Here is a 288,358-nt window from a genome sequence, read left to right as displayed (position 1 = left end):
AAATTTGAGCTCCAAAAGCCAAATGGCGCTCTTTCCCTTCTAAGCCCTGCGGTGTGTCCAAACAGGCGTTTATGACCACATGTGGGATATTGTTTTACTCGGGAGAAATTGCTTTACAAATGTTGCATTGCTTTTTCTACTTTAGTCCTTGTGGAAATGAGAAAAAATTAGCTAAACCTACCTTTTTTTTTGAAAGAATGTAGATTTAAAGTTTCACGGCCTACTTCCAATAATTTCTTCAATATACCTGTAGGGTTAAAATGCTCACTATACCCCTAGATAATTTCCTTAAGGGGTGTAGTTTCCCAAATGGGGTCACTTTTGGGGAATTTCCACTGTTTTGGCACCGCAAGAGCCCTTCAAACCTGACATGGTGCCTAAAATATGTTCTAATAAAAAGGAGGCCCCAAAATCCACTAAGTACTCCTTTGCTTCTGAGAAGCGCCTAAAGAGTTAAGAAACTTTCTAAATGCTGTTTTGAATACTTTGAGGGGTGAAGTTTTTAAAATGGGGTGACTTATTGGGGATTTCTAATATACAAGGCCCTAAAAGCCACTTCACAACTGAACTGGCCCCTGCAAAAATAGCCCTTTGAAATTTTCTTGAAAATGTGAGAAATTGCTGCTAAAGTTTTGAAAAATGAGACTCTGTCAGGAAGGTCAAAAGTGGCCAAAGTGGGAAGGGGTTAAATAAGGAAATTATTTGTATTATTTATGTTTGTTACTTGTGTTCTAAATTTGTAATAAAATGTGCAATAATAGATTTGTATAATTTTATATGCGCGTGGGCGTGGTTAGGTTATGGGGGCCCAGGCACATTCTTTGCACAGGGGCCCTTTGCAGTATGTGTCCGCCTTTGGATCGGTGTATGCTGTAAAAAAATGAAAATAAGTAAATATGCAGCCGAAAGGGCACCTACATAAAGTACAACTCAGCCCACAAAAAAAACAAACTCATACAGCTACGTTGAGCGAAAAATATTTTTTTTTATGACCGCCGGGATGCAAAGAGGAAAAATACAAAAATTGTTCTGGCCTTTAAGGGCAAAATTGACTCGGTCCTTAAGTGGTTAAATTGTGGCAAAAGAAACCCTGCAACATATCAAGCCCTAATTGGCTATGTTATCACTAGGTTTTAAGACATGTTCTTTTGGGCAAAAAGAAAACATGGACCTAAGATGGTTCTTGTAGACAGCCCAAAATGTTATGAAACAGTAGATATTACCCCCAAAAAAATAAAAAGAGGAATTCTACTTCAGCGTAGTTTGAAGCACCTGGATACCTGTGAATATGTGCCAGTGCGCCCCCCTCCCCTCCCCAAACCATCACATTTACAGTACTACTGTCCTACTGTGTGATAGAGGGCCAACTCAGACATCAGGTCTTGTTTACGACTAAAACCTCTATGCCCGCTATAGCCACACCAATTCTCAGGCTGTATAATTATTCACTAGATTATATTATCTTTCTTATCCTCGAACAGAATTGACAGTGAAAGAGTTAAAGCTAAAAACCTAAAGAAAAGACAAATACCCCTCCCTGCCTATTTTAATTTGCTGACAGAAAATACAAAGCCCTTAGTCAGTGCGGAATTCTTACATATGGTAAAGTAAGCTCTCTATTTACACACAGATTTTTAGCCATTGTGCTGTAATATTTGCTCATGCAAACCCATTACACAAATAACTGCAAAGCAAAAGGGAAGCATATTGCATCATATTAACGGCTGCTGTCAAGAAGGGAGTGGGGGGTGCCTTTACAGGGTGTAGGATACAAGGGGTTGGCGTGCTGTGCCAGTGTTAGCTGAGATGGTGGCAGTGGCACACTTCCCTGCTGTGCTGCAGCTGCCACTTGTCTGCCCTAGAGTTTACGATCACACGTGTGTGTAAGAGCATGGGCACCCTGCCAGCCAGGGAGGCCCTGGATAAAGCTTTCCCTGGCAGGGAGCCTGGCTCTACGCTGACATAAGCAGGGGGAGAGATGTGTCAGGCTGCGCGTGGCGCTTGCTGTGCTTCTCTGATCAGCAGATGTTCATATGGTGTTGCCAAATCTCTCTGTGGGTTAACACCCCAGAAAATACATACACACTAAAGGAAGGGCATTGGTGTGTGTCACCATCAGGGGCGTTTCTAGGATCTTAAAAGATCAGGGGCACAAGCCCCGAGACATATTCCCCCCCCCCAAATATATATATATTTTTTTACATATATATCGGAGATAGCCTATCTATGATAAGGCTCCTATAGCTACACCGCTGGACAGAATTGGATACATTGTCTCAGTAGACAGTATCATACATGATAGGCTTAGATACATGGCCCCAGCAGACAGTATCACTCATGATAGGCTTAGATACATGGCCCCAACAGACAGTATCGCACATGATAGACTGAGGGCTCATTCAGACAAGCATGAATCTTGTCCGTGTGCAGTGCGTTGAAATAATGCACAGCACACGGACCGCACTAATATAGGACATGCAGTGAGTTTCACGTAATGGACACTCGCTGCTTGAAAACTCACACATGTGTAAATAGCCGCATTAAAATCAATGGGTCCATGTGCTGTGCGTTATTTCAACGTGGTAGGCTTAGATACAGGGTCCATTTGTGATACTGTCTGTTAGACTCTGTATCTAAGCTTACCACAAAACTCTAGGCATGGCTTTCTTTCCTACTCATAGTTGCTTTTTCACTCTGTTTTCTGCTCTCCCCACTTACTCAGGCATTTGCACCTTGGGGAATAGCCATTCAGAAACCTGGTATTTCTGGAGACACTCCCTACACAGCCTAGGGGATGCCAACTTGCCTGGTAACATTGTTGCCAAAGGATAGGGGGCTAATTAGCCTGCTGCCTGCCATTAGCAGCCTTAGCGTCCTTTTTAATCTATCATATGGCGTGCTTCAGTGAGCTTGTATTCTATCTCTAATTCCTCCAGGGCATGGGGTGGGGGGGGGGGGGGACGACAAAACTCTCCTTCCCTTCTTTTCGCAGGCCGAAACTTGTCCTTCTCCTTTCTGATCTCATATCCCCCTTTTTTCTTACTACTTGTGTTTTTACCAGATCTGCTGAAAAAAGCAGATGAAAGTCATCCTGTCTGTTACCTACAATGATGTGACAAAAGCTAAATATGGCTTAAAAAACTCAAAGAGAACAGCGGGACTGAGTAAACAAAACTGGGAACGAATCAGTCACCACATACACCCAACCCCTACTTTTATCTGCAGCAGTATATGAAAATATAGACATGGCAGAGCTAAGGGAAAAGGGTTAACTACCATATAATAAACCATGCAATAAAATGTACAAGTAATATCTGTTATAAAGGTAGATAGCTTTATGTTTGTGCTTTTGTGATTGTTATGTGAGAATTGTAATCATTATAGGGTGTAATGAAACGGGCAGATATTCTTTCTTGAACAAGCGATGATTTAGGGAGTTGTTTTTGTGAAAATTATTATTAAGATTTCTGATTAGACGAGGGGATGTGGTGGTGGTGGCGACGAACAATAATCTTTCACTCAGGTAGATGTGGGCGATCCATGAAAACCCAACAATATATTGTTCGTCCTTGCTCACTACACGTGACGATTTATCTCTTACATTCGAACAATTATATGAAAATTTGTATGATAATCGCTTCGTCTAATAGGGTCTTAAAGGCTATGTACACCTTTCACATAAGGTCAGAGATGTGTGGAGAGGACAAGTTGTGGACAGCTGTGAATGTCATTGTTAATATTATGAACTGACCCATTACATTATTAAATGTGGATTATAAAATACTGACAAAAATACTGGCTAACCATCTTAACTCTGTCATTCTTAATATTATTCACTCAGACCAATCTGGCTTCATGCTGGGTAAGAGGACCACAGATAATATCCGTAGTGTGAAGATTATTTCCCAGGTAGGAAGGGCTGGCGAGAAAGTGGGCCTTGGATTCATTGGATGCGGCCAAGGCTTTCGAGTCCGTAGAATGGCCATTTCTGCTTGCAGTGTTGAATAAATTTGGTTTTGGACCCCAATTCATCAAATGAGTATCTCTTTGCTGTAAGAAACCTAGGGCCAATCTATTGATCAATGGTCAGTGCTCTGCTTTTTTTGAGTTGGGAAGGGGCAACCAACATGAATGTCCCCTATCGCCATTACTGTTTGCTCTGGGGATTGAGCCTTTTGCTCTCCGGCTGAGACAGGATCTTGTTTACCGGGGTATTTCTTTGGGAGATAGAGAGAATCCCATTGGCCTATATGCCAATGATCCTATTTTATTTATGGCCGACCCGGACGTATCCTTGCACAGGGCTGTTGACCTTTTAGATGAGTTTGCTCCATTCTTGGGACTCTGTATAAACTGGAGCAAGTCAGCCCTGATGCCTCTATGGGAGTCATACTGGCCTTCCGAATAGTATAATTTACCGGTGGTAGAGGTTTTTAAATATTTAGGCATATATATTACTAAACACGCTAATAAATCTCATAAGAAGAATACTCACCCTCTACTAGATTATTTAGAATCCAAATGTAGAGTGTGGGGGAATTTACCTTTGTCCACTCCTGGCCACATCAACCAGGTTAAAATGAACCTTAGGGTATGTGCACACGAGAACTGGCTTTTACGTCTGAAAAGACAGACTGTTTTCAGGAGAAAACAGCTGCGTCGTTTCAGACGTAAAAGCTCCTCCTCGCATTTTGACGAGGCAGTCATTTTACGCGTCGTTTGACAGCTGTCAAACGACGATGCGTAAATGACAGGTCGTCGGCACAGTACGTCGGCAAACCCATTCAAATGAATGGGCAGATGTTTGCCGACATATTGTAGCCGTATTTTCAGACGTAAAACGAGGCATAATACGCCTCATTTACGTCTGAAAATAGGTAGTGTGAACCCAGCCTCATTCCAAAAGGATTATATGTCCTTGAACATGCTTTGGGTCCCATTACCAAATCCTTTTTTTCCAAATTGCAATCCATATTAACTTTCTTTGTATGGGGAAACTCCAGGCATAAATTAAGTGTGAGAATTTTACAAATACTGAAAACCCAGGGAGGCATGGCTTTACCTGACTTCTACTTAAATTTTTTGGCTGGTCAACTCAGTTTTCTTCATGTCTGAACTAATGCCCTTACCCCAGCCAGTGTTGAATACTATTTAGCACACTATTTGGAGGTTGGCACGCTATGGCCGGTCCTGGAGAGACCAATTATTTTTCCCCGTCGCCTGAAGTTACTTCATAGATTGACTATTCAAGCTTGGAGAGCTGCGAAGGAGGTGTCTCACTACCGTGATCTTCCTCCTATGGCCCCTTTCTGGAATAAACCTATGTTTTCGCATCTTCTACTTGTAGAGGAGGATACATTTTGGATCTCAAATAATGGAATGACCTTGGGTGATTTGTACAGCGATGGGACTCTTCAATCCTTTATACAATTGCAGGAGTTTTACCAGTTACCACGTGCCTCATTTTATAGGTACCTGCAGCTGCGGCATGCCATCTGGAGCCAGTCTCCGAGGGCGCCATGCCCCATATCTGATTATCCTTTAATAAGAATTTTTGTATCTCAGGGGCCGAGGGGAATCATATCAGCCTCAAACACTTATCTTTTGGGAACGAAATTTGAGTCCACTCAATTGGCCGCAGAAACCAAGTGGAAATCGCTTATTCCTGGTTTGTCCTCGGAAAATTGGGAAGAAGCTCCAGCATCACCATTATATGTCTCCCCTGCTGTTAACAACTGCATGACTCAGCTATACTTTTTACATTCATGCTATTTATCTCCAACACGTGTCCATAAAATGGGGAGGATTCCACACACCAGGTGTCATAGGTGCTTTAACTGATTTCTGGCGTATGGCTTGGGAATGTTCCTATATTAACTCCTTCTGGATAGAAGTCACATCGTAATTGACATCTCCCCTTGGGCTTCTGGTATCACCTACCCCAGAGGTATGCCTTTTGGGGGGCATTGTATAGTATGGGGTGCATTATAATGTAAGGGGGCATTATAATTTATGGGGGCATTATAATGTATGGGGCAGCTATGGGTGGCAATATACTGTGGGGGCAGCTATGGGGCATTATACTGTGGGGGCAGCTATGGTGGGCAATATAATGTGTGGGGGCCACTATGGGAGCATTAAACTGTGGGAGCAGCTATGTGGGGCATTATACTGTGTGTGGGCAGCTATGGGAGGCATCATTCTGTGTGGTGGCAGCTATGAGGAGCATTATAGTGTGGAGGCATTCATAGGGTCTGTCAGGCAAGGCGGCTGGGCATAGGCATGCGCAGGGGTTTGGTGGTGTTGGGGAGGGGTAGGGGGGCCCAAGCTGAATTCTTGCACCAGGGCCCATGAGCCTTTAGCTACGCCCCTGGAATGAGGGGAGCTGTGGATTAACTGGGCAGTAGAGTTATAGGTGGATTGGAGAGGTGTAAGAGCTACATAAAGAAAATATCTGGAAATGGAAGTACTACTGGCATAAAGAATAACACACAATGCTGGAGCAATGCTTCATGGGGAGAATACTCCCATACATATGACGTCCATAGGAGGTATACAGAGGCACAGTAAAGGGCTTACACACTTCCATGGAAGCCCTAAGGAGAAAATGGAGTCATAATACAGTCGTGTGCATGAGCCCTTATTTGCGGAGACATGAGAAAGATGGCATTTGGATATAAAGACAACTTCCAGGGATATTGAAATTCAGCGCATTGTAATGACTGGTTGTCAGTTGCCTGACTGTAGTAACAACCAGTGAAAGCCTTTTTAAAGATCTTCCTTTAAATCTACAGTGCCATCTAGTGTACACTGGGTTTAATTGCAAAACCCAACAGTGCTCATCAAATTATTCCTCAAAACTGTACACTGGGTCAAGGAAATTGACTTGATCAGGGGACTGTAGAGTACGTCAATTCTCAGATGGGTAATGCTACTATGACTACTAACCCCTTCCCCCCTTTAGTGGCCATACCACCTAGCCAACCCGTCACCTATAAGAAAACACGGACACCTTGGGTTGGATAAATTTGGCCACAGCAGCCATTTTATTTACAAACAAACATAATGAAAACAACAATTTACGTATAAGAATAACAATGGAAGGGGAGTCCTTTGAGCTACAAAAGTCTGTCAACATAAACAGCCAACCTGCATCGTATTTTACTCCCAGCCGTCACCCTACAGGCTCAGGGGCACTGTCATACCTGCAGTTGGCTAACCTAAACTGCAACCACTTCTCGAGGACACCACCCAGCAGGAGCCCAAATTCACAAGACCACTAAACCATAATAAATTAGGGAGGAGCCATAGCCCCGATGAATCCTCCCCCACACCAATTTACCACCAACTCCAAGGACCCCCAATCCGCCATGCTACTGCTGCGACACCGCAAAAAACGCTCCTCAGGATCCTCTCGTACCTATGAAAAAAGCAAAGACAACGAGCAACAAAGCGAAATCCCAGACTTGTCAATATACATAATGAACGAGAAATTAGGGAGGGAGAGCGGGACAAGTTTCACGCTGTCTGCTCCCGTAATGGCACCCCTCCACACTCACCCACCCTTAAATACACCTAGCCTCGCCCCATTAACCTCTGCCCCCACTACCTCCTAACCACCCCTCCTAACTCCCATAACTCTTTCCCTACCTACATCCTTGATCATGGTGGCCTACCCCTATGGCCTTCTGCCGGGTCCGGCCTGTACTTGATCAGGGGACTGTAGAGTATGTTCATTCTCATATCAGTAATGCTACTATGACTACTAACCCCCCCCCCCCTTTAGTGGCCATACCACCTACCCAACCCGTCACCTATAAGAAAACACAGACACCTTGGGTTGGATAATTTTGGCCACAGCAGCCATTTTATTTACAAACAAACATAATGGAAACAACAATTTACATATAAGAATAACAATGGAAGAGGAGTCCTTGGAGCTACAAAAGTCTGTCAACATAAACAGCCAACCTGCATCGTATTTTACTCCCAGCCGTCACCCTACAGGCTCAGGGGCACCGTCATACCTGCAGTTGGCTGACCTAAACTGCAACCACCCAGCAGGAGCCCAAATTGACCAGACCACTAAACCATAATAAATTAGGGAGGGGCCATACCCCCGATGAATCCCCCCCACACCAATTTACCACCAACTCCAAGGACCCCCAATCCGCCACACGAACATACTTAGACAGCCTTTAAGTATGAGAGCCCCCACCCAGCAATAGAGCCTGCTCGATCCCCTCCTGCAGGCGCAGAGTCCAAAGATCAATCCCCACAGCTGTCAGGTGATCACCATCACCCAAACAGAAGTTACCTTGGCCATCCTCAAAGTCATAATGACGTACGAAGATGCCCCCGTTCCTCACCACAAACCCCGAATCCGCCCTATTAACCTTCACCCGGGCCTTATCTAAGTGTGCCACCGACCTAGCATGCCGACAGGCCTTACGCGGGACAATTTCGGACCACACCACCTTAACCCCTGGGAAACTGGACCACAATCTAAGTAGATCATACTTAATATCCCTGATCAATTCCCGAAAGGGGCGAAGACCCAAGTCATTACCCCCCACGTGCAACACTAGCACATCAGGGGCTCTATCCAACTGAGCAAACCTATAGACGTCAGGCAACACCCGACTCCACACCATACCTCTGCTCCCCAGCCACCGAACCAATACCTCCTTCCACCGAAAACCCAACTGCCGCCCGTCCGGACGAACATCGGCCCTCTCCGTCCCCCCAATGCACATAGGAATGCCCTATAATCCAGACCAATCGGCAAGGGAGACCTAGGATGATAAAAGAAAAAGGTAATAAAACAAACATTAGGAAGGGAAGGAGGGGGGGAGGAGTAAAGCACCAATGTACACATAATCATCACAAAAACTGTGGGCGCACATACAACTGGAAATGGCGGGAATCCCACCGACCTATCCGCTTCACCACGTCCGACCCAACCTCCAGGACGCTGCCTCCTTTGCCGCCCCAATACGAAGTGAATGGGGGGAAAACAAAGACCCATCCAACCCCAACTGCCCAAGACACCTACGAAAAACCCAGTTAAACTGGTAACGAGAAAAAAAGGACCCGTCCGCGTGACACAAAAGTTGCCCACTCGCAACCAGACGAACATCCCTATAACCCGCAAAGCATGCGATCGGGTACATCCTTCCCCCAGCACCACTCGCTTACCACTTCCACGCTGATCCGTCTTAGAGCGCCGGATCCAGAACTCTACACTCCTGTCTGCCAGCAAAACATCCTCAATCCGCAACCCCCCAGCCCTCTTAGTGCTAGGAGCCACCAGCTCACATACCCGCATGGCCCCAGAAAACGCCCACGAGAATGCCAACCGATACAAGGTCACCTCAAAATCTGAAAAGCAAACACTCACCAACACCCCCAACAACTGTTCCAATAACACAAAAGACACAGGGTGGCGACGATCAGGTAACACCCTCCCCTTTCTATAACCCTTCAGGGCCTCGCCAACCCAAAAGCTTTTTGTAATATCCCTACAACCCCAGAGCTTAAAACCAAAGGCCAGGGCTACCACAAAACGACTAACCTTGGAGGCTGACCAGCCCGCGATAGAAACCTGCCCCAGAAAAACCAGCAGCACCACCACGTGATCGTCATCTGTCCTTACCCCATCCAGGGCCGCCAGCCAACCTTCCCAATCCCTCCACGCAGAATCATAAGCAGACCAAGTCTCGGGTGCAAGAGAAGATCAAATCAATCCTCCCGCGGCTCGTAAGCCAGCCCCCACAGCCACTCGGGGAAAGAGATCCCTTCCGAATCCGCGTCCGGAGCCAACAAGAGAAAACGATTGCATTGCAATCGAGAAAGAGAATCCGCAATGTCATTCTGGACCCCAGGCACATGGACCGCAACTATCCACACGTTCAGGGACAGGCAACGTAACACTAAATGTCTCAACACATTGTTAATGGCCACTACCAACCCCAGATTGTCGCAATGAAAACGGACCTTGCTGTCCCGGAACCTATCGTTCCAAATCTCCACCCCAACCAGAATAGGAAAGAGTTCAAGGAAAGCAAGTTTCTTTACCAATCCCAGATCCACCCACTCCTGCGGCCAGCGAGCTACGCACCACTGCCCCTTGCAATAAGCACCGAAACCCACACCCCCTGCCGCATCTGTAAATAACTCCCAATCAACACTGTTCACCACCGGGGACATAATAAAGGACTTCCCATTATACCTATGCAAAAACTCGAACCAAACCGCCAAATCAGCCCTGTGCTCTTTATTCAGCCAAATAAAATGATGTGAGGCCTTCACACCCGCCATCGTGCCCGACAAACGCCTACTAAAAATCAGACCCATGGGCATAATTCGACAAGCAAAATTGAGTTTGCCTAACAAGGACTGCAACTCGCGCAAGGATATCCCAATAACACCCCAACAGCCGTATGCTATCAGGATGCACAGGGAGGAGGCGAAAAGCTGATTCGATATCTGTTTTCGCCATCAAAGCCCCCGCAACATAACGAAGCACCCAGTCAACCGCCGTATCAAACGAGGTATAAACCACGGAGCAAACTTCAGGAGACATCCCATCGTTAACCGACTGCCCCCGCGAATAAGATAAGTGATGTATGAGCCGAAATGTATTCGGCTCCTTCTAAGGCACCACCCCAAGCGGAGATACCACTAGATCCGGTAAAGGGCAATCATCAAACGGACCCGCCATACGCCCCAACTCCACCTCTTTCCGCAACTTATCCCGAAGCACCCTCGCATACTGCAACGCCGAACGCAGATTACACAATGAAAACGGAACCTCATGAGGGGGGGGCAGGGATACAGAAACCAACCCGAAAACCATTTAACAACAAAACCGCTCGCAATCTATCAGGGAATCTATTTAGGAAGGGCTCCATTTCTTCCCACTTTACCGGAGTCAGGCCCTTGGCTAGCACCCCCAGCCCCCCATCCCTTACCTTTTCTGAAACACGGGGCGGACCCGTGGGAAGACCCGCCACAGGAGGAACAACTATGTTTGAACTTACAACCCGGTCCGAACTTACACTGGCCCTCATTAAACTGCCAGCAGAACCGGGATTTCCCTCCTGCCCCCAGACCCTGCACTAGAAGGCGCTGAGGGGCCGGCCGAACCGGCCCCCTCCGCAGGAAAGGACTGGCCATAACACACCGGAGTCATGACCCGCAACCACAACCATATGTCCTTATTATCTCATCTAATGTCCAGCCGCATGGCTTTCCGCTGCCGGAACTGCTCATCATAGCGCAGCCACATCTGCCCGCGGTAAACTCGATGAGCTTCCCCGATAGCATCCATATAACAGAAGATCGCGGAACAACGCTTCGGCGTCCTCTGTCCTATCACATTTGACAAAATCGCAAACGCATGCAGCCAATTAACAAAAGTTTGGGGAATCAAGCGATAGCGTCGTTTCTCCTCTTTCTCCTTTTTACTTTCCAACCACTTATCTAAGTTGAACTTTTCTAATGGCAACAATGAAAATATTTCTACGTATTCGTCCTTCCATATTTTCTTCCTAACTTCTGGCTTCAGATGCGCTCCTAACAGGCCCTCAAAGCAAACATACACTTCCCCCTTCGCCTTATCATCCAACCGCACCTCATCAACCGCTGTATCCTTCTCCGTCTGCACCGACACCGCCACACCCGCTTCCCTAGCCACACCCCCTCACCTCCCGGCTGACTATCCACCATTGCAGGCCCAACCGACGGTGCAACCCACACCGGAACAGGAGAAGGGGACCCCACCGTCTCCGTCCCCCCCCGCATTGCGCCAACAGCTCCCGTACACAACCCAACAATTCACGAATCTTCCCCCCTTCACCCACCCCACAACCGGACCCAACCCCGCTACACCCCGGCACCCCCGTCGGCCCAAGTGGCAACCCCCACTCCGGAGACCGAAATATAGCCGCCAAAGAAAACATAGGGGATATCAACTCACTGGGCTGCGTAGGTGCTGTGTCCCCACCAGCTGGGGCGAAGGATCCATCCAGACGTCCATCCTGTCCACCGACCTCCCAGTCGTCAGCTTCATCCGGACCGGCCAAACCCGGACAAGCGCCACTCGACCGACACTCACGACTCTCCACAGAAGCGCTTTGGACCAGCGCGGACGAACTGGGCCTCTGCCTGACAGTTGGGGGCCTCGTCCACTCCGCGGCCCGCAGGTAGCCGCCCACCTGCCCGCCGTGTCACCACCGACCGTGACACACATCTATAAACTGGCACCTCATCAAGATGACAAGCGGGCCCGACTGGATCATCGCCAGCACGGCCCGCCGTAAATCCATGATCCAGACAACTGGAGGCAGAGGGCGGTCCCAGATGCAAGGGAGCCTGCCCCCCACGTCCGCTGAGCCAGGCCGGCTAACAGGATTCCTCTCAGACCAGGCCGTCCTGCTCCTGGCAGCAGAGCAGGGAGCCCGGCCTGGAGGGTCCCTTGAGGGGCTCTTTAGCCGCGCCTGGCTCACGGCATCACTTCAGGGCTCAAGCGCTCCGACTGGACCGCCGCTGAGGATATAACATCACCGCCTGAGTCCCGGATCCACCCACCGTCTCCTGCCGCAGGAGCAGAAGGCCCCAACAGCTCCTCTCCACATCCGCTCACCGCCGAGCTCGGAGCCGATGACAGAGGGCCGGATAGCCCCAGCCCCTCCGCAAGCCACGCCATCCCCCGCTCTGCCACAGCAGCCCAGAGCTGGGTAAGTAGGGCCTCCATTTTATCTTCAGCAGACAGTGTAACATGTTTCACGCTGTCTGCTCCCGTAATGGCGCCCCTCCACACTCACCCACCCTTAAATACCCCTAGCCTCGCCCCATTAATCTCCGCCCCCACTACCTCCTAACCACCCCTCCTAGCTCCCTTAACTCTTTCCCTACCTATATCCCTGATCATGGTGGCCTACCCGTATGGCCTTCTGACGACTGGGTGACGACGACCATCAGGAGAGGATACTCGTTGGAGTTCAGAAATCTCCCCCCAGACCACTTTGTCCTCAACAGGCATCACAATCCGATAGTCCATCAACTTCTACAGGTCTTTCTCCAGAAAGCAGCCCTGGAAGATGTTCCAGCCTCAGAAAGAGGGCAAGGAGTTTACACCAGAGTGTTCCCGGTGCCCAAATCAGACGGCAGTTGGAGACTGGAGACTGGTAATAGAACTGACCTTCCTCAATCAATATCTGGTGAGCAGAACCTTCAAGATGGAGACTATCCGGTCGGTGATTAACCTTCTGGAAAGGAATGATGTTCTGGCAACAATCGACCTTCCGGACGCAGACTTGCATGTCCCTATTCTGGCCGTGCACAAAAAGTTCCTCCGACTGGCAGTCCAGACGCAGGGCGGAATACAGCACTTCCAATTTAGCTGCCTATCCTTCGGGATTTCGTCAGCATCCTCGTGGTGGTCCTAACAGCAGGGCTGAGGCTGAAAGGGATATGTGTGGTCCCTTACTTGGACGACTGGCTAATAAAAGCGCCATCAAAATCCCTTCTCCAAGAACATCTCCAAACCACATTGGAGTTTCTTCACTTTCACGGGTTCCTGGTGAACTTTAGAAAGTCACAGCTCTCACCATCACAGAATCTGATATTCTTAGGATTCATGGTGAATTCCCAGTCAATGACAGCCAAGCTGTCTCCAGAGAGGATTACTGCAATTCGGGGTTCAATAGAACGCCTTATTTGCTATCCGAATATATCGGTTTGAGGAGCTATGAAAATCCGAGGTCTAATGACCTCATCCATAGATGCGGTCCCCTGGGCCAAAGCCCACATGAGATCATTACAACTCGACATCCTCAGATCCTGGGACAAAAATTTCAGAAATCTGGATGCTCTCTTCAAAGTCTCCAACTTCACCCTTCAAGACCTCAACTGGTGGTTAATCCCGGACACTCTCCGGTCCAGCAAATCCCTTGTTCCCCCACCACAGAAAGTCTTCACAACGGATGCCTCCTTCTGGGGCTGGGGTGCCCATGTAGAACACCTATGGGTTCAGAACAAATGGAGTCAAAAGGAAGTGTCACTATCCTGCAACATGAAGGAACTCAGAGCAGTGAGATTGTTGCTAATGTCCTTTCAATCTCATCTGGGAAATACCCAGATCCTGGTCCAGTTGGACAACCTAGCAACTGTTTTCTATATAAACAAGCAGGGAGGAATGAGGAGTGCGTCAATGTCGGACGAATGCAGACGACTTATGAGTTGGGCAGAACAACATTCGTTAGGAATTTCAGCAGTACACATCAAAGGCTCCTTGAACCACACTGCAGATTTCTTCAGCCGCAATATCCTCCATCCGGGGGAGTGGAGTCTCAACCCTCAGGTTTTCAGCAGCTTAGCTGCCACATGGGGAATGCAAGACTTGGATGTGATGGCATTGGAAGAGAACAAAAAAGTCCTCGGCTGCAGTAGCATTGGATGGCCTGTCTGTCAGTTGGAGAGAAAAATTAATCTACATTTTTCCTCCCCTCCCCTTAATATCCATAGTAGTGAGAAAAGTTCAGGACGAAAAAGCGGAAGCCATTGCAATCCTGCCATTTTGGCCCCGCAGAGCCTGGTTCTCCCTAGCCTTGTCTCTCTCAAAAGGCAGGTTCCTGAAACTACAGGTGTCACTGGACCTCCTGTGCCAGAGAGGGGTGTATCACCCGAACCCTCGCAGTCTACACTTCACGGCCTGGAGACTGACCGGCAGAATTTGACGGAAATGGGGCTCTCGTATGAAGTCATTAACACCTTGCTGTCAGCCAGACGCCCCTCAACGGTCAAAGTGTATAACAGAGTTTGGACCCTGTTCACATCCTGGTGCTCTAAGAATTCAGCAAACACAGTTTCTCTTAATACTATCATGCAATTTCTTCAGGAGGGCTTCAATAAAGGGTTGAAGCTCAATATCCTTAAAGGCATGGTGTTGCCCTAAAAACATGTTTTTTTTTTAAAAATTAAACATTTAGTGTGTGGGTGATTAAACATTGTTCAAATTTTTTTTTTTTTTTTGCACGAGTCCAGGAAATATTATAAATTATTTCTAATTTATAATACTACCCATTTTTGGTCACTAGATGGAGCTGTTCCCAATGTTGCAGCATTGCAACATTGGGTTAAAAGCCCTCGCTCTAGTGAGCTCTCAGCATCCCCCCCTCCTTTATCCTGGCTAGTGCCGGGATAAACGAGGGGTTTGAAAGGTTTAACCTCCTACACTGTGTGTCGCCATTTTTTGAGGTAACCCACAGTGTAGTAGGTTTACATACAGTAGTAAACACACACAAACACTAACATACATTGAAATGTCTTACCTGCTCCTGCCGCCGCGGCTCCCTCCGGCCCGTCCGCTCCCTTTGCTGCCGCTGTTCCATGTGCACAAGTCCGGAAGCCGCGACCGGAAGTAGTAATATTACAGTCCGGCCGCGACTTCCGGTCCACAGGAAAATGGCGCCGGACGGCGCCAATTTCGAATAGGACTGTGTGGGAGCGGCGCATGCGCAGTTCCCACACAGACGCCGTACACGGACGTGAATGGGACGGGAGCCGTTCACAGTCCCTATGGGACTGTGGCTGCCGTACTCCATGTCTGTGTGTGTCGTTAATCGACACACACAGAAATGGAACAAAAAATGGCAGCCCCCATAGGGAAGAAAAAGTGTAAAAATAAGAAACAGTAAAACACAAACACACAAATGAATATAAACGTTTTTATTACAGCACTAACATCTTTAACATATAAAAAAATTATTTGCCATGACACTGTTCCTTTAAGGTGCAGTTCATGACAATCAATGGCCAACTGCAAAATCTTTTTCTAACCAACAGTTGGTGAAGACCTTCTTCAAGGCTTTAAGAAACCTTAGCCCAGTCTCTCAGGTACCCTCTTTTTCCTGGGACCTTTCAGTAGTGGTGTCGGCTCTAACAGAGCCGCCGTTTGAACCCATGCAAGAGTCGGGCATCAGATTTCTCTCCTTCAAGGCCTTCTTCCTGGTGGCAATCACGTCGGCCAGGCGGATAAGCGAGCTTCAGGCCCTCTCCTTCAAAGAACCCTATTTGAGGGACCGGGGTGATTTTCTTCTACTACGTACCATGCCTGGTTCTTGCCTAAAGTTCCTTCTTTTAGGAATATAAATCAAGAAATATTATTGCCAGTTCTTTTCCCTCATCCCCAAGGTGAAGATCAGGAAAATTGGCATACACTGGACGTGAGAAGAGTAGTTCTCACCTATATTCAAACGACAAAGGCTTTTAGGAAAGCAGAAAATCTGTTCCTTCAACATGCCGGTCCTAATAAGGGGCAAAAAGCAAGTAAAGCCACCCTAGCCAGGTGGATTAGGTCAACTATTGAAAAATGCTATAATCTCAGTGACCTTCAATTTCCTCTGCAGATCATGGCACATTCCACACGTTCTACAGCTACCTCATGGGCAGAAGTCGGGCATATTCCCCTGGATCAAATCTGCAGAGCTGCTACGTGGGCATCCACATCAACATTAGCCCTACAGGCTCGACTGGCATCAGAGGGTTCTCTATTTGGCAAAAGAGTGCTTGAAATGGCGTCTGCTATCCCGCCCATATAGCTATTGCTTGGCAAGTCCCATATGTGTTGTGCTGCCAAGGACGATCAGTAAAACGAAAATTTACTCACTGAAATTTTTCTTTCCTGGAGTCTGTAGGGAGCACAAGCTTCTCTCCCTGGCAGAACTTATCACTATTGCTTCGTAAAAATATACGCTGCGGCCCGGTTACCGGTACATACTTATAGGGGAAGTCCTTAATTGCTTAATGCTTATTGCTAATTAACCTGTCTCTGCTTAATTGTACCTATGGGACTAAAACCCATATGTGTTGTGCTGCCTACGGACTCCAGGAAATAAACATTTTGGTGAGTTAATTTTCGTTGTATTTAAAAAGTTATGAGAAGGAGTAACTTGACTACAGCAACTTGCAGCTCTTGAGCTAGCGTGAAAGTACACTATGCTGCATGCCCATCCAAGGACACGATGGAAATTTTGGATCATAACAGTTGGAGAGCTACGTGGCTAAATGCTTCTACAGATTAGAAATACGTTGAATTAGTCCCCCCCCCCCCCAAAAAAAAAAGAATATGTATATTAACTCCTTGAGGACACAGTCTGTTTTGGCCTTGTGGACACAGCTGATCTTTTTTAAATCTGACATGTGTTACTTTCTGTGGTAATAACTTTGGAACGCTTTTACCTATACAAGCGATTCTGGGATTGTTTTCTCATGACACATTGTACTTTATGTTAATGGTTACATTTGGTTGATACATTCAGTGTTTATTTGTGGAAAAACACCAAAATGTAGGAAAAATTTGGAAAAATTTGCATTTTTCTAAATGTAAATGTATCTGCTTGTAAGACAGATAGTAATACTACACAAAATAGTTACTAGTTAGCATTTACCATATGTCTACTTTATGTTTGCATCATTATTGGAACGTCCTTTTATTTTTCTAGTACATTACAAGGCTTATAAGTTTAGCAGCAATTTCTCACATTTTCAAGAAAATTTCCAAAACCTATTTTTTTATGAACCAGTTCAGTTGTAAAGTTGCTTTGATGGCTCTATATATTAGAAACTCCCCATAAATCACCCCATTTTAAAAACTGAACTCCTCAAAGTATTCAAAACAGCATTTAGAAAGTTTCTTAAGCCTTTACGCGTTTCACAGGAATTAAAGCAAAGTAGAGGTGAAATTTACAAATTTTCATTTTTTTTTCCGAAATTAATTTGTAATAAATTTTTCTCTGTACCACAGAAGGTTTTACCCGAGAAACACAACTCAATATTTATTGCCCAGATTCTGCAGTTTTTAGAAATATCCCACATGTAGCCCTAGTGTGCTACTGGACTGAAACAGATTTTGGGGCCAACTTTTTATGACAATTTATTTTAGGCACCATCTCAGGTTTGAAGAGGTCTTGTGGTGCCAAAACAGTGGAAACACCCCCAAAAAAGACACCATTTGGCAAACTACACCCATCAAGGAATTTGTCAAGCATTTTAACCCCACAGATTTTTTTTGCTGAATTTATTGGAATTAGGACGTGAAAATTAAAATATAATTTTTTTCTGAAAAAACAGACATTTTTACAAGGAATAAAAGGAGAAAAACATTTGTAAAGCAACTTCTCCTGAGTACGGCAATACCCCACATGTGGTAATAAACTGCTGTTTGGACCCACGGCAGGGCTCACAAATGAAGAAGCACAGATTTTGCTTGAATGGTTTTCGGGTGCCATGTCGCGTTTGCAGAGCTCCTCAGGTACCAGTACAGTGACCCTATTTTGGTAACTCCACCCCTCAAATATTTTATCTAGAGGTGTGACGGTTTTAAAAGTAGCCTGTTTTTAATCCAGGGAGGTGTAGTAGATGCGGAAGCAGTCTTTCATGCAGGGCCCGTGTTTGGATGGACAAATGTCGAACTGATATGTGGTATCCTTTCGGATACCCCTTTTTGTGCAGACACGGCACCTTTTTTGTTCCCTGCCTTTTTCTCCTGTGGCAGGCAATTCACTAGGAAAGTGCTGCCCAGGAACAATTCTGGAAACATTACTTGGAGGAGCAGCAGTTTCCCCCACCACTTCTCCAAGTAAAATAATTTTAATAATATTTTCTTGGTACTCCAAGTATGTACCAGGCTTTCTGTAAATGAAAAATTTATTGTATAGTGCCTTCTGGACAAGGTACACTGCCTATTTCTTGTACCAGGATTTTGCTTTTTCGCATGGCACTATACAGTTTTAAAACCTGATCATTCAGGTCAACCCTCCCCCATGAATTTATTATATACCTGTATGCATATAGGCTTCATCGTGGATGAAGTGAATCCATGTGTGGGGACAGGGGTGCAGCTGGCACCGTGAATAGATGTCAACATGCAGACATCTTTTTTGTCTCTAAATTTGAGACACAGGATCCCATCCTGCAGCAATGCCCTTCTTTCATCAATTCGCAGGGATTGGCTAATGAGGTTCTTAAGTATGTGCCTCTGATTTTTTCGGACCGTCTTACACGCCACTGTTTTTTTGTCTATTAGACATTTGAACAGGGGTACACTTGTGTACCAGTTGTCCAAGTACAAGTTGTACCCCTGATAAAACAGTGGGTGCAGGAGGTCCCACACTAACTTCCCACTGGCTGTTATGCAGGGTGGATAGTCTGGGGGCTGTATTGTCCTGTCCTTGTCCTCATAAATCTGGAAAGCATGTGTGTATCGGGTCTCAGATTCACACAGCTTGTAGACCTTGATGCCTTACCTGGTGCACTTATTGGGCAAATATTATCAAAACTTCAGCTTGCCCTTAAAGTGCACCAGGGTTTCAACATTGGAGATTTCTTTTTGAGGGGTCTAAATTGTTGAAAAATTTTGGGATAAAATATTAATGAGGGGTCTAATTTTAAAAAGTCTATCAAAATGGGGCGGGCATTGGGAGTTATTACTAAAATGAAGAAATTTATGAAGGGCCTCAAAGCAGGGTCTGGTCATTGTATTGCGGCAGAAGACACTGATATAAAAGGTTCGTAGACCAGTAGGATCTCACTTCTGGCTTTTTAGTGAGACCCAAGTTGATACATTACCCCGACTGTCCCGCATTTAGGGTGGTGTCCCGCTGTCCCGGGCGGCTGGTGGTATGTCCTAGACTCCTAGTGTCTACTGTATCTGCGTCCTTAGGACGCAAATAAAGTTGAACCCAATGCTGAAGCAGGGAACCGTCAACTCCCTGCTTCAGCATTAGTACAGAGGCTCCCCGGGCACAGCGCTATTTTAAGCGCTGAGCCTGGGAAACTCTTGACGTCACTATCCATATATGGACAGTGATGTCAGTGGCTCCTCCTGGGGCGGAAACCCCGGACAGAGCGTTGCCGATGCTCTGGCCGGGGATTCTGCTCCTAGAGGGAATCCATGACGTCCCTGTCCATTTATGGACAGTCACGTCAGGGGCTCCACCTGGAGCGGAATCCCTGGCCACAGCATGGCCGATCCTCTGGCTGGGGATTCCACCCTAGAGGCATTCCCAATGGCAACAAGGGGGGTAGTGCTATCTACAGGGGGGTGGCACTACCTACATGGGCACTGTGGCACTAACTACAGGGGACACTGTGGCGCTATCTACATGGGCACTGTGTTTGCCACTATCTACATGGGCACTGTGTTTGCCACTATCTACATGGCCACTGGCACTTTATAGGGAGCTAAGGGGGCATTATACTGTTTGGGGCAGCTAAGGTGGCATTATACTGTATGGAGCAGCTATGAGGCATTCAACTGTATGGTGGCAGCTAAGGGGGCATTATATGGGTGCAGCTATTTGGTTATGGGGGCTGTATGGGGGAAGCTATAGGGGCGTTATACTGTATGGGGCAGCTGTGGAGGCATTATAGTGTATGGTGGCAGCTAAAGGGGCATTATACTGTATGGTGGAATCTATAGGGGCATTATACTGTATGGGTCAGCTATGGTAGAATTATGCTGTATGGGGGTAGATATGGGGTATTATACTGTATATGGGCAGCTATGAGGGGCATTATGCTGTATGGGGGCATCTGTGTGGGCAGTATACTGTATGGAGGCAGCTATGCGGGCCATTATACTGCATGGAACATCTATGGGGGCATTATGCTGTATGGGGCAGCTATGGTGCATTATACTGCATGTGACCATATGTGTGGGCATTATACTCTATGGGGGAATCTGTGTGGGCATTATACTACATGGGGGCATCTGTGTGGGCATTATACTGTATGGTGGCAGCTAGAGGGTATTATACTGTGTGGGGGCAGCTATTTGGCATTATACTGTGTGGGAGGCACTATGGGAGCATGATACTTTGTGGGCTGAACCGGGTGAGTATGGGTGAGGAATGGGCGGGATTAGGGCGTGGCTTAAAATGGAAAACATTTGTCCCTCTTTGCGATACTTGAAATATGGGAGGTATGGTTGAGGACTAACCCCCAATATCTTTGCATTTCTGCACTATTAGTGAAATACCACCGATTGGGCAGGGCATTAAAGGAGTTGGGGTGTTCCAAAATAAATTGCTGGGCATAAAGGTTGGTTTTGTCCACCATAAGCTGGATCAAATCATCAAAAAAAAACTATTAGGAAAAAGCTATTACAGGTAGTCCTTCTGTCTGCACATTAATTCCTGCCGCAGCAGTAAATTCTGGGATTTGGGGGATGTAGTAGGTTGGGGGTGACCAATCAGAGGTGGCAGTTCCTGGGTCAGGCAGAACCTGCGCACTAACCCTCCTGCGACTGCGAGAAGGTTCCTCACTGTCACTGGAGGAGGTAGGAGGCATAAATACTAGTTCTTCATCACTCGCTGAGTCTGTATCAGCGATCATGGCGTATGCCTCTTCAGTGGTGTAACGTTTTGCTGCCATTTTATAAATGTGTGTGTATCTATATTTATATGTAGTGTATATTCACACGTAGCTCTGTGAACTGTAACAAACAGTTGTATAACATAGATTATTTATTTTTTTACATAAAACACTAAAAACACTAAATCTAACACTGACACACTAAGTTGTTTGTTTGTTTTTTTATTTTTTTCACATAAAACACTGAGGGCCTGTTCACATCACCGTTCGCTTTCCGTTACGGGGTTCCGTCTGAGGTTTCCGTCGGGTGAACCCCGCAACGGAAAGTGAAAGTGAAACTACAGCTTCCATTTCAGTCACCATTGATATCAATGGTGACGGAAACATCGCTAATGGTTTCCGTTCGTCACCATTCTGGCAGGTTTCCGGTTTTCCGACGGAATCAATAGCGCAGTCGACTCCGCTGTGCCCGATCTTATCCGCTTTTGGACACTGCCCAATTTCTGTCGCTATATTCTGAGAGCCAGTACTTTTTTTTTTTTTTTCACCGGAGCTGTGTGAGGGCTTATTTCTTGCAGAACAATCTGTAGTTTTCATTGGTACCATTTTAGGGTACATATGATTTTTTTATCACTTTTTATTAGATTTCTTTGGCAAGCAAAGTGACAAAAAAACATAAATTCTGACAATGTTTTTTGTCTTCTACAGTGTGCACCATGCGCTATAAATGACATTTTACTTTATTCTGCGGGTCGATGCGATTACAGCGATACCATATGTATGTAGTTTTTTTTATGTTTTGTGGCGTTTACTCAATAAAATCACTTTTCGATAAAATTATTTATTTTTTGTGTCACCATATTCTGAGAGCGCTAACTTTTTCTTTTTCAGTCAAAAAAGCTGTGTAAGGGCTTGTTTTTTGCGGGACGGGTTGTAGTTTTTATTGGTACTATTTTGGGGTACATGCAACTTTTTGATCACTTTTTATTCTATATTTTGGGAGGGGTGATGACCAAACAAATAGTGATTCTGACATCCTGTACGTGCGTTCGGTTCCTGTACGTGCTCTGACTAAGTGGGAAAGTGAGACAGTCTTTCCCACATCTTGGGAAAGAGCCTCTGGACTAATATCTGACCCTTTTATTTACTCTTTTCAAATGACGGGGCGAATATTCTAGGATGTCAAAAGGACTTCTTCCACCTAAGTCTCTTTGAGGGAGGCATTTCCCCTTCTTATCACATAATTTTGCATTAATTCATCCAATTCAAGACTGAATAACTGCCCTGGATAAACATAAGTTATTTTTAGATGTTACATTCGTCAACCATGGCTTAAAGGTGTTGTCCCACCATAAAATATCATACTCATTGTAAAGGTCATAAACAATGAACAATGTTTGCCATTTACATGCTGTAAAAAAAAAAAAGATCCAGTGAAGAGTTAATACATTTACTTACAAAGAATGGCGCCACCTGGTCTTAAAAGTTTATAGCAATGTGCACATCATTCTAATGAACCGAGTGCTGATGGACATGCAACACTAAGTCAATCTCCCCAAAGCCAGTTCTCTGCATATAGATCCTCTGTTCACTGCAGAGCAGCCAATAGAAGGAGCTTTCTTCTCTGCTTGTCAGGGAAGGAGCAGGGCCTCTGCAGTAGCCTGGCAGTACAGCTGAGGAAACAATGAATAAAGAAAGAGTAACCCCTGGCTCTATTACTTACAATGGATATATATATCAGACCGGAGCAGGTAAACAGAACGTTTTTACCGCTTAAACGGCACTGTATAAGGCAGTCCAACGTGTAATTAGTATGAAAACTCTTCCTCCGGTCTATATGCGATAGATAATCCACGATCGAGTGTGGGTGTAGATATTACCGCTGGCACTTGTAGTTCTATGTGGACACAAATGGTTTCCTGACGTCCCCCAGTCACTCTCGAGAGTGTTTGGTGTGCCGCTCACGTTTTTACTAATTTTATCTATTTTGATGTGTTTGAGAGTTCTTTGTTTCGTAAGTATGGAATAAAATTGGCGTGACGAGAACAGTGTTGAAGGGGGTTGCACGATTGTTTCCTTTTTTTCCATACTGGAGACGTAGGTACTTTATTCTGCTCCGTGCGAAATGGTCTTTCAGCGCCCCACCCCATCATAAGAAAATGCCCCATAAAAAAAGTATAATGCCCCCCCAGAGTATAATGCCCTTTAGTGCCCCCATACAGTATAATAATATTTATTAATATAATATATTATAACCCCTTCAAGAACACAGTATTATGTCCTCTAATTGTGCCCACACAGTATTATGCCCCCTAAGTACCACACACATTACATTGCCCCCTTTAGTGCCCCTACACAGTATAATGTCCGCTTAGTGGCCCACACACAGAATGATGCCCTCCTCACCTGGCTGCCACACACAGCCCCCACCCTTGTAGATAGTGCCCAACCTGTAGATTGTGGCATACATCCTCCCTGTAGACAGTGCCATAATCCCCCACCTCCTCCCTGTAGAAGTTGCCATATAGCCCCCCACTTTCTCCTTGTAGAGTTCAGCCCCCTCAAACAAAATAAATTGTACTCACCTAGGCCCCGTTCCCACGACGAACTGAGCTGCTCCACAACGCCGACGATGGGATCCTTGCGTAGGCCGGCGTGATCCTGTAGCCTAGTATAGAGTTTCCTAAATTTTTCAGACTAGAAGCACCCCTGGAAAAAAAATATCAGCCACCCACTCACAGTAAAATGACCATCAGCCCCCCACTTACAATAAAATGGCCATCAGCCCCCCACTCACAGTAGAATGACCATCAGCCCGTCACTCTCACTAAAATGACCATCAGCCCGCCACTCACAGATGCCCCCTGTAGATAGTGCCACACAGCCCTCTGTAGATAGTGCCACACAGCCCCTTGTAGGTAGTGCCACACAGCCCCCTTGTAGGTAGTGCCACACAGCCCCCTTGTAGGTAGTGCCACACAGCCCCCTTGTAGGTAGTGCCACACAGCACCCCTGTAGGTAGTGCCACAAAGCCCCCTGTAGATAGTGCCACACAGCTGCCTTGTAGGTATTGCCACACAGCCCCATGTAGGTAGTGCCACACAGCCCCCATGTAGGTAGTGCCACACAGCCCCCTTGTAGGTAGTGCCACACAGCCCCCTTGTAGGTAGTGCCACAGAGCCCCCTTGTAGGTAATGCCACACAGCCCCCTTGCAGGTAGTGCCACACAGCCCCCTTGTAAGTAGTGCTAGACACCTGCTTGTAGGTAGTGCCACACAGCCCCCTTGTAGATGGCACCCCCCCCCCCCTTCTTGTATATAGCGCAACTTTAGCTCCCTGAAGGAGCGGAATCCCCATGTGGCTAGAGATTCCCCTCCTAGATGGAGCGCTTGATGTCTCTGTCCATATATGGACAGGGACATCAGGGACAACTCCTGAAGCGAAATCCCCGTCCACAGCGTTGCAGACATTTATGGACTGTGACATCAGGGGCTTCTCCTGGAGTGGAATCCTTGGCCACAGCGTTGGGGATTCAACATGGGGTGGAATCCCCTGTCACAGCGTCGGCAACGCTGTGGATGGGGATTCCGCTTCAGGAGTTGCCCCAGATGTCACTGGACATATATGGACAGAGACATCAAGCACAGGCGCCCTCATGCCAGGTGTAGACGCTAGCAGCCACTATGGCTGCTACAGCGGTAGCGACGCCACTGAGAGAAGAAGCGCTCAGGCAGAAAGGCAGCTGCAGTGTCGCTGGGCATGGGCGCTTCTGAAACAAGCAGGGGAAGGGAGCCAGCGCAGCGCCCCCTTCTACCTGCTGGAGTGATGCGCCATGCGCAATGGCACAGGTCGCACACCCCTAAGGCCAGCCCTGGGTGGGAGCATCGGTGACATAATTAACTGCTAACTGTATCAAGGGCAATGATTTGAGAAGACAGTGTAAGGGGGTGATACTGCCCTTCTAAAGTGAACTTCCCTGTGCATCTTTCATGTTTAGGGGTACTTTTATTGAGTGTTATCTGTACCTACTATGTGTTATCCTGTGTATGCCTGTCATATTATTAGCAGCCACAAGGTGTCACTGCAGGACGAGTGACTGAGACAGAGCTGTGTGACAGGAAGTGGAAGTCAGGGGGAGCCAGGGGACTCGGTGGAGAGAGAGAGAGACAGACAGGGAGAGAGGCTGCAGTCTGTGAGGAATAGTTGTGGTTTTCCTCAGTCTGAAGCAGTGAATGGAGGCTGAATTGCATCCTTATTATCCAGGAACAGCAGAAGAGTCCACTGTATGACTGATTCTCTGAATGGAGCAGCTCTGATATGATGAAGAAGTCTGCTGAAAGCTACAGGACCCTCAGACTCTCCTATTGGCACCCAGCAGACCCTGCAAGACAAGTTAAGTGTTACATTGTAGAGTTCTGGTGAAGCAGAGTGTGTGGTTATCTGCAAAGCTGCTGTTTAATGGCAAGTTGGTCTTAAAGGGACGGTAGCCTGCAAATTGAATTGTGGACTATGAACTAATGCTGTGGCACCATTTCCCTGTCGGCAGAGTAAATTGGGTTGCTTGTGAGTTTGCAAGCAACCGCTCGAGTGTGTTACCGGTGATACTGTGAAAGGTAGTGGTTAACCGCCACTAGGACCCGCAGTGGCGTAGCAGCGACGTTCTCTAATTTCGTGGCGCAACCAAGAGCAGAGGGCTCCTCCCTTACTCTTGGAGTAGGCCGTGAGGTAGTGGGGTGGTTCCCGCAGTGACCTACGGAGGCGCAGTAGGAACAACGACCGACCGGTCGGACACGAATATTAGACGCAACCGGTACAGGGTGGGACTCCTGCGTTCAGTTGAGGTCCCCGGCCTCGAGTTGACCACTCAGCGTATTACTACTCTAATTCCCATTAATAAAATACGAAAGAAACCAATTGTCTCCTTATTGCCGCTCTACACAATTGGCGTCACGAACAGGATCCAGAACCATGTGGCAGAGCAATGGAGACGCTCCAAGCAGCAGTGCCAGAACAGTAGGAGGGACCACCATGCCTGTTATTATCCCAGTCGGAGCCGCAATGGCCTGTGTGCCAACATTTGATAGCAAGAATTTGACGCTGTCTGATTGGAAGGAGAGGGTCCAGACCGCAGCACGGTTGTATCAAGTACCTGTAGCTCATCAGGCAGACTTAGCTCTAAATGCACTAGAAGGAGATGCCCGTGAAGCAGTAGTAGTTCTGCCCACTGAACTACGTCTGAGTGCGGACGATATATTCCAAAGGTTAGAAACCTTGTATGGGGACGTCACACCAGCCACAGAACTCCGTAAGAGATTCTATACACGGAGTCAGCGTGAAACAGAGACTTTGCAACAGTTCTCAGTAGGTCTGCAGAGCCTGTGGAAGAGACTGATACACAAAGACCCAGATGGTTGTGCTACAATCCCAGACCATGATCGTGTGATTAGGGAACAGTTTGTGGCCGGACTAAAGAGTCGTTCCCTCCGGCAAGCGCTGAGAAATTACATCCGGGCGGATGCAACTATGACTCTTGCAGAGACAATTAAAGAGGCCATTGTCAGCCAGCGGGAGGATGAGGAGCACATTACTGTGGCAACTATGGGAGCCCAGCCGCTACCTTCTAAACCCATTGATGAGATTGAAACTGGGTTAAAGGGATTTGTGAAGGAAATGAGAGATGCTCTACAGCAGTTGAAGGATGAACTGGTTCAGATTCGGGCCACCCAGTCTACAGATAAATTCGGCGACCGGTCAAGAAGGAATGCTGTCATCTCCAATAACAGGCGGTGCTGGCGCTGTGACCAGCTCGGACATTTGGCGCAGGATTGCGCGGTCACCCAGCTGAATTTAAACTAGAAGGACCCGCTGCTGAGGGCCGAGTGGCGGAAGTTCGTTGTAGAGGTCCTCTATCATCCACACAGAGAGCTATTGGGTGATGCACAGGAATACCAGCAGTACAGCACAAGGCATGGAATCTTAGCCAAGTGGAAGGAACGTTTATTGCTAGTCAAGTAAAAGGGACGGTGAAGTGGTTTCACGTCCGAAAGGGCTACGGTTTTATTCGCCGAAGTGACCATAAAGGCGATGTGTTTGTCCACTGGTCTGCTATAAAGAGGAGCAACCCCCGGAAGTCTCTGCGCAGCGTTGGAGAAGGAGAGATGGTAGAATTTGATTTAGTGAGAGGAAGAAAGGGCACCGAAGCTGCCAATGTCACAGGCCCCGGTGGTGTTCCAGTTAAGGGAAGCAGATTTGCCCCTGACAGGCGGCGACCCCGTCGGCCCTTTCACCAGCTCAGGTCAGAGAGTTTAGAAGAATCGAGAGACCCGGCCATAGCTCAAGTGTCAAGCCAAAGTTCTCGTGACCAGCCATCCCTCCTTTCCCCTGCAGCGGCGGAATTCACACCAGCAGTCTTGCAACGTCCTAAGTTGGTAGCAGCCAACAAGTCAAGACCAGGATTGATTACTAAAGAACCACCATTTCAACAGCATTTCGTCTCTTCAACTGACCAGCCTAAAGATCAGCGGGACCTGTCGACAGTAAGACAACCGGATGCAGTGGGATTCCAAGAGGTCGGCAAAAAGGAGAACATCGCTCTACAAGGATGGGGAACTGTAACCGCTACAGAAATGAATGCCTGGCTCGCCTCTGTGAGTGCAAGGGACTGCACTCGAAAAAGCCGGGGGAAGTGTAAGGGGGTGATACTGCCCTTCTAAAGTGAACTTCCCTGTGCATCTTTCATGTTTAGGGGTACTTTTATTCAGTGTTATCTGTACCTACTATGTGTTATCCTGTGTATGCCTGTCATATTATTAGCAGCCACAAGGTGTCACTGCAGGACGAGTGACTGAGACAGAGCTGTGTGACAGGAAGTGGAAGTCAGGGGGAGCCAGGGGACTCGGTGGAGAGAGAGAGAGACAGACAGGGAGAGAGGCTGCAGTCTGTGAGGAATAGTTGTGGTTTTCCTCAGTCTGAAGCAGTGAATGGAGGCTGAATTGCATCCTTATTATCCAGGAACAGCAGAAGAGTCCACTGTATGACTGATTCTCTGAATGGAGCAGCTCTGATATGATGAAGAAGTCTGCTGAAAGCTACAGGACCCTCAGACTCTCCTATTGGCACCCAGCAGACCCTGCAAGACAAGTTAAGTGTTACATTGTAGAGTTCTGGTGAAGCAGAGTGTGTGGTTATCTGCAAAGCTGCTGTTTAATGGCAAGTTGGTCTTAAAGGGACGGTAGCCTGCAAATTGAATTGTGGACTATGAACTAATGCTGTGGCACCATTTCCCTGTCGGCAGAGTAAATTGGGTTGCTTGTGAGTTTGCAAGCAACCGCTCGAGTGTGTTACCGGTGATACTGTGAAAGGTAGTGGTTAACCGCCACTAGGACCCGCAGTGGCGTAGCAGCGACGTTCTCTAATTTCGTGGCGCAACCAAGAGCAGAGGGCTCCTCCCTTACTCTTGGAGTAGGCCGTGAGGTAGTGGGGTGGTTCCCGCAGTGACCTACGGAGGCGCAGTAGGAACAACGACCGACCGGTCGGACACGAATATTAGACGCAACCGGTACAGGGTGGGACTCCTGCGTTCAGTTGAGGTCCCCGGCCTCGAGTTGACCACTCAGCGTATTACTACTCTAATTCCCATTAATAAAATACGAAAGAAACCAATTGTCTCCTTATTGCCGCTCTACAACCGTCCCTTGGGAACCCTTTGTCAATGTCTTTTTCTAGTTGGCTGAGCCAACCACTCAGAACCATTTCTATGAATTCGTTTTGATGAGATCCTGTCTTCCAAAAGTGAGGTCAAATAAGAACATGAATCAGGACTACTTTCTTCCCACTTTTTTTCAGAATCCACAAAAATACTCAACTCAACAGGATCGGCTGCATTGAGCAATCTTTCAGAAAATCTGACTGTCTTTTTGTTCAGTACCAAGGGCCCAGAAGGGGTAAACAGCAAGAAAAACCTTCTTATAAAGATTGATCAGGAACACAGTCTCTTCTACTTATCAGTGTCAAGGGTTTCTACCTCCGCTTGAAATCAAAGCACCTTCCACCAGATCTATGGCTGTCTCTTGGACAGAAATGGCAGAAGATGACGTTTTGCTGGATCAAATTTGTCATTCTGCATCAATGTCTTCTGCAAATTCCTTCCTCCATCACTACAGGCTAGACGACTCATCAGGCTCAGCCTTTGGTAATGGAGTGCTAAGCAAAGCGGTATCTTCTGTTCCCACCCAGTCATAAGGGCTACCTACTCCCCACCTGTACTATCTGAGGACAATGAGAAAGAGATTAAATTTGCTTATCTGAAAATTTCTTCTCAAGTCCGAAGGCCAGGGCCGCCATCAGAAATTTCTGGGCCCCATAGAGAAGCTTTGGGCCCCCCCAGTACTGGAGGATGGCAATGGAAAGTGGTGGGAGGGGGACTGGAAGATGTAAACTGGCAGTGGCTCTGTGGAGGGGCAGGGCAGAGATAGTAGGTGTTCAGGATCTCTAAAATGACAGGGGCCAGGGAAGGATACGCACTCTGACAGGGGATCTGTGGAGGGGCAGACAGATGGGCAGGGTCTCTGTGGAGGTGCAGAGGGGAGGACAGATGGGCAGGTGCTCTGTGGACAGGCAAGGGGGAGACAGATGGACAGGGGCACTGTGGAGGGGCAGGGGGAGACAGATGGACCGTGGCTCTGTGGAGGGGCAGGGGGAGATAGTTTGTAGGGAAGCTGCACTGAAGCTGCTGCTTTTACACAGCAGAGTCACTCACCAAATGCAGTTCTTTCTACTGCTTCTGGCTTCTGCAGGCTCTACGATCTTCCAGCGCTACGGTACATCTGGAAGAAGTCTCCACCTCCTCCTCACACATCACCTGCGTAGATATCAGACACAAAATGAATTCATACCCCAACCAGACCCTTAAATGAATTCAGACTCCCAGCCAGATTCCTAAACTAATTCAGACCCCTAAATTAATTTACACCCCATTTAGATCCCAAAATTAATTTGAAATCCCAACTTGACCCCTAAATTCATACCCCAGACCCCTAATTTAATTTACATCCCCAATCAGATCCATAAATTAATTTACAGCCTAGACCAGACCCCCCCCCCACCAAAAAAATTCAGACCCCTATTTACTTACCGCTCATGGGTCTTCTTGCCACCACTTTCGGTGAGGGATCTCTTTTCGGGTACTGGGGCCCTGCTTCAAAAGACAGGGCATGATATTGTGTGCGGCGGCCCATACGTCATGATGCTAGCGTCAGGACATTGTATGTGCCGTCGCACTTAATTTCGTGATGCTAGTCAGCATTAGTCTTGAGTAGAAGGGCCCCAACATTAGTCACTTCAGAGAAAAGAACAGGCCCTGCAATATAATGTGGCCAGATCTTCTCTCCAAATTAACTTTGGACAGCGGTGGTGGACAGTGCCGGTGGGCGAGCACCTTTACTTAATTTTTTGGTCCGGCCCCTGATGGGAGTAACAATGGTACTGCCCTGATGGTGGCCCTGCAGAAGGCAGTACTCATTTTCTCCCTTGTATTTGCTATATAAGTACACAAATTGTGTCAGTCCGGTAGGACATGTAACGATCTGTGGGTATATGGACCCACTGGGCCGCACCGCCGTAGCGGGATAGCAGCTGGCCAAACAGTGTACCAAGTCCATGTATATACAGTGAAGGAAATAAGTATTTGATCCCTTGTGAATTTTGTAAGTTTGCCCACTGTCAAAGTCATGAACAGTCTAGAATTTTTAGGCTAGGTTAATTTTACCAGTGAGAGATAGATTATATAAAAAAACAAACTGAAAATCACATAGTCAAAATTATATATATTTATTTGCATTGTGCAAAGAGAAATAAGTATTTGATCCCCTACCAACCATTAAGAGTTCAGCCTCCTCCAGACCAGTTACACGCTCCAAATCAACTTGGTGCCTGCATTTAAGACAGCTGTCTTAAATGGTCAACTGTATAAAAGACTCCTGTCCACAGACTCAATTAATCAGTCTGACTCTAACCTCTACAACATGGGCAAGACCAAAGAGCTTTCTAAGGATGTCAGGGACAAGATCATAGACCTGCACAAAGCTGCAATGGGCTACAAAACCATAAGTAAGACGCTGGGTGAGAAGGAGACAACTGTTGGTGCAATAGTAAGAAAATGGAAGACATACAAAATGACTGTCAATCGACATCGATCTGGGGCTCCATGCAAAATCTCACCTCGTGGGGTATCCTTGATCCTGAGGAAGGTGAGAGCTCAGCCGAAAACTACACGGGGGGAACTTGTTAATGATCTCAAGGCAGCTGGGACCACAGTCACCAAGAAAACCATTGGTAACACATTATGCCGTAATGGATTAAAATCCTGCAGTGCCCGCAAGGTCCCCCTGCTCAAGAAGGCACATGTACAGGCCCGTCTGAAGTTTGCAAATGAACATCTGGATGATTCTGAGAGTGATTGGGAGAAGGTGCTGTGGTCAGATGAGACTAAAATTGAGCTCTTTGGCATTAACTCAACTCGCTGTGGTTGGAGGAAGAGAAATGCTGCCTATGACCCAAAGAACACCGTCCCCACTGTCAAGCATGGAGGTGGAAACATTATGTTTTGGGGGTGTTTCTCTGCTAAGGGCACAGGACTACTTCACCGCATCAATGGGAGAATGGATGGAGCCATGTACCGTCAAATCCTGAGTGACAACCTCCTTCCCTCCACCAGGACATTAAAAATGGCTCGTGGCTGGGTCTTCCAACAGAACAATGACCCGAAACATACAGCCAAGGCAACAAAGGAGTGGCTCAAAAAGAAGCACATTAAGGTCATGGAGTGGCCTAGCCAGTCTCCAGACCTTAATCCCATCGAAAACTTATGGAGGGAGCTGAAGATCCGAGTTGGCAAGCGACAGCCTCGAAATCTTAATGATTTACAGATGATCTGCAAAGAGGAGTGGGCCAAAATTCCATCTAACATGTGTGCAAACCTCATCATCAACTACAAAAAATGTCTGACTGCTGTGCTTGCCAACAAGGGTTTTGCCACCAAGTATTAAGTCTTGTTTGCCAAAGGGATCAAATACTTATTTCTCTGTGCACAATGCAAATAAATATATATAATTTTGACTATGTGATTTTCTGTTTTATTTTTTTAGATAATCTATCTCTCACTGGTAAAATTAACCTAGCCTAAAAATTCTAGACTGTTCATGTCTTTGACAGTGGGCAAACTTACAAAATCAGCAAGGGATCAAATACTTATTTCCTTCACTGTATAGTCCAAGCACAAGGGTACCTGTAGTAGTTCAGACAGTAGCAACGGCTAGGCTCAGATGGTGTAACACAGAAGGTGTGACTGGTGGCACAACACGACTCCAACTTTCTAAGGCACAGGAACAAAGGTAGCACGGGAAACAGGATACAGGTAGCAGGTACGGGAACACCGGGAAAAGGATAATACTAAGGGACCATTTGCATAACTAACACGAGTAAACACAACAACGCTCAGGCAAGGAGTAAAGAGGCAGGGCCCTTCATATAGTCCAGGGTGATCATGGGCTAATTAATGATTATTTTCATGTGCACGCACTAGCCCTTTAAGGCCGGGCATGAGCGTGTGCGTGCACCCTACGGGACACAGCAGAGGTGAGCGCTGGCATCTCCTAGGGAGGAGATGCGGGCCAGCACTCACAGATCCATGGCTGCGGCCAGCAGGGGGTGAGTAATCCCGACGGTCCGCGGCTGTGGACGCTACAGTATTCCCCCACTTATGCCCCCTCTTCTTGGAGCCAGAGCAGGAGAGGAACTTCTTAATGAGGGTAGGAGCATTGAGTTTCTCTTCTGGCTCCCAGGATCTCTACTCTGGACCAAACCCCTTCTAATCCACCAAATAAAAAGTTCTTCCTCCTACTTTTTTGAAGTCCAGGATCTCCTTAACCTCGAACACATCGGAAGAACCGCTGAGAGCAACTGCAGGGCTAGGCGTTTTTGTGTAGCAGTTCAGGACCAAAGGCTTAAGGAGGGAAACATGAAAGGAGTTGGGGATTTTGAGGGTAAAAGTCATCCAAAGCTTGTAAGAGACAGGGTTAATTTGCTGTAGGATCTCAAAAGGTCTGAGGAACCTGGGAGCAAACTTGCACGAAGGCACCTTTAGATGGATATTCCTTGAAGACAGCCAGACTTTGGTATCCGGAAGATACTGAGGCAGCACCCTTCTTCTTGTATCCACCTTTCACTTCATGCGATCGACTGCCAGCAGAATAGAGGACCAGGTTTGCTGCCAGATCTGTAGAAAGTCCCTGAATGCAGAGTCAGCTGTGGGCACCTGGGACGTAGCTGAAACAGGAAGAGGAATTAGTGGATGTTGGCCGCAGACAATGAAGAACGGTGTAGAAGCAGTGGACTCACTTGTGTGGTTGTTGTATGAGAACTCGGCCCAAGGAAGAAGCTATACCCAGTCATCATGCTGCATGGAGACGAAGTGCCGTAGATAATTCTCCATGATTTGGTTAATCCTCTCGATTTTGGACTGGGGATGGTAGGCTGAGGAAAAGTCAAACTTCACATCTAGGAGTTTACAGAGGGCTCTCCAGAATTTCGAGGTAAACTGAACTCCCTGATCAGACATGATATGAAGGGGCAGGCCATTTAAACGGAAGATATGCTGGATGAAGAGCTTTGCCAGTTGAGGAGCAGAAGGTAGGCCGGTCAGCGGGATAAAATCTGCCATCTTAGAGAACCGGTCCACCACCACCCAGACCGTATTGCATCCTGCTGAGGAAGGAAGGTCTGTGACAAAGTCCATTACTATATGCTGCCAACGAGCGTTGGGCAGAGGCTGGAGCAGGCCGGCAGGCTTGGAGTGAGCAAATTTGTTGGAAGCACACACAGTGCAGGAAGCGACAAAGTCCACAACATCTTTGGGCAGCGTGGGCCACCAGAAATAGTGAGCAATCAGATCTCGCATCTTATGAACCCCGGCGTGCCCAGCCAGTTTGGAGCTGTGTCCCCAGCGAAGAATTCTCCTCCTGTCTGCCAACTGCACAAACGTCCTCCCCAGAGGGATGGCTCTAAGTTGCAGAGGGTTAGCAGAAATAATGCATTACGGGTCTATGATACATTGAGGGGACTCCACAGTGTCCTCTGTTTCAAATGACCTAGACAGGGCATCGGCCCTCACATTTTTGTCAGTGGGATGGTAGTGGAGCACAAATTGGAACCGGGAGAAGAACAGCGACCACCTGGCTTGACGGGGTTTCAGCCGTTGAGCCGACTTGAGATATGTAAGGTTCTTGTGGTTGGCGTATATCAGGATGGGGTGGGCTGCACCCTCTAGCAGATGTCTCCACTACTCCAGAGCCAATTTAATGGCCAGTAACTCCTGATCCCCAATAGAGTAATTGCGCTCTGTGGAGAAAAAAAGTCTCGAGTAATAGCCACATAACACTGCCTTTCCTTTGAGGCCTCTCTGGAACAGAAGTGCACCTGTACCATCAGCGGAAGCGTCCACCTCCAACGAGAACTGTCAAGAGATGTCAGGATGATGGAGGATTGAGGAAAAGGCATTCTTGAGGTTATTAAATGCAGATTCTGCCTCTGGTGTCCACACCTTGTCGCTCACATTCTTCTTGGTAAGGGTAGAGATGGGATCCGTCAATGATGAAAATTTTGTGATAAACTGCCGATAGGAGTTAGCAAATCCCAAAAAACACTGTATGGACCGCAGGCCCTGAGGACGTGGTCATTCCAGGACAGACTTTACTTTCTCAGGATCCATCTTGAGGCCTTGATCCGAGATGATGTATCCCAGGAAGGGCAGAGAGTTTTTTTCAAAGACGCACTTCTCCAGCTTGGCATACAGACAATTCTCCCTTAAACGCAGCTGAACTTGACAAACATGCCTCTGATGGGTCATCAGATCTTGAGAGAAAATCAGAATATCATCAAAATAGACCACAATACAGACATAGAGAAGATCTCGGAAGATATCATCGACAAATTCCTAGAAGACTGTGGGAGCGTTACACAGACCGAAGGGCATCACCAGGTATTCGTAGTGCCCGTCTCGAGTGTTAAACGCCGTCTTCCACTTGTCACCTTGACTGATTCGGATCAAATTGTAAGGTCCACGCAAGTCTAATTTATAAAAAAATCTTGGCTCCTCCTATGCGGTCAAATAGTTTGGAAATTAGTGGCAACGGATATTTGTTCTCGACCGTGATTTGATTGAGACCACGGTAGTCAATGCAAGGCCGAAGAGATACGTCTTTTTTCTTGACAAAGAGGAACCCGGCCCCGGCCGGGGAGGAGGATTTTTGTATGAAACCCCTCTCCAGATTCTCCTTGACATAGGCCGACATAGACTGAGTGTCTGGCAAGGAGAGAGGGTATACCCGTCAAAAGGGAGGGGTTGCATTTGGAACCAGTTCAATGGGGCAGTCATAAGCCCGGTGTGGAGGAAGCGTCTCAGCCTCCTTCTTGCTGAAGACATCCTCAAACTGAGAGAAATGAGGGGGTAATCTTGCCAATGACGGACGCAGAGGAAGCTGGGCTGGATGGGTCTGTAACAGACAGCGGCTGCGACATTTGGAGCCCCATTAGAGAACCTCTCCGGAATTCCAGTTCAGGACTGGGGCATGTAGTTGGAGCCAAGGCAGGCCCAGTAGAACAGGATTGACTGCTTTAGGCAAAACCACAAATTAAATAAGTTCAGAATGAGGGGCTCCAACTTGGAGCCTCAGCAGCTTGGTTTCAGATACAATTGGGTCAGGCAGAGGCAGTCCATTCACCGAGGCAACAGCCAGGGATGTCTCCAGAGGGACTGTGGGCAACTGGAGAAGAAACACTAGGTCTATTTGGATGAAGTTTGCTGCGTACCCTGAGTTAGGCAGAGACCCAGTGCGTCTTTTCACCAGACACTATGGTCACGGGAATGGACAGTTTCGAGGAGAACTTCCTATTTAGCGCCGTTCCACCTAGGGTTGTCTCTCCAACCAATCCTAGGCATTGGAGTTTGTTTGACTTCTGAGGACACAAACGCACAACATGGCCTCCAAGGCCACAATACAGAGAAAGACCCGAAGTGCGTCTGCAGTGTTTCTCCTGGGCAGACAGTTTGAGATGGTCTATTTGCGTAAACTCCTCTGATTGGACAGCTGGTGAGGGCAGCAGGGGTTGCTGTAATGTAGGAGCCAGCCTGGTCAATCTCCTGACCCGGTGAATCTCTTGAGACCGTTCTTGGATCCTCATGTCAATCTGGGTGGCTAGAAGGATGAGGTTATCTAGGGTAGAGTGTAGGTCTCGAGTGACAAGCTCGTCTTTGATATCAGAGGAAAGACCTTGCCAGAATATAGCCACTAAGGCTTTGTTGTTCCAGATCAGCTCTGCCGCCAGGGAACGGAACTGAATGGCGTACTCGCCCACGGAGGTATCTCTTTGGCGAAGGGTCAGCATGGATGCAGCCACTTAAGAGACTCGCCCAGGTTCCTCAAATACAGTGCAGAAAGTCCATAGGAAACACTGTAGGTCACGGGTCTCTGGTCCCTGACGTTCCCAGATGAGGTTCGCACATGCAAGTGCCTTGTCAGTAAGGAGAGAAACTATGAATGCGATTCTTGCGCCATCAGAAGGAAATGCACTGGCATGTAGGCTGAACTGGATCTGACACTGGTTCAGAAATCCCCTGCAGGTCCTCGCGTCTCCGTAATAACGCGGAGGCAGTGGCAGAGAGAATAGCAAATCTGTACTGCCAGGAGGTGTAGTATGAGGAGTAGCAGGAGCAATAGGAGCAGGTGCCGGGAGGGCTGCCGCTTGCGTATCCATCCGATGCGCAATAATGTACACCGCCTGGAGGAGTTGGTCCTGTCGTAACCGGAGATCAAGCATCACTGCCCGCATGGCTTGTGACGTCGTTGTGGTCTTGGGTTGACCAGTGGGGTCCATGGCCTGAGCGTACAGTCACGATCTGTGGGTATGTGGACCCACTGGGCCGTACCGCTGTAGCGGGATAGCAGCTGGTCAAACAGTGTACCAAGTCAATGTATATATAGTACAAGTACAAGGGTATAGAAAAAGCACGCTTTCAACCACATTCCTTTAATTCATGAGGCTATTTTTCTATTTTGAGAGTAAAGTCATATTATATGCATATAAAGAAAATCTCTTTAAAAATACCATTACCAGCTACTCCCAATAGGAACTCTGGCAATATTGTGACAAAAATTACATATATGTTTGGAAACCGCAAGTGTGAATACAACCCAGCGGTTTTGCATTTTGAAATCTTTTTTGTAAATCGTGTTTCACACATATATAGTATGTTATATATCTATCAGGCAATATCACCCATGTTTTGAAGGTTATTGTATGTTCTCTTTCCTGGCCAGGAGAATTCTCCTTTTAAATTGTTATTTGTGTATTTATGTATAAATTTAACTTTGCCGGTATTATCTGGATTCAAAATAAAATAATACATTTAATTTTATTAAACCCAAGAGTGCCTAGTTATATTCCTGGATCATTTTTTCTTTTTTTCTTTTTACAAGTACAAGGGTACCTGTAGTAGTTCAGATAGTAGCAACGGCTAGGCTCAGATGGGACCTTGGCAGCACACACCAGGCGTGGTGTAACACAGCAGGTGTGACCGGTGGCACAACACAACTCCAACATTCTAAAGCACAGGAACATAGGTAGCACGGGATACAGGTAGCAGGTATGGGAACACTGGAAACAGGATAACACTAAGGGACCATTCATTCATTCATTCAAAGGGGCAGGGCCCTTCATATAGTCCAGGGTGATCATGGGCTAATTAATGATTATTTTCATGTACGGGACACGGCAGGACAGAGCGGAAGTGGGCTGAGTAATCCAGACGGCCCGCGTCCATGGACGCTACAGGAGGTACTTCTAGTGGTGTCTCCCAAAATGGATGTGGGGGTTTGTTGTTTTTATATATTAAATATTTGGCTATTGGTTCTTCTGTCCTCTGTAGGATCTATTACCCTTCTGTGCTGCCTTCAGACTCGAGGAAAATAAAGTTTTAGTTAAGCAAAATTTCTCTCTTACATAGCGGCCATTCAAATGAATTGTATTGGCGGCTGGAGTGTACCAGAACGGGAGCTAAGACTCTTTATGTCCATATGCCCTTATAGGGCATATGATGACTAGATTTCTGTGACCACACCATCAGAAGGCTCAGGGTATGATCACATGCACTGTTTTCAGACATAATTCGGGCGTTTTACGCCTGAAAAAACGCCTGAAAAAACGGCTCCATTACGCCTACAAACATCTGCCCATTGCTTTCAATGGGTTTTACGATGTTCTTTTCCCATGAGGTGTAATTGTACGCGTCGCTGTCAAAAGACGGCGCGTAAAAAGACACCCGTGTCAAAGTGCATGTCACTTCTTGGGACGTTTTTCATTGACTCCATTGAAAAACAGCTCCAATAACGTCCGTAAAATATGCTTTTTTGTTAAAAAAAAACGTTTGAAAATCAGGAGCTGTTTTCGCCTGAAAACAGCTCCAAATTTTCAGACGTATTTTGCTCAGCAGTGTGAACATACCCTAATACATAAAGCTTTATTCACTGAGACAGAGATAAACAACTTAATTACAAATACAGAAAGGGCTGAATAAGGCCTCATGCACACGAGCGTAAGGGTTTCACTGTACGCAAATACAAATCCGTAGTCATCCGCAACTCATCTGTATATACGGCACACTGTCCGCAAATACTGACAGTGTGCCCGATCGCGCGAGCAGTAAGTTAAAACCCGAGCCGTAAAAAGTCTATGGCTCGGGTTTTAAGGACCCGTCCCTGACTGCTGTCCGTAAAAATACAGCCAGCGGTCGGGAACCAGTTGGGCAGGAGGATAAGCCAGTACTAACCTCAGCGACGGGCGCCCTCATGCCAGGTGTAGACGCTAGCAGCCGCTATGGCTGCTACAGCGGTAGCGGCGCCACTGAGAGAAGAAGCGCTCAGGCAGAAAGGCAGCTGCAGTGTCGCTGGGCATGGGCGCTTCTGAAACAAGCAGGGGAAGGGAGCCAGCGCAGCGCCCCCTTCTACCTGCTGGAGTGATGCGCCGTGCGCAATGGCACAGGTCGCACACCCCTAAGGCCAGCCCTGGGTGGGAGCATCGGTGACATAATTAACTGCTAACTGTATCAAGGGCAATGATTTGAGAAGACCGTCCCTTGGGAACCCTTTGTCAATGTCTTTTTCTAGTTGGCCGAGCCAACCACTCAGAACCATTTCTATGAATTCGTTTTGATGGGATCCTGTCTTCCAAAAGTGAGGTCAAATAAGAACATGAATCAGGACTACGTTCTTCCCACTTTTTTTCAGAATCCACAAAAATACTCAACAGGATCGGCTGCATTGAGCAATCTTTCAGAAAATCTGACTGTCTTTTTGTTTAGTACCAAGGGCCCAGAAGGGGTAAGCAGCAAGAAAAACCTTCTTATAAAGATTGATCAGGAACACAGTCTCTTCTACTTATCAGTGTCAAGGGTTTCTACCTCCGCTTGAAATCAAAGCACCTTCCACCAGATCTATGGCTGTCTCTTGGACAGAAATGGCAGAAGATGACGTTTTGCTGGATCAAATTTGTCATTCTGCATCAATGTCTTCTGCAAATTCCTTCCTCCATCACTACAGGCTAGACGACTCATCAGGCTCAGCCTTTGGTAATGGAGTGCTAAGCAAAGCGGTATCTTCTGTTCCCACCCAGTCATAAGGGCTACCTACTCCCCACCTGTACTATCTGAGGACAATGAGAAAGAGATGAAATTTGCTTATCTGAAAATTTCTTCTCAAGTCCGAAGGCCAGGGCCGCCATCAGAAATTTCTGGGCCCCATAGAGAAGCTTTGGGCCCCCCCAGTACTGGAGGATGGCAATGGAAAGTGGTGGGAGGGGGACTGGAAGATGTAAACTGGCAGTGGCTCTGTGGAGGGGCAGGGCAGAGATAGTAGGTGTTCAGGATCTCTGTCAGGGGGACAAGGGGGTAAGAGCAGAAAATGACAGGGGCCAGGGAAGGATACGCACTCTGACAGGGGATCTGTGGAGGGGCAGACAGATGGGCAGGGTCTCTGTTGAGGTGCAGAGGGGAGGACAGATGGGCTGGTGCTCTGTGGACAGGCAAGGGGGAGACAGATGGACAGGGGCACTGTGGAGGGGCAGGGGGAGACAGATGGACCGTGGCTCTGTGGAGGGGCAGGGGGAGACAGTTTGTAGGGAAGCTGCACTGAAGCTGCTGCTTTTACACAGCAGTCACTCACCAAATTCAGTTCTTTCAACTGCTTCTGGCTTCTGCAGGCTCTACGATCTTCCAGCGCTACGGTACATCTGGAAGAAGTCTCCACCTCCTCCTCACACATCACCTGCGTAGATATCAGACACAAAATGAATTCATACCCCAACCAGACCCTTAAATGAATTCAGACTCCCAGCCAGATTCCTAAACTAATTCAGACCCCTAAATTAATTTACACCCCATTTAGATCCCAAAATTAATTTGAAATCCCAACTTGACCCCTAAATTCATACCCCAGACCCCTAATTTAATTTACATCCCCAATCAGATCCATAAATTAATTTACAGCCTAGACCAGACCCCCCCCCCCACCAAAAAAATTCAGACCCCTATTTACTTACCGCTCATGGGTCTTCTTGCCACCACTTTCGGTGAGGGATCTCTTTTCGGGTACTGGGGCCCTGCTTCAAAAGACAGGGCATGATATTGTGTGCGGCGGCACATACGTCATGATGCTAGCGTCAGGACATTGTATGTGCCGTCGCACTTAATTTCGTGATGCTAGTCAGCGTTAGTCTTGAGAAGAAGGGCCCCAACATTAGTCACTTCAGAGAAAAGAACAGGCCCTGCAATATAATGTGGCCAGATCTTCTCTCCAAATTAACTTTAGGCAGCGGTGGTGGACAGTGCCGGTGGGCGAGCACCTTTACTTAATTTTTTGGTCCGGCCCCTGATGGGAGTAACAATGGTACTGCCCTGATGGTGGCCCTGCAGAAGGCAGCACTCATTTTCTCCCTTGTATTTGCTATATAAGTACACAATTTGTGTCAGTCCGGTAGAAGATGTAACGATCTGTGGGTATATGGAGCCACTGGGCCGCACCGCCATAGCGGGATAGCAGCTGGCCAAACAGTGTACCAAGTCCATGTATATACAGTGAAGGAAATAAGTATTTGAACCCATGTGAATTTTGTACGTTTGCCCACTGTCAAAGTCATGAACAGTCTAGAATTTTTTGGGCTAGGTTAATTTTACCAGTGAGAGATAGATTATATAAAAAAAACAAACTGAAAATCACATAGTCAAAATGATATATATTTATTTGCATTGTGCACAGAGAAATAAGTATTTGATCCCCTACCAACCATTAAGAGTTCAGCCTCCTCCAGACCAGTTACACACTCCAAATCAACTTAGTGCCTGCATTAAAGACAGCTGTCTTAAATGGTCACCTGTATAAAAGACTCCTGTCCACAGACTCAATTAATCAGTCTGACTCTAACCTCTACAACATGGGCAAGACCAAAGAGCTTTCTAAGGATGTCAGGGACAAGATCATAGACCTGCACAAGGCTGGAATGGGCTACAAAACCATAAGTAAGACGCTGGGTGAGAAGGAGACAACTGTTGGTGCAATAGTAAGAAAATGGAAGACATACAAAATGACTGTCAATCGACATCGATCTGGGGCACCATGCAAAATCTCACCTCGTGGGGTATCCTTGATCCTGAGGAAGGTGAGAGCTCAGCCAAAAACTACACGGGGGAACTTGTTAATGATCTCAAGGCAGCTGGGACCACAGTCACCAAGAAAACCATTGGTAACACATTATGCCGTAATGGATTAAAATCCTGCAGTGCCTGCAAGGTCCCCCTGCTCAAGAAGGCACATGTACAGGCCCGTCTGAAGTTTGCAAATGAACATCTGGATGATTCTGAGAGTGATTGGGAGAAGGTGCTGTGGTCAGATGAGACTAAAATTGAGCATTAACTCAACTCGCTGTGTTTGGAGGAAGAGAAATGCTGCCTATGACCCAAAGAACACCGTCCCCACTGTCAAGCATGGAGGTGGAAACATTATGTTTTGGGGGTGTTTCTCTGCTAAGGGCACAGGACTACTTCACCGCATCAATGGGAGAATGGATGGAGCCATGTACCGTCAAATCCTGAGTGACAACCTCCTTCCCTCCACCAGGACATTAAAAATGGCTCGTGGCTGGGTCTTCCAGCACGACAATGACCCGAAACATACAGCCAAGGCAACAAAGGAGTGCTCAAAAAGAAGCACATTAATCCCATCGAAAACTTATGGAGGGAGCTGAAGATCCGAGTTGCCAAGCGACAGCCTCGAAATCGTAATGATTTACAGATGATCTGCAAAGAGGAGTGGGCCAAAATTCCATCTAACATGTGTGCAAACCTCATCATCAACTACAAAAAGGCTACGGCTAGGCTCAGATGGTGTTACACAGAAGGTGTGACTGGTGGCACAACACGACTCCAACTTTCTAAGGCACAGGAACAAAGGTAGCACGGGAAACAGGATACAGGTAGCAGGTACGGGAACACCGGGAAAAGGATAATACTAAGGGTCCATTTGCATAACTAACACGAGTAAACACAACAACGCTCAGGCAAGGAGTAAAGGGGCAGGGCCCTTCATATAGTCCAGGGTGATCATGGGCTAATTAATGATTATTTTCATGTGCACGCACTGGCCCTTTAAGGCCGGGCATGAGCGTGTGCGTGCACCCTACGGGAGGAGATGCGGGCCAGCACTCACAGATCCATGGCTGCGGCCAGCAGGGGGTGAGTAATCCCGACGGTCCGCGGCTGTGTACGCTATAGTATTCCCCCACTTATGCCCCTCTTCTCTTAGCCAGAGCAGGAGAGGAACTTCTTAATGAGGGTAGGAGCATTGAGTTTCTCTTCTGGCTCTCAGGATCTCTACTCTGGACCAAACCCCTTCTAATCCACCAAATAAAAAGTTCTTCCTCCTACTTTTTTGAAGTCCAGGATCTCCTTAACCTCGAACACATCGGAAGAACCGCTGGGAGCAACTGCAGGGCTAGGCGTTTTTGTGTAGCAGTTCAGGACCACAGGCTTAAGGAGGGAAACATGAAAGGAGTTGGGGATTTTGAGGGTAGAAGTCAGCCAAAGCTTGTAAGAGACAGGGTTAATTTGCTGTAGGATCTCAAAAGGTCTGAGGAACCTGGGACCAAACTTGCACCAAGGCACCTTTATACGGATATTCCTTGAAGACAGCCAGACTTTGGTACCCGGAAGATACTGAGGCAGCACCCTTCTTCTTGTATCCACCTTTCGCTTCATGTGATCGACTGCCAGCAGAATAGAGGACCAGGTTTGCTGCCAGATCTGTAGAAAGTCCCTGAATGCAGAGTCAGCTGTGGGCACCTGGGACGTAGCTGAAACAGGAAGAGGAATTAGTGGATGTTGGCCGCAGACAATGAAGAACGGTGTAGAAGCAGTGGACTCACTTGTGTGGTTGTTGTATGAGAACTCGGCCCAAGGAAGAAGCTATACCCAGTCATCATGCTGCATGGAGACGAAGTGCCGTAGATAATTCTCCATGATTTGGTTAATCCTCTCGATTTTGGACTGGGGATGGTAGGCTGAGGAAAAGTCAAACTTCACATCTAGGAGTTTACAGAGGGCTCTCCAGAATTTCGAGGTAAACTGAACTCCCCGATCAGACATGATATGAAGTCCTGGTTGACCAAAATAGATATGGTCTTTAGAGATGAACCCACAAATGGGAGATCCTGACACCCGTGGAAATTTAGCTGCTATCAAAAATAGTTTAAAACCATTGATCCACAAACGCACTAAAACATGGTGGAACAAGGCGTTCCTCGAAAAATACATACAAAGGGGTCTTATACCCAGGGGGTTGCAGATTCAAGTATTTCCATCCCTCAATACATTAGATGACAGTTTCATTAGTCGATGGGAGGAGAATTGTAGGTTATGATCCCAGACCTTTATGGAATTATTACTAGGTCTTGACAAGCAGTCTCTTGAAACCCTAGATTGTGAAATTGAAAGAGCACAGGCCCAAGCACAATCCAAACTGAGCGAGGATGAGTGGGCAATCACTCTCCAACACATCAATTCAGAAATGGACAAATGGGAGAAAAATATACAAGAAATCAAGAGCCGTAAGTTTCAACGGGACCTAAATGACAAAATCACAAATCGAATGTACAAGTGGCAATATGCCAAACAGGTTCGGGGGGACACTAGTAGATCTCCCTCAGTTTCCACAGCGAGTTCTGTCAGAACCCGAGGACGATACACTGAGAGGTAGAACAAGAAGTGGTATTGACTACAGAAGACACTACACGTCAAATAAAAGGGGACGGCAGAGGTTTCGCACAGATGAGCGACGTATGCAACCATATGATTTCGACCCCATGATGAGACAAAGAGGCGACATTCGTCGCAATACGATATCTGACAACCAACGCATGAAGGTAATTAATCCCTCTAGTCATCATCTGTCACCTGTTGACATTGGGGTGTTATCAAGGGGGTTGACATTTGCACCTTCAACCCATTTGGATGCTTTTACAGCAGTGAAGGATTTACACCTCTTTGCCAGAGGCTTGATCTTCAAGCGATGGTTCCATAGAAAGGATGATAACACTTTTAATACACCAGAGGAAAGAGAGGCACTCCAATCTCTACAACAATTACTTAACGAACAAGAGAAACCGTCTCCAGGTATGATTCCGCAGTCGATCAGGAAAATATCAACCAGATTTCCCCCATTTACTATATGTCCGGCAGTTGACTTATTTGTTAAACTAGTCTCCAATGATTTGGAGAAGATTTCCACAGGCATTAGTCATGACAATCTGACTGGGGTCGAACGAAGTAGTCTGAAAAGGTTGAGATCTCTTAAAGATATTGTGTATAAGCCGGCCGACAAGGGGGGTAACATAGTGATATGGCCGAGAGAAATGTATGAAAGGGAGGCGTATCGGCAGCTAAGGAATGCCACCTATTACAAGAAACGGACTTTCAACCCTCTCTCTTCCTTTAGTACCTTGCTTTCTAACATCTTGAGGGAGGCCTCAAATGCTGGCACCATCTCCACTGAGTTATCAGAATGTCTCATGGTACAGGATCCTGTGGCAGCAAACTTATATTTATTGCCGAAGGTCCATAAAAATTCTAAACTACCACTGGGCCGCCCCATCATTTCTGGGAGAAAGAACATCTGCGACAATGTCAGTAAGTACATTGACGCAACCTTGAAACCAATAGTAGAGACATTGCCATCCTACCTGAGAGATTCAGCGGATCTTCTCAAAAAACTGGAGGGTGTTCAACTTGAATCTAACATGCTGTTTGCCACTTGTGATGTTAAATCATTGTAAACGAACATCAGACACCAAGATGGCTTACAGGCGGTGGCGTATTTCTTGAGGATGACTGATATTGATCCCACCAAGGCTCAGTTCATCCTCACCCTCATGGAATTTGTGCTCACACACAATTTTTTCACCTTTAATGGATCCTTCTACCTACAGCTCCAAGGCACGGCGATGGGGGCGGCTTGTGCACCCTCATATGCCAACCTGTTCCTGGGGCTGTGGGAGAGGGATCTCTTTCTATCGGATCGGATATCGTCAATGAATCAAGTGATCCTTTGGACCAGATTCATTGACGATATCTTCATCATTTGGCAGGGTACTCAGGACGAATTTGCTCTCTTTATGGGTGAACTAAATGTCAACGATTACAACATCCGCTTAACCTGGAAAGTCAATCGTTTGGCCATTGACTTCCTGGACGTATTAATTAAGCGGGATGACGTTGGTTTTGCTCAGACTGATGTACATCGTAAAAATACATCAGTCAACTCATATATACATGCTTCATCTTCACACCCCAGACACATGATCAACTCGATCCCGGTGGGACAGTTCCTAAGGATCAGGAGATTATGTTCATCTAGGGATGACTTTGAGAAACAGGCTTCTGATCTTAAACAACGTTTTTTCGATAGAGGCTATACCAGAAGATGCATCAACAAGGCATATGAGAGGGCATGTAGGTCCATGCGGACTCAATTACTCCACCCTGCCATTAAGAAAATAGACGATCTTAAAATAAGGTATGTTACTACCTATCACAATAGATGGGGGGAAATGCGCAAGTGTTTGTCCAAACACTGGCCCGTCCTACAAACGGATGGTATTCTATCAGAAATCTTGCCCACTAAACCTGCAGTAGCATCAAGGAGAGCAAGAAATCTCCGGGATAGACTTGTTCACAGTTACCACCAACCACAAGTGGCCAAACCGATTTTTGGTGCATTAAAACCACGATGGGGCTGTCGCCCATGTGGTCGATGCATAGCTTGCCCTAATATTGTCAGTGGGGATGATTTTGTGGATTCCATGAGTGAGATAACGTACAAAATCACCTGGCCATGGGGGGGGGGGGCGTGGCCAGGCACTGATGTGAGCGGTCGCACAGAACTTCGGCTCTGACCAGAGACCCCTATTATTTATCCTGCGAGGAATTACTGTTGCCACCATTTCTTATAACTTGCGGAGAAAGGGTAAGAGACCCCTGAGGAGCAAAATGGGTCCGTCAAAAGTGGCAGGAGCTGCGGAGAAATTGAAAGAGTTTGCCCGAGGTGCGGTCCAAGATGGCGCCCGCGGCGAGGCCTCACAGCATGGAGCAGAGGGGCCGGCAAAAGTTCCTGGAGGGCAGTCGGAGTTACGCCCTGCGGCTGAGGTAACAGCACAGTCTGGCCTGACATTGCAGCAAGTATCGGAGACGCTGCTGGCGGCGATATTAGAGACCAAGACCTCGGTCACGACAAAAATAGAGGAGGTTAAGGTGGATGTGGGTCTCCTGAGGCAGGATTTGCACAACTTGAGGGACCGAGTCGAGCATGCTGAAACCAGGTTGTCTGATCTGGAGGACCGTACAGCTAATATACCCCGCACTCTGCGAGACCTCTCTGGAAAGGTGGATTTATGGCGCCAGAAAGCGGACGATTTGGAGAACAGGCTGAGGAGGAATAACCTTCGCATTATAGGCCTACCAGAACGAGCAGAAGGATCCCGTCCGGACGAGTTTACAGAGAAATGGCTGAAAGATATGTTTCCAGATACCGTGTTTTCGCAGGCTTTTGCAGTGGAAAGAGCGCACAGGGTTCCGGCGAGGCCGCCACCCCCTGGAGCGAACCCTCGACCATTCCTGGCGAGATTGTTAAATTGTAAGGACCGGGATCTGGTCCTGCAGGCAGCCAGACGCAAGGGGGCCATTAAAGTGGACAACGTCACGGTGTCGATTTTCCCCGATTTCTCTCCGGAATTACAACGTCAACGTGCATCGTTTGTGATGATTAAACGAAAGCTGCGAGACCGACAAATTCCGTATTCTATGGCTTATCCGGCCCGCTTGAGAGTCGTTGATGGAGATCGAGCAGTATTTTTTGCCAACCCGGAGGAGGCGGATGAATGGTTGCTGAGGAATATGAGGTCGCCTAGAAGATGAAGGAGTTCTTGGGGACTTAAGCGCTGACATGGTGAATATGTATCCTGAACGGACTTTTGCTGTCCTGCATGTGGGGAGAGGTTATACTTGGGGGAGACATTGTTGAAAGTTTCCTATCATAATGCTTTATCTTCCTGTATTATGCCTATAAGGGGGTTCCAGATCATATATTATTCCTGTTACAATGCGTGATTGTAGTAGGATACCGAAGTGTTAATAGGGGATTCTGACCAACGGGTGGTTGTTCCTCTTATTTTGTGGCACAGTAAAGCACATTACAGGGGGGAACTTGTTGGAGTACGCAGCCTGATTTGTGATTCCACTGTGTATATTCCTTATCGGTGGAAGCTACCCCCTGCATATATAGTATATAGCTATTGAGCTCCTGTTGAGCTTCTGATGGCTAACTGGGTTTTTATGTGGTTCATGTTTTTGATCTCTGTTTTACACTATGTCAGAAAACGAGTACCTTACATTTTGAGAGCATATCAGGGACTGGCACTACCTAGGGGGAGGGGGAGGGGGGAGAGGGAAGGGCTGTTATCAGTACATAGAGAGTGTTCTAAGGATGGCGTCACTTAAGTTCTTGTCCTGGAATGTGAGGGGCATGGGGACTCCAAGGAAACGGAATATGATTTTTTCTGTGCTTAAGAATGTGAACCCACATATAATCTGTCTTCAGGACAGATCTGCATCAGACAGCAGACACAGTACAGCTTTTATGTAAGCCCTGGATTCAGTGGAGTAGACACTCTGTTAGAACTTCTGCCTCTAGAGGGGTATCTCTATTAATACATAGAACTCTTAGGTGGGAAGTGATGCATACCAGAATTGATCTTGAGGGGAGATACGTATTTGTGCATGCCAACATTAACTCCACACCTTATGTCGTAATGGGGATATATAACCCACCGCCAGGGTCTCTGGCACTACTGAGGGAGGCGGTTTCCTTTGCTTCCGCATATCAAGAAGCCAGAGTGATCCTCCTAGGAGACCTGAACCTTATAATGGATCAGTCTATTGATCGGTTCCTGTTGAGGGGAGAGGGGGACGTAAGACAAGGGGTCTCCCCATTAGCCTCATTAATGGAGGAGATAGGCTGGGTAGATCTGTGGAGAGTTAGTCATATGGGACTTCGCGAATTCACATGTCACACACCACAATTTGATGCATTGTCTCGTATAGATTATATTTTTGGCACGCCCTCTGTATATAACTCTATGGAAAGCATTGAACATCTTCCCAGAGCAATTTCTGATCACAGTCCGATTCTTCTGCAAATGTCATGACCGGAGGTGGGTAGGAGGGGGGCCCTTAAAATTCATCCGTTTTGGCTCCAATTAATCAAACCGAACGATAGAATCCCAGATCAGTTAGAAGTCTTTCTCGAAGCACATAGGCAGGAGCAGAATGGGTTACTACGATGGGATACGCTGAAAGCGTATTTGAGAGGCTGCCTGAAATCATCAATATCATTTGTTAAGCGCTCCTCGGCCCAAAGGGAAAGGGATTTGGCGGGAAAATGTGGAGAATTGGAGGCCGCGTTTGTGGGTGATCCCTCCCCACAAAACAGGGAGGCTTGGCTCACGGTGGGGAGGGATTATCTTCTAGTACTACAGGAGAAGGCGGAACGTAGAATCTTCTTCACTGGCCAATCCTTTTTTGAATTGGGTAACCAATCCGGCAAACTCTTGGCTCATGTGGTGAGACAGAATACCTTGTCTCCTCCGGTGTTGAACATTCGGAACGCTCAGAATGTTTTGGTCCATACCTCCCAGGAGATAGTGGCTCAATTTGCAGACTTCTATAGGGACTTATATACGTCTAGGGCTGGGCACTCAATGGAAGAGTTGGAGAAATATTTGGATGACATGCAGTTTCCACAGTTGACGGAGGAGGGTTGTGAGGTACTAGAGTCCCCCTTCACAGTAGAGGAGATTTCTGAGTGTATATTGGATATGCCTAAAGGTAAGGCCTCAGGCCCGGATGGGATTCCTCTGGAAGTATATGTTCAATATATTCAGGTTATGTCAGCCCAACTTCTTTCTCTATTTGAGGCGTGCTTATTGGAGGGGGACCTGGCGGATTCTATGAAAGAAGCTACCATAGTAGTTATTCTGAAACCAGGCAAGAACCCAGAGGATTGTGGTTCTTACCGTCCCATATCACTGCTTAACATAGACTATAAGATACTGACTAAATTATTGGCCAATAGACTAGCGCGGGTCATCAATGATGTCATACACTCTGATCAGACCGGTTTTATACCAGGGAAATCCACTTCGGATAGTATTCGCAGAGCTCAGGTGGTTACTCAGATGGGGTGGTGGGAGCAGCAGGATTGGGCGCTGGCATCCTTGGATGCTGCCAAGGCATTTGACTCTGTAGAGTGGACATACTTAGGTGAGGTCCTCAGGAAATTTGGGTTTGGAACTAACTTTATCAAATGGATTACGATCATATATAAAGAGCCTCAAGCCTCGGTAGTGGTTAATGGGATTTTGTCCCCCTCCTTCTTGCTTCATAGGGGTACGAGACAGGGGTGCCCATTGTCCCCATTATTGTTCGCACTTGCCATAGAGCCCCTGGCTATAGGGATTCGAAAAGATAGGGCCCTTCAGGGAATTCGTATCGGATCACGGGAAGACCGCATAGGATTGTACGCTGACGATTTGCTGCTGTTCCTGGCCAACCCGAATGCCTCACTACCCAGGGCTATGAGATTGATGGAGGTGTTTAGCAGTTTTTCGGGCCTGCATGTTAACTGGAGTAAGTCTTATCTCATGCCTCTCCATTCTAACAATTGTGGGTGGGGTTCACATTTTCAGGGTCTACAAGTGGTGCATAGTTTTAAATATCTGGGAGTTTGGATATCTAGGGATAGTTCACACTCATACGATATTAATGTGTACCCTCTACTTTCTTATTTGAAAGATAAATTTGCAGTCTGGAAGTCACTCCCCTTATCAGTGGCAGGTAGAATTAACCTTATTAAAATGGTAGTGCTACCTAAATTGCTATATGTCTTGGAGCACGCAGACACAATGGTTCCTAAAAAGTTCTTTAATTTGGTTGACTCTTTATTTACGCCATTTATCTGGGGAAAGAATAGACACAAGCTCAGAATAGACACTCTGCAGAGGCCCAAACAGAGGGGGGGAGCGGCCCTACCGGATGTGTTCTTATACTACTTGGCAGGTCAACTTAGATATATTAGGCTGTGGATGTTGGATGATCCATTGCCCAATGCCGAACATCATTTAGCACATTTTCTCAGAGTATAGGGGTGCTTCGAACACAAGGCCCGCGGGGCCTGATATCAGTAGTTTACACGTTCCTGCTGTCTCAAAGGTTAGCACATGCGGGATGTGCGGTGGAACTCAGATGGAAGGGGCTGATTCCGAACCTGACTGAGGGGGATTGGCTTGATGCAATGTCTTCACACCTTGCGGTTTCACCAGCGGCTAATAATAAAATGACGCAGCTTTATATCATCCATAGATGTTATATAACTTCTACCAGGCTATTGCATATGGGCAGATCTTCCTCGGCTAGTTGTAAAAGATGCCAGCACGATCGGGCAGACTTTGACCATATGGTGTGGCACTGCCCGGTAATATCTAATTTCTGGAGAGAGGTCACAGACTTTCTCTCATCAGTAACAGGTAAACGAGTCCCCTGTGAGCCTGGGCTATGTTTGTTGGGTCTGATCCCACCAAATTCCTGGTCACACTATGAAGGTATATTTTTACGGGAGACCCTGTTCATGGCCAGGAAGGCTATTGCACTTCGTTGGATGGGAGATCTTCACCCAACGGTTCCACAATGGAAATCACTGCTCAACTCAGTAATACCTTACGCTAATCTAGTATACAAACATAGGGGATGTCCGTATAAATTTCTGGAAGTGTGGGGTAGTTGGTGCTCATCGCCTCTTGCATCATTTAATGTAGGTGACCTCAGGTCCTCCCTAAACGGTCTTGGGGTTTAATTGAGTAAGCAGGGACGGGGTAGCGGGCCCCAACTGGGGGGGGGGAGGTTCGATAGGGGGTTGGACGAGATCAGTCCTGGATTGTACAAGTATTTATAACAGGGTTGTATATATTTGCATTGCTTTTGTTCCTATAAATGTAATGGTTATACTCAATAACATTCCGGAAAGGGATGTACCACTTCTTATTCTCATTGTGTAACGGAGATCGATGTTGTTGTTTGTATGGTTATGTTACATTGGAATAATGGGTTTCTTGCATGTCACCCAAAATGTTATGTTTATCATACCTTGTGCACTGTGTATTTTCAATAAAATGAGTTAAAAAAAAATAAATCACCTGGCCCATCAATTGTAACACAAAGGGAGTAATATATTATGCATGCTGCCCTTGTCCAAAAATCTACATTGGTCTCACTACAAGAGAACTCAAATTAAGAACGAGGGAACATGTCAATAGCATTGAGGCAGCTAGGGGCACGTCTCTTGACAATATTTATCTCCTGAAAACTCTGCCACGACATTTCTTCCTGCACCATAACTGTGCATCTAAAGACCTTAAAATTAAAGGCATCGACCATGTGGAGCTGGATTTGAGAGGTGGTTCTCTAATGCAAAAATTGTTGCGAGTAGAATTCAAGTGGATTTGGAAACTCAAAACATTACAACCGAGGGGTTTGAACGAAACCCTGGGGTTTGCAGCTTTCCTGAAAGGGTGTTAGGATTTTCCACGGTGTTGTTGTTTTTAACAAATGTGTTATGTGCACAGCAATAGCCATTATTCATCAATTACATTTAGATGTAGTTGTGGATATCCACAGACAGACCACGGTTTGGATTTATATTTACCTAATATTTATTACACGTATTTGTTATATGCTGCCATATATTCTTTTCCGCACATTATCACTCTTTCACACCATTTTTTACTCATCATTCAATATTCACCTGCTTTATTTGTCACTCACACTACCCTTTAACACACATTCACACTTCATTTCTCACACACATACATACGTGGCCACTTTATCCATTCACTAATCGTAAATTTACCTTTGCATGCTCAGTGGTCACTTAACTCCGTTTTCACATTGGCTGCGAGCTTAAAGAGGCTCTGTCACCAGATTTTGCAACCCCTATCTGCTATTGCAGCAGATCGGCGCTGCAATGTAGATAAGAGTAACGTTTTTATTTTTTAAAAATGAGCATTTTTGGCCAAGTTATGACCATTTTTGTATTTATGCAAATGAGGCTTGCTAAAGTCCAACTGGGCGTGTTTAAAGTAAAAGTCCAACTGGGCGTGTATTATGTGCGTACATCGGGGCGTTTTTACTTCTGTTACTAGCTGGGCGTTCTGACGAGAAGTATCATCCACTTCTCTTCAGAACGCCCAGCTTCTGGCAGTGCAGGCACAGCGTGTTCTCGAGAGATCACTCTGTGTCGTCACTCACTTCCTGCCCCAGGTCCTGCATCGTGTCGGACGAGCGAGGACACATCGGCACCAGAGGCTACAGTTGATTCTGCAGCAGCATAGTCGTTTGCAGGTAAGTCGATGTAGCTACTTACCTGCAAACGCTGATGCTGCTGCAGAATCAACTGTAGCCTCTTGTGCCGATGTGGCCGACACGATGCAGGACCTGGGGCAGGACGTGAGTGACGTCACAGCGTGATCTCTCGAGAACACGCTGTGTGTCTGCACTGCCAGAAGCTGGGTGTTAACGAACAGAAGTGGATGATGCTGATTCATCAGCATCATACACTCCCATTCCTAACGCCCAGCTAGTTAAAGAAGTAAAAACGCCCCGATGTACACACATAATACACGCTCAGTTGTACTTTTACTGTAAACACGCCCAGTTGTACTTTTGCAAGCCTCATTTGCATAAATACAAAAATGGTCATAACTTGGCCAAAAATGCTCGTTTTTAAAAAATAAAAACGTTACTGTAATCTACATCGCAGCGCCTATCTGCTGCAATAGCAGATAGGGGTTGCAAAATCTGGTGACAGAGCCTCTTTAATGTTCGCCTCCATTCTTCTTTTTCCACATTTTTTGTTGCTTTTCACTTATTCTCATTAGCATGCTGCTATGGTACACTGGTTAGTTTGCAGGTGGTCACCTTCGCTTTCATTACTTATTACACTTGATACTGGCTGGTTATGCAGGACATACGCACGTGCATGTATTAGCATGTTATTGAATTGCATATACTACATCTGCTAAAATTGATGTGAATTTCGTTTTACTGTATGATATACATCAATGCAATTAATTGTGTTCTACTGACTATGCTGCCATTCAATAATGAATGTAGGTTCTGCTATACGGTCATGTAATTATTTTTGTATTATGCACATATACATTCTAGTTATATATGCTTTTGTGTGCCTGTCATTGCATTTGCTTGTTATGCTGGTGGTGTATGCAGGAATGATGCGCAATGCTTAAAACTTGGGGTTTATCAAATTCATCCATCCACTCATGCCTATTATTACTTGTTCCACACATTCTAAACACCACTCTGTATACTTTTATTTTATTATATTATTTTGTCTTCCTCCCTCTGCTTCTTTTTCTTTCCCCTTTACACCATACTGGGTAGGGAAAGGTTAGGGACAGTTATTTCACTCCTTTTGTGGGTTTATTTTTCATTGCTCGGTCGTGGCGCGCCCCCTGCGGCGGCCATGAGTACTATCAGCATTCTCCGGCAGCTATTATCATTTTCTGCTGTGCGCGTGCGCGGGGCCGCGGCCCTCGGCCTCCTGGCTCGGACTTGGAGGCGGGACACGTGTCTCCTGTGTCTTCTGCTTCCGGGTCTGTGACCCGGAGGTCGATGTGCCGGCCCGTGAATCCGCGGGCACAGTTGTCTCTGCAAAATGCATGTCCTTGGGGATTGGTGGGGTGTTATTTAAAAGGCCGGAGAGCACACTATGACACCACCCCCAGACGAAGGCTTCCGGGTTGAAACGCGCGTCGGGGTGGACTCCAGATGCTCAATTTTGAGATGGGTAAGAGACATTGACACATTTCGATTTATTGCAGTAGGTACTTGTGTTATGATGTGACATTCTTCTAGTTACTCTCCTCTACCGTTCATGGGCTGTTGTCCCAATTGTATTACACAGTGAAATTATACAGTGTATTTAGTATTGCTGCATGTACTACCCAGCACCTTGTATTGACACACAATTGGCTGTTTTGCACATTACTTGTCAACCATTAATGCTATCTGCCACAGTTGTGCTCAGCCTATCTACATAGTGGCATCATTTGTATTAGATATTCTGGTTGTCCATTTTCCTTGTGGTAATCATCTCTATGTTTTTACATATGTGTTTATTTTAATTGATTCAATAAACTTTCACTGTTTTAATTCATCTTTCGTGTGTCAGACTCCAAGTTATAAGTTTAGTTTGTTGTATGATATGAAGGGGCAGGCCATGTAAACGGAAGATATGCTGGATGAAGAGCTTTACCAGTTGAGGAGCAGAAGGTAGGTCGGTCAGCACGATAAAATCTGCCATCTTAGAGAACCGGTCCACCACCACCCAGACCGTATTGCATCCTGCTGAGGAAGGAACGTCTGTGACAAAGTCCATTACTATATGCTGCCAAGGAGCGTTGGGCAGAGGCTGGAGCAGGCCGGCAGGCTTGGAGTGAGCAAATTTGTTGGAAGCACACACAGTGCAGGAAGCGACAAAGTCCACAACATCTTTGGGCAGCGTTGGCCACCAAAAATAGTGAGCAATCAGATCTCGCATCTTACGAACCCCGGCGTGCCCAGCCAGTTTGGAGCTGTGTCCCCAGCGAAGAATTCTCCTCCTGTCTGCCAACTGCACAAACGTCCTCCCCAGAGGGATGGCTCTAAGTTGCAGAGGGTTAGCAGAAATAATGCATTACGGGTCTATGATACATTGAGGGGACTCCACAGTGTCCTCTGTTTCAAATGACCTAGACAGGGCATCGGCCCTCACATTTTTGTCAGTGGGATGGTAGTGGAGCACAAATTGGAACCGGGAGAAGAACAGCGACCACCTGGCTTGACGGGGTTTCAGCCGTTGAGCCGACTTGAGATATGTAAGGTTCTTGTGGTTGGCGTATATCAGGATGGGGTGGGCTGCACCCTCTAGCAGATGTCTCCACTACTCCAGAGCCAATTTAATGGCCAGTAACTCCTGATCCCCAATAGAGTAATTGCGCTCTGTGGAGGAAAAAAGTCTCGAGTAATAGCAACATAACACTGCCTTTCCTTTGAGGCCTCTCTGGAACAGAAGTGCACCTGTACCATCAGCGGAAGCGTCCACCTCCAACGAGAACTGTCAAGAGATGTCAGGATGATGGAGGATTGAGGAAAAGGCATTCTTGAGGTTATTAAATGCAGATTCTGCCTCTGGTGTCCACACCTTGGCGCTCACACCCTTCTTGGTAAGGGTAGAGATGGGTTCCGTCAATGATGAAAATTTTGGGATAAACTGCCGGTAGAAGTTAGCGAATCCCAAAAAACACTGTATGGACCGCAGGCCCTGAGGACGTGGTCATTCCAGGACAGACTTTACTTTCTCAGGATCCATCTTGAGGCCTTGATCCGAAATGATGTATCCCAGGAAGGGCAGAGAGTTTTTTTCAAAGACGCACTTCTCCAGCTTGGCATACAGACAATTCTCCCTTAAACGCAGCTGAACTTGACAAACATGCCTCTGATGGGTCATCAGATCTTGAGAGAAAATCAGAATATCATCAAAATAGACCACAATACAGACATAGAGAAGATCTCGGAAGATATCATTGACAAATTCCTGGAAGACTGAGGGAGCGTTACACAGACCGAAGGGCATCACCAGGTATTCGTAGTGCCCGTCTCGAGTGTTAAACGCCGTCTTCCACTTGTCACCTTGACTGATTCGGATCAAATTGTAAGGTCCATGCAAGTCTAATTTATAAAAACATCTTGGCTCCTCCTATGCGGTCAAATAGTTTGGAAATTAGTGGCAACGGATATCTGTTCTCGACCGTGATTTGATTGAGACCACGGTAGTCAATGCAAGGCCGAAGAGATACGTCTTTTTTCTTGACAAAGAAGAACCCGGCCCCGGCTGGGGAGGAGGATTTTTGTATGAAACCCCTCTCCAGATTCTCCTTGACATAGGCCGACATAGACTGAGTGTCTGGCAAGGAGAGAGGGTATACCCGTCAAAAGGGAGGGGATGCATTTGGAACCAGTTCAATGGGGCAGTCATAAGCCCAGTGTGGAGGAAGCGTCTCAGCCTCCTTCTTGCTGAAGACATCCTCAAACTGAGAGAAATGAGGGGGTAATCTTGCCAATGACGGACGCAGAGGAAGCTGGGCTGGATGGGTCTGTAACAGACATTTGGAGCCCCATTGGAGAACCTCTCCGGAATTCCAGTTCAGGACTGGGGCATGTAGTCGGAGCCAAGGCAGGCCCAGTAGAACAGGATTGACTGCTTTAGGCAAAACTAATTAATTAAGTTCAGAATAAGGGGCTCCAACTTGGAGCCTCAGCAGCTTGGTTTCAGATACAATCGGGTCAGGCAGAGGCAGTCCATTCACCGAGGCAACAGCCAGGGATGTCTCCAGAGGGACTGTGGGCAACTGGAGAAGAAACACTAGGTCTTTTTGGATGAAGTTTGCTGCGTACCCGGAGTCCAGATAGGCAGAGACCTGGTGCGTCTTTTCGCCAGACACTATGGTCACGGGAATGGACAGTTTCGAGGAGAACTTCCTATTTAGCGCCGTTCCACCTAGTGTTGTCTCTCCAACCAATCCTAGGCATTGGAGTTTGTTTGACTTCTGAGGACACAAACGCACAACATGGCCTCCAAGGCCACAATACAGAGAAAGACCCGAAGTGCGTCTGCAGTGTTTCTCCTGGGCAGACAGTTTGAGATGGTCTATTTGCGTAGACTCCTCTGATTGGACAGCTGGTGAGGGCAGCAGGGGTTGCTGTAATGTAGGAGCCAGCCTGGGCAATCTCCTGACCCGGTGAATCTCTTGAGACCGTTCCTGGATCCTCATGTCAATCTGGGTGGCTAGAAGGATGAGGTCATTTAGGGTAGAGTGTAGGTCTCGAGTGGCAAGCTCATCTTTGATATCAGAGGAAAGACCTTGCCTGAATATAGCCACTAAGGCTTTGTTGTTCCAGATCAGCTCTGCCGCCAGAGTACGTAACTGAATGAGAGCACAGACGGGTTCGTTCAGATAAAGGCATAATGAGGAAGGTTTCTGCCAGACAAATTAATAGGATTAGGAGAGCAGCTGCTAAAATGCCATTGCAAAGCAGCAAACAGGTATTTGAAGCCGCTGGTGCCTCTGGAGTCCCGCGAACCTCAAGGTGTAGGAACCTCCAGGTTTGCAAGTGTGCATAAAGCTATTATTCGGCCACCCCTAAACAATGCTCACAAGCAGAAACGGTTGCAGGGGGCTCAGAAATACATGAAGACTCATTTTCAAACCGTGTTGTTTACTCATGAGTGCCGTGCAACCCTGGATGGTCCAGATGGATGGAGTAGTGGATGGTTGGTGAATGGCCACCATGTCCCAACAAGGCTGCGACGTCAGCAAGGAGGTGGCGGAGTCATGTTTTGGTCTGGAATCATGGGGAGAGAGCTGGTAGGCCCCTTTAGGGTCCCTGACGGTGTGAAAATGACCTCTGCAAAGTTCGTAGAGTTTATGACTGACCACTTTCTTCCGTGGTACAAAAAGAAGAACCGTGCCTTCCCTAGCAAAATTATCTTCATGCATGACGATGCATTATCTCATGCTGCAAAGAATACCTCTGTGTCATTGGCTGCTATGGGCATAAAAGGAGAGAAACTCATGGTGTGGCCCCCCTGTTCCCCTGACCTCAACCCTATTGAGAACCTTTGGAATATCCTCAAGCAAAATATCTATGAGGATGGGAGGCAGTTCACATCAAAACAGAAGCTCTGGGAGGCTATTCTGACATCCTGCAAAGATATTCAAGCAGAAACTGTCCAAATACTCACAAATTCAATGGATGCAAGAATTGTGAAGGTGATATCAAAGAAGGGGTCCTATGTTAACATGTAACTTGGCCTGCTAAGTTTTTTTGATTGAAAGAGCTTTTGATTTCTGTAAATATGACCTCCTGATGCTGCAAATTCAACAAATTACCATTTTAGTTCTCTTTACAACCTTTAAAATGTTTTGATCTCTGTTGTGCATAATAATTTGAAACAGTGCATTTTGAGTTTTTTACGTCTAAAAAAAAAAATCTGTTATCATTAGGAGATTTGTTCAATAAAATTCGCATTATACTCCAACGGTTGATGGCTTGAAGATTATACTGACTGTCATTTCCATCGACTATTTAGGAAAATCAGTGAAAAATAACATTTGCATAATAATTTGGAACGCGGTGTGTGTATATATATATTATATATATATATATATATATATATATACAGTGAAGGAAATAAGTATTTGATCCCTTGCTGATTTTGTAAGTTTTCCCACTGTCAAAGACATGAACAGTCTAGAATTTTTAGGCTAGGTTAATTTTACCAGTGAGAGATAGATTATATAAAAAAAAAAAACTGAAAATCACAGTCAAAATGATATATATGTATTTGCATTGTGCACAGAGAAATAAGTATTTGATCCCTTTGGCAAACAAGGAGAGTTTAAGCAGGAGAAAAGAGGATCATTCCAGGGGCGCTGCTGTGTGGTGATAATGATAGGATCGAAGTACGGAGATAATAATAATAAATGAATTTATTCGAATGAGTGGCTACGCGTTTCGACGATGAACAATCGTCTTCATCAGGCCTGATGAAGACGATTGTTCATCGTCGAAACGCGTAGCCACTCATTCGAATAAATTCATTTATTATTATTATCTCCGTACTTCGATCCTATCATTATCACCACACAGCAGCGCCCCTGGAATGATCCTCTTTTCTCCTGCTTAAACTCTCCTCCCAAGCGGTCCTTTTGGATGCCGACTCGGATCTGGCAGCAGCACTGTGGTTTCATTTTACATGCCTTTTAACTCCCTACCTAGGTGATCATATTACCTGTAATACGGCATCATTGTCTCACCTTTACCGACTGATCTGCACAAGGTGGCGCCGTGTTTTTTCTCTCTTTATCCCACTTTGGCAAACAAGACTTAATACTTGGTGGCAAAACCCTTGTTGGCAAGCACAGCAGTCAGACGTTTTTTGTAGTTGATGATGAGGTTTGCACACATGTTAGATGGAATTTTGGCCCACTCCTCTTCGCAGATCATCTGTAAATCATTAAGATTTTGAGGCTGTCGCTTGGCAACTCGGATCTTCAGCTCCCTCCATAAGTTTTCGATGGTATTAAGGTCTGGATACCAGCTAGGCCACTCCATGACCTTAATGTGCTTCTTTTTGAGCCACTCCTTTGTTGCCTTGGCTGTATGTTTCGGGTCATTGTCGTGCTGGAAGACCCAGCCACGAGCCATTTTTAATGTCCTGGTGGAGGGAAGGAGGTTGTCACTCAGGATTTGACGGTACATGGCTCCATCCATTCTCCCATTGATGTGGTGAAGTAGTCCTGTGCTCTTAGCAGAGAAACACCCCCAAAACATAATGTTTCCACCTCCATGCTTGACAGTGGGGACGGTGTTCTTTGGGTCATAGGCAGCATTTCTCTTCCTCCAAACACGGCGAGTTGAGTTAATGCCAAAGAGCTCAAATTCAGTCTCATATGACCACAGCACCTTCTCCCAATTACTTTCAGAATCATCCAGATGTTCATTTGCAAACTTCAGATGGGCCTGTACATGTGCCTTATTGAGCAGGGGGACCTTGCGGGCACTGCAGGATTTTAATCCATTACGGCGTAATGTGTTACCAATGGTTTTCTTGGTGACTGCGGTCCCAGCTGCCTTGAGATCATTAACAAGTTCCCCCCGTGTAGTTTTCGGCTGAGCTCTCACCTTCCTCAGGATCAAGGATACCCCACGAGGTGAGATTTTGCATGGAGCCCCAAATCGATGTCGATTGACAGTCATTTTGTATGTCTTCCATTTTCTTACTATTGCACCAACAGTTGTCTCCTTCTCACCCAGCGTCTTACTTATGGTTTTGTAGCCCATTCCAGCCTTGTGCAGGTCTATGATCTTGTCCCTGACATCCTTAGAAAGCTCTTTGGTCTTGCCCATGTTGTAGAGGTTAGAGTCAGACTGATTAATTGAGTCTATGGACAGGAGTCTTTTACACAGGTGACCATTTAAGACAGCTGTCTTTAATGCAGGCACCAAGTTGATTTGGAGCGTGTAACTGGTCTGGAGGAGGCTGAACTCTTAATGGTTAGTAGGGGATCAAATACTTATTTCTCTGTGCACAATGCAAATAAATATATATAATTTTGACTATGTGATTTTCAGTTTTTTTTTAAAATATAATCTATCTCTCACTGGTAAAATTAACCTAGCCTAAAAATTCTAGACTGTTCATGACTTTGACAGTGGGCAAACTTACAAAATCAGCAGGGGATCAAATACTTATTTCCTTCACTGTATATATACATTTCCTGATCGTCCTATGGCAGCACACTTAAGGGGTTAAGATACTTCATCTGACCGGATAGAGGAGACATATTACTCAGCAGTAATCATCTAAACAATTAGGAGGTCCCAGGTAGCCTTAAATAGAGAACAAATCCCTTCAGAAGACATATTTTTTTTCTTCTATGAACATGGGTAGTGAAGACATCTATACTGAAAGTTTTATACAGGGGTGCCCTCTGTGCAGAAGCTGCGACCCATGATATATGGGGGGCTGTACACTGGGGGTTTCCTCAGGCCCTCGGCCTGGCTTCTAAATCTTACCTAAGATGGAAGCCATGCTTCCGTTCTGGAGCGGCATACAGGTTCCTGTCCCTCGGCTCCTAGAAGTGGATCCTATGCACCTCCGGGAGGGTTACCAAGATGGCCGACATTAGGTGAGGTATACGCCGGCTTCCGGCGCATGCCCCGTGCACTCTTCCGGCTTGATGCGGACTGCGCATGCGTGAGAACGGAAGTTTTGCGGGATCCCGGCGGTTCAAGAAAAGACCACGAATCTGGGGCTACGGCGCTGGTTAAAGGAACAGTGTCATCACAAATTATTTTTTTATATGTTAAAGATGTTAGTGCTTTATTAAAAACGTTTATATTCATTTGTGTGTTTGTGTTTTACTTTTTCTTATTTTTACACTTTTTCTTCCCTATGGGGGCTGCCATTTTTTGTTCCATTTCTGTGTGTGTCGATTAACGACACATACAGACATAGAATACGGCAGCCACAGTCCCATAGGGACTGCGAACGGCTCCCGTCCCATTGACTGCAGTGTACGGCGTCTGTGTGGGAACTGCGCATGCGCCGCTCCCACACAGTCCTATTCGAAATTGGCGCCGTCCGGCGCCATTTTCCTGTGGACCGGAAGTCGCGGCCGGACAGTAATATTACTACTTCCGGTCGCGGCTTCCGGATTTGTGCACTTGCACCAGCGGCAGCAAACGGAGCGGACGGGCCGGAGGGAGCCGCGGCGGCAGGAGCAGGTAAGAGATTTCAATGTATGTTCGTGTTTGTGTGTGTTTACTACTGTATGTAAACCTACTACACTGTGGGTTAGCTCAAAAATGGCGACACACAGTGTAGGAGGTTACACCGTTCAAACCCCTCATTTATCCCGGCACTAGCCAGGATAAAGGAGGGGGGGATGCTGAGAGCTCACTAGAGCGAGGGCTTTTAACCCAATGTTGCAATAGTGCAATTTTGGGAACAGCTCCATCTAGTGACCAAAAATGGGTAGTATTATAAATTAGAAATAATTTATAATATTTCCTGACTCGTGCAAAAAAAAAATAAAAAATTTGAACAATGTTTAATCACCCACACACTAAATGTTTAATTTTTTTTAAAAAAACATGTTTTTCTGGCAACACATTCCCTTTAAGCTGCTGGACCCTGGAGAACTAAGGTATCTAGCTTTCATGGTGTAATGACAGAGGTGTTTCTTCCTTGTTTGCAACTTACAGGTTAGATTGTAAATTACATGCCTCTTTCCCCAGGTGGCAAGTCCTGCATCGCAAGAGGAAATCCAAACTCAATGTAATGATGGGGGTAGGGAAACGGACAAGTGAGCCCTAATCTTCCCGCCACTCTGTCCCTGCCTACTTGCAACGACCCGCCCTAGGCGACGGGGTACAACTGGGCGGCGGTCCCTACGCTCAGTAAGTGCACGAGACAAACAGACAAGGGTACACAAAGCTAAGGGAAATGGGGCAGTTGCCCACGGCAACACCGTGAGCAACAAGAGTAGTGAACGAGCCGAGTTAAACCAGGAGTGAACGAGGTACCAAATGCAGAGCAGGAGAGTAGTCAGTAAGCCAGGGTTAGTATGGAGCAGGATCAAATAGTCAGAAGCTGTAGCTGGGCCAGGAAACCACACGAGAAGAATCACAAGCAAAGGAGGAACAGGAAAGGCAGGTATAAATAGACAGAGGGCGGGAGCTAGCTCCGTCTGGCCAGGCTGCGATAGGCTCTCCCGCTCCTAAGCCTGCCATCCTGAGTGGTGGAAGATGGAGTCAGTCTCAGAGACATAGACTCAGGTGCAGACTGAATACCTATGGGCATATACACAGAAGTTGTGCCTGGCAGATCCTTTACAGTACCCCCCCTTTTATGAGGGGCCACCGGACCCTTTCTAAGTGGACCTGGTTTATTGGGGAAACGAAGGTGGAACTTCCTGACCAATACCCCAGCGTGAACATCCCGGGCGAGTACCCAAGTCCTCTCCTCAGGCCCGTATCCTCTCCAATGGACCAGGTACTGGAGGGAGCCTTGGACCATCTTGCTGTCCACAATCTTGGCCACCTCGAATTCCACCCCCTCAGGGGTGAGAACGGGAACAGGAGGTTTCCTCGAGGGAGCCAAGGACGGGGAGCAGCGTTTAAGGAGGGAGGCATGAAACACGTCGTGTATTCGAAAAGATGGGGGCAACTCCAGTCGGAAGGAGACAGGATTGAGGACCTCAATGACCTTATACGGCCCAATAAACCGGGGAGCAAACTTCTTGGACGGGACCTTAAGGCGCAAGTTCCTAGACGATAACCACACCAGATCCCCGACCATAAACAAGGGGTTAGCAGAACATCTTCTATCAGCCTGAGTTTTTTGTACGCTCTGGGACGCCTCTAGGTTCTTCTGAACCTGGGCCCAGACTGTGCACAGTTCCCGATGAACGACCTCTACCTCGGGATTGTTGGAACTACCAGGTGAAACGGAGGAGAACCGTGGATTAAACCCAAAATTACAGAAAAAGGGGGAGACCCCTGACGAGTTACTGACCCGGTTATTAAGGGAAAATTCGGCGAGGGGAATGAATGAGACCCAATCATATTGACAGTCAGAGATAAAACACCTTAAATATTGTTCTAGAGATTGATTAGTCCTCTAAGTTTGGCCATTAGTTTCAGGATGGAAGGCAGAGGAGAAGGACAGATCAATCTCCAACTTTTTACAGAAGGCTCTCCAAAACAATGAAACAAATTGTACCCCTCTGTCTGAAACAATATTGACAGGGACCCCAGGATGTGTTTGACAAACAAGGTGGCTAACGTCTTGGCATTGGGTAGTTTCTTGAGGGGCACAAAGTGGCACATTTTACTTAAGCGGTCTACTACAACCCACACCACCGACTTGCCTTGAGATGGAGGCAAATCGGTGATAAAATACATGGAGATATGGGTCCAAGGTCTCTGGGGAATGGGCAAACGACGTAGTAAGCCCGCTGGTTGGGACCTGGGAGTCTTGGACCTAGCACAAACCTCACAAGCGGCGACGTAGGCCTTAACGTCTTTAGGCAACCCAGGCCACCAATAGTTTCTGGCAATGAGGTGTTTGGTACCCAAGACGCCTGGATGACCAGATAGTGCGGAGTCATGATTTTCCCTAAGTACCCTTAGCCGGAATTGCAGGGGAACAAACAGCTTGTCCTCAGGAAGGTTCCCGGGAGCTGAACCTTGATCAGCTGCAATTTCAGAGACTAAATCAGAATCAATAGAAATGATTATACCAGGAGGCAAAATACAAGCAGGATCTTCCTCCGAAGGAGGGCTGGCCATGAAGCTACGCGACAGTGCATCGGCCTTAATGTTTTTAGACCCAGCCCTATAGGTAACCAAAAAGTTGAATCTGGTAAAAAATAGCGCCCATCGAGCTTGTCTCGGGTTTAGCCTCCAGGCAGATTCTAGGAAAACCAGATTCTTGTGGTCGGTAAGGACCGTTACCTGGTGCCTAGCCCCCTCCAGGAAGTGGCGCCACTCTTCAAATGCCCATTTAATGGCTAAGAGTTCGCGGTTGCCAATATCATAGTTACTCTCAGTGGGCGAAAAATTCCTGGAGAAGTAGGCACAGGGACGGAGATGGGTGAGGGACCTGGTACCCTGGGACAAGACAGCCCCCACTCCCACCTCTGATGCGTCAACTTCCACGATAAATGGCTCCATTTGGTTGGGCTGAACCAGCACCGGGGCCGAGATAAAGCACTTCTTAAGGACCTCAAAAGCCTGGACAGCCTCAGGAGGCCAGTGGAGGAGATCAGCACCTTAGTGAACGAGCCGAGTCAAACCAGGAGTGACCAAGGTACCAAACGCAGAGCAAGAGAGTAGTCAGTAAGCCAGGGTCAGTATGGAGCAGGATCAAATAGTCAGAAGCTGTAGCTGGGCCAGGAAACCACACGAGAAGAATCACAAGCAAAGGAGGAACAGGAAAGGCAGGTATAAATAGACAGAGGGCGGGAGCTAGCTCCGTCTGGCCAGGCTGCGATAGGCTCTCCCGCTCCTAAGCCTGCCATCCTGAGTGGTGGAAGATGGAGTCAGTCTCAGAGACATAGACTCAGGTGCAGACTGATTACCTATGGGCGTATACACAGAAGTTGTGCCTAGCAGATCCTTTACACACAATATGTTTAATAGTTGTCAGCAACAGTTGCCGGGGAATTGGGACCAGAGTTTCTGCTCCTCTTGCAGACCTCCTGAACAATCCCTCCATACTGAAGCCAAGGGGTTTCTGTCTTTGTTTAAGGATCAGCTTACAGACACTTTTCAGGGGATGAAGACGGCTGCTATGCCTAAAAAAATCGAAAGGTAGAAAGTGGACGCCCTCTCCATAATCCCCTTCCGAATATGAAATATCGGAAGATGATCTGGATTCAGAGGACTCGGATGGTGAATCTCTAGATAATCTGTTAGATAAAGACAAAGTCCCGCACTTGCTGAAAGCAGTCAAATTGACCGTCGAGACTGACAAAGATGTATCTCATACACCTAAAAAGGAACAACTTTATTATTTTTCGGTCAACAAAGACAGAGTCCTTCCCTCCCATCCTGTTATTATAGATTAGTTTCAGAAAGATTGGGATAAGCCAGAGAACCAAAAATCGATCAAGGGGCGAAGTTCAAATACACCTACAAAACAGATCCCAAGTTCAGTACTAACTGGGATTTTCCGCCCAAAGTTAATCTGCAAGTCGCAAGATTATCAAAGAAATCTGTGTTTCCTTCAGAGGAATCCTCACTCTTAAAGAATTCAATGGATCGCAGAGCGGATTAGATATGAAAAAAAGCCTACTCATCGTCGATAGCGGTGTGTAAAGTGGCATCAGCCTCCATCCCGGTTGGCAGGGCCCTTCGTACATGGCTTAGTCAGCTCTCACAAGATTTAGAAGACGGCGTACCGAGAGAGAAAATCTTACATAAGATCCCGCTCATGAAAACGGCCGGATGTCTTGAAGTTTTCTTCTAGATCCCTAGCTCTCTCTAATGTAGCATGTAGAACCCTTTGGATTAAGCAATGGACAGGGGATGTTCCATCCAAGAATCATGTTCCCTACCATTTCATCCTTCGCTCTGTGGACCTCAGTTGGAAGACATCTTTAAGTTGATAAATGACGAAAGAGGGATTTCCTTTCCACGCCCTCCAAAGAGGCCGCCATTCAAAACCGTTCCAAAAGGTGCAAATATATTTTCGCAGTGCTGACAGATAGGTTCAAAAGCAAGCAAGAGGGTAACCCACCCTTCAGGAAGAAATCCCCCTTTCAAATAAATCCTAATTTATGACGCCAAGAGAAAGGAGTGTCCAGTAGGAGTCCAGTGGAAGGCTAGGAAAGTTTGTTCACCTATGGCTAAAAACGTCCAGACGCCTGGGTCAGATCCACCATCCAGAATGGCTACTCGTTGGAACTAAACGCCATGCCAAAGAACAAATTCTGTATAAACAGAGGAAGAAATCCGGTGGTTCTCAGTCTCATTCAAGACTTCATAAGGAAGGGAGCATTGGAAGAAGTCCCGTATCATCAGCGGGGTCAGGGAGTGTACTCTCCTATCTTTGCCGTTCCAAAAAAGGAAGACAAGTGGCAGTTAGTGATAGATTTGACATACCGGAACAAATTTTTTGTAAAGAGAAAGTTCAAAATAAAATCCATACAAATCGGTCATAAATATTATTCAAGAAGGAGATTTTCTAGCCACTATCGATCTGCAAGATGCATACCTTCATATCCCGGTCCTAAAGAAACACAGGAAATTTCTACGGGTAGCAGTTCTTCTTCATCATCAAGTTTTACATCTTCAGTTCACCTGCCTGCCCTTTGGGATAACATCAGCACCCCGAATGTTTACGAAAGTAGCGATGGTACTATCTGCAGTACTACAAATGAAAGGGATCTTCGTATGTCCTTACCTGGACGATTGGCTGGTGAGAGCCCCGTCAGAAGACATCCTTACAAAGCACCTAAAAGTCACTCTAAACATGTTCATCTCGCATGGTTTCATGATAAACCTCCAAACGTCTCATCTAACACCATGCACCAGGTTAAAGTACTTAGGCTTCATAGTACACACGCAAAAAATGTCGCTGACACTGTCCAGCAACTGAATATATTCTATCCGTCAAGGAGTTCAACGACTAATATCATTGAATCAGTGCTCCATCCATCAGGCCATGAGGGTGTTAGGTCTTCTAAAGTCGGCTATTGAGGCTGCACCCTAGGTGAGGGCACACATCCGAATGTTGTAATCCAACATACTGAAAAGTTGGGACAAGAAAATAGTGTCTCTCGACACCCCAATGTCAATGTCTTCGGATGTGAGACGAGACCTCCAGTGGTGGCTGGTACCCTACCATCTCGATTGAGGCAGGTCTATGGGACCAGTTCATCGGATACTCCTCACTACGGATGCCTCAGGCTCAGGCTGGGGTGCACATGTGGGAACATCATGGGTGCAGAAGAAATGGTCCAAAAACGACAGCTGTCTTTCATCCAACATGAAAGAACTCAGGGCGATCAAAGAAGCCCTATTACACTTTCAGAATGTACTCCGTCACGATGTCCAAATTCAGTCAAACAACCTCCCCGCAGTTTTTTATGTAAATAAACAGGTGGGCACTAGAATAAATTCCCTCAAAAAGGAATGCAGTCAGATCATGCGGTGGGCAGAACACAATCTGAGATCGATCTCCGCAGTCCACATCCGAGGAGTGTTGAATCTGAAAGCGGACTGGCTGAGCAGGAATCAGATTCACCCAGGAGAGTGGAGCTTGAATCCAGAAGTCTTCCTTCAAATCAAGAGGAAAATGGGCAAACCATCTCTAGATGTTATGGCAACCGCAAATAATACCAAATTAAGGAAGTTCTGCTCCCTCAACAGGTCGGATCACCCATATGCCATGGACAGCCTATCTTTAAGTTGGGAAAAAACCTTCATTTAGGTCTTTTCCCTCCAGTTCCTCTGGTATTGAGGAAAATAAGGGACGAGAAAGTGAAGGCCGTAGCGATCATTCCTCATTGGCCCAAAAGGGCATGGTTTCCGCTCTTATTGAATCTCTCGAATGGCAACTTCTGGAAACTTGCATTACGTCCAGATCTCCTACTACAGGAGGGTTGGTTTCATCCCACGATAGACAGTTTACCTTTAACGGCATGGCAGTCTCTGAAAAATAAAGGACTTCTCTGATGAGGTAATCAATACCTTATTATCCTCCAGGAAACCCAGTACGATGAAAAAATATTCTCGAATATGGCTTATTTTTTCTAAATGGTGTCAGTACAATGACAGGTTACAAGATACAATATCCACAGTATTGCAGTTTCTACAAGAGGGATACCAGAAAGGCCTCAAGCCCAATACATTAAAAGTGCATTTGATGACAATTAATGCCAATTCAGAGGGGAGGTTCTCTAACCATTCACTGATAATCAGATTCTTAAAAGCGTTTAAAAAATGAACCCCTTCCCGCTCCTGGACGCACTATTAGGTCATGGTAGCTGTATCGTTCGCGCTCCATGACCTAATAGTACGTCTCGGGAATAACGGCCGTTTCGGCCGTCCTCCCGACACATAGAGGAGCTGTGACAGCTGCTGTCTCGTACAGCAGCTGCCGCAGCTCCTACAGCGGGGACCGATCACTGTGTCCCCGCTGATTAACCCCTTAAAAGCCGCGTTCAATAGAGATCGCGGCTTTTTAGGGGTTAAGCTGCCATCGCCGACCTGCTACACGATAGCGGCCGGCGATGGTGACTATGGCAACCGGACACCAAACAATGGCGTACGGCTATGCCATCGACGGAAGCCTAGTGGGTCCTGACAGTCAGGACCCACTATGCTTGCTGTCAGTGAGTAGCTGACAGTTCTAATACACTGCACTACGCATGTAGTGCAGTGTATTAGAATAGCGAACAGGGCCTCCTGCCCTCAAGTCCCCTAGTGGGACAAAGTAAAGTAAAAAAAAAGTAAAAAAAAAGGTGTGTAAAAATAAGAAAATAAAAGTTTTAAAAGTAAAAATCCCCCTTTTTACCTTATCAGTCCTTTATTATTAATAAAAATATATAAACAAATAAACTATACATAATTGGTATCGCCGTGTCCGTAACGGCCTGAACTACCAAATTATTTGGTTATTTATCCCGCACGGTGAACGCCGTAAAAGAAAATAATAATAAACCGTACCACAATCACAATTGTTTGGTCACTTCAGCTCCCAAAAAATGGAATAAAAAGAGATCAAAAAGTCGCATGTACCTAAAAATGGTACTGATCGAAACTGCAGTTAGTTACGCAAAAAATAAGTCCTCGCACGGCTTTATTGATGGAAAAATAAAAAAGTTATGGCTCTTAGAATAAGGTAACACAAAAAGTGAATGATTTTTAACAAAACGTATTTTATTGTGCAAACGCCATAAGACATAAAAAAAACTATAAACATATGGTATCGACATAATCGTATCGCCCCGCAGAATAAAGTGAATGTCATGTATAGCGCACGGTGAACGCTGTAAAAAAAATTGAATAAAAAAAACAATAGTAGAATTGCTGTTTTTTAGTCACCCCGCCACCTAAAAATAGAATAAAAACTGATCAAAAAGCCGCATGCACCCCAAGAAAACTACAATGAATTCCTCAAGGGGTCTAGTTTCCAAAATGGGGTCACTTTTGGGGGGTTTCCACTGTTTTGACACCACAAGACCTCTTCAAACCGGACATGGTGCCTAATAAAAAAGAGGCCTCAAAATCCAATAGGTGCGCCTTTGCTTCGGAGGCCGGTGCTTCAGTGCATTATCACACTAGGGCCACATGTGGGATATTTCTCATAACTGCACAATCTGGGTAATAAGTATTAAGTTGCGTTTCTCTGGTAAAACCTTTTGTGTTATAAAAAAAAATGGTATAAAAAGGATTTTCTGACAAAAAAAATAATATTTAAATTTCACCTCCTTTGCTCTAAATTTCTGTGAAACACCTAAAGGGTTCATAAACTTTCTAAATGCTGTTGTGAATACTTTGAGGGGTCGTTTCTAAAGTGGGGTGTTTGATAGGAGTTTCTAATATATGGGCCCCTCAAAGCAACTTCAGAACTGAACTGTAACCTAAAAAAATAAATAAATGAGGCAATACTTCGCTTCTTACATTATACTGATAATGAGCCGTGCCCACCCCGAGATGACCCCAGTTTTGACCGTTTGTATAAACGGAGACCCCTATTAGACCGTTTCAGTGCCCTGTTTTCCCAAGCATATACCCCCGAGAAGTGTATTTCTATTGATGAGTCCTTGATACATTTTAAAGGGAGGGTTCAATTCCGCGAGTACCTGCCGGGTAAGAGGGCAAGGTATGGCGTGAAGATGTATAAGCTGTGCGAGAGTGCATCAGGGTATACCTACAGATTTCGGATATATGAAGGGAAGGACAGCAGTATTCAGCCCCCAGAATGCCCCCCCTTACTAGGAGTTAATGCAAAAATGTGTGGGATTTGGTGCACCCACTGCTGGACCAGGGTTACCACCTTTGCCTGGATAATTTTTATACCAGTGTCCCACTCTTCAACTGCCTTGCTTCCAGAAGACCTGCGGCATGCGGCACTGCTAGAAGAAATCTGAGAGGCCTCCCTAGGACTCTGCTTGGGCAAACACTCAGAAGGGGTGAGAGCCGGGCACAATCTAGCAGCAACATATTATGTGTCACGCACAAGGACAAGAGAGATGTCACACCAGTACCCATGTACCTGTACAAGGTACCAGTACAGAGACCCCCAAACCAGACTGTATCCTGGACTTCAATAGGTACATGGGAGGGGTGGACTTGTAAGATCAAGTCCTGAAGCCCTACAGCGCCATGCGGTGTGGTATAAGAAGCTGGCCGTGCACATCATACCGATGGCTTTGTACAATGTGTACGTGCTACGTCGATGTACAGGCCAGACGGGAACTTCCCTGGAATTTCAAGAGGTGATTATCAAGAACCTAATCTTTGGGGACCAAGAAGTGGGGGGGGGGCACCCAGTACTTCTGGAAGCGAGGCCACACGCATCGTACCAGGGCAACACTTTCCAGGAGAAGTTCCCCAAACTGGCAAGAAGGGAAAAAGTCGAAAGAGGTGCAAAGTCTGCTATAAGAAGGGGATAAGGGAGGACACAATATATCAATGTGACATGTCTCCCGTAAAACCAGAGCTCTGTATGAAAGAGTGTTTTAAAATTTATCATACATCCCTTGGTTTATAATTTACCCCAATTTTACTTACCCTGATGTACTCCGCACAGCTTATCCCCCCTCGTCTTTCCCCTCTGGGTCCTGCTGTGTGTCCAGGCAGCTGATAACAGCCACATGTAGGGTATTGCTATACCCAGGAGAACCCACATTACAGTTTATGGGGTGTATGTCTCCGGTGAAAATGCTCACTACACCTCTAGATGAATGTCTTAAGGGTGTAGTTTTTAAAACGGGGTCACTTCTTGCGGGTTTCAACTGTACTGGTACCTCAGGGGCTTCTGCATACATGACTTTGCAACAGAAAATCCCCAGTAGGCCAAATGGTGGTCCTTTCCTTCTGAGCACTCCCATGGGCCCAAACGGCAGTTTATCACCACAAATGGGGTATTGCGGCACTCAGAACAAATTGCGCAACAGAATGGGGTATTTGGTTTCTTGTGAAAATAAGAAATTTTCAGCCCAAACTACATATTATTGGAAGAAATTTATTTTGTTTTAATTCCCAGCCCAATTCAAATAAGTTCTGTGAAAAAACTATGGGGTCAAAATGGTCACAACACCCATAAATGAATTCCTTGAGGGGTGTAGTTTCCAAAATGGGGTAATTTCTGGTTGGTTTTCATTGCTTTGATACCTCTGGGGCTCTGCAAATGCGACATGGCACCCGAAAACCAAACCGGCAAAATCTTCACTCCAAAGAACACACAGCGCTCCTTCCCTTCTGAGGCCTCCCATGGGCCCAAACGGCAGTTTATCGCCACAAATGGGGTATTGCTGCACTCCAGAAAAATTGGGCAACAAAATGGGGTATTTTTTTCCCTATGAAAATAAGAATAAAAAATGACATCTTATTGGAAAAAATGACATTTTTTTCATTTCACAGCCCAATTCAAATAGGTGCTGTGAAAAAACTGTGCGTCAAAATTGTAACAACAACCATATTTGAATTCCTTGAGGGGTGTAGTTTCCAAAATGGGGTCACTTCTGGTGGGTTTCCATTGCTTTGATACCTCTGGGGCTCTGCAAATGCGACATGGCACCCGAAAACCAATCCAGCAAAATCTGGACTCCAACAAACACATAGCGCTCCTTTCCTTCTGAGCCCTCCCATGGGCCCAAACAGCAGTTTATCACCACAAATGGGGTATTGCCGCACTAAGGTCAAATTGGGCAATAAAATGGGGTATTTTGTTCCCTGTGAAAATAAGAAATTTTGATCACAAATGACATTTTATTGGAAAAAATTAAATTTTTTTTAATTTCACAGCCCAATTTAAATAGGTGCTGTGAAAAAACTGTGCAGTCAAAATGGTAACAACAACAATAAATGTATTCCTTGAGGGGTGTAGTTTCCAAAATGGGGTCACTTTTGGGGTATTCCTACTGTTTTGGCACCTCAACACCTTTTCAAACCTGGCATGCTGCCTAATATATATTCTAATAAAAAAAAAAAAAGAGGCCTCAAAATGCACTAGGTGCTTCTTTGCTTCTAGGGCTTGTGTTTTAGTCCACGAGCGCAGTAGAGCCACATGTGGGACATTTCTAAAAACTGCAGAATCTGGACAATACATATTTATAAGTGTTTCTCTGGTAAAACCTTCTGTGTTACAGAAAAAAAATTGAATAAAATTGAAATTCAGCAAGAAAAATGAAATTTGCAAATTTCACCTCCACTTTGGTTTAATTCCTGTGAAATGCCTGAAGGGTCAAAAAACTTTCTAAATGCTGTTTTGAATACTTTGAGGGATCTAGTTTTTAAAATGGGGTGTTTTATCAGGGTTTCTAATACATAGGCCCCTCAAAGCCACTTCAGAACTGAAGAGGTACCTTAAAAAAAGGCTTTTGAAATGTTCTTAAAAATATGAGAAATTGCTGTTTATGTTCTAAGCCTTGTAACGTCCAAGAAAAATAAAAGAATGTTCGAAAAAACGATGCCAATCTAAAGTAGACATATGGCAAATGTGAACTAGTAACTATTTTGGGTGGTATAACCGTCTGTTTTACAAGCAGATGCATTTAAATTCTGAAAAATGCTATTTTTTCAAAAATTTCTCTACATTTTGCAATTTTTCACCAATAAACACTGAATATATCGACCAAATTTTACCACGAACATGAAGCCCAATGTGTCACGAGAAAACAATCTCAGAATCGCTTTGATAGGTTTAAGCATTCCGACGTTATTACCACATAAAGTGAAATATGTCAGATTTGAAAAATGGGCTCTGAGCCTTAAGGCCAAAACTAGGCTGCGTCCTTAAGGGGTTAAGGCCATACGATAACAATTCTCTGCACTCTTGGGAGTTGCCCATTGTTTTGAAACATGTCGGCCGTGCCCAATTTGAACCACTTCACAGTATAAGCCTTAAGCTTCTCTCATATAAAACCCTATTCTTGATGGCAATTACTTCCGCAAGACAGATTGGCGAGTTGCAAGCTCTGTCCTGTAAAGAGCCTTATCTTAGGATCTTGCCAGAGTGTGCTATCCTCAGAACAATGCCAGGGTTCTTGCCAAAAGTACCATCCAGCTCCAACTTGAATCAAGAGATAGTTTTGCCAGTCTTACCGTTAGACTCCGCCTCTAATGCCCCTACTGATTCACAATACTCAGAAGTAAGGAGGTCCCTACCTGCGTATCTGGAAATAACGGCCCCTTTTAGACAATCCGAAGGGTTGTTTCTCCAATTCCAGGGGCTAAATAAAGGGAAAACAGCCAGCAATGCTTCGCTAGCAAGATAGCTCAAAGAAATCATCAGGGACTGCGACTCCTTGGAAAGCCTAGAGTCCCCCTTGGATTTTCAGGCCCACATCTACATCGTGGGTAGAAAGATGCCATGTCCCCTTAGACCAAGCCTGCAAAGCAGCCACTTTGTCTTCTTCCTCAACCTTCACTAAACATTATAGGCTCGACTTATTCTTTTCTGAGGGTTCAGCCTTATATATATATATATATATATATATATATATATATATATATATATATATATATCTGCATACGTTATGCTTTTTGAAGGGATTTGGGCTCTATTTAAGGCTACCTGGGACCTCCTAATATGTAACATAGTAATATGTCTCTTCTATCAGGTCAGATGAAGCATCTTAACCCCTTAAGTGTGCTGCCTACGGACTCCAGCAAATTAAAATTTCAGGTAATACATTTTATATATATATATATATATATATATATATATATATATACATACACACACACACACACATATATTTATTATACACACGTATACACATACATGTAGCCATTTTTATCTTGAGTCAACACATTAAATACACAGTGGCAAGAAATTTTAATATGACTTTCAATGACTTTTGTTATGTGATCTCACGCTGCAGCAAGTTCAAGACAGATCAGAGTCAAGACAACACTTGGCTACATCTGTATATATATGTGTGTATATACATATATATATAGCAGACAAAAAATGGCGACAGCACCCTGCAACACTAATGCCACCTAAACCACTAAATATAAATAAATATGCACTAAAGCTAAATCTACTTACAAATAGGGAGGTTCTTAGTGCACATTTTGATCAAAAAGTGTTAGCCCACCTGCCACGACAAGGCGACCTCTGTAAGGTGGGAACCTACGCTGCACATACACCCAGAACTGGGACTAAGCCTACATATATACCTGGGGATGGTAGGATCCAGCATTGAACTGATTAAAATCACCCAGGGCAGAATGGGAGGAGTGCAAGAACAACAAGTGGAGGCAGTCACTAACCCCACATATATGGATCACATAAACACAACAAAAAGTTGAACAGCACATTCCAACTAAATGATACAAAATGTATGCAGGTGCAAGAACACCTGTGACTGCAGAAATACAGCAGACAAAAAATGGCGACAGCACCCTGCAACACTAATGCCACCTAAACCACTAAATATAAATAAATATGCACTAAAGCTAAATCTACTTACAAATAGGGAGGTTCTTAGTGCACATTTTGATCAAAAAGTGTTAGCCCACCTGCCACGACAAGGCGACCTCTGTAAGGTGGGAACCTACGCTGCACATACACCCAGAACTGGGACTAAGCCTACATATATACCTGGGGATGGTAGGATCCAGCATTGAACTGATTAAAATCACCCAGGGCAGAATGGGAGGAGTGCAAGAACAACAAGTGGAGGCAGTCACTAACCCCACATATATGGATCACATAAACACAACAAAAAGTTGAACAGCACATTCCAACTAAATGATACAAAATGTATGCAGGTGCAAGAACACCTGTGACTGCAGAAATACAGCAGACAAAAAATGGCGACAGCACCCTGCAACACTAATGCCACCTAAACCACTAAATATAAATAAATATGCACTAAAGCTAAATCTACTTACAAATAGGGAGGTTCTTAGTGCACATTTTGATCAAAAAGTGTTAGCCCACCTGCCACGACAAGGCGACCTCTGTAAGGTGGGAACCTACGCTGCACATACACCCAGAACTGGGACTAAGCCTACATATATACCTGGGGATGGTAGGATCCAGCATTGAACTGATTAAAATCACCCAGGGCAGAATGGGAGGAGTGCAAGAACAACAAGTGGAGGCAGTCACTAACCCCACATATATGGATCACATAAACACAACAAAAAGTTGAACAGCACATTCCAACTAAATGATACAAAATGTATGCAGGTGCAAGAACACCTGTGACTGCAGAAATACAGCAGACAAAAAATGGCGACAGCACCCTGCAACACTAATGCCACCTAAACCACTAAATATAAATAAATATGCACTAAAGCTAAATCTACTTACAAATAGGGAGGTTCTTAGTGCACATTTTGATCAAAAAGTGTTAGCCCACCTGCCACGACAAGGCGACCTCTGTAAGGTGGGAACCTACGCTGCACATACACCCAGAACTGGGACTAAGCCTACATATATACCTGGGGATGGTAGGATCCAGCATTGAACTGATTAAAATCACCCAGGGCAGAATGGGAGGAGTGCAAGAACAACAAGTGGAGGCAGTCACTAACCCCACATATATGGATCACATAAACACAACAAAAAGTTGAACAGCACATTCCAACTAAATGATACAAAATGTATGCAGGTGCAAGAACACCTGTGACTGCAGAAATATATACATATATATATATATACACACACTGTATACACACACTATAATTTTTCTCTATACCATATCTTTCTACACACACAAAATTAGTCAATCTAGAGGCCAGTGTTGCAGATAAAGACAACAACATTCATAAAATGGAATACTACTTTGCATTTTTGTATTTTATTTAATTACATTTTACAGATTAAATACATTTCCATAAAATTTTTACACACACACAAAAGGAAATTAACTTTCTTCATCTTTCCTGCATGAAGTGGGTTCCTTGTATTTGGAGGTGCAGTGCATTGTACAGTCCAGAAGAAGCCGCTATTTTTTTTCCTGCTAGTTAGGGCCAACATTATAGATGCTGGAGTTGAGAGTGAATTGACAAAGTGCAGGTAAGCTGGCGCTGCTGTATTTTCGTTCAGTTAAATAATAGCTGCATTTGAGGAAATAATATATAAAAATAATGTCATCGTCCCTACGTGCCACTTCCGCAAAATAACATGCTCAGTTATTACAACTCCGCACTAAAATATATTGCACCTTATTTTTATAAGCAGAACCGTATCATGATTCAGCTACAAATGTATTTTGGACGGGGGGAATTCAACAAGCCAGTGCAAGAATTGGGTAAATTGTGTCGCCACCAGGTAATCTGATTGACTCCACCACCTCTCAAGTCTTACAATCGCCACACTTCACCCTCGCTGCAGTTACCCCTAACCTGTGGATTTACGGAGTGTGCAGAGACACAAGACTAGTTCACTACAAACACAGGGAGGATGCACGGATCAGTAGGAGCTCAGTACGGGATGTCATTTTGATAGTACTGGATCATGTCATAGGTTCTGCTCCTGTGGGATAAAAACAGAGATAATGAGCAACCCAAAGAGGATAAACAAATACATCATGTAAAACCCATTTCTGCTTTGTCCCCAACACTAGTTGGGGTAATAATAAACGTTTAACCCTTCCCCATAATCTATTGTAAAATACTGCTAAATATATTGAGGGATATTTATCAAAACTAATGCAAAAGGACAAGTAGAGGAATGGTCTATAGGAAGATTACTTCTTTCCTTTTCAAAGGGGCCTATAAAAATAAGATCTAGAATCCGATTAGTTGCCATGGGCAACTTCTTTACTCTTCCATTGCATGTTTTAATAAATCCCCTCTATTTATAAATTTCATCCTCGTCAATGTTGGGGTTCTACATGCATAATTGCCAACATTTTCAGGGTCTCATTTTTTTCTGAATATTCCCTGTATGTGGTCTTCAATATAAGGCCCTGTTCACACAGAGTTGTCTTGCAAGCAGAAAAATCTGCCTCAAAATTCCTGAAGGAATTTTGAGGCAGATTTTGACCTGCCTGCACTTTCTTGCCGCAGTTTTTGCAGAGTTTTTCGCCCGCGTCCATTGAGTGCCGCAGGCAAAAAATGCTATCTCTGCCTCCCATCGATTTCAATGGGGGGTCAGAGGCAGAACGGCGGCAAGAAAGAGAATGGCGTTTTTTTTTTTTTACTGCTTTTTCAGCCGTTTTTTGGCTCTGATTCAAACGTCAAAATCAGCGTCAAAATACTGTGTGAACTGGGCTTAAAGAGTTTACAGTGAGGATTGTATAGTATAGAGGGAGGAGATTGTCCAAAACAGTGAACCCAGACGCCATTTGATGGTAAAGTTATTCCAGATTCCATCATTTAGACCACAGACCAGACCCCAATGTTCAGACCCCATAATTCAGACCCCAGTGCCCAATATTCAGACCTCAAGATAGATAACCACTTTAATCCAGACCCCCAAATTATTTCAAATCTTTATTTAAAGCACAGACCCCCAATATTCAGACCATACTCCAATATTTATACCCCAGACTACATTATTCTGATCCCAGACCAGACCCCAATATTCAGACTTCCAACCGTATCCCAGACCCAAATATTCAGACCCCATAATTCAGACCTCAGATCCATCCCCCAGACCAAATCTCGATATTCAGAACCCATAATTCAGACCCCAGACCAGACATCTTTAATTCCTGACCTCTCCTTTAAGGGCTTGTTCACACATAGCGGAATTGATGCATATTTTCCGTCTGGAATTTCGGACTGAAAATATGCAGCAGAATACAGTAGCAGCAAAGTGGGTGAGATTTAACAAATCTCATCCACACGCTGCGTAAAAATTCCGACCAGAAATTTACCTGCGGTGCGTATTTTTCCGACCGCAGCAGGTCAATTCCTTCTGTGGAAAGCGGACTGAATCTCTCCGTTTTTCAGAGATGTCACCATCTCCCAAAATTGTGAGAAATGCAGCAAAATACGCAACATTTTCTGCAGTTAAAAACGCAAAAGGAAGTGGTGCGGTTTTTCCACAGAGGAAATTCTGCTAGTTTCTGCAGCAATTCCGTTACGTGTGGACAAGCCCTAATTCCTGACCTCAGCATCAGGACGTCATGCGCGACGGCGCCTTAGCCAAAGAGGAGCCAGGCCAGCAGAATGTGTTTTTAGGATAAATGTTTTTTTACAATGGGAGTCAAATGCAGACATCTGCAACTGTATAGGCATGCCACTAAACTATTGTGAACAGGGCCTAAAAGTGAAATTCCACCGTTGAATAACATTATGTTATTTTAAATCTTAAAAAGGTTCAAAATTCTGTGCTCATTAAATTTCATAATTATCTTTATAGCATCGGAGCCTTATTGTCCTAACATAGAGCTCCAAATCAACTGCATAGGCATAGATTTAAAACATAGGGGCAGACTGGCATTTAAAATGCCAGTCTTAATGTAAAGTGCACTAGAGTAAAATGCGCCTCTTAATAAATTAGGCGCATCTCTGGCTGTTTGTGCATCAGTAAGGGAAATATGCGCCAGCTGGCGTAGATGTCTACTATAATTTACCCCAGCTTCTCCTGTAAATTATAATGAACTGGAGTAGTTGCCCATGGCAACCAATTAGGTTAACACTTACTTTACAAAGAGCCTCTGAAAAATGAAAGGTAGTGTCTGAGATTGGTTGCCATGGGCAACTACTCCACTTTGCCTTTGCACCAGTTTTGATAAATATTAATAACATTTTGATGGTTTCATTATGGACGCTCAGTTACACAGTTAGAGCTCATCTGTCAGGTCACATGTTTGACAGCGGAATTTTTAAAATCAGCTATGTACTGAATAAATACAGAAATGTAAGAACTCATAATCTGTTAAAAACAGCAAAGCAAACCGTTCGCATTAACACACATTTTCATGTAAATTTAATTTATGAAATGCCGATAAAACTCAAAATAATTTTAATATAAGAAAATCTTTTGTGGATTTTTTTTTTTTTCTGAAAATTTTCCAAATATATAAAAAAAAGAAACTAAAAACGGAGTTTGATTTCCTTCATACGGAGCTCTAAGGGTAAGTTCACAAGTAGCGTAAAATCCGCAGCATAATACAGTAGCAGCAGAGTGGATGAGATTTGAACAAAACACATCCCCACGCTGCGGTTTTTCATCCGGAATTCCCTGCGGCGACCAGGGCGGATACGCTGTGAGCTTTTACGCAGCGTATCCACCCTGTGTTAACAGTCAGTCGCAGTCAACAATAAAAATACTTACAGCTGTCACTAGAGGGAGCACACCGCAAATAGACGTACAGGTCCCATTCACCAACTAAGGCCTCATGCACACGACCATGCCAGTAATCACGTATTGCGGGCCGTGCTCCCATTAGAAAGTGTGGGAGCGCGGTCCTTTAAAATAAAAAAATAGGACATGTCCTATTTTTTACGGAAACTTTCTACAGCCCGGACACCTTCCCGTAAATATACGGGAAGGTGTCCGTCGGCCATAGAAATGCATGGGTCCGTAATTACGGATAAAATCTACGGTCGTGTGCATGGGGCCTAAAACGTCTACTATGGATTCATTATGAAATGGACTAGTTAAAATAATCTATTGAAAAAGAAATTGGAAAATAAACAAACAATCAAACAAACAGGGAACACAAAAGAAATAAATCCAACCTGTTGCTGAGGAAGCAGTTTTGAATTATCTTCAGGATGAAGTTTGCGGCCTCTTTCTCTGTCATATTGGGACTAAACCGATGCCTGTGTATTAAAATACAGAGGGGAATAAGTGACTAAGTGAGAAACCGAAAGACCTGCTGCATTTGTAGAATTAAGGGGGTTAACCCACAAATAATATTTTGTTTAGTGAAATAAAGCACCTAAGTCTAAACATATTTTGTATGGACACTCATTCATAAAACATTTACTGTGAAGAAATATTACATTTAGAAACTTATTATAGCGCCTCCTGGTGTTTCAGCACTCCCCCTTTAGCGCGCCCACCTTACTAAAAGTATTCAGATGGACACGCATGCGCTGCTTCACTGCTCCTCTAGTTTCTCTGCTCAGTCTGCTCTTCGGTGATGAAGAGGCATCCCTGCTGGCGAGAAGCTGCCCCATAACCTTCAGCGTCTTATCTGCTTGTGCGCGGCCAGCATCTACTCGGACAAGCAGAGAAGATTCTGAAGATTTTGGAACAGCCTGCTCACCAGCAGGAATCCTTTCACACCGTCGAATATTAGACTGAGTAGTGAAACAGCGCATGTGTGTCCACTTCTAAACACTAAGTAAGGTTGACGCACTATAGTAGAGGTGCTGAAACACTACGAATTTATCAACTTTCCTACGCCTTCGTAGAAAAGTCACAAAAAAGTCCAAAAGTTGCAACATGCATTTCAAATTGTGACCTTTGGGTGTTCTTGGGTTAAAATACCATCCTCTCAACTTTTTAAAGAAAGGTACGGGGCCACAGCAGCTTGACAAATTATAACTTACACCAGACTACCACCCAACTGACAATTTAAAAAAAATATATATATATATATATATATATGCTGATTTTACAGCTCCTCTTCTCTGTGTCACCTACCTCAGGCTCTCACTAACGGCCGCGGCTGATGCAATGTATGGACACCGTGCAGCGTCAGGATGTTGTATGGGAGGCAGCACTGCTGATGTGGAGTGGTGTGTCGGATATAAGGCACTGACGCTGCTTGGCCTCAGGACCTTGTATGAGCCCCGGCATGCTGAGGGGACCCAGATGGGAGAAGCGAAGAGGAGCATTGCGGCGGGTATACATTTTTTTGGGGGTTTTATGTGCGATGGGGCGTGGGCCTCCTAATAAATCTGTCACATCTTACTCCAGCGGAGCAGTTAGTTATCTTTGGCATATGAAACGCCAGGCTTAGTAAATCTGCCTCATTGTGCTTATAAATGTAATATCTCTTAAAAAAATTTTAAAAAAATGGTTTGAGTGTCAATACAAATCGTGGTTAGAATAAATATTATTCATGATATAAAGCCTTTAATATGCAATAGTAACTTACTTCAGCAATTTTATTGTCTGTCCACGGAAACAAGGTAGCCCTGTGTCCAACATGAGGGTGACCAGGGAAACTACAGCATCCATGTAAGGCCTGTTAACAAGAGAAAGCCGACTTCTGGATGAGACACACAGTCATCAGTTTGATCTGTAAACTTTACTGCGTTAGTTCCCCAGAAAGCGTAAAACATTTTCAGGGGGTTCCTCCTTGATAAAGGGATTGGTAATTATCATTAGATGCTGAAAGTGACACGGTCATGAGACAGTGGCGCTTTAGAATGAGGGATCTATGAGATGACTAAGGGCAGTTAGAATAGTGGGCTTAAGAGTGCATGCCACCCTGGACAACTGGAGCACTGGGTGCCGTAAGCTACTCACGCAGTGCTCTGAAAACTTACGAGTGGCGCTGCCAGTCAGCAACTCCCTTCCAATCAGTAATGCTGTGAAGTTCTAGCAGCACTGATTGGCAGAGCCACTGACTGAGTCCGACAATGTAACTACCTTTAGGCATTTTGTATATGCCAGTCTGTAAAGCGCCTATACAATAATCATGTATAGTGCACAGAGCATCATTTTTTTTATATTATGGTGTATACTGGACGTAATAACTACAAGGAAATTCCTTCAATAACCCAAAAAGTCTGATAATTCCTAACTTGTTTCTAAAACAGGACTTCAATACAAAGAGGAATCCCACAATCAGAAGACTGAGCAGCGGGAACCACTTGGGAATTATTAGGTTTTTTTTTTAGACTTTCTTCCGGAACGTTCACTACACCCTTATGAATTTCATATAGCCTTGTATGACTGGTAACCAAACGCTGATCATGTATCATTGATACTACGCTATTGAAATATTAATGTTCTTGCTTTATGTGCATTACCTCTGTGCTTGTTAGTAACCTTTACTTATTGTTTTTTCATTCTGAACGGCCTTGAAACAAAGTGCGAAGGGTCACGGTACATTAAGTCATTACATATTATACTAAATGACTTTTCCATCTAGTTTCCTCTGCCATTTAATTGAAATCGCATAGTGTGGCACCGCCTCACAAATTTAATATTTTTGTAATAAATTATGTAATTGAAATTATCCCTTACCGGACAGCCAGGTAACCACGCACACACATCTCCATGAACCACTTAAAAGGCGTAGCTTCCATTTTGCGCCCCATGATCATCACCATCTCATCAGTTAACTTTATATCAGGCTCCCAGCCTAGGTTGCCCCCAGGGGAGCTCTCAAACATAAATCCAAAATCTGCAAATAAAGAAAAAGGCTCAGTGAGAAGTACAAATAAAGAACATAAACACCCAGTGAGTGTGATGGGAAGGAAATCGAACATTAGAAAATGGCAGACAGCAGTAGGGCAACTTCGTACAGGTCAATCCACCATCTTAATAACCAGCTGATGTCAAGTAATACTTCTTCAATGACCCACCTTAGGTGGGAGAAAATACATGCCTACGATTAGAATTCTAGCCTGTTGTTAACCCCTAACAGTCACAATAAAACTGGAAAAAAACTCCCTAACCTGTAACTTTATTAATTGTAGAAATTAAATATAGTTGGGCATAATGCCCTGCACCTATGTACAAAACCGAGGTCAGTCGACCACCGTCCGGTCAGGCAGAGAATGGAGAGGTGGGACCGCATGTGCTCCGCTGTTTCCGTAACTCCCATAGAAGGTGCATGACCACCTGGAAGCAGGACCCCCTTTCTTAACGTAGGTCCGGGTCCCAGAGGTGGGATTTTCATCTATACGACATTTATGGCATATCCTGTGGATTTGCCATAAATGTCTAAGATGGGAATAAAGGCGCCCATATATGTCAAATGACAGTCGGATGAACACGCCAATGTGTATGGAGTTGTTCCGACTCTCCCCCTATGCCAGATGACAGGGAAAGAAAAGTCAGGCTTGTTGGATTCCAACATGCCCGATCCTTTGTACCCACAGGGTAAGCTGCTGCCTGAGGAGCAGGAACAGGCAAGGAAAGCTGCAACTTACAGCATGCCGCCCCACTTGCGTATTATCAATGTAAAAGATGAATGCTTGGGCAAAGTGTTTGCCCATCAAATGTGAACAGCCATTAAATCCTTTTCTCGTTGAATAAACAGGGCTTGGGTAAAACTGTGAAGTGGTAAAACTTAACTCTTTCGCTGCCATGGGTTTGGTAGCCAGGACAATTTTCACCCTTGACATGTATAAATACAACCGGAATATTAAAATAAAAATTGTATACTATGCCCTCATACCAATATAATTTCTGATAGGCGACACCTGGCACATTCTCAAAATGATACCCAGAACACACAGGTGCCTCCATGCAATTTTGCATCTAGTGTAATCCCGAAAAGAAAAATGCATAAAAATTCAAAGTCTGGCGAAAAGTCTGACCCAAGAAGAAAAATTAGATAAACACCTCTTAAAAATAAAAGATCAGAGCTTATGTTTAAGTCTACATTAAAATATCCAGAATCACCAGGCCTGAAGAGAAAAAAAAAATCTGATTTCAAGATAAAAATCTAAAAAGTAGCAATTTATAAAACACATTACTTAAATAAATGACACCTTGAAAAGTGAGTGTACACGCACACCCTATATATTTTCTGAACAGCCATGTTCAACTTCATATAACTTTGTGACCAATAGGATTTTTTAAAATTAAATCTTTAAATTCATAGTATTTTAAATTTTGTGCCTGAAACTCGCATCCAAGCAGAGGCTCACACACAAAAACAATGTAAAACAATAGATCAAGGGGGGCACAGTTTGTACACATCAAAAGCATCTACATTAACAAGAGCTTGTGTTTTTAAAAACACTGAACCAGAGGCCATGCAACATTTGGCTTTCATCTGCAAACATGATAAAAATATATAGTGTACACCCCAAACGGATACCAAAAACATTATTTGTTGAGAAAGCCCACAGCATGGCGTGTATAAACCTATAACTTAATAATGTATATTGTCAACCACCAAAATTACACTTTGCAACTAAAACGCCCCTATTTCCACTCCTTTGCTAAAAATAAAAAAAAATAAAAAATAAATTAGGACCACCTATATGTGATAATCATAATGAGATAAAATATGCTAATAGGGCAAGTTAATAACATGAACTAAAGATCATGTTATTTTCTCCGCCCCATGGCTATCTGGAGCCATATAGGGATAGGAGGAGGATCAACTATTCGCCTCCTCTCCCTGCATGCTGCTAGCACATCCCCCGCTGGCCCCCCACATTTATCCTTCACACAGGCTGAAAAGGGAACTGCAAATCTATGGAGCTCTGACTTCATCCCGCTCCAGCTGGGGCTAGATCTAGGTTAGAGCTTCTTGGCTTTAAAACAAGACCAATATCGCGGATCTAGAGCCACTTGTAGCAAAGATGTATCTAATGTGTCCTTGACTACTGAAGTACTTCCCTGCCTGAACGTATGAGATACGTCCTTCGCAGGGATAGGGTTAATCTGAAAAACTTCTTTATTACACCTTCCCAAACTACTACAATACTTTACTCTAGTGTCTGACCAGACTGGAAAGATTTCATATCTGACTGGTATTGTAAAGAAAAAAGTGGGAGAACAGGGAGATGGGTACTGGTTGGACTGACCAATATGGATTATGTGCCCCTCTTTATCCAGCATGATGTTGCCATTGTGTCGGTCTTTAATTTGTAGCAAGAACAGTAAGAGGCTGTAGGCTGCCATACTTCGAATAAAATTATATCGAGCCTGTCAAGAAAGAACAAGAATAATTAATAAAACTCTAAATTCAAAATTCTAAATCAGAATACAAATAAAGTAAAATATATTGGCAAGAAAATACTAAAGCCAGCCATACACATAAGATAGCTGTCAGTCGAACGGGAATTCAGCCAAAAGCCAGTAAACATGCACGCTCGTATCAGCGAAACAAGGATGTTTACTGCCGGGAAAAAGCTGCTGCCAGCCAACTCTTGCGTTGCAATGTCTCCCAGGGGAACAAATGATTGGACATGCTGAAATCCAATTTGCCCAATTCAGGTTTCCCTGATGGCAAACGCTGTGGCATAGTCAAGCCAGCATTCTACTATACCCGCTAGATTGTCAGCCGCATTAAGAGAAGTCATCTCTTATTACATTACAAGGAGAATTTTTTTTTTTTTTAAAAATCGGAGTTATTTAAGTAGAAACGCCGAAATACTGTACCTTTTGAAATGCCAGAGTAGACTCATCTCCATATTGCCTAGTGAAATAGTCATACATTCCAAAATCTGTCTGTCGGCCTAGCTGATCTCTTGAGGTACAGTCTGGAATACACTCAATAACTCCACACTGTGAAAATAAAAAAATAAATCAATCAACAAAAAAAATAAAAATAAATCATGAGTTACTAACTTTCCTAATTGCATCTCACATGGATGTTTTATTTTTGCCACATAATTTTACAATGATGAACTACTACTTGTAAAGACTACACATGCCAGAATTCTAATCACTAGTTCTGTGCAGACACAAACCAAGTAAGGGGTACTGGGGGATTTTAGCTCTGCAGCATGCAGAATAGTGAATGCAGCTCTAAAATATAATACAGGCTGTAAATACATAGAATTGCATGGGAAACTACTCTTGTGACGGTGCTAAATATATTTGTCCCAGTCACTAGGAAAAATATCAGAACAGCCTGATGACGATATGGGAGCGTTATCGCCTATGCATAGCTAGAATAGGTAAAAGTTGTTAAATAAAATGGCTTAAAAGTCAATGAACATATTAAAATAAAAATTTCCAGAAAAAAGTTCCCTTCTAAATTTCAACTCACCCCAGGTGCTGTTGCCACTACTCTGTACGGAAAGACGAAGAGGTCAAGTCCAACCAGCTGGAAAATGTTCTTGAATAAATCAATTATCTGCAGAGCCAGCATATCCTGCCAAAGGAGGAAATAGGTACAAACATATTGATCTACAAAACGCTAAAATCCCATAGGGTTACGGTCAGCTAAGGACTGCTCAGTCAACAGTCCAGATTCCCCAAGTAACATACATTCTGGCGCGGCAGAACATGCACGTTAGTTCAGTAGTGCATGGGGGAGAAGCAGCTAACCTCAAATGCAAAATTACAGTGTTAACACTTCATGTGCTGACACTGTCACATGCATTTAGATTAGTACAGAACTCCCTGCACTGTTTTATTATGGTAGAAAATTGCATCTTTTTGCATCCCTGTCTACTCACTTGTCTGCAGTCATCCCCTACTTTAAAGATGGCCGCTTGCCAGCAAATCTTTTTATCCACATCTTCCTCCTCGCTTTCATCAATAGAATCTGAGCGACAACAGAGACCTGAGAATTGGAAAGATTTAAAAGTATTGAATGGTTTCTGCAAAAGCAAGACAATAGTGTTTACTTTAATGGGAACATTTAAAATTTACCTTCCTTCTCCAGCTCACTGACTCCACATCTCTTCACCTTGAACTTGGCTAGATATGGAGCTTTCGCAGCACTACAGGTATAGACAAACATTTGTCAGATGATGCAGCAATAAGATATACATATATATCTATATCCAATAGCATATAAAAGGATACGTCGTCACAATGCGCCATTGATACAGACTGAATTGTACTATGTGCAGAAAACGGTCAATAGGTAGATGGTCATTTCAACCCGCATTAAAACACCATATGCGATTGGTATGAATACACGATGTTTAATATAAAAAATAATTCTTTGGCTGCCATATGACAGTACAGCAGACCATTTCTTAACAGGGTTTGGAAATTCATATAAAACAGCAGATAGATGGCAGTCTCCTGGCCGATACCTGCACCTGAGCTATATCGAGGCATGTTACAAACCATGCATACCATTAAAAAAGTACAATATACACATTACACAATGAGGATAGAAAGCTAAAGAGGCTCTATCAGGTCTCCAATGCAACCCTATGTGGGGAAAGCATAGGACAGAGGAGTTGACGGCGAGCTTGAGGATATATCGTTTTCTATGGTTTCATTCAGTATTGTCATGTAAAAAGCTGTTAAAATGCTTCCAGGACTAACTAAGCCTGTGAGCAGGATCAAAGGCGGCAGCATTTCATTTTAGTTTTATTCATTAGATGTAAGTCTGTGGAAAAGAAATTACATGATTGTTCTTTTATTAAATGTTGTTTTATTTTTTTTTAAACTTCCCTGGGGGGCGGCCATATTTGATGAACAACACTTCGCTCCTGTATTGTCTGCAAGAACAGTACAGCAGGGTGTGTGTGCGTGCTTTATGGCAGCTGCAATGAATGGAAGTCAATTGTCAAAGAAATGACAGTCCTCCAATCTCATCCTGCCTCAGTCTATACAGCACAGCTGACAAGTGAGCTGCAGAAAACAGGCAATGCAAATCTATTGTATGCGCTTCAGTGACCAGTGTAAAAACTGCAATATTTCAGTATTTTTTTTAATATATAGTTTATTATTAAAACCCGATTGAAATAAGAGATTTTGGAGCCCCAGATCGATGTCGATTGACAGTCATTTTGTATGTCTTCCATTTTCTTACTATTGCACCAACAGTTGTCTCCTTCTCACCCAGCGTCTTACTTATGGTTTTGTAGCCCATTCCAGCCTTGTGCAGGTCTATGATCTTGTCCCTGACATCCTTAGAAAGCTCTCTGGTCTTGCCCATGTTGTAGAGGTTAGAGTCAGACTGATTAATTGAGTCTGTGGACAGGAGTCTATTATACAGGTGACCATGTAAGACAGCTGTCTTTAATGCAGGCACCAAGTTGATTTGGAGCGTGTAACTGGTCTGGAGGAGGCTGAACTCTTAATGGTTGGTAGGGGATCAAATACTTATTTCTCTGTGCACTATGCAAATAAATATAATTTTGACAATGTGATTTTCTGTTTTTTTTATTTTTTTATATAATCTATCTCTCACTGGTAAAATTAACCTAGCCTAAAAATTCTAGACTGTTCATGTCTTTGACAGTGGGCAAACTTACAAAATCAGCAAGGGATCAAATACTTATTTCCTTCACTATATATATATATATATATATATATATATATATATATATATATATATATATATATATATAAAATACTGACTTAAATCATCAAAAACTATATATCCCAGAGCTCAGCACCAGCTGTAGCATAGGATACCTGACAGAGCAGCTTAAAAGCCATTTTCACACATTGAGGTTGCAGAGAAACACCCCCCCCCCCCTTCCAAAATCAATACTGTAGGTAACAAAAAGATGATGAATTTAAAAAAAGCTCCCAATTTTGGTAAAGAAAATAAATTAAAATTAAGTCGGAAAATGCTGCAATGCATTTGCAATGCAATGACTTAACTCATTTTCCCTGGCTTATATAAAGTTGTTGTGTTTATGCACGAAAATGTATTGTCTAGCATCTTAGGCCAGATTCATAGATCAAAATTTTCATACAGATTTCTGAGTTAAAGTCAGAAGTGGTTTCAAAAGGAATGGGAGATATAAAACGAAGGACTTATACTTCTCCTTCCTCCTGGATCCACTTCTGGCTTTGGCTAAAAAATCTGCAACAATACGCGATGTGTGAATCCATCATCATAAAGACTTATCAGAAAATTGTTTCGGTAGAGTCTGGGTGTGGAGATCACTACAAAGATGCTGTAGGGAATTTTTTGCCTCACTCGGAAGACATGCTCCAATGCCATTTTACTCTGTAGCCTGACAGCATCTCCGTCTTAAATACGGATATAGACATCTTTATCTTGACTCTGACAACTTGCTGCAGCGTGATGTCACACAAAAAAAGCCATTGAAAAGTCATTGAAAAAGTCAAGATAAAGGATCTTGCCATTGTGTATTTAATGCGTTAAAATTCAAGGTAAAGACGGCTACATCTGTAAACATTATGTGGTAGTTCAGAGCGCACAAGACCTGGGTAGGTGCACGAATAGGGTCCCAACCCAATTACGTAGCAAAAGAAGTATTCGGCACACAAATTTGTGATTTTTGCCAATCTTTAAATTTTTATTTTATCATTGGTTGATGCCAGAGGTTTAGTGCGACGTTTCGGTCGAAATTTAGACCTTCATCAGGCACTTATTCATCCTGGTGTCTGGAGTATCCAGTCGTTGGCGCTGGTTGTGTTAGTAGCGGCTAGCCGCTGTATTTGGTGGGCCAAAATTTAAAGATTTGCAAAAATCACGAATTTGTGTGCTTCTTTTGCTACATCTGTAAACATGTTCTAGCGATTGATGGTGATGTTAGGGCACCTACAAATATACTTTCATCTAGTACATTCGAAAAGACCTAAGTAGCCTCGAAAGCTTGCTGTTTAACATCATTCCTTCTATTCAGGTTAGCCATTAAAAGGGAACCCGTCGTCAGCAGTTTTGAGGTCCCATATAGGGGAGGGCATTTTAAACTTACCTTTTTTTTTTGGTCATGCAAATTGCATGACCGAGTAAATGAAGTTTTATTCTCCCGGGGCGGCAATCGCAAGTATCGCTGATGCAGGACTTGATGTGTAAATGCGCCTTCACTGCACGCTGCAAACCCCGCCCCCTGCTCTGAGTTATGGCTTTAACGGTCTCCTGATTGGACGCTAGAACCATCAGTCAGAGCAGAGTGTGGCACTTACGACAGCCGCGCCAGGGAAACAAATGGCAGTTTTTCGGTCATGCAACTTACATGACCTAGAAAAAAAAAAAGTAAGTTTAAAATGACCTTCCCCCACCCCTATATCACCCTGTCAGCAGCTTTGAGGCATTAAAACGGCTGAGAGGTTCCCTTTAAAGAGGTATAACTGCAATACTATTATTTTGAATCTCTAGTTGAGAGTGACAAAACTACTATCTTCCGTCCGGTTTCTATGAGATTTGAGAAAAAAACTTTATATGTAAAAAAAAAACAGTCTCACAACAGATCATTTTTACCTTTGCATGGGTGTTCCCGATTTGTAGTCAATATCCAACACTATAGCTTCTGGATTACTGGGCAAGTAACAACCTGAAAATGGGACAAAGATGAGAACACATATGACGCAACCAAACAATACACCTATGTAACAGCACAGCAATAAACTCCTAGTAAACAGTCAGTAATGTCTGACTACAAGCGTAACAACTAAATGGAAACAATCCCATTTTCATTTACCAGTTGTTAATAAGTAAATCAACGCTGGACGAAAATTACATTTCTTTTAGACGATAAAATACCACTTGCTGGACTATATGAAACAAGTATATCTTGAAATATAAATTTAGCAAAAAAAAAAAAAGTCTTTTTTTTTCAGTCTATTTTCGAAATTTGAAATCATAAAATATGGTTCTTACCTGGCTGCACCTTTACTTCAGACAGAGCATTAAGACAAGCTTTTTTACGTTCTTCTCCTTTAGGGTATGGTCTGGCAGGAGAAGGAAGACAATTTTTGTAAGGCAGCTGTACGTACACACACACACACACACACACACACACACGCACACACGCACACACACACACACACACGAAAGGGGTTGGGGTAGGGTTTCTTGGTTTATTTTCCCTTATGTTAAAACCCCCAAAAAATCTGTAAAAAAACACCAAAATACATTATAAAAGCAGTGTATATGTCTGGCAACAAATGGATTCATTCGGAGAAACCACGTGAAAGACTTGTTGCCTATTCCAGCATGCATTTGTCTATCAGGACCTGCTGGGTCAGTAATTCCACAACAAAGCGAAGTAACATAGAATCCAAAAAACGGACTGGAAAACGTGAAAGCTTATTCCTTAGAGCGTAATATTGTAGGAATAATAATAATAATAATAATAATAAACCCTTTTCGCCAGATTTACACAGTTTTGTGCTTGGATTCGCTTCATTTGACTAATGAGTCTGATGGGAGAAGTTTGCGTTGTCCCCATGTCACATCTCCCTGGACACTACTGATTAAGCAATGACGATAATTTCACATCAATGCCAGCTTTCTAACACATAAGGGAAAAGCCGCGGTGGGATCAGTCATGTACATAACATGTCCGCTCCAGATGGCTTTTCAGAAGTTTCCACTTTAAATCAAACCACTAGACATAAAACATGTTCCGATAATAAGACACAAGGACATCAGTCTTATCAGTGCTGTAATGTTTAATAAAGTATAGCCTTATAATGAATGGCCCTGAACAATTGTCCTTATGTGTGATGCAAATCTGTAATAACACATAAGGATAATAGAAAGTCTGACCTCGACCGAATGGGCACACGAGAGAGCTTACCTGGTGTTCGAAGGGGATAGACATGTTAGATCTTCTGCTTACGCTATTAATAGAAACTTTGACTAACTATTTTCTCCAATATTTTATTGCTAGCATTGCCAATGGTCACAGGCAGTCCACTGATACACTCCTCATTAAATAAACTTGGAGTTTTGCCGTCTTTACGTGTAATAACTATTGGGGACTATGGGGGTAATTTTTTAAACCTTTGTACGCCAGTTTTCTGGCATAGAAAAGTTGCAAATGAGCCCAAAAGTCGCTTTTTGCGCCATCCTTACCACTTGTGTAAATAGGGCGTGGCCTCAGAGAGATGGGACGTGGCCACCGCGGCCTGACAAATTAATTAGAATTTACGAATGAAAACTGCTGTAAGTTACAGTCTAAATCGACACCAGCTCCTAGCTAGCGTAGATTTCACTCTATGGGGCGTAGCAAGGTAGATGCCTGTGCTGGGCACATACCTTGCCACCCCCCACCAATTTAATTGGACAGTTAGATCAAATAAAAAAAATTGTACTCATCGCTCCTCTTCTCCCCCCGGCTCCCTCATTATTCCAGCGCTGCTCATACAAGGACCGGACGCGGAGCAGCGGCAGTATGTTTTACGCGACGTAGCACTTCTGACATTGAAGTGCTGCATCGCACCAAGGTGAATACGTTTTGTTTTTTTGGGCGGGGTGGTTTGGCTGAAGGTTGAGGAATGTATGGCGCACAGCCCGGCCGAAAGATGCAACACATTTATTAAGAGGCTTTTGGATCTTAATAGATGTGTTGGCGTTTACTCCATTTTTTCAGTCTATTAAGATTGGCGTATGAAACTCCAGTCTTAATAAACTTCCCCTATGTTGCATCGCTGCATGAAATTGGATCAATGCTATGGTTTTCTCCAATTTTAGAAGTTAGTCCTCACAGGAGAACAGACTTACTGAAGAACAAGTTCCCTTTATTGGTCACAGATTTTCTTTAAAAAGTTACTTAGGCGCATTCTTAAAAAGTTTTATTGATGGAGAAGATACAACAGACTTACTTAATCAGGGCAGACACATTGGTTATTTTATTGAAAAAGTCAAATTCCCGCTGGTAGAAATCTTTGGCAGGCCCGGACAGGGATCCTGTGATTTCATCCATGAGCTGTTCCAGCAGATCTCCAATATCAGCTGTAGATGAACAGGACAAGATACAAGAGTCAGGAGCAGCCATTACAGCACAGTGTGGATTGGAACGTAACAATCGCAGAAGAAACTAGGTCAGGAATAGAATATTTTGTTAAAGATTTGAAGCGTGCATCTACAGATGTGTCCATACTTAAGTTTTTTGAAATTGCGTTCAGTTGTACAATTTTTCATGATTCCAATTCAATACAATCTCGCACCATCCAGTAAAGAAGTTATTCTTTTAACATGGAAGTCTCTGGGAGACTGATGGCAACAGACAGAGGCACTGTCCCAACTACTCCAGTAAATAACATATACATTAAACCTATACTTTTACCTGGGTATCTATGGGCAACCGATGGCCGACGTATGGCATCTGTCAGAGCCATACTTTATTAGTTTTACATGTTTGTTGCTCCCCTCGCTTAAGGAAGAACACATCTGTGTACCATTTACATTAAATATTATGGAACTGCATAAACAGAAATTACTACTGTTATTAGCTGAATCGATAAAATCCCAAAATGAACAGAACAGAAAGTATAGTCATGGCCCATGGGACACTTAAAGGGTTATTCCCGACATAGATATTTATGGCATATCCACAGTATATGGCATAAATGTCTGATAGATGCATGTCCCAGCTGTGAGACCTGCACCTGTATTGAAAACAGTGGTCACCCGACCCGTTTTGTCCATTGAGGCGGCCGGTGGCTGCTGATTCCAGGTGGGAACTAGTGAAGAGGGGGCCGCACGTCCCTCTCTACTCTATGGGCTATTCGGCTGTTTCCGTAACTCCCATAGAACAGAATAGAAGAAATGTGTGCATGTGCCGCCCACTCTCCACTAGTCTCACCCCAGAATCTGCGGTCAGCGGCCTTCTGACCAGGCGAAACGGGAGTGTGGTGACCCCCGTACTCGATATTGGTGTGGGTCAAACAGCTGGGACCCGCATTTAAGATCAATTTATGGCATATCCTGGGGATATGCCAAAAACTTCTACGTTGGGAATACCCCATTAAGGTATAGGTTCACTTTTGCGGAGATCTGCTGCATGTCATTCTGTCAATGTGTACTGTTTCTAGTAGTGTGGCAAATTGTAGCCTGTTACTAAGGAGGACCTAAATGAATACTTAATGGTTAGCAATATATCTCAGTGACCCTTCACTTACGCTGTACTATAGAACTCCGAACTTAAATCCCTGAGCATTAGTGGATAGTGATGTGGTAAAGAGCAACACAACTGCCGTATTTAACAAACGGCAGAGAACAATCCATATGAGTATATGCCGTTTTTATTTCTACGGACAGTGTTCTTTTTAAAAGAAGCAAGACTGGTAAACACTAGAAAAAACTTTTGAAGATTTAAAAAAAAAAAAACAACAATTTGATTGGTGGACTCAGTTCTAATAGTACACTTAAAAAGTTTCACATTACTCACGGTCCTTCTGATGTGCTTCTTCATCTAGATAAATGTTGGTCTTCATATTCCAGATAAACTGATGAGCCAAAAGTTGGGACTTTGCAGCTGCCCATAGAATGTATTCCCGAACATAACCCATCTGAATGCACAAAAATAATTTACTTTCCATCAAAACCACAAGAAAGTTCTACTAATAATATACTAACTGGCAATAAAGAATCATATAATAATAATAATAAGCTCAGAATATTAGCTTTTAAATGATACTTGGTGCAATATTTAGGGTGCAGCACTCGTTTGAAGTCAGGGAGCAGGATGAAGAGCTTTACTGCTTGGGTCTGTGTAAAGGAGGGGGTAGCAAGTGACAGCAGGAAGATCACAGCCTTTTACGGTCCTCTATCCCCCTGTACCACCTTTCAGTTACCCAAGGGAGCGATGCAAGAACTTTTCTTAACGTTATCGATCCTCTTACCAAGGGAATATGTGTGCCAGATGTCTACTTTTACAAAATATGTGCATGGGGGTATGATAGAATTGATGTATATATAGCCCGTTCAGCCATAACATTGAAAAACCCTGCAGGTTCCCCTTGTGCCACAAAATCAGGTCTGACTCATCGAGGGATGGAGTTCACAAAACCTCTAAAAGGTGTCCTCTGGTATCTGACACCAAGACGTTAACTTAAAGGATCTGCTGCTATGAGGTGTGACCTCCAAGGATCGGATTTGTTTTTCCAGCACATCCTACAGATGCTCAATTGGATTGAAATCTAAGGTATTTGGAGGCCAAGTCAACGCCTTGAACGATTTGTCATGTTCAGCAAACTGTTCCTGAACTATTTTTGCAGTGTGACAGGGCAATTTATCCTGCTAAAAGAGGCCACTGCCATTAGGAAATACCATTGACATGAAGGGGTGTACTTGGTCTGCAACAACGTTTAGGTAGGTGGTATGTGTTAAAGTAACATCCACATGAATGCCGGGACCCAAAGTTTCCCACCAGAACATCCCACTGTGCATCCTGGTGCCATCTCTTCTCCAGGTACGCAAACGCACAAAAACGCAGCCGTCCACAGAATGTAAAAGAAAATGGAATTCATCAGACCAGCCCACCTCCTTCCATTGCTCCATGGTCCAGTTCTAATGCTTATGTGCCCATTGTAGGCGCTTTTCTGCAGCGAACAGGAGTCAGTATGGGTACTCTGACCACTCTACGGCTACAGAGCCCCAAACGCAGCAAGCTGCTATGCACTGGGTGTTCTGACACCTTTTTTATCATCGCCAACATTTACAAACATTTTTAGCAATTTCTGCTACAGTAGCTCTTCTGTGGTACCGGACCGGACAGGCTAGCCCTAGTTCCCTAGTTGCATCAATGAGCGTCGGGCATCCATGACCCGGTCGCCGGATCACCGGTTGTCCTCCCTTGAATCATATTTGGTAGGTACGAATCACAGTATACGGAGAAAACCACCAGACCTGCCGTTTTGGAGATGATCTTCTAAGTTATCTAGCCATCAGAATTTGGCCCCTCTCAAAGACACTTGGATGCTTACGGTTGCCCATTTTTCCTGCTACCAGCACATTAACTTTAAAGACTGACTGTTCACTTGCTGCCTAATATATACCACCCTTGATATGAGATATCCCACCCATTGTAATGAGATAATCAATGTTATTCACTTCACTTGTCACTGGTTTTAGTTATTATATTCATACAATTCTGGGACCAATCTGATTATTCAGATAATTTGTGACATTTTCATAAAATGAATGATATGAATCAGAAGAAAGAACTCACCTTGTCATACCTCAGAGCTTGAACGATTTGCGGAATGTAAAAAAGAATGGCATCCTGAAAAATAAGAGAGAAACAAAAAGAAACACACAAAAGAGCAAATTAGGAGGTGAAAGGCTAAAGAGGAATAAATCAAAACATTGAGTATGTGAAGAAAAAGTAGGGACATAGCGAGGAGAAAGAAAATGGAAAAGTAAGAAACAGCTATGAAGAGAATATCCAAGAAAGAAAAACATGAAAGTGGTTGTCCGGTTTCAGCAAAATAATGCTTTTATTTTTCCAATATACGTCCTGTATTAATTCCGTACAGTTTTCAAGATCTCTGCTTGTTGTTCCTCAGTAGGAACATTCATTTTTTTACTTCCAGTAGATAAAATTCTGTCCATGGTCATGTGATGGACACACAGGTGCACGGCTCGTTACAGTTACAGTATGTGTGTCTTCTAGCGATCCCAGCTCCTGTGTGTCCATCACATGACCATGGATGTAAATTGTATCCACTGGAAGTAAATGCTGAATGTTTCTACTCGATAACAACAAGCAGAGATCTTGAAAACCGTGAGGAATTAATACAATAAAGTATATTGGAATGTTGCATAACTTTTGATTATACAAAAAAATTACATTAATTTGATGAAAGCGGACAACCCCTTTAACAACATAGGGTGGCTCAGTTATTACCGGAGGGAATGATCGCAGTACTTTGACCCCATATTGGGCCGTTAGTGGATGTGGAGGGTACATGCTGGAGAAATAAGACAGTCCGGTAGGTGGGTCAGTTGGTGCCCAGCATAGAATATGGCTGAGCTCTGGAGCATCTGCATCTATGGTATGCCATGTTACCAGATACTGTAAGACAAAATTATTTATTATTGATCAAAAGAAAATGCTCAGGAGTTGGCACATGTCGGCCCTTACTTTCCCACTTACTTTGATTGCCTCTGGAATGTCACTGACAGCACCTGGGTCCAGTCTCACTAGCCGGGTCACTTCTCCAGCAATGGCTTCAGTGTTTGTAAATCTACAAATAAAATATTTCCCTTTTAAATTACCACCAATAAAGAAACAGCAGAAAAACGCAATAGATATTTTTACATAAAATTTCCTCCTGTAAAAGTGTATGTTGTCAGTAGGAGGTGATTTTCTCTGGAGCCAGACCGGTAGCCCCCTTTCTAACTCCCAATGAGTGGAAAATATACATAGGTACATACTGTATCCGCTCAATTACACGGCAAGCTTTGACTTTATAGTTTTACTTCAAACTCTACTTCTGGAATAATAAGTCTGAGTGTCACTTTGCAATATATATATATATATATATATATATATATATATATATATATATATACATACATACATACATACATATATATATATATACATACATATATATATATATATATACATACATACATATATATATATATACATATATATATATATATATATATATATATATATATATATATCTCAGCAAGCATCCCTGACATCTCTTCTGTGTAAGGAACATTCACCTTGTGGGTAACTGAACTGCTAGATGAGGGGAAATGCTCCAGGCCAGGTTTACATTGTCTTTCCATTGCTTTTCACTAAGACTGATGGACTTCGATCTCCAGTTTGCAACACTGTTCTCTCCTGTTTGATCCAGCTCCAACTCAGGGGCAGATAGAGGGTTGTACCATGTAGTCAAGCGGTCAATCTCCGTGGCCTAAAAAAGATAACAGTTTAGTTGGGAAAGTACAGAAAGGGTTTCCCACAAGCAGAGATTTTGACACATTCTAATTTATTTCAGGCAGAGGACAGCACATGTGGAGCTATATATTTATCGGTTTTAAATTTCTGTTGCAGACACGAAAGGTTGCCATACACTTTAAATATATCAGCTGAACACTCGTTCGGCCAACCGTTCTTTCTCCCAACTCCCCCATAAACATGCGCACCATATAAGAACACATTATGGAGTTGGTAATCCTTACATTAGATTGCCTATACAGCAACTTTTTAAAGGGTAACTAAACTGTCAGAAGTTTTGATCGGTGTGAGTCCGAGCACTGAGACCGCCACCAATCGCTTAAACGAAGTGGCAGAAGTGCTCGGCTGAGCGCTGAGCCGCTTGGTTTCTGATCGGCTTTTCTCGGAAAGCCGAGGAATTGGTGTACAGGCTCAATAGGAAGTCTATGAGCTTGTACACCGCTCACTCGGTTTTCCAAGAAAAGCCGATCAGAAACCAAGCGGCTCAGCGCTCAGCCGAGCACTTCTGCCACTTCGTTTAAGCGACTGGTGGCGGTCTCAGTGCTCGGACCCCCACCAATCACAACTTCTGACATGTCACCATGACATGTCAGAAGTTTTTTGAAAGTTAAGCTACCCTTTAAAGTGTAGCTAAACGTTTCACAAACTTCTGACATGTCATGGTGACATGTCAGAAGTTGTGATTGGTGGGGGTCCGAGCACTGAGACCCCCACCAACCACTAGAACGAAGCAGCTGAAGCGCTTGCGAAAAGTGCTCAGCCGCTTCGTGTCTGTTCGGCTTTTTCCGGAAATAAATGTATCGGTGTACGGACTCAATACAAGGGCTATGAGCCCGTTCTTCGATACATCGGATTTCCGGAAAAAGCCGAACAGAAACGGTGCGGCGGAGTGCTCACACGAGCGCTTCAGCTGCTTTGTTCTAGCGATTGGTGGGGGCCCCCATGCTCGGACCCCACCAATCCAAACTTCTGACATGTCCCTATGACATGTCAGAAGTTTGTCGAACGTTTAGCTACACTTTAAGGGTATAAAGATCATAGCTTCATTCTAATTCATACCAGGAGGGATAAAAGCAGAGTTCTCCTTTTCATGTAGTATTTGTGTAACTGGGTCCCCCGGTTTGTTTTCTTTGTCAATCCTAAAGAAAAAACAACATATACAATATAATATAAGATCTTCATTAAAAAAAACTCAATAACAGGTCATAGAAAAAAAGGATTATGCATTCAAAAAAGAAAAAAAAAATACAATAAAGAACAAAAAGAGGATCAGTGAAAATTTACAAATATTGTACCTGATTTCTTAGATATCGTAGACATTCCACTGGATAAGGGGTATGTATTTATCCAGCCCTGAGCGGTCTGTTGCCGAGAGCTCACAGTTACATCCAAATTGCTACGTGTCACGTCCATCATCACAGACAGGCTGTTCACTGAGGGATCCTGATTATCTACAGGTAAATAAGAACCACAGTAAAAGACTGGTGTCAATAACTAGAAATGTAGATTGACAATACAGGAGATTAGTGATCAACCCTAACAGGTTCCCAACCGCTGGCTGTGTTTTTACGGCCGGCGGTCAGGGTCTCTGAAGTCCGTCGTATAGACCAATTACGGCGGCACTTCAGAGAGTGTGCACGCACAATCGCGTCCTCACAGTCCAGTGCCCTGGCTGTTGCGAACAGCCCTGGGCACTGGGCAGAGTGTCAGGGGTCAATCTTTTGGTCCCTGAACATGTGATTGCTGTGACAACCAATCACAGTGATCACATGCATTTTAATGTAAAACATAGTGTGCACGCAATCGCGTGCACACAGCCCTACGCCCACGTTGTTACCAACAGCTCTGGGCACTGGGCAGAGTATCAGGGACCAATCTGATGGTCCCTGAACATGTGATCGCTGTGAAAACCTCACAGCGATCACATTTGTTTTTATTTTGACATTTCTGGCAGCAAATCTAATGCCTCTTTTCTTCTCCTCAAACATTGTTTTAGTGTGAGGAGAAGAAGGGACTTGAGAGAATTGCTGCCAGAATAATACAGTCCAAAAAAAATACAGTGTTACACTTCAATACACTCTTTGTATAGATAGTTAGAAATCTATCTATACAATCTATCCATCTATCTACCTTTCTATCTGTACTAGAATTTTAACTATATATATATATATATATATATATATATATATATATATATATATATACCCATATATAATAAATATCAATAGCGGTTTATCTTTTTGTAGCAGTAGTGTAGATATATATATATATATATATATATATATATACACATACACACACACACATCTATATATATTAAAAGAAGTTTGCTTAGTTAGTGTTAGTGACGTTATGGCGAGGAAGATATTTAGCGCTGAGGAGGCATACGCAATGCTGTGATCAGAGTCTGAGACCGCATCAGAGATGGCGTCAGAAATGGAACTTGTTTTAGGCAGTGACTATGATAGCGTCACTTCAGGTTCATCTTCAGGGGACGTTGTCCCGGACGCCGTAGAAACAGCGGAACATGAAAGCGCAGGGCCAAGTAGCGCTGTAGCATGGGACAGCCTGGTCCCTCCAGTTCAGGCTCTTGTTTGGGCCTAGAATCCACGGATTTACTGCCACTCCTGGCATAACTGTGGACAATACAAATTTTGCCCAAATGGATTACTTCCATTTATTTATTACAGACGACCTCCTAAACATCATTGTCCACGAAACGAATTTATATGCCACTCAGTATATAAGGCAGAAACCTTCATCCACCCATGCCAGAGATTGGACGCCCACCAATTTGCAGGAATTAAAAAAAATTTGGGCCTCATCCTAAATATGGGTATTGTAAAAGAAAGACATTTTATCACTCGCATTCCCCCAACACCAACTAGAGGCAACCCCTTGAAAAAGTGCCGCGTCTGCAGAAAAGATGGGCGCCGCAAAGATTCCCGATATTTCTGTCCCTCGCAACCAGGCCTGTGCATTGACCCATGTTTTAAAAAATACCACACTGTTCTGAATTATTAGATTTGAGTTAATTAGTTGAAAATATATTTGCCCTACATTACATTTTTATTTTTCCAATGATTTTACTCCAAGGGTGAGGGAGGGAATGGGTGGGGGGTGGATGTCATGTTTGCATATTTTCTAAAGTTCATCTGCTGGAGAGCTCCATTTGCATAAACCTGCAATTTATTATTTTAGAAAACCCCAAAAAAGAAATTCCCATTATACCCCTAGATGAATATTTTGGGATCTCTGCTTCAAGAGCAGATATTTTGGAAGTGTTATAGAAACTCTGCTAAGTTTTGTAAAATCAGCTTTGAGAAAAGGTGATTTGTGAAATAAGCTTCTTGTATCGTCCGCCCTCCTACTTCTCTATGTGATAAATAAGGCCACATATTTGGTATCCCCATGCTCAGGAGAAGTGGAAGAATGTGAAAGGAGATTAATTTTGTCCGTGGTCTATACTGTGTGTGAAAAATGCTAACATAAACGAACGCATTTGCCAAAAAAATTCACATTTTATTTTGTTCCATCTTATTCAAAATACTTTCAGAAGAAAACTGGACTGTCTAAAATATGATAAACCCCTTGAAGAAAACCTTGTGGGGTCTACTTGTGTGAATGAAGTCATTTATGGGGTGTTTCTAATGTTTCAGCAGCATTACGCCCCCAAGAAAACAGTATGCGGCTCTAAAATCAAATGCAAAATTCCTGGACCGAAAAGGCCAAAAAGCCTCCTTTTATGCCAAGCCCTGGCACATGCCCGCACAGTGAATAAGGCACACATATTTGGTATCCCCATGCACGGGAGAAGTGGAAGAATGTGAAAGGAGATTAATTTTGTCCGTGGTCTATACTGTGTGTGAAAAATGCTAGCCTAAACTGACGCATTTGCTAAATTCTTGAATTTTTTTCCAATTTTGCCCACATTAGAGAAAAAAATAAAAATGATGTATACTGACAAATGCCATTAAAACAAAGCCCTATCTGTACTTTGAATTATTTTTTTTTTAAACTCGTTTTATTAAGAACTGTTGCAGTGACAAGTATAAAAGTAGTCATACATCACTGACTGTAAGATACATCACATTGCAACAAAGAAATGTATATACATAAAGTCAAGCAATGAGAACACAAAGTAAGTTCCAGGAATACAGGATTCTATAAACAATGGTGCGTATATTGGTTTACATTGAAGTATTTCTGACCATTACAACAAAGAGGACATAAAACAAGAACATAAATAAAAGAAAACTAAACAAAATAACCTGGGACCTATGTCACACACGAGCATCCAATAAATCAAGCACAGCAAGTTCAAGGAGATACACAATAATAAAGACGGGTCACCTATGTTATTACATCACAGTATCTGTAGAATCAGCAGATGGGGTGACTGTCAAAGGGGAGTTGTTCAAAATATCCCAAACTTGAGAAAACTTAGTACTACAACCACGATTCAGAAATACAACCTTCTCGAAAGGTATTACAGAATTTACCAATCCCTTCCAATGACCAATGGATGGAAGTCGATCATTCATCCAATGTTGTGCTATAGTTTTTCGTGCTAGAAAGAGTTTCTCTCAAAAAAAATTCTAGTATGGTGATTCCAGGCCTCCCCATCCAGTATACCAAACAAACATATCTTAGGACATAAAGGGATGCCTACATGTAATAAGGACGATAACAGGGATAGTATGTAATTCCAAAAGTCCCTAATGATGGTACATGACCACATCATATGCCAAAAATCTGCCTCTGGAGCATGGCAACTCAAACAGTCTGAAGACGACAATCGTCCCATTTTGAATATCCTAACCGGGGTTAAATATGCTTGGTGTATTATACATAACTGGATAATTTAATTATTTACGGATGGGGAAACATGAAGATGGGACTCCAAAATATTCCAATCATCTGACTGAATTGTAGGAATCCACGGTTTCCATCTACTTTCTTCAGCAAGCGGTGTGGAATTCACCGTGATGGATAATAAGTGGGTATATAGAGTGCATATCAGTCCTTGCAGACCCTGGGAGTTAAGAATTCCTATCAGTGTGAAGGAAGAGATTGTCAAGTTATTTCTCAAGTGATGGAACTTGGTTTGTAAAATATGACGAATCTATAGATTTCTATGAAAATGGGTGCGTGGTATGCCATACTTATTTTCATTCACTCAGTTGCAGACTAAGACATTATCATCATAAAGGTCCCCTAGAGTCCCAATAGCTGGAGATAACCATGGTGGCATTAAAGGAAAGTAAGAAGCATTGTCCCATAAAGGCATTTCATTTACAATGTCATTGTAACCCAGCTGCTTTTTCGCTGGTCTCCAAACCACACGAGCCAGCTTGTGTATGGGCAAGGGTTTAATATGGGCAGGGAGAGAATTTACTTCGAGGGAACCTAGCAAACATGGAATCCCAAGTACATAAGCCAAATAGTGCTCTGAGTTGGGAAGATCCCCCCCAGGCATCCAGAAACTTAAGGTTTTAAGCAGGCCCGCTAAATACTATAAAAAGAAATCCGGCAGAGCCGTTCCTGCCAGTGCCTTAGGCAGTTGGAGCGTGGATAACCTCAGTTTGTGTAGAGAATTACCCCATATAAAACGGTGATAACAAGGAGTTAAGCTGTTTAAAAAATTATTTAGGTATGACAACCAGGCTATGCTGAAGGGCATATAAAAATTTAGGCAACAAAATCATTTTAACCAGGTTTATACGGCCAGATACCGATAAAGGCAGTTTACCATGCGTTAAATTTAGAACGGGTGAAGCCCAATAGCGGTAACACGTTTAAAGAAAGGTCAACATCTGGAAGTTTAGTTATAAATATGCCAAGATATTTGAAATGGTCTACTAGAGGCATCGGTGACCGCTCAGACAGGCCAAGGGGCTGTACTTTGGACAGGGACATAAGAGATGATTCCCCCCAATTAATAGAAAGACTTGAGTATTGTCCAAAACTTTCAATAATATTAATAACAGAGGGAAGGGTATCCTGCACTATATCCATGAAAAGCACCATGTCATCTGCATAGAGACCAATGGTGTCCGTACGATCTGCTTTGGTTATACCGGTGATAAGTGGAGAGGACCGTATCTGCAACACGAATGCCTCAATTGCTAAACTAAATAGAGCGGCCGAGGCATCCCTGACGTGTACCCCTTTGAAGAGCAAATGACGGGGATAATATATTATTCACCAAGACAATAGCCCAGGGCGAAGCATATATTATTCAAATCCATTTACTAAAAACGGGGCCGAAACCAAATTTTTCCAGGCAAGCAAATAAAAAAGGCCATTCAATAGAATCAAAAGCCTTTGTTGCATCCAAAGATGCCAAAGCCCAAGTGTTGTCCTGCAATGTACTACATTGAACTATTGTCTGAACCCTCCTAATATTTATGGATGTGCTTTTACCCGGCATGAAGCCGGTTCGATCCGGGTGTATCAAATCCAGGATGACCTTATTCAGTCTTTGAGCAAGAATTTTAGTTAGGATCTTATAAATCAACATTTACCAACAATATGGGGCGGTAAGAAACACAGTCCAAGGGGTCCTTTCCGGGTTTAAGCAAAACTACTATGGTGGCATCATAAAACGTAGATGGCAATGCCCCAGAAGCAATGGCAGACTCCAAGACCTTCTGTAACTGAGGTATTAAATGGTCACTGTATTTACTATAAATCTCTATAGGGAGGCTTTACCCTTAGCCATAGCTCTAATGGCAAGGGTAATTTTATCTATCGTTATATCAGCATCCAAAAATGCCCATTGAGTGTCCGTGAGCTGCGGGAAAGATAAATCTGAAAGATAAGCTGATATATCCACATCAGTTACCACCAATGTAGTTTCATAAAGAGAATTATAATAATCCTGAAAGCATTGAGACAAAAGTTCCGCTTACATGAGTATATCCCCCGAAGGGGCCCTAAGCTTCAAAATCGCATGTGAGGCCGATTGTTGCTTCACCATGAATGCTAATAATTTGCTAGACTGATTCCCCAGTTCAAAATATGACTGTCTAAAAAAAAATAGTTTACGTTTAGATTTAACATGTTGTTGTTGGGCGTATAGTCTCTGGAAGCTCAACCATTCAGACCTGTGCGCATCAGTAGGATCAGATATATAGGACTGTTCGGCTAATGTCAACTTATTGGTCAGAATCTCCTCATCCTGGGCAGACGTACGTTTAATATAAGAAATGGTAGAGGATAAACATCCTCGCAAGTATGCTTTAAGAGTATCCTAAGAATATATCTGTGGAGCAATGAAATGAAATCAACATATACACAGGAGAATCAAAACATATAGCAATGAAAAGTCAAAAAGGATATGTTGAAGAAGCCGTCTCAAGCAGATATCACTGGCTTGTTAAGTTCTCAGTGGAGGTGGATGAAATTGGAGCCAGTCCATGGCTTCCCCAGTAGTGAAAAAGGATGATCCACCATGTAGAATGCGCAAACGAGCCGGATACACCATGGAATACACTATTCCACGATCCCTAAATCTTTTCTTGACTTCGGTAAATTGGGCTCTTTGCTTTTGAAGATCCACAGAGAAATCCGGGAAGATAGACACTGTAGAGTTATTGTGCTGTATAGGGCCCTTCTGTCTGGCCAGAAGGAGAGCCATGCCACGATCCTTGCAGTTAAGTAGACGAGCCAGGAGAGGTCTAGGTGGTGCCCCAGGTGGAGTGAGTTTCGCTGGTACTCTAGGAGCACGCTCCACGGCAAACATCAGGGAGCAGTCATCACCTAGGGTTTCTTTTAGCCACGTCTCCAGGAAACGGTCTGGGTACTGACCCTCTGCACCCTCCGGTAAACCAATAATACGTATATTATTTTGGCGTAGCTGGTTCTCAAGGTCATCCATTTTTTGTTGCCCTGTATCTGTTTTGTTGGACACAGTGGAATGTTTGGACGCCATCGGAGAAACTATCTTCCAATTGGGAAACACGAGACTCTACCTCCATCAAGCGGCCACGCATAGATTGCAGATCTTCTTGCAGAAGACCAACATCAATTTTGATCTCTTCTATTTTACCCGTTAGTGAAGTCTTGCAAGCCATGATAGCCTGGAGTAATTGGTGAGAGACCTAACACAGGTTAGGTTCCTCTACCTGCTCACCTCCTGAAAGGCTAGCACGTGGTGGATCCACAGATTTAGGCCTTATTTACACGAGCATTAAAAGTCCGTGGGACAGCCGTTGAAACAGCGGCCGTCCCACGGACCAATGTAATTCAATGTGGCCGTTCACACAGCCATTGTTTCAACGTGCTGTGGGAAGGGTCCGTACAAAGGGTCCGTACAAAAATAGAACATGTCTGTTCTTTTCGCGCATCACGCATCCCTCCATGCACTCTCAACTTTGGGGTATGCGTGACATCGCACCCCGCAGCGCTGAGCACGAATGCACCTCGGACGTGAAAAACTGCAGTTTTTCACATTCGAGATGCGCAACGTTCGTGTGAATCAGGTCTTAGGTGTGTTACATCGTAAGGATATAGTGCTTTCTGGAGGATCATTTCTAGCAAAGTCTTTTCATTTCTCCGAGGCAGAGGGTCCTTTAGCTCGATTGGTTGTCATAGTAACAATAGGAGACGGGCACTGACGTCTAAGGTGAAATGCACAGTATCTTCCAATATAGAAAAAATTGCTGCATATCTCAGGAGATAAATCCCATAAGTAAAGTAATGAAAGTCCAGAAAATTTTAGTACAGAGATCCCAACTGTGCACCATATATCAATGTAAATGTCAATCAGACAGGACAGCAGGTAACCGGTGATAACTGACCCAGAGTGCAAAGGCCAAGTAATGGAATAATGTTTCACACGAGGCAACACCGGCCCAAATGTATAATAAAAGAACAGATGAGTACTGTGAGCAAAGTATACTCAGATCATGCAGCGCTTCCAGCAGCCTAGTATAAGCCAGTAACTTCTGCAACTGTGTCCACCATGCACAGGGTCACACAGGCACTTCCTTCTCACCCGGCTCAGAGCTGGTAAGTATGGAACGGGGGTTAGGGATGCTGCAGTCTTTGTAGCCAGGAATCACCTACCCAGTCTGTAGCGATCTCCTGGATGTTTGTGCAGCAGGCTGAAGAACGCTGCAAGCACGTGCGTCCGCTGTGATGTCGGCTGCAAATGGCCTCATGGACAGAAATCTGCTGGTGCCTTTAAAGTGGTATTACAGATTCAGGAAATACCAAGTATTCATTGTCCAATTTTCCAATATACTTTTCTGAGTCAATATCTCATGGTTTTCAAGATCTCTGCTTGCAGTCATACAATAAGAACCTTCATTGCGTGCACCCATGGGGAAAAAAAAAAAATCTGCCCTGGCCATGTGCTGACACACAGGTGCATCATATGGCAACATCTGAGACAAGTCCTATAAATTATACTCTATTATTGTATTGTAAATACTGATCTGAGAGAGTTCTCATAACGGATACATGTACTTGATCAAATTAATTTGTGTATAGGTTCAGACAACACCAGGTATGTGGAAGGATGGGGTTTTGCACAGATAGGGGCCCAACCCGAAGAGGAGTATAAAAGAGTATCCGGCACACCAATTTTCGCTGTATCATGGCGCTCTGATACAGCGGCCAGCCGCTACCAGCACCACTAGCGCTTGTCTGCACAGTTTTCCAGCACGGCTCAGTACCTGATGAAGGTCGCTTTTGACCGAAATGTCGCACTCTGCCACTGGCATTAAAAACAAAAACAAAATAAAAATACCTTTTGTTTCAAAAATTGGTGTGCCGGATACTCTTTTATACTTGATCAAATTAAGGCATTAGAAGTAAAACGCATACTGTTCATTCATACTGGATCATCCATGGGAGATCTCACCTGGAGGAACCAGCTGATTGGCTGTAAGGTACTTCTTGTCAGAGAACATGGCTGTCCAAAACTTAATCATAATGGTAATATCTTCCCGGAGCTGCTTCTCAGATTGTGTTGGGAACTTAGGAGGAGAACTGTAAAAAGACAAAATACAAGACGTTCTTATATGTTCATGAATGAAAACAAACCTTATACATTATGTTGAACGACTGCATGTACATAAAAGTATAACATAATAATACGACGAATAAAACCAAATTTGTCCGCCGAATTAGAACCGATATTACATCGAGTGCTGTTTACATAGACAAGAAAAGCAGAAAATGCATTTAATATTGTACCTGAAGTAATCAAATGCTGTTGAGTAGATTTTTTCTCTAAGAACGTTACGGATGGTGGCATTAGGAACCACATCTGCATGTAGTAACAACAACCCCAAAATCAACAGCCTGCAGAAAAGCGGGAAAAACACAAAGGATTTAAATAAATTTCTCAGTAAGCAATCAGGATGAAAAAGAAAAATTGTGTTTCATATATAGCTCTAACAAAAAAAAAGCAACTGCATTATATTAAGAAATTGCACAATGAAAAATTCCCTAATATAATGTTATTATTCCCATTTTTCCCTTTCCAAATAGAGTTGATTCCGCTTATAAAAGCCAGCCACCATCAGAATACACAGCCTGTATTCTGGGAAGGAAATTGTCGTAGTTACTCTCCATTCATAGGCTTCTATTCTGCCATCTCCACCTGAGGGAAAGCAGTGGGAAATTCCTATTGCCTTAGTGCTACAGGCTTATCATCATACTCACCCCAGGTAATAGTGCACGTACCTAAATTAATCGTAAACCTGGTTCCAAATCAAAGCTTCAATTTAACCCCTTCCCGCCGGATCACGTATATAAACGTCATTAAAATCGGTGGCTTACCGCCTTTTCACGTAAATGTACGTCATGGAGATGAAGCTGGCTCAGGAGCTGAGCCAGCGACATCACCACCGGGTGACAGCTGTATGTTACAGCTGGCACCCTAAGGTATCGGCCAGGACCGGAGCTAGCCTCCGATCCGACCGATTAACCCCTCACATGCTGCGTTCAATAGAGATCGCAGCATGTGAGGAGTTTATAGCCACCGGCACCCCAGCAACGTGATCGCTGGGTTGCCGGTGGCTGCAAAGGCGATCGGAGGGCTAATGCTTACCTCCCGATCAGCCTATAACGGAATCCTCTTATGCCCCGTCGTCGGCGGGGCCCAGGAGGCTTCCGGTAACATCGGCAAGATGGCGCCGGCTCAGAAGCTGAGCCGGCGTCATCAGCAGTGGGTGTCCGCTGTATGTTACAGCGGACACCCCGATCTATCGCCAGGAACCGGAGCTAGCTCCGATTCCTGGCATTAACCCCTTCGATGCAGCGATCCATTGTGATCGCTGCATCCTAGAGGTTTGTAGAAAATCGGCAGCCTTGCCATGCGATGGCAAGGCTGGCGACTGCTACCATGGCAACAGGAGCCCTAACAATGGACTCCTGTCTGCCATTACGTAAGCTGATCGGCTTGCTGTCAGTGAACAACTGACAGTTCCAATACATTGCACTACATAGGTAGTGCAATGTATTAGAACATCAAACAAACAGTTGGACATTCAAGTCCCCTACTGGGACTAAAGAAAAGTGTAAAAAAAAGTGTCAAAAAAGTAAAAATAAAAGTTGGAAAACATACAATAAAAGTTTCAAATAATAACACAAAACACAATCGCCCTTTTTCCCTTATCAAGTCATTTATTATTGAAAAAAATAATAAAGCCATACATATTTGGTATCGCAGCGACCGTAACGACCTGAACTATAAAAATATTATGTTATTTATCCAGCGCAGTGAACGCCGTAAAAAAAAACCTCTAAAACACTGCCATAATTACTGTTTTTTTGGTCACTGTCTTCCAAAAATTGAAATAAAAAGTGATCAAAAAGTCGCATGTATCCAAAAATGGTACCGATAAAATCTATACCTCGTCTCGCAAAAAAACAAGCCGTCACACAGCTCCATCGATGAAAAAATGTAAAAGTTATGGCTCTCACAACTTGGCGACAGAAAAAATACATTCTCTTTCCAAAAGTAATTTTATTGTGCAAAAAGTTATAAAAAAGTTCTATAAATTTGGTATCGCCGGAATCGTACTGACCCGCAGAATAAAGGTAACATGTAGTTTATAACGTACGGTGAACGGTGTATATAAAAAAAAAAGTGGCACAAGCTGGTCATGACATATTTGACACTGAATTGGCATATCTAGGGAAACATTTTAATTTGTACCTTCCGCAGCGCAATCATTTATGGAAAAGACACGTGGGGTGAAAATGCTCACTACACCTCTTAATAAATGCCTTGAGGGGTGCAGTTTCCAAAATGGGGTCACTTCTCAGAGGTTTCTTTTATTATTTCACATCAAAGCCTCTGCAATTGTGAACCAATACTTTATAAGTCGCCAAATTAGGCCTCAATTTTACATGGTACTCTTTCACTCCTGAGCCCTGTCGAATGTCCAGGCAAAAGATTAGGGCCACATGTAGGGTGATTCTAAAACCGGGAAACACCGCATAATAATTGAGAGCTGTCTTGTTATGGTGGCACAAGCCGGGCACCACATATTGGCGTATCTAAGGAAAAATTCCCATTTTCATTCTCCCACATCGTGTGCACACGAATTTCTGCAAAACACCTGAGAGGTTAACATGCTCACTACACCCCTAGGTGAATACCTTGAGGGTGTTGTTTCCAAAATGGGGTCACTTCTGGGGGGGATCCACTGTTTTGGTCCCACAGGGACTTTGCAAATGCAACATAGCGACCAGAAACCAAATGCAGCAAAATCTGTACACCAAAAGCAAATGGCGCTCCTTCCCTTCTGAGCCCTGCCGTGTGCCCAAACAGCATTTTACGACCACGTGTGGGGTATTGCCGTACTCCAGAGAAGTTGCTTTACAAGCGTTGGGGTTCTTTTTTTCCTTTATTTGTTGAGAAAATTAAAAATTTGGAGCTAAAGCTACGTCTTATTGAAGAAAAAGGATTTTTTTTATTTTCACTGCCCAATTCTAATAAAATCTATGTAACACCTGTGGGGGCAAAATGCTCACTACACCCCTAGATGGATTCCTCAAGGGGTGTAGTTTTCTCAATGGAGTCACTTTTTTGCCGTTTTCACTGTTTTGGTACCTCAGGGGCTTTGCAAATGCGACATGGCCTGCGCAAACCATTCCTGCTAAATTTCAGCTCCAAAAGCCAAATGGCGCTCTTTCCCTTCTAAGCTCCGCCGTGTGTCCAAACATCCGTTTATAACCACATGTGGGGTATTGTTTTACTCGGGAGAAATTGCTTTACAAATGTTGTGGTGCTTTTTCTCCTTTAGTCCTCGTGGAAATTAGAAAAAATTAGCTAAACCTACATAATCTTTGAAAGAATGACGATTTTTATTTTCACGGCCTACTTCCAATAATTTCTGCAAAAAACCTGCGGGGTCAAAATGCTCACTATACCCCTAGATAATTTCCTCAAGGGGTGTAGTTTCCAAAATGGGGTCACTTTTGGTGGATTTCCACTGTTTTGGCACCGAAAGAGCCCTTGAAACCTGACATGGTGCCTAAAATATTTTCTAATAAAAAGGAGGCCCAAAATCCACTGGGTGCTCCTTTGCTTCTGAGGCCGGTGCTTCAGTCCATTACCACACTAGGGCCACATGTGGGATATTTCTAAAAACTGCAGAATCTGGGCAATAAATATTGAGTTGCGTTTCTCTGGTAAAAACTTCTGTGTTACAAAAAAAATAGAATAAAAATGAATTTCTGCAAAAAAAAAATGAAATTTGAAAATTTCACCTCTACGTTGCATTCATTCCTGTGAAACGTTTAAAGGGTTAAGAAACTTTCTAAATGCTGTTTTGAATACTTTGAGGGGTGAAGATTTTAAAATGGGGTGACTTTTTGGCGGTTTCTAATATATAAGGCCCTAAAAGCCGCTTCACAACTGAACTGGCCCCTGTAAAAATAGCCTTTTGAAATTTTCTTGAAAATGTGAGAAATTGCTGCTAAAGTTCTAAGCCTTGTAACGTCCTAGAAAAATAAAAGGATGTTCAAAAAACGATGCCAATCTAAAGTAGACATATGGGGGATGTTAATTAGCAACAATTTTGTGTGGTATAACTGCCTGTCTTACAAGCAGATACATTTACATTTAGAAAAATGCTAATTTTTGCAATTTTTCACCAAATTTTGGTGTTTTTCACTGGTAAATATTGAATTTATCGACCACATTTTTCCACTATCATAAAGTCCAATGTGTCACGAGAAAACAATCTCAGAATCGCTTTGATAGGTAAAAGCGTTCCGGAGTTATTACCACATAAAGTGAAATATGTCAGATTTGAAAAAATGGGTCTGGTCCTGAAGGCCAAAATGAGCTTGGTCCTGAAGGGGTTAATTAAAATACAAAAGTAGCATTAAATTGTAGGTCCACCCTTTACATAACATTAGAGAATTCTACAGAGCAACGTAACAGAAGGTTTTAGTAATATACCTTGGCTATGTATTGTTTTTGAATTGCTTTACACTCATTAGAAGAATCAGAAATAAAAATCCTCAACTGTAGTCAGATCCCCTCCATTATCTGTGCACAGTGGTATGTTTGCAATGATGCAGTCATTTGGGGAGAGATATCCTATGTATTGTGGAACAGACCACTGTGCATAGAAAATGAGGGGATTCTGACTACACTGAAACAGAACTGAGAACATATTTTCCTTATTTCTGGTATGGACTGTAAAGCAAGACAACATCAACACGTAGATAAAAATATGTCACAAAACACCACCCTGCATAATGACACAATGTAATGTGTTATAAGCTTTATATATGAAAAACTGAACCTTGTTATTTTTATTTAAGGTGTTGAAAAAAGAGAGAGACACTTACTTAAAACGGGGTCCAATAGCTGCCACATGTCTATTAAGATTTCCTTTTGCCCCTCCAATATTTAGGGAAAGGGATCGCTGCAAGAGACAGGAGAATATCTCCACCTGATCAGAGCTGCAATACTTGGCAATTTCAAACCTTTGCATCAAGAACTAGAAAAGGGAAAAAACAAACAAACAAAAAACAATATCAATTTTAGTTGTAATTTTAACGTGTTCCAATCAATCTGCATTGTTCAAATTATTATTTACCACATGGATTACCATTACACAGATGTTATGATCCCTGTCGCTATAACCTACATTATGGAAGTGGAAAAGTATAAAATCGATGATTAATCATCATATATTTCTTTTTAACATGTATATATTTTAGTTCCTTACCGAAAAATCCCTTTCACATCACATTCTTTCTGGGGCACAGCCTTGAGTATAGTAGCTGCCACAAAAAGGAGGATGCTAAGCAAAAAAGTGTTCACTCCTTCCATGCTATTCTCCACCAGCAGACAAGGAGCTAACCAGTTTGTACATAAGCAGTAGGAGAAGCCAAGAGAAGCAAAACAACTGGTACAACTAATAACGACAACTGTGAACCATATGAGAGCCATTGGAAAAAACACACCCTGGAGAAATCAGTTGTACACCTGAAAAGGAAACATTGGGCGGGTTCTGAGGCCAACAATGAACGTGACAAGAAAAGGATTTTACTGCGATAAAAAAAAAATTAAAAAAATCCAGTTGTTTTCTCGTCCGTGTCATAGATGATGATGATGATCATGGGACATTCAAAAGCAGTCCCTATGGGTGGGAAAGAGAAGATTGACCACAGTGAGTGGAGCTCCGCCTGCAAAACCCTGAGACCAAGAAAGGCTTTGCACCCTACGGAACATAGAGAAGGTGTGGAGTGAAGACCAGGTAGTGGCCTTAAACACCTGTAGAGCTTAAACGCTATGCTGAACTAAACATGAGGTGCCCACTGCTCTAGTGGAATGGGCCATTACCCGGAAGGCGTGCGCCCTTTGAACGGTACACCTTTGCCAATGGTGGATTGAATTCAGCAGGTTATGTTGGTCTTAGATGCCACCTTGCCTAGGACCTTCAAAAATGACAAAGAGAGAGTCTGAGTAGCGGATAGAAGAAGTCTGAGAAAAGTAAATCTGCAATGCGTGCACTACATCCAAATTTTTTAGGGACCGTACCCTAGGGTGGTAAGGACAGAAGGAAAAGAGAACAATGTTCATTAATATGAAAGGCTGAGAAAACCCTAGGAAGAAAAGTTTTAGAAGGGCGGAGCATCACCTTGTCCTGGTAAATATACACAAAAGGGATGCTAGTTCAGAGACCTGTCGAATGGAGGTGATTGCCCCCAAGAATACCTTCCAAGAAAGGTGGGAGAGAAGACTTTGCCAGCAGCTCAAATGACTGCTAAGCATCAAGAACCAGATTAAGGTACAGACTTCAGACTTGGCTGCCAATAGGCGCTGGAAATGGACATCTGACGTTTCAGAGAGCAGAAAAAGAATAACGGAGGAAATTGCCTCTACTCGCACAAACATAAAAAAGGCTTCCACGTTCTATAGTAGAATCGAGAGGAAGATGGTTTTCTAGTTTTAAGTATGGTTTGGATCACTTGTTCCAAAAAAACACTTGCGTTTAGTACAGTGGAAGTGCTGTTAAGCAAAGAGCTGCTAAATTAGTGTGGCAGAGTGGTCCCTGAGAGACCATATCTTCCCAGACAGGGTAACTCCATGGGGCATCGTCCAGAAGAGCACCTTCTGCCTTGATTTTCTGGACAATCCAAAGCAGAAGCAGTAGGGGAACTCTAACAAATGCCACTGAATGACCAGTGCGTCCAAGATATGAAGCGAGGAAGCTTGTAATTCAATCTGGTATCCGTGAGGTCCACTTCAAGCTGACCCAAACCTGGAGAAAATCTCCCTGAAGACTAAGGAGGCTAGCATCCATTGTCCGTACTAACAACCACATGCAGTAGTGGTTCGACACCGGAGAGTGCCTCCAGAGAGATCGAATGCCCTGTTGAAGGGAGTGAAGCTTGTCTTGCAGAAAGAGAATCCTGGCATGGGCTGTATTGAAAAACATGTCCAGGAAGTTCAGACGTTGCGAGGAGGAAAGGAAGGACTTGGGGCGGTTAACACAAGGTCTCTAGAGTTATCTAAAGGCTTTCTAGATTGGCTACCTGGAATACTCCTTGATCATGAGGTCATCCAGGTATGGAATGGCCACAACACAGAGAGAGTGAAGGAGAGCTATCACAGAGGAGAGTACCTTCGAGAAGATCTGTGAGGGCGTTGACAATCCAAATGGAAGAATTGAAAATTGGTAATGGCAGGATCAGATAGAAAAGCAAAGTAATCACAGATGGGGATGTATAGATACGTGTCCTTGATATCCACTGCGGGCAGGATCTCCCCTACTCCATGGGTCCAATTACTAAGCACAGAGATTCCATCTGGAAACTATGAACTTTGACATAACAGTTCAGACGCTTCAGATCTAAGATTGAGTGCATCATTCCCTCCTTCATTGGAACGACAAATAGGTTACAGTAAAATCAGCTGAACCGCTCTAGCAGAGGGATCGGGACAATAACTGCCAGGGAGTTAGAGACTCCCTGAAAGAGAACAGAACGAAAGGCAAGTTAAAAAGGAGAAGCCTTGGAAGGCTCAGAGTCAGGAGTACTGATCAGAAAAAACGATTTAGGGGCAAAGAAGAAAATTAATTTTTTGTAGCCCATGGAGACCAACCCACGTACCCAGGGATCAAAAACATGGGAGAGCTAGATGTCCCAAAACAGGAGGAGACACCCATTACGCGAGTGGACTCGCAGGGGCCACCCTTCATGAAGCACTGGTTCTGCCAGGGCAGGTTTGGAAGCCTCAATATTGAGGGTGCCAGGAGGGAATGCGGTTTAAAGGAAGGTTTCTTTTTTAAGTCTTGCTGGTTTTGCTTTCTAGAAGAAGGGCTGGAGAATCAATAAAAATGACCATAACTGACCCACGCTCTGCCTGGAAGGACAGGACAGAGTGATGGAGGCTACTTAGGGGCATAAGAAAGCTCTTACCGCCAGTGGTCTCAGAGATGTTCTAATCCAGGCAACTACCAAATAAACAAGAGCCTGAGAAGGGGAGCATCATTAAGGATCTCTTAGAGGCTGCATCCACAGCAAACGAGAGTCTAAAAAAATGGGAGCGCTGTTAAAAGGAGTACATCAGCCTCCTGAATTTTTCACCTATCCACCGGATAGGAGAAAAATACTAGATCAGTCCCCACTCCAGAGGTCAGAGCCCCACCAATCTAGCATTTTTCACCTATCTGTTGAAAAAAGGGAAAAATGCTGGAATACCACATTAATAATCGGAGAGGCTGCATCCACAGACCACCACATCCTGCAAATGGCGGCTGAGAGAGCTGGGGAACAAACTAGTAACTGGGCTGCATCTAGTGAGGCCTTGCAGAGGTACATTCCTGCTTGAGAAGTTGGTGGGCAGGGGGAGCCAGAAAGTTTGCCTTAACGAAAATGTCTCGCTCATTCAGTAGCAGCTATACTCACCCAAGTAGAGGCGACAACCAGTCACAGGTTGTCCTGGCTGCCTCAAAGGAAAATTTGGCAAATGATTCCAACTTGTGGTAACGATGATCCTAAAAAGGACAGAGTATAAGCCATACATAGAATGGTGTTTTTAGCCACGTTAGAGACTGATGGGTCTATTGCCGGAGAAGTTGGCCATTTTCTCAATATATCCTCTGGGAATGGATACATGATGTCCGGAATCCTGGACTTGTAATGTGTTTAGCACAGCCTCAATGAGGCTGTCGACCATAGAGGAAGGAGGTTGATGAAGGCTGCGAAACATGGGTCGAGGTGTTAATTGGGATGACTACTCCCACCGCCGGATCATGTCGACATCAGGTATTCCAAACGGTTTTAACATTGAATAACTTCAATGTTCTATTCTAGATCAAGAAAGAGGTTCAAGTGTATGCACAATGGTACTTGTTTGATATCCTATGAAACAAATGCACTTTATTGTATTGAAATTTGGATAATAATAGGAGCTGAAAATAATAACTAGGAGCGGATACTGTCAACTTAATGATTCTGGTCGGTTAGTTTGAATATCTCACCCCATTTTGTGGGGTTTTAACATGGTCTTTTAGACACCAGCAATGGTCTATATGTTAATGAATAACGAACGATAAGATATTTTTTTTGATTAAAAAGTGTTTAGTATTATAATCCTTTTGTAATCTGGATATTGTAGGGTTTTACTAAATTTATGGAGGCTGCAGAACAGGAGGCTGCGAAGGAAGAAGAGCCATGTGGAAGAAAGTGAAAAAGAGATAGATCGACCAAAATCCTGCTGAGGAGCTGCCAAGGCCAGCGGGTAAGAATGGAGTAGGAGCTCCCCAGTGCCTCCTTTTCTTCTTTGTGAGGTTAGGCGCACTGTTCTCCCTCATCATAGTGGGGTAGCATACAGGTAGGTCTGCCTCCTATGGACACTAAGCTAAAACTGGTTAGATCAGTGTCTGCTTGAGGAGTAAACGCCTCTTTGCTTATTGTCCATCTCCTAGTGACAGCAGCTATACCCAAGGGCAGCATCTGTGTCCAAAAAAAAAACCACGAACGAGAAATTCAGATTTTTTTTCTTTACAGTTTCATCCACTGCACCAGTCCCCCATATAAGAGGGACCTATACAGCGCTGATCATTCTGAACCTCGTTGTTTATGAAAAGTATGCCAGAATCACAGACAGCCAAAAATACTATAACACTTGACACTTCTGAATTCACAATATAAACTCTATCATGGAGACCTGCATCACCTGTTCTAAACGGACAATATAGAAATTCACAATTACATTCTGTTTATTTTACTGCAATAATTTAAAAGACATCAAATAAGACTGGTTGCTATAGGTTGCGTAACTTTTCCTACTCCATTCTCCTTTGAACAGTATTGAAAAATGTCCCTAGCTGGCAAATTACAACTCACATCAATCCATATGTAATGTGGATTCACTTCTGGAGGACATGGACGAGGTTGGCTTTGCTCAGAGGCTGCCAGGGGGTCTGCTTCCTTCTGCTCAGGTGAGAAGAGTCCAATCTTCTGCTCTACTGTCATTTGCCAAGCACAAGCCATCTCTCGCATGAACTGTGAAAACACAAGATGAGTTTTATTGAAATCACAGCATACTGTATGAAGTCGCCAGATATTGAAGCACAATTAATAATGAAACATACCGTTTACAACCAGTAGGCCTTCCAGCAATGAAGGAAGAAAACAGATGCACGGCTATTTCAATCAATTCAATTACACATTTTTCACCATAAGATTTGGTGACACCAAACTAGTTCTTACCGGCACTTCAATCCCATTTTTAGCTGCCAAAAGCCATTCCCAGCATGCAATGGCTGTCTCCATGCCATGGTCAGTGAACATACGAAGAGGGGCCCAACATAAGTGGTGTAACAGCTGAGCATCACATTCTGTAAAATGAACATTATTTTTATTCCTCAGATTAAGCACATCCAACAATTTTTGGTCTTGCTTGTCATTGCATTAAAGGCAGAACCCTTACCTTTGCTGCTGATAAGCATGGCTGCGAGTTTGAACATTACTTGGGTGTACGTCTCCGGCGTCCTCGATTCCAAAGCATCATCCAGATGTTTCAACATTAACTTGTTCAGATCAGAATTCCGACCAGTGGCTCGGGAGAACTCCATCATGCCAGCAACCTGCCAAAAGGATAAAAGATTGATAAAACTATTGGCCTATACACATATATACTGTTAATCCATAACATTAAAACCACCTGCCTAATATTGTGTGGGTGCCCCTCATGCCGCCAAAACCGCTCTGACCCTTTGAGGCATGTACTCCACTAGACTTCTGAAAGTGTCCTGTGGCATATGACAACAAGACGTTAGCAGATGATCCTTTTAGATTAAGATCTGGGAAATTTAGAGGCCAAGTCAACACCTTGAACACTTTGTCAGGTTCCTCAAACCAATACAACAATTTTTGCAGTGTGGCTGTCAGGGCGCATTATCCTGCTGAAAGAGGTCACTGCTATTAGGGAATGCAGGGAATATCACTAGGTCTGCAACAACATTTAGGTAGGTGGTTCGTGTCAAAGTACCATCCAAATAAATGCCAGGACTCAAATTTACACAGTCTCTGCCGTCTTGACTTCTTCCCCTCCTGGTAGTGCAAAAATGTGCTTGGTCCTCCAGTGCAGGAGCTGCTCTTTGTAGCGGCTAGCTATGCCTGCTAATAGAGAGGAATCCTGATCGGGAACTCACCTTTATTAAACTCAAAGGGGCAGATTTATTAAAACTAGCGTTTCATACAGTACGTCAGTCTTAACGTAAAGAGCACTGTAGTAAAATGCTCCTAATTTATTAAGAGCTGCACAACTCTTAATAAATTTAGGCGCATCTCTGGCTGTCCGTGCGCCAGAAAGCGAAATAGATGTCAGCTATGAGCTGGAGTCGATTTCTGCCAGTTTCTGGCAATAATTATAATGAATTAATTAAGGCCGCTAAGCCCTGCCCAATTTCTTAAAAAGTTGCGAAGACAACGTAAAATGTCGCAAAAAAAAATCACGCAAATTGCGACTTTTCCACGCCAGTTACTTAATAAATGTTAAACTGTACATAAATCTAAGTAATATCATAATCTTTTTAATCACAGGGAACAGTGTAATAATGTGCATTAGTATAACAGCATTTGCTGGTTGATAGGAGTTTACTCCTTACTACCGTACAATCTGCTTACCTCTCCAGCATAACGGTTACGCAGATTCAGCGATGCCATGAAATTGGAATAATCCTTTTTGACACAAGCTGGGCGTTCAGTTAGTTGAGTTGGCTGTTGGAAATACAGTGAAACATTTACTGGTAATACTGGTAACTCTGCTCTCCATTACACCAGTTTAAAACAAAAACAGAGATGCAGACAGTGAAAGTGCGTAAGAGAGAAAACGTCGGAGGCAACTATTCCATCTCAAAAAAAAAAAAAAAAAAAAAAAAAAAGAGGAGGATTCCAAAAATATCAAAGCACTAAATAAAGCACATTGAATATGGGTAATATTAGCATTGGACACAGCCCTCTGTATGAATAGAATCTATATCAGCTAGATAAAGCAGTGTGTTATGTCATTTAAAAAAAATGAATACTGGGTGCAGTGCGATCTGAAAACAGATGGAACTGCACCCCATTTTATCATAATATAAGGATTGTAAATTATGGTGATATGTGGTGCAATAAATTGAAAAACTGTGAAAAGTAATCATTGCGATATGGTCATTTATACAGAACAGGTCACTGCACATGTATCTAAAAAAAAACAAAAAACAGTTAAAATTCAATTGGCTCCTCTGGTTTTTGTCCTTCCAAAGATCTCTGTGCAAAGAATGCATGGTTAAGGCTTCGTTCACATCTGCGCTAGGGGTCCGTTCTGGCGTTCCGTTGGAACGGAGCCCTGACAGACACAAATGGAAACCATAGGTTTCCATTTCCATCCCCATTGATTTCAATGGTGACGGATCCGGTGCCAACGGTTTCAGTTTGTCACCGTTGTGACATGGTTCCGTCATTTTGACAGAATCAATAGCGTAGTCGACTACAGTATTCATTCCGTCAAAACGACGGAACCCTTGTACAACCGAGACAAACGGAAACCATTGGCACCGGATCGGTCACCATTGAAATCAATGGTGATGGAAACGGAAACCTATACTTTCCGTTTGTGTCTGTCAGAGCTCTGAGAACGGAGCCCTAGCGCAGATGCAAATGAAGCCGGAGTTTATATTTTATTTTTTTAACACACGATAGCTGTAGCCCCCGACAATCTGCTCTCCGGCTATCTCTGTAAGAAGACAGCAATGTTAATAGAAGAACACCCAGCAGAGCCCCCACGTAAAAAGTGTCACCATGCACCGGCTAGACTTCAGTAAATTAGGATGTTATTCACCGTTCCAAAAACAGTGGATTAATGCACCAACAGAGGAAGACTGGAAGAGAATGTCAAGTAGAAGAGTGCTGCCTTGGCTGAAGAAACAAGTACAGACTCGTGGCAAATGGTGAGTGTTAGAACAAACCTGGAGATAGGAAGCTGGAGACTGGAGGGGAGGGCAACAACAGACAATGCATGGCAGGGGCAACAGGAACACATGGGTAATGAGATCACATCATCAGTGCAGAAGTGGGAGAAAAGGCAATGGTGTTACATTGTGAAGTGACACATTGGTGAAATAAAATGAACACATACACGTAATAAGTAGCCATGCCAACACATAAAGAAGCACTCCGCAGTACACAAACATTAGAGCGGACAGTTATGACCGGGGACCGATGGACATTTCATGGCACAATAGCACTAAAACAGTGGGAACATGACTTGCTATAGGGATTGTTGACGCTTCCCACTACCACACAGGCTGCAGAAACTAAAACTCATCTCCAAAATAGCATCAGTATGAATACAGAAATAGCCGCTAATCAGTGAGTAGGACCACCCACTGGACTCTTAAACCCAATCATTTACAGGTAAGCCTGTATCTTTTCAAACACACACATATATATATACAGGGTGGGCCATTTATATGGATACACCTAAATAAAATGGGAATGGTTGGTGATATTAACTTCCTGTTTGTGGCACATTAGTATATGGGAGGGGGGAAACTTTCAAGCTGGGTGTTGACCATGGCGGCCATTTTGAAGTCGGCCATTTTGTATCCAACTTTAGTTTTTTCAATGGGAAGAGGGTCATGTGACACATCTAACTTATCGAGAATTTCACAAGAAAAACAATGGTGTGCTTGGTTTTAACGTTACTTTATTCTTTCATGAGTTATTTACAAGCTTCTCTTTGTTTACAGACATTGACATGTCACAGGGGTTAACACGTGAGGAGCAGATAGAAATTGTGTTGATGTCTGGTGAACGCAGTACCCGGGTCATTGCAGCAGATTTCAATGCAAGACACCCTACGAGAACACCCATCTCCCATGCTACAGTTGCAAACTGCTTGCCAAGTTTCGTGAAACTGGTTCAGTGTTGGATTTGCCAAAATGTGGACGCATGAAAAAACATCAGTGGCTGTCCTAGCTTCATTCAGCAAGAGCCCACAGTGTAGCACTCGCCGCATGTCACTGGAGAGTGCCATCAGTCAAACATCCCTTCGGCGTATATTAGCAACTCACAAATGGCACCCTTACAAACTCCAGCTGCTGCAGCATCTCAACGAGGATGACCCAGATCGGCGCACTGAATTTGCAGAATGGGCACAACAAAAATTGGAACAGGACCCTCAGATTACACAGAACATTTTGTTCAGTGATGAGGCAAACTTTTATGTGAATGGTGAAGTTAACAAACAAAACCGCCGCTATTGGTCTGACACTAACCCACATTGGATAGATCCCTCCAAGACTGTTGGAACACAAAAATTGATGGTATGGTGTGGTATATGGGGTACAAAGATAGTGGGGCCATTCTTCATCAATGGAAACCTCAAGGCCATGGGATATCTGAAATTGCTACATGATGATGTGTTTCCCTCTTTATGCACTGAAGCTGGCACGTTCCCTGAGTTTTTCCAGCAAGATGGTGCACCACCACATTATGGGTGTCAGGTCCGAGCATTCCTAGATGAACAGTTTCCTGGAAAGTGGATTGGTTGTCGTGGGCCAGTTGAATGGCCCCCTAGGTCTCCCGATCTGACCCCCTTAGACTTTTATCTTTGGGGTCATCTGAAGGCAATTGTCTATGCTGTGAAGATACGAGATGTGCAGCAACTGAAACTACGGATACTGGAAGCCTGTGCTAGCATTTCTTCTGTGGTGTTGCTATCAGTGTGTGAAGAGTGGGAGAAGAGGGTTGCATTGACAATCCAACACAATGGGCAGCACTTAAGTGGTCAGAAACTTGTAAATAACTCATGAAAGAATAAAGTAACGTTAAAACCAAGCACACCATTGTTTTTCTTGTGAAATTCTCAATAAGTTTGATGTGTCACATGACCCTCTTCCCATTGAAAAAACTAAAGTTGGATACAAAATGGCCGACTTCAAAATGGCCGCCATGGTCAACACCCAGCTTGAAAAGTTTCCCCCCTCCCATATACTAATGTGCCACAAACAGGAAGTTAATATCACCAACCATTCCCATTTTATTTAGGTGTATCCATATAAATGGCCCACTATATATATATATATATATACATATATATATATCAAATCGATCTGATAAGTTTCTCCAGCTCTATAGCATGCTGCCTGCAGATCAGACTGTCAGGGCCCCCCATGCAAGTAGCTTGGGGGACACATGGTATCACAGCCCCACACAGATTTTAATTTAAGTTAAAAGAGGTTGTTTTGTTTGCTTGTTTGGTTTCTTCCTTCCTCCCCTTGTTATTGTTTACAGTTGGTACTTACCTGCTGGGGTCAACTGTCGGTCAGCTGTATTGAACATACGAGCAGGTGCTGGAATCTTCCAGCTGGAACTGGTAAAGCCCGCACTTTCTCCTGATTGGTTATTGAGTGAAAATGGCGGGAAGATTTCCCCTTTATATTACAGTGTTCAGTGACGGTCGGGGCCATTTGAAGAAGATTTTTCAGCAGCTGATGAGAAGAGCGGAGTTGGCAGGCGGCGAAGACTGGCTAAGAAGATGCCTCAGTGTGTCGGAGTTACCACCGGAACTGGAAGAGAGCTTGCGGAAGGATGTGACGGAGCAGGGTGAGGCGGTGCCAGCAGAGGAAGAGCCGGATATTGCAGTGAGTGACAGGAGGCCGACTAAGAGGGCAAGGAGGAGCCGAGTTGTTTACTCGCCTCCACCGCACAGCAACCGTAGCAGGAACAGCGTTCAGGCAGCCAGCCAGGGGGCGGAGACCTTCCAGTCAGCTGAGCGGAGACAGCGGAGACATGCAGCATCAGGAGAGAAGTCGGTGACACCTTCAAGGCAACGGTTCCAGGGTCGTGCGTTGGAGTCGGAGGAACGGACAAGTACGCCACAGCAGCAGCGTCGGGCGGCTCACCATACAGGACGGGCTGCGCATTCAGGAGGAGCATAACATCAGGAACAGGGCCTAGCTCCAGCGGTGGTACTAGGGCCAGAGGAGGAACGAACGGAGTCGCCAAGGGGTGAGATGCATTCTGTCCCCACTAATGTCCCTCTTGTTAACTTTATGAATTTAATTTCAGATTTTATTAGTAAAGCTTCAGCTCCTTCTTCAGCAGCTGGAGTATGGGTGGAACCAAGCAGTTCAGCTAGTAATATGACAGAGAGTAGTTTTAATGCTTCTGTAGTTTTGCCACAGGTGAACGCTAACACTGTAGTAAATGTTCCTTTATTAGAGAAAGGTACAGGAGTTGTAGAGACATGTGTTAGAGAAGTAATTGCTTGTGAAGTGTCTCCGTTAGGCTTTTATTTACAGAAAAATTTGAAAAAACGCATTTGGCGTAATGAATTTATAGAGATTTTATCATTATTGCCTTCAGCGAAAGAACATATTGTTCGTAGTGATAAAAAGGATGAGAGAAATGATGATGATAGGAAGCGTAGTATGCCTAGGTCTTTTAATAATTGGCTACAGGCTTTTTGCATTTATTCTGCAGTTTTAAGTGAGAAATACCCACATAACTGTTGCGGATTATTTCAGCATGTAGACATCGTACTTGAGGCATATCGCAATTTTGGCGGCATGGCATGGTACAATTATGACGAAATGTTTAGACAAAAGTTGGCAATTTACCCGTCCCTTAAATGGGGGGTTAAAGATGTGGGTCTTTGGCTTAATTTAATGTTACCACAAAGAGCTGCTCCAGTTAAACAGCAGAATGCTGCTCAAAATGGCCTTAGGAAAGGAGTCTGTTTCGCTTTTAATGAATCAACTTGCAAATGGTTTAATAACTGTAAGTATAAGCACGAGTGCTCCTTTTGTGGGGGCGCTCACCCCATGTGTAGATGTTTCAAGAGAGCGAGTCAGTCAGCGCAGCAGCTGTCCAGTACCAAGGAGTTGCTATCAAAAAGCGTGGACGCCAGTGATTCGGAATTTTTTTATGCCATGGCTCGAGCGTTACCCAAAATGGTTTTAATGAAGGGTTTCTTAAGTATTTGAAGGGTTTGAAATTCCAATGTATAATGGCCAGGGCTGCTGCTGGGTTGATAATTTGAAATCAGTGGCTATTCATAAAGTAATTGTTAAGGATAAATTGTTGAAAGAATTAGAGTTCGGAAGAATCGCTGGCCCATTTAATACTCCGCCATTTATTAACTTTAGATTATCTCCCCTGGGTATAGTGCCCAAGAAAGAAGCTGGGTCATTTCGTTTAATTCATCATCTTTCTTATCCAGCAAAGTCATCTTTAAATGATGAAGTCATTAAAGAAACCGCTTCAGTCGTATACTCCTCATTTGATCAGGCGGTAGCTTTGTTACGTCAATTTGGGCACAAGGCTTTATTAGCCAAGGCCGACATAAAATCAGCTTTTAGGCTACTGCCGGTTAAGCCTATGGGATTTAACTCTCTAGGCTTTCAATTTGAAGATGAATTTTACTTTGATAAGTGCCTCCCTATGGGTTTTTCTTTATCCTGTTATTATTTTGAGGCCTTCTCTACTTTTCTTCATTGGGTAGTTAAAGAGCAAATGCCGAACGGACGTTTGCTACATTATTTAGACGACTTTTTATTTATTGGTCATGCGGATTCAGGTTTATGTTTTGAGTTATTAGAGAGATTTGTAGAAGTAGCTGGTTGGTTTGGAGTTCCCCTTGCTAGAGAGAGAACGGTTTCACCTTGTCATTGTTTAGAGTTTATTGGTATTATTATAGATTCGGTCAAAATGGAATTTAGATTGCCAGTTGATAAGTTATTAAAAATTAGAGTTCTTTTAACAGATTTATTAGCTAAAAAGAAAACTACTTCACAAGAAATGCAATCTCTACTTGGTTTATTGAATTTCGCAACTAGAGTCATCCCAATGGGACGTGTTTTTTCTAAAAGACTTTATTTTGCTACTCGAGGATTGAAGTCTCCTAGGGCACATATTAGATTAACTAGACCATTAAAAGATGATTTAGGGATTTGGTTGGAATTTTTGAGTAAATTCAATGGTCATAGTTGTTGGCAACAAGAATTTCAAGATTCAGATTCCCTTTGCTTGTTCACGGATGCAGCTGGAAGCGTCGGTTATGGAGCATTTTGGAATGGTAGTTGGTCGGCAGAAGTTTGGCCGGACTCTTGGTTAGTGAATAAAGTTAATAAGAATATAGTGTTACTCGAACTTTTTCCGGTGATTGTTGCGATTGTAATTTGGGGTCATGAATTCCGAAATAGAAGGATTCTGTTACACACGGACAACAAAGGGGTTGTGTTTGCCATCAATACCTTGTCGTCAAATTGTGATTTTACCACTAAATTATTAAGGCATCTGGTATTGTGTTGTTTATCTTTTAATATTTGGTTAAAAGCAAGTTATGTTGAAGGAAGAAATAATATTTTAGCTGATTCTCTGTCTCGTTGTCAGTGGCAGAAATTTCGGGAGTTGGCTCCGGAGGCAGAGGAAGAGGGGATCTCATGCCCAACCCATTTATGGGACTTGATTTGGGATTAATATCATCTAACATTAAAAATTCTTTAGCACCAAGAACATGGGCTGTTTATTCGGCCGCATGGAGGTACTGGATTTATTTTTGTTTAACCCCTTAACGCACCTTGACGTAACGGTACGTCAAGGTGAGCAGTAAGTTCGGGCACCTTGACGTGCAGTTACGTCTGTGCTTTGACAGTTAACCGCCGCGCGGCGCTACACAGCAGCGGCGGTTAACTGTGCAGGGTGTCTGCCCTGCATTCCCCGTTGCCGATCAGCGGCCCATCGTCGCTGATTTCGGCAGTTAACCCCTTAATTGCGGCGTTCGATTTTGAACGCCACAATTAAGGTGTTTAGCGCTGATCGGCAGCCCCCACGTGAAATCACGGGGGCTGGCGATGGTACCCATGGCAACCGGACCCCGGACAATGGCTTCCGGGCTGCCATGTACAGAAGCCTATGAGGACCAGCCGGAGGGTGGTCGTCGTAGGCTTCCTGTCAGTGTGACGGACGTCACACTGATAGTTGGAATGCATTACACTACGTGTATTCCAGCAGCGATCAGAGCTGCAAGTCTAAGTGTCCCCTAGTGGGACAAGTGAAAAAAGTAAAAAAAAAAAAGAATAAAAATGTTTTAAAAAAAAGTGTAAAAATCAAAGTTATAAGTGACATAAACAAGAACTGCTTTTTTTTTCCTATAATAAGTATTTTATTATAGGAAAAAAATGAACATTTAAAAAAAAGTACACATATTTGGTATCACCGCGTTCGTAACGACCCCAACTATAAAACTATAATATTATTTTTCCCGCACAGTGAACACCGCAAAAAAAATAAATGTAAAACAATGCCAGAATCACTATTTTTTGGTCACCACCCCTCACAAAATATGCAATAAAAAGTGATCAAAAAGTCGCATGTACGCCAAGTACCGATACAAACTACAACCCGTCCCGCAAAAAACAAGCCCTTACACAGCTTTTTTGACTGAAAAATAAAAAAGTTACGGCTCTCAGAATATAGTGACACAAAAAATAATTTATTTTCTAAATTGGCTATTTTATTGCGCAAACGCTGCAAAACATAAAAAAAACTATATACATATGGTATTGCCGTAATCGTACCGACCTGCAGGATAAAGTATAATGGTAATTTATAGCCCAGGGTAAACACCGTGAAAAATAAATAAAAATAATTGTCATAATTTATGGTTTTTGGTCACCTGGCTTGCCGAAAAATGGCATAGAAAGTGATCAACAAAATCGCATGTACCCCAAAATGGTACCAATGAAAATTACAGATTGTCCCGCAACAAATAAGCCCTCACGCAGCTCCGGTGGTGAAAAAATAAAAAAAGTTCCGGCTCCCAGATTATGGCGATGCAAAATGTGCAGAGCGTTCCAAAAGCGGATAAGATTGGGCACCATTTATCAGTGCGACACTGGCCACATATCTGTGGATTATTATTTATTTTGCCCCATTATTATACCCTCTTATTATGCCACTGTTGTACTCTGCCCAGCCTACATGTGCCCCCACATTATAAACTGAAATACCAGCAAAACGCCAGAGCTACTACCAAGCAAAACATGCGCCCCAAAAGCCAAATGGCGTCCCTCCCTTCTGAGCCCTACAGCGTGCCCAAACAGCCGTTTACGTCCACCGATATGGCATCGCCATACCCGGGAGAACCCGGTTAATATTTTATGTGGTATTTGTGGCACAAACTGGGCACAACATATTTTGCACTAAAATGGCACATCAGTGGAAAATTAAAATTTTCACTCTGCACCATCCGCTGCGCATTAAACCCTTCACGCACCATGACTTAATAACATGTCGTGGGATATATGGAGCGTCTCACGCGCTGAGCCCGCGCCATACGCTGCGGGTGTCAGCTGTGTATTACAGCTGATACCCGGGACTAACGGACAAAAACAGCGATCACTCTTTTACAGGAGCCTGTAAAAATCACAATATACTGCAATACATTAGTATCGCAGTGTATTCTACCAGTGATCTAATGATTGCTGGTTCAAGTCTCCTATGGGGACTAATAAAATATGTAAAAACAAAAGTAAATAGTTATTATTAGTGTAAAAAATTTAATAAATATTTAAAGTAAAAAAAGAAACCCTTTTCACATTTTTTCTCTAACGTAATGTAAAAAAACTAAAAAAAATACACAAAATTGGTATCGCTGCGTCCGTAAAAGTCCAAGCTATAACAATATACCATTATTTAACTCACACGGTGAAGGCCGTGAAAAAGAAAGTATTTTAAATGGCAAAATCTCAGTTTTTTGGTCACCTTGGCGCTACCAAAAAATGTAATAAAAAGTGCTCAAAAAGTCTTATGTACCAAAAAATGGTACCAATAAAAACTACAGCTCGTCCCGCAAAAAATAAGCCCTCACACCGCTCTATTGACGGAAAAATAAAAAAGTTGTGGCTCTCGGAAAGCGGGGAGGAAAAACGAAAAAGAAAAACATGGATCAGTCTGGAAAGGGTTAATTACTTTCTAATGAAAAACATTTATGACCACATGTGGGGTATTGCCGTACTCGGGAGAAATTGCTTTACAAATGTTGGGCGGCATTTTCTCCTTTATCCTTTGTGAAATTGAAAAAATTCAACATTTTAGTGGAAATAATGTTGATATTAATTTTCACCGCCTAATTCGAATAAATTCTGCAAAAGACGTGTGGGGCCTAAATGCTCACTATACCCCTAGATAGATTCCTTAAGTGGTGTAGTTTCCCAAATGGGGTTACTTTTGGGGGGCTTCCACTGTTTCGGTCTCTCAGTGGCTTTGCAAATTCGACATGACACCCAAAAACTATTCCAGCTAAATTTGTGCTCCAAAAGCCAAATAGCGCTCCTTCCCTTCTAAGCCCCGATGTGGGTCCAAACAGCAGTTTATTACCACATGTGGGGTATTTACGTAATCAGGAGAACTTGTTTTACAAATGTTGGGGTGCTTTTTCTCCTTTATTCCTTGTAAAAATTAAAAATGTCTAAGTTCTTACAGAAAAAAAGTAGATTTTTACCTTTACAGACTAATTCCAATGAATTCAGCAAAACAACTGTGGGGTCAAAATGCTAACTTTACCCCTAGAAAAATTCCTTGACGGGTGTAGTTTCCAAAATGGGGTCACTATTGGGGGGTTTCCATCCCTCCAGTGCATTGCAAACGCGACACGGCACTGAAAACTATTCCAGCAAAATCAGAAATCCAAAATCCAAATGGTGCTCCTTCCCTTCTGAGGCCTGATGTGGGTCCAAACAGCAGTTTATTACCACATATGGGGTATTGCTATAATCGGAAGAAATTGCTTTACATATGTTGAGGTGTTTTCTACTTTGTTCCTTGTAAAAATTTAAAATTTCTACGTTTTTTCACAAAAAAAGTAGATTTTCATCTTCATATACTAATTCAAATAAATTTAGCAAAAAAACTGTGGGTTCAAAATGCGAACTATAGCCATGAGGGGTATAGTTTCCAAAATGGGTACACTTTTTGGGGGTCTTTACTGTTTTGGTACCACAAGACCTATTCAAACCTGACATGGTGCCTAAAATATATTCTAAAAAAAGGAGGCCCCAAAATCCACTAGGTGCTCCTTTGCTTCTGAGGCCTGTGTTTCAGTCCATTACCGCACTAGGACCACATGTGGGATATTTCTAAAAACTGCAGAATCTGGGCAATAAATATTGAGTTGCATTTCTTGGGTAAAACCTTCTGTGGTACAGAAAAAATGTATTACAAATGAATTTTCGAAGAAAAAAAATGAAATTTGTAAATTTCACCTCTACTTTGCTTTAATTCCTGTGAAGCGCCTAAAGGGTAAAAACACTTTCTGAATGCTGTTTTGAATACTGTGAGGGGTGCAGTTTTCAAAATGAGGTGACTTCTGGGGACTTTCTAATATATAAGGCCCTCAAAGCCACTTCAGAACTGAACTGGTCCCTGAAAAAATAGCCTTTTGAAATTTTCTTGAAAATATGAGAAATTGCTGCTAAAGTTCTAAGCCTTGTAACGTCCTAGAAAAATAAAAGCACGTTCAAAAAACGATGCAAACAAAAAGTAGACATATGGGGGATGTTAACTAGTAACTATTGTGTGTGTGGTATTACTATCTGTTTTACAAGCAGATACATTACAATTTAGAAAAATGCAGATTTTTGCAAATTTTCTCTAAATTTTGGTGTTTTTGACAAATAAATATTGAATTTAACGACGAAATTTTTTCAGTAACATAAAGTACAATATGTCACGAGAAAACAATCTCAGAATCGCTTGGATAGGTAAAAGCAATCCGGAGTTATTACCACATAAAGTGACACGTCAGATTTGCAAAAATCGGCTGTGTCCACAAGGCCAAAACAGGCTTAGACACTAAGGGGTTAAGCCTTGAGTTGGATTGTTGGCAGAATGATGTTTGTTTGCTTTTATTATTTATCGGTGAGTTAATTCAGAGAGAGTATTCTGCATCTTACATTTCAAAAATCTTAGCAGGAATCTTATTTTTTATGAAACGAATGGGTTTACAGCCAGTGATCAATTCCTTTCCAGTGAAGCAGTTGTTGAATGGTTATCGGAGGAACTTCCCTGGTAAGGATATTAGGAGACCTATTTCTGTTGATCTGTTAGGTAAGTTATGGTTTGTGTTAGCGAAAGTTTGCGTTGATAGTTTCGAGTTATGCTGGTTTCGTACAGCGTTTGTGGTTGACTTTTTTGCGGCTTTAAGAATAGGTGAATTAGTATCTGTTAATAAAAAGGTTAGTTCTGGTTTGGATGTTAACGATGTTTTGTTAAGAGTTTCTTGTGTATCTATTTTCTTGAGGAAGTCTAAAACAGATCAGTCTGGTCGTGGTTGCTGGTTGAGGTTGAATATTTTTCAAGGTTCCGAAATCTGCACAGGCCGTAATATACAAGAATGGTTGAAAATTAGACCTCCGGTCCAGGGTGCATTTTTGTTCTAATTTTTTCTGAGTTGGTTCCTAGATTGGTTCGGACAGGTAATGTATATTCATTTATGGAGAAAATAAGGAAGAGAGTCAATCGGGCTATGGAGAAGTTTATGCCCTCTCTAGGTGGTTTTTCATACAGACATATTGATCTGGAAGCTTTTACTTCTGGCCTTTATGGGGTGCACCTGTCTGAGGTAGGGATTGACATTTTTAATCTTGGATTACAAAATATCGTTGAAAAATGGCTGCGATGTTTTGGGGGGGCCATGCATCGATGATTCATGGCTTGTGGGGGTTAGTCTCCCAGCTAATGCTGGGGGGACTTGGTTAAATATTTTTATGATGATTGATTCATGAATTTTCAATAATTTTATGGTTATGTGGTATTTATTTATTCTTGGGTAACCCTTAATAAACATTGCGGCCTATATTTTCCAAAGTAAAAGTGGTCTGTGTTTTTATTTATGTTATGTTGTTTCTATGTTGTGGTTTGTGTTACCATGCATGTTTGACATCACAGGTTCCCTTTATCGAAGTACAGCAATTAACCCCTTAGTGACCAGCCCATTTTAGGCCCTAATGACCAAGCTATTTTATTCGTTTTTTCTATAGTCGCATTCAAAGAGCTATAACTTTTTTATTTTTTCGTCTACATAGCTGTATGAGGACTTGTTTTTTACGGGATTAGTTGTACTTTTTAATAGCACCATTTTTGGGTACATATAATTTTTTTAAGAGGTTTTTTACGTTTTACGACTTTTGCACAATAAAAACACTTTTGAACTAAAATTATTTGTTTTTGCATCGTCACGTTCCAAGAGCCGTAACTTTTTATTTTTCCATCAATGTAGTGATTTTTTGGGCTTGTTTTCTGCGGGACGAGACGTAGTTTTGATTGGTACTGTTTTGGGGTGCATGGGACGTATGGATTCATTTTTATTATGACTTTTTTGGGGGGCAATGGGAAAAAATTGCAATTTCACCATTGTTTTTTGCGTTTTTTTTTTACGGTGTTCACCTTGCGGTTTAAATTAGATATTAACTTTATTAATGGAGTCATTACGGTCGCGGCGATACCATATATGTGTACTTTTATTTATTTTTTACACTTTTACTAAATAAAACCACTTTTTATGGAAAAAAATTGTTTTATTTATTTTTTTACTGTAATTTTTATTAATAATCTTTATTTCACATTGATTACGTCTTTTATTAGTCCCACTAGGGGACTTTACTGTGCGATCTTCAGATCGCTGCTGTAATGCTTTGGTATACTTCGTATACCAGAGCATTATTGCCTGTCAGTGTAAATCTGACAGGCAATCTGTTAGGACGTGCCTCCGGCGCGTCCTAACAGGCATATGTCCAGGGCAGACCTGGGGGCTTTCATCAAGCCCCCGGCTGCCATGACACCCCATCGGAGACCCGCGATTGCATTCGCGGGCCGCCGATGGGTGACAGAGGGAGCTCACGCCCTCTGTAAACAAAGTTAAATGCCGCGGTCGCTATTGACGGCGGCATTTAAAGGGTTAAACGGCCGCGATCGAAGTAAACTTCGATCGCGGGCGTTGGAGCAGGAGCTCAGCTGTCATCAGTCAGCTGAGCCCCGGCTCCTGCCTGCACGGGAGACCCGTGCAGGACTTAGACTAGGCTCACGTGAAAAGGCGTCAGCCTAGCCTAAGGCCCCCTTAGTGACGAACGTAAAAAGGCGTATTGTTGGTCACTAAGGGGTTAATACGTTTTCAGCTGATGGGTTCATTTTAATATAGCAACTGTAGCAGTAGGTTACAAGTAAATATCAGCAGCACTGGACAGAAAGATATAGATTGGGTGCAAGCCTCTTAGGTCACAGTCCAATGACCCTTCAGTATACGTAAAAAGAAAGTGAGGCAGCACTACCAGATTTGTGAAAAGGCTGAGCTGAAACGTCGCACACGAGTGGAATAAACGGATCATTTTTTTCACAAATCTGGTAGTGCTGCCTCACTTTCTTTTTATGTAGCAGTAGGTTAGTACTGTAATCGGCGACGGTAACTGGTTAAAAAGAGGTTTAATTGCAAAAAGCTGAAGTGAGATAATATAAAATGTCAAAATTAAAGACACTCATACGTCCGACAGTTATTTCTTCTGACTCCCACAAACACATATGCTCGACCGAGTGTGCAGGTTTATTTCAAAAGGGAGAGAGGAATCAGTGCTGCGAGACACCACTGGCAGCGGCTTATCTCCCGAGGAAAGAAAGGATCGGGCATTTTAAAATACAACATTCCTGATCCTTCTTTCTGCCATTCTGCACATTAGTTGTCCAAACCCACCGAAATAACAGAGTCAAACATGAATAAAGCTGTCAAAAGAACACACAATGAGTAAAAAATGCATAAGGCCGCAAGCACACGGCAGAGAGGCTTTACGGTGGCAGAGTCCTGCACGACTGAGTAGTACCGCGCCGTAGGGGACTGCATGTGCCGCCGTACGTGCTCTGTCGACTGCCTATGCATTGCTTCAAGGGGAGAAAAGCGCCGTACATACGGCATCCAATGGAGCATATCGATATAGCAATCCTTTGTATATGGAAGACATGCAGAGGTACTGTAAGGGCCCCATGCTCTTGTCCTCAATACGGTTGTGTGAATGAGGCCTACTGCAAAAAATGGATGTAATTTGTACTTCAGACCATGCGGTAGGTAGGAAGCTACGCCAGCATGACATGATTTTCAGCTCCAGATGGAATAAAATGGTAGATTTATATACAAATAGTCATAAATAATAGTACATCAGCACCTACTGTATGCTGTAGTACATACAACAGATGTAAAAGTGACACTTGCACCCTACGTAAATAAACTAAAAAGGCATACAGTTCTATTTTATACATCACTTTGAGATTATAAATCTATTATTAATACAATACATACAGCACATAAACAACAAATATGTATCTGTCCTACATGGTTCTGTCCAAAACATATCAAACGTCATGATTAAAATTCAGTTGAACAATTATGATCATCGCATGGAAGGCGGCCTATTAAACCGGCTATGTAGTCACTCACCCCTAAAGTTGTGTTGTGCCGGTTATAGCCTGCAAAATGCAATATGCTTTCAGTAGCCATGGCAAGGCCGGTGTGCTGAGAGAGGCCAGATACCCAGTTCTGGTGCTTGTTCAGGTATTCCTATACAAGAAGTAAATATAAAACGCCTGGTATTTAATTTTAAAACCACCAAGAAAAAAAAAAAAAAGCGCCACAAATAACAAAAATGTAAAAGGTTTAAACATTCACAAATGGGATTATAGATAAAATAGAGTTTTCTGAAATTGGAGGGGGTACCACCCCTTGTACGGTTCGTTAAACACCAATCAATAGAAACGCCTTTAATAATGACAACTTAAGATCACCTGCAAGTGGGATTTAGTCACGGACGGTGCCCACTTCATGGCTTCTTGCAGGATCATCCCACATCGAGCAGCAAAGTCCTTTACAATGCTCTGCAACAAAGCAAGTTCATATGTTTTGATCAGGTTTGCAGTTATTGGCCAAGATGACAAGATGAGCAAACATTAAATATAACATGGCATAAAAACCATCTACAAATGGTAAGAAGATGCAGATCTCAAAGTTCACTAAAAAAACAAAAAACATTTTGCAGAGAAGGAGAACGCTCTTACCTCTCTGGCCTCATAGGTATCAGGCACCGTGATCCTGTATGGAGCATCTGGAATGTCATAATACGGTTGGTCCTTGTGAATGTCCTGAAATAAGTTAAAAACATTTGTCTTTATCAGTCTAACAGAACAAACAAGAACTGCCAAGCACTGCAATATCCCAACATTAGACATAAACTTAATTTATTAGGTGAAATAATAACCAAGGAAAGGCCCGGTCAATAATTGTGACGGCACAGGGTATCGCTCATACAACATCCGCTCACTGTAAACCGGAGATGGAATAAAGAACTGATACACGGTGTTATGCCTAGTGCGGGGTTTCGATCAGTTCTGTACCGCACCCTCTTTTTCTGTTAGTTGTACATACGAAAATTCACGAATTGATACACACCGCACTAAGTGACAGAGATAAAGTCTGCAAGATATCAAGCATGGTTTTCAACACTGTACCGCTCCACAGCAAGTGCGGGAACCTAAAAACAAAGCAAAGTGCACTTAGGATTAATGAAAATAACTTTAAAAAAAACAATACAGAGAATGAAGTAAAAAAAATAAAAAATAATCTTATATATTTATATCGCTTCTCATATACGGTAGCAATCAAATCTTTCTGGCTAATAATGTGAGACACCTATAGAATAATCCTTTATATATTTCACTTTCCAACCTTCCCACAAATCTCCCATCAGAACAGTCCAAAGAGAAAAAGTTTCACCAAATAGGAGGCTTTGGCTAGAACTTTCTCACGTTTATTTTTAGTTTAACCCCTTCCCCCTGTTTGCATTCTAATGACCAAGCAATTTTTATACTTTTTCCATCGTCACATTCGAAGAGCTATAATTTTTTTATTTTCACGTTGATATGGCTGTATGAGGACTTGTTTTTTTGCGGGATGAGTTGTGTTTTTTTAATGGCACCGTTTTGGGGTATGTAGAAATGTTTTATTTACTTTTTTTTTTTGGGGGGGGGGGGATATAAAAAAAAAAAAACCCTGCAATTTAGCCATTGTTCTATGCATTTCACATTTACGCAGATTACTGTGCGGCGTAAATAACATGCTACCTTTATTCTATGGGTCGGTACGATTACAACGATGCCAAATATGTAAAGTTTTTTTATGTTTTACTACTTTTGCAGAATAAAAAGACTTTTGAACTAAAATAATTTTATTTTGCATGGTCTTTCCAAGAGCCATAACTTTTTTATTTTTCTGTCAATGTCGCCATATGAGGGCTTGTTTTTTACGGGACTTCATTGCTACCATTTTGGGGTACGTGGGACTTATTGATTAACCTTTTATTATTATTATGGGGGAAAATGGGAAAAAAATAGCCGTTGTTTTTTGCGTTTTTTTTTACGGGGTTCACCTTGCGGTTTAAATAATATGATAACTTTATTTTTTGGGTCATTACGATTGCGGGGATACCATATATGTGTAGGTTTTATTTTGTTTTTACACTTTTACTAAATAAAACCATTTTTTTATGGCAAAAAAATTGTTTTATTTTTTTTAATGTGTACCTTATTAATTTTTATTTCACATTAATTATTTTTTCAGTCTCACTAGGAGACTTCACTATGTGACCTTCAGATCGCTGCTATAATGCTTTGGTGTACTTCGTATACCAAAGCATTATTGCCTGTCAGTAAAGAACGGACAGGCATCTACTAGGACATGACTCTGGCACGTCCTAATAGGCATATGGCCAGGGCAGACCTGGGGGCCTTTGCTAGGCCCACGGCTGCCATGGCACCCTACTGGATCCCCGCAATTGCATTTGCGGGCCGCCGATGGGTGACAGAGGGAGCTCACTCCCTCTGTAAACAACTCAAATGCAGCGGTCGCTAATGACTGAGGCATTTGACGGGTTAACTGGCCGCGATCTAAGTAAACTTCGATCGCTACCATTGGAGCAGGAGCCCGGCTGACATCAGACAGCCGAGCCCGGCTCCAGCCTGCATGGGAGACCCATGCAGGACGTTGATTAGGCCTATGTGAAAAGGCAGCGGCCTAGAATAAAGCCCATTAATGACCGCCGTGAAAAGGCGTATCGGCGATCATTAAGGGGTTAAGGACCCTTCACTCCAGTCCCTGAAGCCGAAGTAAATATACCAGGTCATGCAACACTATAAATCTTGGGGGCATTTAATACTCACTTGTCTACCAGGCCAGATAAATATTTGTCTGCGACCCTCCTGATGCGCTTGTGAATGTGATTGAAGTTCACCAGCAGGAACTGAGCATGGCGCTCCAACTCTTCCTCATTCTCCTTTGTTTTAGGCTGTAAGAGAACAGAAAATATAATAAATATCACACTTTAAAGGGTAACTAAACGTTTGACAAACTTCTGACATGTCATAGTGACATGTCAGAATTTTTGATTGGCTGGGGTTCGAGCACTGATCGCTAAAACGAAGCGGCAGAAGCGCTCAGCCGCTTAATTTCTGTTCGTTTTTTTACGGAAATCAATGTATCGGAGTACTGGCTCAATAGAAAGTCTATGAGCCTATACTTCGATACATCGGCTTTCCAGAAAAAGACAAACAGAACTGAAGCGGCTACGCGCTCACATGAGTGCTTCTGTGCTTCGTTTTAGCGAATTGGTGGAGGTCTCAGTGCTCGAACCCCCACCAATCAATACAAAACATCGGATATGTCACTATGTCATGTCAGAAGTTTGTTGAGCATTTAGTTACCATTTAAGGATTATTCCCAACAGAAAGATTTATCACATATCCTGTGGATATGCCATAAATGTCTGATAGATGTCCCTATTTGTAAAACTAGGGACATCCGACCCCCCTGTCCCCTGCATCCAGCCGGAGAATGAATGGAGAGGTGGCTACGCATGTACACATCTCTCTCCACCGACTCATATGGGACTTATGCCAACAGCCGAGCCTACTTGCCACTCCCACTCTCCAGAAAGGTGTGTGACCCAGAGCCAGGACCCTTATTTATACGGGTATGTTCATAATGCTATAAATGTTTCAGTTGAGAATACCCCTAAAAACTGACACCAGCAACAGTATATGTGTGCCAGCATTATTACACATACTTTCAGCAGGTATTGGACATAGCACAATAATACATGCTACCTAGGGGTTACAGCATATTATATGTAGCATGGCGCTAAAACACAGAGGAAACACTGGCACACATGCAAAAAAAACCTTAAAGGGGTTTTCCCATCAGGGACATATATGACATATCCACAGGATATGTCATAAATGTCAGATAGATGCGGATCCCACCTCTGGGACCCACACCTATCTCCAGAACGGGACCCCCTTCAGCCGCTGTGTTGCGGCTGAATGAGGCGAACTCCGACAATGAAAAAAATGATACGGTCGGGAGTTCCGTAAACCGCGTAGCTCGCTGAGCTACGCTGTTTCCGTAAGTCCCATAGAACTGAACGGTAGTTATGGAAACAGCGTAGCTCGCATGATACGCTGCTTCAGTAACTGCCATTCACTACTATGGGACTTACCGAAACAGCGTAGCTCAGCGAGCTACGCGGTTTACGTAACTCCCGACCATATAATTTTTTTGGAAATAGGTGCGGGTCCTAGAGGTGTAAAGCTGACAGGTCCTAGCACTATTGGACTACATGAGACTACGCATTAGAAGTCAAGAGTACAATTCTGAATTTTATTTTACATTATATTAAATATATATATACCATAGAGTTTTACCTTATCAGCCATTACCACTAAGAAGGCGTCAAATACTTTGTCAGCAACAGCAATAACACACTGCATCATCCCTGAAATTAACATATAAAAACATACAAATAGCATGAGCAAAAGAAATGAATACGAATGCACTAAAAAAAAATGATTTCGTCAACTGATCCCCATTTAAATTTAAAGAACTTTAATACAATGAACAGATCCACATATCTTGCACTAGAGCAAGAGATACTCCCTTTTGTTACAGTGGAACCCCTCCATCATTAAAAAAAAAATTACAAAAAGTTGTCATAGCTTTGCTACCTCCAAACAAATCCCTCCAGCATATGCGCACATTTCTAGCCTTACAACGGTGCCCAGACACTAAAACACTATCTTGATCAATAGCAAGTAAAAAGATTATTAGGACCATTTCCCTTCTGTATTTATTTCTAAACTGGCAAAGAAAACAGTCATTACCAAGCAAGCTTTTACAAAAAATGCCATAGAATGGCATTTTGAAAGTGGTACTTGGGGACATGAACTCTGCCTTTCGATACAGTTAACATTCCCCTTTTAACACTGTCGTTTTTAGGTCTGAAATTCTGTGCCGATTAATTTTTATAGAGGTCAGAGCTCTGTTAGTTTGTTCTTTTTAAAAAGCACCGAATCCTCAATTTATAGGCATAGAGTTAAATGACAACATTCTGGCTGCCTTCAGTCAAGCCTAGAGGGAGATTAGGAGCAAGCTCCCTCTACTGGTGGCTGAGGGCAGACAGAATCATTCTATTTTATGTCTATGCAGAGAATTTGGAGCTCTATAATCAAAAAAAAAGTAAATTTTGTATCAAAATGGTGGACAATCAGTTTAACGTGAAGCTACACATCACTTGAATGGGAAGGCCTTTTAGGCCCTTTCAGTGAGCTGATCAGCAGGGGGATCTCATGAGGTTCGACCCCAACCAATTTGATATCCTAGGAATAGTCCTTAAATGTTATAGTCCCAGATAACCCCTTTAAGGAGCTGCAGAGCTATTAAACAAAGAATGCTCAATGTAAGTATTAACCCCCTTAACGCCATGCACCATAAATGTACATGACAAAGTCTGTGCTTAGCATCCAGCTACACAGTTACGATGCTGTGATAGTGCGGGCAACATCCGGGATCGGAGAAAACTCACATTCCGGGCTTTTAGTCCTAGCAATGCCGTGATCAATAGTAATTGCGCCATCACAAGTGGGGAGGGCACCCTTTGCCCGTTAATCATTAGCCCGAGAAATATTGATGGCTGGGGCTGAATGTTTTAAGGGGCGGCCTTAGGGTATGTGCACTCGACCTCTTTTCAGATGTAATGGAGGCATTTAACGCCTCGAATTACGCCTGAAAAGACGGCTCCAATACGTCGGCAAACATCTGCCCATTGCTTGCAATGCATCTTACGATCTTCTGTGCAGACGAGCTGTCATTTTACGCGTCGCTGTCAAAAGACGGCGCGTAAAATTACGGCCGCGTCAAAGAAGTCAAGAAGCAAGACACTTATTGGGTATGTTCACACGCACTAATTACGGACGTAACTCGGGCGTTTTTGCCCCGAATTACGTCCGCAAATAGCGCCTCAATAGCGCTGACAAACATCTGCCCATTGAAAGCAATGGGCAGACGTTTGTCTGTTCACACGAGGCGTAATTTACGCGCCGCTGTCAAATGACGGCGCGTAAATAGACGCCCGCGTCAAAGAAGTGACCTGTCACTTCTTGGGGCGTAATTGGAGCCGTTATTCATTGACTCCAATGAATAGCAGCGCCAATTACGTCCGTAATGGACGCGGCGTTCAAGCGCCTGCACATGCCGTTACGGCTGAAATTACGGAGATGTTTTCAAGCTGAAACATCCCCGTAATTTCAGCCGTTACGGACGCCCTCGTGTGAACATACCCTGATTGTGCAGTGAAAGAAGCTGGGCTGGAAAAATGAGAAGTGTAAGACACCGATTAGTCACTGATTGGTCAGCGTCATACACTTCTCTGTACAACACCCAGTTGGTAAAAAGTAAAAACACGCCCAGTTGTCCATTGTGAAACTCATTAGCATAAATCTAAAATTGCTCATAACTTGCTCAAAAATGATTGTTTTTCAAAATAAAAACCACTGCTGTTATCTACATTATAGCGCCGATCACCTTATGTAGGAGATAGGGCACTTATAATCTGGTGACAGAGTCTCTTTAACTTTAATACATGTTAAACATATTTACATCAGAAGAAATACATTTCGTTTTCTGGTGACGAAACACTACGGGAAAATGTTATTAGCACAGCAAGCTCTCTCAGCAGAGACATAACTTGGGGTTACAGCGAGTAAAGTGCTGGTCCGCATTGCAAAAAGAATAAACCATCTAAAAAACACATACCTGACTTATCCTTCTGGATAGCTTTGTCCTCAAAGTAAAAGAACATCACTTGGAACCGATCCTTATCTGTTGAGTTCAAGACTCTAGCAGAGAAACAGACGTGTACAAAATGATGAAAAAAAATAAATCCCGTTATTAGGCTATGTTCACATTCCGGTTTTTTTTCCCCTACATTTAGCGTCTATGTTGGGAAAGCTGCCGACGTACATGGTAAACATGTCCACAGGGCTCCATTAGCCAAACAAAGGCCAAAAGTGTTTCCTTTTGGCCTTCGTCAGGCTTGTTTATGTCCGACCTTTTCTTTTTTTTTTTTTTAGGACTACTACGCTTTTCCATCCAGAAGAGTCTTGCAAAAATACTGCATAGGTATACGTTTACGGCACAGGTTTTTTTTTAACCTGGGAGCCTATGGGTGATGTGTGCCATTGTATGGCATATGTCACAGTTTCACATATAGATGTATATGTTAAACGTAGGGCAAAACCATGATGTGCACAGAGCCGTAGATAACTTAGCAATCCAAACAGGTTGGCAGTAACAGGCGTGTGTTTATCCAGTTATGCCCACCTCATGTGTTCCAAGCGGTAGACAGAGAGCAGATAGGTGGACATTGCAAAGTCTAGCTTGTTGATGAGAGCAGAAACCTCTGGAGCGGGGTCCAGCAGATTGATAATAGTGCTCCTCAGCTCATTAAGTTCTGCCTATAAAGGAAAGAAAAAAATCTTCACAAAAAAGAACAAATGCAACAAGAAATAGATCACACTTTTAGAGGTTCTTACCGGTGTCACTGTGTCATTCTTCATAGCAGAGTTGTACTGCAGGACAGAACGCAAAGGCTCCTTGCTAGGAAATGTCAGCAAAGGGGACTTTGTAGCTATTTCACAGACTCCTTCATACCACTCCTCAGGCCACAAACCTGAACAAGATGGTTAGATATTGGCATTTGTGGAACACACAGAAATATATAAGAAATGCTGAACTCAAAATGTAGCTTAAACCCTAGCATGGAAAAGGACTATGAAAATCATGGCCAGAGTGAAATGGTCACTAATTTTTCAACAAACTTTGCACAAATCACATCACAAGTGAATATAAGAAACGTTCGAATATATCTTATTAGAAAAAAAAAACAAAAAACTTTTTTTCCCCCCACTTATCAGGCTCCGTCCTCCCATCCTCCAAGGGTTCACTTACTCTGAATTTACGTTTTAATCCATCTCTTCGAGATAAGAGGGACTATAAGCTCACTTAAAGGATCAGGTTACATGCTGCCCATAGAAGTCTATGGAAAGATGAGGGGGAGGAGGGAGCAGAGAGATGCACAGAAGCTGCTGCAGCTTCTGGTTAATGTTCTCTCTCACCCCAGTGCTGAATTTACAGCTACACTGCTCATTACTGCTATGTAATCTCCCCCATGATGCTGCAGCTTTTTTGAAATGGATAGGAGAGCAGAATTTCCCTCTGCCCTGTCTCTATGTGTACATGATAGCAGTTAGGCTCCATCCACTAGCCCAGGGAGAGCTGAGAATTAGAGAGAGCATGCAGAAGGGAAAATTGCCCTAAAAAAAAAAAAAAAAAATGCAGGATACAAGTCATATAATGGCCACCAAAAATGTTATTCCTCAGGCACACACGTATGACAGATTATTGTGAAAAGTCACCTAAAAGGTTAAGTAGGCTTTAAAGAGAAATGGTTGTTTCAATGGTCTTTTCAGTACAAACTTGTCATGTGTGTTTACATGAGAAATAATACAATACCTGACCATTATATTTGTAAATAAACAAGCTTCACATGCATAATTATTAAAGGCTAGGTAATGTTTAATATACCAACATCCTCCCATATTTTTACCATAAAGGCTGCTCCATAGCCAGTTGAACCATACCAGAAAAAATAGAGCTCATAGCCAAAGTATATATAAGAATATGAAAAACTTCTTTATTACATAAATATAACATACATTTAAAAAAACATGCAATAACAAGACTCTAGTACAAACAGTGTGGTATTGTGGAGCTCAACATGGAAGTTACTAAGTAAAAGATGCAATGGATTACATAGGCTGTACGGACTGGCTACAAAGCGTGTATATGTGTATATCTATTTAACCCACAAAAAGGTTTTGTAATAGTAGACCCTAATGTCTTCTAATATCCCATATAAATTTAATAACTGGTAGAGATAGGGAAAAGACAGGGGGAAGTATTGCTACCTGTAGTAACAGTCAGAAAACAAGCTGACCCATTACAAGTAAAGATATTACCACCGATGTTGGCTCTGCCACAAACACCCCAACGCGCGTTTCGCCTTCAGTGCTTCCTCAGGGGGTATGTGCTCAGTACAAGAGCATGTCCGATACTTATATAGTGCATTATTGTGTATACTAGGGTGTAGCACATCGCCGCAATGAATAATCGGCGCATGCGCCCTGGCACGACTGGAAGCGAGGCATGCCCCACTTCCGGCTCCACACGCTGCAGCACACAACCGGACTCCCGACGCGTAACGGGAGTTCCGGACATGCGCAGTGCGCGAAAGGAGCCGGAGGGGGCCGTGCATCGCCGCCAACGATAACAGAAGGCATGCGCACATCATTATATGACTTGTATCCTGCATATATCAACAGTTTACCCCACTGCAGGTTTTATTTCGAATTGTCAGTTTTCCCTGAACTCAACTCCAGAGGTGGAGGAGACTAACTGATATGCCGTCTCCTATACACCGTGGCACCCAAAGAAAAGATCTTGCTCCCTCCCCTATGTCTCTCACACAGAGAAGCATGGAGGACATTACACAGCTGTAATGAGCAGTGTAGCTGTGAATTAAACACTGGGTTGAGGCCGTAAAACACTAGAAGCAGCAGCATCTGTGTCTCTGCAGCTGCTCCCTCCTTCTCCGCTCTCCATAGACTTCTATGGGCAGCAACTCTCAGTGAGCTGATCATCTGTCTTCATCACTGCCGCACTGAATATGAACTTTACCAGTGAATTGAGAGTAAATGATCAGTGCAAGGGGGAAGAGGAGAGGTCTGATAAGTAAAGAAAGAGGCATTTTTCTCTAACAAGATTTATCACCAAGTTGCTCTTACATTTGATCTATGGAAAAAAAAAATGTGAACGGTAAGGGTATGTTCACACGTAGTCAACAAAAACGTCTGAAAATCCAGAGCTGTTTTCAAGGGAAAACAGACCCTGCTTTTCTGACGTTTTTTTACCAACTCGCACTTTTCGCGGCGTTTTTCGCGCCGTTTTCGCGGCGTTTTTTACGTCCGTTTTTGGAGCTGTTTTCATTGGAGTCTATGAGAAAACCGCTCCAAAAACGTCCAAAGAAGTGTCCTGCACTTCTTTTGACGAGGCTGTATTTTTACGCGTCGTCGTTTGACAGCTGTCAAACGACGACGCGTAAATAACAGGTCGTCTGCACAGTACGTCGGCAAACCCATTCAAATGAATGGGCAGATGTTTGCCGACGTATTTGAGACGTATTTCCAGACGTAAAACGAGGCAAAATACGCCTCGTATACGTCTGAAATTTGGCCGTGTGAACATACTCTTAGGGTATGTTCACACGCAGAGTCAAACACGTCTCAAAATACGGAGCGGTTTTCAAGAGAAAACCTCCTGATTTTCAGACTTTTTTTTTGTGGCAATCGCGATTTTCGCTGCGTTTTTTACGGCCGTTTTTAGAGCTTTTTTCAATAGTGTGTATGGAAAACGGCCCCAAAAACGTCCCAAGAAGTGTCCTGCACTTCTTTTTCGTGGCCATTTTTCACGCGTAAAAAAACGCTCCGTCGGAACAGAACGCCGTTTTCCCATTGAAATCAATGGGCAGATGTTTGAAGGCGTTCAGCTTTCGATTTTTCGGCCATTTTTCGGGCGTTTACGGCCCAAAAATAGGACGTGTGAACATACCCTTACATTTGAATACACATGATATGTATTCAGAGATGAGACCTGCATAGGGCAATACAAAAATATTCACACACCATATAGGCAGATAGCTGTCTGAGCGGAAATTGATCGTGACAAGTTTAAAAGGAGTTATGCACACAGCTATTTCACGTGCAGGAAGTTATATGGGGGTGCTTGGACGACATTATTGGTTTACAGTAGAGAACCATAGTCCACTCTGTGTGCTGCTGTGTGGTTACTCCATGGCTGATCATATCGCTTATGCAGCACAAAGTATTACAGCTATCGGCAGCACATCTCAGGGAGACATGCTGCCGACATGATGGTAATGCATGGGGACGAGCGATCGTAGTAACGTAACGATCGCTCGTCCCGATGCATTACTGATCATAGCTCCTTGTGAAAGGAGCAAACGAGTAGTCTCGTTGATTGGTGCTCGTTGAACGGCTAAAATTGGCCCATCTAAAAGGTCCCTTAAAACAGGAAGTCTGAAAATTTCACAGTGGCGCACACGGTTTGATAAACTTGGCCCATCTTGCTAGACATGTAAGACATTTTTGCTTCCATATACCAACTCTCAATTGTCTTAGTTTCCGTTTGGCACACTTTGGTGCATTTTAGGCCATGCTCCCTTCCCTAGACAGTTTTTGAAAGGGTTTACTCAGGCTCAAAACATCTGTTCTTAAATTAATCTAAAATGAAAAGCACCAAAATTTGGCGCATTTCTGGATACATTCTAGATGCAGACACAGCAGTAAATCCTCCCATTATTTTCAGAAAGACACTAGCTCAAGAATATTATCGGCAACACCATTATTGCTTCTTTCGTTTATGCAAGTAAAATGACTTGTGACGCAGGGGAGCCTTTTAAACCATCACATTCTGTTAACTTTGACTTACCTGAACCTTCTACTGCAAAGCCCATCAGAACAGAGTACAGCCAGAAATCTCTGAAGAGCTTCTGAAGTCTTGGTTTGGCCTCTTTAATGGGTGGTAATCTTCTTGTCAGCTGTAAATCAATCACAGAGACACGTACTTTTATGGAATGGAGAATGTGATCATCAGAAAAAATATATCTTTTTTATATATATATATCTTAGAGACATATTAGATCCTAAGTATCTGGAATGTCTCAGAGATCTAAATCATCATGATTGTGGAGCTTACGCCTGATAAACACACATAAAGCAGCATGAGAAGGAAAGTCTTTGCATGCCACACGGAGAGGCGTAGTAAAGGCCAATCACAATCCATAAAACACGGATGCGTAATACAGCCTTGCGCAAGAGGCCTTATGCAGATGGCACCATAGCTCAAAACAAACCAAGATCCAAATGTTTTGAGGCAGCTGTACTGCTACTACTTTACATAGTTGAAATCGCGATCTTCAGGAGTGGTAAAAATTTTGATCACTGGATCTGCAAACCGCGGTGTGCGTAAATGTAAACGCTCGATGATCTTGCAATTAAAAAGATTGTTGCCCATCAACTATGATCAACATCACAAGACCCCATAAAAAGCAGCTGTGAGAAAAATGATTTTACAGGTCTCGATAGGGACCACACCCCTCACCCGTCGTATTTTTTTGTTTTTTTATAAACGGTCTGATTTGTTTCGGATGGATTGGGTAGAGACTTCTTTGTAAGGAGAATCAAATTGAAACATTTTTTAAATTGTGGGACAAATTTATTCTTCAACCGTTTCAGATAAAACAAAAGCTTACTGAATGCTTTGGTTTTACTACTTGGTATTTGGAGCGTCAATTAATAGGAGACGTGATTTATCGGTTCTTGTTTTCAATTTGTATTGAAAAATGGTTAACAACGATATAAAAAAAAAAATAAAAAAAAAAGATTGTTGCCATTACAAACAGGCCACTAGCATGCACTATTTTAACTTGTACCCCTCCTTCACGATCAACTAGGGATGTAACGATACCAGAATTTGGACTTCGATACCGATACTTCGTGTAGTATTGCGATTTCGATACCAAAACAATACTCTGCCAACAGTAATAAAAAAAAAAAAAATCTTACATTTTCTGATGTGAGGCACGACGTGTTATTGAATTTTTAATGTGCCTCACATTAATAGTAATTAATCCCATCATGTTTCTCATTCATGAAGGTTATTACGGCTGCACCAACACCGAATATGTGTATATTTTATGTATTGAGACTTATTTTAATGTTTATTTTAAAAATAGTGTGTGTGTGTATTTTTTTTACATTTAATATTACTTTGTTTTTGCTTTATTTTTAAACTTTAATGTCATGGCATATATCTATATGCCAGCTCATTAGCCTGTGTACTGATAGTACACAGGCAGTTGTTAGGACATACCTCAGTATGCCCTAACAACAGGAAATATGGTAAGACAGCCCTGGGGTCCTTTAATGGACCCTGGGCTGTCTGCCCATATATGGTATGTCCCTCAATCGCGTCACAGGAATTCCCTGTGACGCAATCAAAAGGGCATCCCCCTCCTCATTTTCCCCTGAATGCTGCAGTCCGCTTTGATCGCAGCGTTCACAGGAATAACGGCGGAGATAAGAGGTTTCTCTGATCTCCACCAGCGGGGCTGCGGCTGTGTAATACAGTCATTGCCCCACTCCCGACAGGAAGTGCGCGCGAGGTCAGCATAAGGAGATGTGGCCGATGCTGCACTATTGAGCGGCGACGCAGGCACTGAAGACAGATGTGTTCTGCAGTGTGCCCGCCATGTTCTGTCTTCAGTGCCGGGGCTCATTAGTACAGCGCTGGCCACATCACATCATCCTGACGGCGCGCACTTGTTATCAGGACTCCGGAGCGGAGCAATGGCTGTATCACACAGCTGCAGCCCCGCTCTCATACATTCATGTTTTACTATACTAAGCTGTGCGGCCGCACAGCTCAGCATCGAAATACATGAAACAACAATATCGAACCGTTTGGGGATGCAAAGTATCAAAACAGTATTGAAGTTTCGATGCATCCTGCATCCCTACGATCAGCAAGGAGATAGTCAAACAAGAATAGCTGAATCATACACATTATAGAAGCGGGTAAAGTCACTCTCATTGTTACCATGGGAGTCGTGCTTGTTCTGAAAGTTTCCATTTTTGCAAGTTCTGTTATAGGTGTATTAAAAAGATCAGTCTGAAAGACTGCTTGATGCATCAGTTGACCATGAAAAATCATTCTTATTGTATAAAGCTCTGTTCACACTAGGGTCCTGGCTTCCGTTCATAACAGAGCTGCAAGCTTTGCTGGATCCATTTCTAAATGGATAATGACAAATACTGATGGACCCCTATGACTGACAATGGGGTTACCAGGGTTCTGTTATTTTTGACAGCACTCGTAGTGATGCAGCCTGTGCTATATTTGGCAATAAAAATACCTGACAAAACGGAAAATAATGCCAGTGTCACTAGAGCCGAAGATAAATTATATATATATATATATATTTATTTTTTTTTGAAAAAAAAAAAAGAGATTTAAAACTGAGCAGAAACTACATGAAACTAAAATTGAATGGCTGCTACAAGCTATTGCTTATAAATAGCATTGGATACACTTCTCCACAAATTCTGCTAAACTTCCATGCAGAATGTTATTGTAAACGGGACAATGAAATACAGGAAATAGAAGGGGAGGGAGCGAGCAAGGGGGCCTCCAAGAAGGAAAGAACTTTAGCTGATCAGACATTTCTGCGTATGTTCAATGTTTTGGACTGTTTACTCTGGAAAGTGGCAAAGGTTATGTTTTAGCTTTTGAGTCACAGCTTTATATTCCCCATGGCAGTTCTGGCCAGGAGCTTCCAGGTAAGGACGCATCACATTTATTTTCTTCAAAAACCAACAAAATATTTACGCTTATGTGTAGATCTCTGAAAGGACTATTTCCAAACTACTTTTGCTATTTTAGGTAAGAATCACTGCTCCAAAGATGAGCTGCCTACATCTTGCTACAAGCTTACTCCTTATTTCTTCCGCATTATGTGGAGTCAAAGACCTACATGAGCATTTTGTTAAAAGTGAGGATGTAGGTTCTTTAGGAGCACGGGGTCTTCCTCCGCAAAGCGAGTTGAGTCTTCAAGACGACACGGTGACTAATGATCTTATACCTGAAGGAGAGGATGATGAGGACTACCTCGATTTTGACAAAATATTTGGGGAAGATGAAGACTACCCAGAAATCATTGATGCCCTTCCGGAAATCAAAGGAGATGATAAAACTCAAGGAAACATATATGAACTCTTTCCTGGAAAAACTAGGATTCAGAGGCTAAACATTATAAATGCAAAGTTTGGCTTTAATCTTTACCGTGCCATTAGAGAGAACACGAATGCAACCGATAATGTCTTGCTGGCACCAGTTGGAATATCCACAGCAATGGCTACAATATCAATGGGAACCAAAGGGCAGACTCAGGCTGAAATTTTCTCCACATTAGGCTTCAAAGAATTTATCAATGCCAGCGCCAAGTATGACAAAACCACTATTCACTCAGTCTTCCGGAAATTAACCCACAGACTGTTTCGGAGAAACTTTGGCTACACATTGAGATCAGTCAATGACATATACATACAGCAGGATTTCCCCATTAGTAAGCAGTTTCAGGATAACCTGAAAAATTTCTACTATGCAGAGGCTCAAATTGGTAATTTTGAAGACAAAGCTTTTCTCAACAAGGTTAACCAACGGATTGAGAAGCTCACCAAAGGACTGATAAAGGAAGCGCTTGCCAACCTGAACCCGAATATTCTAATGTTGCTCATAAACTGCATCTATTTCAAAGGTAAATAGCACCTTCCTAATGTCACTCTAGTATGTATACAATGAGATTTATCAAGACTCGTGCAAAAGAAAAAAGTGGCGGAGTTGCCCATAACAACCAATCAGGTTCCGCCTTTTTTTTTTTTTTTTTTTTTTTTTTAAAACAGACTCTGAAACTTGAGAGCTGTAATCTGATTGGTTGCTCTTTGCAATTTCCCTACTTTTTCCTTGAACTACTTTGATAAATCTCACTAATTCCTTTTTTATATTTGTCCATAAAAGCATGGTGTATGAATATTTTCTTTTTTTTACATAGGAACATGGGAGAATAAGTTTCCGCTACAGCAAACCTACAATGCAAATTTCCGTGTTAGCGAAAAAGAGGTGGTAAAAGTTCCAATGATGAAGCTGAAGGGAAGTTTTTTGTTTGCTATGGATTCGGAATTGGATTGTGAAGTCCTGCAGTTGCCCTATGTTGGTAATATAAGCATGCTGATAGTTGCCCCACACAAACTATCAGGTATGAAGCTACTGGAGAAGCAGCTCAGCCCACATTTAATAGAACGATGGCAGAAGAGCATGACCAACAGGTAAAATAGAGAAATGATGAGAATTTTTTGTCTAAAAAAAGGGTAAACTAAAAAATATAAATCCATCGAAGAAGCTCCCACAATTGCTAAAATTAAATATAACCAGCATATTCTGCAGCACTATAGAGAAGGCAAAATCAATGTAAAGGTGCACCAGACAGACCTCTTTATATTAGCACATCTACGAGATATTTTATACTAGCGGTGGGTACAACTTCTAGTCTGGCGGGCAATTGGATATCCTTGTTCTAGGGAAAACTGCGTCCTACTGATAAGCCAAGAGTGATCATCCGACCAGTTCGGAGACTACTGGCCAGGATCACACACACTGTTTTGATGCAGTTTTTGGTGCATTTTTTGGCTCCGTTTTTTTTTTTTAAGCCAAAGCCAGACATGGATCCAAAAGGTATAAAGAAAAGACTAATGCATCTTCTTTCAAATGGAGCCAAAAACCATCAAAACTGCATGTGTGATTCTGGCCTAAAAGAAAGGTGTCTTTTAGAGAGGCGGATGATTCCTCATCAGAAATGCATATAGAAGGAGCTTCCTGCGTGCCTGCTAGCCCACCCGGACTGGCAGTTGAGGGGCCATTTAATGGGTACCGTTGCACACATTAGCTTGGGGCTATTTGTTTATATCACAGAAGAGGGCTCTCTGGTGACAGAACTTCTTTAAGGAGGTGGATGAATAAAGAAGAAGAAAAAAAACTCTAGTAATGATATAATATATATTAAAAAATGACATTTAAACTGGGTTGTGTGCCAGTATAGCCCCTTTTCTTTAGGCAGCGAACCCATTGGTGAGCTGGACACTGGGGTTCCTCCTGGGATTAGCTGTAACTACGGGAAAGCTGGTGACACATCCAGAGGAAAACTAGTATTACACAGCGACTATTGACTTCAATATAATGTAGAATATCATATGATAGCATTGGGTCTTCCAGAGCGACAACTACTATTTAAAACCGATTTGTTGCTACTATTTCCACTGTTCGTCAGCAACTTGGTTGCAAAGAGTATCTGGTTTTAGGTTTGCAAGAACGAATATGAATTAGCAAGGGTCCTGCAAAGATTTCGCAGGAGGTAAACTAGAAAATAAGTCAGTTTCTAGGCATTGTCCCTTTTAGAAATTCTGCTGACAACATTTACAATTGTAGCTTATCCTGGAAAACTTAATGATGACAAATGTCTGAAAGGGTAAACCATTTTCTCCTACAAAAAAAGCACTATGCTGATCACGGTGTTATTTTTATTTTTTTGCCAAGGAGGACCCGACTAAAGGTGACTGGTAAAAAATTGTTTTTGTTCCAAGGCCGTTTCAACAATGGGCAGATATAAAATGGAAAAGGAACATAATTACCATAAGCAAAATTCTTTAAAAAGAGAGCATGATATATTGACACTTGCCATAGCCAATCCTAATGTGGGTAAAAGGTACGCTGCATTAGTAGTGCAGAGGTACAATGGCAGGGTAGTGCCCAAAAGCCTTTACACACAGCTCAATGTATTCTACACGCTCTCTTGCTTGAAGAAAGTCATTTTTGAAATACATACAGCACTTTAGATTGTTAAAAGATCAAGTTTAATTGTTGTTCTTAGGACAAGAGAAGTTCATCTACCACGCTTCAAGCTGGAAAAGAACTACAACTTGAAGGAAGCGCTCAGCAGCATGGGAGTGAAGGACATGTTCACAAGTAAAGCAGATTTTTCAGGCATTACAGATGAAGACATCAACATTGGCCTGGTAAGTATAGACGCATACATGCAAGTCAAATTTAACCTATGTATAGTAGGCAGCCACCTCTTTACATAGAGTTTTTTGCAGGCGTTTATTGGCCGCGTCCATTGAATCGAATGCAAGTACCGTAGGCAAAAAAACGTCAGGTTTTCATATGCCTCCCATTGATCTCAATGAGAGGTCAGAGGCGGAAACTGCTGGAATAACAAACAAATGCAGATTTTTTGTTTTTTTGCGAGCGACCAGAAGCCTCCCGGGATGAAAACTGCCTCTGCCCCCCATTGAAATCAATGGGGGGTGACTTTGGCCATTTTTATTTACTCCGTGTGAAGATATTTGTTTAGGGTAGCCATAGTCCAAAATTTTGGATGAAACTTCAACTGTTATTAATGTTGAGCTACTTTGTCAATAGAAAGAACTGGATTGATCATTCCCTTGCTAAACACTGATAGAAAAGTTTCTGGGTAGAGGGAAATAAACGTCTTGCGAGGTGGGATGTGCCGCCTTTACATTAAAAAACGTCACCAGTTGTTTTTTTTTTATCTTAATGAGTTACTAACATTGGCCTAATAGCAACAATACAAAAAAAAAATCTGGAATATCATCCACAGTGGTATTTTTGGTACCTATCTCAAATGTGCAATGGGTGCCGCCATTTTGAATAAAACTGGACAGGCTTTTATAAAAAAATACTGCAAGATTCTTGATATTTTTCAAAAACGTACATTATTTTTACAGAATATAAATTTCAAAAACTAAAATACAGAGATCTTGCGCTTTTTCTAACCCTTTATTCCACATTTATTTATAATCTTTCGCCAGTCTGGTGAGGTAAAATTGTAGTAAGAAGCAATGTGATTAATATTGCTGCACCAAAACTACATTTCTGAGCGTGCCATATGCCTCACTGTTTCCGCACCAATTCGATTCCATTCCTGCCAATCCTGGACACTAGGCCTGGACGAACATTTCATGCAATAATACAGACTACTGAATCAACAATCCATTGAGTCTATGGAATAACAAGACACCATAGACATAGCTGGGCACCAATGCTGCATTGCGTGGCTAAATGTCAGGAGCAGTATCGAATCACAGCAGACGGCATATTAAAAAGCCTAAAATATAAAGCTGTAGAATTTACTAAGCTTTATTTACATAAAACAAGACAGACCACTTTGAATTCACTGTATGGCTGTACGGTCTATATGAAAAAATTAAAAGTTACCTACATTTGGAATCACTTAAAAAGTTTATTTACATATCAGTACACAGTTCTGTGGCGGTCAACAATATGACCTGAAAATATCAAGTGCCCACCCACCTATAATTCAAGGGGTAGGACACAAGAATACGAATAGGCAAAGCACCTACAGTTAAACAAGAAACGTTTTTAGAGTTCTTCTACTATGGATTTAAAACCAAAAAAGAATCTATTATTGTTGCGGACACCAGTATCCAATGTAGCAAGGACAGAAGTTGTATTTATACGCCTGTGAATGGAATGTAAAGCGGAGAAATAGAAATATAGTTATACGAATCCACTTAAACTTGTGATCTTGCTTGCCGGTATTTTTTTCTTTCCAATCTTCTACTAATATAGCATTTTTGCAGTTTCAGCAACAAGGCACCATCACAGTTAATGAAGAAGGGACACAAGCAGGATCGGTCACTGTGGTGGGGTTCACACCATTATCCATCCAGGCCCGCTTCATTGTAGACCGCCCTTTCCTGTTTCTCATATACGAGCATCGCACGGATTGCCTCATCTTTTTTGGAAAAGTTGCTAATCCTACCAAATCATGAATCAGTCCTATAACTAAGCCTTTGCTTAATATTTAGCTCAGATTATTAAATATTATATATGTAACAGTTAGGCTGGGTTCAAACGACCATGTTACGTCCGTAATGGACGGAACGTATTTCGGCCGCAAGTCCCGGACTGAACACAGTGCAGGGAGCCGGGCTCCTAGCATCATAGTTATGTACGACGCTAGGAGTCCCTGCCTCTCCGTGGAACTACTGTCCCGTACTGAAAACATGATTACAGTACGGGACAGTTGTCCTGCAGCGAGGCAGGGACTCCTAGCGTCGTACATAACTATGATGCTAGGAGCCCGGCTCCCTGCAGTGTGTTCGGTCCGGGACTTGCGGCCTAAATACGTTCCGTCCATTACGGACGTAACATGGTCGTATGAACCCAGCCATACAAACTCTACCTAATATTCTGAAATCCCAAAAAGCTGTAGAGAATTCATTGTATGTGGTACAATAGCGAGATTAGATCATATCCATTGCATTGTGATAGCCATAATAAAATATAACCTTTTCGACGTACAACCCAGATGGACTTGGTGAACGATCTATGACAAAGTGTCTTCCTAGATATATTCATTTGGAATAATGCAATGATATATAGGCCTAGACCATGTACTATAATACCTCCCTGACTCAAATATTCATACTTAGTGTACAATACATCTATGAGGGTCTTCAATAAAATGCAGCTCATAGTAATACTTCGGGTCTGTCTGTATGTGACAAAGATAAAAGGATAACAAATATAGTCAAAGCTATTTCCTAAGTCGCCTAACGCTTTCTGCTGACGCTGCGTTCGGCAGATTTTCAACCCAAGGTTTGTGCAATGTTACTAAATATTTGTTTTCCTGCTAGAAATGTAACCATTAACCCCATGTATAATGTTCTCTATGCCGTTAACTGGAAAAAAGTTACCCAAGAGTTGAGTATACAGTGGCAGCATACAAAACAACATGAAATAAGATGAAACGATCACGATCGATTACTATGCTATTTGCTTTACTATAGCGTGCTTAGTACTGTATAGGAGCTATTTTCAGAACCTCTCATTTATGTGAAAAGTTTTCTCAGGGCAGTAGTTTCTTTAAGACCGCACTGAGGAAAAAAAAAAGAAATTCACTGTGGTAAAATAAAACGCTCAAATTGTGATATCTCCTCTTTAGCTTATGTCAGCACCGACAACTCAGTAAGCCTTGAAAGCTCTAAATATAACAAAGGTTATGAGCGTGTTTAGGCAATGTTCACACGGAGTACTTTGCTGGAGGAATATCTGCCTCAAAATTCCATTTGGAAGTTTGAGGCAGATTTTTCTCTCCCTGCACGCCGATTTTCGCTGAGTTTTTCTCTGCGTTTTTCGCCCGCGGCCATTGAGCGCTGCGGGCATAAAACACCGCGAAATACGCTTTCTCAGCCTCCCATTGAAGTCAATGGGAGGTCAGAGGCGGAAACGCCCGAAGATAGGGCATGTCGCTCCTTTTTCCCGCGAGGCAGTTTTACTGCTCGGAGGAAAAAGAAGCCGACACCTCCCATTGAAATCAATGGGAGGCATTTTCGGGCCATTTTTGACGAGTTTTGTGACGCGGTTTCCGCGTCAAAATACTCCATGTGAACATAGCCTTACATGGCCATATTTATGGTCTGTGTTCCCATATGTCCTTTCATTCTGCCACTCAAAAATGAGCCTGGATCCCCCTCCCAAGAGAAGGAAATGCTCGCCTTTGGATAAAAGGGCCATAAACAACCCCTACAACCAATGTTAACTAGTTGCAGACACAAGACGGGAATACTCGTCATGAGCGGCGGGTACTTCGCGCATTAGGACGAGCATTCTCGTCCTGTGTGATAGCCGTGTCCGCAGGAGCAGAGCATCGTCTGTAATACATAGCCGCAGTCCGGCTCCAACGGCGTGGGAGAAGAGAAACCTCTTCTCTCCGCTGTGAACACCTTGAATGCCGCGATCAAAGCTGATCACGGCATTCAAAGTAAATAAGAGGAGGGGGGACTGCCCATTGATGGAGTCACAGGAAATCCCATAACTTGTATGGCCAGACAGCCTAGAGTCCATTGAAAAACGCTAGGGCTGTCTGACCATATTTCCTGCTGTTAGGTCATACTGAGGTATGCCCTAACAACTGCCTGTGTACAATCAGTAACAGTCTAATGTACTGGCATATAGATATATGCCAGTACATTATAAATTAAAAAAAACTACATAAAAAAAAAAAGTTACAATTTATTTTTTACAATAAACTTTTCAAAATATAAACCCAAAAACATGAAATAATATAGACATATTTGGTATCGCCACGACCGTAACAAATCTGTACAACAAATGTATAACATTATTTATGATGATCTGTGTACGGTCTTAAAAAAAAAAAATATATATATATATATTAAAACTGCTGCGGTTCTGCATTTTCACCAAAATAAAAATTTATAGAAATTAAACAATTATGTAGGTACCATTTTTTGGTACAAATACATTAAGTACAGTGCAACATAGCCAGTGTCAAGGTCACATGTTATAATCACATTAGACATACAGTAAAACCCAGTCAAAAAAAAGTTCATACATATATAGTGAAGGAAATAAGTATTTGATCCCTTGCTGATTTTGTAAGTTTGCCCACTGTCAAAGTCATGAACAGTCTAGAATTTTTAGGCTAGGTTAATTTTACCAGTGAGAGATAGATTATAGAAAAAAAAAATAAAGAAAATCACATAGTCAAAATTATATATATTTATTTGCATTGTGCACAGAGAAATAAGTATTTGATCCCCTACCAACCATTAAGAGTTCAGCCTCCTCCAGACCAGTTACACGCTCCAAATCAACTTGGTGCCTGCATTAAAGACAGCTGTCTTACATGGTCACCTGTATAAAAGACTCCTGTCCACAGACTCAATTAATCAGTCTGACTCTAACCTCTACAACATGGGCAAGACCAAAGAGCTTTCTAAGGATGTCAGGGACAAGATCATAGACCTGCACAAGGCTGGAATGGGCTACAAAACCAGAAGTAAGACGCTGGGTGAGAAGGAGACAACTGTTGGTGCAATAGTAAGAAAATGGAAGACATACAAAATGACTGTCAATCGACATCGATCTGGGGCTCCATGCAAAATCTCACCTCGTGGGGTATCCTTGATCCTGAGGAAGGTGAGAGCTCAGCCGAAAACTACATGGGGGGAACTTGTTAATGATCTCAAGGCAGCTGGGACCACAGTCACCAAGAAAACCATTGGTAACACATTACGCCGTAATGGATTAAAATCCTGCAGTGCCCGCAAGGTCCCCCTGCTCAAGAAGGCACATGTACAGGCCTGTCTGAAGTTTGCAAATGAACATCTGGAGGATTCTGAGAGTGATTGGGAGAAGGTGCTGTGGTCAGATGAGACTAAAATTGAGCTCTTTGGCATTAACTCAACTCGCCGTGTTTGGAGGAAGAGAAATGCTGCCTATGCCCCAAAGAACACCGTCCCCACTGTCAAGCATGGAGGTGGAAACATTATGTTTTGGGGGTGTTTCTCTGCTAAGGGCACAGGACTACTTCACCGCATCAATGGGAGAATGGATGGAGCCATGTACCGTCAAATCCTGAGTGACAACCTCCTTCCCTCCACCAGGACATTAAAAATGGCTCGTGGCTGGGTCTTCCAAAGGAGTGGCTCAAAAAGTAGCACATTAAGGTCATGGAGTGGCCTAGCCAGTCTCCAGACGTTAATCCCATCGAAAACTTATGGAGGGAGCTGAAGATCCGAGTTGCCAAGCGACAGCCTCGAAATCTTAATGATTTACAGATGATCTGCAAAGAGGAGTGGGCCAAAATTCCATCTAACATGTGTGCAAGCCTCATCATCGACTACAAAAAACATCTGACTGCTGTGCTTGCCAACAAGGGTTTTGCCACCAAGTATTAAGTCTTGTTTGCCAAAGGGATCAAATACTTATTTCTCTGTGCACAATGCAAATAAATATATATAATTTTGACTATGTGATTTTCATTTTTTTTTTTTCTATAATCTATCTCTCACTGGTAAAATTAACCCAGCCTAAAAATTCTAGACTGTTCATGTCTTTGACAGTGGGCAAACTTACAAAATCAGCAAGGGATCAAATACTTATTTCCTTCACTGTGGTGAAGTTTGATATTTTTAGAGCACTTATGTAGACGGTCAAACTCTTATGTAGTAGACTGACCAAGAATGCACAGGTCTGGTTCAGATGGATGATTTCTGTTCGGCTATGATCACATTCCGTTTGTAAGCATACAGCACGATATACTTTTTTTGGCATATTGGCAACATATGCTATTGTATACAGTGGCATACGTCCCAGCCTTCCGTCTGAGGTATACATCAGGATGTATACCTCCGACAGAAGGCTCGGACGGTATGTGAATAGAGTCTTACCGAAATCTACAGTCTAAGGCCCCATGCACACGACCGTGCCCGTAATCGCGGCCCACTGACGGCAGCCCACATTTTCGGGCCATGCTCCCATACAAAGTATGGGAGCACGGCCCGTAAAACACGAAAAAACTGACATGCTACATAATTCCCAGCACAGTTCTATAGCACGTACAACCATCCATAGCGATACAGAAAGGTGTCCGCGGCCAATAGGACTGAGTGGGTCCATAAAACCGCAGACCGTGTTATGAAGAAATCTTTTTGAAAGGAGTATTCTTCAACTGTTGCGTCAGTTTTCCAATATAAAAAAAATCTATGAACTGCGACAAAAGAGGTTTGAGTGCTCGAAGATGCTTTTTTTTTTTTTATTCTATCTTTTTTCGGAAATAAGTTTGTGTGAAATCACAGACTTGACCAAATGTGATCTTCTCGCCTTCACAGAAGATGCCCTCAACAATTGCATTGTTTTTTTCTTTTAAAGATTTTAGTGTTGATTTTTCTTTTTTTTTTTTTAAATACACACATTACATGATTGATTTAAATGGGAGTTCAGAAGCAGAACCGCGGCAAGACAGAGCATGCCGCCCTTTTTTACAGCGAGCGGCTAAAAACTGCAGCGGAAAAAAAAAACACCTCTACCTCCCATTGAAATCAATGGGAGGCGGTTTCGGAAGTTTTTTGGCACCGATTCCGGTGCGGTTCCGCGTAAAAAAAAAACTGTGTGAACTGGGTCTTACATACAAAGGTTCAAGCATATTGAAATTCTCCCTCCCTAAGCACACAGATAGAGATAATATCCACCATGCTTTTCTAAAATACAATCATTCTAGACCCCAATTCCTTTAGTTTGACTTCTCTATTATGGATTAATCCTCTCAATGAGTACACCCCCAGAGCCCCTTTCTCTAGTTCCAAATCAACGATTATCTCTTCATTTTTTAGCCAGTCCCTTATATATCTAAACAAACACGCCACGTTATATCTTTATACATCCGGAATTGCTAGTCCTCCGATGTTTCTTTATATAGCCTAGCTAACGATATTCTTACCCTTTTTCCTTTCCATAAAAAATTATGCAGACTCTGTTTATTGTATTAATTTCCCGAGAAGACAAAAGAAATGGGAGCGTCTGCAATGTGTATAGGATCCGGGGGAAACTAATCATCTTTATGAGATGAGCTCTTCCTATAATCGGCAGCGGTAATTCCTGCCACCTTTCCAACTCCTTAATGGTTTGTATCACCTTAAGTTAATTCATACATTATATTCACACTTTTTATTCACAATTGCATTTTAATGTAGATTATAATGTAGCACATGAATTCCTAGACCCATGTGAATATTACATTGGCCTATTATCGGGCAATCGAGCGTTCGTATGAATACTCGTTGCCAATAATTTCCCTGTAAACAGGGCAACGATCAGCCGATGAATGAGCAAAAGCTCGTTCATCGGTTGATCTGCTCGTTTCAGCCAGAAATATTATCGATGTCGGCAGGACATCTCCCTGTGTAAACAGAGAGATGTGCTGCCGACATGATGGAAACATATGGGGATGAGCGATCATAGTAACGATCGCTCGTTCCCATACATGATCAATCATTTCTCCTTGTGAAAAAGGCAATCCAGCGCTGATCAACGCTCGTTTTCATGGCCCATATCATGTAATAGGACCTTTACTGTGACAGTACGAATATTAAACAGCAGAGATACTCACCACAGCAATTACAGGAATCAGGACTCCCAGGTTCCCCGCACTGCTCGAAGCCTAGTAAAGAATATCACGCGGAAAGAGAGGATCCATTAATTTTATTATAAAATAAGTAACTTACGTTTGTTTAGCAAATTGATGTGGGTTTGGCTTTTTACATCTGGGGAAAGTTGCTATAGATTTCCCGTGCAAAGAATGGCTGTCCATGAAATACATGGACAGCTAGAGTGTCAGAGAGTGTCTCGGTTCTCTATCTGCCCTCCGCTCTGGCTCATAGGAGGGGGCCCGAAGGGGTTTACCTTCTATAAGGTCCATAAGTCCTAGTCTAATAAGGTATATAGACAGGGGTTGTCTTTTTAAGACAACACCTTTATGGCACGTTGATGGACATCAGAGGCAGCCAAGCTCTAGTGACAAAATAGAGGTACATACTCTACTTTCTTAGCGGGATTGAAAAAACTTTAAAGGACCTCAATGCGGAGTAATGTCTGGTATATTGTGGACACACGTGCATGAGGACATATGTGGTCTATCATTTCTCAGTGAGGAAATAAAACTAACCATGTGAAAAAACACTGTACCTACGTGTACGCTGGTCAAATTGTTGCCCACACTTCCCTGGACAATAGGACAGAGTTGCAGGGTAACTTTTACAGCACAATAAAAGGACAGTCTTCACATCCTCAAAGCATGTATATATGTTATACTCGTGATTTATTGTTGTCGACATGCACACAAATATATTTGTTAAATGTAAAAAACTGCACTGGCTTACAGAAAGCTTTCCTATATGTAGTGAATATTAATTAAGGGAATTCCTCATTTGAGCACAAAGATAAACAGGACATTGTACATACCGACCCTGCAAGCAAAAACCTTACCAGTTACGATAGGGGACTTTGCCCCATTCTAGTGTAAGTGGAGACCTTGACAAACTCACCACATGAAAAGTTGCTAACTTCAATTATCTGACTTGCTATCCCCTTGGATAAATCACCAGTGCATAGTCATAACTGCTTTATCATTAAATGGGTTGAACGGGATCGCTAAAAACGGACCATGGGGGGTTGCCATCAAATTAAAAAAAAAACATAACTTGCCTGATAAATTCCCCGCAGCTCCAGCGCCACGATGCTCCCTGTAGGTCTGTTTACTGTGCTGCAGCAATGACGTTATGGCGACACACGTGACCCCCTGCAGCCACTGCGGAGGCCAGTAATTGGCTGCCGCAGTCACGAGTGTGGACAGGACATCATTGCTGAAGCTCAGTAAACAGAGATCCAAAGGGAGCACCGGAAAGGCAGCGCTGGAGCAACGGTGGATTTAACTGGTAAGTTCTGCTTCTTTTATTATTTGAAGTTATTTGTCCCCCTTTGCCCATTTTGTGGCGATTCCGGACATCCCATCAGAGACATTAATGACATATCCACAGGTTATGCCCTAAATGTCAGATAGCCCAGAGGTGGGACCCGCATCTATCTCTAGAACGGGGCCCCCTAAACCTCGACCTTTTTCTGCTCCCTATGCCTCCCCGGCCACTTACTAATCACATGTTCAGGAGTTACTAAAACAGCGTAGCTCGCTGAGCTACACGGGTTTCCGTAACTCCCATAGTAGTGAATGGCAGTTACGGAAGCAGTATAGTATGCGAGCTACGCTGTTTCCGTAACTACCATTCTGTTCTATGGGAATTACGGAAACAGCGTAGCTCAGTGACCGACGCGGTTTCCTAATTCACGGTGGGAATTCACCTGCTTCTGCCGGAACACAGAGTGGTAGAACGGGGTTTAGGGGGCCCTGTTCTAGAGATAGGTGTGGGTCCCAGAGGTGGGACCTTAACCCCTTCCCGACATTTGACATATCCATACGCCAAAGTCGGGTAGGGGAAGTATGGAGCAGGCTCACGGAGTGAACCCGCTTCATACGATGCCGGTGTCGGCTGTTTGTTACAGCTGATACCTCAGAGTAACTAGCGGCATCTCGCTCGAGCGCGATCCCGCTAGTTTAACTCGTTAAATGCCGCGGTCAACAGAGACCGCAGCATTTAAATCGTTAGAAAGAGGGGGCGTCCCCCTCGAAAAGCTCATCGCGCCCCCCGCAACGCAATCGCGGTGGGGCGATGGTTGCTACGGCTGCCTGGGGGCCTAATGAACGCCCCCAGGTCCGCCATCTTTGTACACCTATGAAGCCCTGCCTCCAGCAGGGCTTAATAGTTGCCTGTCAGAATCACGATATACTGCAATACATTAGTATTGCAGTATATCGTGCAAGCGATCTAACGATTACTGGTTGAAGTCCCCTAGGGGGACTAATAAAAAAAGTAAAAATTTGTTAAAGTTTTTTTTTTTGTGTAAAAAAAAAATAAATATAATAATATTAAAAGTTCAAAAAACCCCCCTTTTACCATTTTCCCCCTAGAGCATAGTAAAAAAATAAACATAATTGGTATTGCCGCGTCCGTAAAAGTCTGAACTATTACAATATATCATTATTTAACCCGCACGGTGAACACCGTAAAAAAAATTGTAAACGCCAGAATGTCTATTTTTTGGTCACCTCATCTCCCACAAAAAATGAAATAAAAAGTGATCAAACCATCGCATTTACACCAAAATGGTATTATTAAAAACTACCGCTTATCCCGCAAAAAATAAGCCCTCATACCACTTAATCGACGGAAAAATAGAAAAGTTACGGCTCTCGGAATTTGACAACACAAAATAAATTTTATTTTTTACACTTAGGTTTTTACTTGTAAAATATAGAAAAAACTATATATATTTGGTATCGCCGTAATCGTATTGACCCACAGAATAAAGTTAACATGTTGTTTTAATTGAACAGTGAATTCCGTAAAAACGGCGCGCAAAAAACCATGGAGGAATCGCTGTTTTTTTCAATTTCTACCCCACAAATAATTTTTTTCCCGTTTCCTAGTACATTATACGGCAAAATAAATGGTGCTACGAAAAACTACAACTCGTCCCACAAAAATCAAGCCCTCATAGGACTATATCGACGGAAAAATACAGACGTTATGGCTTTTGGAAGGTGGGGAGGAAAAAACGAAAATGAAAATCTGAAAAAGGGCTGCGGCGGGAAGGGGTTAATCTATCTGACATTTATGACATATCCTGTGGATATGTCATAAATGTCCTTCATGGGAAACCCCTTTAATCAAAAATAAAACAGAACAGAACAAGCTTTTGTGAAGTACATGATAAAACTAGGGCAATTCTTTGGGAAATTCATAGGTAGTAATTAGTACTGAAACGTGAAAGTTGTTTTTACACAGACATTATGGACATCGGATTACTGGGAGGTATTGGAAGAGTGATTAATTCAAGACATATTCCTTGAACATAACACAATCTGCTGTAAGTTACGATAGTTACAGGTGAAGCATAAGGCAATGTGCTGCAATTGTAAATTGTTCCACAGCTGGAGCGGAGTAGATGGTTGGTCAGGAACTAAGTCACTCCTCAGCTTCTTAAAGGGACACTCCGGCCAAAACGAAAAACTTTCCCATGTGTACCATTATGGTATTCCATGTGTCAGTCTCTCAGCTGTAGTTTTTCTTGCTGCTTCTATCTCTATATATCAGACGGGGATGGTTGCTTAGCAGCAGTGTGAATCAGGCTCGGTGACACGCTTTCTCTACTTGATTCTATGGAGATCTATGTGTCACCCATCACAGGCTTCAGCAGTTCCTGTACCACACTAGTTTTGCACAGGGTGGGGGGCAGAAACTTCTATCATCAGCTACCACTGATACTTAAATAGGCTCTGTCACCAGATTTTGCAACCCCTATCTGCTATTGCAGCAGATCGGCGCTGCAATGTATATTACAGTAACGTTTTTATTTTTAAAAAACGAGCATTTTTGGCCAAGTTATGACCATTTTTGTAGTTATGCAAATGAGGCTTGCAAAAGTCCAAGTGGGCGTGTTTAAAGTAAAAGTCCAACTGGGTGTGTATTATGTGCGTACATCGGGGCGTTTTTACTACTTTTACTAGCTGGGCGTTCTGAAGAGAAGTAACATCCTCTTCTCTTCAGAACGCCCAGCTTCTGGCAGTGCAGACACAGCCGTGTTCTCGAGAGATCATGCTGTGTCGTCACTCACAGGTCCTGCATCGTGTCGGACGAGCGAGGACACATCGGCACCAGAGGCTACAGTTGATTCTGCAGCAGCATCGGCGTTTGCAGGTAAGTCGATGTAGCTACTTACCTGCAAACGCTGATGCTGCTGCAGAATCAAATGTAGCCTCTGGTGCCGATGTGGCCGACACGATGCAGGACCTGGGGCAGGAAGTGAGTGACGTCACAGCGTGATCTCTCGAGAACACGCTGTGTGTCTGCACTGCCAGAAGCTGGGCGTTCTGAAGAGAAGTGGATGATACTTCTCGTCAGAACGCCCAGCTAGTAAAAGTAGTAAAAACGCCCCGATGTACACACATAATACACGCCCAGTTGGACTTTTACTTTAAACACGCCCACTTGGACTTTTGCAAGCCTCATTTGCATAAATACAAAAATGGTCATAACTTGGCGAAAAATGCTCGTTTTTTAAAAATAAAAACGTTACTGTAATCTACATTGCAGCGCCGATCTGCTGCAATAGCAGATAGGGGTTGCAAAATCTGGTGACAGAGCCTCTTTAAACAGATTCCTGTCACACAGGTATAATGTAAAGAATATAGTGCAGCCTCCCTGTCTGTATACTTATGGTTTCTCAGCTTATTTAGGAGAACGTGGAGAGAATGATAACCACAGTGTCCCCAGCATACAGAAATGGTATGGTATTTAGCTGGTCATGTGACGCTGTGCTGAAGCATCATGGGATTGATAGCAAAGCAGAGAGGAAGAGAAAGCTGGGGAAATCTAAGAATCAAGATGCTGGCTTTTTTTTTTAAAGCACAGACAAGCCAGCAGTTCAAAAAGTAAGTACAATATACATAAAAAAAAGGGCAGAATGTGATACACAGTCAGGTGGGGTGTGTAAGGATGGAAATTGTGTTTCCACTGGAGGTCTTCTTTAACTTACAATACAATGCTATACATTACACAATGCATAATTTGCGGCCTAACAAATTATTAAGAAGGCACTTATAATGAACTGGCTGCTAAGTGGATAAATTAGGTTTATTTTATATCCAACGTTAGCATGACTATTTTCCGCAGGAACATTTGAAAAGGCCTGAATGCTGCCATTCAAAATATTGAATTCTGATGGTTTCAAGCTCCACTTAGAAAAATGTCTCACCTTGAGTGCTGGACCTTTTTCACTGGCTCGCTCACTGGCTCGCTTGCCCTCCAGCCCCAATTGCACAAACAACTCCAGTAGGTTCATCAGTAGCTCATCTACCAGTTGTTCTACTTGGATGTTGGCAGCAATGTTTGCCAGTGCATTAATGACTGCCAATGAGCAATGTCTGACAAAAGAAGAAAATTAGATAAATGAGCAACTATTCAAACAGAAAAAAATGTGTTAAGAATTGACATATATAACATCCAATCTCATCTGATCTGCATACCTGTACCCATGATCTTTGTAGTCCTTGGTGGCAGAGTATACAACTGAACTGGCCTTCACACTTATCTGCTGGAATAGGTTCCACACCTCCTGGTAAATATATTGCTGTGGAGAAAGGACCAAATATCTTAAAAGTTTTAAGTTACACAGACACAATCCAGGCACTTTTAGAAGGATATAGATTTTTTTTTTTCATTTATTGAGTGTGTCTATCGTCATTGACACCTGTCTAATGATCAACATAGTGGTGATATGTTTTTGCCACACATTAAAAAATGTTTAACATTTAAAGTGTAGCTAAACGTTTGACAAACTTCTGACATGTCATAGAGACATGTCAGAAGTTTGGATTGGTGGGGGTCCGAGCACTGAGACCCCCACCAATCGCTAGAACGAAGCAGCTGAAGTGCTCGTGTGAGCGGTCAGCCGCTTCGTGTGTGTTCGGCTTTTTCCGGAAATAAATGTATCAGTGTACGGACTCAATAGAAAGTCTATGGGCCCGTACTCCGATAAATCGGCTTTCCATAAAAAGCCGAACACACACGAAGCAGCTAAGTGCTCACACGAGCACTTCAGCTGTTTCATTCTAGCAATTGGTGGGGGTCTCAGTGCTCGGACCCCCACCAATCCAAACTTCTGACAGGTCTCGATGATATGTCAGAAGTTTGTCAAACGTTTAGCTACACTTTAACAAATCCTCAGATCAGATTCATGGTTTTCAAATCTCAGGTTGTTCCCTTCTGGCTTAAAGTTAACCGCCGTTTTTTATCATGATGTTCTTTTTAGGTTCATAATTCTGTGCTGATTAATTTTCTTAACATACCTTGATAGCAGTCAGAAATCTGTTTTTCTTATACTGAGCTTTAAAAGGGGTTGTCCAGGTTGGGCGGTGTTTTTTTATACTGATGACCTATCCACAGAACATGATTAGTGGGGGTCCGACAACTGGACCCTGCACGGAGCTGCTGTTCTGGCTGCCTCCGGGCACTGGAAAATATGCGGGGGTCAGTGCCAGAAGCAGAAGGCTCTGACCACTGTATAGCGGCCGTGCTGCGTTATTGCAGATCTGCTCATATTCACTTGAACGTGAGAGATTTGTTTTCAAGCGCCGTATCAGAAAAACTGAGCCTTGACTGCTATAAAGATAAATTAATTTATCAGTATAGAAACAAAATGATATGTAATCTTTGAATTATTATTTTTTTAATTGTTAATTTTCTTCCTAAATGCAAAATTAAGCAAATTCATAAAGATTTCCTACCAGGTCGTTGCTGTAGAGTCTGTGCAACTCCTTCACATAGCTGGCTGTGCTGCTGTTTCTGACATATTTGCCGACGGCCCACTGCTCCTGGCTTTGGCTGCTGTTGGCTCAGGGCTGACATAGCTATCTGCTTTGTTGAAAGCTTGCTCTCTTTGTTCTACCCCTACTCTCACAGTGTTAAAGATACCAGCTGGAGGAAGAGATCATACAAAGCAGAGCAAAACTGTATTAGAGGGAGGGAGGAGAGCACCCAAGTCTGTAGGGGGAGGGAGGGTATCACACAGGCTGTAGATAATGAGTAGAGAATTCACAGGCAGAATATGCAGGGGGAGAGACTATACACCACAGACCGCATCAGTATCTGGGTCAGCACAGGAGAGAGGATATCCCACATGGGCTGTAAAGTCTCGAGAAAGAGAAAGCAGTACAGGAAGCTGTGCTGATACATGAGAGCTAGTGAAGGCAGCAGCATCCTGGAATCAAAGAATTAACATCTAGCATGTATAACTGGGATGGACACATCAACAATAATATTCAATCTGCCATCATGGTTATATAGAAAAGTGCTTCTCAAAAGGTGAGGCAGACCTCACTGGTCAGGCACCCCCCAGATGTTGGCGAGGTGTACACTGGGGAGGCAGTTCCGACAGAAGTAATTATACGCTGCACACACCTCATATGAGGCGAAGCATCACCATGCTATAGCTGGTGAGGCCCCAGTAGAAAAAGAAGCCCTGATATCAAAAGTATTAATACAGACTTTAACCTCTCCAATCAGTAAAATGAGAGATCTGGCAAATAAGGACAAGCTCTGCATTGAACTGAAGCATAAAAAGGAACCTATAGAAGTCTATGGAGCCATAATGTAGCTGTGTATGCCCCTGATTTCATATGGAGACGTATTCTCTGCTAGACACATGGAGACAACTAGAAATATGGAGGTACCGTACAGTAGAACAGAGTGCACCTAGACCCAAGAGGGTGCAATCCATATGTTAAAAACTGAATTGTAAGTAATACCAGTAGTGATTCTCTTAGTCCACAGTGATGCGGAAATTCTTTAAACTAACCCTTGTTTTTTAGTAGCTGGTCAATTGTAGAATGTAATCTTTTGTAGAACTGTTTATTTCTACTCATTCACTTACATTGCCAGTTATCACCATACAACCCAGTTGGTCTATGATCAGCACATCTAACTGTGACGGTGGTTGACAAAACTTCTGTTGAAGAATCTGCAGAATTGGCTCCATCACCTTTGGTGTATCCCTCAGGGCAACGGCAATGTGGCCCAAAGCACGGATTGTGTGATCAGGAATCAAATGTGCTTCCCTGAAACCAAAGGAAAAGACACTTCAATATATAACATTTTCTTTCATTAAATAATATGAAAGGCCTTATGGTCAGTATCCAGCATAACATACTTTTCATTTTCCTGCGATATATAAAGGCGATTGGATAAACTGGCAAGGAAGGCTTCTACGATAACTGGATCAATAGTTAATCCTGCCTTTAAACACCTGAAAAGAGAAGAAAAAATAAATGTGTATTTATAGATTTCTTTACCAGGTACAGAAGCCTTTCATCATTTATTGATGATCTGTATTTGTATTACACGAAGTACATAAAAAGGAAGCTTCCCTAACTATCAGCTGATAACTCCAGCTACCGCAGCCACTACAGGGAAAAAGTAGTCTGCCAGATCAGAAGGTCGCTCTTCCTTAGAGGCTCTTCGCTACAGCTATTACCCGGGTCTCGAGCGGGGGGGCCTCCTCTATAATGTGCTTATGTACTAATTGGGTTTATGGACAGGGGAAGTCATTGCGAGAAAACCCCTGAGGCAGATTAAGTGATTCCCTGCCCTGTAGCTGGCTTTGCTGCAAACTGGAATCCATCAGATAAGAGCCAGTGGGAAAATATTATGAGAATCCAGATCCCACGTAAGTTTATTATAAAGCAAGACAAAGTGGTTCGTAAATGCGGTTTCAAGTATAAACAGGAGTGAATATAAACTATAAAAAATATATATACACTGTATATATACACACATACACAGCACACGTATAAAAAGCTTAGCTTCTCTTTTATGGTTTCAAACTTATATACTCGTGTATATATTACGCCTCCATCGTTTGTAGACAGTTTCTGGCAGGGTCATAATCAGAAATATACATGTACGGTGTACTTTTCTATTAAAAAGGCACGATGTCCACAGTCGCTTACAATAATACAAAATGTATTAGCTTTTATTGTATAAGGTGGTGTGCTCTGTATTAGTTGTTATTTGTAAACTTTTCTACAGTTTAGATAATTTACCTGCAGATATTTTCAATGGCAATGTCTCGCAGCTGCTCGTACATGGAGGTCTGGCTCTTCTTTCCATGTATAACGTTCATTGTTGATTCAGAGTGCTCATTTGTAATGCTGATCTTAATGTCATTAGCTCCTGAGAGTAAAAACGTGAACAAGGTGTGTGCTAAGGATAGATACAAGAACGCTCGTTGCCGATAATTGTCGTGTGTAAACAGGGCAGCTATCAGCAGATGAACGAGCGTTTGCTCATTCATCAGCTGATCGTATCGTGTTAAATGTCCAAAATATTATTGTTGTCGGCAGCATGTAAAACAGGGAGACGTGCTGCCAACATGATAGTCATGTACGGGGACGAGCGATCGGAGAAACGATCGCTTGTTCCCATACTATCTCCTTGTGAAAGGAGAAAACGTGCGCCGATCAACGAGCTGTCTCAGTATATTATCGGTGAGGGGTCCGACACCCGGACCCCGCACCGATCAGCTGTTCCGGCTGCTTCCAGAACTGGAATTTATGCAGTGGTCGGTGCCGGTAGCAGATGGCTCTGACCAGTGTATAGCGGCCATGCTGGGTTACTGCAGCTCTGCTCCTATTTACTTGAAGTGCTGCAGTAAGGCTGCTATACTGTGACCAGCGCCATCTTCTTCTGCCACAGACATCCGGTGCCCGGAGGCAGCCAGAACAGCTGATAGGTGCAGGGTCCGGGTGACGGACCGCCCACCGAATATATACGGATAACCCATCCTATGGATAGGTCATCAAATGTATGAAAAACTGCCCCATGCTCGGACGACCCCTTTAAATACTACCGAAGCCTACCTGATTGATATTGGCTGTGGTATTTATAGAGTTTCACCAACACTGGAGAAGGTATGACCAGGAAATCCCGAAGAGATGGCGTTACAGAGTGAACTACCACAGGAAAGCGCTCACAAAGACGACCCAGCCCCTTGAAGGAGTAGAAACATACAGAAAACCATTAATGAACTGTACGGTCTGTGCGCCATACTGGTTAATAAGAAAGACTGGTAGAGGCTCACCTGTCAGCAGAACTCACCTGTAAGCAGCAGATCAGGAGAGGCATGTGGGCTATGATAACTTTGCTAGATGTCTTTGACTGCAACTTTTCAGACAGTTTAATGCACAGATTCTCTGCACCTATAGTGTAGTCAAAAATAGCCTTTGAATGAGTATATGATACATGCAGAAGAACAAAATCTGAAACAACCATTTACATTTTAGTGCTGTACAAAAGCATTGTGCCTATTTCAAGATGTACCCAATAGTAGCGTAGTTCTCAATGCAAATGATTCCGATTTTAAAAAAAAAACATTTAATAAGAGAAACCAAAGTAAACACATTTTTGGAATTAGTACTGGATTTATTTTGTAAAAAAAAATATCCAACATAGATTTGCACCACCTTTGTCATCAGTAATTGCAATTGGTCTTTCACATTTTCGTATTGGAATTTTAGCCCAGTTTGTTTGTATATTTTGCCACAATGGATAAATGGGTGCTGGACAAAGTTGGGATAATAATGGACATCTGGAAATATGCTTTTCACAGTACAGTATGATTATGTACAGAGTAATATCTTTCTTACCTTGCTCATCCTTTACAGCCCAAACCATGAGGTCCACACAAGCTGCATTAGCCTGACACCTGAGCTTCAAAGGGCTAAGTTCATTGTGTAGTCTATCCACGTCATGTAATATCTGCTGCAGCTCAGACTGGCTACTATTAAACTGTTCAAGTACAAAGTCATGGATCTCTTTTACGAAGGAGGTCTGGAGGTCTAAAAAGGTCAAGTTGTACAAGTGTTAGATTCCAGAAGAACAGTAAAAAACAGTGTAGTACCGTGTTAGCCAGAGACAATATGAAATGTTAAATACTTTTGTGTCAAAAAAAGACAAAAGTATAATAGGTATGATACCTTTATTGGCTAACCATAAAAGTTTTATATGCAAGCTTTCAGAGCACAGAGGCCCCTTCTTCAGGCAGTTTACAAATGAATGACTTAGAAAAAAGCACAACATTTAGATGTTACACAAAGACAATTAGTACATGAGGTGATACATCATTAAGATAAGCCGGGGCCATAAAACTGGGGTTATAGGGGTGATGACTTAGGAGTTAAGGCATCTGGAGTCAGTCTGATGGGGGACGTGACGTGTGTCCATGTAGTGGCTCATAAATCCTGGTGTTAGATTGAGGCCTTGTCAATGACTGGAATTTTATCATCATCTTGAATTCCCAAATTTTTCTCTCTCTGATGTTTTTAAAATGACCCTTCAGAATGAGTACCTTTAAATCTGCCAAACTGTGATCAGGTCCAGAGAAGTGTTTTCCCACGGGTGTATCCACCTCCTGTTTTATTGTATGTCTGTGAAGATTCATCCTGGTTTGTAGTTTTTGTATTGTTTCTCCAATGTAGATTCCTTTATTGATGCACCTTGTACACAGTATCATGTACACTACATTGGAGGATGTACAGGAGAACGTGCCAGTGATTTTAAAGTCCTGCATTTGTAAACTGCCTGAAGAAGGGGCCTCTGTGCTCTGAAAGCTGCATATAGAACTTTTATGGTTAGCCAATAAAGGCATCATACCTACTATACTTTTGTCTTTTTTGACACAAAAGTATTAAACATTTCATAGATTCCAGAAGACAAATATGTAAGTTTATATATGAAAAGACAAGCATCTGGTTTTAAGCAATGTGACAGGGAGGTCACCATTGAACATTATTTTACTTTTAGGTCCAAAAGGGAGCTTCCTGCAGCTCTATTTAAAGTCAAGTTTATGTCATCAGAATTAAACCTACAAAAACAACTCCCAGCGTTTGGTAGGGGACTTAAAACATATGGACACATGACTGTGTCCCTTCATTGCCGATAAAATTAACATTAATCTGGTATGCAAATCAGCCCACAAGTGCTCGGAGGTTGGTCCTAAGCCCTGCAAGTGCTCCAGGTCCTGCTTTGTTATCCTACTAAACTCCTCCCCCTTGGCGCTGATTGACATGTCCAGCGTTGTACTACGTCATCGTGTGCAGCAAGTAGCAAAACAATACAGGTCCATTGCCTCAATAGCACATTTATGACAGCACAAAACCAGCACATAAAGACCATAATGTTGTTCATGGAAAGACTTGAAATAAATACATAGATTAACCAGCATGCAGTAGTCATAATGGTAATACAGACAGTTAAAGAAAATGCAAGGTGGCACGCTCACATCAATGCCACCAAGAATGGCAATAAAGCTAATTATTAAGGTATTTTTATCCTGAATACATAGACTTACCCTTCATATTATACAGTGTATCTCTGAGCATCTTAAACATTGCTACGTAGAGGGGATCGCTGAATGTTTTATAAAAAAGGTCAGCGCTGGGATTAGCCTAAAACCAGTAAATAAAAACAAATGAGTTCATATTTTGCAATAAAGCAAGGGAAAGAAAAGCAGCTGAATTAGGATTTGGGTAGCTTTCAGATCTAAAAAGAACTACAGCCATGAAAACTTTCATATATTTCTACATTAAAAGCTTCATAAAGCAGGGACCACAATCATTTCTGCTATCAGGGGGGAAGGGGTTAACAACGTGAGAAGGGCCTTTTCAAAATGGATAATTTTATTTTTTTTCGGTTACCCATCCTTCTATTTTCACCAGAGGTTCGGCTAGGCTTAGGATGTAGACGTAGGATCGATGTACGCTAATCCACATACTTAGTAAACTTACCTCCGTGACTTCAATGATAAGAGAATCTAATGAGCTCAAAACCGGATCTGACACAATCTGTTTCACCTGCAAAATTGAAAAAAAAAAGTGAACATAGTAAAGAGACATCCAGTAAGAAGAGATCCAAACAAATTCCAACTGATAAAATGACTGACCCAACATACAGCTGCACCAGCACCCCTTAAGAAATACTGAACATTACACCCCGTACAGACATAGAACAGAATATGGCAGCAATTCAACATGTGCATTAGAACAATGAATAGAAAAGCAATTGAGGGGAACAGTCTGAACCCACAGACTTCAATGAAAACTTCTAAGAGGACATGACTTTATACTTGGCAGTATTAACTTAAGCATACTCCAACCACAAAGCCAACAAAATGGGTTAAAAAGGCACATAAATCTTGATGCTACTGGTTTAATGTTGTTTTTATGGGTTGGAAAATGACTAATTACCAGAACAATCCCGCAAGTTCGCTCTCATTTATATTACCTCCTTATTAATTATTTAATCCACAATAAATGAGTATAGAAAAGGCCTCCGCCAATTAATGAAATAAGGATTTTCTTATTGAAATGTTCACTTGCATCCCAAAAGGAGGAGGCAATCTCTACAATTAAATGTATGTCCATAAACAGGCAGAAAACAATTAAAGGGGTTTTAGCATCAGGGACATTTATGACATAGCCACAGGATATGTGATAAAAGTCAGATAGATACGGGTCCCACCTCTGGGACCCGCACCTATCTCCAGCACGGGGCCCCCTAAACTCTGTTCTACTGCTTTGTGTTGCGGGTGAAGCGTGTGATTTCCGACCATGGAGAAGAAAACCGCGTGGCTCGCTGAGCTACACGGTTTCCATAACTCCCATAGTAGTGAATGGCAGTTACGGAAGCAGCGCAGCATGCGAGCTATGCGGTTTCCGTAACTACCGTTCAATTCTATGGGACTTACGGAAACAGAGTAGCTCAGTGAGCTACGCGGTTTTCTTCTTTATGGTCAGAAATCACACGCTTCACCCGCAACACAAAGCGGTAGAACGGGGTTTAGGGGGCCCCATTCTAGAGATAGTTGGGACCCGCATCTGTCTGACATTTATGACATATTCTGTGGATATGTCATAAACGTCCCGGATAGTAAAACCCCTTTCCGACATTTGACGTATGCCTACATCATAGCCAGATAGGGGAGGTATGGAGCAGGCACACGGAGTGAGCCCTCTTCATACAATGCGGGTGTCGGCTGTATGTTACAGCCAACACTTCATAGTAACGAGTGGCGCCGCGCTCGAGCGCGATCCTGCTAGTTTAACCCGTTAAATGCCGTGGTCAATAGCGACCGCGGCATTTAAATAGTTAGAAAGAGGGGTCGACCCCCTCTAGCAGCTCGTCGCACCCCCCCCCCGCAGTGCAATCGCGGGGTGGCGATGGTTGCTATGGCAGCCTGGGGGCCTAATAGGTGCCTGTCAGAATCACGATATACTGCAATACATTAGTATTGCAGTATATCGTGCAAGCGATCCAACGATCGCTGGTTGAAGTCCCCTAGGGGAATAAAAAAAAAAAGTTTACATTTGTCAAGTAAAGTTTTTTTTTATGTAAACAAAAAAAAAATCAAGTTAAAAAAAAAAAACCTTTTCCCATTAAAGCATTGTAAACATTTTTTTTAAAAAAATGAAACATAATTGCTATCGCTGCATCCGTAAAAGTCTGAACTATTCCAATATATCCTTATTTAACCCGCACGGTGTATGCCGTAAAAAAAATTTTATTTCATTTTCTACCCCACAATTAATTTTTTCCCCGTTTCCTAGTACAATAAACGGTGCTACGAAAAACTACAACTCGTCCCGCAAAAATCAAGCCCTCATAGTACTATACTGACGGAAAAATTCAAACGTTATGGCTTTTGGAATGTGGGGAGGAAAAATGAAAATGAAAATCTGATAATTGTTTACGAAAGGAAGGGGTTAAAGCATCCTTAAAGGGGTGAAACTTTTTATGGCATTTCTCGTGGATATGCTACAAATATTTCAGTTGGGAATACCCCATTAAATCTCCTCAATTTATTTTATGGAACTAACTGAAACAAAATCTTATAGATTATTATATAAGAGCCTCAATAGAGTTTATTTCCACCTACTCAAAGGAAGAGCAAATAGAGTACATCAAGAATAACACTTTCTGGCTATTATACAACTTATATCCTGCACTTTTTTTTTAGCAGTTTTCTCCTCTGCAAGCTCTCTCGAAGGGCTTGTCCATACGTAAAGGAATTGAGGCGTATTCCCCGTCGAATTGCAGACGGAAAATATGCAGAGTAATACTTTAGCAGCATAGTCGGTGTGATTTAACAAATGTAATCCACACGCTGCGGAAAAATTCTGTCCAGAAATTCACCTGGTGTGCGTAATTTTATTTCCGCAGCAGGTAAATTATTGCTGCAGAAAGTGGAATGATTTCCTGCGTTTTTCCCCATAGAAATACATTAGGAACAACAATTCCGCAGCAAATTACAATGTACTGTGGAATTTGCTGCAGAATTTCTTAGAGGGGGTAGAAATTACATCACAGGAAGAAGAAATATCACCATCACACACAGTTGAAAAAACACAGCAAAAATAAAAAAAGAAACGTAGCAAAAAATCTGCACTATCTTCCGCAGTAGATGGTCTGCTAGTTGATGCGTAAATGCTGCAGAAATTTTCTGCAGCAAATCCGTTACGTGTGGAAAAGCTCTGAACCGGTGGTTGGACCCGAACAGTTATTATGTCTCCCATACATAAATAAATTCTGCTCCCCTATTTCTTTGTAGCATAACCTCAGAAGCAGCAGACACATGGAGGACGTTACAGAAGTACTGAGCAGTGTAGCTTTGAATCCAGCACTGGGGGGGAAGATAAAATACTTACTATGAGCAGCAGCATCATCTCTGTGTGTTACTCTGCCACTCTGAACATCCTCCCCCTCCCCTCTCTATAGACTTCCATGGGCAACTGTAACCTGATCTTTCAGAGTTAGGGTATGTGCACACACACTAATTACGTCCGTAATTGACGGACGTATTTCGGCCGCAAGTCCCGGACCGAACTCAGTGCAGGGAGCCGGGCTCCTAGCATCATACATATGTACGATGCTAGGAGCCCCTGCCTCTCCGTGGAACTACTGTCCCGTACTGAAAACATGATTACAGTACGGGACAGTTGTCCTGCAGAGAGGCAGGGACTCCTAGCATCGTATATAACTATGATGCTAGGAGCCCGGCTCCCTGCACTATGTTCGGTCCGGTACTTGCGGCCGAAATACGTCCGTAAATTACGGACGTAATTAGTGTGTGTGCACATACCCTTACAGTTGATTGTCTGTCTCGCCTTGAGGAGACGGATTTAGCAGTAAATTCATCGTTCTATTACAAAATTTCTTATTTTCGCTATTAATATTGATTTATACAACGTTTGTTGAAAAGTTAGCGACCATTTAAGCAGTGATCGTAACACCATACCATGCACATTAGCTGACGTAGGGTTTCTTGGGGGATATCAAATTCTTTATTGTTGACACCAGTAAAAAGAGGGGAGACCGAGAAGCTGGAGCTGATAGTGCTGAGGTAATAATCTGGATCTACTGCGCTGCCATCTGGCAAATAGGATCCTGCAGAAACAGTTGAGGAGAAAAACAGAACAACTAAAAACAACTGTCATATTTGCATTTTTAAATACATGAATGAACAAATTATCCAAGAAGAAATAGTGATGTCTGAAGGCAAAATACATGAAATTTTTGTCCCATATAAAATAACCCTTTTGTTTTGCAACACATTTGTAACACATGCAGATTTCAGATAATTTCTGCCACGTGTGAACATGTCCTTAAAGGCAATGTATACCTTTGACAAGAAACAAAATTATTTTAACATATGCTAGTGGTTACTGTATCTGGAGTAGAAAAAGTTGCACTGAGTTTCAGATCGCATTTTCATTCCTTCATTAATTTTTAGACCCCTGATATGCAGTTTTAAACTAGCCCCTAGTTTTAAACTTTGCTAATACTTATACCTCCCTGTAAGACATGATGGATGTGAGTCCTGCGATTCCAGGTTGCGGCAGCCTTCACGAGCTCTCATGTATCAGCACAGCTTTATTCATGTATTGCTTTCCCCTTCTGCAGGCACTAATTACAGCCATCTGCAGACACTGCAATGTAACAACTCCTCCCTTTCCACACACGGATACAGCCTGTGATCTCTACCCCTCTGTAGACTTTGCCTTGGGGGCTCTCCTTTCTCTACAATTTGACAAAGCCAGCTATGCCATGTACAACCTCTAGTGGTATTTCCTACTGACCTTACACTCTACTACATTCTTCTCAGAGTAGCAGAGAGAGAAGGCTCTCAAACAGTCAGAAGTTGTGTGATTCTTGACAACTACGTCTGAAACAGCACCACAGCCAGCCATGAAAAGTTATGTTAAAAGTTACGAGCCAGGCATTGCCTAGGGCAGGGGTCTCAAACTCGGCCGGGTAAGTGGGCCGCATATAGAAAAAATGTGAAGTGGTCGGGCCGCATTACTTTCAAATTTGATACAATACAAAATTATTGTTAATCAATTCGTTATTTGAACTACTATAACACTATATTACATTACTATAATAATACCGCTAGGTTTAAAATTTGAGATATTTCTCCAAATGCTTATTTCAAAAATCCAGCTTTCCAGTTTAAGTGTCGCTAAATGCAGTCCGGAGGCTCAGTTAGCACACATGTCAAGATTGGGCAGCACCTTTTTAGATAGTGCCACAGTGCACTCTGTGGATGCTGCCACAGCAGTGCCCTGTGTAGATGCTGCCACAGCAGTGCCCTGTGTAGATGCTGCCACAGCAGTGCCCTGTGTAGATGCTGCCACAGCAGTGCCCTGTGTAGATGCTGCCACAGCAGTGCCCTGTGTAGATGCTGCCACAGCAGTGCCCTCTGTAGATGCTGCCACAGCAGTGCCCTCTGTAGATGCTGCCACAGCAGTGCCCTCTGTAGATGCTGCCACAGCAGTGCCCTCTGTAGATGCTGCCACAGCAGTGCCCTCTGTAGATGCTGCCACAGCAGTGCCCTCTGTAGATGCTGCCACAGCAGTGCCCTCTGTAGATGCTGCCACAGCAGTGCCCTCTGTAGATGCTGCCACAGCAGTGCCCTCTGTAGATGCTGCCACAGCAGTGCCCTCTGTAGATGCTGCCACAGCAGTGCCCTCTGTAGATGCTGCCACAGCAGTGCCCTCTGTAGATGCTGCCACAGCAGTGCCCTCTGTAGATGCTGCCACAGCAGTGCCCTCTGTAGATTCTGCCACAGCAGTGCCCTCTGTAGATGCTGCCACAGCAGTGCCCTCTGTAGATGCTGCCACAGCAGTGCCCTCTGTAGATGCTGCCACAGCAGTGCCCCCTGTAGATGCCGCCACAGCAGTGCCCCCTGTAGATGCCGCCACAGCAGTGCCCCCTGTAGATGCCGCCACAGCAGTGCTCCCTGTAGATGCCGCCACAACAGTGCCCCCTGTAGATGCCGCCACAGCAGTGCCCCCTGTACACTGTGACTCCAGCTGTGCTCCTGACATCACTGGGACTCCTGCTCTGGGGAAGCCCCTGACATCATTGTCGATGTATGGACAGCGATGTCAGAGGCTTCCCAAGAGTCCTGGAGAAGAGCCGATAATAGCGCTCTGCCCGGGACTCCGCTCTAGGGAAGACCCTGACACACTGTCCATATATGGGCAGCGATGTCAGGGAATTCCACAGAGTCCCGGAGCAGAGCCTGTACTAGCGCTCTGCCCGGGACTCCGCTCTCTTTGCTGCATCCTATATTCTGCTGGTTGCCCTTGGAAACAGACAACAGTTCAGTTCTACTCTGCAGTCAAATATTTGACATAACAGCTTAGCTTTAAGCAATGCAGCAAACACTGCTTGCTGTCCAGTAACTCGAACCAAGCAGAATTATGAATTCTGCTTTGTGACTTAAAAGGGGTTGTCCACCTTCTGATAACTGATGACCTATCCACCGGATAGGTCATCAGTAGGTTATCGGTACGGGACTGACCCCCGGACCCCGCGCGGATAAGCCGCTCCGGTGGCCTGCGGACACCGGATGTTGTGGAACATAACGCTACGTATGGAGCCCGGAAGAAGTTGGCTCCGTACATAGCAAAGCAGCCGTGCTGCAGAACAGCAGGTCTGCTCCTATTCACTTGAATACGAGCAGTACTGCAGCTCGGCCGCTATTCCATGGCTAGAGCTAACTGCTTCCGGCATGTACGTCCGCTACACGGAGGCACCGGACCAGCTGATCTGCGCTGGGTTCGGTTGTCGGGCCCCCATAGATCATGCACGGATGACCTATATGGTGGATAGGTCATCAGTTGTCAGAAGCTGGAAAGCCCCTTTAACTGAGATATGATCATGTTATTAACAATCAGTACAAGACAAGTGAAGCAAGGGATTTTGTCAAAAGTAATTCTCTATTAATAGAGATCGTCAAAATTATTGAATACTATCTGCTCAATTACCTTCAAAATACTGAATGGTGGATCCTGCAGGAGACCCGGGCAGGGGAACAACACGATCTGGGCTAACCTATGATAAAACAGATCAACAACAGTTTAACTTTCTGGATTAAAAATGAGTTCCAGAATTTATAAATCTGTGTCTTAAACCATGTGGTTTATTTAAACAGGATTTCTAGTTTTACATTAATAAAGCTTGAACATTACAACATGAAGTTATGCAACCTTCTAATATACTGTGTTTCCATTTCAAACATTTTCAAGATCCTTGCTTGCTGACCGTGAATAGAAACATTAAAAGGAGTATTCCCAAAATCATAAATTATCAGATACCCAAAGGATAGGTGATAATTTTCTGATCACTGGGGGACCCACCGCTGGGACCCCCCCGATCGTGAGAATGTGGATCCCGAACCCCCAGGTCCTCCTCACTGCTGCTCCATTCAAAGTCCACGGGAAAGAAGGAAACAGCCGAGTACATTACTCGGCTGTTTCGATCATTCCCATAGACCGTGAATGAAGCGGCAGGGGGCATGCTTTACTGACTGTCTATTTAAGCTCTGGGGGTTTCCCTTAGGCTGGGTTCCAACAGTGCAGATTTGCTGCAGATTTTGCCTGCATTTTGCAAGCCAAAACCAGATATGGATCCAGGAGAGGAAACCTTTCAGGCCTTTCTTTATATAACTTTAATAAGTTCCTGGTTTTTGGCTTATAAAAATACATGCAAAATCTGCAGGAAATCAGCACTGTGGAAACCCAACCCTAGGATGGAAATTTAAACTACGCTAATCACGGCAAATAACGCCTTTAAACCGCAATGTCATTTTGCAGCCTTAGGCTAAGGATAGACCTAGAATTTCATTTTGTAGTGATAAATCGCTGTCCATAGGAATGCAATAGACTAAATTATCTAATTAGGCTAATTATCTCACTACAAAAAATGCTTTCCTATGGACAGTGATTTATCGGTTACTACTAAATAAAAGTCTAGATTTAGCCCCAGCCTTATGGTTTACATCTAAAAGTTTAAAAAAAAGGTGTCTTGATCATATCCACCTCACACCAGTGAACTTTTCGTTAGGTGTATCACTGCTTTCACTTGTGCCTTAGGCTGAAATCACACGTGCAGTATTTGCAAAAGCTAGGTGTGGATACAACAGGAAGGAAAAGTAGAAGTCCTTTCTTTATACTTTCTATTGCTTTTGAACCCATGCTTGCCTTTAGCTAAAAAAAAACAAAAAACTGCATATGCAATTCCAGCATTAAACCTCTGAACATTTTTTTTAAAATAAAACAATGTATCATGGTGTTTTAAGCAACTTTTTAATTTATTTATTTTTTCATTTTTGAGATACAGCTTCTATGCATCCTGGATACATAGAATTTGTATCTTTCGCTCAAACTTGAATCCGTCAGATCAGCGGAACCGACGGCTTTGGTGACAGCGGACACAGAATCCACCGGTTACGGATCACATCTAACTTAAATAGTTGCTTAAAACACCATGATAAATATTTGAAAGAGCTTTACATAGCCTCTTAAAGGGGTTTTCCAGCCAATAAAAATTGTTGGCCTATCCTCAGGGTAGGCCATCAATAGCTGATAGGTCGGGGTCCAACTCCCAGGACCCTCGCCGATCAGCTGTTTTGAAGGGGCCGCACCGTATCGACGATTCACAGTGAGCAGGTAAAAATGAAAGAGAAGCATCGCTCTTACGAGCACTGCACCCCCTTCAAAACAGCTGATCGGCGGAGGTCCTGGGAGTCGGACCCCGAGCAATTAAGGTATTGATGGCCTATCTTGAGGATAGGCCATCTATTTTTAGGGACTGGAAAACCTCTTTAATAAATAAAACTTAGTTACATAATGAAGAATTGAAATTTACTTACATACACACTATACGTGAGAATAAGTACACACACACACACACACACACACACACACACACACACAATAATTGCACATGTACCTGTGAACCACTAGATACACTACTTGTCTTTCTCTTCAGTGAGTCCCCTTGACACACATTTAGGAGTGAATTTGGGAGAATAGATCGAAAATCATTGAAGGAGCGTCTACGTATCCCTTCCAGCTCTTCTGGAGCCTTCAGAGATTGAGGGGAAAGCCTGGGAAACAGCTTGGAAAGTAGAGACTCTTCAGTGTTGCTATATCTTCCAAACGCCCGAGATATACCAATTAAACAGGGCACTGCATACTTGCACAGGTATTCTAAAGAAAAGCAAAAGTAAGAGAATCATAAGACACAAAAAAATAATTCCCATTATACACACACTACGAGGTTAACATCTTCCTGAGGTACTTTTCATACATAGTGACATCCCAATCCCCCCAGTGGAACTGCGGACAGTGCCGTAAAAGGATTAAACGCAATCGTGACGCAGTTCTCGCACATTATAAGCCTGAAGAACCCGCAGGTCCTTGGTTGCTACCAAAACAAAGTGGTACCACATATACAAGTAAACTAAATTAAAGCGCAAATAAGGTGGAGTCCTGTTCATACTCTTTAAACCTTTCACTGCCACGCCAATTTTCCCACTTTTGAAACACACATATACAGTGAAGGAAATAAGTATTTGATCCCTTGCTGATTTTGTAAGTTTGCCCACTGTCAAAGTCATGAACAGTCTAGAATTTTTAGGCTAGGTTAATTTTACCAGTGAGAGATAGATTATATAAAAAAAAAAAAAAATATCTCAGTCAAAATTATATATATTTCTTTGCATTGTGCGCAGAGAAATAAGTATTTGATCCCCTACCAACCATTAAGAGTTCAGCCTCCTCCAGACCAGTTACACGCTCCAAATCTACTTGGTGCCTGCATTAAAGACAGCTGTCTTACATGGTCACCTGTATAAAAGACTCCTGTCCACAGACTCAATTAATCAGTCTGACTCTAACCTCTACAACATGGGCAAGACCAAAGAGCTTTCTAAGGATGTCAGGGACAAGATCATAGACCTGCACAAGGCTGGAATGGGCTACAAAACCATAAGTAAGACGCTGGGTGAGAAGGAGACAACTGTTGGTGCAATAGTAAGAAAATGGAAGACATACAAAATGACTGTCAATCGACATCGATCTGGGGACCATGCAAAATCTCACCTCGTGGGGTATCCTTGATCCTGAGGAAGGTGAGAGCTCAGCCGAAAACTACACGGGGGGAACTTGTTAATGATCTCAAGGCAGCTGGGACCACAGTCACCAAGAAAACCATTGGTAACACATTACGCCGTAATGGATTAAAATCCTGCAGTGCCCGCAAGGTCCCCCTGCTCAAGAAGGCCCGTCTGAAGTTTGCAAATGAACATCTGGATGATTCTGAGAGTGATTGGGAGAAGGTGCTGTGGTCAGATGAGACTAAAATTGAGCTCTTTGGCATTAACTCAACTCACCGTGTTTGTAGGAAGAGAAATGCTGCCTATGACCCAAAGAACACCGTCCCCACTGTCAAGCATGGAGGTGGAAACATTATGTTTTGGGGGTGTTTCTCTGCTAAGGGCACAGGACTACTTCACCGCATCAATGGGAGAATGGATGGAGCCATGTACCGTTAAATCCTGAGTGACAACCTCCTTCCCTCCACCAGGACATTAAAAATGGCTCGTGACTGGGTCTTCCAGCACGACAATGACCCGAAACATACAGCCAAGGCAACAAAGGTGTGGCTCAAAAAGAAGCACATTAAGGTCATGGAGTGGCCTAGCCAGTCTCCAGACCTTAATCCCATCGAAAACTTATGGAGGGAGCTGAAGATCCGAGTTGCCAAGCGACAGCCTCGAAATCTTAATGATTTACAGATGATCTGCAAAGAGGAGTGGGCCAAAATTCCATCTAACATGTGTGCAAACCGCATCATCAACTACAAAAAAAGTCTGACTGCTGTGCTTGCCAACAAGGTTTTTGCCACCAAGTATTAAGTCTTGTTTGGCAAAGGGATCAAATACTTATTTCTCTGTGCAAAATGCAAATAAATTTATATAATTTTGACAATGTGATTTTCAGTTTTTTTTTAAATATAATCTATCTCTCACTGGTAAAATTAACCTAGCCTAAAAATTCTAGACTGTTCATGACTTTGACAGTGGGCAAACTTACAAAATCAGCAAGGGATCAAATACTTATTTCCTTCACTGTATAACCTGAATTAAAAATAAATAAATCATGTTATAACCCTGAACCCATATATTTTATGAAACCGGACCACAAGCACATTGTAAATATGCCACACAGCACTTTACAATAATGGGCGCCTTCATGCAATTTTGCATCAAATCTAATGTTGTGTACAAAATGAAGAAAAAGTCATGTTTGTGGCAAAAAAAAAAGTCTGAGAGGCACAACACTTCCTAAAGATAAAAGGTCAGAGAGTGCAGAGATTTTACATGCCATTTATGTCTATGTCTACAAGCACAAACCTTGGCATAATCAATAGAGCTGAAGAACCAAAAGACCCCCTAAATGTAACATGGAGCACAGGGGAGGTGATAACATGAAGAAAAGTTCATGTCTCTCCCCCTCCTGGAGTCACTAGAAAGCTGTATAGGGGGAGCGATAACAGTAAGGTCCTGTTCAGATATCGGCATGAAATCCAACATGTATTTCCGCATACACTTGGAATTCTGCCGCAGATGTGACACGGATGTGCTGTGGGTGTGCAGCAGACCGCAGGATTAGCCCCATTGTCATTTATTGGGGCTAATCCTAAAGCTTTCCCTGGGGAATCCGTGGAAAAAAGTAGCATGCTACTTAATTCTGCTACTGATTTTTTTGCACTGTACGGAAACCCCATTTACATCCACGGAATGTGGATGGTTATCAGATTTGACGCCCAAATCTGTGTCACATCTAAAATGTGTAAATGAAGCGCACATGCCTTCTCCCCTAGCTCTTTGAGCAACCCCCCTAATAACCACACAACGGCAAAATTTGGCCAATCAGCCAATCTTAATAAATCAAATAGACATGCAGTGATAAGGGCAGCCCGACAAATCGCGAAACCACACTCTATGAGCCGGGACACGCCTGCCCCCGACCCGCCTACACAAAACCAACCGAGCCCGTCTGCCATCGGTCAGTCCCCCGGGCAGCCGTCAAACGACCCGATTGACCTTCGTAGCTACCCAGGCCGTGACTACTAGCAAGGGCGGCCTCCCGTATGGCTCGTGGCTTGCTGGCGGTGGCCAACTAAATCAATCCACCCTTGCTCAGATTTGTTCCGAGCTTGATGCGCTTTCTTCCTGCTCTCACTTGTAGCCTCCTTTCTTATTCTAATCGCAGGAAGTGCTTAAAGTCATGATGTATTACATACGTCCTGGCAGTGTAAAGTTTTATCGCATAGCATAAGGGCATACCTTTATTTCTATAAATTGATGTTTTTTCTGTTATCCGCCTACACGCCGTTTATTTAGATCTTGGCGCGTGGCTTGTTGGGCGTATTAGTAGATTCAGTCACATGCTAAAACTACATATCCCAGGGTGCACATTACTCTTCTTTGACCCGGTTCTACGCTTCGCCCTCCTCTCACTAGAATGCGGAAAGCGATCTTCACTCTACGCATGCGTGGATCCAGCTACTACATGCTGGGTTCACAGATGCGCTGTGCAGACAGCACAATACTACACCCCAAAACATCACATCATTGATGACGTTCTGTCGACAAGGCATGGATTAGGAGGCTGTAAAACATGTGACCTGTCAACGTCAGCACGGCAGGATCACAACAGCGCAGAGAGAGTGACGTTACCGCCGGTGAGAGCTCGGACTGGGGGCACTTTCAGAAATGGGAGTACATTATAAAAAGGGTCACGTTGCACCACCATTGGATCATTGGCAAGGACAAGTTAGATCCCAATAAATCCATTTAATGGGAATATAAACCAGCAAAGAGAAGGGCTGGTGGTGTATATTCATATGCTTCTGACTGCCAGAGAGGAGAAACCCTGCTGTATCATGGGTTTTTTGGTCATAGTTTTCATTTATTGCAGAGGCACCATTAAGGGGTTTGCGGTCTCTGACAATGTCAGACATTACTTCTGTTTCTTTTTTTCTTGCAGGTAGTTGTAAAGAAATATTAGATGTATAATATATAGATATATAAAAGACCACCATTGCAGAAACAAGTCAATAGAGTCACCTCAAAACCAAAGAGGGATCTTGTGCCAACAAGCACATTTGATATGTAGAGCCACTTTATACAAATAGCTTACCTTTGTCCTGGTTCTGTGGGGACTGGCACATTCCAAGTAGACATTGCATCACATCTAGGATCGTCTCCAATATCTGAAAACACAAGACACAAGCACTTACGTAAATTACTGCCAGATAAGGAATGGATATAAAATAAAAAATATTCTACATCCAAGTAAGCTTGGTATCATTTGTTATGACTAAAAGATATTTGCTTGGATTTTTATTTTATTTATTTTTATGACATCGAAATATTCACTTTTTGGAATGATGAATGTATACATTCAAAGAGTTTTTTTCTAAACCAGTTTTTACCATAATTTGCACACATTACTCTAGTGACCTCTGCAGTTGACAGCAAGGTTTGGACCACCACAATATCCTTGCTTTCTGGTGATTTTCATGGAATATTTCAATCATTGACTACAGTTTTTATATGTGGCACTGTAGATGTAGGTTTTTATAAGGACCAATAGTAAGGAAATTGCCAAAACTGCTGAGTAGGTAAGGTCAGCAGCTACATAAAAGCTCCCAGACCTGCTCTCCATCTCAAAGCTTTGACTAGGTGACAACACCTGCACAGTTCAAACCTACAGTATACAAATCACATGTTTTGTGCTAAAAGCAAGAATAAAACCAAGTGCGATCAGAACCATTTTGAATTTTGTTTTATTTCATATTCTGAGATCTGTCCTTTTTTTACACTGATGCTGCCTGCATGTGTGAGATCTCTCCTTCTTACACGGATGCTGCCTGTATGTGTGAGATCTCTCCTTCTTACACGGATGCTGCCTGCATTTGTGAGATCTCTCCTTCTTACACGGATGCTGCCTGCATGTGTGAGATCTCTCCTTCTTACACGGATGCTGCCAGTATGTGTGAGATCTCTCCTTCTTACACGGATGCTGCCTGCATGTGTGAGATCTCTCCTTCTTACACGGATGCTGCCTGCATGTGTGAGATCTCTCCTTCTTACACGGATGCTGCCAGTATGTGTGAGATCTCTCCTTCTTACACTGATGCTGCCTGCATGTGTGAGATCTCTCCTTCTTACACGGATGCTGCCTGCATGTGTGAGATCTCTCCTTCTTACACGGATGCTGCCAGTATGTGTGAGATCTCTCCTTCTTACACGGATGCTGCCTGTATGTGTGAGATCTCTCCTTCTTACATGGATGCTGCCAGTATGTGTGAGATCTCTCCTTCTTACACGGATGCTGCCTGCATGTGTGAGATCTCTCCTTCTTACACGGATGCTGCCAGTATGTGTGAGATCTCTCCTTCTTACACGGATGCTGCCTGCATGTGTGAGATCTCTCCTTCTTACACGGATGCTGCCAGTATGTGTGAGATCTCTCCTTCTTACACGGATGCTGCCTGCATGTGTGAGATCTCTCCTTCTTACATGGATGCTGCCAGTATGTGTGAGATCTCTCCTTCTTACACGGATGCTGCCTGTATGTGTGAGATCTCTCCTTCTTACACGGATGCTGCCTGCATTTGTGAGATCTCTCCTTCTTACACGGATGCTGCCTGCATGTGTGAGATCTCTCCTTCTTACACGGATGCTGCCAGTATGTGTGAGATCTCTCCTTCTTACACGGATGCTGCCTGCATGTGTGAGATCTCTCCTTCTTACACGGATGCTGCCTGCATGTGTGAGATCTCTCCTTCTTACACGGATGCTGCCAGTATGTGTGAGATCTCTCCTTCTTACACTGATGCTGCCTGCATGTGTGAGATCTCTCCTTCTTACACGGATGCTGCCTGCATGTGTGAGATCTCTCCTTCTTACACGGATGCTGCCAGTATGTGTGAGATCTCTCCTTCTTACACGGATGCTGCCTGTATGTGTGAGATCTCTCCTTCTTACATGGATGCTGCCAGTATGTGTGAGATCTCTCCTTCTTACACGGATGCTGCCTGCATGTGTGAGATCTCTCCTTCTTACACGGATGCTGCCAGTATGTGTGAGATCTCTCCTTCTTACACGGATGCTGCCTGCATGTGTGAGATCTCTCCTTCTTACACGGATGCTGCCAGTATGTGTGAGATCTCTCCTTCTTACACGGATGCTGCCTGCATGTGTGAGATCTCTCCTTCTTACACGGATGCTGCCTGCATGTGTGAGATCTCTCCTTCTTACACGGATGCTGCCAGTATGTGTGAGATCTCTCCTTCTTACACGGATGCTGCCTGTATGTGTGAGATCTCTCCTTCTTACACTGATGCTGCCTGCATGTGTGAGATCTCTCCTTCTTACATGGATGCTGCCAGTATGTGTGAGATCTCTCCTTCTTACACGGATGCTGCCTGCATGTGTGAGATCTCTCCTTCTTACACTGATGCTGCCTGCATGTGTGAGATCTCTCCTTCTTACATGGATGCTGCCAGTATGTGTGAGATCTCTCCTTCTTACACGGATGCTGCCTGCATGTGTGAGATCTCTCCTTCTTACACGGATGCTGCCAGTATGTGTGAGATCTCTCCTTTTTTTACACTGATGCTGCCTGCATGTGTGAGATCTCTCCTTCTTACATGGATGCTGCCAGTATGTGTGAGATCTCTCCTTCTTACATGGATGCTGCCAGTATGTGTGAGATCTCTCCTTCTTACATGGATGCTGCCAGTATGTGTGAGATCTCTCCTTCTTACATGGATGCTGCCAGTATGTGTGAGATCTCTCCTTCTTACATGGATGCTGCCAGTATGTGTGAGATCTCTCCTTCTTACATGGATGCTGCCAGTATGTGTGAGATCTCTCCTTTTTACATGGATGCTGCCAGTATGTGTGAGATCTCTCCTTCTTACACTTATGCTGCCTGTACGACCTCTCCCCCTGCAGATTCTGTAGTGGGGTCCTTGTCATGTCTCTCTACATTGATGCTGCCTGTGTAATCTCTCCCCCCTCTCTTATACTGTGTACAACCTCGTCCTTGCCTATAGGTATCCCTAACACTGAGCGGAGGGGGTGAAAAAAGAGAAAGCAGATGACAGAGGCAGCAGCACAGACAGTTATGTAAAGACGCTGCACAGACTCTACAGCAGCAAGATGCAAGGACATTTTTAATGAAGACTACTTAGAAGGTGGCTTAATTTAGCATTTAGGAAGCAAATAAACAATTGCACCTGCAGGACTCCATTTCAAACAGAACACTTACCTGTCCTCTGAAGGTGACATCTCTGTGAGCAACACCGGAGAGCAAAGTAACAAGGCAGAAGCTGAACGTCTCTGCTACTGGAAGCATGCCTGTCATGGGGTGAACAGAAGAACATTTAGAACAACATTCAATGAAACAATATAATGGCATTTGCATTTATTCAGTTTGCTGCACAGCCCCATCTCTGCTTTTTACTAGCTTAACACCTTCCCGTCCACCCTACATAAATGGTCTGTAACTATTAGATAACTTATCAATGATCTGTATGAAGGGACAATTGGGGACACACAGATCATGTGTTCCCTGCTATTCGGTGTCCTCCTACTAGAAATGAAAGATCTTTCATCAGACCATGCTGCCCTAGTAGGAGCGATCAAAGTATGAGGAGAACGCTCCCTCCACTCCTCTCGGTGGCGATTAATGGACTGCTGTGTATGCAGATACACAGCAGGCGTCAACCACCACCGAGAGGGGCGAGGGAAAGAGGAAGGAGCGATCATCTCATTAATTCACCGGACTCGTAAGCAACCGCTGTTGCGCCAGAATTCTTAAGTTACATTTTTTTTTGGTGCAAGTGAATTTAGACAAATTATTCATTTGCGCCAAAAATAACAGAGAGGTGGTAGAAGTAAGAGAAGGGTGTTTAACATGTCTAGCAAGATGTGCCAAATTTATCATACAGCATGCGCCACTTTGATAAATTTGGCGCATCTTTTGATTGCCTGGTCTAAGTTAGACAGAATTAGTAAATGTGCCCCAATATTTTTTGCACTATTTTGGCTAATAAAAGAATAGACCTGTTATGCTTCCCTTATATTGGGCAACATCGTCTGATAACAGATTCACTTTAAATATAGTAAAATGTAAAAAAAAAAAAAAAAAAGTGAAAACGAGAAAAATAAATAAATAGCTAAAGATTTAAGACCCTTCACCCATAAAATTACACACCTCATCAAACTCACATGCAACAATTTTAGACATTCTGCGTGACACAAACGCATTTTACATGGGCATCAGGTACTCATACGTTCCATCACACACAATGTTGGTTACCCCAAATATACAATAATGAACCATCGGCAACTGCTCTGTTCTACCCTGGCCATATCTGCTTTTGTGCCTTCAATATAAAAAGTTTAATGTACTTTATGACTATCTTCCATGTACAGAGACTCCGTCAAAAGTTAATGGAGTGAGATACATTTAAAACTAAAATACGGTCAATGGTGGATGGAAAGAAACGCGATTCTTGTTGCATTTTTCAGCAAAAAACACTTGCGGTTTTTCCCTTTGTCTGTTTAATAGGTGGGAAAAAAAAACCGCCTTAAAAACGCGGCAAAAAACGCGCGTGGTGCAAATCCACTTAAAAAAAACGGAGCTGATTTTTCCAGGCAGAATTTTCTGCCTGCAAAAAACTCTGTGTGCACATACCCTTAGAGGATTTATATTTTAAGTAAATATTATTTGAGTTACTTTAACCTCTTAACCCCTTCAGGACCCAGCCTGTTTTGGCCTTCAGGACACAGCCGATTTTTTCAAATCGGACATGTGTTACTTTATGTGGTAATAACATCAGAATGCTTTTACCTATCCAAGCGATTCTGAGATTGTTTTCTCGTGACATGTTGTACTTTATGTTAGTGAAAAAATTTGGTTGATAATTTCGGTATTTATTTCTGAAAAACACCAAAATTTGCAAAAATTTGCATTTTACTACATTTAAACGTATCTGCTTGTAAAACAGATAGTAAATCCACGTAAAATAGTTACTAGTTAACATTTCGCATATGTCTACTTTATGTTTGCATTGTTTTTTTGTACGTTCTTTTATTTTTCTAGGACGTTACAAGGCTTAGAACTTTAGCAGCAATTTCTCATATTTTAAAGAAAATTTCAAAAGGCCATTTTTTCAGGGACCAGTTTAGTTCTGAAGTGGCTTTTAGGGCCTTCTATATTAGAAAATCCCCATAAATCATCCTATTTTGAAAAGTGCACCCCACAAGGTATTCGAATCAGCATTCACAAAGTGTTTTAACCATTTAGGCGTTTCACAGGAATTAAAGAAAGTAGGAGGTGAAATTTACAAATTTTATTTTTTTTGCAGAAATTCATTTCGAATAAATTTTTTTTGTATCACAGAAGGTTTTACCAGAGAAATGCAACTCAATATTTTATTGCCCAGATTCTGCAGTTTTTAGAAATATCCTACATGTGGCCCTAGTGCGCTAATGGACTGAAACACAGGCCTCAGAAGCAAAAAGGGGCAGCCAGTGGATTTTGGGCCTCTGTTTTTTTGAATATATTTTAGGCACCTTGTCAGGTTTGAAGAGGTCTTGTGGTGCCAAAACAGTGGAAACACCCCAAAAGTGACCCCATTTTGGAAACTACACCTCTCAAGGAATGTATCTAGGGGTATAGTTAGCATTTTGACCACACAGGTTTTTCGCTAAATATATTGGAATTAGTCTGTAAAAATGAAAATCGACTGTTTTTCTGAAAAAACAAACATAGAAATTTTTAAATATTTACAAGGTATAACAAAAAAAAATGCACCCCAACATTTGTAAAGCAATGTCTCCCGATTACGGCAATACCCCATATGTGGTAATAAACTGCTGATTGGACCCACAGAAGGGCTCAGAAGGGAAGGAGCGCCATATGGATTTTGGAGCACAGATTTTGCTGGAATGGTTTTCGGTGCCATGTCGCGTTTGCAACACCCTGGAGGGACCAAAACAGTGGAAATCCTCAACGTTACCCCATTTTGGAAACACCCCTCAAGGAATTTTTCTAGGGGTATAGTGAGCATTTAGACCCCACGGGTCTTTTGCAGAATTTATTAGAATTATGCCGCAAAAATGAATATCACAATTTTTTCCCACTAAAATGTTGAATTTTCTCATTTTCACAAGGGATAAAAGAGAAAAAAAAACAAAAAACTATTTTTGTAAAGCAATTTCTCCAGAGTACGGAAATACCCCACATGGGGGTCATACATTTTTTTCAGTAGAAATGAATTAACCCTTTCGGGACTGATCCATTTTTTGCTTTCTTATTTTTGTTTTTCACTCCCCACGTTCTTGGAGCCATAACTTTTTTCTTTTTCCGTCAGTAGAGCGGTGTGAGGGCTTATTTCTTGCAGGAGGATACCAAATTACTTTTACAAAGAAAAATATAAGTGTTAAAATAAAAATTGTTTTGTTTCACCACATTCTGAGAGCCGTAACTTTTTTATTTTTCGGTTGATTGAGCGGTGGGAGGTCTTATTTTTTTGCGGGATGAGCTGTAGTTTTTATTGGTAACATTTTTTCGTACATAAAAACTGATCAAAAAGTTGTATTTATTTTTTTTTTGAGAGCTAAAGTGACAAAAAAAACCAGCGATTTTGGTGGCTTAAATTCTTTACGTTTTTTACGGTGTTCACCGTTCGGGTTAAATAATGGTATATTTTAAAGGTATATTTTACAGGCTTCTGTAACCGCACGATCGCTGTTCCTGTCCGTTAGTCCTGGGTATAAGCTGTAATACACAGCTGACACCCGCAGCATAGATATGTGGCCGTTGTCGCACTGATAAATGGCGCCCGATCTTATCCGATTTTGGAACACTCTGCACATTTTGCATCGCCATGTTCTGAACTTTTTTATTTTTCACCACCAGAGCTGTGTGAGGGCTTATTTGTTGCGGGACAATCTGTACTTTTCATTCGTACCATTTTGGGTACATGCGATTTTTTTGATATTACAGTTTTGCCTTCCGGGGGCGGGGCATCATGGATGGCTGCTTTTAGCAGGAGCTCTTCTGTGGCCTGACTCCATGCAGGGTGAATCTTAGCCATCCTGCCTCGGGAGACATTGCTGGTGATTCTCCTGACACGGGTGATCGGAATTACCCCAGAGAGACTCTCATTCTTGGTCTCCCCGGAGCAGTGGGCGGTGGAACGCCGATTGTGATGTGAGGGTTCCCGGACGCCACCCTGACACTCAAGCGACACTCGGCAGTTGCCAAGACCTGGACGGAGATCCTACAGCCCCTGCCAGGGGAGTGAGAGTGTGACCTGACACCTGGAGCAGGCCCGCTGGTAGCACTCACCTTACTCGGTTCTCCGGCTGAAGTGGAACCGGATACTCCCGGCGGCCATCTTGAGTGTGGCACTGCTCGGCCAGACGACCGCTGGACTGCATCCGGACCACGCGGCCGGTGTGAGGAGTGTGAGGAGCACCGGCACCGTTCCCGGGTGAGGAGTGCTGTCTCTCACACAGGCAGTTCGTGATCCTGCGCTTGGCCGCCACTGTACGCCGACGGATACAAGCCTGGCAAGGGACGCTCACGGCCGCCATCTTGCGCGAGGTAATACTCGCGAGAGGACACACCTCGGCCGCAATCTTGCGGAAGGCACTACTGGGCCTGACGACCGCTGATGCCAGGCGCGGACCGGCATCAACACCACACGGACGGTGGATACCTCGCACTCCCTGCCAGAGGTCTGAAGCGGGACGTAACACTCCTGGCGGCCTGTGAGGGAGCGGAAGGAGCAGTGGCACAGTTTGCAGGTGAGGAGTGCGGTCTCCCACACGGGCAGTCTGTGATCCCGGCCGCCATCTTGTGAGGTGTCTACAGTCCAAGTCGGCGGCTGTTGTCTGGCGGCAGGCATATTCACAGCTGCCGCCATTTTGTACGATACTGCCGGCGCCACGTGGGTCAGCACTGCGGCGGAGCTCATTGGTTCCCATCTCATGGTCCGTGCGACACAGTGGGCGTACAGATTGTCTCCCCGGGCTCCTGCTCCTACCATCCTGAGTTTTGTGCCCCTGACGCTCTGGGACATTGAAGTGGTGGCAGAAATTGTGGTGCCACTTATGCTTACATCTGCCTGTATTGCACCCTTGTATGCCCCTCAGGGTTTACAGCATTGCACCCTTGTATGCCCCTCAGGGTTCACAGTATTGCACTGGGAATATCAGTGCTGAAGAGAACATATGTTCTGTTTCGGATCATCTCATACTGAGGCTGGATAGTTCTGTGACTGTTTATTTTTCTTCCTATAACTCGCTGATGGTTCAGCGCGGCCCTTCACCATGATTTCACGTGCTTAGGACTGCAGCACCATGTTTCTAATGCCGCAATGATTATGTGACACACCACTGTAGAGATTCCTCATCATATCCCTCTGTTTATGCCCTCAGCTCCCCCTCGTGCTCGCCCTTCTCCTCACTGTTTGGAGATTGTGTCATGGACAAATATCTAACAAAATCTACAGGAGGGAGATCCACCCGCTCTCAGATTTCTCAGTTGTCTGACTCCTCCCGTCTTCTGGAAATGCAGAAATCCAAGAGCAGCATTAAAGGGGACAAGCAGGCTCCTAAATCCTCATCTGCCAAAGCCTCATCCTCACGACCACAGTTATCACCAAAAGTGACTCTGGGAGGGGACATTACGCCACCAAGGTTGTCTCCACAATATAGTCCGCAGCACAGCAGCTAGATGGATACCCACCAAGCCACCCTGGTAGCTCAAGGAGGTCTCTAAGATGTTGTTGCCACTTTTTGACAAAAGACTTGAGGTATTGCACACTTCTATTAATGCAGCTCTGGCACAACTTAAATCGCATTGCCAAAAGATTGCGGATTTGGAAACGAGGGTTGTAACAACAGATAAATCAGTGTCTGCAATGTAGGGAGATGTACGGTGACTACAGGCCTCTAACCAAGAACTATGAGACAAGCTGGATAACCTGGAGAACAGGGATAGGCGTAATAACTTGCGTTCTGTGGGGGTCCCGGAAAAGGTGACTGGTGAACAACTGCTGGATTATCTTTGTAAAGACCTTCCTAATGCTCTGAACATCGAACTTGGCGGTGACTCGCTCATGATAGAAAGGGCACACAGACTGGGCCCTCCCAGAGCTGGGCGAAATTGCGGGGATAACAGACCACGCCCGCTGATTGCCAAATACTTTCACTGGGCGATAAAGGAGAAAGTCCTACGGGCCTAGCGACAACAGAGGGAACTGCTCATCCACGACTCCAAGATCCACGGGCAATTTTCCATAGATGGCACACGTTAGGAATCACCTCCCTAAAACAGCTTGTACATAAGGACGAACGTAGGGCTCTTACACTTTCAGAACTCCGCTCTAAATATCCAGAGTTACCCATCGATCACTTCAGTTTTCTTCAAGTCGACAGTTATATAAAAAAAGGTTTTACCGCAACTGCCAGACTTGGAATGGAATCCTTATTTGCTCCTAAAATTCTCCAGTCCCAACTCCCCGAAGGGCCAAATAACTAGAAACTACCAATTCCTTCATGTTCCCCTTGATTATTCACAATCCCAGACTCCTCTAACTAAATGGCAGGGTGACGATCAGACTCTGACTCCCACCACGATACTGGCGGCTCTAGAGCAGGCACATAAACTTCTTCCCTCTGCCCGCTTTCTGTAAATGCGACTTAAGATTACCCACAGGTCGTATTTGACTCCAAGTGTGGTGTATAAGATTGGTATCTAATCGAATCGTCATGTTGCTTCAAATGTCAGGCTCCGGCAGCCAATCTCTAACATTGTTTGTGGTCTCGCATACGCACATTCACTACTACTCACCTCACTAATTCTGTCCCTGATACGATACGTGGGCGGTGTTTGGGTACGTGGACCCTGAAGTTCATGGGTGTTCCCCCGGGGCACACAAATTTTTGCATTATGTGGCGGCGGCGGGGACGAAAGTCATATTACAAACCTGGCTTGCTAATCAGCCCCCACCTTTCAAATTATTCTTGGATAAATTATCCTATCGATTGAAAATTGACTGGGTAGAGGCCTCTCTCCATAAGGAATTACAGGTCCAACAGTTTGAGACATGGGAAATATTCATTGCATTACTCCCACAAAACATTCAGATACAAATATGGAAATGCTTTGAACCAACGGTCTGGTTCCACGAACAGGTGCTCCTGGGGAATGAACCCGTGTAAGATATGGTCAGGATCCTGCTGGTTTCCTGGTGTGGGCGAGAGCCATGCTCCTCCATGTCCTTACTATTACTCCCCTGTCCCCGCATAGATACGATGGGTTCTGTTGGGGTGGATGTGTGCGGTGGGCTGGTTCCCGCGGATGCCTCCATCCCTGATTTATGTTTTTCTTTTTCACTGGGGTGGGGAATTGCTTACAAATTACAACAAATGAGTGAGTGTTTCATCTGCATTGTTTCCTTCATAAGCACAGCTAGATAAAAAATTGAAAGTTATTGTTTTCCTTTCTTTCCCCCCCTTCTCTCCCTTCCCCCAATCTATTTATCCTGCTTGGCCAGTTACGTCAATTTCTTGATGATGTGTAATTTGTGTTTACTGGAAATCTAACTGATCCTCTGGACTGCTGATTGTAATACATTGTTCCCCCTCCCTTCTGTTTTCTCCGCAAACTTAAAGGACGAGTGTCACGAAAAAAAAAAATTTGATATCAATTTGCATTTAGTGTTTTATTATAAAATCTTTTATTTATGTGTTTGTGTTTTACTTTTTTCTAACTTTTACTTCACTATGGGGGCTGCCATTTTGTTTTTCATTTCTGTAATGTGTAGATTAACGACACTTAGAGATGGAATACGGCAGCTACAGTGCATAGGAGTCAATGAACGGTAGCCGTTCCATTGACTTTGCTCTATGGCTCTGTCCTGCGCAGACGCAGGTCAGAGTCACACAGAGCAGAGCAGCTGTTTGCAGGGAGAGAGCAGGCGCCATCTTGAAGACCAGCTGCACTGCAGGTAAGATGTGTGTCTCTGCATGTCCCACTCTCTACCTCACAGACCCCCGCTCTAGTGACCCCCGACGGGCCCCCCCACCCGACGCCCCCCCCCCCTCCCTTGTATGACACATGATGAAACTGTACTGGAAAAGCCCTGAACGATAAATCTCTAGTTGTGCTGAGACTGTTTGGGGATGTGACTAATGAACCTCTCAGTCTCAGCACAATTAGAGAGATTTATCGTTCAGGGGTCTGGGAAAGCTGGGTGACCACCATTGCCCCTCCTACTGGAGTGTGAGAGGTTCATTAGTCACATCCCCAACCACACTCCACTAGGAGGGGTAATGGTGGTCACAACTAGAGAGATTTACCGTTCAGAGGTCTGGGAAAGCTGGGTGACCACCATTACCCCTCCTACTGGAGTGTGAGAGGTTCATTAGTCACATCCCCAAACACACTCCACTAGGAGGGGTAATGGTGGTCACCCAGCTTTCCCAGACCCCTGAATGATAAATCTCTCTAGTTGTGCTGAGACTGAGAGGTTCATTAGTCACATCCCCAAACAGTCTCAGCACAACTAGAGAGATTTATCGTTCAGGGGTCTGGGAAAGCTGGGTGACCACCATTACCCCTCCTACTGGAGTGTGAGATTCATTAGTCACATCCCCAAACACACTCCAGTAGGAGTAATGGTGGTCACCCAGCTTTCCCAGACCCCTGAACGATAAATCTCTCTAGTTGTGCTGACACTGAGAGGTTCATTAGTCACATTCCCAAACAGACTCAGCACAACTAGAGAGATTTACCGTTCAGGGGTCTGGGAAAGCTGGGTGACCACCATTACCCCTCCTACTGGAGTGTGAGAGGTTCATTAGTCACAACCCTAAACACTCCAGTATGAGGGGTAATGGTGGTCACCCAGCTTTCCCAGACGCAGATATAACCAGGAAAGGGCTGGAAGGACGGGCTGAGTGTGCACAGGGTTTTTGGTGATCCCCCCTCTGTCATGTGATCGGACCTAGGTTACCGGTTCATCAGACGGGGTTCATGTGACTATAAATCTGTCCATAAGAGACAGTGCACTCAGGACAAGCTCTGCCCTCATGCCGTAGTTGTGTGGTTCTGTCTGCAGTGATGGCGGTGGGTGGCTCTGACACCCGCCTCCCCCGTCGGGTCATCTCAGGACAGAAGGGGTGTCAGGATTGGAGACACAGCGCCGCACCTGTCCTCAGGTTGTGTCTGGTATTGCAGTTCACCTCCATTGAAGTGAATAGGACAGAGCTGTAATACCACACACGACCTGAGGACAGGTGCGGCGCCATGTTTTCCTGGACGACCCCTTTAAGACTTTTCCCGTGTGTGTGTGGCAGAGCGGAGTGTGCACGGGGGCCGCTGATACTTCATAGCCGCTTATCATCTGTTTTGAAGAATCAGCGGCGAGCACCCCCCCACCCCCACACACACACACAAATCCCCCAAACACGCAAAATCAAGTGTAATCAAGCGTTTTTTATGTGTTTTTTTGCACGTAAAATGTGCAAAAAAAAAAAACATGTCAAATACACGGCGTGTGAACCGGTCAACTGAAAAGTCATTCACTTCACTTTCATCATTCTAAGGGGGGATTCACACGAACGTGTATTCGGTCCGTGCGGGCCGCGTGGTTTGCACGCGCCACGCACAGACCAATACAAGTCTATGGGGCAGTACAGAAAGTCCGTGCTTTTTGCGCAGCATTTGTCAGCTGCGCAAAAAACGCGACATGTTCAATATCTCCGCGTATTTCGCGCATCACGCACCCATTGAAGTCAATGGGTGCGTGAAAACCACGCAGGTCGCACGGAAGCACTTCCGTGCGAACAGACTGAAACAGCGCACCAGCTGTCAAAAGGATAAATGTAAACAGAAAAGCACCATGTGCTTTTCTGTTTTCAAACATCCAAACGGAGTGTCTTTTTAGATGAGCGAACCCGGACAACCGAACCGAACTTCACCGGGTTCGGCCGAACTCGTTTTGGCCAAACCCGGCAAAAAAATTTCCGGTACGCGACGTCAGGAGATAGTCACTGTCCAGGGTGCTGAAAGAGTTAAACTGTTTCAGCACCATGGACAGTGACTTCCGATCCCAATATACATGAACCTGTAAAAAAAAAACCAAGTTCTGACTTACCGATAACTCCCGGCTTCTTCCTCCAGTCTGACCTCCCGGGATGACAATTCAGTCCAAGTGACAGCTCCAGTCAATCACAGGCCAAGCACAGGCTGCAGCGGTCACATGGACTGCCGCGTCATCCAGGGAGGTGGGGCCCGATGTCAAGAGAGGCGCGTCACCAAGGCAACGGCCGGGAGGGAAGTTCTCGGTAAGTACGAACTTTTTTTTTTTTTTTAACAGGTTGCTGTATATTGTGTTCGGCATTCACTGTCGAGGGTGCTGAAAGAGTTACTGCCGATCAGTTAGCTCTTTCAGCACCTTGGACAGTGACGGTCGTCGACTAGCCTCATCTCTATGATGGCGGCTGCGCGAAAATCACGCAGCCGCGCATCATACACGGATGACACACGCAGCTGTCAAATGTTTTTTGCGCGCGCAAAACGCCGCGTTGTTTGCGCGCGCAAAAACGCAACGTTCGTCTGAATCTGCCCTAAGGCTGGGTTCACACGACCTATTTTCAGGCGTAAACTAGGCGTTTTAGTGCAGGACACTTCTTGGGACGTAATTTGAGCCGTTTTTCATTGAATTCAATGAAGAACAGCTCCAAATGACGGCCGTAATTGACGCCTCGCAAAACGCGAGTACGAGCAATTACGTCTGAAATGACGGAGCTGTTTTCTCCTGAAAACAGCTCCGTCATTTCAAACGTAAATGCAGTTAGCGTGTATACATACCCTAAAAGTATGTTCACACACAATGTTTTCAGCTGAAAAATCGGAAGCAGAACGCCTACAAGCATCTGCCCATTGGTTTCAATGGGAAATACGGCGTTCTGTTCCGACAGGGCGTTTTTTACGTGGTAGTTTTCCAAAAACGGCACAAAAAAGACGCCCGACCAAAATGAAGTGCACATCACTTCCTGGGACGTTTTTGGAGCCGTTTTTCATTGACTTTATAGAAAAACAGCTCCAAAAACGGCAGTTAAAAAACGCGAGTTTGATTAAAAAATGGCTGAAAATCAGGAGCTGTTTTCCCTTTGTTTAGTAAGCGTGTGAACATACACTTAGCCTTTTGGTGTGTCCTATAACTTCTTCCAGCTGTAGAATCACACCCATAATGGCTGCCGGACACTGCTTAGCAATTTGAAGACACCTTTTCCTGGCTTGTGAGAGGGGGGGGTAAGGTTCCCTCCCACATTTACAGCAGCTGTGAGTCAGGTTGCTTTGCCTTATTCACCTTGCTGTAATTCTGGGAAGTGCTCCCCCTGGTGGCCAACATTGGAAAACATGTTATATTATTATTTAATTTTTAATACTTTCCACCATACGGAAAAAAAATAAAAAATACAGCAAAAAACGTAAAAAATATAATAGAAATAAGTAACGACACTTAAAACAAAAGGTTTAATTTGCAACACATTCCCTTTAATTGTTTGGGAAAAAAGTTCAATAAAAAGTTTAAAAAAAATAAAAAAAAAATTACAGTTTTACTTTATTTTGCGGGTCGGTACGATTACAGCGATACCATATGTATATAGGTTTCTTTATGTTTTGCAGCGTTTGCGCAATAAAATTTTGTATTTTCTGTGTCACCATATTCTAAGAGCCGTAACTTTTTTAATTTTTAGTCAAAAAAGCTGTGTAAGGGCTTGTTTCTTGCGGGACAGGTTGTAGTTTTTATCAGTAATATTTTTGTGTACATGCGACTTTTTGATTACGTTTTATTCTCTATTTTGCGAGGGGTGGTGACGAAAAAGTAGCGATTCTGGTGTAGTTTTTTTAATTGTTTTTTTTTGGGGTGTTCATCGTGCAGGAAAAATAACGTTATAGTTTTATAGTTTGGGTCGTTACGAAAGCGGCGATACCAAACATGTGTACTTTTTTTAATGTGTTCATTTTTTTCCTATAACAAAAGTCTTATTATAGGAAAAAAAGCATTTTTTGTTTATATAACTTATAACTTTTATTTTTACACTTTTTTTAAAACATTTTGATTGCTTTTTTTTCTTGTCCCACTAGGGGACATTTGGACTTGCAGCTTTGATCGCTGCTAGAGTACATTACACTACCTACGTAGCGTACCGTGTTTTAACTGTCATTGTGACGTGACAGTCAGGCTGGATTCACACGAGCATGTTACGTCCGTAATGGACGGAATGTATTTTGTCCGCAAGTCCTGGACCGAACACAATGCAGGGAGCCGGGCTCCTAGCATCATAGTTATGTACGATGCTAGGAGTCCCTGCCTCGCTGCGAGACAACTGTCCCGTACTGTAATCATGTTTTCAGTACGAGACAGTAGTTCCACGGAGAGGCAGGGACTCCTAGTGTCGTACATAACTATGATGCTAGGAGCCCGGCTCCCTGCAGTGTGTTCGGTCCAGGACTTGCGGCCGAAATACGTGGTCATTGTCTGGCCTCTGATTGCCACGACAAGCATCAGCAGCCCCCACAATCACTTTGTGGGGGCTGCCGATGTGCTTCAAACCCCTTAAATGCGGCGAACGCAATCTGTCACCGCATTTATGGGGTTAATTGCCGAAATCAGCGGCGATGGTCCGCTGACCGGCAAGACTGGAGTCTCAGCTGTCGGGGACAGCTGACCTCCCGGTTCCCGGACACTGTCCGTTGAGACAGTGTGCGCTGGGAACTACTGCGCAACTGTACGTCCTGATGCGGGAAGCAAGCCCTCTGCAGGACGTACAGTTGCGGCACAGCGCGTGAAGAGGTTAAGGACGCAGCCTAAGTTTTGGCCTTAAGGCTCAGAGCCCATTTTTTAAATCTGACATATTTTACTTTATGTGGTAATAACTTCGGAATGCTTAAACCTATCCAAGCGATTCGGAGACTGTTTTCTCGTGAGACTTTGGGCTTTATGTTAGTGGTAAAATTTGGTCGATATATTCAGTGTTTATTTGTGAAAAATTGCAAAATTTAGAGAAAGTTTAGAAAAAAATAGCATTTTTCAGAATTTAAATGCATCTGCTTGTAAAACAGACGGTTATACCACCCAAAATAGTTACTAGTTCACATTTCCCATGTCTACTTTAGATTGGCATCGTTTTTTGAAAATTATTTTATTTTTCTTGGACGTTACAAGGCTTAGAACATAAACAGCAATTTCTCATATTTTTAAGAAAATTTCAAAAGCCTTTTTTTTAAGGTACCTGTTCAGATCTGAAGTGGCTTTGAGGGGCCTATGTATTAGAAACCCCCATAAAACACCCAATTTTTAAAACTAGACCCCTCAAAGTATTCACAACAGCATTTAGAAAGTTTTTTTTAACCCTTTAGGCATTTCACAGGAACTAGAGCAAAGTGGAGGTGAAATTTGCAAATTTCATTTTTCTTGCTGAATTTCAATTTTGTTCAATTTTTTTTCTGTAACACAGAAGGTTTTACCAGAGAAACACTACTAAATATGTATTGTCCGGATTCTGCCGTTTTTAGAAATGTCCCACATGTGGCTCTAGTGCGCTCGTGGAATAAAACACAAGCCCTAGAAGCAAAGAAGCACCTAGTGCATTTTGAGTCCTCTTTTTTATTAGAATATATTTTAGGCAGCATGCTAGGTTTGAAGAGGTGTTGAGGTGCCAAAACAGTAGGAATCCCCCAAAAGTGACCCCATTTTGGAAACTACACCCCTCAAGGAATTCATGTATGGTTGTTGTTACCATTTTGACCACACAGTTTTTCACAGCACGTATTTGAATTGGGCTGTAAAATGTAATAAAATGAAATTTTTTCCAATAAGATGTCATTTTTTTAACAAAATTTCTTTTTTTCACAAGAAGTAAAATACCCCATTTTGTTGCCCAATTTGTCCTGAGTGCGGCAATACCCCATTTGTGGTAATAAACTGCCGTTTTGGCCCATGGGAGGGCTCAGAAGGAAAGGAGCGCTATGTGTTCTTTGGAGTCCAGATTTTGCTGGATTGGTTTTCAGGTGCCATGTTGCATTTGCGGAAAGCCAGAGGTATCCAAGCAATGGAAACCCCCAAGAAGGGACCCCATTTTAAAATCTACACCCCTTAAGGCATTCATCTAGAGGTGTAATGAGCATTTTGACCCCACAGGTATTGTCTAAAAGGTAATGCGCAGCAGATGGTGCAATGTGAGATTTGAAATTTTCTATATATGTATGCCATTTCAGTGTCCAATATATTGTGCCCAGCATGCGCCACCGGAGATATACACCCTGTAAATTGTAATGTGGGTTCTCCTGGGTACGGCAATACCCTACATGTGGCTGTTATCTGCTGCCTGGGCACACTGCAGGGCTTAGAAGGGAAGCACCACCATTTGGCCTACTCTAGCTTTTCTGGTGCCAAGTCGTGAATTCAGAAGCCCCTGAAGTACCAGTACAGTTGGAACCCCCATGAAGTGACCCAATTTTAAAATCTACAACCCTTAAGGCATTCATCTAGAGGTGTAGTGAGCATTTTGACCCCACAGGTATTGTCTGGAAAGGTAATGCGCAGCAGAAGGTGCAGTGTGAGATTTGCCATTTTCTATATATCTATGCCATTTCAGTATCCAATATATTGTGCCCAGCATGCACCACCGGAGATATACACCCCATAAACTGTAATGTGGGTTCTCCTGGGTACGGCAATACCCTACATGTGGCTGGTATCAGCTGCCTGGGCACACAGCAGGGCTCAGAAGGGAAAGATGAGGGGGGATAAGCTGTGCGGAGTGCATCAGGGTAGAAATCGAAGGGATGTATGATAAATTGTAAAACTCGCTTTCATACAGAGCCCTGGTTTTTCGGGACACGTGTCACATTGATATATTGTGTGCTCCCTTATCCCCCTCTTATAGCAGACTTTGTACCTCTTTAGATTTTTTTCTTTCTTGCCAGTTTGGGGAACTTCTCGTGGAAAGTGTTGCCCTGGTACGATGCGTGTGGCCTCGCTTCCAGAAGTACTGGGTGCCCCCCCTTCTTGGTCCCTAAAGATTAGGTTTTTGATAACCACCTCTTGAAATTCCAGGAAAGTTCCCCTCTGGCCTGTACATCGACATAGCACGTACACATTGTACAATTCCATCTGTATGTTGTGCACGTCCAGCTTCTTATACCACACCGCATGGCGCTGTAGGGCTTCAGGACTTGATCTGACAAGTCCACCCGTCCCATGTACCTATTGTAGTCCAGGATGCAGTCTGGTTTGGGGGTTTCTATACTGGTACCTCGTACAGGTACATGGGTACTGGTGTGACTTCTCTCGTCCTTGTACTTGACACACAATATGTTGCTGCTAGAATGTGCCCTGCTCTCACCCCTTCTGAGTGTTTGCCCAAGCAGAGTCTTAGGGAGGCCTCTCAGATTTCTTCTAGCAGTGCCGCATGACTTCTGGAAGCGAGGCACTTGAAGAGTGGGACACTGGTATAAAAATTATCCAGGTAGAGGTGGTAACCCTGGTCCAGCAGCGGGTGTCCTTCCCTTCATATATCCTAAATTTGTAGGTATACCCTGATGCACTCTAGCACAGCATATACATCTTCACGCCATACCTTGCCCTCTTACTCGGCAGGTACTGGCGGAATTGAAGCCTCCCTTTAAAATGTACCAAGGACTCCTCAATAGAAATACACGTCTCGGGGGTGAATGCTTGGGAAAACCGGGCACTGAAACGGTCTAATAGGGGTCTCCGTTTATACAAACGGTCAAAACTGGGGCCATCTCGGGGTGGGCACGGCTCATTATCAGTATAATTTAAGAAGCGAAGTATTGCCTCATTTATTTATTTTTAGGTTCCAGTTCAGTTCTGAAGTTGCTTTGAGGGGCCCATATATTAGAAACCCCTATCAAATACCCCATTTTAGAAACTAGAACCCTCAAAGTATTCACAACTGCATTTAGAAAGTTTATTAAGCAACATGTAGAAGGGATAATGGTTGACACTACCTTTAGCTTGCAGCGTCACAGGTTCCTGTGCTTACTGGGAATTGTGGTTCGACAACCTTTATGTAGCGGTGCTCAGTGCGTGTAGAAGCAAGGCTTTAGTAAACGTCAACATATAGGAGAAAATAGATAGCACGGCACTCACCATTTGCTTTTTTGCAAATGGCGCGTGCCGTGCTATCTATTTTCTCTATATGTTGACAGAAAGTTTACTAACCCTTTAGGTGTTTCACAGGAATTTAGAGCAAAGTAGAGGTGAAATTTACAGATTTTTTTTTTTTTTTTTAATCAGAAAATCCTTTTTATTCCATTTTTTTCTGTAAAACAGAAGGATTTATCAGAGAAACGCAACTTAATACTTATTGCCCAGATTCTGCAGTTTTGAGAAATATCCCACATGTGGCCCTAGTGCGGTAATGGACTGAAGCACCGGCCTCCGAAGCAAAGGAGAACCTAGTGGATTATGAGGCCTCTTTTTTATTAGGCACCATGTCCGGTTTGAAGAGGTCTTGTGGTGTCAAAACAGTGGAAACCCCCCAAAAGTGACCCCATTTTGGAAACTAGACCCCTTGAGGAATTCATTGCTGTTTCCTTGGGGTGCATGCGACGTTTTGATCAGTTTTTATTCTATTTTTAGGTGGCGTGGTGACTAAAAAACAGCAATTCTACTATTGTTTTTTTATTCTATTTTTTTTTTTTTTACAGCGTTCACCATGCGCTATAAATTACATTCACTGTATTTTGCGTGGCGATACGATTACGGCGATACCAGATGTTTATAGTGTTTTTAGGCCGTTTGCACAATAAAATACGTTTTGTAAAAAATCATTTTCTTTTTGTGTTACCTTATTCTAAGAGCCAGAACTTTTTTATTTTTCCATCAAAAAAGCCGAGTGATGACTTGTTTTTTGCGTAACGAACTGTAGTTTCGATCAACACCATTTTTAGGTACATGCAACTTTTTGATCTCCTTTTATTCCATTTTTTGGGAGGTGAAGTGACAAAAAAATTGTGATTCTGGTACGGTTTATTGTTATTTTCTTTTATGACGTTCACCGCGCAGGATAAATAATTAAATAATTTTGTAGTTCAGGCCGTTACGGACGCGGCGATACCAATTATGTATAGTTTATTTGTTTATTTATTTTTATTAATAATAAAGGACTGATAGGGGAAAAAGGGGGATTTTTACTTTTAAAACTTTTATTTTCTTATTTTTACACAGCTTTTTTTACTTTATTACTTTGTCCCACTAGGGGACATGAGGGCAGGAGGCCCTGATCGCAATTCTAATATACTGCACTACATGCGCAGTGCAGTGTATTAGAGCGGTCAACTACTCACTGACAGCTAGCATAGTGGGTCCTGACAAAGTCAGGACCCACTAGGCTTCCGTAGATGGCATAGCCGGACGACATTATTAGGCGTCCAGTTGCCATAGCAACCATCGCTGCCCGCTATCATGTAGCAGGCCGTCGATGGTGGTTTAACCCCTAAAAAGCCGCGATCGCTATTCAACGCAACTTTTAAGGGGTTAATCAGCGGGGACACAGCGATCTGTCCCCGCTATAGGAGCTGTGGCAACTGCTGTACGAGATAGCAGCTGTCACAGCGCCTGTATGTGTCGGGAAGATGGCCAAAATGGCCGTTACTCCCGTGACGTACTATAAGGTCATGGAGCGCTAACAATACAGCTACCATGACCTAATAGTACGTCCAGGAGCGGGAAGGGGTTAAAAACGGAACCTGAAACAAAAAAAATTGGAAAACTTTCCCTAAATATGTCCCACAAAATTAATTGATATCAGCTCAAATTGTAAATAATAATGTATGTCTCACAGAAAAAAGAAAACGAATATTTTCAGTGTAGACGAAGAAATAAAATATTCTCACTTTTTGAATGCAGCATTCCAAAAAGTTAAATTTTGCTCTGGGTGTTTGTTCCTCCAAATTGGAATTACGCCTCATTGACATCTGTTTTCCATCAGGGGCCTCTGTCGCAAATACAGCCGAGAAAACAAGAAACAACAGCGCAGCATGCTGTACTATTGTTTCCAGTAAAACGACGGACACCACGACGGAGCCCAATAAAGTCAATGGGCTCCATCCGCCACCGGTGATGTCTGTAGTGCAACCAAACAGGCGCTTCCAGTTTTTTCCTTGTTCTAATACTGATGACATAGCAGAATAACGGAATGCCAAATACTGGTGTAAACCCAACCTTAGTGTATTCAATAGAAACTATATATTGTCATTACAAGTATATTAGAAAATTTCTTCACCTACAAATTCATTCCTTTCACATTTCCGTCTCACAAAAAGTTATTGTTTATTGAAAAACATTGTACACGTTAGGCTATGTTCACACCTGCGTCGGTGTGTTCCATTGTTCTGCTCCATCAGAGGAGCAGAACAAGGGAATAACGGAGGCAACGGTTCCGTCGCACGAGGGATGCCACCGGCGGCCGACGGAAACGCATTGACTTTAATGGGTTCCGTCGGCTTTTCGTCAGGGTGTCCATCATTTTACCGGAGACAAAAGCGAAACACTCTGCGCTATTTTCACCGGTAATCTCTTCCGGATCTGCGATGTAGGCCTCTAAACAGAGCCTCCAGCGTAGATGTGCAGGAAGACTAATGAATCTGAATAGCGGCCAGCCACTGGTGAATATAATCATCCATCTGACAAGGTGGTATTTTGGCGGAATAAACATACCCTTGTTTTTTCGAGATGTGCTCTCCTCTATCCATAGTACCTTTGGAAGGCCCCTCAGCAGCTTTAGAAGGTATGGTACAAGATTCTCTTTGTGCTGAAATGACAGATAAATAATAGTAAGAAGTATTGATCAGTCACTATTCGATAGGTCTATCTGATGCAATTAAACACATTAAAATATTCTTATTCATTACTGTCATTTTAGACCTCTTAAACTGCACCAAATAAGACTATATCCTACAAAAGACATCAGGTCCCTTTATAGTGCTCTAGGTGAGATTCTGGAAATGTAGATTTTTAGGGTGGATAAAACGTGGCTCAAAAGTCACATACGGCTCCTGACAGCCCGACACCATGCCAAACAAATGTTCAAACTCAGTGACAGTCCTGAATTCCTGGCAATGTCCTAGAATGCACCATATCGGTGATCCTTAGTGACCAACTTTTCTTTTCAAGTGTTGGTCCTTGACTGCAGCCATTAGCCCAGGAAAGATAGATATATTCAAGTGGCTGCTCACATGTACCTATGTAGGACTAATGCACACTACTGCATTATGGATTCATGTTGTACAGATCCGCAATATGGGGCACCATCTAGGGGAGATTAAGGTGCCGCACAGAGGCACCATACAGCAAAACACAGAGAACCCAAGGGTCCATATTGGGGCTTTGCTGCCTACATCGACCCTTAGTGGAAAAGAGAGCCATGTAGGAACATGGGGGAGATAAGCATTTTATATTACAAAGACATTGATCTGGCTGGCACATTTGTATTGGCATTCCTGTGGCGAGCATATTTGTATAGGCATAAACATAGCTCCTTGAAGGAGTTTATACTTTATAGGGATTGCGTAGTAATTGGATACAGTACTGGACACAGGGACGGGTAAGCAGCACTACAGTATTGATGAGTGGGATATTTGGTTGAACTGCAGTCACAGCGGATTTGCATTTAGGTTTCAACTATATAGAACTTATGATTTTTGCAGGTTATATTAACTTAGAAGGGAAAGGTGACAGAAGTTCTTGCTATATATATATATATATATATATATATATATATATATATATTTCTTTTTATTTCTTTTTTGATGTTCTTTGAAACAGCAATGAAAGCAGTATACTTAGCCGATTACCTGAAGGTCAGATTCAACCAGGAAAATTCCTAAAGCAATAAGCGCATCTCTGCGTCTCTCGTCCAGTTGAAACACTCCATGAACATCAACGGGGCACATACATAGCAATTTCTGCACCTGTTGGAGAACAGTTGAATTTTGTTTTATCCATTTAAGCTTAAAAACAAAACGTATGCATTTTTGTAATGCAAAATGTTTCCATATCAGGAGTAGGACACAGCGTACAGGAAGCGCAAAATACAGTTGAGGCGAAAAGATAGAACAATATGGGATGGTCTGGTAGGTCAGCACTAAAAGGACCAGAGATTTTATGTCTGGCAGCAAGAGATTAGTTCGTTGTGTATCCTGTAACAGATAGCGAACCTGGACCACAAATAAAAATTTATGGACTAAAAAAGGGTTAAGACAGTACAAGCCGGCCGCGTAGGTCGTGTGACAATGTCCTTTGTATCAGATATCAGTTTGCAGGTGAAGAAGGTTGCTTTGCTGAAAGAACATCCCGTGCCAGATCCTAAATAATAGAGGTAGAAATCTGTCATTTTCTGATCAGTCCGATTCTGTAATCACGAATTTTCTATAAGTTGGCCGATCTGATTTCTAATGGTTGCTTTTGCTGTATATGTAGCCCGTTTTCTAGGTGTTAATTGTTCGACTTTCATGAATGACTGTGTAAATGGTCGTTAAACTGCCAAGGTAAACATGTCAAACGTGCAAAATGACTTATACGACTGAGGGCCAACTCCGCAGGCCACGACTCAGAAGCCAACCTACACCAAAAGGAACATATCAGTCATAATATGACAGATACATGAGAGAAGATCATATTGGTGGAGTCTGTCATTGTGGAGCACAGAATGAAAAGGCTCAAGAGCTTAAACCCCTTTGGTACTGCTCAGAGCTTTCTGGTATTCCAAATCGGACATCTATTTGATTGGTCTTTTTGTTATAATGTTGCATTACATTTCCGGTACCATAAATCTATGACCGTTAAAGCGGATATGTCACTAGAATATACTACCCTTTGTAAGAGCAGCAAATTCTAAGTTCAGGTAGCGTGACAAAGAGGTCGAGAAAGAGAGCGATGCCATGCCCAGGAAGCAGGGGGCGTCATCCTCCTCATGAATACAGGAGACTGTAGAGTTCACGGTTTATTTTAGGCTATTAGGCAACCAACAAATAATTGTATGTCATTTTATCATAGTAGCCCCTCGGGCCTGGACCTAGCAGCACGTCTGAATTAAGCGTTCTTTACAGCCTTTTGTTCTGGAAAGAAGTAGCGGTCTGTTAGCGCTAGAAGCCATGTGTATGCAGAACTGTATTCTTCTGAGGGAGCATGCAGGACCGCGACCGGGAAGCTGAATTTCCGCAAATTCCCACATTTGAAGCTGCTTCTAAATAGAACATTATATAGCTAATAGCATAGTACCCTAATAGAATAATGTAAGTAGCTCATTTATAAGTTTCATGGCACCTTGGCAAGTGTCTTAAAGGGAAATTCCAATTTTCCATTCAGAGTCCCCAGTCAATAACTTCCCATGTGCTTGGAACGCTGATTAGTTATAAAGTGATGAACGGGACAATGATAGATCTCCATTTTCTACGTTAACGGTCAGTAACCTTTGTCACAGCCGTCACTTGGGGCATGGTTTGCTGGCACACTTTCTTCTCACAGTGTCCAGTGCCGTTGGGTCCTTGGTGGTGTTGAACACAGTGAGAGCGGCGCAACACGACACGCTTGGCAGCGCTCGCCCTTAGGATTGTCGCTGCTGAACACTTGGCAAGCACACAATGCAGCACTGCTCTCTGTCCTGGTGTTCAGCATCGCCAAGTGAATAATGAAGCACCACTCTCTCCCGGTGATCAGCGCTGAAAAGACAGATTTCAGTAAACGCTCTGTAATTACGGGCGATTCTATGGTCGTGTAAATGGAGCCTTAGGCTTTATTCACACGAGCGTAAAATCACGCACGTTGCACGGACCTATGCAAGTGAATGACATTCCGTGTTTTTCACGCAGCGTGTGTCCGCTGCGTGAAACTCACGACATGTCCTATACTTGAGCGTTTTTTGCGCATCACGCACCCATTGAAGTTAATGGGTGCGTGAAAATCACGGACATCACACGGACGCACTTCCGTGTGCTGTGCGCGATTCATGCAACAGTTGCTCAAGAAATGAGGGGAAAAAGAAAACCACCTATTTCATTTTGTAAACGTCAAAACCGAGTGACATAATGATGCCATACGCGCGAAAATTACGCAGACACGCACCAAACACTGATGACACATGGAACAGCAACGCACGCAAAACGCACATGTTCGTGTAAATAAGACCTTATTCACACGACCGGGTGTCAAATGGGCCGTGTGTAAAACGGCTGTTTTTCACAACCGATTTGCACTTGTGCGGGATCCGTTTTCACAGATCCCTCATAGACTTGAGTCTATTGAGGTACCCGGAAAAAGTGGCAAAAATATGACATGTCCTATTTGTTCCCGGGCCGTTCTCACTGTCAGGGTATGTTTATGCGGCCTATTTTCAGATGTAATTCGGGCGTTTTACGCCTCTAATTACGCCTGAAAAGACGGCTCCAATACGTCGGCAAACATCTGCCCATTGCTAGCGATGGGTTTTACGATGTTCTGTTCAGACGAGGTGTCATTTTATGTGTCGCTGTCAAAATACGGCACGTAAAAATACGCCCGTGTCAAAGAAGTGCATGTCACTTTTTTGGAGCAGTTTTTCATTGACTCCATTGAAAAACAGTTCCAATTACGTCCGTAATGGACGCCCCGAAAAACACGAGTACTTGCAAAAACGTCTGAAATTCAGGAGCTGTTTTTTCGTTCAAAAAAAACATTTGTCACTTGTCCGATAATCCCTGTCATGTGAATAAGGCCTGAGGGAATTTACAAAATAAAAACTGATAGCAAAGAAAAACAACTTTTTATTGGAGAACGTTAATATGTCAAACACTTCGGGGTTTTTGGTATACATAACTGTAAGGGTATGTTCACATGCTAGACTAAAAACGTCTGAAAATACGGAGCTGTTCTCAAGGGAAAACAGCTCCTGATTTTCAGACGTTTTTTAAGCCACTCGCGATTTTCGCTGCTTTTTTTACGGCCATTTTTGGAGCGGTTTTCAATAGAGTCAATGAAAAACGGCTCCAAAAACGGCCCAAGAAGCGACCTGTACTTTTTCGCTGCCTTTTTTTTACGTGCCCGTTTTCAAAACGGCCGCATAAAAAAAAAGGGCCCGAAAGAACAGAACGGAGTTTTTCTCATCGAAATCAATGGGCAGATGTTTGGAGGCGTTCTGCTTCCGATTTTTCGGCTGTTTCGGGCGAAAAACAGCCGAAAATAGGCCGTGTGAACATACCCTTACAACAAAAACATTTACACTTTTATGAACTACATATTATTGAGCGCTTACTAAAAGCGATACAATAATCAAACCAAACTTTATATATATTTTAAAGGGACCGGTTAGGGTATGTTCACACGCCCTATTTACGGATGTAATTTGGGCGTTTTACGCCTCGAATTAAGGCCAAAAATACGGCTCCAAACATCTGCCCATTGAAATCAATGGGGTTACGATGTTCTGTGCACACGCCCGCGTCAAAGAAGTGCATGTCACTTCTTGAGACGTAATTGGAGCCGTTTTTTCATTGACTCCATTGAAAAAGAGCTCCAATTACGTCCGCAATTGACGCCGCAAAAAACGCGAGTACGAGCAATTATGTCTGAAATTCAGGAGCTGTTTTCGCCTGAAAACAGCTCCGTAATTTCAGGCGTATTGGACGACGCCGTGTGAATATACCCTTAGGTGGCAAGCTAGTGTTTGTATCTGCAGGGCAGGGCAGGATTATGAGGCCTTGCTTAGTCAAAAGCGTCAAAAACAGTCAGAAAGCTGTACATTTTTTGGCTCTATTGACCTAATAATCGGATTAAGCTCCCAGTGGAATTCCTTAGAGAAAATTCCAAGTGTTGACAATCTAACTAGAAGAAAATATTGCAGTCACTTCAAATAACGGAAGATGTAGAACTACAAATATTATATTCCAGGCGCTTTACATAACCCGTCTCCGCCTATTAGATAATGTTTTATTAAGGCAAGGACTGAATTCCTTTTTAATAAGATAAGATGGGTAAGGGCAGAGACAGGGCACACTTGTTTGCACATCACGTCTCAAACCTGGCAGTATTTTATAACCGTTAACTGCTACAGAGCAGGAACGCTTTGCAGACGGCAAATACATTGTATAACAGACATTGCTAACTATTAGGCCCTGTTCACACAGAGGTTTTTTTTTTACAGGCAGAAAAAATCTGCCTCAGAATTCCTTCAGGAATTTTGAGGCAGATTTTTGAACTGCCTGCATGTATTTTTCCACGTTTTGTCACAGCGTTTTATGCCCGCGGCCAGTGAAGCTAATGCAAGGATCACGGGCAAAAAACCCAGCGTAAAACACTCAAACGAGCGCCGCAGGTTTTTTTTAATGAGAGGTCACGGAGCAAGAAAGAACATGGCGCTTTTTTTCTCACGAGCGGCCAAAAGCTGCCGGGAAAAAATAAATGCCTCTGCCACCCATCAAAACGAATGGGGGCGATTTCTAACGTTTTTTTGACACGGATTCCGACGCGGTTTCCATGTCAAAATCAGCGCCAAAAATCTCTGCGTTAACTGGACTTATTTGGGGAATTCCCATGCACACTTTTATGTATTTAAATACCCCATAAAACATCAATAGCAAATTCATTGTTTTAATCCTGCACTAGTCCAGATATTCTAATATAGCAACAGTTTCCAGGACAGAAATGCTACAAAATATCTCTGTGCTCAGCATTGCGCCCCACTGCCATGGAAGGAATTGGAGACAAGTATCACATTCTAGTCATCTGTACTTTGTATAAGTTATACATATGGAGTTTTAGAATCCCTTTAGAGGAACAATGCAGGCAAAAGTGATACATTGTTTATGTCTAGTGCCTAGCATGAGGGGGCGGAGCATGACACAGGGATTCCAAAAACCACTAGGAAAGACGGTCATATGCACGGCCCTAGACAGAACAGCGCATCTGAATGCCCCTTAAAAGGGGTTGTCCACTGTGGACAATCCCTATTTGTTAGAAGGGACCCTGAACAATAAGCGGATCACAAAGTGTCCCAATGGCCAAGAGATGAGGATCCTAAATAGAGGTTCCCCTGTAATAACTCCTCACAATTCCCTAATAAAAGGTATATAAAATGGGTTTTCTATAGTAGGCAACCCCTTTAAAGTATCCTATTCAGTAGTGTGAGCAGTTTTTGGGGAAAATTACATATCGAACATGGCCACGGCTATATCAGAATTTATAAACCGTTATAATTATACCGTAAAAGCAAGAAAAAAAATGTTTTGTTTACAAATATAACACAAAAAAAAAACTATTTTATCAACAAAATGTTTAAAAAAAAGTTAAAAAGTGCCACCTTCCAAATAGCGGTACAGTCATTTATAGGGGTTCTGTACTTTCACTATCTGGGTTTGCGGGGAACCCCCTGTATGGAGACAGTCATTTAGCAGGTTGTATAGGATCCTCACAGACATTGAAGTCTATGAAGCCGGCACATCCATAGACTTTTCTATAAGGTCATATAGCATAAGCAGCAGTGGCGGTCCTTAAAGAGACTGTCACCACATTATAAGTGCCCTATCGCCTATATAAGGAGATGGGCGCTATAATGTAGGTGTCAGTAACGCTTTTTATTTACTAAAACGATCTGTTTTAACCACTTTATTAGCGATTTTAGATTTATGCTAATAAGTTGCTTAATGCTCAAGTGGGCGTATTTTTACTTTAGACCAAGTGGGCGTTGTACAGGGGAGTGTATGATGCTGACCAATCAGCATCATGCACTCCTCTCCATTCATATACACAGCGCATAGGTATCCTGTTAGATCCTTATGTGCTGTCTTATACTTACACATTAACAATACTGAAGTGTTTAGACAGTGAATAGACATTCCACGGGATGTCTATTCACAATCTCTGCACTTCGTTACTCTGTCTGTGGTAGTTACAGCAGAGGTAGCGTAATCTCGCGAGATTATGCTGTAGATGACAGGTTACAACGAGATTACGCTGTGATGTGCTGTATGATAAAATTGCAAGAAAATAGCAAAATTACAAAACCCCTTTAAGGTAGTCAAAGATGTGCGGACTGATATTCTGATGTATATTCAACGACATAATGATGGATTCCAAATTGATAGAACGCGGTTTCACAGCTCAAAAACTTCATGAGACCTGCATGTTCCTACAGTGGTCGCATTTAGGGTGGCCATTCACAATTGTACACCATTTTACATAGACATATACACACACACAAATATTTATACAAAACGTAGAGCAACGCTGTAAGTAAACTGCATTGCTTATCCATCACGGTTCCCCTATATCCTGTACTGCGTTCACAATTCTGCAGGCTTCAGAGCTGAAATCTCTAAGCAATCATTGCTCACTCAATGTCTGTACAGGGTTTGCACTGGTTGCGAATTAGATTTTTGGAAAAAATAACAGGACGATTGTTCTTACGATCAGTATTATAGCCGAACGTAAAAGCATCCGAAATCTGACAGTTGATCTGATCATGGCCAAAGCTTTACGTCTAGCAGATAAATCTCACTGGCAAACAATGAAAACGTACACTCAGTGAACCGAAATGAATCGTCTCCTAGTGACAGGCACATAGCTTCCCTCATCCCAATCTGACAAAACAAGCACAGCAAATAAAGGGTTAACGACACCCTCCAAATGTCAATCACACACAAGTCTGCCATCATTAGGACTACTACTCTGCCCCGGGTGATTCCTCCCCAATGATGCTACGTGTACCCTCAACATCGACCAAACGCTTCACCAATGCGCGGCCCCGGCTCACCTTCTCAAAGGCCGCCGGTCTCTGCACTGCCAGGGAGCGGGCAAGGGACAGCACGGTGTTAAAATAAAACCCCCGGGAGCTACTGCAGCCCCCCTTGGCCGCCATGTTCCTCCCGGAGCCGTCAGATGACGCCAACACTCAACACGACCAGATCACGTGACCACTAAAGAAGAAGTGGAAAAAAGCGACCGTCCCTCGTTACTATGGCATCTAGCACTGGTGCGACATTGCTAGGACTGCAGAAAGGCTACTTCCGGTATCTATGTCTAAATATTCACTAATATACAGTGGTAAAATCTACAACAATAAACGAAAGCGGCGCCATTGATTGTCAGAATCGGTTTAATGTCCTTATTAGGGATATAGATCACTTTATAGTAGAGCAGTGAGGGCGGAAGCCGGTGCTAGGGAATTTAGTGACGTCAGCAATTGGGCGGAAGTAGCGGAAATGAGCTAAAGAGTCAGGTGAGCAGCAGGGGGCTGGTCTCCGTGGTGTTGTAGGCTCTTATTCCCGTGCTGGTTACTGGTAAGATGAATGTTCTATTGATCTGCAACGTCATTTATGTATATGTGTGCTGCGCTGCTTGGGTGTCTCTTATAGACGTTGTGTCACGTGATTGACTGTCTTCTTCCATAGTGTAGATTCATCATGTCCAGAAGCTATAACCCTTTTGATGAGGATGAAGATGATGACTTCAAGCCTGTTAAGTGGAACAATGAGGAGGGCCCTTCTGAATCCCCAGCTGACAGGCAGAGATCTCTACAGCAAGAAGTGATGAGGAGGGCGCAGTCCACAGTGGACAGCAGCAATAGATCCGTGTCCCTTATCTACGATTCCGAGAAAGTCGGAGTAGAAACTGCAGAGGTGAGTGGCCTCTTCATATAGGAAATCCTAAGGAGGGTCTCTCCTATATTAAAATGTTTGCTGTCTTCTCTTTAAAGAGGCTCTGTCACCACATTATAAGTGCCCTATCTTGTACATGATGTGATCGGCGCTGTAATGTAGAGAACAGCAGTGTTTTTTATTTACAAAAACTATCATTTTTGACGGAGTTGTGACCTATATTAGCTTTATACTAATGAGTTTTTTTTTGTTCTTTTTTAAAGTATGTATTTTTTATTTTCCAAAAATTCAACATGTCCCATTTATGCTAATGAGTTTCTTAATAGACAACTGGGCGTGTTTTACTATATGACCAAGTGGGCCTTGTGGAGAGAAGCGTATGACGCTGACCAATCAGTGACCAAGCAGTGTCATACACTTCTCTCCATTCATTTACTCTTCACATAGCGATGTAGCTATATCTCTATGTGCAGCCACATACACACACTATAACGTTACTGCAGTGTCCTGACAATGAATATACATTACCTCCAGCCAGGACATGATGTGTATTTAGAATCCTGGCCACTTCTCTGCACGTCTCTGTGATTTACAACACAGCACAGCGAGATCTCGCTGTAAATTACAGTTTACAGCGTAATCTCGTGAGACTACGCCTGCTGTGCTGTAAATCACAGAGACGTGCAGAGAAGTGTCAGGACTCTGAATACACATCATGTCCTGGCTGGAGGTAATGTATATTCATTATCAGGACACTGCAGTAATGTTAGTGTTTGTGTATGTGGTTGCACATAGCGATATAACTATATTGCTATGTGCTGTATAAATGAATGGACAGAAGTGTATGACACTGATTGGTCAGCGTCATACACTCCTCTCCACAAGGCCCACTTGGTCATATAGTAAAACACGCCCAGTTGTCCATTGAGAAACTCATTAGCATAAATCTAAAATAGGTCATAACTCCATCAAAAATGATCGTTTTTCTAAATAAAAAAACACTGTTGTTATCTACATTACAGCGCAGATAACATCATGTACAATATAGGGCACTTATAATGTGGTGACAGAGCCTCTTTAAGGCCCCAGTCGTCTTCAGAACGACAGTAATCTCTGAACTCGGGCATTTATCAGATGGCATTAAGCCAGTGGGTGCCATGTACCCTACTGAGCACCCACTTCTGCCCGTTACAGGTTTAGGGGGGCGTAAGCTTGTAAAACTGAATCCCTTCAGCTGATTTGCTGATGTTGGTCATCTGACCAGCTTGGCCACTCCTTTAGGCCAGGTTCACACATGGTGTTCATAGCTGCACCACGACTACTGAACGAAAACTACAACAAAATTGCGTATTAGTACTTTGTACATTAGTACTTTGTTGAGGTTTTGCTACAATTACAGTTTTAGTTAAAGATATTGTTCTAGGATTATTTTTGAATAACTGTTCCTATAGAAAACGACATTCATGAGGGGAGCGCTCTCATCTGTGACTGGCCGCCGTGTATACAGGAAGATACACCGCAGGTAAGGGGGGTGGGGGGAGGACTTCCCTCATGAACACAGCAGACTCCTAACTATAAGGGTATGTTTATACGCTTACTAAAAAACGTCTGATAATACGGAGCTGTTTTCAAGTGAAAACGGCTCCCGATTTTCAGTCGTTTATTTAGCAACTCGCGTTTTTCACTGCGTTTTTTACGGCCTTTTATCAATAGTCAATGAAAAAACAGCTCTAAAAACGTCTCAAGAAGCGACATGCGCTTCTTTTTACGGGGTGTCTCTTTACGCACCGTTTTTTCAAAACGGCCGTGTAAAAAAAAAACGTTCTTTTTCTGTTTTGTTTTTTTTGGCTGTTTATGGCCCGAAAAACATCTGAAAACAAGCTGTGTGAACATACCCTTAGGCTCTATTAGCCAAACAGCAGAATATTATTTTTTTTTGTGGCATTTGGACAAATAGTAGTATAAAAGCGTATCCGGCACACCAATTTTAAAACAAATGTATTTTTTTTTGTTTTTAATGCCAGTGGCAGAGTGCGACGTTTCGGTCTAAGCGACCTTCATGAGCGCCATGACAGAGCGGCCAGCCGCTATCCGCATCGCTAGCGCTCGTCTATGCAGTTTTCCAGCACGACTCAGTGCCTGATGAAGGTCACTTAGACCGAAACTTTGCACTCTGCCACTGGCATTAAAAACCAAATAAAAATACCTTTCGTTCCAAAATTGGTGTGCCGGATACTCTTTTATATTCATATTTGGGTAGGGCCCCTATCCGTGCAAAACCCCATCCTTTCACGTATGTGGTGCTGTCTGAACCAATACACAAATGGACAAATAGTAGAGCAGACTTTTCCCTGTAATATGCTTCCCTTACTTATGTCATAAACATATGAGATGTTTTGATCGTTGGGGGTTCTTGTTGCTGAGAACCTCACTGTCGCTGAAACGTTTAGCTGAGCTCCCTGCATCCCGTGATCGGCGCTCCTTGTTAGGCTGGAGAAGGCGCACGTAGAACTCCTCTTCAGCCTACCAAGGAGCACGATCACAGCCAAAGGTGCAGGGTTCTCACTTGAGCTCTTCTGCACCTTCATTTCGGCGAAGGTAGCGGTCTCACTCAGCACCCGGACCCCCACTGATCAAAAATTCCGATATGTCTTTATTAGGGATGCACGATGCATCGACACTTCGCTACTGTTTCGATACTGTGCATCCCCAAATGGTTCGATACCGCTATTTCATGTATTTCGATACTTAGCTGTGCGGCCGCACAGCTCAGTATTGTAACACATGAATATATGAGAGCGGGGCTGCGGTTGTGTGATACAGCCATTGCTGCGCTCCTGAGTCCTGATCACAAGTGCGCGGGGTCAGGATGATGCGATGCGGCCGGCGCTGCACTAATGAGCGCCGGCACTGAAAACAGAACATCGCGGGCGCACTGCAAACACCCCCATGTTCTGTCTTCAGTGCCTGAACTGCCGCTCATTAGTGCAGCGCCGGCCGCATCTTTCATGCTGACAGCGCGCGCACTTCCTCTCAGGAGTGGGGCAATGGCTTTATTACACAGCCGAAGCCCCGCTGGCGGAGATCAGAGACACCTCATCTCCGCCGTTATTCCCGTGAGTGATACGATCACAGCGGACTGCAGCATTCAGGGGAAAATGAGAAGGGGGGGATGCCCCTTTGATCGTGTCACAGGGAATTCCTGTGCCGCGATTGAGGGACATACCATATATGGACAGACAGCCCAGGGTCCATTGAAGGACCCCAGGGCTGTCCTACCATATTTCCTTTTGTTAGGGTATACTTGGGTATGTCCTAACAACTGCCTGTGTACTATCAGTACACAGGCTAATGTACTGTAATATAGATATATGCCATGACTTTAAAGTTTAAAAAAGTGTATTGACACTTATTTTAATGTTTATTGTAAAAAAGGTGTATGTGTATTTTTTTTTTTTTATTTAACATTACTTTAAGTGTCAATACATAAAATCGGCATATATTCGGTATTGGCACAGCCGTAATAACCTGCACAACAATTTTTTTGCATCATTTATGATGTGTTCGCTGTAAAAAAAATAAAATAAAAACTGCTTTCTTTCACTTATTGTGGGGCACAAGGTGTGATGAATTTAACCTCCATGTGCCTCACATTAAGGTCGGATTCACACGAGCGTGTGCGTTTTGCGCGCACAAAAAGGCACTTGACAGCTCCGTGTGTCATCAGCATATGAGGCGCGGCTGCATGCTTTTCGCGCATCCGCCATCATTATGACTCTCCGTTTGGAAGTTTGTAAACAGAAAAGCACGTGGTGCTTTTCTGTTTTCATTCATCCTTTTCACAGCTGTTGCGCGAATCACGCTCGTCCCACGGAAGTGCTTCCGTGTGCTGTGCGTGATGCGCGAAATACGCCCAAAGAACGGACATGTCATGACTTTTTCGCAGCGGACTCACGCTGCGGAAAAATCACGCAACTGTCTGCACTGCCCCATAGACTAATATAGGTCCATGCGATCACGCGCGTTGCACGGACGTATATCCCGTTCGTCTGAATAAGCCCATCATGTACCTTACACATTAACCCATTATGACTGAGAAACATGGCCTCACATCAGAAAATGGAAGAACTTTTTTTTTTTTTTTATTACTGTTGGCAAAGTATCGAAATCGCAAAACTAAACGAAGTATCGGTATCGAAGTCCAAATTCTGGTATCGTGACATCCCTAGTCTTTATGACTTGTCAAACGTTTTTTGGAAAGTACAGTTAACCCTTATTCACACGACAGGGTTTCCCGGCCGGGTGAAGGCAGTTCATAAAACGGCTGTCACCCGGCTGCAGCAGGAACAATAGTCCCCTAATGGGGCTATTTACACGACCGATTTTTTTTTGACGGGCCGGGAAAACCGGCCGTCAAAAAATGGGACATGCCCTATTTTCGGCCGTTCGCCCGGCTCCCATAGAAGTCTATGGGGCCGGGTAATACACGGCCATCACCGGAATGTGTCACGAGTGACGGTCATGTCTACCGTCGCTCGCTCTCTCCTCACAGCGCAGAGTGCATGTGAGGAGCAGGAGTTTATGCCATTCGAACGAATCGCTGTACGCTGGAGGTAAGTTTCTACAATGTGGAGGTGCTGTATACAGGGGTACTGTGTGGCAGGGCCCAGGTGTACAGCAGGTGGAAGGGGGTGTTGCACTGACTCCCTTCCCCTGCTTGTTTTAAAAGCGCCCTGGCCCGGCGACACCTCACATGTCTGGTTCCGCTAGCAGCGACTGCTACTGCTGTAGCTATGCCACTATAGCAGACCAGGGTGGTATCTCCCTGCTCTGCTATGTGCTAGCCCCACTTTAGCTCCCTGAAGGAGCGGAATCCCCTTGTGTTCGGGGATTCCGCTCCTGGACAGAGCGCTTGATGTCTCTGTCCATATATGGACAGTGACATCAGGGGTAACTCCTCAAGCGGAATCCCCGAACACTCGGTGACCGGGGATTCCACACCAGGCGAAGCCAGTAACATTCAGTGTCCATAAATGGACACAGACGACCGGGGCTTCTCCTGAAGTGGAATCACCGGCCACATGGGGATTCCACTTCAGGAGTTGCCCCTGATGTCACTGTCCAGATATGCCCAGCCCGGAACGGATGCAAAACTGCCGATTTTATCGGCTGACACTCGGACTCGGTCGGGACCATGTCGTGTGAATAAGGCCTTACTCTATTACATATTCAGGTGACAGGTCCACTTTAATTTCAGCGTAACGGCTCGATAACACGCCATGTATGAACCCGGCCTTGGATCACTTGATCTCTCTCCAAGTACGTTGATTTACATACAGCGCATGCTTCCTTACAACCCCCAACCAAGAGTTTGGAGGTTTGCGCAGTGATGTCAACTAAGGCCATATTCACGCAGCAGTATTTTGGTCTGTATTTGATTAGTATTTAGCATCAGTGTTTTCCCCTTGTCTTTCATTTATATATTCTTTCATTACATTTTCCAAATCCTTCCTTTTGATTGAAACCGATTTTAAGAACTAGTGCAGGGGGAAGTCAATGCTTTCGTACGTTAGTTTAACCTTCACTTTTCTATTTACAGCCGGAAAGTAATCGTGCATACACAATGTGAATGTATTTCTACAGCGCTACTTGATTAGATATTTGCCGTTTACAAATACTAAGCTCCGGAAGGCGACTCTTATCAAAACCGCTAGTTCAATTTATTTTTATCTGTATTAATTTGATTGAAAATGTGTATACATAGTTCACATTCCAGGTGGTCTCCGCCAGCATAACATGGAGATTATAGTCCCACCTCCATTTACATTTTTATTATAGCATCACTTTCCATATAGATTTCACATCTTAAAAATACGAAGTCAGTGCAGATATGAAAAGTTGGCAGAGTAGCATTAATCTGGCAGACTTTGGGGAAATTAATAGACCGCAAGATGCACAGGGGAGCGTTTTCTTACTCCAGTGTACATTGAACGTTGTTTGTGATCATTTTAAGGTATGTTTATTTTTTTTATTTTTTTGTACTTTTTTATTTTTTTATTTTCTTTATATGTAAAAAAAAAAATGCAGAGCCAATGAAGTGTGAAGGGTGCTGTAGACCTTAATTCCAGCCGGAAGGGATAAAAAAAAATTACATTTGTTTTTTTTTAAGGATTACAAATCGTGTTTATTGCGTGCTGAACTTTTATTTAAATATAAACTGTAGCTAGCACTATACACTGTTATGGGCTGTATTATGATATAATGTCTGTAAATGTGTATCGGTCAGCTTTCAATGTTAGTCATGCTGGCCAAAGGTCTTTCTACTATAGGGAAATATTCTACCAACATAACCGGGATTAAACCAGCCGTGAGAAGGGGATGAATGTATATAGAGGCAATGTCTTAAAGGTAATAGTCTTGCCCATTAAAGACCCAGCTCTTCACTAAGGCCTTCTTCACATGTCCGGGATAATCAGCTGAATGATGGCCGTTTTGGGGTTTTTTAACGGCCGTCTCATGGCTGCATTAAAATCAATGTATCCCTATGGGGCTGTTTTATTAACAGACCGTGTGAATGGCCCGGGATAAAATAGGACCTGTCCTATTTTTTGCCTGGTTTCCAGGATCCATCAATAGACTAGTCTATAAGCCAACCGTGAAAATGGGTCCCACACAAGTACAAATCGGATGTGTAAAATTTCCTTTTCGACACCCGGTCGTCTGGATAAAGCCTAACACAGTTTTTAAATGTCTTCTTGACGAATATATTTATTAAGAAATTGGGTCTATTGTGTCGAACTAAAGTTCAAAATGACAGCGGTAGTTTGTATATGTGTATACATATATACATACATACAGCAAGCAGAATTGAGGCAGCACTCCAAAGTGGTGTGTTTATTCACCCCTCAGGCATGCAACGTTTCGATCCGGCTTACTGGGATCTTAACACCCTTTTTTCTTTTTCTTTTTTTCTTTTTTTGCTGACTGCAGCATTAAAGCACATTCTTAGGGAAAGAAAAAAATATATCTTCCTGCCTTTCTTGTGAGGGTATGTTCACACGAGGTCATTACGTCCGTAATTGACGGACGTATTTCGGCCGCAAGTATCGGACCGAACCGAAAACATGATTACAGTACGGGACAGTTGTCGGGCAGCGACTCCTAGCGTCGTACCTAATGATTACTAGCACTTTCAATGATAAGTTCAGTAAGTAGAGTCTTGCAAAGGAGCCCCTCATCTATACAACTATTTGTATTCGCAGAATCCACAGTACAAAAATAATGCTGTCGAAGCTTCTGTGTGAAACATTTATCAATTTTATGTCTGTCTTAAATTCTACATTGCTGCATGGAAGAATGGAAAATATCCTGTAACATACTGCACAGTACTTTACACGCGCAGTGATGGGTAATCCTTCTATTCTACATCAAGAACAATGCTAACCATTCTGAAACCTTTAACCGGGGACTAGGCTGTTTTACAGCTAAATGACCAGAGCAAATGTCACAATTTTGCTATGCGCTTCTTTAGATGACTATAACTCAGCAGGTGAATAAAGTTCATCTTTGAATTTTACACTCTTTTTAAAGGACAGATAGGGCTTTGTTTTAGTGGCATTTGTTAGTATGTATCATTTTTATTTTTTTCTCTAATGTGGGCAAAATTGGAAAAAAATGCAAGAATTTAGCAATTGCGTCAGTTTATGCCAGCATTTTTCACACACAGTATAGACCACGGACAAAATTAATCTCCTTTCACATTCTTCCACTTCTCCCGTGCATGGGGATACCAAATATGTGTGCCTTATTCACTGTGCGGGCATGTGCCAGGGCTTGGCATAAAAGGAGGCTTTTTGGCCTTTTCGGTCCAGGAATTCTGCATTTGATTTTATAGCCGCATACTGTTTTCTGGGGGGTGTAATGCTGCTGAAACATTAGAAACACCCCATAAATGACTTCATTCACACAAGTAGACCCCACAAGGTTTCCTTCAAGGGGTTTATCATAGTTTTAGCAAGTCCAGTTTTCTTCTGAAAGTTTCTTGAATAAGATGGAACAAAATAAAATCAGCTTTTTTTTAGCAAATGCGTCAGTTTATGTTAGCATTTTTCACACATTGAATGGACCATGGACAAAATTCATCCCATTTCACATTCTTCCACTTCTCCCGTGCATGGGGATACCAAATATGTGTGCTTTATTCACTGTGCGGGCATGTGCCAGGGCTTGGCATAAAAGGAGGCTTTTTGGCCTTTTCGGTCCAGGAATTTTGCATTTGATTTTATAGCCGCATACTGTTTTCTGGTGGGCGTAATGCTGCTGAAACATTAGAATCACCCTATAAATGACTTCATTCACACAAGTAGACCCCACAAGGTTTTCTTCAAGGGGTTTATCATATTTTTAGACAGTCCAGTTTTCTTCTGAAAGTTTTTTGAATAAGATGGATCAAAATAAAATTAGCAATTTTTTAGCAAATGCGTCAGTTTATACCAGCATTTTTCACACACGGTATAGACCACAGCCAAAATTAATCTCCTTTCACATTCTGCCACTTCTCCTGAGCATGGGGATACCAAATATGTGTGCCTTATTTATCACATAGAGAAGTAGGAGGGCGGATGATAGAAGAAGATTATTTCACAAATCGCTTTTTTTCAAAGCTGGTTTTACAAAACTCAACAGAGTTTCTATAAGGGCATGCCCCCACGTGGCGTATTTCCTCCGCAACTGTCCGCATCAATGCCGCACAGAATCTGCGTTGCAGATTCTGCGGCGGATCTGCCCAAAATGTGCAGTAAATTGATGCGGACTAGCTGCTGCGGACTGCGGTAAAAGTGCTTCCCTTCTCTCTATTATCAGTGCAGGATAGAGAGAAGGGACAGCACTTTCCCTAGTGAAAGTAAACGAATTTCATACTTACCGTCCGTTGTCTTGGTGACGCGTCCCTCTTTCGGCATCCAGCCCGACCTCCCTGGATGACGCGGCAGTCCATGTGACCGCTGCAGCCTGTGATTGGCTGCAGCCGTCACTTAGACTGAAACGTCATCCTGGGAAGCCGGACTGGAGACAGAAGCAGGGAGTTCTCGGTAAGTATGAACTTCTATTTTTTTACAGGTTGCTGTATATTGGGATCGGTAGTCACTGTCCAGGGTGCAGAAACAGTTACTGCCGATCACTTAACTCTTTCAGCACCCTGGACAGTGACTATTTACTGACGTCTCCTAGCAACGCTCCCGTAATTACGGGAGCCCCATTGACTTCCTCAGTCTGGCTGTAGACCTAGAAATACATAGGTCCAGCCAGAATGAAGAAATGTCATGTCAAAAAAGCAAGACGCATCCGCAGCACACATAACATGTGCATGACAGCTGCGGACTTCATTGCGGAATTTAGAATCTCCATTGAAGTCAATGGAGAAATTCCGCCATGAGTCCGCAACCAGTCCGCCACAACTCCGCAACATCCCTTGCATGCCGCGGACACCAAATTCCGCACCGCAGCCTATGCTCCGCAGCGGAATTTTACGCATAGTCTAAACGAACACTTCTAAATAGAAGTGGAAGTCAATGGAGAAACGGCTCCGCTGCGGATTAACGCAAGTGAAATTCCGCCACGTGTGAACCCAGCCTAACACTTCCAAAATATCTGCTCTTGAAGCAGAGATCCTAAAATATTCATCTAGGGGTATAATGGGAATTTATTTTTTGGGGTTTTCTAAAATAAGAAATTGCAGGTTTATGCAAATGGAGCTCTCCAGCAGATGAACTTTAGAAAATATGCAAACATGACATCCACCCCCCACCCATTCCCTCCATCACCCTTGGAGTAAAATAAGGGGAAAAGTAATGTAGGGCAAATATATTTTCAACGAATTAACTAAAATCAAATAATTCAGAACAGTGTGGTATTTTTTAAAACATAGCTCAATGCACAGGTCTGGTTATGAGGGACAGAAATATCGGGAATCTTTGTGGTGCCCGTCTTTTCTGCAGACGCGGCACTTTTTCACTTTTTCTGGGGGTTGCTTCTGGTTGGTGTTGGGGGAATCCGACTGATGAAGTGTCTTTCAGTCAGTCGCGTGACATCCTCAGACTGGGGGCATTCTCGGGTGTCCTGAACATCAAATATGAGGCCTTCAATAATTTTCTCCTGGAAATCCAGGTATGTGTCTCTGCCTCTGTTTTTTTTTGTAGAGCACAAATGAGTTGTGGATGGCCACCTGTAACAAATAAATGGCCACTTTTTTTTTACCAGGTTTTTGTTTTTCGCTTCACTAAATAGGGCTGTAAAACCTGGTCGCTTAAATCCACCCCCCCCCCCCCCCCCCCATGTACTTGTTCTATTCGGACACGCTCACTGGTTTGTGCTTGTCCGATGTTGCCCCCCTTTCCCTCACTGCCACTGTTCCTGCGGTATGAATCGTGCTTAGCACATACACGTCTTTGCGATCCCTGAACTTGACCGCCAGCAATTCCTCAGATGCATAAGCACAGGAGTCCCCCTTTACCATGCGCTTCCCCACTAATTGCTGTGGAAAACCAATTACATTTTTGCGCATGGTACCACATGCCCCAGTCCTTGCAGCATGCAAATGCCTAAACGGGCACACTAGAATAAAAATTGTCGCAGTACAGGTGGTACCCCTTGTGAAGCAGAGGCTGCATTATCTCCCACACGATCTTACTGCTGGTGGAAAGATCAGAGGGGCATCCAGGAACATTTATTGAGCGGTCCCACCCTTCATAAATCCTGAAGGCGGTGGTATATCCTGACCCTCTTTCACACAATTTGTAGAGCTTAACGCCATATCTTGCCCTTTTGGAAGGTAGATATTGGCGAAAGCTAAGTCTGCCATGGAATTTGAGGAGGGATTCGTCCACACTTACATTCTGCTCAGGGGTGTAGATTTGCAGAAATAAATTATTCAGGGAATTTATTAGTGGTCTAATTTTGAACAACCGATCCCGGTTTGCATCGGTACTTGGGGGGGCCTGTGCGTTGTCGTTGAAGTGGAGGAACCTCATTATTGTCTCATAACGAGACCTGGGCATTACTGCAGAATATACTGGGGTGGCTTGGGCGGGTCTTGTTGACCAGTAAGACCTAATGGAGGGCTTTTTGACAATACCCATATTTAGGGTGAGACCCAATTTTTTTTTTTTAATTCCTGCAAATTGGTGGGCGTCCAATCTCTGGCATGGGTGGATGAAGGTTTCTGCCTTATATATTGAGTGGCATATAAATTTGTTTCGTGGACAATCTGATTTAGGATGTCGTCCGTTATAAATAAATGGAAGTAATCCATTTGGACAAAATTTGCATTGTCCACGGTTATGCCAGGAGTGGCAGTAAATCCGTGGATTCTAGGCCCAAAAGATGGGGCAGGTGCCCATACAAGAGTCTGGACTGGAGGGACTAGGCTGTCCCGTGCTACAGCGCTACTTGGCCCTGCGCTTTCATGTTCTGCAGTTTCAACTGCATCAGGGACAACGTCCCCTGAAGATGAACCTGAAGTGACGCTATCATCGTCGCTGCCTACAACAGGTTCCATCTCTGACGCCATCTCTGATGCGGTCTCCAACTCAGACCACAGCATGGCGTATGCCTCCTCGGCGCTAAACAACTTCCTCGCCATAACGTCACTAACTAAACAAATTATTATTATTATTTTTTTTTATTTTTTTTATAAAACACACAAACTAACTGGTATATATATCTACACTACCGCTAACAAAAAAATAAACCGCTATTGCTATATATATTATATATATATATATGTGGATATATATATAATTATATACTCCCTACCTGCCTATTCTAATAGAATAAAAGAAAGAAGGGTAGATAGAAAAAAAGATAGATGGATAGATTGTATAGATAGATAGAAATCTATCTATACAGAGAATGTTTTATAGTGTAACTATTTTTTTTCACTGTAATCTTCTGGCAGCAATTCTCCCGAGTCTCTTCTTCTCCTCAAACTGAAACAATGTTTGAGGAGAAGAAAAGAGGCAGGAGATTTACTGCCAGAAAAGTCAAAATAAAACAAATGTGGTCGCTGTGATAGGTTTTCACATCGACCACATGTTCAGGGACCATCAGATTGGTCCCTGATACTCTGCCCAGTGCCCAGAGCTGTTGGGAACAGCGTGGGCACAGGGCTGTGTTCACGCGATCGCGTGCACACTGTTTTATACGTACAAATGCATGTGATCGCTGTGATTGGATGTCACAGCGATCACATGTTCAGGGGCCAAAAGATTGGCCCCTGACATTCTGCCCAGTGCCCATGGCTGTTAGCAACAGCCAGGGCATAGAGCTGTGTGCACGCGATCGCACGTGCACAGTCTCTGAAGTGCCGCCGTAATTAGTCTATACGGCGGACTTCAGAGACCCTGACCGCTGGCCGTATAAATACAGCCAGCGGTCGGGAACCTGTTAATGACTTATCTAATGAAAAGTCTTTGCTGTCAGAAAATAGGATCATTCTAATTTATATTTGGAGAATTAAGAAAAAAAACCAAAAAACTTTCAGACCTAGTACTTCTCACAACTTAGATCTGATTGGTATCCGGGTTAGATTGTGTGTCAGAGGCACACAGGAACCGCTGTCAGCCGAGCCGTCGGTCCAGCTGACTGTCTGATTCAGCTTACAGCGGCGTTCTGCAGCCTCTATACAAAGTGGATACATAGTCGCTGCAGCGCTGAAACAAAGCAAAATGTTAAATAACTGTATATTCAAAAAGTGCTTATAATCAACATATACATACATTACAATAAAAAAAATGTTTAAATTGTCACCGAAGGTTTCCATAGCCTTTTAAGTTCTATTCGCATAAAACCGGAAAACACCTTTTAATAGTGCAGTACACATATACTGGGTCCTTGAAAAATTCTGTTACACTGGCGTTTAAAATGCCATATGGTATTTTCTCGCCATATGTTGAACGTAAATGTTAGGTCCACCTTCACAAAAAATTGTTGTAGTAGTATGCAAAATGATGCAGCGTTAAAAATAGTTTTTATTGAAAGTTTTGTTTTTACTACTAATCAGACCTATAATTCTCCATGGCGACAGACTACAAACAAGCTCTGTGTAGTCTGATCCTGCAGTCAAGTGTTTGACATTTTGCTGGCTCTGGTATTTTATCTTGTGCTATTCAATAGGTATGCAGTAGTTTAAAATGCAAGTACTCTTTGTTATCTGTCATCACATGATGTATCATATTTGCCCTCTATCTATTTTTTTTTTTCTGCACAGGAACTAATGCGGCAGGGGGAAGCTATGAAACGCACAGAAAGAATGGTGGATAAAATGGAACAAGATATGAAGACCAGTCAACGTCATATCAATAGCATAAAGAGCATTTTCAGTGGTTTCACAAGTTACTTTAAAGCCAAACCTGCAGAGACACCACCTCAGAATGGGGCTTATGACTACACGGCTAGCAACAAGTAAACGAATATGTCCATTATTATGCGTTGTTTTAATAATATTTCCAAAATCTAGTCCTGCCTTAACCCCTTCAGTACTGGGCCTGTTTTAGCCTTGACGAAGCCGATTTTTTTATTTTTTTTATTTATTTTTTTTTTTCAAATCTGACTTGTCACTTTTTATGGGGTAATAACTTGGGAATGTTTTTACCTATCCAAGCGATTCTGAGATTGTTTTCTCATATTGTACATTATGTTAGGGCCTGTTCACATCACCATTCGCTTTCCGTTCCGTCTGAGGTTTCCGTCGGGTGAACCCTGCAACGGAAAGTAATAGTGAAACCACCGCTTCCGTTTCAGTCACTATTGATATCAATGGTGACGGAAACATCGCTAATGGTTTCCGTTTGTCACCATTCCGGCAGGTTTCCGTTTTTCAGACGGAATCAATAGCGCAGTCGACTCCGCTATTGATTCCGTCGGAAAACCGGAAACCTGCCGGAATGGTGACAAACGGAAACCATTAGCGATGGTTCCGTCACCATTGATATCAATGGTGACTGAAATGGAAGCTGTGGTTTCACTTTCCGTTGCAGGAACCACCCGATGGAAACCTCAGACGGAACCCCGGAACGGAAAGTGAATGGTGATGTGAACAGGCCCTTAGTGAAATAATTTGGCCTATAAATTCAATATTTATTTGTGGAAAAACACCAAAATTTGAAAGAAAATTTGCAAAGCATTTTTCTAAATTTAAATGTTTCTGCTTGTAAAACAGATAGTAACTATTTTGTGTGGTATTACTAGTTCACATATCCCATATGTCTACTTTAGATTGGCATCGTTTTTTGAACGTCCTTTTATTTTTCTAGGACGTTACAAGGCTTAGAACTTTTGCAGCAATTTTCTCACACTTTCAAAAGGCTATTTTTACAGGGACCAGTTCAGTTGTGAAGTGGCTTTGAGGGCCCTATATATTTGAAAGTCCCCATAAATCACCCCACTTTAAAAACTGCACCCCTCAAAGTATCCAAAACAGCATTCATAAAGTGTTCTCCCGGGTATGGCGATGCCATATCTGTGGATGTAAACTGCTGACTGGGCACACTGTAGGGCTGAGAAGAAAGGGAGCGCCTTTTGGAGTGCAGATTTTGCTTGGTAGTAGTTTTGTTTGGAGTTTAACTGGTATTTCAGTTTATAAAATGGGGGCGTATGTAAGCTGTGCAGAGTATATCAGGGCATAAGAGGGTATAATGGGTAAATAATAATGCGCAGATGTGAGGCCAGTGTCACACTGATGAATGGCGCCCAATCTTATCCGCTTTTGGAACACTGCACATTTTGCGTCGCCATATTCTGAGAGCCAGAACTTTTTTATTTATTCTCCAACGGAGCTGTGTGAGGGCTTATGGTACCATTTTGGGGTACATGCTTTTGTTTTTTTGTATCACTTTTTTTTATTCCACTTTTTTGGCAAGCAAGGTGACCAAAAACCATCAATTCTGCCAATGGTTTTTTTTTATACTTTTTATTTATTTTTTTATTTTTTTGTCCCACTAGGGGACTTGAAGACTTGCAGCTTTGATCGCTGCTAGAATACATTACACTACCTATGTAGTGTAATGTATTCTTACTGTCATTGTGACGTGACAGTCACTCTGACAGGAAGACTGAGGACCAGCCGGAGTCTTCCGTACATGGCAGCCCGGAGGCCATTGTCTGACCTCCGGTTGCGATGATAACCATTGGCAGCTCCTGCAATTGCATGTGGGCGCTGCTAATCTTCTCTAAACCCCTTAAATGTGGCGATCGGCAACCGGGAGAGCGGGGCAGACACCCTGTACAGTTAATCGCCGCTGCTGTGTAACGCCATGCAGCCCAGGTACTCGAAGCTACTGCTCACCTGGGTCTGCATTTACGCCAAGGTGTGGGAAAAGGTTAAAAAGGACCAAGTATTTCTTGGGAAACCTCATGAAGTAATAGGAGACCAAAGTAGAAAAGTTCTAAGTTTTTCTTGCACAGTGGTGCTCTGTCACTCGGCTGTGCATTCACTTTGATGGGGTCGTGCTGCAGTTCCCTGCACAATAGGTAACAGGGGTGCTGCAGTGCAGGGAGGAATAGTTTAAAGGAATGCAGTGCTAAATCCATGCTGTTGCCCCTTCTTTCTTCAGGATCGGTGTGGATCCCAGAACTCCGCCACCCACCCACAGATAGAGGTATGGCATATCCCAGTGATATGCCATCACTTTATAAGATAGTAATACCCCTTTAACAACGATTTTTCTAAGGGTTGCTATTTAAGACCTGAAAAGACCCACTCCCTATCGAAGTTCACCAAATATACTGATGAGCAAATATGGCAGCCCCCATCCCCTTTGTGTCTCTCTGGTCTCCCTGGCAGTTTTACAGTGGGAACTCTCCTCTTTTCATCCATCTCACTGTGCAGAGACATGGTTTTGTATTCCTGATTACATCTTTATTTTTCCACTAAGGATGTGTCCGCCAGTTTATTTCACTTCACAAGGTTAGATTATTTTATATTTTTTAAGAAGTAATGCTCAGAAGTTTAGCTTAATAGTGAAGGAGGAAGCCGCTAGTTACTTCCCCAGCCGATGGCAGAACTACATGGAAGAGAAAGGGACTTTTAAAAAAAACAATGTAGCAGTGTTGGGCTATGTTCACATTTGAGTTAGAGGCTCCATCACAGATTTAGTCGGATTTGATTAGAAAAAAAAGAAATGCATGTAGCACAATTCTTTTATGTCAAACTGATGTAAACTTTGATCTAACCCAATGGACCCCATGCCGGTGGTATCTGTAATACAATGTATCTGGCACTATATGTCTTGATTAGTTTTATTCAGAAGCTGCGACGCAGATGTGAACAGAGCCTTACTATAAACCGTGTAACACATCCTCATGAGTTTTTATCAACTATTTGCAAATACACCCTAAGGCCCCATGCTCATGACTGTGCCCATAATCACGGTCCATGATTACGGGCACGGACGGCTGCAGACAGTCACCCGCGTTTGCGGGCCGTGCTCCCATAATAAAGTATGGGAGCGCAGTCCATAGAATAAAAAAACTAAAACATGTGTTTTGGTTTTTTTACGAAAACTTTCTACGGCCCGGACATCATTCCGTAAATACGGGAAGGTGTCAGTCAGCCATAGAAATTAATGGGTCCGTAGTTACAGTCCGTAATTACGGATAAAATCTACAGTCGTGTGCATGGGGGCTAATGGGTAAAATTGTACCCTCTAAAACTAAGGGATCTATAATGACTGAATAATCTATAGTGCTCTGTCCTTGTTGCAGAATCTTTTTAATTTAGGATATATTTTCGCTGACCAAAATAAAGCAGACCAGTGGCGTAGCGCATAGTTCTAGAAAAATATGTTCCAGAATTATTTCAAAGGGAATAGATGTATTAAGCAAATAATTGAAAATTCCAGCTATTTGGTACTTTTATTATAAATTGCTTATCATGCTGTATTTTCAGATTACAGGATGCCATGTCAAAAAGCAAAGAACAAGAAGACAAGTATGAAGCTACACATCCAAACCTGCTTAAGCGAGATACTGTAGGTAAGTAAAGTATCCTGTCCTATGATTTAAAGCCTACCTAACCTTTCAGAATCAGCTGTGCCTGCTTGGCATTGTGCTTGCATGCAGCTGCTCGGCCATGGAAACCCATGCCATGAAGCTTCCGGGCACAGTTTTGCTGCAGATGTTAATGCCAGGAGAGGTTTGGAACGCTGCAGTCCTTGAGTCAGCAGAGCGCTGGCGACTTTTATACGCCTCGGCCCTCCATGACCTCGCTCTGTAACTTTACGTGGTCTGCCACTTCGTGGCTGAGATGCTGTGGTTCCTAAACGCTTCCACTTTGTAGTAATACCACTCAGAGCTGATCGTGGAACATCTAGCTGGAAGGAAATTTCATGAACTGACTTATTACAATGGTGGCATCCTATTACAGTACCACGCTGGAATTCCGTGAGATCTTTATAAACAATTATGAAAGAATGGGTCGTTCTAAAGGCAACTACATGGCTAGGTGCTGGATTTTATACACTTGTGGCAATGGGGTGAATGAAATACCTGAATTCAATGATTAACCCCTTAACCTCTTCCCGCGCTGGGCCGCAATAGTACATCCTGCAGAGGGGTTGCTTCCCGCATCAGGACGTACAGTTGCGAAGTAGTTCGCGGCGCACACTGTCCTAACAGACCGACAGTGTCCGGAAGGTCAGCTGTCCCCGACAGCTGACACTCAAGCCTTTCCGGTCAGAGGACCATCGCCGCTGATTTTGGCAATTAACCCCATAAATGCGGCGACGATTGCTTTCGCCACATTTAAGGGGTTTGAAGCACATCAGCAGCCCCCGCGAAGTGATTGTGGGGGCTGCCGATGTTTGTCGTGGCAATCGGAGGTCAGACAATGACCTCCGGGTTGCCATGTACGGAAGACTCGGAGGAGCAGCCTCCGGCCGGTCCCCCGAGGCTTCCTGTCAGAGTGACAGAGTACATTACACTACATGTGTAGTGTAATGTATTCCAGCAGCGATCAGAGCTGCAAGTCTACGTGTCCCCTAGTGGGACAAGTGAAAAAAGTAATAAAAATATTTTAAAAAAGTGTAAAAATAAAAGTTTATAAGTTATATAAACAAACACTGCTTTTTTTTCCTATAATAAGACTTTCATTATAGGAAAAAAAATGAACACGTTAAAAAAAAAAAAGTACACACATCTGGTATCACCGCGTTCGTAACGACCCCAACTATAAAACTGTTATTTTTTCCCGCACGACGAACACCCCAAAAAAAATCAATAAAAAAACTACACCAGAATCGCTATTTTTTTGGTCACCACCCCTCCCAAAATAGAGAATAAAAAGTGATCAAAAATAGTACCGATAAAAACTACAACCCGTCCCGCAAAAAACAAGCTCTTACACAGCTATTTTAACTGAAAAATAAAAAAGTTACGGCTCTCAGAATATGGTGACACAGAAAATAAATTATTTTATAAAAAAAGTGATTTTATTGCGCAAACCCGGCAAAACATAAAAAAACTATATACATATGGTATCGCCGTAATCGTACCGACTCGCAGAATAAAGTAAAATTGTCATTTATAGTGCACGGTGAACGCCGCAAAAAATAAACTAAAAAACATTGTCAGAATTGCTGTTTTTTGGTCACCCGGCTTGCAAAAAAATTTGATAAAGTGATCAAAAAAATCGCATGTACCCCAAAATAGTACCAATGAAAAGTACAGATTGTTCCGCAACAAATAAGCCCTCACACAGCTCCGGTGGTGAAAAAATAAAAAAGTTTTGGCTCTCAGAATATGGCGATGTAAAATGTGCAGTGTTTTCTAAAAGCGGGTAAGATCCGACACCATTTATCAGTGCGACACCGGCCAAACATCTATGAATTATTATTTATTTACCGCATTATTATACCCTCTTAGTATGCCCTGATGTTCTCCGCACAGATTACATATGCCCCCACATTATAAACTGAAATACCAGCGAAACCCAAAACAGAAAAACTACCAAGCAATATCTGCGCTCCAAAAGCATAATGGCGCTCCCTCCCTTCTGAGCCCTGCAGCGTGCCCAAACAGCAGTTTGCGTCCACATATATGGCATCGCCATACCCAGGAGAACCCGTTTAACGTTTTATGAGGTATTTGTCTTCAGTGGCACAAACTGGGCATAACATATTATTCACTAAAATGGCATATCCGTGGAAAATTGTAATATTCACACCATCCGCTGGGCATTAACCCCTTTGCGCACTATGACTAAATAGCACGTCATGGTGCGGGGGTTCATGTATGGAGCGGGCTCACGTGCTGAACCCGCTCCATACGCTGCGGGTGTCTGCTGTGTATTACAGCTGACACCCGGGACTAACGGACAGGAACAGCGATCGCGCTGTTACAGGAGTCTGTAAAAATAACAATATACTGCAATACATTAGTATTGCAGCATATTGTACCCGCGATCCAATGTTCGCTGGTACAAGTCCCCTAAGGGGACTAATAAAATGTGTAGAAGAATTAAAGTTATTAGTAGTGAGAAAGAAAAAAGTTTAAAGTTAAAAAAAAAAAAAACCTTTTCCCATTTTTCTTCTAAAGTAATGTAAAAAAAAGAAACAAAATTGATATCGCTATGTCCGTAAAAGGCCGAATTATTACAATATATCATTATTTAACTCGCACGGTGAACACCGTAAAAAACTTAAATAATTTAAACCGCCAAAATCGCTGTCGTTTTCATTTTTACCGCACGGCGAAAGCTGTAAAAACGAAAACTCCAAAATATGGAATCCAGATATTTTTGCTATATTCCTATATTTTCCTATTTTTTTTCAGTTTCCCAGTACTTTTTATGGCACTTTAAATGGTGTCAATAGAAACTACAATTCCTTCCGCAAGAAATAAGCCCTCACATCACTCTACTGACGAAAAAAGAAAAAAGTTATGGCTCTTGGAAGGCGGGGAGTGAAGAACGAAAATAAAAAAGCAAAAAATGGATCAGTCCTGAAAGGGTTAATTCATTTCTAATGAAAAAAATATATGACCCCATGTGGGGTATTTCCGTACTCGGGAGAAATTGCTTTACAAAAATTGTTTGTTTTTTTTCTCCTTTATCCCTTGAGAAAATGCAACACTTTAGTGGAAAAAAATTGTGATATTAATTTTCTCCGCCTAATTCTAATAAATTCTGCAAAAGACCCGTGGAGTCTAAATTCTCTCTATACCCCTAGAAAAATTCCTTGAGGGGTGTTTCCAAAATGGCTAACTTGGGGGGTTTCCACTGTTTTGGTCCCTCCAGGGCGTTGCAAAGGCGGCATAGAAAAACAATCCAGCAAACTCCGTGCTCCAAAATCCAAATGGCGCTACTTCCCTTCTGAGCGCTGCCATGGGTCCAATCAGCAGCTTATTTCCACATATGGGGTATTGCCGTAATCGGGAGAAAATGCTTTACAAATGTTGTGGTTCTTTTTTTCCTTTTATTCCTTGTAAAAATGTAAAATTTCTATGCTTTTTCAGAAAAAAAAGTAGATTTTTCATTTTCACTGCCTAATTCTGCAAAAAACCTGTGTGGTCAAAATGCTAACTATACCCCTAGATAAATTCCTTGATAGGTGTAGTTTCCAAATTGGGGTAACTTGGGGGGGGGGGGGTTTCCACTGTTTTGGTCCCTCCAGGGCGTTGCAAAGGCGGCATGGCACCGAAAACCAATCCAACAAAATCCGTGCTCCAAAATCCAAATGGCGCTCCTTCCCTTCTGAGCCCTGCTGTGGGTCCAATCAGCAGTTTATTACCACATATGGGATATTGCCGTAATCGGGAAACATTGCTTTACAAATGTTGGGGTGCATTTTCTTTATTTCTTGTAAATATTAAAAATTTCTATGTTTTTTCAGAAAAAAAGTAGATTTTCATTTTTACAGACTAATTCTAATAAATTTAGCGAAAAACCTGTGTGGTCAAAATGCTAACTATACACCTGGATAAATTCCTTGAGGGATGTGTGAGTTGTCATTTTCGCTTTTTCCTCCCAGTCTTCCAAAAGCCATAACTTCTTTACTTGTTTGTCGACATAGCCGTATGGCGGCTTGTTTTTAGCAGGACATGTTGACGTTTTACAGCATAATGTACTGGAAAGCTGAAAAAAAAACATTAATGGGGTGAAATGGGCAAAAAAGACGCCATTTGGGGGGGGGGTTTGTTTTTACAGCGTCAATCAGGTGGTAAAAACTACATATTCACCTTATTCCACAGGTTGATAAGATTGCGGCGATACTAAATTTATATGTTTTGTTTTATGTTTTGCCGCTTTTAAGAAATAAGACTATTTGCTAAAATAGAAAATAATTGTGGCGCCATATTCTGTCAACTTTTTTTTTTTATTTTTCCATCATTTTAGTGATATAAGGGCTTAAAACTTGCAGGGTGAACTGTAGTTTTCACCGATACCATTTTGGGGTATATGCGACTTTTTGATCACTTTTTATTCTGTTTTTTTGGTGAGCTAATGTGACCAAAAAACAGCAATCTGTGTCTTTTATGGATGCGGCTATTCCACTTATGTTAACTTGTAAAAAAATGAAACATTTCTTAAGGGAAAATAACGCAGTCGACTGCGTTATTGATTCCGTCGTTAAAACGGAAACCTGCCGGAATGGTGACGAACGGAAACCATTAGCAATGTTTCCGTCACCATTGAGATCAATGGTGATGCAAACGGAAGCTGTGGTTTCCGTTTGACTTTCCGTTGCGGGGTTCCACAACGGAAACCTCTGATGGAACCCCCTCAACGGAAAGCCAACACTGATGTGAACCGGCCCTAATGTATTTGAATTAGAAGTTGTATGTTAACAAGGATTCATGATACTTGATGTGTCACTGCAGGAGTCTGATCCTATTCTTGGAAGGATTTAGATTATTGCAATTTTCCAGTACATCCCTCATGACAGCACTACAGGAGGTTGCCCTCTTGACCTCTGTAGGGACAGGAAGACAGAGAGGTTAAAAGGCCCCTCCCACCACCCACTTGCCAGTGTTCTTCCTGTCCCCACAAGGGTCAGGAGCAGAGAGCGTCGCTCCTGTAATAGGAAAGAAACTCGGGCAGGGGGCAAGATCGGGGGGTCCGTGCACTCCCCCTTCTCTTCCCCCTAAAGCCCAGGCTAACACCCCTCATACGACGGGTCCCTTAGCTCCCTCCTTAAGACACCTACCGGAGGAATCCTAGGCAGGGTTCTGGTAGTGTGTGGGGGCTGGGTTTCCCAAGCAGGCTTCGGCCGGACCGCGGACCAGGCGGGGACCGGCAGCTCCATAGGCATGGACGCACCGGCAGGGATCCTCGCTGCACCGCATAGCAAGCCTTAGCGCCGGCTATGGCGGCTGCACTCCAGGTACACGCTGGACGAATAGCCGACCGGAAATGACGTCGGGCTACTTCCGGTCCGCGGCCATCTTGGAAGGCGGGAAATTCAAAACGCTCGCATTTAAAGGGACACGCACAGGTATGTAGTTAGAGCTGATAACTCTAACTTGGATTTATTTTTTGTGGATTGCATATTGCATTGCCTGTTACCTGTCGCGATATGGAACTTCCTCGTCCTGATGGAACTCCAGATATGTCCCAGGGTCACGTGAGTCTCACCCTTGGGGGAAGGGTATGACCCCTTATGTATGTATGCCATACTTTACCTACCTTCTGTTTTCTCTAGGAAAAAGATTTCTCTCAGAGACAAACTGATAAAAAGAAGGTTAAAAAATGTGCGACTTGTGCAAAAAAACTGCCAGAGTCCCATAAAAAACAATTGTGTCAGGATTGTATTGCCAAAATACTAAAGGAGGAACAACCAACGTTCATGTCCGAACTTAGGACTATGATTCGTGAGGAAGTGGGTCAGTCAGTAGCCTCCCTCGCCCCTCCGCAAGAAACTCCCTCACACTCCCGGGCGAAAAGACCACGGATTGAAGTGGATCAAAAATATTGGCCTCCTTCTCAGGGGTCGGACTCTGAACAGGAATGCTATTACCTATCGGAAGATGAGTTAGAAGAAAGAGACGAACTCACCTTCAACTTCTTCCACTCAAAAGAAAAAATTTTTCTTCCGAGATGTCGGATACCTTAATTCAAGCAATACGGGAAACTATGGATATTCCCGAAGAAGACCAACCACATACCATCCAGGATGAGATGTTTGGAGGTCTAACGGAAAAGAAAACAAGGGTTTTTCCGGTAAACGAAAATCTTAAAAGAATGGTGACAACTGAATGGGAAGATTCAGAAAAAAGGCTCTTCATTTCAAGAGATTTTAAGAACAGACTTCTCTTTGATCTAGAGGACACTAAGCCTTGGGATGAAATCCCAAAAGTAGATGTCTCAGTCGCCAGGGTTGCTAAAAAAAACCGCAATCCCATTTGAAGATTCCTCTCAGTTGAGGGACGCCATGGACCGAAAGGCAGACGGATTACTGAAAAGAGCGTGGGAATCTTCCTCTGCCTTGATCTCAACTAATATCGCAGCCACATCAGTAGCAAGAGCAATGTTCATATGGCTAAACCAGCTAGAAACACATTTGATGATGAAGACATCACGACAAGTGCTACTAGAATCTCTACCTTTACTAAAAATGGCAACCGGATTCTTAGTAGACGCTTCAGCGGAATCTATTAGATTTGCTGCCAGGAATGGGGCTCTCTCAAATTCTGCTAGAAGAGCATTATGGCTCAAAATGTGGTCAGGAGATACTAAGTCCAAAAACAAGTTGTGTTCTATCCCATTTACAGGGTCTCTGATGTTCGGTCCTCTCCTTGATAACATACTGGAGAGTGCAACAGATAGAAAAAAGGGGTTTCCTGAAGAGAAACCAAAAAAACCCCCTCAATTTGGAAGATTTCGCCAACAGAGGGATCCTACTTCACAGAACTACAGCGGTAAAGGGAAGTCCGGACGCTGGAGTTACCCCAAAGGAAAAAGGGGTCGAGGATATCTCCTTAACCCAAATAATTCATTCCAGCCCTCAAAGCAATGACGCCAAGAGCGTAGGGGGAAGACTCCTACAATTTTATCCCGAATGGTCGAGAATAACCCAGAACCCCTGGGTTCTAAAGATAATAGAAGAAGGATACAAAATAGAATTTTCCTCCTTTCCTCCAGAGAAATTCCTAATAACCCAGTACCAAGCGAAAGATCTTCATCAGATACTTATCCAGGACGTCCAGAAACTACTCAGATTGAGAGCCATTTCCCCAGTTCCCCACGACGAGATATGCAAGGGCCACTATTCGAAAATCTTCTTGGTCAAAAAACCAAATGGTTCCTACAGGACAATAATCAACCTGAAGGTCCTAAACAAATGGGTGAATTATCGGAAATTCAAGATGGAGTCTATCAGATCGACTATTCCTCTAATAAGGGAAGAGGCATCAATGTGTACGATCGATTTAAAGGATGCGTATTATCACGTTCCTATCCACCCCGCGTACCAGAGATTCCTCAGATTCGCAATCCAGGACGGTCCTTCCATTCTCCACTTCCAGTTTGCCTGCCTCCCCTTCGGCCTTTCCTCCGCCCCCAGAATTTTTACAAAAATTATGGCAGAGATCATGGCATTCATAAGAAGTCAAGGTATAGTAATTATCCCATATCTAGACGACTTCTTGTTGACAGCAGATACTCCGGCTATCTTAGTCAGTCATCGGTCACAGGTTCTTTCCCTACTACAAGAATTGGGATGGATAATCAACTTTCAGAAGTAGAGTCTTCCTCCCCAGAAACAGAAGGTCTTCTTAGGAGTACTGCTGGACTCCTCCCTTCAGCATTCCTTCCTCCCAAGAGAGAAACAAATACTCCTACTGGCAGAAGTAAGGAAATTTTGGGGGAAAGACACCTGTTCCATAAGGGAATGTATGCGGATGTTGGGAATGATGACATCTTGCATCCAATCTATTCCATGGAGCCAATTTCACTCCAGACCCTTACAGAATCTGATCTTGTCCCGGTGGGATCGAAAACAAAACTCCCTGAATTTAAAAATTCAAATTTCCGAGACGGTGAAATCATCCCTCCTGTGGTGGCTCGGCACAAACAACATAGACAAGGGAGTCCCCTGGAGAACTTCTCCTTATGTAGTGATTACCACAGATGCCAGCAAACACGGCTGGGGGTCAGTAATCCAAGACCAACACTTTCAGGGCACATGGACTGGTCAAATGAAGATGATGTCCTCAAACTTCAAAGAACTAAGAGCTGTATGGGAGACACTTATAAGAGCTTCACCCACCATAAAAGGGAAGCATATAAGAATTTTATTGGACAACACGACAGCAGTGTCCTTTCTTCGCCATCAAGGGGGAACAAGACACACTCTTCTTCAGGCCCTCTCTGCACAAATTTTCAGTTGGGCAGAAGAAAACGTCCTATCAGTCACGGCAGTCCACCTAAAAGGCTCAGAGAACCTATCGGCAGATTTCCTGAGTCGGGAAAAAGTAGACCCAGGAGAATGGTCCCTAAACAAGGAAGTCTTTCGGTCCCTAACCCGAAATTGGGGTTATCCACAAATAGACCTGTTTGCCACGAGGAAAAACACTCAAGTAGAGACATTCTTCTCCCTAAATCTCAGAGACAACCCATTGGGAGTAGATGCATTGTCCCAACACTGGGACATGGATCTGGCCTATGCCTTTCCTCCGTTTCCTCTAATACCAATGGTGTTAAGAAAAATCCAGGAAGATTTGACAAAGCTCATTATTATTCTTCCCTATTGGCCGAAAAGAAGTTGGTTTCCAATCGTACATTACCTAGCGTTGGAAGATCCTATCATGCTCCCAGTCAAGGAGAATCTTCTCTCCCAGGGTCCCTTATTCTTCCAGGGAATAGAGACTCTGAAATTGTCAGCCTGGATCCTGAAAGGCAGATCTTGAGGAACCACGGTCTGTCAGACGAGGTAATTTCAACTATCTTATCAAGTCATAAAGAAGTTACCTCAAAAATCTATCAAAAGATTTGGAAGAAATTCTGTTCCTGGCATGGAATCCCAGGACCAGATCCCTTTTCTCCCAACATTGCAAAAATCCTAGATTTTTTACAATCGGGATTCAAAAAAGGACTTAGCCCTAGTACCTTAAAAGTACAGATTTCAGCCTTAGGTAATTTTTTTAACACTCCCCTGGCTGAACATCGGTGGATCAGAAGATTCACCCAAGCGGTCTCTAAACTGAAACCTTCCCTAAAGAAATCAGTTCCTACCTGGGATTTGAATGTGGTGTTAACGACTCTGTGAGCCCCCCTTTGAACTGCTCGACGAAATTAGTATGCATTTTTTAACTCTAAAAGCTGCATTCTTAGTCGCTATTACTTCAGCAAGAAGGATTGGAGAAATCCAATCTCTGTCAATCATAGAACCGTACCTAAAAGTACAAGAGGATAAGATCATCCTAAAGCTGGATCCTTCCTTTATTCCAAAGGTATCTACCGCTTTCCAAAGAGAACAAGAAATAATTCTACCTTCCTTTTATCCAGATCCAAAAGACCAACAAGAAGAAAAATTCCATTGCCTGGATGTCAGGCGAACAATTCTTCAGTATCTGGATAGAACCTCCTCCTGGAGACGAGATAAAAATCTATTTGTCCTATTCGGGGGAAAGAATAGAGGAAAGAAAGGCTCTCTAGCGAGATGGGTAAAAACCACCATACAAGAAGCCTACAAGTCCCAAGGACTATGTGCCCCACAAGGCATCAGAGCCCATTCAACAAGGGCAGTCTCGGCATCCTGGGCAGAAAGAAGAGAAGCCTCTATGGACCAAATCTGCAGAGCTGCCACTTGGTCAAGCCATCATACGTTTTACAAACATTATAGGCTCTATGTTCTGTCCGATACGGATTTAAGTTTTGGACGGAAAGTCCTTCAATCCGTAGTCCCGCCCTGAGCATTATAATTTGGTATTGCTCCTGTAGTGCTGTCATGAGGGATGTACTGGAAAATAGCAATTAGACCTACCGGTAATTGTATTTCCAGGAATCCATCATGACAGCACCCTTACATTCCCTCCCTTATTGAATTCTGATTTGTGCATTTAACATGTCAGTTATTGTCCCTAGAAATAAAATAGGGTTGCATCCATCCTGGTGTAGTAATTGAAAAACACTGGCAAGTGGGTGGAGGGAGGGGCCTTTTAACCTCTCTGTCTTCCTGTCCCTACAGAGGTCAATATGGCAACCTCCTGTGGTGCTGTCCTGATGGATTCCTGGAAATACAATTACCGGTAGGTCTAATTGCTATTTTTCTAACAGTTTCCTTGAAACCGTAATGACCGAAGCGCTGCAAGGAAGCAATGCTAACACTGCGCTTGCATTGTGAAAATAGTGTGTACTATGAAATGACATATAGATGTTATTGTTAGGCCTTATTCACACGAACGTATTATTTGAAAATCACGCGCGTCGCACGGACCTATGTTAGTGAATGGGGCCGTTCAGACTGTCCGTGATTTTCATGCAGCGTGTGTCTGCTGCGTAAAACTCACGACATGTCCTATACTTGGCCGTTTTTCGCGCATCACGCTCCCATTGAAGTCAATGGGTGCGTGAAAATCGCTCACGGCACACGGAAGCACTTACGAGTGCCGCACGTGATTCGTGCTATAGTTTTAAAATGAATGAAAACATAAAAGCACCTCCTGCTTTTATGTTTGTAAACCTAAAAACAGAGTGTCATAACGATGCCATATGCGCGGAAATCATGCAGGCACGCACCATATGCTGATGCCACACAGAATTGCTACGCGCGCAAAATGCAGCGTTTTTTTGTGCGCGCAATATGCACACTCTCGTGTGAATAAGGCCTTATTGTTTTGTTTCCACAGTTGGCTCATATAAACATGTTCCCTTTTTTTTTTCCCCCCTTAGATACCAGCAGAGGTTTGGGTGCAACAAGTTCTGACTATGAACACAAAAACTCCGCTCTCAGAGACTACCACAGGAAAGTCGACAATAATCTGGGTAATTCTGTTTTTTCTCATTTTTCGGTTCATAAGTTTTATGCATACATAAATTCCTGTGTCCCTCATCCTGTAAATATTCTAGAGAACAAATTTGATTGTATTCAATGATATTAAAGAGGCTCTGTCACCAGATTTTCAAACCCCTATCTCCTATTGGAGCAGATCGGCGCTGCAATGTAGATTACACGCTGTGTCTCTGTGCACTGCCAGAAGCTGGGTGGTAACGAAGAGAAGTGGATGATGCTGATTCGTCAGCATCATACACTCCCATTCACAACGCCCAGCTAGTAAAACAAGTAAAAACGCCCAGATGTACGCACATAATACACGCCCAGTTTGACATAACTTTAAATACGCCCAGTTGTACTTAAGAAAGGCTCATTTGCATAAATATAAAAAATGGTCATAACTTGGCCAAAAATGCTCGTTTTTGAAAAAAAAACAACGTTACTGTTATCTACATTGCAGCGCCGATCACATGCAATAGGAGATAGGGGTTTGAAAATCTGGTGACAGAGCCTCTTTAAGTACACTTCTATTCTATTCCATTATGAATTCACTGCCACTTAAAGTAGCAGGAAAACTCAAGGGGGCTGACTTGCTAATGAATAATCTCAATGGAAAAATCCAGCTCTTGCAAGCAAATCTATCTGGTTAGTTCTTTGCATAGATTGGTTATTGGGGCAGCACAATTATCCGAGGTGAGGGGATTTAATGTTCGTTCTACTGCACTTCTGGAGGCCTAGATAAGGCATGATGGCCAAACTATACACATGAGTTAGGCTTTGTTCACAACTTCATTATGGGTTTGAGGGTTCTGGTATTTTTGACCAGAAAGAATAGTTAAGTGTCTAGTGCTATGCTTTCCATCAAAACTACCTGTACCCAGACAAAAAAAACCTGATAGACCCATTTATAAATCCTTGAGGGTTGTCTGGATTTGTTAGGATCTGTTTGTAATCTCATCTAGCATAGCTGCCCTGGCTCTGTTCTAAAAAGAAGCCAAGATGCTAATTTCATCAGAGCATTAGGCACTTTTTGTTTTTAGATGACATCCCTACACAGCATTAGAAAAGTGGTCACTCTAGTGTTGTAAAAATCCTGTGGTTAATATCCTACTGATCCATTTTCAACTTGTGAACTGCTGAGTGGTGGGGTTTAGGAAAGGGTGGGGCTTAATCATCTTTCAGTTCTACTGCAGACAGGGCAGAGGTGTAGCTCCTACTGCAGCCAATTGTCTACAGCCAGACACAGAATTGTTAGGAGGAGGGGAGAAATGGCTGATCTCCAGGGACACATACAGAAGATTTCTTTATATGTATTTCTCTGTATTTATTGCAATATGAGTGAAAAAAAAAATATCAATGGAAAGGAGGCGATTTAAGGGAGGAATTGCTAAGAATTTATTTTTGAGCAAAATAAATATAAATATATATATATTTATTTTTTTGTATTTCTATGTTTAGTGTTTCTGTATAGCTGTAAGAATGCCATCAACTGTATTTTGAGGTTTTTCATACCATTGCAGGGGTATTGTATCTAGGGAATGCTTGCTTATAAGGCTAACGCCACTTTGTAACTTGTTTATGACGGTAATTTTGTCACTGTGTAGCCCTTCCCGAACTTTTCCAAGAAATCTTTCAGTATGTGTAACTTTTGTGCAGCACTGGTGATGTTACAATAGTTATTATCCTTCTTTGTATTTTCATAAAGCTATGTTAAACTAAACAGGGTTGACAGTCAGTACATATATTATCCAGATTAGAAGTTGAAACCAGTACAATAAAGTTTTAGCGTTTCATTAGTAGTTTTTTTTGTAACTAGGAGAATAAAACCAACTACTTGCACGTTCTTTACACTAAGTGAGTTTCAATTCTTCTTTTATAGATGATATGTCTCTAGGCCTGGGTCGGCTTAAAGGACTAGCGCTCGGATTGCAGTCTGAGATTGATGACCAGGATGACATTATTGGGCGCTTGACAGGAAAGGTGGATAACCTAGACTTGAATATCAAGACTACGGACAAAAAGATTCGGGAAGAGCTGTAAAACGCTCCATCTGTTACCGGCTACAACTGTCCTCTCCTATTTTAAATGCTTCCAACATTTTATAGAACAAACCATCACGAGCTCCACAAGTTTTTCTATTGCTCCTATTAGGCCGTTTATATTTGTCTGTGTTCCAGGAATAATTGTACTTTGAACTACATGCAATTCATGTAAATGTAGGATCAAGATTTCCTATATATGGAGTAATATTAGGAAGGATTAATAAGATTTATGACTTAATTCAGCTGAGATTTGCTTTCAATGGCATGTCCACATTTGAACATAATTTTACGGTATGTATGTGTGTGTGTGTGTATATATATATATATATACACCACAGGAAATTTGCAGCAAAATCCATATGTTCCATGCAGATTGTGCTAAGGATATCCCCCCCCCCATACATTGAAGGGGTGAAATCCAACACAATTGACATGCTGTGGATTTGAAAATCTCAGTATACCCTTAATTCAGCTCTGATTTATTTATTTATTTTTCCACTACACGTGGATAGGCTTTTCAGAACTCTATCCACATGTATTATTCTGTACTTTGCTGTGGATTGCCAAATCTTCGTAGCAATAGCGCTACATCTGAACTTGGCCTTTTGTGTTCTTGTTCTACTTGCCATCGACGGCATGATTTTCCAACCTTTGAATCCTAAGCTACGGGGGTATAATTCTTCCATTTCCAATGCCTATGGATCTTTAAATTGATTTTGCGCAATAATAAGCGCTTCAGTTAATAGATTCTTCTATGGCCCAGCTTCTTCTATGAATTGGGTTGAAAAGTAAAGCTTGTGGCTATCTTAACAACTGACGCACAATATTAAAATTTTTGGAAATTAACATACCTTTGCATGACATGTAATTTTCACGATCATTGTGTTTTGTTTTTTTTTGTTTTTTTAAATTATAACAAACTGTGCTGAAACTTTAAACTGTGAATATTTTACATGCACTATATATTCCTTAACTATGCCCTAGCCTTCATTTAAAGTAGTGTTTTGTTATTTTAATTATACTTTTCCTTTGTATTCTAAATAATACATAGCAAGCCTAAAATGCACTCGCCGTTGTGAAGTTTATTTCAGCTGTTAAAACTATTCATAGTTGCTGGTTACCAACCATGTTTAGTGATCCTGTGTAGTGTTATTATTGTGAACAGTATGTCATCGATTGCTTGTTTTATTAGACGGTGGAAATTTCATTCTTTACTTACCTTGTGAGGATTTTACAAATCAAGATAAACACAAAGGTGACTCTTTAGTAAACCAATTCCATAAGTCATTAAGTAATGCAGTAAGTGCCTAAACCCCTAAGGTGGCTCAAGGGTCCTGACCAAGGAGGCCACCAGCGCCCGACAGACCCACATTGACTTCGGCTATGTTCACATCTGTGTTTGGTATTTCCATTGTACGTCTCTGTCATAGAAGCAGCGCGACAAAAATACAGGACACACAGTTTCTGTTGCACCTCGGACACCACCAGAGGCCGACAGAACTCATTGGGTTTCCGTCGGGGTGTCTGGTTTTAACGGGAGGAATAGCACAGCATGCTGCGCTATTTTGGAAGGACCTGCGGCCGAGGCCTCCAACGCAGACGTAAACGAGGCTTTACAATGGCTTCCACTGTGGTATCTATCTGGATGGAGCTGCTGATGCAAATGTAAACAGAATCTTAGATTGTGGAGATTATATCCTTCATTATCGTGACGCCATTAAAGCATAATTCGTTTTCAACAACACTTTTTTTTTTTTTGTTATTTCACTGTATAAATATATACACCATTTCAATAGTCTGTGTTTCAAAAACCATCTGCTGTCTGTCCTAACTCCGCTGTGACCTAACGGTTTTATTCTAAAGAGGCTCTGTCACCACATTATAAGTGCCCTATCTCCTATATAAGAAGATTTACCACTTTATGAGTGATTTCTAGCTTGGCGTGTTTTTACTTTTGCTATGTGTACACACACACACACACACACACACACACAATTTTCAGAAGTGTCAGGATTCTGATTACACATCACGTCCTGGTTGGAGGTAATGTATATTCATCAAAAACTGAGTGTAGAAAGATGCTCCGTAAAAAGAAGTAGCATGTCATTTCTTGAGGCGTTTTTTGAGCTGATTTTCCATTGAACACTATGAAAAATGCCTAAAAAAAACACCTGAAAAGATGCTCCAAATTAAAGGCTATGTTCACACAGAGTTTTTTGCAGGCGGAATTTCTGCCTCAAAACTCCGTTTGGAAGTTTGAGGCAGATTTTCCTCTCCCTGCACGCCGATACTCGCAGTGTTTTTCGCCCGCGGCCATTGAGCGCCGTGGGCATAAAACGACCCGCGAAATACTCTTGCTCTGCCTCCCATTGAAGTCAGAGGAGTAAACGGCGGAAGATAGGGCATGTCCCTTCTTTCTCCCGCGAGGGTGGTGTTACCGCTCACGGGAGAAAACCGCCTCCCATTGAAATCAATGAGAGGCATTTTAGGGCCGTTTTTGACTAGTTTTGCGGCGCGGTTTCCGTGTCAAACTCCGAGTGAACATAGCCAAAAGAAGCTTCATTTTCCGCTTCAAAAACGCCTGAAAATCAGAGGCTATTTTCTCTGAAAACCGCTCCGTATTTTCAGACTTTTTTTTTCCAAAAACAAAAGCAGAACACTGTTTTTTCCATTGCAATCAATTGGCAGATGTTTGGGGGCGTTCTGCTTCCGTTTTTCGAAAATAGGCCGTGTGAACATACCCTTAGGGTATGTTCACATGCTTAACAAAAAAAGTTCCAATGGGCCATTTTTTTTAAGCGGCCATTCTGAAAAACAGACGCAAAAAAGAACTGCAGGTCACGTCTTGGCACGTTTTTGGAGCGGTTTTTCATATTCTATTGAAAACTGCTCCAAAAACGGCTGTGAAAAACGCGAGTGGCTTAAAAAACGTCTGAAAATCAGGAGCTGTTTTACTTTGAAAACAGCTCTGTATTTTCAGAAGTTTTTGACTCCGCGTGTGAACATACCCGAAGGCCTTATTCACACGAACTTGTGCGTTTTGCGTGCTCAAAAAATGCTGTGGCTTTTGCACGTTGCAGTTCCGTGTGTCATCACCATGTGCTGCGTGATTTTCACGCATATGCCATGCTCATGACATGCGGTTTTGAAGTTTAAAAAAAGAAATGAAGGAAGTGGTTTTATTTTTTCCTTCATTTCTTTATCTAGTGTTGCGCGAATCACACGGAAGTGCTTCCGTGTGGCGTGTGCGATTTTCACGCACCCATTGACTCAATGGGTGCGTGATGCGCGAAAAACGGCCAAGTATAGGACATGTCGTGAGTTTTACGCAGCAGACATACGCTGCATGAAAATCACGGACTGTCTGAACGTCCCCATTCACTAACATAGGTCCGGGCGACGCGCGTGATTTTCACGTGCGTATCACGGACGTAATACACGTTCATGTGAATAAGGCCTAACTGTAACTTGTTCACGTAGTGCAGATTTTCTGCAGAGTTTGCATGTATTTTTAAAGCCAAAACCAGGAACGGAGTTTTAACAAAAGAAATATATAAAGGTAGGCCTTAGGCCTGATTTACACGAGCGTGTGTGTTTTGTGCACGCAAAAAACGCGGCGTTTTGTGCACGCAAAAGGCACTTAACAGCTGCGTGTGTCATCAGTGTATGATGCGCGGCTGAGTGATTTTCGCGCAGCCGCCATCATTATGACACTCCGTTTGGATGTTTGTAAAAAGAAAAGCACGTGGTGCTTTTCTGTTTACATTCAGAGTTTGACAGCTGTTGCGCGAATCACGCAGTTCGCATGGAAGTGCTTCCGTGCGGCATGCATGGTTTTCACGCACCCATTGACTTCAATGGGTGTGTGATGCGCGAACAGCGCACAAAGAAAGGACATGTCGTGAGTTTTACGCACTCGCGCTGCGCAAAATTCATGCACTGTCTGCACTGCCCCATAGACTAATGTAGGTGCGTACAACACGCGGGAAAAGCACGCGCGTCGCACGCGTGTATATTACACGTGTAAATGATGCCTTAGGGTATGTTCACACCCAGTGACCAGAAACGTCTGAAAATACGGAGCGGTTTTCAGGCAAAAACAGCTCATGATTTCCAGACGTTTTTTTAACCATTCGCGTTTTTCACGGCCGTTTTTGGAGATGTTTTAAATAGTCAAAGAAAAATGCACCCAAAAACGTCCCAAGAAGTGTCCTGCACTTCTTTTGACAAGCCGTCATTTTACGCACCGTATTTTGACAGCGACGCGTAAAATAAAGTCTCATTGGAACAGAACATTGTAATGCCCATTGAAAGCAATGGGCAGATGTTTGTAGGTGTAATGGAACCGGTTTTTTCAGGCATAATTCGATTCAATTTGCGTGTGCAAAAGGTCCGTGTGTCATCAGCATATGGTGCGCGGCTATGTGATTTTCGCGCAGCCGGCATCATGATGACACTCTGGTTTTATGATTACAAACAGAAAAGCACGTGGTGCTTTTCTGTTTTCATTCATTGTTTTTACTGCTGTTGCGCGAATCACGCGCGGCACCCGGAAGTGCTTCTGTATACCGAGTGCGATTTGCACGCACCTATTGACTTCAATGGGTGCGTGCAGCGCGAAACATGGGCAAATATAGGACATGTCGTGCGTTTCACGCAGCGGACATACGCTGCATGAAATTCACTGACCGTCTGAACGGCCCATTCAGTAACATAGGTCCGTGCGACGCGCGTGATTTCCACGCGTGTAGCACGGACGTATTATATGTTCGTTTGAATAAGGCCTTACAAAGCAAGTCTATTTACACAGCTGTAGGTGTTGGGTCTAAATATATTATTTATTTTTTTTTACAATACTGGGAGCATATTTAACCCTTTCCTGAAAATTGTTGTAATTGTACATCATGGAAAGCTAGTGCTTCCTGCAATTTGTCGTACACTTACAACAAACGGATGGCACGGGCTCAGAAGTTCAGCCCATGCCATCAGCCGCGGGTGTCTTCTGTATGTTACAGTTGACACCCTGCTGTAATGGAGGGGGCTGGAGATAGATGCAGGTTAATGGCAGGAGTAGGCGCTAAGTGGGTTGGAGCCAATCAGCACCCCTGCGACACAATCTTGGGGGTGACGACAGCCTCCTGGTCTGCCAATTACAGAAGCCAATCAGGCCCTGCCTGGAGGCAGAGCATAATCTGTTGTCAGTGAACGACTGAGGCTGGGTTCACACGACCTATTTTCAGACGTAATGGAGGCATTTAACGCCTAGAATTACGTCTGAAAAAACGGCTCCAATACGTCGGCAAACATCTGCCCCGATGTACTGTGCCGACGACCTTTCATTTTACGCATCGGTGTCAAAAGACGGCGCGTAAAATTACAGCCTCGTCAAAAGAAGTGCAGGACACTTCTTGGAACGTTTTTGGAGCCGTTTTCTCATAGACTCCAATGAAAGCAGCTCCAAAAACGGCCATAAAAAACGTATCGAAAAACGCGAGTTGCTCAAAAAACGTCTGAAAATCAGTGGCTGTTTTCCCTTGAAAACAGCTCCGTATTTTCAGAAGTTTTTTGTTAAGCGTGTGAACATACCCTGACAGTTCTAATGCATTGCACTACGTAGATGGTGAAATTTATTGGAAAAGCAATTAGATAGCTGGACATTCAAGTCTCCTAGTGGGACTAAAAAAAAAGTTGTAAAAAAAAAAAAAATGTTTTAAAGGGATTGTCCATTATATGACAACCGATGACCTATATACCGGATAGGTCATCAGTATATGATCTGTGGGGGGCAGACACCTGGACCCTGCACTGATTAGCTGCTCCGGTGGCCTGCGGGAACTGGATGTCATTGCACAGTATGCAATGTACGGAGCAGGGAACAGTTGGATCTGTACATTGAATAGTGACCGTGCTACAGAACTGCAGCTCTGCTCCTATTCACTTAAACGGGAGCTGTACTGCAGATTGGCCGCTATTCTGTGACTAGAGCCAACTGCTTCAGGCATGGACGTCCGGGGCCTGGAGGCCACCGGAGTAGCTGATCCGTGTGGGGGTCTGGGTGTCGGAAACCCTACAGATCATATACTAATGACCTATCTGGCGACAATCCCTTCAGTAAAATAAAACAATCTCTATTTTTACCTTATCAAGTCCTTTATTATTAAAAATAAATAAACCATACAGAATTGGTATTGCCACGTCCATAACTGCCTGAGCTATAAAAACATTGTTATTTATTCCGCGTAGTGAACGGTGTAAAAAAAATTAAAACAATTCCAGAATTGCTGTTATTTGGTCACCTTGCCTTCCAAAAATTTGGAATAAAAAGTGATGAAAAAGTCACATGTATCAAAAAATGGTACCTATAAGAACTATAGCTCGTCTTGCAAGAAACAAAGCTCCGTCGACAAAAAACGAAAAAGTTATGGTTCTGTAACCATGGCGACGAGAAAAAATACATTATTTTTACCAAAGTAATTTTATTGTGCAAAAAGTTGTAAAACATAAAGTGTTACAAATTTGTTATCGCCGGAATCGTAGTGACCCGCAGAATAAGGCCTAATTCACACAAGCGTATTTCATGTCCGTGTTACGCGCGTGAAAATAACACGTCACGCGGACCTATGCAAGTCAATGGGGACATTCAGTGTTTTTCACGCAGCATGTGTCTGCTGCGTGAAACTTACTGCATGTCCTATACTTGTGCATTTTTTGAAGTCAATGGGTGCGTAAAAATCACGGACAGCACACGGACGCACATCCGTGTTCTGTGCGTGATTCACGCAACAGTTGCTAAAGAAATTACGAGAAAAAGAAAACCACCTCCTTCATTTTATTTTGCTGAAGTAAATAACTCATGACATACGGATGACATACTCGCGTAAAAAACTCTGATAAGCACCATACACTGATGTCACACACACGGAACTGCAACGCAGAAAAAAATGAATTTTTTACGCGCGAAAAACGGACACGTTCGTGTGAATAAGGCCTAAAGTTAACATGTCGTTTAGAACGCATTGTCAATGCTGTATATAAAAAAAACAATGCCAGAATTGCTGTTTCCTTGACGTCCTTTGCAGCAGGACTCATGGCGATATTCTATCCTCCTAAAAAGATAGGAGAGGTGGTATCAATTACTTAAGTCAATTAACAGCCCTATAATAGCTAGCATCACAGTAGGCATCTTGTGTTTTTATTCTGTCCTTTCTACGAAAGGGAAGGTGGTGTCTGCAGCGTGGGAGACTGGCTAGGATCGGGTGCTGTTGCATTGGGAAGTATAATCTAATTTTTTCTCTCTGTTAAATTTATGATGTATGGAATTAAGGGTATGTTCACACAAGCTATTTTCGGCTGTTTATTTTCGACGCCTGCGAAAAAGAAGTGCATGTCACTTCTTGAGCCGTTTTTGGGGCCGTTTTTTTACTGACTCTATAGAAAAACAGCTCCAAAAACACCGCAAAAAACGCGAGTTGCTAAAACAACTTCTGAAAATCAGGAGATGTTTTCCCTTGAAAACAGCTCCATATATTCAGACGTTTTTTGCTAAGCGCGTGGACATAGCCTAAGGGCTTATACCTCCCATGCTTCATATACACCGCATTCCAAATTATTATGCAAATGTTATTTTTCGCTGATTTTCCTAAATAGTCGATGCAAATGACAGTCCGTATAATCTTCAAGCCATCAACCGTTGGAGTATAAAGCGAATTTTATAGAACAAATCTCCTAATGATAACAGATTTTTTATTAGAAGTAAAAAACTCAAAATGCACTGTTTCTAATTATTATGCACAACAGAGATCAAAACATTTTAAAGGTTGTAAAGAGAACTAAAATGGTAATTTGTTGAATTTGCAGCATCAGAAGGTCATATTTACAGAAATCAAAAGCACTTTCAATCAAAAAAAAACTTAACAGGCCAAGTTACATGTTAACATAGGACCCCTTCTTTGATATCACCTTCACAATTCTTGCATCCATTGAATTTGTGAGTATTTGGACAGTTTCTGCTTGAATATCTTTGCAGGATGTCAGAATAGCCTCCCAGAGCTTCTGTTTTGATGTAAACTGCCTCCCACCCTCATAGATATTTTGCTTGGGGATGCTCCAAAGGTTCTCAACAGGGTTGAGGTCAGGGGAACATGGGGGCCACACCATGAGTTTCTCACCTTTTATGCCCATAGCAGCCAGAGACACAGAGGTATTCTTTGCAGCATGAGATGGTGCATTGTCATGCATGAAGATAATTTTGCTACGGAAGGCACGGTTCTTCTTTTTGTACCACGGAAGAAAGTGGTCAGTCATAAACTCTACGTACTTTGCAGAGGTCATTTTCACACCATCAGGGACCCTAAAGGGGCCTATCAGCTCTCTCCCCATGATTCCAGCCCAAAACATGACTCCGCCACCTCCTTGCTGACGTCGCAGCCTTGTTGGGACATGGTGGCCATTCACCAACCATCCACTACTCCATCCATCTGGACCATCCAGGGTTGCACGGCACTCATTAGTAAACACGGTTTGAAAATTAGTCTTCATGTATTTCTGAGCCCACTGCAACCGTTTCTGCTTGTGAGCATTGTTTAGGGGTGGCCGCATAATAGGTTTATGCACACTTGCAAACCTCTGGAGGATCCTACACCTTGAGGTTCGCGGGACTCCAGAGGCACCAGCGGCTTCAAATACCTGTTTACTGCTTTGCAATGGCATTTTAGCAGCTGCTCTCCTAATCCTATTAATTTGTCTAGCAGAACCTTCCTCATTATGCCTCTATCTGAACGAACCCGTCTGTGCTCTGAATCAGCCACAAATCTTTTCACAGTACGATGATCACGCTTACGTTTTCTTGAAATATCCAATGTTTTCATACCTTGTCCAAGGTATTGCACTATTTCACGCTTTTCGGCAGCAGAGAGATCCTTTTTCTTTCCCATATTGCTTGAAACCTGTGGCCTGCTTAATAATGTGGAACGTCCTTCTTAAGTAGTTTTCCTTTGATTGGGCACACCTGGCAAACTAATTATCACAGGTGTCTGAGATTGATTACAATGATCCAAAGAGCCCTAAGACACAATACCATCCATGAGTTTAATTGAAAAACTAATAATGAAATGTTCATGACACTTAAATCCAATGTGCATAATAATTTGGAACACAGTGTAGCTACTTTCCAGCAGATTTTGCTGGATATTACGTTATGTTTTCTCTTGTTTGGTACTTACAAGGGTGGCGTCCACCGGCTGGCAAGGAGAGAGCGCATATGAGCATGCGCCGGATGGCCGTGTGACGCCTCCATGCAACCGACGCCATTTTGTTGTAGCCTTTTTTTCCCCAGCGGCCGCATTAGTGGTGGCCACGCATCCACTGCGCATGGTTGAGCCATGATGCATGCCTGCCGCGTGTGTGCAGATTAGCGTCTACCGCGTCAGCCACGCATGTTCGATTTAGTAGCTGCGGATAGGGTAAAACACTAATGCACTTTCCAATCAGTGTGTGGTGTTAACGGAGGAGGGATATTTAAATCAGTCCGTGACTGTTCATTTGTCCTGCTTGTCCTGGCTCACAAATATTCCTGGATATTCTTCCTCAAAAACAAGGTACGTGTATCCTCTCAATAAACTACTTAAGGTGTAAAGGTTCATTTTAGCAAAAGGTCTGACTTTTACATTCTCTATCCACAGATGTCTAGTCAAGGCTCTGGGGGTAGGGAATCCATGAGAAAGTCTGCAGGCAAACGCAGACAACTGTCATGTAGAGCATGCGATATTACGCTGCCAGCTGGTAATAAATATTATTTTTGCTCTGACTGCAGATCTAATCAATCCCTCATAGAAGATCAACCTATGTCCAAAAAGGAAATGTTGTTAATCTATGTCATCCCCAAGGGAATCAGACGTGGTTGATGGGTTTAGAGTCATTGATGAAGTTAGTACTTCTCCGTCTGAAAGCGATGATGACTGGGGGCGTGGCCTAGCGGTGAATGTGAGAGGACGTGTGTGACCGGAGCTCCTGCTGTATTCATCCTGTAAGGTCCATATATCCCGCAAAATTTGGGGAAAACAGCTTCCCCTGGGTCCTACCAGAGTATAGAGGTGGAGGAGCACGAGTGCCCGTCCATAATGACGCGCTCGAAGAAGCAGAAATCGCCGCCAGCGAGTCCCGGGTCCCGCGCACAAGATGGCGCCGGAGAGACGGAGGGCCGCACTAGAGGTCTCTGGCAGGAAGTAGCAGAGAAGCTGGAGAAGTTCGCCCGCACGCCGAGAGCAGGGGGGGCGGCAGCACAGCAGAGAACGTCGGCTGGAGATCAGGCTGCTGGAGGCTCCTCTTATGGATCCAGGTACTCTCCTTTGGCGGGGGACATGAGAAGTGAGGATGAGGAGGAGGAGGAGGAGATGAGCGGCGCCATGCAGGATCAGCCAGGTGCTGGAGGGAAAAATGGAGCAAGGAAGGGGGAACCCTCCTTAAAGGACATTTTGGCAGCGGTGAAGCAAAATTCTATGGTCCTTAATGCCTTATCATGCCAGATGGGTGGATTGAAGGAGGACATTTTGTTGCTCAGGAACGACTTGCAAAAAGCAGCGGAGCGCACCACGGCTGTGGAGGGGAGAGTCTCAGACATGGAGGATGTGATTCCTAACATAAGGCAAGATGTGCAAGCACACTCTCAGGCGGTGGCGGCATTGCTGGCAAAGACAGATGATATGGAGAATCGGTTGAGACGGAATAACGTTCGCCTAGTGGGGGTTCCGGAAAGAGTGGAGGGAGCGAATCCGGATGATTTATTTGAAAAATGGCTGATAGACACATTCGGCAAGGATGAATTGACCCCTTTATTTGCTGCGGAAAGAGCACACAGGGTGCCGACCAGACCCGGCCCTCCGGGGAGGCCGTCGAGACCGGTGCTGATAAAGATTCTACATTACAAAGATAGGGACAAGATCCTGAGGAAAGCTAGAGAACGTCAAGACATCTCCTTTAATGGGGTGAAAGTGTCCTTCTTCCCGGATTTCTCTATGGAAGTACAACGGAAAAGATCGCAGTTTATGGATATAAAGAGACGCTTAAGGGCGTTACAAGTGCAATATTCGATGATGTATCCTGCCCGCTTGAGAGTGGTGGCGCTGGGCACAACTTCCTTCTTCGAGACACCGAGAGAAGCGGTTAGATGGTTGGACAGCCATGATAGTCAACTGAGACCGGCAGAGGCAGAGGGACGGCGTTGATCCGGAGCGGACCGGCTGGAAAGATGAGGCCGGGGATGCGGGATTGAACCAGGTGTCGTAGACCATTGCAAGAACTGGCATTGAGGGTTCCTGGTTATGTTTGGACTCCTGTTTGAACCCCTGGGGGCCTTGGAGGGCCTGGCTGCGGGGCACGCGGAAGACCGGGAGTGGAGGAATTTGTTTATGGACATTGAGGGGTACTGATATGTTGAAGGGATGGTTGTTTATTTGCAAAAAAAGGCAGCGGGAGTAATGGTCAGTTAAGCGGGAAAGGTGAATAGCAAGTTATGGTATTGCTGAATGTAAGGTGGGCATGCCGACGCTGGTTGTTATGGGTAATGGCAGATACGGTCTGTCGCCCCGACCCTTGGAAAGGGGTAGGTTTACGGGGGAAGTTACAGGGTGGGGGAGGGGAGGGGAGGGAGGGAAGGATGACCCAGCCGGTCGGATACGTAAAAGTACGTGTACAGGAAAGGATGTGTTGGGATATGTTGCAGGATGATGGGATCACTTAATTGTTTGTCCTGGAATGTTCGGGGCTTTGAGGGACGCCAGAAAACGGCAGGCGGTATTTGATTTTGTCAAGAAGCAGGAGTCGCGGGTGATAGGACTACAGGAGACGCATATGACTAGGGATTCCGTCTCCATGATGAATAGGGCATGGGTAGGTCATAGTTTTCATTCTTATCATACTACATATTCAAGGGGGGTGAGTCTTCTCATACATAGGGCAGTGCCATTTATATGTCATGACTCCTTCCAGGATGGGGAGGGGCGGTATGTGGGGGTACACTGTACTCTGTATCATTGGAACTGTGTGTTGGTGGTGTTGTATGTCCCCCCTCCATTTTCTAGCAGGTCTATCAAGAAAGTGGTGGAGGAACTGGCTAGATTCCCGGAGGTGCCGTTACTAGTGATGGGGGATTTTAACGCGGTACTAAATACTAATATGGATAAATTTGGCATGACAGGGGGAGGTATAACAGCATTTGGTCATCTTGTTGCTGAAATGGGTTGGCGGGACATATGGAGGGATAAGCATCCAAATAAGTTTCAGTACTCTTCTGCGTCTTCCACGTATCAGTCTCTATCCAGGATAGACCTAATATTGTGCTCGCCGGCAGCGGTACCCTTTGTAGCCCAGATAGAATACCTACAAAGAGCCTTATCGGATCATTCTCCTTTGTTAATGAAGGTAGAGACGGAGGGGAGAATAGGGCGGGGGCAAGGGTGCTGGAAACTCAATGCCCTTTGGCTGAAGTTGCTGGATAATAAACGAATTTTAGACCTCATAAAGGAATATTTTCAATTCAACTCGGGTACGGTACCGCAAGAGATACTGTGGGATGCGATGAAGGCGTGGCTGACAGGGGTGTTCATACAGCACATTTCGGCAGTAAAAACTAGATCCAGACAATTAGGGGAAGCGCTGTTGGAAAGGGTAACGGAGACAGAAAGGCTACATATTGCGGATAACACACCAGACACATTGAAGCATTGGGTGGAGGCACAGCGGTTGTTAAAACAGCATCAGTTGGAGAGGGCAGATAACAAACGGATGTTTCTAAAACGCCAATATTATGAGGAGGGGGAAACCACAGGACGGTTACTGGCAAGGATGGCGCAGGCTCAGAGGGAGAATAATTATATACACACTATCAGGGGGGAGGGGGGAAAGTCGGAGACTGATACAGGACAGATTTTGAAAGTTTTTCAGCAGTTTTACTCAGATTTATATGCCTCTAGAGCCAGGGGTGAACCTAGCCTGTCTGCCACCTGAGGCGAACTATAAAAAGGCGCCCCCCCCCCCCCAAAATCTATCGGAGTTTTCTCCTTCCTAGCTTTACACATCGAACACGCAATATATACATTTTTTAAATAGGAAAGCATTTGATGTTTATTTGTTAGGCCCTGTTCACATGGAGTATTTTGACGAGTTTTTGGGCGCGGAAACCGCTCCGCAAAACTCGTCAAATACCGGCCGAAAATGCCTCCCGAGAAAGAAGGGACATGCCCTATCTTCGCGCGTTTACGCCTCTGACCTCCCATTGACATCAATAGGAGGAAGAGAAAGGGTATTTCGCTGAGTTTTTTGCCCGTAGCACTCAATGGCCGCGAGCGAAAAATGCTGTGAAAATCGCGGCAAACTACGTGCAGGAAGGACAAAATTTGCCTCGAAATCCCAAACAGAATTTTGAGGCAGAATTTTCCTCCTGCAAAAAACTCAGTGTGAACACAGCCTTAAAGTGCTGTTTGAAGTATGGAAAATATTTAAAGAATTATTCTTACTGCCAATCAGTGCAGTGCAAATAGTACAGTCTGCCCTGCACTGCCCCATATCTCTCCTCGGCAGCCAGTCTCATTTGCGGCGTCACTCTCTGCAATTACATTCGGGCCAGTCCAGGACGGATCGCTCTTAGCGCTGTTTTGAAGCGGCACGTCCTGGGCTGGTTTCTTTGCTCTACCTGCTGTATTGTAGAGGTCTGCCTGTGCTGACTTGATGCCAGTGGTGGATTCATATGATCTTTGGCCCTGGGCTGTACACAAGTTATGGGCCCACATCCCATACGTAAGTCTCACCTACATGTCAAAGTGCATCACATGCCACGCTGCAGACTGTCTCTTAGCCTGATCATCTGCTGCCACACTCACACTTCCCCACAGCTCACACCACAATAATTTACATAGATTGTAAGCCCAACATTACCAATAATACCCCCGTACTGTTACTGAATAATACCCCCATACTGTTACTGAATAATACCTCCATACTGTTACTGAATAATATCCCCATACTGTTACTGAATAATACCCCCATACTGTTACTGAATAATACCCCCATACTGTTACTGAATAATACCCCCATACTGTTACTGTATAATACCCCCATACACTTACTGAATAATATCCCCATACAGTTACTTAATAATATCCCCATACAGTTACTGAATAATACCCCCATACTGTTACTGAATAATACCCCCATACTGTTACTGAATAATACCCCCATACTGTTACTGAATAATACCCCCATACTGTTACTGAATAATACCCCCATACTGTTACTGAATAATACCCCCATACTGTTACTGAATAATACCTCCATACGGTTACTGAATAATACCCCCATACTGTTACTGAATAATACCCCCATACTGTTACTGAATAATACCCCCATACTGTTACTGAATAATACTTCCATACGGTTACTGAATAAAACTACCAAACCATGATCACATATTACTACAACATAGTGTCAGAAAAAACCCACCATACTGTTCGTGAATAAATCACACTATATATAGACCAATATTACCACCATATAGTGACCTTATAGAGGTAGATGCCAGTTATACACAAGATATCTGCAGACCATATAAGTGATTACAGTATAGTTATATCGAGTGACTATTGTGGCAAATTTACGTTTTTAAAATTTTTATACTGCTTTTTTTTGGTAGGTTCCGCTGGAGCGTTTGGACTACGTCGTAGATTCATTGGACTACTCCGATGATCTACTTTTTAAAAAAAAATAAAATGGTGAAAGAGGGTTGCAAGGGGGAGTTTAGATTTCAATAAAAGTTTTTCTTGTCTGTTTTTTTTAATACTTTATTATGGCCTTAGTAATGGCTGTTGTCTGATTGAGAGCGTCCATTACTATGAAGGGGCTTCGTGTTAGCCAGTAAAAAGGCTATCACTAACCCCTATTATTACCCCGGTTCTCACTGCCGCGAGAGGAGTACGATCCAGTACCCGACCATCTGAAGCGACGGTAAGGCAGCAGGGCGGCCACAGGCTGGTTTTACCAGGCTGGGAAGGGATAAAAAACGTGGCCCTTCCCACCCTGGTGATGCTAGGCTGCAGCTGCTGTATTGTATTTGGCTGGTTGTGAAAAATAGCGGGAACCCCACGTCTTTTAAAAAAAAAAAAAAATAGAAAAAAAATTACGTGAGATCCCCTCCATTTTTCATATCCAGCCAGATACAATAAAGCAGCAGCAGCCTAGCATTACCAGGGTGGGAAGGGCCATGGTTTTTGGCCGTTCCGAGCCTGATAGTACCAGCCTGCGGCCGCCCCAGTACCCGCCCTTCTCTTCAGACGGTCGGGTGCTGGATCGTACCCAGCTCTTCCCAGTACTCCTGGTGGCGGTGGGTACCGGGGTAATAATAGGGGTTAATGCTAGCCTTATTACTGGCTAAGGCCCCATGCACACGACCGTGTTCGGTCCGTGATATACGGTCCGCATGTCGGCTGCATGTCCCGGACCGAACACAGTGCAGGGAGTCGGGCTCCTAGCATCACACTTATCTATGACGATAGGGGTCACTGCCTGTCCGCGGAACTACTGTCCCGTACTGTAATCATGTTTTAGTGTGTGACAGTAGTTACGTGGATAGGCAGTGACACCTAGCGTCATAGATAAGTATGATGCTAGGAGCCCGGCTCCCTGTACTTTGTACGGTCCGGGACAAGCGGCCGACATGCGGACCGTATATCACGGACCGAACACGGTCGTGTGCATGAGGCCTAACACTTAGCCCCTTCTTAGTAATGGACGCTCTCAATCAGACAGCAGCCATTACTAAGGCGGTAATGTAGTATTAAAAAACAGAGACATAATGAAATTTATTTTATTGAAATGACAACTCTTCCACAGAATCCACTTTAACCATTTTATTAAAAAAATAAAAATAAAAGCTTAAATCAGCGAAGTAGTCCAACGAATCTACGACGTAGTCCAAATGGTCCAGCGGAACCTGCAAAACAAAAATGAGCAGTATGAAAAATAAAAATAAAGTTGGCTGCCCCCACAGACATATGAATAAATAGCTACCTTCGGGAACATATTAAAATAATTAGAAAAATTAGGCCCATAAAATAAAACATATCACATAAAAAAAAAATTATAACACCTTTCTTTTAAAGAAAACCTTTCACCTCCCCATACATGTACAGCTGAGTGCAGCATGTAATGGGGAGGGCTGCACAAACTCTGGGGCACTTTACATTTTTTTCTTAGCCTCCTTCATTATTTAGATATCGGTGCTGTAATTGTAATGGCGGAAGGAGGTGAAGGGAACAAGTGAGCCCTAATCTACCCACCGCCCTGTCCCTGCCTACTTGCAACGACCCGCCCTAGGCGACGGGGTACAACTTGGTGGCGGTCCCTACGCTGACTAAGTGCAAGGGGATACAAACAGGGAACAAGCAAGGGAAGGGGCAGTAGACCACGGAACACCGTGAGGGAACGGAGTGGTGAACGAGCAGTCAGGATCAGGATGTAATGAAGTATACAAACGCAGAGCACGGAGCAGGAAGCAAGCCGGGGTCAGAGCGAAGCAGGATAAGCGGAACTGAAGCAAGGCTGAAGCACGGCAGAAGCAGGCTGGAGCAAGGCAGCAGTGGGGCCAGGAAACCAGAAGAATCACAAGCAATGAGGAAGAGAAAACGGCAGGTATAAATGGACAGGGGACGGAGCTAACTCCGACTGACCAGACCGCGATAGGCTCTCCCACTCCTGAGCCTGCCTCCCTGATTGGTGGGAGCCGGTGTCAGTCTAAGAGGTCTGGCCTCAGGTGTCGATTGATTAATCCTGGGAGTATCCACAGACGTAGTGCCTGGCAGTTCCTTTACAGTACTCCCCCTTTTATGAGGGGCCACCGGACCCTTACTAAGAGGACCCGGTTTAGTGGGGAAGAGAAGGTGGAACCTCCTGACCAATACCCCAGCGTGAACATCTCGAGCAGGTACCCAAGTCCTCTCCTCCGGCCCGTATCCTCTCCAATGGACCAGGTACTGGAGGGAGCCCTGGATCATCCTACTGTCCACGATCTTGGCCACCTCGAATTCCACCCCCTCAGGGGTGAGAACGGGAACAGGAGGTTTCCTCGAGGGGGACCAGGACGGGGAGCAGCGTTTAAGGAGGGAGGCATGAAAGACGTCGTGTATGCGAAAGGATGGGGGCAGCTCCAGACGGAAGGATACAGGGTTGAGGACTTCAATGACCTTATAAGGCCCAATAAATCGGGTAGCAAACTTCCTGGACGGGACCTTAAGGCGCAAGTTCCTAGACGACAACCACACCAGATCCCCGACGACATACCGGGGGTTAGCAGAACGTCTTCTATCAGCCTGAATCTTTTGTACGCTCTGGGACGCCTCTAGGTTCTTCTGAACCTGGGCCCAGACTGTGCACAGTTCCCGATGAACGTCCTCTACCTCGGGATTATTGGAACAACCAGGAGAAAAGGAGGAGAACCGTGGATTAAACCCGAAATTACAGAAAAACGGGGAGACCCCTGACGAGTTACTGACCCGGTTATTCAGGGAAAATTCGGCGAGGGGAAGGAATGAGACCCAATCAAATTGACAGTCAGAGATGAAACACCTTAAATATTGTTCCAGGGATTGATTAGTCCTTTCCGTTTGGCCATTAATTTCGGGATGGAAGGCGGAGGAGAAGGACAGATCAATCTCCAACTTTTTACAAAAAGCTCTCCAAAATAAGGAAACAAATTGTACCCCTCTGTCAGAAACGATATTGACTGGGGCCCCATGGAGACGCAGAATGTGTTTAACAAACAAAGAAGCTAACGTCTTGGCGTTAGGTAGTTTCTTAAGGGGCACAAAGTGGCACATCTTGCTGAAGCGGTCTACTACCACCCACACCACCGACTTGCCCTGAGATGGAGGCAAATCGGTGATAAAATCCATGGAGATATGGGTCCAAGGTCTCTGGGGAATGGGCAAAGAACGTAGTAAGCCCGCAGGTCGGGACCTAGGGGTCTTGGACCTAGCACAAACCTCACAAGCGGCGACGTAAGCCCTAACGTCCTTGGGCAACCCAGGCCACCAATAGTTTCTGGTAATGAGGTGTTTGGTACCCAAGATGCCAGGATGACCAGATAGTGCGGAGTCATGGTTTTCCCTGAGTACCCTTAGCCGGTATTGCAGGGGAACAAACAGCTTGTCCCCAGGGAGGTTCCCGGGAGCTGAACCTTGATCAGCCGCAATGTCAGAGGCTAAATCAGAATCAGTGGCAGAAACGATTATACCAGGGGGTAAAATACAAGCAGGATCCTTCTCAGAAGGAGGATTGGCCATGAAACTACGTGACAGTGCATCAGCCTTAATATTTTTGGACCCAGCCCTATAGGTAACCAAGAAGTTAAATCTGGTAAAGAATAGCACCCATCGAGCTTGTCTAGGATTAAGCCTCCGGGCAGATTCTAGGAAAACCAGATTCTTGTGGTCAGTAAGGACCGTTACCTGGTGTCTGGCCCCCTCCAGGAAGTGACGCCACTCTTCAAAAGCCCATTTAATGGCTAAAAGTTTGCGGTTGCCAATATCATAGTTACTCTCCGTGGGCGAAAACTTCCTAGAGAAGTAAGCACAGGGGCGGAGATGGGTGAGGGAGCTGGTACCGTGGGACAAGACGGCCCCCACTCCCACCTCGGACGCGTCAACCTCCACAATAAATGGCTCCCTTTGGTTGGGCTGAACCAGCACGGGGGCCGAGATAAAGCACTTCTTGAGGGTCTCAAAAGCCTGGACGGCCTCAGGAGGCCAGTGGAGGACATCAGCACCCTTGCGAGTGAGGTCCGTAAGAGGCTTAGCGACGACCGAGAAGTTGGCAATAAATCTCTTGTAATAGTTAGCGAACCCCAAACAACACTGTAGCGCCTTCAGGGAGGCAGGTTGGACCCATTCCGCCACAGCCTGAACCTTGGCAGGGTCCATGCGGAATTCATGAGGAGTGAGGATTTGACCCAAAAATGGTATCTCCTGTACCCCAAACACACATTTTTCGTTTTTCGCAAACAGATTATTTTCCCGGAGGACCTGGAGGACCTTCCTGACATGCTCCACGTGGGAGGACCAGTCATTGGAAAACACCAGTATGTCATCAAGGTACACTACAAGAAAATTTCCCAGGTAATCTCTCAGAATTTCATTAATAAAATTCTGGAAGACAGCAGGGGCATTACACAACCCAAAGGGCATGACCAGGTATTCGAAATGACCTTCGGGCGTGTTGAACGCAGTCTTCCACTCATCCCCCTCTTTGATGCGGATAAGGTTATACGCCCCCCGTAGATCGAACTTAGAGAACCATTGGGCCCCCTGAACCTGATTAAAAAGATCCGGAATCAAAGGAAGGGGATACTGGTTCCTTACTGTGACCTTATTCAAGTTCCGATAGTCAATGCACGGCCTAAGACCACCATCCTTCTTCCCCACGAAGAAGAAGCCAGCACCTACAGGAGAAGTCGAGGGGCGAATGAAACCCTTGGCCAGGCATTCTTGGATATACTCCCTCATGGCTTCACGTTCAGGACATGAAAGATTAAATATCCTACCCTTAGGAAGCTTAGCACCTGGTACCAAATCGATGGCGCAATCGTAATCTCTATGAGGGGGCAACACCTCGGAGGCCTCCTTAGAAAAAACATCAGCGAAGTCCTGAACAAACTCAGGTAGCGTGTTTACCTCCTCACGGGAAGAAATAGAGTTAACCGAAAGACATGACGTCAGGCATTCACTACCCCATTTGGTGAGATCCCCAGTATTCCAATCAAACGTGGGATTATGCAGCTGCAACCAGGGAAGACCTAATACCAGATCGGACGATAATCCCTGCATCACCAGTACAGAGCACTGCTCCAAATGCATGGAGCCAACAAGGAGTTCAAAAACAGGAGTATGCTGAGTAAAATAACCATTAGCAAGAGGAGTGGAGTCGATACCCACTACCGGGACAGGATAAGGCAAATCAATAAAAGGCATTTTTAGAGACATAGCAAATTCCACAGACATGATATTAGCAGATGAGCCAGAATCCACGAAGGCACTGCCAGTGGCAGACCGGCCAGCAAACGAGACCTGAAAGGGAAGCAAAATTTTATTGCGTTTCATATAAACGGGAAATACCTGTGCGCCCAAGTGACCTCCCCGATGATCACTTAGGCGCGGAAGTTTTCCGGCTGCTTATTCTTGCGCCTGGGACAGGTGTTCAGTTGATGCTTGTCATCCCCCCAATAGAAGCAGAGACCATTCTTCCTGCGGAACTCTCTACGTTGTCGAGGGGACATTGAGGCCCCGAGTTGCATAGGTACCTCCGAGTCTTCCGTGGAAGAGCGAGGAGACGGGACCTCGGGGGGGATCGCAGGGAAGTCAGAGGGGAAAACACTGAAACGTTCAAGCTGACGTTCCCTGAGACGTCGGTCAAGTCGTACTGCTAGGGCCATAACCTGGTCTAGGGAGTCAGAAGAGGGGTAGCTAACAAGCAGATCCTTCAGGGCGTCAGATAATCCTAACCTAAACTGGCACCTTGGGGCCGGGTCGTTCCACCGAGAAGCTACGCACCACTTTCTAAAATCAGAACAGTATTCCTCAACAGGTCTCCTACCCTGACGTAAGGTCCCCAGCTGACTCTCGGCTAAGGCAGTCCTGTCAGTTTCGTCGTAAATGAGTCCGAGGGCAGAGAAAAAACGATCAACGGAGGAAAGTTCAGGGGCGTCAGGAGCCAAGGAGAAGGCCCACTCTTGGGGCCCTTCCTGGAGTCGGGATATAATGATTCCCACCCGCTGGTTCTCGGAACCTGAGGAGTGAGGTTTTAGACGGAAGTAAAGTCTGCAACTCTCCCGGAAGGAGAGAAAAGTCTTACGGTCCCCTGAGAACCGGTCAGGTAACTTGAGGTCAGGTTCTAGAGGTGAGGTGAGGGGTACTACTATGGCAGCGTCAGACTGGTTGACCCTCTGAGCCAGGGCCTGGACCTGTAGGGAGAGGCCCTGCATCTGCTGGGTCAGGGTCTCAAGGGGGTCCATGATAGCGTCAGCGTAGGAGAAATGGTAGACTAGGTATGGGCTTGTGATTATGTAATGGCGGAAGGAGGTGAAGGGAACAAGTGAGGGCTTGTGATTATGTAATGGCGGAAGGAGGTGAAGGGAACAAGTGAGCCCTAATCTACCCACCGCCCTGTCCCTGCCTACTTGCAACGACCCGCCCTTGGCGACGGGGTACAACTTGGCGGCGGTCCCTACGCTGACTAAGTGCAAGGGGATACAAACAGGGAACAAGCAAGGGAAGGGGCAGTAGCCCACGGAACACCGTGAGGGAACGGAGTGGTGAACGAGCAGTCAGGATCAGGATGTAATGAAGTATACAAACGCAGAGCACGGAGCAGGAAGTAAGCCGGGGTCAGAGCGAAGCAGGATAAGCGGAACTGAAGCAAGGCTGAAGCACGGCAGAAGCAGGCTGGAGCAAGGCAGCAGTGGGGCCAGGAAACAAGAAGAATCACAAGCAATGAGGAAGAGAAAACGGCAGGTATAAATGGACAGGGGACGGAGCTAACTCCGACTGACCAGACCGCGATAGGCTCTCCCACTCCTGAGCCTGCCACCCTGATTGGTGGGAGCCGGTGTCAGTCTAAGAGGTCTGGCCTCAGGTGTCGATTGATTAATCCTGGGAGTATCCACAGACGTAGTGCCTGGCAGTTCCTTTACAGTAATATTTGGCACCCGATATTTAAATAACCCCATGAACTGCCAATGGGGAGGTAATTGGCAAGGGGGCGTGTAACATCGCCATGACACTGTCCAATCAGCTACGGTCAGCGTTACAGCAAGAGCTGGAGAGAGCGCGTGCGCGCAGCTCCGCCACCACTAAGGAACAAAAGAGGAGAAGAAGAGTGTGAATTCTTCTTCTTCTGTTCCATGGCATCAGAGCTGTGCGCGCACGCACGCTCTCACTCTTTAGCTCTCGGCAGACAAGGACGATAAGACTGATCTCTCACCTGAGATCACAGTCTTGTACTTGCCTGCCGAGAACTGAAGAGTGAGAGCGCGCGCGCACACTTGATCTCCTCTCTCCAGCTCTTGCTGTTGACATTGTCCGTAGCGGATTGGGCAGTGTCACAGCGATGTTACACGCCCCCTTGCCAATTACCGCCCCATTGGCAGTTCATGGGGTTATTTAAATATCGGGCGTCAAATATTACAGCACAGATATCTAAGTAAGGAAAGAGGGTAGGAAAAAAAAATATAAAGTGCCCCAGAGTTTGTGCAGCCCTGACCATTACACGCTGCACTCAAATGCAAATCTGTGGGCAGGTGAAAGATTCTCTTTAAAGTGTAACAACTTTTTAAAAAACTTTTGACATGTCAGAAGTTTTGATCAGTGGGGTCCGAACACTGAGACCCCCCACTAGCCGCTAAAACAAAGCAGCAGAAGTGCTCGGGTGAGCGGTGTGCCGCTTCAATTCTGTTTGGCTTTTCTTGGAGCAGTACTCGGCTGAAAGTCGATCATAAATGAAGCGGCACAGCGCTCACCCGAGCACTTCTGCTGCTTCGTTTTAGCGATCGGTGGGGGCCTCAGTGCTCGGTCCCCCACCGATGAAAACTTCGGACATGTCACTATGATATATAAAGATATCTATTAATGCGATTGGTGCAAATTTTAATTACTTTTTATTGAAAATGATTTGTACTTTTTTAAGATACAGCTGCTTTGTATCCTGTATACAGAGCAGCTGTATATAGCGCTGAGACCTGAATGCATTAGGTCGCCTATTACTGATCACATCTAAGTTATGAACTTAGATGTGATCGGTAACAGCTCGATCCTGCAGGACTCGCTGACACTGAATCAGTCAGTCCCGCTGATCTGACTGATACAGCGCTATATACGTTATATAATATATTTATTTTAATTAACGGGGGCAGGATTATGGGGAAGGATTAGGGCCTGTTCACATCAGCGTTGGCTTTCCTTTCCGGGGTTCCGTGGGAGGTTTCCGTCGGGTGAACCCCGCAACGGAAAGTCAAACTGAAACCACGGCTTCCGTTTCAGTCACCATTGAAATCAATGGTGACGGAAACATTGCTAATGGTTTCCGTTCGTCACCATTCTGGCAGGTTTCCGTTTTTGTGACGGAATCAATAGCGCAGTCGACTGCGTTAGTGGTGACAGAAACGGAACTGTGGTTTCAGTTTGACTTTCCGTTGCGGGGTTACCTCCGACGGAACCCCAGAACGGAAAGCCAACGCTGATGTGAACAGGCCCTAAGGCTTCTTTCACACTAGCATTAATATACGTTTACCGCTCTTCCGTCAGAGGACGAGAGGATCAATACGTTAAACGGAAAGCAACGGCTCCATTAGAATTACCATTGCTCTCAATGGTAATTCTTTTGTATCAGTTGCTTTCCGTTTGTCTCCGTTCGCTAAGTTTCCGTTTTTTTTTAAAGGAAACAAAAGTGCAGTCTGCAGAACTTTTATTTCCGTTCAAAAGAACGGAAACCTAGCGAACGGAGACAAACGGAAAGCAACTGATACAAAATAATTACCATTGAAAGCAATGGTAATTCTAATGGAGCCGTTGCTTTCCGTTTAACGTATCGATCCTCTCTTCCTCTGACGGAAGAGAGGTAAGCGTATATTAATGCTAGTGTGAACAAAGCCCAAAACAAGATATTAACATTATAAAAAAAAAAAAAAAACCCAGCCAGGATTTGAACCAGCAACCTTCCATGTGTAAGGCAGACAAGCTAACCACTACACTATAGAAGCTGTCATAGTCAATGTGTCTGAAACTGTAGTAATTGAGGGTTTATTTAATGACAGCTACTACTAGTCTCTTCTGTCTCTCTGTTGCGTGTGGGCGTTTTACTGACAGCAGAGGGCTCTATAGGGGGGAATTATCCCCCCACCATAGAGCCCTGACTAGTGACTATACTGAAAGGTTAGGGGGGTCTGAGCATCTGACTGACTGCTCTAAAGGGGGTGGGGCAGAATCCCCCCCTATATAGAGCTCTCTGCAGTAAGTCAGACAGACGCTCAGACCCTCCCCCACCCACACTAATCCTTCCATTATAGTGATGTGAGGGCTCTATGGGGTGGATTATTCCAGCCCCATAGAGCCCTCTGCTGTCGTTAAAATGCCCAGACTCCCCCTTGCAGTATACTCACGTCACGGGTCCCGGTCCCAACAAGGCAGGACTTACCTCATGCTGCTCGTCGCTCCTCCTGCAGACTTGCTCCTCTCTGGCTGCATGTGCTGTGTACAGCGTCAGAGAGGAGAAGGAGTGTTACAGACGTTCGGCACGTCTGCTATGTGCGTCTGCATGGCCCCTCCCCCCGGTCCAGTCCGTCCCGGGCTGAAAATGCCGCCCCCCCCCCGTTTGGGTAGGTGGTGCCGCATGAGGCCGTCGGCTCACCTGGCCTCATGGCAGATGCGGCACTGTCTAGAGCAGAGCACACACCCCAACAGTTGGAAGAGTATATAGGGGAGACTGAAATTCCCAGGTTGGGAGGGGAGGAGAGAGGGACATTGGAGGAACCTATATCTCTGGAGGAGCTCCAGGCAGCCATAGGGATACTAGCCAGTGAAAAGGCGCCGGGGCCGGATGGTCTTCCGGTGGAGGTTTTTAAGGAATATGGGGAGGAACTCACACCTCAGTTACTGACCACTCTTCTGGATAGTTTTGATAGGGGGCGGCTCCCGGAAACAATGTACGAAGCAACTATAGTAGTTCTGCCTAAAGAGGGGAAGGATCCGCAGCTCCCGGGCTCCTATAGACCAGTTTCTCTATTGACGGCGGATATTAAAATCTTAGCAAAGGTATTGGCGCTTCGACTGGCCAGGGTAGTGGCTGGGGTGGTACATGGAGATCAGGCCGGCTTTATGCCATCCAAGTCGACGGCGGTGAACCTGAGACGGCTGTTCTTGAATCTGCAAGTTCTTCCGGATAATAACAGGGGGAGAGCCATTCTGTCCCTAGATGCGGCTAAAGCGTTTGATTGCGTGGAATGGAAATATTTGTGGTCAGTTCTGGGGAAAATAGGATTTGGCCCTAATTTCATAAAATGGGTAAAGTTGTTATATGTAGCCCCGACTGCAAGGATCAGGGTGAATGGGGTACTCTTTGATCGGTTTGCGCTGGAGCGGGGAACGCGTCAGGGATGTCCATTATCTCCGTTGTTGTTCGCGTTGGCGGTGGAACCATTGGCGTGTGCAGTAAGACAACATGAGCATATTCAGGGGTTGAGATATGGGGGGGTGGAGGAACGAATTGCATTATACGCGGATGATATGCTGTTATTCATGGCGGATGCCGAGCGCACACTCCCGTTAGTGATGGCCCTGATTAAGCGGTTTGGGAAATATTCGGGATTGCTCATTAATTGGTCAAAATCGTCTCTAATGCTCATGGACCCGGGGGTTATCCAGACTGGGGAGGAGGAGGTGGAGATACCGGTGGTCACGGAGTTTAAGTACCTGGGGGTCAGGGTGACGGCGAAAGCACAGGATTATATGTCTCTTAATGTAATGCCACTGTTAACAACGATAAAAGCCAAAGTAGAGGCTTGGAATAAGCTACCGCTATCTGCTCTGGGTAGGACGAATCTGATTAAAATGATCCTTATGCCCCAGGTGCTGTACGTCCTACATAACTCCCCGGTATGGATTCCCAAATATTGGTTTAGAAGGTTGCACAACTTGTTTAGAGACCTAGTATGGAAGAAGGGGGTACCCAGGATTAAACTGGAGAAACTCCAACTGCCTAAGGAGGAGGGGGGCCTGGCGGTGCCCAATGCGTGGGTGTATTATTTAGCTGCCCAATGTCAGCATTTCTGGGGGTGGGAGCAGGAAAAGACATGGGGGTCCAGTGCGCGCATCCTATCATATCTGGGGGGGGGGGGTAACCCGTTGGCAGGACTGGAAGCACACAGCTATAAAAGGATGGCGAGTACCAGACCCACCCTGCTTCTCATACATAAGGTGTGGTGTCAGTGCAAACACTTGCTGGGGATAGGAGAGTGTACTAAATATACACCACTCTGGAGGAATGCATATCTGGGGGAACTGGGTAAATTGGAAGGGATGCAGGGGTGGGAGCAGCAAGGCATAATACGATTGAGTCAGCAATTACGGGAGGGGTTTCAGTTGGATTCCCGCATGTTCTATCAGTACCTGCAGATTCGGCACGCGGTGCAGACACAAGCGGCCAGTATAGACATGGCAATACATGCCACGGGAGTGTTGGAACATATTGCAAAAGCAGTAACGTCAAAGGGATTAATTTCATTGGTTTATCGCAGGTTGCTGTCGGAACATCTGGGAGATCCTATGGCACCAGTCAAAGCTGCATGGGAAAGAGATGTGGGTCCTATTTCTACAGACCACTGGGAGGCGGTCTTGGCGGCAACATGTACTTTGTCCATCAATGTAGCACAACGGAGATCTCAGTTGTTTCTGATACATAGGGTGTATAGGACCCCTTGGGTGCTGAAACAAATGGTGTTAAGGGCGGACGCCAGGTGCCCTAGGTGTCCGGAGGAAAAGGCAGACATCCTCCATATGTTCTGGTCCTGCGGGAGGTTGGGGACTCTGTGGACAGAAATGTCAGAGCTACTGGGGAGAGTGTTTGAGGTACAGATTCCATGGGATCCAGTGGTAATGCTGCTGGGATATGTTGGAGACTTGGAGGGGGATAGGATGTCAGGTTTGGCAATTGCAAAAATACTATACCAAGTCAGGAAAGGAATAGCGAAACACTGGCTGGATACGGAGCCACCCTCAAAGCAAGAAATTATAGGGGCACTTAACTCACAGGTTCTGAAGGAATATAGGATATACTCCAAGAGGGGGTCCAAGGCAAAGTTTGAAAAACAATGGGCTAGGTGGATTGATCATTCTGGGTACGCTTCGGCGGAGCTACTTACATTACGGTCCCACATTCAGGTATAGGGCTACTGACGGTGGGGTACATACGGGGAGTAGACGTAAGAGGGGGAATGGAAAAGGGAAGGAGAAGGAGATTGGATTAAAAAAGTTGTAACGAGAAGACCGGCTGGGGGGGTACAAGGGGGAGTTGGGGGGAAGGGAATGTTTTGTTGAAAATACATACGCGGGTCTGTGGAAATTTGCTTATACACTGTATGAGAATGTATAATGACCTGTACAGTTGTGAATTTTGTTGAATAAACTTGAACTGATTAAAAAAAAAAAAAGAAAGCGATGATGACTGGGAAATCAATCTCTTTCCTATAGAGAAAATGTCCAGACTGCTTAAGGCAATACGTTCAGATGAACGTGTGCAGTATGATGGCATTGGAGAAGATGGCTTGCCCAAGAAAGTTAAGGCTGGATTCACACGACCTATTTTCAGACGTAATGGAGGCATTTTACGCCTCGAATTACGTCTGAAAAAACGGCTCCAATACGTCGGCAAACATCTGCCCATTACTTTCAATGGGCTTTACGATGTACTGTGTCGACGACCTGTCATTTTACGCTTCGCTGTCAAAAGACGGTGCGTAAAATTACAGCCTCGTCAAAAGAAGTGCAGGATACTTCTTGAGATGTAATTGGAGCCGTTTTTCATTGACTCCAATGAAGAACTGCTTCAAATTATGTCCGTAAAAGACGCCCCGCAAAACGTGGGTAAATGCAATTACGTCTGAAATTCAGGAGCTGTTTTCTCCTGAAAACAGCTCCGTAATTTCAGATGTTATTGCAGTTATCGTGTGCACATACCCTAAGGCATTTATGGTTGATACCATCACCAAAAATCTAATGATTAATGAATGAAAGTCACCCGGCAAAGGACCTATTTTAAATAAAAGGTTCAAAACAATGTTCATCGTTTTTGAAGAACAAAGTAAGGAATGGGGAGAACCTCCTCAGGTTAATTCCAAGAACACTGAAAAAGATCAGAGAGGATTCTGCAAAAGTAATTCTGATTGATTCTTTTTGGCCGAGAAAGCTCTGGTTTTCATGACTTTGAAAAATGTCAGTAGCGAACCCTTGGTTTCTTCCGTAGAGTCAGACTCTCCTGTCCCAGGGCCCAGTAGTTCACCCAGAGGTAAAAAGCCTGCACCTGACTGCATGGCTCTTAAAAGGCAGATTCTAGGGAAAATAGGCCTGTCTGATGACGTTATTGACACTCTTCTAGCCAGTAGAAAAAAAGGTCACCTCAGAGATTCACCTTAGAACCTGGAAATCTTCTGTAAACTTGTGGGTAAACCTGGCGATATCTTTGGAGGTCTGATAGCCCTTTAATTTTAGAATTTTCAAAGGAAGGCATAAAGAGAACCTTTCACCTCCCCATACATGTGTAGCTGAGTGCAACATGTAATGGGGAGGGCTGCACAAACCCTGGGGCACTTTACATTTTTTTTACCCACCGTTTTTCTACCCTCCTCCGTTATTTAGATATCGGTGCACTCGATATTTAAATAACCCCCTGAACTGTTAATGGAGCGTGTAATGACAAGGGGGCGTGTTACTATTGCTGTGACACTGTCCAATCAGATACAGACAGTGTTACATCAAGAGCTGGAGAGAAGAGAGCATGTGCACGCTCTCACTCTTCAGCTGTCGGCAGACAAGGACAAGACTGATCTCTCGCGAGAGATCGCACAGTCTTGTACTTGTCTGCTGAACTGGCAAGGGGGTGTGTCACTGCTGCGGACAGTGCAAGAGCTGGAGAGAGAGAAGCGCGCACGCTCTCACTCTTCAGCTCTCCTTTTCAGCTCTTGCACTCTTGCAAGAGATCACAATCTTGTACTTGTCTGCCGAACTGGTAAGGGAGCGTGTCTCTGCTACGGACAGTGCAAGAGCTGAAGAGGAGGGAGCGTATGCGCGCTCTCCTCTCTCTAGCTCTTACACTGTCCATAGCAGTGACACGCCCCCTTGCCAGAGATCAGTCTTGTCCTTGTCTGCCAACAGCTGAAGAGTGAGTGCGTGCGCGTGCACACGCCCTCCGCTCTCTAGCTCTTGCTGTAACCCTGTCCGTAGCTGACTGGACAGGCTGAGTGTCGCAGCCATAGTATCACGCTCCTGTGAAGGATTTGCCTGACACAGCTTCTGTGTCGACGCCCGTGGTTAATCAGCCTGCATCTGTTCCTAGGTCTGCTAGAGTGACTCGATCTGCTACCACTCAGGCTGGTAGGCTGAGGAGTGGGAGAGCCTATCGCAGCCTGGCCAGACGGTTCTAGCTCCCGCCCTTGGTCTACTTATACCCTGGTATCTCCTTTTTTCTCTCTCTTGTCGAATCCACTTACCTCCCTGATGACGTGCGCTTGCTCGGTGAGGCGGCCTGTGGCGACGCCTGCCCCCTTCGGCTTCGACACATGCACTGCGCATGTCCGGAACTCCCGTTACGCGTCGGGAGTCCGGATATGCGCTACAGCATGCGGGGCCGGATGTGGGGCATGCCTCTCTTCCGGTCGCGTCATCGTACAAGCGCCGACCTCTATCTCGGCGCTAATATGGATTCATTAATGTACCCCCTGAGGAAGCCAAAGATAGCGAAACGCGCGTTGGGGTTGTACTGTGGACCTTCCAGCACGGACATATCGTGAGACTCCCACTCTTTAATGGGTAAGACAGCATCACTATAACTGATCACCATACAAGTACTGAGTTTTCCTATGTCACTATATTTTGGCCAGGTATTGATCCACTGTGGCCACATAAACATTAGGACATCGAGAACTAGCAGTACATGACCCACTTGGTTGAGATATTCTATATACTTTATTGTATGGGTAGTGAATTTGGGTCTGCCCTAATATACCACTCCTTTGTTGAATTTTTGTCCTGTGCTGTATTGTATACCACGGTATTAGTACTAGAGTCTTCTTATGATGTGTTTTTAAATGTATGTTATTTTCTATCAATAAAATTTATATATTCTTGTATACTTAGACGCTATAGCTCTCTTTCTTCGGTATGGTTCTATAATTATGGAGCAGTCTACTTGATATAATATGGGGGGAAGTTGGTTCTCCAAACTTTACCTAGCCTGTAACCAACATATGCTTAGAGTTTATCTATCTATATTTATTATCTCTGTGTTTTTCACAGCTGCTGGCTCTCAGCACCCCATGGACTTCAGAGTCCGTGACCAGTCATGGCTCACACACCTAGATGAAATGTGTAAAGAAGACTCTAGTTTGCTTTTAAATACTAGTGGGAGGGATTGTAGGGAACTCAGCAGTAGACTACGTAATTTGTTTCACCAGAGAACTAAAATCTGGTGGAACAAGGCATTCCTAGAGAAGTATCTCTCTAGGAAACTTATCCCCCGTGGCCTGAGAGTTCAGGTATTTCCATCGTTTGACATTGAAAATGAAGACTTTAGAAAGAGGTGGGAGGATTTATCCGACTACTGTTCAAAGGGATATATGGAACTGTTGGTATCATCCAATAAATCCACCCTAGTTGAGATTGAGAAAAGTATTGAGGAGATTCAGGCCACATTGAAAATAGAACTCCCTAGTGCAGCTCTGGACAAAATATCAGAGGATCTGAATAAAGATCTAGAGAAATGGGAAAAGGAGATATGTACAGTTAAAGCTGGAAAATTCCAACGGGATGTTTTAGATTACCAGCAACAAAGGGTATACAGATGGCGCATGGGGAGAGGTTGGTCGAGATCCAAAATACGTTCCCGATCATCCTCCATGTCATCCCATACATCTGCGGATGAATCCCTTAGATCAAGAGAGAATGGAACCACTTTGGAATCAACTAGTGCCTCTAAAAACTTAAATTCACGAAGATTCTTCGATAGGCAAGTGAAACGAAAACAACCATCGTACGACCAGTGGGACAAGAAACCAAGGCGTAATCTTGAGGTAACTAATCTTTCTTCGCATGCCCTCTCTGATGCCCAATGTGATGTGCTAGGCAGAGGGCTAACCTTTTCACCGACAAATTCTTTTAATTTCTTTACAGCTTTAAAAGACCTACATTTATTTGCAAGAAAATTGGTGCTCAAAAAACTACATAGTAGGGGAGATGTCCCTGTGGAGCTCAATAGCCCGATGGAGAGAGAGGCACTGTTAGCCTTAGAAGATCTTTTACGGGAGCAAAGTACTGATATTTCAGGTACGTTCCCAACGACTATTGTGCCAAAATCTACCAGATTTCCCCCTTTGTCCTTATGCCCTCAGGTGGAGATCTTTACAAAATTAGTCATTGATGATTTCAAAAAGCTGTCCGTATATAGGACAAATGACAATCTAACTTTTCAACAAAGGACCGCACTGAGGGAATTACAAGCATTGGATGATATTGTAATCAAACCTGCGGACAAAGGGGGAAATGTTGTAATTTGGCCAATAAATAAATATGAAAAGGAGGCATATAGGCAGTTGCGAGATAAACAGACATATATGAAACTAACATTCAATCCCTTGGGCTCTTTCTCACGGGAACTCCTGATGATTTTGGATATAGCTCTTGAAAAAGGTATCATTCCCAAGAAGATATATGATGGGCTGGTGACTTCCGATCCAAAGATACCGACCCTGTATTTTTTGCCTAAAATACACAAAAATCCCACCGACCCCCCTGGACGTCCGATCGTCTCCGGCATTGACGGACTCTGCGACCCGATATGCAAATTTATTGACTATTATTTGAAACCACTGGTCGCGGAGCTACCGTCATACGTCAGGGATACGACGGACGTCCTTAGGAGGATCGATGGGATTCAAATTGAACAAGACACGTACCTCGTGACTGCTGACATAGAGTCCCTATACACCAGTATTAAACATCAAGATGGGCTGGGGGCGGTCCGCTTCTTCCTGGGGACCAGTAACTGGGATGGCCAACTATGTGATCTGATTATGGATCTGTTACAATTTATTTTGAGCCATAACTTTTTTGTATTTAAAGATCTTTTTTATTTACAGAAACAGGGTACTGCAATGGGGGCGGCGTGCGCTCCGTCCTATGCAAACCTGTTTCTCAGTTTTTGGGAGAGGCAGGTTTTTCATGGGGACGGAGCCTGCGCCGCTGACCATGTACTCTCCTGGACACGTTATATTGACGATATTTTCTTTACCTGGCAAGGACCGGAGTCTGGGCTGATGACCTTTATGCAGCATTTGAATGACAATCAATTCAATATCAAGTTAACGTATAAACATCATCCCCATCGAGTAGAATTCTTAGACATACAGATATTCACCGATACTCTGGGCTTCTTACATACCGACGTGTTTCGTAAGACCACATCGGTCAATGCTTTGCTGCATGCGTCATCAGCCCACACCCCCTCCACTATTAAAGCCATCCCAGTTGGTCAGTTCCTCAGGATGAAGCGGATATGCTCGTCAGATACTCTGTTTGAGCAGCAGTCTACTGATCTTACTAAAAGATTTAGAGAAAGAGGATACAGTAACAGGAATATAAAACTAGGCTACAGGAGAGCGAGATCCACCCCCCGTATGGATCTCTTTAAACCAAAATCACGAGCTACTAATAATCTAAACGTACGGTTCATATCAACCTTTAATGGGCAATGGGATGCAATGAGGACCATCCTTACCAGGCATTGGCCGATTTTAAAATCTGAACCACAATTGGCACAGGGCTTATCAGCAAGACCATTAATGACAGCAAGAAGATCTAAAAATCTCAAGGATCTTCTTGTTTCTAGTCATTATGTACCCCAACAACCATGTCCATTTGGGTCGCGAGGACCGAGGAAAGGTTGCTTCCCATGTGGTGACTGTAAATCCTGTGCCAATATCTGCCGTGCAACGCACTTTTCCACAGTAGATGGGAAAAGACAATTTCAAATTAGAGAATACATCTCATGTAGCACCACCCATGTGGTGTATTACGCGACGTGTGGGTGTCCAAAAGTTTACGTGGGACTCACCTCTAGAGAACTACGGGTCCGTACGAGGGAACACGTACGTGACATTATGGGGGCAAGAGAATCTGTCGATATTACACAACTAAAAACACTACCGAGGCACTTCAAGACATATCATGACTGTAACCCCAAAACTTTATCAATACGAGGTATCGAAAGGGTTCACTGTGGCATCAGAGGGGGTAATGCGAGAAAGATTCTTGCACAGAAAGAGTGCAGGTGGATTGTCCTATTGGGGTCAATGAAACCTGACGGATTGAACGAAACTTTAAGTTTTGCCTCTTTTCTGTAATGTCTATTGCTGATTTTATCTGTTATTAATTATGTGTTTTTTGTATTATAGTTATTTAGTTATCCTTCTACTTGTTCTATGTGTTTGGTATCCTTGTGTGGTGCAGATCTGAAGTGATCCACCTGAACTCCCAGGAGAAGATATTATCAAGAAAAGGAAGATATTTATTTGTTTTTATTGATTGTAATTATTACTCTGTAACAAAGCGATATGAGATGTAGATGGCGCTATTGACCTGTAATATGTTTTCTTGATATAGCTCCTCTATGAATGGCTTGTTATGAGACTAACCTAAATACAATAGGGTAGAAATGTAATATCCTCTATACTAACATACTCAGGAATAATGTCTAGGTTGGTGGACTTCTGGAGTTATATGTACTGATGCAACTGAGTTTGTAGATAATATCACCTGGGGCGAGAGCTCTTTAAAACACTCTACACGTTTTACTTGGTGTTAGTTTTTGTTTTGATTGTACTCTTAAATTATGTCCTATGCAATACAACGTATATGCATTGACATATCATACATTATTTTGTATTTTTGCTTGTGTTTCACTTTATTTATATGAATTTTCTTTCTTCTTTATTATTTCTGTTGTCCATATCACATATAATTGTATATCACGTCTTTACTGACCACATCACATATAATTATGTACCACGTATGTATATATATTCAATTATCCATTCATTATTTGTCACCGTCCTTCTGTGTTTGCATCTTTTTTGCATGTTTACATATGCCAGTAATTCTTATTGTAACCTATGCGATCCTATAACTATATCACTGCCATCGGAACTACTGAAATACGATGTATAGCATACATCTGTGACTCTGGTATCCTGACCCTGGTATCTCCTTTTTTCTCTCTCTTGTCGAATCCACTTACCTCCCTGATGACGTGCGCTTGCTCGGTGAGGTCGGCCTGCGGCGACTCCTGCCCCCTTCGGCTTCGACACATGCACTTCGCATGTCCGGAACTCCCGTTACGCGTCGGGAGTCCGGATATGCGCTACAGCATGCGGGGCCGGATGTGGGGCATGCCTCTCTTCCGGTTGCGTCATCGTACAAGCGCCGACCTCTATCTCGGCGCTAATATGGATTCATCTTTATGCACACACACTATAAAAGGATTACAAACACTATGGGCTTAATGTACCCCCTGAGGAAGCCAAAGATAGCGAAACGCGCGTTGGGGTTGTACTGTGGACCTTCCAGCACGGACATATCGTGAGACTCCCACTCTTTAATGGGTAAGACAGCATCACTATAACTGATCACCATACAAGTACTGAGTTTTCCTATGTCACTATATTTTGGCCAGGTATTGATCCACTGTGGCCACATAAACATTAGGACATCGAGAACTAGCAGTACATGACCCACTTGGTTGAGATATTCTATATACTTTATTGTATGGGTAGTGAATTTGGGTCTGCCCTAATATACCACTCCTTTGTTGAATTTTTGTCCTGTGCTGTATTGTATACCACGGTATTAGTACTAGAGTCTTCTTATGATGTGTTTTTAAATGTATGTTATTTTCTATCAATAAAATTTATATATTCTTGTATACTTAGACGCTATAGCTCTCTTTCTTCGGTATGGTTCTATAATTATGGAGCAGTCTACTTGATATAATATGGGGGGAAGTTGGTTCTCCAAACTTTACCTAGCCTGTAACCAACATATGCTTAGAGTTTATCTATTTATACCTTCATTTGCTGCTTGTCCTTTGCCTGTGATTCTCTTGTTTCCTGGCTCTGCTGTTCCTGCTGTTACCATTGACCTCTGCTTCATATTGACCCTGGCTTGACTGACTATTCTCCTGCTCTGCATTTGTTACCACGTACACTCCTGGTTTGACTTGGCTCGTCCACTACTCTGTTGCTCACGGTGTTGCCGTGGGCAACTGCCCCACATTCCTTTGCTTTTGTGTTCCCTTGTCTTGTTTGTCTGTCGTGCACATATTGAGCGTAGGGACCGTCGCCGAGTTGTACGCCGTCGCCTAGGACGGGCTGTGCAAGTAGGCAGGGACTGAGTGGCGGGAAGATTAGGGCTCACCTGTCTGTCTCCCTATCCTGACATTACATAATCACAGGCCCATATACCTTTTCTTCCCTGGTCCCTGACACACTATGGACCCCCTTGAGGCCATGGCTCAGCAAATGCAGGGTCTCTCTTTACAGGTCCAAGACCTGGCTCAGAGGTGCAATCAGCGTGATGCTACCCAGGTAGTGCCCTCCATCCCACCTCTTGAACCCCACCTCAAGTTGCCTGACCGGTTCTCAGCGGTCCGGAAGACTTTTTTATCCGTTCGGGAAAGTTGTAGGCTCTATTTCCATTTAAGGCTCCACTCCTCAGGTTCTGAGAGCCAGCGAGTGGGTATAATTATGTCCCGGCTCCAGGACGGCCCCCAGGAATGTGCCTTCTCCTTGGCCCCTGACGCCCCTGAACTCTCTTCTGTTGACCTTTTTTTTCGGCTCTCGGACTCATCTATGACGAGACTGACAAGACTGCCTTTGCCGTGAGTCAGCTGTTGACCTTACGTCAGGGTAAGAGACCCGTTGAAGAGTACTGTTCTGACTTTAGGAAGTGGTGTGTAGCTTCTCGGTGGAATGGCCCTGCCTTGAGGTCCTTAAGAGGTGCTTTATCTCTGCCCCAGTGCTGATTTAGCCTAACCAGATGGAGCCATTCATCGTGGAGTTTGACGCCTCCGAGGTGGGAGTGGGTGCTGTCTTGTCCCAGGGTACCAGGGGTCTTACCCATCTCCGTCCCTGTGCCTACTTCTCCAGGAAGTTCTCCCCCACTGAGAGTAACTACGACGTTGGCAACCGCGAACTCTTAGCCATTAAATGGGCATTAGAAGAGTGCCGCCACTTCCTGGAGGGGGCTAAGCACCAGGTAACGGTCCTTACCGACCACAAGAATCAGTTTTTTCTAGAATCTGCCCGGAGGTTAAACCCGAGACAAGCTCGATGGGCGTTGTTTTTTTACTAGATTCAACTTTGTGGTCACCTATAGGGCTGGGTCTATAAATATTAAAGCTGATGCGCTGTCGCGTAGCTTCAAGGCTCCCTCCAGTACCTGTTCCATTGGAGAGGATACGGGCCTGAGGAGAGGACTGGGGTACCCGCCCGGGATGTTCACGCCGGGTTATTGCTCAGAAAGTTCCATCTTCGGTTCCCCAACAAGCCAGGTCCACCTAGGAATTGTCCAGTGGCCCCTCATAAAAGGGGGGGGGGGTACTGTGAAGGATTTGCCTGACACAGCTTCTGTGTCGACACCCGTGGTTAATCAGCCTGCATCTGTTCCTAGGTCTGCTAGAGTGATTCGATCTGCTACCACTCAGGCTGGTAGGCTGAGGAGTGGGAGAGCCTATCGCAGCCTGGTCAGACGGTTCTTGCTCCCGCCCTTGATCTACTTATACCTTCATTTGCTGCTTGTCCTTTGCCTGTGATTCTCTTGTTTCCTGGCTCTGCTGTTCCTGCTGTTACCATTGACCTCTGCTTCATATTGACCCTGGCTTGACTGACTATTCTCCTGCTCTGCATTTGTTACCACGTACACTCCTGGTTTGACTCGGCTCGTCCACTACTCTTTTGCTCACGATGTTGCCGTGGGCAACTGCCCCACATTCCTTTGCTTTTGTGTTCCCTTGTCTTGTTTGTCTGTCGTGCACATATTGAGCGTAGGGACCGTCGCCCAGTTGTACGCCGTCGCCTAGGACGGGCTGTGCAAGTAGGCAGGGACTGAGTGGAGGATAGATTAGGGCTCACCTGTCTATCTCACTATCCTGACATTACAGCTCCCTTGCCATTTCACGCACCATTGACAGTTCATGGGGTTATTTAAATATCGGGCGCCAAATATAACGGCACCTGTATCTAATTAACGGAGGAGGGTAGAAAAAATTTAAAGTGCCCCAGGGTTTGTGCAGCCCTGCCCATTACATGCTGCACATGTATGGGCAGGTGAAAGGTTCTCTTTAAATAAAGATCTTAGGCAAAGAACATTGAGGGTCCAGGTTTCCGCTCTTAGCTCTTTATTGGAAGCTAGGATATCCGAGCATCCTTGGGTTCAAAGGTTCCTGTGGGAAGCCTGCAGACTCAGACCCTCTTTAAAAGTAAAATCCCCTCCTTGGGATCTCAAAATAGTTTTATCAGCCCTCGCTGAGCCTCCTATTGAGACCATTAAAGAAATCTCTGTTAAGAATCTTTCCCTTAAAGGGGCTCTCCCACAAGAGACATTAAAGAAGAGGCTGGACGCAGCCTGCAGGGATTAAGGGAAGCCGACATGACCGTCCTGGTAGGGAAAGGGTTAATTAGGTGAGGGAGAGTTGGAAGGAGCTGGAGGAGGGACGGGGAGGAGTTAAGGGGGACGGGGGGGCCGTTACTGCGCTTCCCGCTGTTTCTCGGCATTGAGCCGGAAGCAGCGGGAGGAGTAACACAAGAACAGTAAGCTCCCCGTTGCCCGTGCTTTAAGGGATGGCAGAAGCCTTAATGTTAGAGCGGCTGCGTGCCGCTGCTGTGCACCACGGTCCCGGATGGCTAGAGGAGACCGTGGCTGCCATAACGAGGATCCCGGACGCCGTTTCGCCACGTCGGGCACGGCGTTCGGGGTCTGTTGCAAAGGACAGGCTCCCCTCCCCCGGCCCCCTCACGAGCATGGCTATGGCGGCGGGGGGGGAGTCGGCAACAACCGCTCCTGCGCTGGGCGGGCAGAGAGCGTTGCCAGGGGTGACGGAGACGCAGGCCGGGTCGACCCGTCCCTCTCGGCGGTCCCGACCTCCAGAGCGCCTCAGTCCGGAGGCAGTCCCGCGGACACGGCGTCGCAGAGGGAGCCCGATCCCGGACGCTGCAGGCCAGGCAGCTGGGAGGACCGCCCCTTCCCAGGCCCTGCGTCCTGGCAGGAATCCCAGGCCGCGACGGGGTCCGGCGGTAAGCAGGGAGTCGCAGGCTGGGCTTCCTGTCACCCCTCCCCCATCAGATGGAAGATTTGGAGGACAAGGTACGGCCGCCCCGCATGGTGATGTTCCGGCCAGGGGGCAGGCTTCGTCAGGATCGTCTAGACGGACGCCTAGATCTGCAGCGACGTCGAGGCAACAGGTCCGGTCGGAAGTCTGGGTCCCGGCGGTCGGGCGGCAGGTTGCCGGCCCATCGGTCAGCGCGTCCTCATCCCCGTTCCGAAGATGTCGTTGGGATGGACAGTCGTCGGCGAGAGAAGAATTGGAGGAAGGTGAACTGGACGTGTATCGTCGAGGTCAGGATGGTCCGGCTGACGGGAACACAGCGCCTGTGCAGCCCGGTGAGTGTATAACTCCATCATTGTCTTATCCAGCGATTTTTATGTCGGGTGTCGGCGGGGGGGCTGCTAGCATTGCATCGGGGGCCGGTAGTGGCGCGGGCGGACGCGACGGAGCGGGTTTGGCAGACTTAGTGGGTTGCTTACGGGAGCTGGTGGGGCGCCTGGACAGGGCCGCGGCGCCGGTAGTAACGGAAGTTTCCCCTGCGGTAGTTTGGGAAGGCCCCAGGGACGTGGGATCGTTACAGGCGCGTCCGGTGGTGGCGGTTAGAGAGGCGGTCGCGGTGTCGGTACAGACCGAGGCGCAGAAGGACGGCGATCGAGTGCGTATGGATGATCGTGCTCGGGGGGAGGTGTACGTGTGTTTTGAGGGTCCGTTGGGGGCGCATTTAAAGCAGGAGGTGCGTGATCGGATCTGGAAAGACGAATATGTTGACATTTTTTCTCTCTTGCCGCTGGCTAAATTTAATTTGGATAAGAGCAAGCGGGATGAGAGTAAAAAGGACGAGGAGGAACGGCGGCGGTATAGGCTTATCCCGCAGACGTTCGTTAATTGGTCGCAGGCGTTCGCCATATTGGCTAGTGTGATAGGGGAAAAGGCGCCGGAAAATTGTTCGGCGTTGTTTTGTTATTTTGATGCCATTGGGGAGGCTCATAGGGCGTATGGGGGTCAGGCGTGGCTGCGTTATGATGAGCAATTCCGTCAGCGGAAGGCGGTTCGGCCGGCGATTCGGTGGGACCAGAAGGATATTGCTCTCTGGTTACGGGTTACGGCTCCGGTTAGGCAGTCCTTTCCCGGGAGCGGCGGCCAAGGAGGCCAGTCTAGTCAGATTGGACAAAGCGGCGGGGGAAAGGCGGGGTTTTGCTGGCAATTTAATGAAGGTCAGTGCAAGTTCGGTGCCACGTGCAAGTTCAAGCACGTGTGTTCCGAGTGTAATGGTGCATCACACGGGGCGGCAAAATGTCTGCGAAAAAAGAGGTCAGGGAACCAGCACGGGGCTGGTCAAGGGGGTGTCGCCGGTGAAGGTGGAAAGGATGGCCCCTTATCTAAATGAGTATCCGGATAGGGCGGCAGCTAAGTTGCTTTATGAAGGGTTTCGTGTTGGTTTTGTTATTCCTCCGCCTCCTTATGAGGTTCCGGTTACGCGGAGGAATTTAAAATCGGCTTACTTGCATGCGGAAGTCGTGTCGGAAAAGTTGTTAAAAGAAGTTTCGTTGGGTCGCATGTCGGGGCCATTTGTTGAGTCGCCGGTAAAAGATTTAGTTGTGTCCCCGTTGGGTATTGTCCCTAAACGCGAGCCCGGAAAGTTTCGTTTGATTCAACATTTATCGTATCCCAAAGGTTCGTCGGTAAATGACGGGATTGATCACGAGTTGTGTTCCATAGTTTATACCTCATTCGATAAGGCGGTGGGGTTAGTGCGGGCTGCGGGTCCAGGGGCGCTGCTAGCAAAAACTGACATCGAGGCGGCGTTCAGGTTGTTGCCGGTCCATCCAGAAAGCCAACGGCTGTTGGGTTGTTTTTGGAATGGGGCCTTTTACGTGGATCGGTGCCTTCCGATGGGGTGTTCTGTTTCTTGTGCATACTTCGAGGCGTTTAGTAGCTTCGTGGAGTGGGTAACGAGGGGAGTATCCGGGGTCGATTCGTTGATCCATTACTTAGATGATTTTTTGTGCGTTGGCCCGGGGGGTTCGCCGGTTTGCGGTAATTTGCTTCATGCACTACAGAAGGTGGCGAGGGATTTTGGGATTCCTTTGGCGCCGGAAAAAACGGAGGGCCCGGTAGCGACGATTTGTTTCTTGGGAATCGAAATAGACTCGGTGGCAATGGAGTGTCGGCTCCCGGCGGATAAGTTGGGTGCTTTGAGGCTGGAGGTTCGACGGGCTTGTAGAATGAAGAAAATGACGCTGAGGGAGCTTCAGTCGCTGCTGGGGAAGTTGAATTTCGCCTGCCGGATTATGCCGATGGGGAGGGTGTTTGGCAGGAGGTTGGCGGCAGCAACGGCGGGAGTGCGCGCGCCGCATCATTTTGTGCGGCTCAAGGAGGAGCACCGAGCTGATCTTCAGGTTTGGGATAACTTCTTGGGCCAGTACAATGGTCGCTCGCTATGGATGGCCCCTGCGCAGGATACGAGTGATTTGAATATTTTTACGGATGCGGCTGGGGCGGGTGGTTTTGGAGCTTACGGGGGAGGTCCGTGGTGCGCGGGTCAATGGCCGGCTAGCTGGGTGTCCAGTGGACTCACGCGGAATCTGGCCCTGCTCGAGCTGTTTCCCATCGTGGTGGCGGCTACCATTTGGGGGGACAGGCTCAGGGATAAGAAGGTCCGTTTTTACTGCGACAACATGGGGGTGGTGCTTGCCATTAATAACATCACGGCGTCCTCTCCTCCGGTAGTTCAATTGTTGCGACATTTAGTGTTGGTGTGTTTGTCATTGAACGCGTGGGTGGTGGCGGTGCATGTCCCGGGTGTACGGAATTGTATCGCTGATGCTCTTTCTCGCTCGCAGTGGGACCGGTTTCGGCAATTGGCACCGGGAGCGGAACGTCTCGGTTTGGCTTGTCCGGAGCATCTTTGGGATCTGGTATCGGTCCCGTAGAGCAGCTGTTACAAAGGTCTTTGGCGCGCGCGACGTGGAGTGCGTATGCTGCTTGTTGGAGGCAGTGGAAGGAGTGGGTAAGAGAGTTGGGTGACGTCAATACGGA

At 43.9% G+C, this 288,358-nt stretch overlaps 3 protein-coding genes across 5 annotated transcripts; 2 read left to right on the top strand and 1 right to left on the bottom strand.

Moving 5' to 3' along the window:
* Window positions 1-77,243: 77,243 nt before the first annotated feature.
* On the bottom strand, window positions 77,244-216,600 carry PI4KA (phosphatidylinositol 4-kinase alpha). Its single transcript, XM_075832282.1, has 55 exons — window positions 216,279-216,600; window positions 209,350-209,466; window positions 208,214-208,307; window positions 189,697-189,785; window positions 186,556-186,628; window positions 182,297-182,556; window positions 180,331-180,397; window positions 177,294-177,442; window positions 173,788-173,853; window positions 173,352-173,448; window positions 171,649-171,840; window positions 171,101-171,201; window positions 170,863-170,992; window positions 170,047-170,176; window positions 169,155-169,250; window positions 168,879-169,062; window positions 166,474-166,577; window positions 166,203-166,371; window positions 160,945-160,995; window positions 146,802-146,910; window positions 142,769-142,905; window positions 142,557-142,690; window positions 141,990-142,072; window positions 139,604-139,674; window positions 138,065-138,189; window positions 136,299-136,380; window positions 135,908-135,991; window positions 135,638-135,727; window positions 135,294-135,413; window positions 120,449-120,541; window positions 119,250-119,406; window positions 119,030-119,157; window positions 118,664-118,822; window positions 113,651-113,802; window positions 109,031-109,138; window positions 108,696-108,823; window positions 100,120-100,275; window positions 99,884-99,963; window positions 98,587-98,780; window positions 98,003-98,093; window positions 97,754-97,921; window positions 97,076-97,129; window positions 95,294-95,414; window positions 93,726-93,855; window positions 91,777-91,847; window positions 91,378-91,450; window positions 87,885-87,955; window positions 87,689-87,795; window positions 87,277-87,381; window positions 86,664-86,789; window positions 86,087-86,207; window positions 83,565-83,724; window positions 82,468-82,557; window positions 81,098-81,181; window positions 77,244-77,936 (listed from the first exon to the last, which is right to left on the bottom strand). Exons 1-55 carry the CDS (start codon window positions 216,381-216,383, stop codon window positions 77,885-77,887), a joined length of 6,288 nt encoding a protein of 2,095 aa, XP_075688397.1. The 5' UTR covers window positions 216,384-216,600; the 3' UTR covers window positions 77,244-77,884.
* On the top strand, window positions 149,607-155,509 carry SERPIND1 (serpin family D member 1). The gene is made up of 5 exons (XM_075832271.1): window positions 149,607-149,710; window positions 149,814-150,687; window positions 150,982-151,255; window positions 152,854-152,998; window positions 154,607-155,509. Exons 1-5 carry the CDS (start codon window positions 149,684-149,686, stop codon window positions 154,796-154,798), a joined length of 1,512 nt encoding a protein of 503 aa, XP_075688386.1. The 5' UTR covers window positions 149,607-149,683; the 3' UTR covers window positions 154,799-155,509.
* Window positions 216,601-216,718: 118 nt separating the features above from the next.
* On the top strand, window positions 216,719-248,891 carry SNAP29 (synaptosome associated protein 29). Of its 3 annotated transcripts, none has more exons than XM_075832305.1 (6): window positions 216,719-216,743; window positions 216,921-217,143; window positions 230,387-230,580; window positions 234,065-234,150; window positions 245,003-245,095; window positions 246,985-248,891. In XM_075832305.1, the coding sequence occupies exons 2-6, from the start codon at window positions 216,928-216,930 to the stop codon at window positions 247,143-247,145; spliced, it is 750 nt and encodes a 249-aa protein (XP_075688420.1). In that variant the 5' UTR covers window positions 216,719-216,743; window positions 216,921-216,927; the 3' UTR covers window positions 247,146-248,891. The 3 variants fall into 3 exon arrangements, with proteins under 3 accessions (XP_075688420.1, XP_075688405.1, XP_075688413.1); XM_075832290.1 differs by having other exon boundaries at window positions 216,731-216,804; window positions 216,916-217,143; XM_075832298.1 differs by having other exon boundaries at window positions 216,743-216,804.
* Window positions 248,892-288,358: the final 39,467 nt, after the last annotated feature.

This window comes from Rhinoderma darwinii, chromosome 1 (genome assembly GCF_050947455.1).
Source record: "Rhinoderma darwinii isolate aRhiDar2 chromosome 1, aRhiDar2.hap1, whole genome shotgun sequence".
NCBI classification, from domain to species: domain Eukaryota; kingdom Metazoa; phylum Chordata; class Amphibia; order Anura; family Rhinodermatidae; genus Rhinoderma; species Rhinoderma darwinii.
This window is presented reverse-complemented; position numbering and strand designations above follow the sequence as displayed.

What these genes read in the sequence shown, in the direction of transcription:
- SERPIND1 (XM_075832271.1), top strand. Translation starts at nt 149,684, where the DNA reads ATGGCAGTTCTGGCCAGGAGCTTCCAG. An exon ending in AAACTGCATCTATTTCAAAG is followed by an intron (nt 150,688 to 150,981) that starts GTAAATAGCACC and finishes TTTTTTACATAG; the next exon opens with GAACATGGGAGAATAAGTTT. An exon ending in CAGAAGAGCATGACCAACAG is followed by an intron (nt 151,256 to 152,853) that starts GTAAAATAGAGA and finishes TGTTGTTCTTAG; the next exon opens with GACAAGAGAAGTTCATCTAC.
- PI4KA (XM_075832282.1), bottom strand. Translation starts at nt 216,383, where the DNA reads ATGGCGGCCAAGGGGGGCTGCAGTAGCTCCCGGGGGTTTTATTTTAAC. An exon ending in ATATCGCAGGAAAATGAAAA is followed by an intron (nt 169,063 to 169,154) that starts GTATGTTATGCT and finishes CTTTGGTTTCAG; the next exon opens with GGAAGCACATTTGATTCCTG. An exon ending in TACGATATCTAAGAAATCAG is followed by an intron (nt 99,964 to 100,119) that starts GTACAATATTTG and finishes TTTTTTCTTTAG; the next exon opens with GATTGACAAAGAAAACAAAC.
- SNAP29 (XM_075832305.1), top strand. Translation starts at nt 216,928, where the DNA reads ATGTCCAGAAGCTATAACCCTTTTGATGAGGATGAAGATGATGACTTC. An exon ending in GCTTAAGCGAGATACTGTAG is followed by an intron (nt 234,151 to 245,002) that starts GTAAGTAAAGTA and finishes TTCCCCCCTTAG; the next exon opens with ATACCAGCAGAGGTTTGGGT. An exon ending in GAAAGTCGACAATAATCTGG is followed by an intron (nt 245,096 to 246,984) that starts GTAATTCTGTTT and finishes CTTCTTTTATAG; the next exon opens with ATGATATGTCTCTAGGCCTG.